Genomic DNA, 252,567 nt, shown 5'->3' on the forward strand with positions numbered 1-252,567 from the left:
AGACCAATTCGATTTTTTTTGTAACTCTGCTTTTTAATATTTACATTGAAATGATATTTAAGATGTAGACAACAGAGAACATTAGCCAAAACTGCAGGTCCTCATCAAAGTCCATTTAGATCCATTTCTACACATAACACTACAGTCTTTCATTCATGGATAATTTCTGTGTGCATTTATTTTACCTTTAGTCCCTTTATCTCCCAATCTCCTGACCCCTTGTACGTTAAACCCACTAGACTAGATATACTAAGAGTACTGTTAAACTAAGCCCAACTAAAGCCAAATACCCTGTTTACAATGAGCGTTAACATCCTCTTTATTTAACTACCGGTATATCTATGTTCAGCAAATCATAGGGAACTGGTTATTCCAGGGGGGGAGAGTGAATGTTCCATACTACATTAGCCTCTGTCTGGGCTGTGTATCACACAGAAAGGTTAATAGCAGATGTGCAATTTACTACACTGGCATTGGTAGTGTGGGATGTCACTGCAACTCAATGCCATTTCAGAAACATGAGTCAGGAATGTAACTTGAATACTACGGAACAGGGTAATAAATGTCGGCAGGCTGTTTGTCACACTGTGTCAGTAGTAATTAAATAGGGTTATTAAATAGGAATATTTTTATTAATATTTTAATTTACAGAGTAAAAAAACCTCAGTTGATATGGGGTAAGATTTCCACTTCAAAGCACCAACGTGGCAAACAATATTCATGTGCCGCAGGAAAGGACAGCCATTGAATGGATTGTAGAACATTAAAGCGTAGACAAGCTCATTATTTTTTTAAATACAATTTAGGACGCCCATAGCCACTGTGCAGGTGTTTGGGATCAACCAATGGCATGCTCACCCCCAAGCAATTCATTGTACCTCAGGTCATTCTGTATTAACACAGACCCATAGTTCTAGTTACCCTAATGGTAAGATCTAACTCATTATTTATCTGGCTGGCATCATAATGAATTTACTGAGATTATATCTGAATTTAAATTCATAAACAGATTATTAAATAGTACCCAGGTTACTGAGCATGTTTATAAAAAATATGTTTAGAACATCCCTCCTTGCAGACTCTGTCCAGCGAAGTTCACGGGTGCCATCTTCAGCCTATTCGGTAATCTTCGGAATGAGACCAGCGCTTCACAATTTTCGTGAATTTCGACGCATGCGCAGTTGTCGTGAAACAGAGAATTGCTCCAACTGTGCATGCGCCAATCCGCCGGTCTCATTCCAAAGATTCGCGAAGTGGCTGAAGATGGCGCCCGTGAACTCTGCTGGACAGAATCTGTACAGAGGGGTAAGTAAAAAGTTAGGGGCATTTGCCCCGGGTAAGACTTAGGCTGGGGGGAGGAGGGGGGTCTTTATAGGGTAGGGGGGTAGGGGATTTTTAACTTTAGGGTTTGTTTCTAATTTAAATTCAAAATATTTTTTTCCTTTTCCAGATAACTGGTTTAATGAGCATATATATATAAATATATATATATATATATATATATATATATATATATATATATATATATATATATATATACACCATATTCTCATCTTCTGTATAGCAGACAGCCCATTATATAGGCCTTCATTACTTTATAACAGTTGCACATAGTATCTTCTAATGAGAGGCATCTTACATACAGCTACTGTATAAATATGACACACCTTTTACTTATTTCTTTGAATTTGTGAATTGTATGCAATACCTAAAAAATACATATTTGCTCTATACAGAAATGGTCAATGACATATGGATGGATAGGATGGAATATTCATGTGCAAAGTCTGTGTCCTTTTTTTTTTACAAAGAATATTCACAGTGAACCAGTTCTGGGTTCTGGCTGAAATAAAAGATCATATTGGAGTCTCCTGTTCATCTACAAACTAAAATCATTTGTATAATGTTTACCTGAGTCTCTTATTTCTCATTCAATTAAAGCATGTATAAACTAAACCAGACTACGATGTGCAGATCAGGCTTTGGTATTGCAGGAATTTTCTTATGTTCTCTGTATTGGTTTGTGGAAGGTTCTGCATAGCCGTTAGGTAAGAAGCTGACGAATCTCTTTGTGCACACAACAGAGGAAATCCATGTATGAAGCTCCCCCTAAAAGGCCTTTGTCTTCTACCAACATCTGCCGGAAGCCCATCTCAGCCTTGTCCTTCTGCTTCACAAGGATAAGCTGTAAGAGAAATACATTAACATAGGGGATTATTCTTCAATATTCTCACTTTGTATAACTGCCATGTGCAACTCAATACGGCCTAGCTGCTGTTAAAGGGGACGTTCACCTTCCAAACACTTTTTTCAGTTCAGTTTTTTTCAGATTGTTCCCCAGAAATAATGACTTTTTTCATTTACTTTCCATTATTTATTTTTTCCAAAATCTAAGTTTAAAGTTGAATATTCCTGTCTCTGGTGTTTGAGTCTGGCAGCTCAGTAATTCAGGCGCAGACTCTGAACTGTTACAATTTTGCAACATTTAGTTGATACATTTCTCAGCAGTATCTCTGGAGTATTAGCAACTATTGTATCAATTCTAACAGCTGCCTGTAATGAAACCCAGAGATTCTGCTCAGCAGGGACAAAGATAAGAAATGTATCAACTAAATGTATTCAACAGTTTACAGGGTCGGCGACCCCCCATCCCAGAGCTGCTTTAGAAGGTGGAAAATTACACTTTACACTTTAATATTAGAAAAACGGTCACACATAGAAAATAGAAAGTAATTGGAAAAAGTTGTTATTTCTGGTGATCTATCTGAAAACAACTAGTTGTTTGAAGGTGAACAACCCCTTTAACAACAACTCCCAGTTCCCCCCAATAGCTATAAGATGGCTATAAACTATTGGTTAATTTATCATTTGTATCCCACACAATGATGGCTTATTGCTAGTTCCAATTGTTTGTTGCACTGACAGAGTGATCACATCATATGCAGTTTGACCACATGTCTATACTCATCAGGCTGGACAGGTACAATACAAACTACAGTAAATGCAGTGCCTTACAGTCCCATGTTGTTGCATATTCCCTCACATAAACAGACAGGCCGTAAGTCTACCTGCTTCTACATTAGAACAAAAATAAGTGATGCTGTTTTTTATAGTTTAAAACCACTGACTGGTAAATCACACACATGATGCTGTGCAGTCCCAGTTCTGTAAAAATACTGCTAGGCCCCATCCCTCAGTGATGGCTTTAGTATAAATGCATGTGTATGTTTTCCCTGTGTCTGTGTGGTCCCTTGAGGTGTCCTTCCACAAAACATGGAGGCAGATTAAAATTACCTGAAACTGCACCGTGTGTAACATTATAAGCACCACTAGGGCAGGGATTGATTCAAATGATATACTGTAAGCCAGAAAGAGGAGCCCTTGCTTAAAAGGCAGGTTCCCCTAACTTTTAATATGTTATAGAAATTCCCAATTGCTATTTCCTTGTAGCAACTAACAGTTGGTCTTCCTTTTTTTTTTTTATATATATAGTTATTGAATTATTTTCCTTGATGTTCTACATTTTTCCAGTTTTCAGATGGGGTCACTGATCCCACCAGCGTATTGCTCTCTGAGGCTACAATTTTATTATGATTGTTACTTTTTAAGGTGGCCATAGACTCAAAGATCCGCTCGTTTGGCGACATCGCCAAACGAGCGGATCTTTCCCTGATATGCCACTAAACTGCGTGGCTATATCGAGGGTTATTCGAGCGCTCGGCCGTATGGCCGAACGATCGAATTACGATGCGCCAAGCGGCTCCGACGGGTCGGTCGGGTAAAAATCCAACCTTCCCGATCGATATCGTGGCCAGATATCGATCGGGATGACCCGTCGGAAGCCCCCATACACGGGCAGATAAGCTGTCAAATCGGTCCAAACGACCGATATCGGCAGCTTTATCTGCCCGTGTATGGCCACCACTACTCCTTATCTTTCTATTCAAGCCCCCTCTATTCATATTCCAGTCTCCCATTCAAGCCACTGCCTGATTACTAAGGTAAACAAGAGATATTGTAGCTGTGGAAATACCAAACTGGTGAGCTTCTGAACAGAAATCTACATAAATGAAAAACCATAACAAATAAAAAGTAAAAAACCAATTGTAAATTGTCTCAGAATATCAGTGTCTATGTCATACTAAAAGTTAATTTGAAGGTGAACTACAAAAAAATCTCCAGTATCTCCAAGATATAATAAAACTATGAAACAAGAATCAAACATGATCAGTTCTGCATATGACTGACACTTCTAAATATCCCAGTATGTCAGCATATTCCCAGAACAGAATACATTGGCACTGCCAGATGGTAATAGTTCTGGTCCTGACAGTTACCCAATAAGGCAAAGCTTTTGTTCCCACGTCATATTAATGGTAAATATGAACACTCAAAGTAACAAAGCATAGCACATAATGGTCAGTTTCATGCATTTTATTCTGAGAGTCTGATATTTTATTCACTGTTGTGATGTATGTGTTACCTTCATAGAGTATTGGCATTTCTTCTGAATGGCTTCCATGATTGACTTCAGTTTTTTAGAATGGGGACTGTCCACTGTTGGAAGGGAAGTCTGGAAATAAAAAAGAATATATTAAAATAGAAAGAACGTGTGATGTGTGATTCCCATAAATTAAAAACACTGACTATAATTACTCTGATATACACTTCAGCAAAATAAAAGGCCTCACAGAAACTAGAAAAAATACTTACAGCTTCTGGTGTGATATGTGCAAAGGAAGGCACATTAAAAATCCCTTGGATGAACTCTGGAGGGGAATTGATGCCCAGCCACAGGAACATATTTATACCATTGGCCAGCAAAAATATCCCACCCTCAGATAAACGTTCCTCAGAGCAGCGTACTGGTGTTGGGATGGAATCGTTCTTTAAATCAATAGTGTGCTAGATAAGGAACAAAAACACACATACAGTATTTCTATTGTGACCAGACAATTCCAAGCACTTGATAATCATAGCCCTTAGAAGAAAATATTAACATATCAATGCACACCTACTGTATCTGCTAAGCTGAAGCATTCGTTTTAGCAATATGAACAATTGAGGAGGTGTAGCATTTTATAAATATAAATATGAAGATGCAATTTGATGCTGCACAAATGACACTATCCAGATGCCGCCTGTCACTGGGGCTCATTTATGAGTGCATAAATTATGGCTAACATTTTTAGAGTGGGGGGTGGTGTCTCTTCCAATGTGCACAGCATTAGCAAGGACATTAGCTTGCCATTTTATTAGCTGCTACCAACTTAAGCAGCAAGTTAATCATATTCTAATGCCGTTATTAATATCATTGGTGCACCAGAAGTGACTCTATCATGTGTATTGTAAGCAAATTGCCTTTTTTAGAGTGGGGATAGCATCATCAGGGCCACCATTAGAAATCACGGGGCCCCGTACAACAAAATGTTCAGGGCCCCCTGGGCCCCGCCCCCAAGCCCCACCCGGCCCCCAAGCCCCACCCCAGATCCCGCCCACTCCACACTACAGTTAAAAGACCACATAGACGTCAGTGTTAAAAAAGGTAACTCCCCCCACACACACACATTATAAAAAGCTATTGATGGTCAGGCCCCCTTATAAGTTACCAAAAAACTGTGGTGCCAGAGACCCCCATAAAAATTTTTTAAAAAAATTGGTGGTCAGGGCCCCCCTACAAGTTAAAAAACAAAATAATTGGTGATCAGGGCCCCCCTATAAGTTAAAAAAAAAATTGCATCCAGGGCCCCCCATAAAAGTTTATTTTAGAAAGCCATTGTTTTTTTTTAAAAAGCCATCAGGCCCCCCCTGCAAGTAAAAAAAAAATTCATGCCCCCCCCCACACAAGTTATAAAAAGCCATTGGTAATCAGGGGCCCTCCTGCAAGTAAAAAAAAAATTGCTTGCCAAGGTTTAGTGTCTAAGGGGGGGCCCGGCCATGCTTCACTTACTTGATTAGCCGGGCCACCCTGCTGTCAGCGTGCTGCACAGCAGCTCTGTGCATGGAAGCTTTTCTCCTATTAAGATTTCCTGTACCCTCGTGGTCCTTTAAGAATAAGTCCGGGTAACGCTGTACAGGGATTGAATAAGGGGATCCAATCCGAATGCAGATTTACCGGGATTTATTCTTAAAGGACCAATGAGGTTACAGCAGATCTTAATAGGACAAAATCTTCCTTGTACAGAGCTGCTGTGCAGCACGCTGAAAGCAGGGGGGCCCGGCTAATCAAGTAAGTGAAGCATGGCCGGGCCCCCCCTTAGACACAAAATCCTGCAGGCCCGGGACAACTGTCCCCCCCTGTAACCCCCGGATGGCAGCCCTGAGCCATTTCCAGCATGCCATTGCACATAGCATTAATAAATGTGTTATAGTGCAATTAGGTGGTGCTTGTGAAGGTTGGCCAGGACATTGGGACTCCACTCAAATACTAGCAAGTGCCATCAGGTATCACTCTATGTTCTATGTCAGGTTGTTGCTGCAGTCTCTACACTATGCAAAATACACTGATTTGTTCAAGCCTCTTTGGGATTATTTTTTACAAGTAAAGAAAACCAATAGAGGGAACATAGCCCTATCTTGTCCAATGCTAATTTAGGTAGCAACCAAACTTTTCAGCCACTTAAGTAAGGAAGGAATGTATGCTGATGTTGTATTGTCTAATTTAACATGGTAATACTGTGTTTTTCCTAGGTGCAGCAGATGTTTGTACATTTTTCCTAGGTATAGCAGATGTTTATTGCAAAGAGTCCCTGACCTCACTTACTATTGGTAGAAGCTGTGGGTAGAAGAACAATTGCGAGCTTGCCACGTCCATGCACATAACCAGCTGTCTTTGAAATGCTCGTTCATCAGTGGGAACCTCAGGACTGCCAATCAGAACCTCATTTTTTAACAAGCAGTTCATATATACAGGGAGCAGTTTCATGGAGTCTGGAAGGATGAGCTGAAAAAGATGACATTCCGGAGTTGATTTTTTTTTTTTGTTACTGGAACATCTGCATGAATGCATGACTTTCCAGGCATAATAAAGTTGGCATGTCAATAATGTACAAAAGGAATTCATTGTTTTTCAGTACTAGCAAGTGTCATTTAATCAAAAAACTGGCAGATGTTTCTGAACCTGTGTCAGGGGGAATGGTAAGTGTCAATGGCAAACTATAGATTTTGGGACTGAGCTACCGGTCACAGACACAGCAGCTTGCTGGATTTAGGTTTGTTTCTATGGCAAATATTAGAGAGTGCGATTGAAGAGAGAGATATAGGGCCTGATTTAAGCCTGATATACCTTCATTGCCTGCCATGAGTTCATCTCAGGCCATATACTTATAATGGGGATGGCAGACTGTGGCAGTGGGTCAAACAAGGGTCTATTGCTAATGCACTTGGATGTGACATGTTTCATGCTTTATGTTTAGACACTCTTAAGAAATGCCCTTATATCACCCTAATGAAATTGCTCACCTGACTGACAGCTGAAGGACTGGCACAAGTCTTTCTGTAGCATGCCAACATGTGTGCCGTCTGACTAATCAGCACATCACGAACTGTCTTCAGAGGATGGTGAAGAATTGCTTTGTATGCTACAGAGAAACAACATAGCATATTAAAAAGGTTTATATTAAGTTTAGCAAATCAGGTTTTATAAACAATATCACTGTAGGACAGCAATATCATTATGGCACAATGCTATTCAGATTCTGTTTATTACCTTATTTGTATTCCATCTCAGCAGCTGAGTCTAATATCCTGGCAGGTTTGCAGACAATATATGTTCCAACATGAACAATAAACAATAGCATTTAAAAATAATAAGCTGCTTTCTGTTGGTAATCATGTTCACAAGCCTGCCTAAGGAGACATCTCTGCTGCCCTCAGAGTCCCATTACAGGCCTTATCACTGTTGCTGTCCATTTTCCTGTAAATTGCATCTATGAAAATGGCCTTTGTGCAAGGGTTTGCAGTACTTTTTATACCGCAGGGTGAATTGCAAGCGGATGGGAAAGTAAGGCATTTTCTCCGTATTACACCTTTGTGGTTGGGTTTAAAACAAGAGTATCCAAGTTACAGCTTGGCTGTTGGAAAACTACAACTTCCATCCTCACTGTATTTCAACAGCAGCCATAGGAAATCTATAGATTGGACAGACCTGGATTAAATCTACAGTTTTACTTGCATTTATTTGAAAATGCAATATCCACACATATACATACACGCACACACACACACACACACTATTATTCAGCAACAAACAAGCTAAAGGGAAAAATGTGAATCATGTATTATAATATATAGGTGATGTGCAAAGTAACATTTTATTTCTGGAGGCTAAATTTCACTTTGTTTCACCTCCTAAGACCCGAGAGTGCGAACTACCTTCTGTCTACTGTTACTTCTGTGCTTAAACTGTTTTATATATATATATATATATATATATATATATAAACTTCGAATAGAGTCTGCACTCAGTCAATACAAGATACTGACTGACGTTTCGGCCCCCTTGAGGCCTTTCTAAAAGTAACTCATACACATTAGAATATGCCTTTTAACTACATACTGGGGGGCAAACAGCTTCAATAGAGATGACGTTTTCTAAAAGTAATAATCTAACCCTAAGCTATGAAAAAATAATCACATCGCTCTTTAGTACCTAAATCATGTCCAGCAAACACTTGTTATCGCTAACCAAATTGCCAGTTCTAAATGGCTTGAATAGTTAAATGGATCTCTCAGCACTCTCTCAATGTTAGTTATGTGTTGCCATTAACTCCTTCCACACAATCTATTTTATGTGTCAAAATATAGCGCAATATAATTCCCAAATATACATGTGTGAATATACACTATAGTTATCTCCTATAGATATAAATAAATCTAATATAACCCACAAGTGTGTCATTAAATTCATCATACAATCTAGATCAAACATACATATTGCACCACCCTTTTGTGACCTGATTCTCTCCTAGTGTCAATCTTGTAGTCCTAGTCAAATATATGCAACAAAGATGGAAAATATATAACCCACTATAATAAACCCTGTGTGCAACCCTCCCCTTCAAACTCGGTGTCCTTATGTAAAATAACACATCTTCTTGGACTATACATACATACTGTTTAAGCCTCTAACTCTCCCAGCAGACTCCCTTCATATGGAACGTTTGGTGCATGAACGCAATGAGAATAAACTGAGATATGTGGGCAAATATCACTCATTCTAAAAGCAAAACAAATACCACACCATGTCTGGTTTAGAGTAGCATACAAATTGATAAAAAAGCGTGCATGGCAGTATTATGTTTATGTTCTGATAAGGGCCCAGAATTATTCTTGCACACTCACACATAAAGCTTGCCAAATAAACCTTGTGAAGTAGTTGCCGTTATTCTGCATGGCGAGACTACAAACACTATATTAACACCACTACAATATTTTAAGCTTGTCATTCAAGAATAAAACAAGGCTGTTGGGATTTGGGATGAGGTGGATAAGCATCTCTACATTTCAGGGGATTATTGAGTACGGAATGCTTCTTAAGACTCTTACTGTACATTGGACAGGGTTGGGACATGCTATAGCATTTTATTTCTTTTTGTCCTTTTAAAATCATTTTAAAATATAGAATGTGTTGTGGGGTTAAGCTTGTAGGTAATGTCTTTAATGCACATTTCATAGTCTAAAGGGGTTATTATATCAAAATCCGAAATCTGAAAACTACTCCGACCAAATCTGCACGTTTTTTTTCTCCTTATTTATAAATAAATTTTTTTAAAAATTTCTGGTGCTGGATAAAATCTAATCGTATGATTTTTTTGCCTGAAAACCATTAAATCTTCAGATTATTGCACGAAACCCAGCACAGATCAGGATATCTTCTAGACTAGACCACCACACCAATGGGGCAAATTTACTAACCTCCAAAAATTCACCAGCAACACTTCGCCAGGCGTAGATTCGCCAGGACAACGCTAATTCACTAAAATCCGAAGTTGCTTCCATGGCGCCGAACGCTGGCAAAGTTGCGCTAGCGTTACTGCACCAAGCGAAGCGAAGTTGCACTGGCATTGCCTAATTTGCATACGGCGGGAAGTTGAATGGACGTATATGTTGCAGCAAATACATTACACTATGGGAAACTTTAATAAAATAAAGTTGTTATATTGCCCTACACATGAGCCCAGTGTATAGTTTATGTGCCATATGTTAGTAAATGTAGGGGGGGAAACCGGTTACCCCAAAAAAAAAATACGCTCTTTTTCAGCCTATCACCCTGAAAAAGGAAAAGACGGTAGCGTTGTTTGGGACTTAAAAATTTCTTAACTAATTTTTTAAGGAACTCCTATCTACTCTATTGCACTTCGCCTGGTCTGAGTTGGCGAAGGTAAGTATGGCACAAGAGGTAAGTTCAGTAAAATCTGCATTTTAGTGAATTTGCGTAGTTACGTCCATTCACCAGAGCGCAAATTCACCAGGCTTTAGGGAGCGAATTACCAGTAGAGTCTTTCTCCTTCGCTAGCGAAGTTACACGGGCGACCATTAGTAAATCGGTGAAGTTCCGAAATGACGCCACCCTGGCAAATTTTTACCGGCCTTTAGTAAATTTGCCCCATTGACAACACCATCTGGGTTTAATAAATTCTGAAAAATTCAAGGTTTTTTTGCCACTAAAAATTCATATTTTATAGTAAAAGAAACTTGAATGTTTCAATATACACATATGGCAGTGGCTTTATTTCTAAAACACACCAACACAAAAAAAGATTTACATGGTTAACCCACCAGAATGATGGCAGGCATTGCCAGTGAATCCTTTTGGGAGCCTCACCTGATTTAGCAAAGAAGTTTATGAGGACATCTGTTTCACAACTCTTGTAGATATCTGCCATCTGAGAGCTACAGCTGAGACTGATGTTATGGATAAGAAGACGTCTTTGGCCACTGATGGTTGTGTACAGTAATGCGCACTAAAATAAAGCAAACCGTGTCACTAGTGCATGAAACATATACAATTATTTAACAACACACAACACCTACATCACAAAAACCACTACTTTTATACTAAAAGTACTAAAAATGCAGATAGTATTAGAGTCCTACAATGCCAGACATTACATGACTTTTATAACAATCAATAATGCTCCAAAATGAGCTTCATGTACTTGAGATGCTGCAGCTCAAAACAAGGTTTTGTTTTATGCCCACACAGCACTTCTGTCACATTTAAATTTAGGTTTGATGCCACTCCTATGGTGCAGTTGAAGCATGCTGAGATCAGAAAGCAGTAATTCTCCTGCAGATAAAATTTATATAAGCACATATTTCTTTTATGTAAATGATTAAACTAAAACTATAAACTGGTTAGTTGGCTTTGTAGTGTAGTATATTTGCAGGCCCACAGGATAATTGCAGCTGTGCTTGTGGTTATCAAAAACAGAGTATTTATAACAGAGACAATAAACTAGCACCGCCTCATAATTAAAGAGACAACACAACATAAACACAGCAGCCCTTTTCTTCACGATTATCCCAATTGCCATTCTCTGCTCTCCAGCACAGGGCAAATCTAATTTACTCTTCAGCAAAAGCAACAGGAGAAAACTGCCCCTCTTGGAAATGTATAGGACAAGCTGCCTTTTGCATATTGAAAAATGAACGAATGTGTTCATATATATTTTTTAAACACCAGTGAATGGATTATGTAAAAAGCTTAAAGAGTTCTGAATGTTCAACCTGGGACATTGTAGTTCTCCAGCTATACACTATTGATGTGTCTGGCAAAAAAACAAGGATAGGCAGCAGTAATCTGTTACTTTCTTGAACTTTCCATTTAGTAAAATATGGCTTAATTATTTCAACCTTTCGGTGCAGATGCACCTTGGATTTTGAGGTCCAAGGTACCATATGGTTTGTTTTTCTAAATGTGTATACAATGTCAGTCTCCTTGAAATGTTAAATTGTTACCATACTGTCTGGGTTTATCTAAAACATCCCCATACATATTTAAAAGGAGCTTACATAATAGCTTTAGGCTGTAAATGCCTTGTAGGCCCAACCATCTGTACAACTAACGGCTGCCAGACCCAGAGGGCCTCATTTTTCCCTAATTTATATTCAGAATGTAAAAGAATTATTATATACAATTGCCTCATTGATGGGAAAAGGTAAAGTAAACATAATTCATACAATTTCTGACAACACTGCGCTGACTATCTACATAATACAGTACCTTATTGTTTATGTTATTACCTAAAGAAGAATAGGGATGACGAACTCTGTTTAGTTATAAACTTCTTTTCTGACAAAGGTGAATACGGGACTTTATTTATCTAACATATTCAAACATAATTTGCATAAAAACTGTTTCTACAAATAGTTATTCACTATAAGTGACATACAATGAGATATTTAATATTAATATACCTGAATTAATGCTCCAGTGTCCTCATTAAGTTTATCATCATGCTTAAACTCCACAGTGACTGTCTTGTCACAATCCACACCAGCCATTTCTACATCAGAAGTATTGCTCATGTAGATTCCTCCAAAGAAATCTGTAGCCCTGAAACCTAAGGAGACCCAAAAATATATAACTACGACATGTATGTATTAACTTTTTACAAAGACACCAGACTGGGTCAGATTCATCTTACCAGAATTTCAGCTGGTAAGAAAATGTAAACTATTCAGGCAGCTACAGTATAATGATTCTATTGCTTTTTTGGAAAAGATACACGCTTTTAAGTAAGGTGCAATCGTACATATGGCTTATTCTTTTGACAGTTTACCTGTGCTTGTGCGAACTCTCATGATTGCATCAAATCCTATTCTTTTTTCAATATCTTTCCTAAGATCACTTATAAATTGCTGACCATCTGTGTGCACCTAAAAATATAAGATGAAAAAAATCAGAAAATTAAGCCTTATCACCAGTAGATGGCACTGACATGCAACTAATCCTCTATGCAATAACACTGGCCATACTGAGAATGATTTTATTTACTCAGCCCCTCCAGATCATCTATTGGTGCATGTAATGGGTAAAATAATGGTCTACCCAATTGATATCTGTCCAGAATTTCATAGATGTATCGGGCAGGTAGAAAATCCCATAGCATGAGGACAACATCAGGCCACTTATGCAGTGCTATCCTTAAATCTTACATGGGACCCTATGCCTTCCATAAAGAAGCAACAAGTGTTTCCAGTAATTCCCTTACCTGAAATTGACTGTATTTGTAAAGGCTGCCTCCTGTTTGCATTGTCACAGTTCCCATGGAGGCTACATCCACATGCTGGTTTGGGAAAAGGAAAAGATCGATACAGCATCCATTGGCCACACATTCCTTGGCCAGGTTTTCATAAAGATTACTCTGGGGCATGAAAAGAGTCTATGAAGAAACAAGACAAACAGTTATGGCAGACCTTGTGATAAGGTCTAATATTTTGTTTTTAAAACCTCCATTTTAAGCAAATTTGTTAGTAAAAGAGTATTCATTTCTGACCCAAAGATTCTAAAATGTGATACTGACACTAAAAAATAAGAAAAAATATTAATGTACATTAAAAATTACCTATAGGTCATGTTGATATTTTTTCCCTGATAGGTCTGCTTTTGTAAGTAATTGTTAGTTAAGTTCCTAAGCCTGACTGTTTTGCCAACATGACCGTTCCTTCTCAACCTGTTTGTAACTACTGCTGACTACTGCTGCACAAATATGGCAGCCAGGCCCGGACTGTGGGTTCTGGCAAATGCCAGAGGGGCTGCTATAAGGTGCCATAGAAAGTCAGTATTTAGTGGGCTGTTGGGGGTTGTTTGGGCCTCTGTGTACCTGAAATGCTATGGCCTATTTCCATTCTCAGTCCAGACCTGATGACAGCCTCCTCATAGAGAAACATGGGGATCAAAAAGGTAACGTAAAAACTTTGGACAAATAATTTAATGGCAAAATCATAAATAGTATGCAAAGACAATGTTATGGTAGATGTCAAGATGTCAATTAAATGTCTGATGTCAGTATCTCTTTAAGCATGGTTTGTGCAAGGCAACTGTTAATGGAAGATTTACCACAGCCCTATTTTCTCAGCTGACATATAGTTCATGTCTTCAAACAGTTAGGGAATGTCATTTTCTATGCACCCCCTCTACATAACATAACCCTGCCCATATGAAATAAAATACACTACATTTTTTAAGTTAACCATAGCAACCAATAAGATGTTTGCTTTTAAACATCTGACCACTAAGTAATAGTAGTTGATTGGTTGTTCTGGGTAACTGCACCTGGGAAAACAAAAACATAGTTTATTTTATTACATAATACCATTCGTTTCTTGTGACTCATCATCTTATGCTTCTAAGGATATTATCAGTTAATTCAAAGATCCAATAGAATTTCCCTCTGGTACCCTTTACAGTACAGGATTTTGAATATCTCTGACTGATCACAGATGAACTAATGTAAATAAACCAATGGGTATACCAGGATGATTACCAAGCTACCAATTCAATTCTCTGATTCAGCCATCAACATATTGTAAGACTCACACATATAAAATTACTGTTTAATGTTCCAATTTACAGATATAGAACCATTGTAGATACTGTACTGGTATGTCAAGATGCTGATTTTACTGTTCTCTTACAATAATGTATATTTTAGCTACACATTTCTTTTCCAAATGTGTCAAATATCAGAGAAACATAACAGTTGTTTAAATTAACAGATGTTTTATTACACAGTTCTGCTCTTGGTCGGTACCTTTTCTTTCTCAGTATTTATTAACTTCCTGTCGTCTCTGTTCCTTAACTTCCCAGGTGCCTCTGCAGTTGGTAGCGATGACTGAAAGATAAAAAGCTTGCCCGCACATTCCGATGCCTGTTTTGATTTAAAAGAAAATGAAAGCTCAACATGTCAGGGCCACAATAACCATAGTAATATTGTTAAATTTTACATACTTTTTATTTCATAACACTGTAATATACAGAGAGTAGCTTGCTGGCACTATATAAATAATTGATGATGAGGATGATAATGAACTAAGTAAAGAGTGAGGACCCCACATACACTGTAGATATTCTACTTTACTAAGCCCCACTAGAGTCCAGCCTATTTAAATATACAAGCTAATATAGGCTGTACAAAATTAAGCAAGAACTTATGCATATCCCTGCTAAATCTTCTTCCTATGTCATATGCAGTTTAATAACAGAGCTTAATTTCTTATCAGCACTAGAACACCAGAGAGATGTATTATTCCATCTATTAAATATATTAGAAACAAACACAGCAACATAATGATATACTATAATATAATTCTAACCTTTAGTGCCTCCATGCCAGCCTGGATAACAGGAGCAAAGACCGTTTCACTTTCATTAGTATCAGCAAACATCTCGGGAATCTGACTCAATAAACTGCATGAGAATGGAATTAATTTAGGGATGGGACAACATGTAAACCAACAGCAATAACTTTTAGAGCAACCAGCTAAAGGGGTAGTTCAACTTTAAGTTAACTTTTAGTGGTTTATTTAAAAAAACTCGAATTAATCAATTTTTTTCTTATGAAACTAATCTCCGACCAAACTCCCTTCCATGAATTGAACTCATTCATCAACAATTTGACCAAATCGAATTTTCGCTGTGAAAACCTGACTTTATCGGGGTATTCAGTGCAGATCACAATGTCAAGAAACAACTTCAGGGACATTGCTATTGACTTCTACATGACCTCGACAGATTTGAGATGGTGTATTTTCTAGTTCAGATTTTTTACAGCTTTGGGGTATAATAAATCTCTAACAGTTCAAGTTTTTCACCCCACAAAAAATTCAAGTTTTCCCCTTGACCAGATAAATCTGAGGTTTAATAAATGGACCCCTATGTATGTTAAATAATGTCCTATTCTTATCAGTTTTTCAAAGGATCTTAATTTTTTATTGACCCCAGCAGACAAAAATCTATTGCTCTGTGAGGCTACAATGTTATTGTTACTTTTTATTACTTTTATTATTTATTCCTTTTATTATTATTATTATTTATTACTTTTTTTTATCCAGGCTCTCTCCTATTCTTATTCTCAGTCTCTCATTCAAACATCTCCCTGGTTGCTAGAATAAATTGTACCCTAGCAACTAGATAGTTGCTGAAAAAAAGTTAAGTGATTTAAAAACAGTTGTGTCTCAGAACATCACTCTCTAAATCATACTAAAAATAGATTTAAAGGTGAAATACCTTTAAAAGGACTAAATGTCCTTCACTTTATCTAGGGTATTTGTAGATTTGTAAGTAACATATCAAAAAAGCTACATGTAACAACCAATATTTGAATGTATTATTCAGCAATGGCTAGTCTGTCACAATTCAGTTGCTGATTTTTGGTTAAAGGACAAACATTCTACTTGTAATCTTTATAATGAGAATTGGAAAAATTATAGATTAGCCAACAAAGCAAGAGGAATGTAAAGCACAAAATTCAGTGATCTAACAACATAAAAAGTCTGAAGTTAGAGAACACTGGGATGTAGTGAATGTGACAGTTCAGAGATTACAACTCCATAGAAATAGAAATTTTGGATAATGTAATAAATGTTCAAATATTTGCTCCAAATCCAAATGTATAGCAAACAATCATATGATTCCTATCAATGAAGTGACCAGTTAATAGTGGCTGCTATGAATTAACTAGACCTAAGGAAAACTTTGTAGCATTTATTACTAGAAATGTCTAATGGATGACCTTACAGCATTCTGTGAGCTGTAATTTAACAGCAACGGGAACACTGTTATGCAAAAGAAAAAAATTTAAAGCATAATACATGTAATTTTCATGGGTGATGAAATCTACCCTCCCGAATAGTCACTGGTAAGAGCTACATCCATGTTTTATATCTGGATGCTCCCAAAAGTTTTCATTAAAATACTATTTACATGACCTAGCATGGACATACTGTATAGTCATAGGCCGGTGTTTTCTATTTCAGCAATATTTTGTTACTCTTCTGCATCACTTATTTACTTAAAGAAAATACATTTTGTTTATTTACTTAAAGAAAAAACATTTTAGCATGTAAAAAAAGGCGATTCGATTGAAATAACATTACTTGTTAATCACTGATTTTGATTCCTTAAAGTTGACTAGAAATCCATCCAACAGAGGAAGAAAAACCTCAGCTGTGTCTGTAACCACCATCATCTGAGGCTGGGCCAGGTTACTGTTGACATTGTAAAAGTGTAGAACCTTGTTATATGTGACAAATCCAACCCTGATTGCTGATGATTCTGAATTCTCCTCTCTGTTGGCAAATAGAAAAAACATTTGTTATAGGTAAGTCTGAGAAACATTGATGCATTAACACAAATGGCCTAAGTAGAGTGGTATGATATTCAAATTTCGGGTAATTCTGATAATGTATAGAAAAAAAATACAAATGAACAGATATGTCCAAATACATCTACGTACCCATGTTAGAATTCCATTTTATTCTACGTGTAATGGCTTTTATAAATATATCTAAGAATGCTAACAGCATAGAAATTGAAATTGGTATGGCCTATGTACATATAGGGAGGGATTTATTAAGTTCTGAATACCCGAAATCCAAAAAATTCGGATTTTTCTGACCTTAAAAATAATCAGAATTTCGGGATTTATTAAAGTCTGATGGTATGAAACCTCTGAATCTGAAATCCCAGCACCTCAAAGCTCTCTGGGTCCTGTATTAGTCAGATGATTTTGGAGACTTTGGGCCAAAGAGTCAGAAAACTCTGAAAAATTTGACTTTTCAGGCAAAGTTCCGAAGTTTGCCCGAACCTATTCTTTTGAATGATATAAGGTCCGTTCGGGAATTCGGAGTTGCTCCGATTTTTATCTTAGAAATACTGAGATAAATTCGGAGCTTGATAAATAACCCCCATAAAATATAGTATGTAATTAGTTTTTTGTCAGCAGTAACATAAAAAGGCTTACTTTGTCAAATACTTTTTCAAAAGGAATTTGCAAGTGCCCAAACAGATTTGGGATTGTAAGGGAAAGAGTGTGAAACAAATAGAGTCATCACAAAGCTGGAATGTGAAACGCATATGACTTTAATTCCGTGGAAGATAACATCTGGTCGATCTTGCTCACATAAACCAAGACATCCCTGAAGAAATATACATCAACTTGAGAGGTCTAAATCTTTCAAATCTCTCATTTTGCTGAGGGGAATGAGTTAAACCCTCTCCCCTGCTTCTGTTTCAGTTCAGCCCTTTTCCATAATCTATTTTAGATTTCAAGTAGGGGCTCATAATAATTTACTCTGATTAAACCTCTCAATGCACATTACGCTCACTTAGAACAACATAGATAGTTCTGTAATAAGAAATAAACTTGGTGACCAGTTCATTTTGCTGAGCTCAAGTCTATAGTTTGTTTTGGAAATATAGTATATAGTAAAGTAAATATAGTAAATCTATATATATATAGAAGACAATAAAAATACATGAATTGTAGTTCTGATTTGTTTGGTTTTAATGTGGTGATATTTCAAATAAAACTGATGCACCAAGGGGCACTACATAGACAAACTAGTATATATATATGTATGTGTATAGAGGTTGATGGAGAGGTATAGAATTCAGTGATTAAAAGGAGTACACAGTCAGACTTAACTTCAAGTAACAATTACTTACAAAAGCTGCCCTATCAGCAAAAAAACATCAACATGACCTACAGGTAACTTTCAGGGGGTTATTTAATAAAAGTCACATTTTTCGGGACGAGCTATTTAGGGCAAAAACTCAAATTTTTTGTGGAAAAAAAAAAGAATTATTTGAGGTTTATTATACCCCCAGGCTGCAAATAGTCAGAATCAAAAAATCGCCATATCAGATCTGCAGAGGTTGTATAAAAGTCAGTAGGAGAGGTCCCTATCCTGTTTGGAAGTTTCTGTGGTCTGCGCTGGATTTAGCCTGAAAATCCGTCTATTTTGGGCTTTTTCGCCAAAAATCTGAAAATTTCAGGCTTTTTGGGAAAAAGCCTGAAAACATTGAGCAATTCCGGATTTTTTTTTAAAAAAAAATGTACGATTCAGATTTTCACTCGATTTTATCAAGTTTTTACTCCAATCCGATTAAGTCTAGCTTTTTAAAAAATAAATAAGGTCAAATTGTAGATTCTAGTTTGGTCGGACATTTTTTAATAAAATAATCATAAAAATTGTGTTTTGATAAATAACCCCCTTAATGTACATTAATATTTCAGAGAATAGTTTTTAGTGTCAGTAGAATTTGAGTTGTTTAACAACAGAATCAGTCCCCCCTCAATATTCCCCATAGCAAAAATGCATTTATTATAGTTGAACAGTTTTATTTGGGATGGAAATACAAAACAGTTAGCATTCTGGTACAAATTCTGAAAGGCTGAAGCATGTATTATGGCATATCTGTTTCCTTAATATTCTGTACCTATAGCAAAGCAAGTGGGAACTATGGTTTTAAAACTTTATGGTTTAATGGTAAATGAGTTTGACACAACAGAAGTTGTGTTGCCCCATCACTTAGGTCCTGTTTACATGATTATCCCCCATGATGTTAGCATTTTAAAGGTCTTATTATATGAGTACCACAACCATCCTGCTTGTCACAGGCTTTTTTTCAGAAACAATTCTCAGAATTTGTCTCAGTGACTTTTGCTAAGAAGCATCATTGAGGGTAGAATCTGTAGATTAGCAAGAAAGTGCAAACTGATGAAAATGTAAACTGTCCATGATATTTGAATCATCTGTTGCCAAATTACTTTCATACATTACTAGAATTGTTATTTCTCTGTTTAGTTCATCTGTTCCAGGACACCTCATTATGCACTTACATTTCTAAACATTTGTTGCTATGCTGGCTAATTTGTAAGAATTGTCATATAAATACGGTATTATAGTAAATGAATGTGTTTAAATGGTTTTTTAAGTAATAAACTAAATAATACTTAATTCTTTATAGCATATATACAAATAGTATGTCAGGTATATGAATTATTAAACTAGTTTGCACTAGTTTGTAATGGGTTCTGCTGCAAGCTGGAAAGGAAAGGGAAAAGAGCATTAATTAAATCACACTTTAAATAAACTTTTGTTATGTTATAGATGCCCCTATTCTGAGTAACTTAGAGTAAATGCTATTTGGTTGTCATGGTCGCTGTCTCCAGGAAAAAAACAGATTGATTGCAAGGCTTCAGTTTTATTGTTATGCATATTTCGGCTTACATTTCCAATCTGTCCATCTGCTCATCATCTCCATTTTAACTTTCAAAATGCTGCCTGGTTGTTAGGCTAATTAAAGAAGAAGGAAAGCCTAGATCACTTGGGGTGCTAAATGTTAAGCACCCCCTAGTGATTGTGCCTGGTGCTCCTGTTACCAGAAAACTGCACCAGCTGAGGGTATTTCTTTATGAGTGCCAAGGAGAGATCCTCTTCCGCTACTTCTTTCTTCAAATCCCGGGTTGACGCATTCACAGTAGAGTGAAAAAGATGACGTTTTACTCTAATGCAGACTTATGTACAAAGAAGAAGCAGGAAGAGGATTACTCCATGCTCCTGACACAGAAGTTCCCTAGGTTGGTGTCATTTTCTGCTACCAGGATCACTGGCCATGGGTGTCAGGTAAGTGATTACAATCATAGCAGTTAAAACTCCATCTTTACACACAGAAAATATATATAATTAAAAATAACAATTGAAATCCGGCTCAGAATACCACTCTCTTCACAAAGGAAAATAGAAATAAATTAAATACATGTATATTAACAGCATGAAATATCTGTAAATTAAATTACATGAAGTCTACCTTGGAAGATTCTCCAACAGAACTTTTAGCTCTTCGCATATTAAGCGAACGACACCGTTCTTTATATTATTGTAGGAAACATCTATCATGAAGATGAATGCTGGTGGATTTGGAGTCTTGTTTTTCTAGGACAAATTAAAAAATCAGTGTTAAATAAACATAGTGATAGATTTAAAAATGTGCGCACTGGGGTAACTTCTCTCACAAAAAAGAAAGACTAAAATGTAAAAAAGGATAACTGCAAGTATTTAAAGTATTAATGTATGTATGCTGTAACAAAATTAATGCATTTGCTGTTTTATAGATTATTTCTTGTTTTGTCTTATTATATTACCAATTGCCAAATAATGCAAACTTGCTGTGACCTAATGTCATTATCTTATAGCTAAGCACAGGGCTGAAAACGTCATTGCTTGAAATCAACACAATATGAAAAACCTTAATTGACATACTCTGCAATAATCCAGTGTAGCAACATATTCATAAGATCCGAGAGATAGCTCTGGTCTTTCATAATGGTCAACTCGTCTGCCAATATGGTCCAGATGTTGAAAGTAAAATGTTGGCACTATAGAAATATAAACAGGAATTAATTATATCAACAGAACAAAAAAGTAGATCCTAAAACAAGAAAAGGGACAAAAGCCTCTGGGTAAGAAAAGTTAGGGACAAAGGCGAGTTCTACACTTTTTTCAAATGAAAGTTTAGCCATTGTCAGCGTCTCCAGAGGCAGATCCGCCAATCAAATCTGGACAGGGCTCTGAACTCGTATGCGCACGCATACATGCACAAGTCTTCGGAAAGGGATTGGAGTGTGGAAGCTTTATAGGTCTAGCAAATCTCCGACATGTTCCCAGTGCTTCCAAATCCATTGCAAAGCAGCTGGGCGGCATGCTCCCAGTTTCGTGCTCTATTGCCAGTTGAATTTCCGCTCAGGTGAATAATCGTTACTCCACAAAATCATTGAAATTTAAATTTTACAGAACGTTATCTCTTTCGACAGAGTTTCCTTTGCCAGCTTAGACCAGGCGAACTGATAAGACGAAGCTTCATCCTCCTCAATCTAATGTCAGTGACATTATATCCTGTGTACTGGAAAGTCAGAAAAGTTGTAAAAAAATAAGTTTTTTCATTTTTTAAAGCGGGATTGTCTTCAAAAGTCTATTAAAGATTTTTGTGTTAACAATTTTTTAACCAATGTTTGGAGCATGCCACATTTGTTTTAGGGTGGGCTCATGTCTAGGGCATTAGAGGAACTCTTTAGTCTATATTTTGTTTCCTTGGAAATTTGTAATAATAAGGGGCCACTTCAAGCACTTTAACCAACATCTCTAATAAAGACGTCCATATGACCTATATGTATCCGTCCTATTCAAATTAACCTAAGCGTAAGAGTACTAAAGAAGTTTCTCTAGGCAGAACTGAACCCTAATGAAAGATCGACGAGAAATGCTTGCGCTGGCGAATTAACGCTAGCGAAACATCATTACCATTCAGCTGCTGAGATGCAACTCTGCATTTTAGTGAGTTAGTGTAGTGCTAACGAATTTAAGCGTTGTGAAAAGGCACAAAGTGCGGTGGAGCTGGTGAGAATTCGTTCTTTGGTGAATTTGCCCCTAGGTCTATCTATTTGTATTGCTCCCAGTCTATGGTGCTCAATAGACGTATATGTTGCAGCAAATACATTACACTACACAAGCCCGGGAACCTTAATAAAATAAAATAAAGTTGTTATATTGCCCTACACATGAGCCCAGTGTATAATTTATGTGCCACATGTTAGGAAGTGTAGGGGGATAGCGGGTTACCTCCAAAAAAAGTACACTTTTTTTCAGCCTATCACCCTGAAAAAGGAAAAGAAGCCAGCGTTTTTTGGTACTTTACAACTATTTTTTTTAGGAAGTCCTATCTACTCTATTGCACTTTGTCTGGTCTGAGGTGGTGAAGGCAAGTCTGGCACAAGAGGTAACGTTCAGTAAAATCCGCATCTTAGTGAATTTGCGTAGTTACGTCCATTCGCCAGGTGTTAGGGAGCGAAGTACTGCTAGAGTCTATCTCCTTCGCTAGCGAAGTTACGCCAGCGACCGTTAGTAAATTTTCGCCCACGTTAGTCACTTCATCCTTTAGTAAATTTGCCCCTATGACCATGAGTGAGAGAGAGCTCTATAGCTGAACAGGATTGTTATTGTGGGCATGTTTTATTAAAAAACATCAAATTTCTTTTCATTTGGAAAAGTTTATAAAACCACCTGAAAAAACAAAAATATTTTTGTCGTCAATTCTCAGTTAACGGTATATGACATTGTTGTAAAAGCTATCTATAGTCCCAATCCTTCATAGAAAGAGTTGCTATTCTATAATGAACACAATTTGTCTTCCTTGATATTTCCAGGTAATAAAAAAATCACAAGGGGTGGGAATATGGAAATTTGAAATGAAATCCTTGTTTAAATAAGGTGCATGTGCCCATGCATTTCATGGTTACAACATCCATTAATCTTGCTGTGACAGGCGCATTTTCAGTGAAGATACCATGCCATATTTGTTCAAGAATCACTTTATGTGACTCACAAGCGAGTGTTTCTGCTATTTTGGATGAATCCCAAGTTTTTTTTGTCAGAACAAGTCTTGCTACACATTAGAATTCATTTGGATTTCCCTGTTTGTTCTTTCCCTAAAAAGTGTTTTAACTTGGATATATGGCATTAGCTCCGAGGGGCTGTTGCAAAGAATAACCTTTCTTTTCTTGGCAAGAAACAGTGGCTTTTTTTAAATTAAGAAAATGTAAATAGTTTTAGGATTATTTTAATAAGCAAATAGTTTACTGCCGAGTGATCCCCAAAACAGGGCTAATGTAACATGGCAAAAACATCACTGTAAATCCTAGTTTGTTTAATCAATGTGTTGTCACATTTGACATTGATAAAATATATTTAAAAAAAGGACGTCACGGGAGAGCAGTCATATGATTTACATATGAAGCACAGCAGGGGATATGTATGGAAGAAATCCTGTGCTAGAAGGCTACATAATGCAGTCAGTGCCTTTCTGAATTACCGTAGGGTATATACGGTATCCATTACAATAAACTTGCTTATATCAGGAACTTAACCATAGGCATATAAAGGCTGATAGTATTAATTCTGCTGTAGAACTAGTACATGATGTGCATGCTGAGAACTAAATAAGGCCAGAGTGGTGATAATGAAGATCTTTAGGAATGCAAAACTGTGCTGCTTCTACAGGTCAGTAAATTAAAAATCACTATTATTTATGTGTTATTTGGAACTCAGTTCCTGCATTCTCATGGGATCACTCAACAGTTGAGCTGGAGGTAACAAATGCATTGGGCAGTAAAGCTGAAATCTACAAAAAATCTACAAAACTGCCGGTCCATGGCAAAATGTAAAAAAAAAAAATGAAATTCATATTGTGAAAAAACATCTTTATTTCACCATTATTTTACCTTGAATGACAAAAACTATATCCCCCTAGAAAAAATAAACAAATTAATTAATAAAAGGAAATAGCTGCAGGAGAGGAGTTGAGTTCTACTGGTTGGTAACACTGAATGCTATAACACATCCAGCTCAAATAGGAAATGCTTGTGTTAATAGTACTGTCAAATGTATTACTATAATAATTTGTATTATTAAGGAACAGTTAAACAATATTTTAGAGGGTTTATTTTTACTGGTGTTTTTAGTCTTTCATCCTTTCCTCCCCTGTGAGAGACAAAGAGAGGGGGTAAAAACAAGGAATTTCAACTTCATTTCTTTAATTTAGAGTTGTAGGACCAAAACTTAACACTCTAGGGAACCGAATGGGAATGTGCCGGTATCCCACTAGGTATGGGACCTGTAATGCCCACTACTAGCCTTGGATAACTTCTCATTGACTTTAGTGGAAAATCCTGTGGGCTCCTATTTCCCTAAAATAATCTTGCTTTCAGCCAAACTGCTGTGACAGGGAAAATGTGCTGGAAAAAACAGAAGTAATGCCAGTTTACCTTAACTAGAGAGCACTACTGTTTTTATGTGTAAAGCCAGTTTCCCTTAAAGGGGTTGTTCACCTTCCAACACTTTTTTCAGTTCAGTTGGGTTCAGATAATTTACCAGAAATAAAGACTTTTTCCAGTTACTTATTATTTTCTATGTGTGACTGTTTTTCTAATACTAAAGTGTAAAGTGTAATTTTTCACCTTCTAAAGCAGCTCTGGGAGGGGGTCGCCGACCTTGTAAACTGTTCTAAATTGATATATTTAGTTGATACATTTCTTGCTGAACATACTCTCTAGGTTTCATTAAAGGTAGCAGTTAGAATTGATAGAATAGTTGCTAGCACTGCAGAAATGCTGCTAAAAAATGTATCAACTAAATGTTGCAAAACTGTAGGGGTCTACGCCTGAATTACTGAGCTGCCAGACTGAAACACCAGAGATAGGGACATTAAACTTTAAACTTAGATTTTGGAAAAACGGTAAAAAATGAAAAACGGAAAGTAATTGAAAAAAGTCTTTATTTCTGGTGAACAATTGGAAAACAATTGAACTGAAAAAAGTGTTTGGAAGGTGAACAACCCCTTTAACTAGAGAGCACGATTGTTTTTATGTGTAATGCCAGTTCCCCATAACTAGAGAGCACTACTGAGATTCTAGGAATATTTTCTGTCTACAAAATGTGTACTAAGAGAATCATTAATATAGGCTTTAAAGGCAGTTTTTGACGCATTGACTAAACCACTATTCTATGCAACGTAAATAAAAACTTGAAATAATTCCAAAGCCATCTATTAAAAATCATATATAAAGCATAATACTGCAGAAAAATAAGAAATATATTTGTATGTGTTTACTATACCCTCATTGACACAGCTACAAAATCCACAATGATATCTTCTTCCTCCTTCTATGAACTGCATAAATGGGCACATATAAGCTTTGCACCGGTTACATCGGATTGGCCCAGCCTCTCCATGGTTCACAAGATAAACAGGCGTCTAGAAGACAAATGAATATTATAATACAATTACAACAACTGCATAATCTACATATATCTATACAGAGAAAATGTACAGTTGTATGGTGGCAAGCATGGTCTCAAGATTAAAAAAATATATATTGGTTTTTAAATTGTTTACTGACACTTTACTGATTATTATTCAGTAGTAACCAGGCTATGTAATGTTCTTGTGAAAGGATACAGCCCAGACTCCTCATGCTATGGTTCAAACGGAACTCAGCAGTTGGAGGCACATTTATCAATCAGATTTCAAATTCATGTGAATTTCATTTGAAATGTCAGAATGACTGCAAACATCTCCAAATTGATCCCTGGACCTCTCCCATTGACTTAAACAGCAATTTAGCAGGTTTTGCGTGGCGAATAGACAAATTTGAATTCTTAAAGGGCCAGAGTATCATAAATCTCGAAAACTGAATTTGAATTTTTAAAAAAAAAACTCAAATAGAATTTGGATAACTCCCTAGTCAAATTTCACAGTTCTGACCTTAAAAAAATGTGAAAATTTGAATTAGAATTTTCAATTCTACCCAATTTGCTATTGGCAACATCATCGGTAACATCATCGGTAATATTTTTCCCCATATGTCCATAATGTAAAACTTTTAACAACGTGTGCTACTGTAGTCAGACTATCTAAAGTTATGTCTACATCTGGAAGGACTTATCTAATGGGGTTATTTACTAAACTTTTTTTCTGGCCGATTTTTTTTGGACAAAAACTAAAATTTTTCGAGATTTATTATACCCTGTAGCTGCAAAAAAATCACAAACCGAAAATCCGCCATCTACCTGCTGAGGTCATGTATAAATTAATGGGAGATGTCCCTTTTACAATTTGAAGACTAGGTTTCATCCAATAATCCGAAAAATTCAGGGGTTTCACTCAATTTTATCTATTTTTTTTCCGGCCCGACTTTTTAAAGTTATTTTATTGATAAATATGGTAAAATCGAGTTTGGTCGAGCTTGGTTTAATAAAAATATGAGATAAATCTGAGTTTTAGTAAATAACCCCCTAAGTTTCTAAAAGTTAACTTTGCTTTGGGAAATATGAATGCCTCAATTTTGATACAAATATATCACATTCATGGTGTAGTGACCATACTATCTTAAAGTTCTTAAGTGTCAAACAGACAAAAGTGTAAACTGAAAATTCCATATTTTGATAGACTGTGAAATTTTTCTGAATAAAGTTGGTAGATCTATATTTTTTGCCATTTTGTTCTGACTTACGATAGGTAATGTCTATGCTTTGTCTTTTTTTCCATCCTTTATCTGAACATCTCTTTGTATAATTTTCACTTACATTTGTATTTTGTTTTCTATTCACCTGGTTTCTGTCAATTCCTGCTCTCATTTTACAACCTTTACTGTTATTAAACCTATTAACAGGCATTACAGCATTGAGTGAGAGTGCTTTCTATATTCTTAAGTGCTCAAAGAGGTACTCAAATATCGTACCCATGTATTTGCTAAATTAGATTTCTAGCTCAGCATACCACAACTTGATAATACAAATATAAACAGTTAGAAATCGAATCCTGCATCAGTTACAAATCAGTATGAATACATGTCAATATATGGAAGCAATAAAATGTTTCTTTTTAGCCAGCTTTCTTTAAAACATTATCATCTCAGCAAGAATGAGAATACCCATGAGAGATTTGCCCGAGAGCATGGATTTCTCAAATCTATCCAAAGTGATTCCTGATAAAATGTTAAGTCAAAGCACAAAACAGTTGTGAACACATTAATGCATATTTTAAAATGGATATACATAATGCAGGTCAAATGCTGTCCACCATTGTAGTGAATGCCATCCGGTTTTGTTTAAATAATTAAACGATAGCATACAGAAAGAGTTTCCTGAGTTAAAGATTTCATGTGTGGCTGTAATCTGGTAGCACTTACAACCATAAGGATCTTTTTGTATTGTAAGTTATCATAGCCAGTAATGCAGAGGCTTCTAAACAAAATTGTAATATAATAAGCATTTCAGAAGCAGCAGCTTAGGGGCTGATTTATTAATGTTGGAATGGTAAATTTGAATTTTCAAAAAAATGTTTGTGTCAAAACTCACACATTCAAATTTAAAAGCTCCAATGTAAATTCGAGATTTAGTACACCTCGACCATAGAAACAGTTCTAATTTGAATATTCGCCACCTAAAACCTGCCGAGGTCCATTGAACCATTTTAATATGATAATTGCCTTCCTGATATTCAAGTTTTTTTTTTTTGGAGGAAAACTCAATTCAAATCGAATTTTTGGGTCGGGACAATTCCATCAAATTCGAGTTTTTTCATAAATAACCTCCTATTCAAATTGTGAGTACATTCAAATTTATAAGAGTAAAATAAAATTCACATAAATTCGAAATTCGACCTTTGATAAATAACCCCCTTAATGTAGTGGAAATGTTAGCAAATGTCTGAAAGCATCATTAATACCTTTATTGATACCTCAGTGCTATGACAGATATATGAAGAATAATCTGCACAGAGCAATAGCTAACCAGGTGAATGCTGTACTTTAATATTGTTTTAATTATTATTAGGAAAAAAAAGGTTTCTTGTTTTGAATGTTTTGTTGCATTGGCTGTAACATGGATGCTTAACTGGGCGGAATGTGTGGATAATTTGTCCAACTCTCTATTCCACTTCATTCTACACTCCCTCTCTCTATATAGCAAACTCCTCAGGTGCAGAGTGGGAGGAAAGTATAGCTGTCTCCTCTTACACATTCATGCATGATTGCCTCTAACTACTCTATGGCTATTGGCTCCACTTAAAGTAGAATCCTGTTTTACAGCACACCTTGGAATTTGCTGGCCATAATAAAGAAGAAAACAGACCCTAAAAAAAAGACCCTAGAGGACGGAGCGATTCTCTTCCGGCTGCTTCTTTCTTCAAATTTCCCGGGGGAGATGCATGCGCAGTAGAATGAAATAGTGGCTTTTTAGTTAAAGTTGGCTTTTCGTTCTACTGTGCATGCGCGCAAAGAAAGCGGAAGATGGAAGAGGATCGCTCCTTGGTGCTCACTGGTATAACCCTGGGCCGGTGCAGTTTTCTGCTGATAGGAGCACCGGTCCGGGGTTTCAGGTAAGTAAATACATTCACTAGGGGGTGCCTAACATTTGGCACCTCCAAGTGTGAAACGACTTTCCTTCTCCTTTAATATATCAGTTGCACAGTTTTCTAGTAAGTTCAGTTTGAAATAAAGACTCCTCTTTTAAGGAACTCTAAATTTCCTTTGTGTTTGAGTATATTGCCCTAAGATCTAAAGAAATTGTGCATCCAAACTAAGATTTTCAGAAGCCAAAGTAAGGCACTGCTGTTCTATTCAACAAAGTCTTAATTGCCTTGCTCAACAAATTGACCTACAGCACTTGTAAAATATCTGACACTAGCAGAACTTTAAGCACACTCTTACCGTTATTGCCATTTTTTTAAATTATTGCTTGCAAGTATTGAATTACAGCGCAATTTTTGGTTCTGCTCTTATCCACAATTGGCAGGAACTGAAAACAAACAACTGATAAGCCAAATCAATCTTTACATATCTAAATAGTTCAAGTTCTTTTCATGAGAAAAAGAATGACATACAGTACTAAAGGTTTGAAATCCCAGATATATATAAAATATATAAAAATGTATAAAATATATATATTGGTGTTTTTATTTGTAGCACTTGCCGGATCATAAATCTTGATACCTGTGCTTCCTGGTGCTTTTGTGTCTTTAAAATGGACAATATGCACACATATATACTTTATTTTGCCTATAGGGAGGAAGGCATTGTTTACTACATTGTTATGATTATGGAAAAAAAAGTTGCATAAACACTATTTGAACATCCTAAAATATATATAAATGCCTTTTTTCCTACCTGATTCTTTAAAGTGAAAACTCTGATACTCATGAAGTGATGGACCTACTACTGTGGAGTACCATAATCTATAATTTCATAATGGAACAAGGTGGTGGAAAGAAGTTGCATAACACTGTGAGCCTAGGGGGGTTGGGAAATGGGGTTTTATGAGTATCATGGAGTTCACATCTATGGAATCAGATATATCTGTTCATTCTTGCTTAATGATGAGAAAAAACACAGGGTACCACCACATTTTCTACAACAGAAGGAATGTGAAAACAAAATAAATAAAGTGCATTACAAATATCAATTAAACACACATCTACTTACTAAATGGCATTTACATCGAGGCAATGAATTACATAGAATTAAAGAAAACTAAATTGCCAGTGCAATGGAAGGTTCCAGTTAAATAACTTATACCCTCAGGTTTATATTAAGCTTAATTTCCTCTTCCTAATTAAAGCAAAGTTGTACCAGTAAAATAAAATAAAGAACTGCTTTATACTTTAATCAGTGCAAGCTGAGCTAAGATCTGGTAAAACAACAGAAAACATCACACAGAATACCCTAAAAGAAAAGCCCGAAGACCTTAACTTAATGTATGATGAAATTAATCTTTACACAGATTTTGAGTAAGAGTATCCACCAGCAGATTTTTATTTGGAAACAAATCTGCAGCAAAACAAGCTCTCCCATTCAATAGCATCCCTTGTGCTACATTCATTTGGCTTGTTACGTCTATAGTGCAGGACCAATGTAAATATCTAACATATGTGGAAAATCAGTTTGTGTAATAATCAAAAGCGACTTTACAGTAAAGGTACAAGTTCCTCTCTGATTATTGGAATAGTAAATGCTGCTATATATCAACGAATATGAATAAAGGGATTACAGGGATCAAATACCAAAAAATGAACTGATGCAAATTTAGGGGGTGATTTACTAATCCACAATTTTTTCTGGTTGGGGTTCTTTGTCCCTTTTACTATATGAAGATATTGCGGTCTGCTCTGGGTTTTGTCTGATAATCCGAAAAATTATGAGTTTTTGGGCAATTACCCCAAAAAATTTAGCAATTCGGCCATTAAATCCAAAAAAATTGTACAATTTGGGTTTTTTCCTGACCCGACTTTTTCAAGTTGATTGAGTTGGTTGAGTTTTGTTAAATAAAAATATTAGATAAATTAGAGTTTTAGTAAAAAAAACCCTAAATTATGGAACTTAATTGTGCATTTTTGCAATTTACATTCAATTTCTATTGGCAGCAGTTTCAGAGGAATTTATATTTTTAGACTGCTAATAGAATGCTTTTGGCTCAACTCAGCAACTCTAGGGTTAACTGGATACAGAAAATGCATAAAAAGGGCATAGACTGTTTGGGTCACTGATACTCTGACCTTTAAAGAAAGCTGCTGAGCTGAAAGACAGGTATTAGCAGTCTAAAATGTCTACACCTTGCTAGTACTACATAAACCACTAAAAATAGAAAATTAAGTTACATTTTAAAAATGCTCCGAGTCCCCTTTAAGGAAATAAACAAAGATATAAAGTAATGGGTATGAAGAGCCCTTGCAAAGACATCATTGGGTAGGATAGGAATTACATTAATCTAATGTAAAAGAGTTCATGGGAGTTTGTAAAAAGTCCCATAAACTCCCATGAACTCGAAATCCGAATTAAACGACCAATCAAAATTTTCAAACCCGGTGAATGGGATCGACCGCAAACTTAAATCGCATTCAAAACGAATTTGAATCAAATTCATTTCAAGTTTTTTCTCCTCGATTTCCAGGAAGGCTGCAAACAACCCCAAATTTATCCCAGGACGTCCCCCATAGGATAAAACAGCAATTTGGCAGGTTTAAGGTGGTGAATAGTCAAATACTTAAAGGGCCAGTACACTATAAATTTCGAAAATCTAATTTGAATTTTTTTAAAAACTCTAATCGAAATCTAAACTATTCACTAGTCGATTTCCGCTACAAAAACTCGAAAATTCAAATTTGAAATCCAAATTCGAAAATTCTAATTTTCACTTTAACCCTTGATAAATCTGCCCCTAAATGTGACTGTATTAAAAATGATTGTGGGTACTCAGCATGGGGATACCATGAGGGCATGCGCAGTGATCAATATGATTATCACTTAGCACTCATGCACAAATTAGTTACTCTTTTGGGGGCCTTTTGGTGGGCCCCTTAGCAACATTTGTTGCAATGCATCACCATTACATATGTAACGCATACTTTAATAATAGTTACTAACAAACTTATTGACATATACATTTCTTATACAGTATAACCCATAACATTAATTTCACAATTTCCATTTGTGTTTGCGATCATAAATAAGACTTTATGGGTTAAAATGTGCATAATATTTGCCACATATAAATTGTTGTAGATAATTGGATTCTAGTCTGGAGTTTAGCCTGGGTTGCTGTGTTAGAGAGAGAGTGAAAGGTGAAACAAGACTTGCTGTTTGCAATGCTTTCTTTTTCCAGTAAGTGGCGTTCTAGCTGCATTACTAAACAACATATTGTCATAAATTGGTGCATGAACAAATGGTACTCCACCAGTTAAATACGGTATGGGACATGTTATCCAAAATGCCTGGGACCTGGGGATTTCCAGATAACGGATCTTTCCATAATTAGGATCTTTATACTTAAGACTACTAGAAAATCATTTAAACATTAAAAAAAAAGTCAATAGGCTGGTTATGGCTTCAACAAGGATTAATTATATCTTAGTTTGGATCAAGTACAAGGAACTCTTTTAGGACGACAGAGAAATAGGAAATCATTTTTAAAAATGTGGATTATGGATGACGGCTTTTCCATAATTCGGAACTTTCTGGATAACGGGTTTCCGAATAACAGATCCCATACCTGTACTAGTAACAAAACAGTCAGTATTATGTGTTGATCATTTTACAGTAATCAACACAAACAAACCCAACCTAATACGTCTGAATAATTTAATGAATTTAGAATGCTGATTTGCTGTATGTATTTTGAGGAGTGACTCATCTTCACATAATGGCTTAGCAAATAAAATATGCCTTGTGTTTTTTTTAACCAAGAAAATACAGCTATACCATGCAAGCTTATCTTCCATTCATGTGAGAATAACTGAGAGGTACTCATGGTGACATGTACGATAAGTCTTCACTGTCCTACATCTTTGTTCTACAAAACAATCCTCTTGTCGCATCCATAACTCAATAGGCTGTGGTTGCAGGAAGATAACACCCGGGGTTTGCTTTATGGGAAAATGCATCAAGGCATGTCAGCACAGCCAAATAAAACAAGACTCAAGGGCTCAGATAGTTGCTAGGTCAATTGTTGCTTAATTTTTACGGTTACAGTCTTAAACATATATATATATGGAATTTACAAAAAACAAAACCCTTAGGGTGTCCTTATTTCTGTTTATAGCACTATTGTCTATTCTGCATTATAGTTAGTAGTAGTAGTAGTAGTTAGTGATGAAAGGTTCAATTTACCACCCTGATGGACAATCATAATTTTTGCACTGTGTGGTTTCATTCTGGAACTTAATAATTGCACTTGAAAGCATTTGTGGGGGCAGATTTACTAACTGGCGAAAATTCGCCAGCGTCCACTTCGCACCCAGTGCAACACTTGAAAATTTGCTCAGACTACACTAATTCACTAATATTCAGAGTTTTTTCGTGGGTGCCGAACTGTCGCGACTTTTCGCTAGCGTTAATTCTGCAATGCATTCATTTGTGCCTAGCGAAACTTCGCTAGGGATCTTAGGCTCAGGTCAATTTTCATAGGGCGGCAAATTTAAAGTTGTTTGAACGTCTTTATGTTAAATGTTGGTGCATATACTTACAAATTACACTTTTTAAAACACATCCTGGGAACCTTAATAAAGACAAAGTTATTACACATGTACCCACTGTAAAATGAATGTTCCATATGTCTACAAATGTATGGGGAAAACCAGTTACCCAAAAAAAGTTTAATTTGGGTCTTTTGCAGGCAATCAGGCTGAAAAAAGGAAAAGTCGCCAGCGTTTTGGTACTTTAATGCATTTTCTGCTCAGAGAATATAATGTAAGTGACAGAAAATTGAGGATGATCTAGCTACATTAATGCACTTCGCCTGGTCTGAGGCGGCGAAGGCAACTCTGGCAAAAGATAACATTCAGTAAAATCCACACTTCAGTTAATTTGCAGAGTAACGTCCATTCGCCAGAGCGAAATGTCACCTGGCGATAGAGTGTGTCCCTGCGGGCGGTAACGCTAGTGAATAGCCACTTCGCCCTTTGGTAAATCTGCCCCGTGGTGTTTTGAGCATCTATTTGTATATGTATAAATGATTTTGGTTATTTATACTACGAGTGTAGTTGAACAATGTAAATTGGATATAAAGAATCATACACGATAGACAACATTATATTATTTCCATAACTGAAATGTAATATTGATCTCATCAGTTATAAAAGTCTTCTTTTTAGGATTTCATCCTTTAAATGCTTTCCTCCTTTTTCCACATAACCCCTTTTATCAAACCTACAGCACCTTCTGATTCACCCTTCTGTAACAACTCTCCCCTCTTCTCTACCTTTTTGAATCCCCATTCCTTTTTCCGTTTCTGCCCTTCTATATTCTCTATCCCCCTATTTTCCTCTCCCCTCTTCTTCTATTTTCTAGGTTTCTTTAAAACTTTTCATATCTCTTCTGTTGTTAAACTTTGTCTCACCCCAGACTACTCTCATCTGCTGTTTTTTGTTCCACCTACTGTAGGTGTAAATGGGGGCTTCTGGAACAGGAAATGCAGGACAAAAATGCAGGAGTGGGGAAGGGTGGAAGGACAGGGTCCTTACTGGATCTGCACTGTCTGTCTGTGGGCCCACCTTGCTCGCTGTTCTGTTTCCCTTCAGTTACACCACTGCTGGGGGATGATAATATCCCTTTTAAAGAAACAAAAACTTTGTACGACTGAATAAAAACATCTGATTTGTTAAAACCTCTGAACTGTTATTACATTACACATAGCTTGTTGGTGAGCTCACATGGTTCCATCTGTAATCAATAATTTGTTGAGGTGGCTCTTACCTCATTTTGGGGAACCACAGCTAGCGGCTTGATGACAACTGCAAGGGGAATCTGAGACTGTTTAGCCATATCAGAGGAGGTAGGAAAGCAATATGTTGTGCATCTAATGTAGCGTGGACTTGCATTTCCTGGAAGATTCAGAGAATTGAATTATGAAATAATATGCAGGATCAGGAACATTTTTTTTCGAAATAATTAACTAAAATGAATGCCAGTCTTTATCTGACAGTTTAGATTAAATGATACTTTAGAGCCATTCTGCAATGTGAGATCAGATCTTTCTAAACAGGTAAAATTAACACAAAGGCAGTTACCTTGATCTTGAATTGTGCAGTCTGTGGTGACAAGAGGAGGGACTTGCCCTCGGACATTCGTAGTATAGACCTGTCCTGCCCTGTTTATTTTATCACTGTCAATCACCTGTATCTGTTGAATAAAAGAGTGAGCTATTTACAACAATAACTAGTCATTACAGAAAACAATTTAAAACAAATGAAGATAGAAAAAACTGGCTAAATTTGTCTGACTTCTTACTGCATGCGAATTTTAAAATTTACTTCCCAGACCAAAAAAATTTACTTCCCAGGCCAAAAAAGCTTGCTGTATTGTTATGTGGTAAATTGATGTTTTGGCTTAAAAGTTAAACCAATTTGCCACAATACTCAACACTGAATTATAATCCTACCAATAAGAATGGCTTATGTTTTGTCATGGTCCAAGTCATAGCAACCAATTAACAAGCAGTGCTCTTTGTTTGGTGAAAATACGGTGAAACCTCGATTTTAAGTACCCTGATTTTAAGTTTTCCCACATTTTACTTTTTTTATTTGTGGTCCCACCAATTTATAATGCATTTCAATGGGTGCATTTCCCCTGATTTTAAGTAATGTTTTCCCAGATTTTACATCAAATTTTGTCCTGATGTTCCCAAAAACTGCTTTTTTTTCCTCTATGAATGTTATTATTTGTGAAATAGAGGTTTTAAATACTAACCAGATGTATATTTTGACATGGTTCTGCCTGTAAATGGTCAATTCCATTTAGTCTGCTCCTTATACAGTCCTGCACCAATCACTTATTGCTTTAGGTTGTATATATGTCTGACAGAAAGGCCTTGCTCATGCCCCCCATAGTGTAACATTAACGCTGCAAATGTTTAAACTTTATTAACACAGTAACTATTGTATCCCAAAATAAAATTGACTCCTGTGCTTATCTCCTTTCAGTACTTGAAGAAAAAGTTACTTTAACACATTTCCCTGATTTTACATATCTCAGAATTTTACTTTCACTAGATAATGGGGATATAGAAAACATAAACAGGATGGCTTCCTAAATTAGTTTAGCGCACAAATATCAGCCCAATTTCCTATGGTTTTTTTACCCATATGCAACACAATGACCTTACAATTTGAAGGGCAAATAAATCCCCAATTTAATATAGAAGATAAAGTGGGTCAGGGTGGCTCCAAAATAAATGAAAATATAGGGGTTTAAACAGTTTAATAACACTCTCCCAAAAACTACGCCTATAATTATGTTTTGTTTTAAGGATTTCACCTGTTCATTTTACTACAAGTGGAACATTTTTATCCCTACCCATGCATAATATACAAAGATTCAATGATAGAAATAAGCTGTCTTGTGACTGACTCCAAAACAACTGATGTTCAGAATTGCTCAATGTGTTATACTTCAAAAATATAGATATACAGTATTTACTTAACAACTTACAGGGCTAGGAATAGAGTCTGGATCGGTTTTTCTTTGAGCTGGTCCTGATATCTGTGGCTGATTTCCAGGATATGCACCAGGGTAAGACATAGTTTGTCCAGGTAACTGACCTCCATAGTTGTTTGCTGTAATGCAAGCAGCAGCACTAATAAAAAGACAGTTACTAAAATGAACTGATACATTTCATATATATAAGAGGACTGTCTATTTCACACTGGGTAATTTGTACCTGCAATTTGTAGCTACGTAGGGATTGATGTCATTGTTAACTAGAGGGCCAGAACTTATTTCTAGCCAGCTTAATGTAAAAGCTACTAATCAAGCTGTGTGACATAGTCCAAACAAGATAATACCATTACTAATAGGTTTACCGTTTTCACTGTTAACGTAGATGTACTAGTTAAATATTAATGTGAATACAGGTGTTTGACTACAATATATAGGTTACAGATTTCTGATTATGTGTATTTTTTATACAATTTGTATTTTAAAAAATAGCTGCTACTCTTAGTATACAGTACCTACTTTTACTTAAGGGAATTAAAGGGGATGTAAAGGCAAAAAAATAAAATCCCATATTTACTTTCTTTAATGAAAAAGAAACGTATCCCAAATAAACTTCCATTAAAAATTGTCTACCGTTTTAATAAGAAACCTGACTGTATGCAGTGAAATTCTCCCTTTATTTACTTTTGCTGACTAATGTGGATAGGAAACTTCAGATGGTCCCTAATTGCTCTGCAGGGAAAGATCATACTTTCAAACGGCAGGCAGCAGGGGGAAGGGACTTCCCAGAACTTGAGCAGCTTTGTTTGTTTCCCTGTAGAACAGCCTGCGATCATGTAGAGATTCATAACTGCAGCAGTGAGAGCAAGCAAATGAAGGGGGATTTCACTGCATACAGTCAGGTTTCTTATAAAAATTGTACAGATTTTTTAATTGAAGTATATTGGGGATAGGTTTCTTTTTCGGTTAATAAAGTAAAAATGGAATTTTATTTTTGTCTTTACATCCTCTTTAATGTTTCCAACTCCAGCTGCAGGGACAAAGATCATGGAACCATATTTAAACAGATTGGGATTCTATTTGGAGGATATATTTGCTGCAGCCACTGGTTCTGGAGAGTTGGAAAAAGTTTATATTAAACAATACAAAAACTATAAAATCCACATTAGATTACATGACAACACAGGACCCAGTGCAGTCTGCATATTCTGATCAGTCTTGCTGTATTGGCTTCTGGCAGATATTATTTGACTTGTGCTGTTTTGATAATTTATGACGATCCCTAAGCTTATCCTCCCAACAGCAGCCCAGACCACACTGAGCATGTGCATGGTCTTGCAAAGATGTTTAACAAAGTTACAAGATGGTGACCCCCTGTGGATAATCTTGAAAGCATAAATCATTTGTTTAATTTGGCGTCTGGTGCAGTAAGTTCATGTTTATGTTTAGTATACAAAATACAGCATTTCTAGCATTATTCTATTTTAGACTTTAGTTTCCCTTTGAAAAAAAACTATAAAAATACCATAATTTGAAAAAAGGGATTTGTAATCCAAGACAAAACAAACATTATGTTATTTTCTTACAGTTTGGTGGTGGGTATCCAACCTGAGGCTGTGCCTGATTTTGTGACAGGAAATGATGATGGCCAGTGATTCCTTCTTGCATGGGTCCTGTCTGTAAATAGGGTTCTGAAGGTAAGCCATTTTGGTTATTTGATAGGGGTGGTAGAAGATGTGGTGCAGGAGGTACAGGAGGCATTAGTCGAGTCTGACTAGGGTAAGTTGCTGGCATGGCTGGTCCAGGTGGTATCTGAGAATTATTTGAAGATGGAGGACCTACAACATGAGTGAATATTACAATGCATTAAATGTTTTTCATGACTAAGGAGTATATTTTCTTGTCTAACCATTCTCTATTTACCATAATTGCCAATTTGCATGTTGTTGAGTTGGTTAGTGACTTGATGCACAGGTGTCTGCACAGCACTGTTTGTCTGTGGAGGAGGCTGACCATATGGTGTGTATGGAGAGGGTGTGTTGTTAGGTGCTGGAGGTCCTTGAACTCTAAAAAAAAGAAAGAAATCTACTCATTATGTTCTGTACACAGAACATAATAAACAGGGGGTTATTTACTAAAACTTGAATTAATCTGAGTTTTTTATGAAAACAAAGTTGACCAAACTCCCTTCCACGAATTGAACTAATTTATCACTAATATTTCTCGCAAAAATTGGAGCAACAATTTGTATTCTACAATCGGAGCTCTGAAAACTCAACTTTATCGTATTTCCACTGCATTTTGATAGATTATCAGACAAAACCCTGACTTTATCCAAATATCCAGTGCAGATAAAACGACAAGAAACAACTTCAGGAACATCTGTCATTGATTTCTACGTGACCTAGACAGGTTTGAGAAGGAGTATATTCGGATTCAGATCTTTAGCAGCTGTGGGATGATATACATCTCTAAGAATTCGAGTTTTTATTTTTACTCAAAAGATTTGAGTTTTCCCCTTATAAACCTCAACCAAAAAAATTTAGGTGAGATAAATGGGCCCCTAAAGGTGGCATTTATTATTTTCAAGATTGCAAAAAAAAATCAAGACAAAACGCAAAACATTTTTTCTGCAATTGTTTTTTCAGCAAATGAAAATCACATTGTTCCTTTCATTTTCAATGAGGCTGTGAAATCTCGATTGTCTTAATAAACTTGAAAAAAAAACCTCAAGAATAAATTTGCTTGAATACTGAAGACTCACTTCCCCCTGACTTACAGAATCTTAGCAGGTTTTAGGTGAATTTGAATTCCTATTCCCGAATTTCGATTATTTGCTTGAATTCAAATCTGTTCAAGATCACCTCGTATCTGCATATTGTATACTGAAAAAACAACTGTAAAGTGCAAAAAGTTTTTGTGCATGTTGTGATGTTAAACACCTGCTACTAGATACAAACTAGCAATATTTTTTTTACATTTACCTAGGACATCACACAGGACCCTTCACTAGAATTAAACCCACAACACTGCTCTTTATATTTATGTAAAATATATATTTCTATTTCCTGTTCTTACAGTACCTTGGCATTACATTTCCAGAGAAATGTGGGCCGTTCTGTGAATTATTTGGAGCAGACACTGGAGAGTTCAAAGAAGGTTGAGATCCAAATGGCATGGTAGATTTCAGCATAGCTAAATAATAAAATAAAATAATCAAATTACTTTTTATCATGCTTTGACTGTTATTGCTGAATATGCATATGTGAATGCCAGTTCAAACAGTCTACATAAGTGCAGAAAGCTGAAAACAGTGTCAGAAAGTGACAAGTAGTGACATGAAGCTCATGTTTAGAGGGATACTTAAAGGGCTGGTGTAGTTCTGGGCCCCTAAGGGTACCCTAATGACACAATGGGGCTCATTTATCAATACTGGGCAAATTTGCCCATGGGCAGTTACCTATAGCAATGTGATTAGCTTTTTAAAGCCAGCTGCAAGTAAAACAATGAATACAGCAATTTGATTGGTTGCCATGGGTTACTGCCCATGGGCAAATTTGCCCAGTGTTGATAAATGACCCCCAATGTTCTTTGTGTTTGAAGAAGGGAACTTTTTCCTAGTGGTTGGTCAAAAAAACAATTATTAAATTATCTGTTTTATGTACCCCTCCACCTGTATATAGCTAGGGCCTACACAATGGGGCTCATTTATAAACACTGGGCAAATTTGCTCCAGGCAGAAACCCATAGCAACCAATCAGATGATTGCTTTCAGTGTTTACCCTAAAGCTGACTGAAAAAAGCTAATCACTGACTCACTAAGCCATAAATATTACTGTACCATGAACAATACCAACCTGGCTGGGATGGAGTAGTAGGACTTGTGCCTCCATAGTTTGCATAGGAAGGGCTCATCATGGGTGGTCCATAACCAGGGGGATATCCACTCAATCCAGGCTGAGGTTGAGAGAAAGGAGGTGGTGCAACATAGCCTTGTTGACTCATTTTAATGATTTGCTCATTAGCAACAGAGACTGTTCAGTTGATGTATTCTGGTGGAGAGACAAGATAGCATACTTTACTATACCAAGTAGCATTTGTACTCAATCGCAAATCTGTTTTGATGCCAAAATTGGAATTTTTCAATTCATCATTTTCATTATAGAGGTTATTTGCTTTTGTATACAGCAGAACCCCAAATTTAAGGTTTACCGGATTATTCCCAGTTTATTTTCAGTTCCATGCTCCGTTAGTGTTTCACGGATTTTATGGTTTTACATTTGTTTTACTTGGCCCCTTGAGAAATGTAAAAGTGGGGTTCTACTGTTTTTAGAAAGCCATAAAGCAATAGACAGAAATCATTCTGAATTTCTATAAAATATCTACTGTAGGAAAGCCTTTTTATGCTTTTGTGTTTAACGAATAGATGGCCCCCTGGTGAACCTAATGGCTGACTCAATTTCTTCAGAATGTTGTGTCCTTTGCAGTGTCCACTTTTCTCAATGTCTTGTAACTTGCCTACGCCATGTTCCATGTAAGCAAAGTGGAGGCTAAAGATGGGGCTAAATGCACCAAGAACGTTCATTTCTCTGGACACGTGCTTGAAAGGACACACAGCTTATTGCAGAGGGGAATGACAAGGATGCATGGCTCATTGTGGGTAGGTCTTTTAACAGAAGTTCACTTGTTAGTACCCTTTCCTTGTCCTTTACGGGTAGCTAGTAGTGAAATCAGAGGCTCCAAAGAGTAAGCTAATAAGGGTTACTATCCTACAATGTCAATGCTAGTACAGTATAGGGATTCAAGAGGGTAGGTTCAGGGATAGAGAAATCCTTGGCGTGTGGGACTACATTGAGCTTCCCCTAGCGCCAAAGCAGCCAATGCTACATGTGATATTGTGTGGCTAACAACTGATTGAGAAAGTATTTGAAGCATTTACTGATTGGAACTTGTTAAATCAAAGATAACACCATTTCCAATGTGTATGCATCTATTCAATAGTTTATCTGTGGGTTTTTTTTTTAGGAACCAATGGCACCCAAATTCATTGAAGATTTTGTTTATTGGTGGAGATACAGTATGGTAACTGTTCCTCCAAAAGTTAAGTGAGGGCCCACCTGAGGAAGAAGAGTGTATGTAACATGTGCTCTACCAGGATTTGCTGGGAGTTGGTCCTAATCTAACCGGATCTGAGGTATACCAACAGGAGTAACTGTGTTTTTAAGGTACAGTTTTGTTATTGTGGACAAATGTGGACAGTGCATTCGGGCAACATTTGGGGGCAGATGTATTAAGGGTGGAATATGGAGGGTTAATTAACCCCCGATGTTCGACTGGCGAATTAAAATCCTTCAAATATCGAAGTCGAGGGATTTTGCGCAATTCGTTCGATCGAAGGAATAATCGTTCGATCGAACGATTAAATCCTTCTAATCGAACGATACAAAGGATTTTAATCGATCGATCTAAGGATTATCCTTCGATTAGAAAAAACTTGGAAAGCCTATGGGGACCTTCCCCATAGGCTAACATTGACTTCGGTAGCTTTTAGGTGGTGAACTAAGGGGTCGAAGTTTTTTCTTAAAGAGACAGTACAATAGTCGAACGATTTTTAGTTTGAATTGTTCGATACGAAGTCGTTGTCGAAGGTCGAAGTAGCCCATTCGATGGTCGAAGTAGCCAAAAAAAACATTCGAAAATCAAACTATTTTTCCTCTATTCCTTCACTCGAACTTAGTGAATGGGCCCCTTGATCACCACTGTGTATTGTACATTAGCACAGACAAAGCATCAATCAAAATGGCCTGCTGGAATTTCTTCTCATAGCCTTTTAAGAAGTACAGTGAAACCTCAATTTTACATCCCTTGATTTTAAGTTTTCCCTCATGTTACATTGTTGTTTTGTGGTCCCACCTATATATTATATATAATACATTCCCCGGAATTTACACCGTTTTTTTCTTGGTCTGTTTTATACAACTATAACTGTACTGTGATGGATAATAGAGATCAATTAAATTCCGTGGGGCTTTAGCTGCAGATTCATGACAACATACTGCCTGTCATGCTGTAAACACAAAATCATGTACTGTATCTAAACTGTACATTATAAAATGTTTATCAATAACACTCTGGAGAAAGAGGAGGTCACTGTATGTACTTTAGAGAGAGACGTGGCAATAGCATGAGCTTTGAACGGTGACAGTGAAAGAAGCAGTTGTGTTTGCTTTCCAGGTATAACCAGAGTCAGCATTATGCCTGCTGCTAAAACAACTGCTCCTGTCAAGGTGACAGGACACTAATCTTAGGTGGTGATGATTCCACACTACACTACACTAAACTGATGTGACAAATGCAACTTCCCAGCACCAAACAGTATTAGGTGAAAACATCATAATGAAAATATATAGAGGAAATCAAAGATAGCTGAACTCAGGGGAATCTCTCTCTCTCTCTCCATATATATATATATATATATATATATATATATATATATATATACATATTAGGGATGCACCGAATCCACTATTTTGGATTCGGCCGAACCCCCGATTCCTCCGTGAAAGATTCGGCCGAATACCGAACCGAATGCAAATCCTAATTTGCATATGCAAATTATGGGTGGGAAGGGGAAACATTTTTTACTCCCTTGTTTTGTGCCAAAAAGTCACGCGATTTCCCTCCCGCCCCTAATTTGCATATGCAAATTAGGATTCGGTTCGGCCGGGCAGAAGGATTTGGACGAATCTGAATCCTGCTGAAAAAGGCCGAATCCCGAACCGAATCCTGAATTCGGTGCATTCCTAATACATATACAGTATGTATATATATATATATATATATATATATATATATATATATATATATATATATGATAAAGGCTCCTATGAGGGGCCAAAACGTTGGTTCAATAAACCACCTTTTTTCACCATTATTTCTTTTTGTGAAATTCCTGTGAGTGCTTTCACTCTATACCTTCTATTTTTATTGCTTGAGCACCTGGGTACTCGTATATCTTTGAGGTGTGCAACCTTCCTACAGCGTGGTTTGCTTGGCCTTTATTAGCATTTAGATTTAATAAACCGTCCACCCTAACCCCCTCTGGCTTGTGTTGTTTACTGTGGAGCACAGAAAGGTAAAAATTAAATACTATTTTAAGACAAACATCTGTCTAAGCTGCATTTATTAGGTAAGTGTGCCTGTTCCAACTTACATACAAATTCAACTTATCAACATACCTCGTATGTAAACTGGGGAGTGCTATAGATAGATATATGATATAGATAGATAGATAGATAGATAGATAGATAGATAGATAGATATAGCAACAGAGGAGATATTGCACTCACAGGACTCAAGTGAGCATACATTTATTATAAAAAAAACTGATGTTTCCGCCGGACAAAGACCTTCTTCAAAGTTAAAGAAGGCTGGGTGTCCAGTCGAAACATCACACATGCACCTATATATATATATATATATATATATATATATATATATATATATATATATATATATATATATATATATATACATACATACAGTATATCCCGAAGCTGCTAAAAATCCAAATCTAAAAAAAATCTAAAAATACTCCATCTCAAACCTGTATAGGTCCTGTAGAAGTCAATGACAGATGTCCCTTTTCCAATTTGAATATATTGTGGTCTGCACTGGGTTTCAATGTTTTTTTTTGTCAAAAATCTATTTTTGTCAAAAATCATATTTTTGAATTAAAAAAAACACAATTTTTTGTGTAAAATATGCATTTTAGCAGATATTAAGATAAAACTGTAAAGTAATATACTTGGTTATACTTATCAGAGGTGAAATTAGCGTTCAAAAAACGTCACTAGATTTAGAGGCAGATTAATCAAAATTCAAGTACGTGGAAACACGGACGCAGGAAAAAACATTGATAAAACTTGTGTAACTATTTTTCTCAAATGCTTGCTTATTTAAGGATATTGTTTAAGGATATGTCAAAATATTCCTGAGCAAGCTTCTTCACGGAAAAAAAGTCAGTGGGATCCACATTGTTCTGTTAATTTTCAATGAGGATGAAAAATTAAATATTTTAAATACTAGGAAAAATAAAGTTGTTAGATAAAATTTCCCATCGACTTCTATACAACCTTGCCAGCTTTTACTTGCCAAGTTTTTATTTTAATAAATTCCAACTAGAGATTTCAAAAAATACTTTTTTTTTTCCATATATGTGGTTTTTGTCAAGTTTTTCTCAAAACAAAAAAAAACAGCAATTTGATTCTTGATAAATAGGCAACTTTTTGTATAGTATTTTGTAGGGGTGATGGTGAAGGTTTACCCTCTGATAAATATGCCCCTAAAATAAGTGTATAAAAAATGACAAATATACCCTTAAAATGTGTATAGGTAGCTGTTAAACTTGTATGTAAGTGAACTGTGATAAACTCTATTTTCACACTTTGATGAATCCCCTCTAATCTGCTCTTGTACATATGTTGCTTGAAAATGATGGCAGCCCAGCCCACAGTAAGAAGTTCACTAGATGGAGAGGGGGGATTTGAAAGATACAGTTGTACAGAGCTATTCTACGCATACTCTGTCTACTGAGACAGATTCACTAAAGGGCGAAGTCACTAACGCTGGTGCAAATTCGCCAGCGTGACGTCATTTCGTAACTTCGCCAATTCACTAACGGGCGCTGGCGTAAATTCCCTAGCGAAGTAGACCTATTCTAGTGCTACTTTGCACCCTTACGCCAGGCGAAGTTGCGCTATGGTGAATGGGACGTAACTACGCTAATTCACTAACTTGTGCATTTTACTGAACGTTACCCTCTTGCTCCAGACTTGCTTTCGCCACCTCAGACCAGGCGAAGTGCAATAGAGTAGATAGGGATTGCTTCAAAAATAGTTGAAATTTTTTCTAAGTCCCAGTTTAAGTCTAAGTTTCCTTTTTTAAGGGTGATAGGCTGAAAAAGATCGTACATTTTTTGGGGGGTACCCTCCTTACCCCCTACATTTCCTAACATATGGCACCTAAACTATACAGTGAGCACATGTGTAGGGCAAAATAACAACTCTATTTTATTTTATGAAGGTTTCGCAGGCTTGTGTAGTGTAATGTATTTGCTTCTACATATAAGTCCATTCAACTTTAACTTGGCACCGTATGCAAATAAGGCATCGCTAATGTAACTTCGCTTTGCTTGACGAATTAAAGATTAAAATTCGCTACCGTTCGCCTCCCTGAGCGCAACTTCGGATTTTAGTGAATTAGCGGCGCCCTGGCGAAAAAGCGCCTGGCGAAGTGCTGCGAAGGCGTCGCTAGCACATTTTCGCTGCTTAGTGAATTTGCTCCACAGTGTACAATTTCAATTGAATGGAGAAAAAGCTTTGGCAAAAACAAAGTGGTTGCCCTTGCTCTTCTGGGTCAATTATTTCATACGTAAGCCCAATGAGATCTTCAACTGACTTGCACATTTTATCACCCAGAGTAGTTTCAGCCATAAAGAAATTAGAAAATCTGCTCGGACCTTTGTTTTGGGCAGTGATCTGTAGGGATGTAGCGAACTGCCGATTTGGTGTTCGCGAACGCCGTTCGCGAACACCGGCAAAAAATGCGAACGTTCGCAAACAGTTCGCGAACTTCGAACACCCGCTAAAATCGTTCGATTCGAACGATCGAAGGATTTTAATCGTTCGATTGAACGATTTTCATTCGAATCGAACGATCGAAGCATTCGATCGAATGCTTTTCATTCGATCGAATGCTTACAATCGTTCGAACGAATGGAAATCGTTCGATTTTTAGCGGTCGAAGGAATTCGAATGGTCGAACGATTTGTATTCGAATCGAACGCGAACTCAAAATGCGAATGTCGCGCGATGTTCGCCGGCGAACAGTTCGCTACATCCCTAGTGATCTGTTTGAAAACCTTCAAATCTACTGATGTTGGAATCAACTCTTGCAGGAAGCTACCTGTTTCTACAGTGAATTCCATGAAACCCACAGAAACAATGACATCAAAAATCTAAAGTGTTTTAAAGTAATAAAAATATAATGCAGTGTTGCCCTGCACTGGTAAAACTGATGTGCTTGCTTCAGAAACACAACTATTGTTTATATAAATAAGCTGCTGTGTAGCAACGGGGGCAGCCATTCAGGAGAAAAGACTCAGGTCACACAACAGATAGCAGATAAACTCTGTAGAATATAATGGTGTTATCTGTTATCTATTTAACCTGTCACATAGCCTTTTTTCAGTTTCTGATATTGCTACACAGCAGCTTGTTTTACTTCATTTAAAAATTAATTCAAAATGAATTCAACCCAATAGGATAGTTTTGTTATTCAGAATGCTCGGGAGCTGGTGTTTTCCAGATAACGGATCTTTCCGTAATTTGGATCTTCATACCTTAATTCTACTAGAAAATCATAAACACAATAGGCTGATTTTGCTTCCAATAAAGATGAATAATATTTTAGTGATATCTTAGTTTTGATCAAGCACAATGTACTGTATTATTATTACAGAGAAAAAGGAAATCATTTTTAAAACTTTTCATTATTTGGATACGGGAGACCTTCTTTCCGTAATTCAGAACCTTCTGGATAATGGGTTTCCAGATAAAAAATCTTATACCTGTACAGACATTACTGAATGTTAATTTAAAATAATTTGTGATAATTTGAAAGCCACCATTTCAGTGACAGAGCACTAAACCCCAAAAAGCTGACCAAGTAATAAATGTTCTTTACATGGGGGACTGAGGCTGATACTTTACAACAATTGATTGTGTACCAACTCCTGATGTTTTCAGATATTATAACCCATCTCCCTGGGTAAGGTATGGGAGTTCTAGTAGTAATCCATTAGGCACTCAGTTTAGGGAATTGTTTACCTTTCAGAAAAATTTTAGTATGATGTAGAGCGTACTATTGCTATTTCAGCAATCTGGTTACTATGGTCCAAATTAACCTAGCAACCATGCACTGATTTGAACAAGATACTGTAATATGAATAGAAAGATGAGTCATAAAAAGTAGCAATAACATACATTTGTAGCCTTACAGAGCATTTGTTTTTAGAAGGGTCAGTGACCCCCATTTGAAAGCTGGAGAGAGTCAGAAGAAGAAGGCAAATAGTTAAAAAAAATTATAAAAAATAAATATTGAAGACCATTTGAAAAGTTGGCCATTCTATAGCATACTAACCGTTAACTTAAAGGTGAACCACCCCTTTAAAAAGAACATGTATGGAGAGTGTAAAATAATCTTTCCACCTAAACCTTGCCCTTCACTATTACAACTGATGGCATTCTTATTAAACCTGTTGAAGGGTACAGAAAGAAACTGAAAGGGTAGGACCAAGGTAGGATAAGAGAACCAGTGGTTAGTAGGGAAAGGATGAGTGAGAAACAATAATAAGGAAACAGCAATAAAAGGGAGATAACAAATTCCTGATATTTTGCTCTAATATAGTCATACAAGTATGGGATCTATTATTTGGAATGCTTGGGACCTTAGCTGACCCAGATATTGGGTATTTCTATCATTTAGAAATGCCTTATGTCTACAAAAAAACATTTAAATATTATAACAATATGATTGTTTGCCAATAGTCAACACACACACAGATTTGTTTTTAAAAAATGTAGAATTGAACCCATTCTCTGGGCCATTATATTAGACACCGCCAAGTGATTGGACCAATGCTCCTTTTAAAGGGGTAGTTCACCTTTAAATTAACATTTAGTATGTTTTAGAATGGCAAATTCTGAGGAACTTTTCCATTGGTCTTCATTTTTTTATAGTTTTTTTTAAATTATCTGCCTTCTTCTGACTCTTTACAGCTTTCAAATGGGGGGGGGTCACATCTAAAAAACAAATGCTCTGTAAGGCTTACATATTAGATTCCCTCAGTAAATGGGGCTTTTAAATAGGGGAAACAGCAGTACAGCCAGGTGTGTGACCTGTTATCCATAATGCTTGGGACCATGGGTTTTCCAGATAATAAGTGTTTTTTCGTAATTTATTTCTTCATACCATAAGTCTACTAGAAAATAATGTAAACATTAAATAAACCCAATAGCCTGGTTTTTCTTCCAATAAGGATTAATCATATCTTGGTTGGGATCAAGTACAAGGTACTGTTTTATTATTACAGGGAAAAAGGAAATCATTTTTGAAAATTTGGATCAATTGGCTAAAATGGAGTCTATGGGAGACAGCCTTTCCGTAATTCGGGGCTTTCTGGATAATGGGTTTCCGGATAACGGATCCCATATATTTCAGAGTTTTCTGGGTAATAGGTTTCCAGATATATTAATAGCTCGCACAATCAACATTCTACAGAGATCTCTGACGATATTATATGTTTGTTATATCATTAATGTAGATAGCCCTTGAGAGCCAATATGCTGACCTTGTTTCTCTTTCACTGTAAAGTGTCAAGTCTTCCATGGCACTCACTACCACTTACTGAGCTCATTTGGAAGTGGAATGTTACCATATATCAGAAATAATAAACCTTTGGCACCCAGGGAGGGTGATGCTAGGAACTGTTATTCTGCAACAGCTGGAGAAAGACAGTGTGTGTATCGTTTTGCAATATGCACTCAATTAATACAGTTTTTTGTACAATGTACTGGTGATACTAACTTCGCAAGAAAAAAAATCATTATTTGTAAAGACAAAAGACATGATTATAGGAAGAAGTGGCATTATAGAATGAGTGTCAGGGCCTCATCATACAGGTTGGGGAGAGCAGAGAATTTACATTCTATGTTACAACGGTTTGTGCAATTCCTCAATATTCTGCTCTGTTTAACAAGTCATAAACAAAGCACAGGCCATCTGTAGCAGAGAACTTGCCAAAGACATAAGGATATGTCCATTCGACAGATACACGTCTATTTTACACAGCACTGACGCAACAATACCAGTGGCCTTCTAACTTTCCTTTAACTACAACTCCCATGATCCCCTGCAATACGCAGAGTTGCACATTTAAGTCTATGAGAGCACAGTCATGGATACCTACTGTATGATGACTCTTCACTACAAGGACACGTCTACTAAGTCGTTCCTGTACTGTATATTCTCTCCATTCTGTCACAGAGCACTATCCCCCCTATTTCCCTGCCTGTTCTACTCAGCGTTGCCTCTGGCACGGAATAGTTATCACTAAAGTCCTGTCCTGTTATGGTCCCTGTGAGGAAGTCCCGTTCACCTGTGACACGTCGGTCCCTGGCTGTAGCACACAGAGCAGGTATGAATTATAAGTTACACGTCCCGTGCAGGTCTGTTCATTCGCACAATTAATATGTTGGACGGATCTCATACGTTACCTGTCAGCCCGCTCCTGTCCTAACTCCTTAGAGTACCGGCAGCTTACGGGGAAGGCGGAGGGAAGGATTCTCTGCTGCCACGTCAGACAGCCACACAGCTGGAAAGTAGCGCGCGCGGCCGCTTCCTCACTACCTGGCGGGAGCGCGCGCTGTTGATCTTTTGCGTCCCCGCGTTGCTGGGGGGCGCGCTCCACGTCAACAGGGGCCGTGGGATGTTCAATGATTAGTGAAACGCAAACTGAAAGCTGACAGGTGTGCTCAGAAGAGATGACTTGTGTCCAAATGAATCTGGGGTGGCTCCATGGATTTTGTTCCAAATAAATATATATATATGTTTTTTTAAGTGTACTGTTGCGGCTATACATACCTCCCAACATTTTGGAAGTAAAAAGAGGGACAATAAATTTTTTTCTGCACGTAGTGCACCAATTTTTTGACTATACCCCTTTCTGTGGCCACACCCCCTAATTACCATGTTTGTTTTACAAAATTTGGCAGGTTATGAAAGTTTGAAAATATTTCTCCTTATCTAAACTGTGTTTTTGTGTCTCAAAATGGTTACAAAGTATCTTATTTGCAGCTGTTAGCTGTTCTGGACTCTTTGCTAAAAGCCAATTAAGTGAGAAACTTTGTTTCTTTTTCTGGCTGTTCAGTGCAGAGAAAAGAGGGACTTTCCAGTACAAATGAGGAACTGCGGGTTGAGCTGTCAAAAGAGGGACTGTCCCTCCGAAAAAGGGACAGTTGGGAGGTATGCTATCATTATTACCCAGAGTTGCCACCTCAGCCCTTCAATGGTGGTAGTGGCTGGGGCTTTGCTGTAATTGAAACTGCGTCAAAACTGTCAGGCCTGGACTGACAATCTGTGGGTTCTAGCAAATGCCAGAGAGGCTGCTATAAGATGCCATAGAAAGTCACTATTTAGTGGGCTGGTGGGGGCTGTATGCGCCTCTGTGTGGGCTGAGCTGAGAAACTCGCCTCAGGCAGCACGCCGGAGAGGTTACCAGGAGCAGTAAAAAGCCTTTATAAGAGGCGAATTTAAGTTTTTTAAACTGGAAATTCAGCTTTACTAATGCGAGAGAGCGCAATTGCACTCTCCACATTAGTGTTCCTACCTCCCCTCCCGACAGGTAAGCCGGCGAGGGGGGGGCGGCATTGCAGGAGCCGCCTCAGGTGGCGTTTTACTTAGAATCGGCGCTGATTGGGCCTCTGTGTAACTGAAATGCCAGGGCCTATTTTAATTCTCAGTCCGGACCTGGAAAATGTACAAACACGAATGAACCCTGTAGCGTGGGTAATGATGTATTGCTAGTCAACTATGGGGTTGAATTAGGTTTCTATTGATGTAACTCCAATGATAGATGTAAGTGTGTTGGAAGACACCAAGGAAGTTATGACTGCTACAGCTGCAGGATACAACATTTTATTATATAATATGCAAGAGCTTTGTGAGATATATCCTTTTAATAAACATGAATATCCTGTAAATAATATCCTTAAAGGAGAATCCAAACCTAAAGTTAAAAAAAATACTGGTCATTATCTGTATCTCTGTAATATCTAGGAGAGCAATTTTTTTCCACAAAATGCACCTAGTTCCACCATATTTGTGCTTGCTGTTGTTAGGCACAACCCTTTTGGGAGCAAAGAGAGAGAGAGTAGTGTGGGAGCAGCAGGAAAGAAGAACTTTGGTGTTGGTATTCTGCTTGCACAAGTGTAGGTGAGGGAATGCTCTATCTATCTGCTCTAACTCATCTTACTGGCGTGCCTAACTTAACGTAGTGCTCATTAGGCATTTCTGCAGTCATTATACTAGTACGTCTGTGTTTAGTATAGTGACTAAAGTATCCTCTCTTGTAAATTATAAGGATATTATAAGTTACCGAGGTTGAGTGTTTTTATACAGGTCATGGAACTCCAAAGTAACTTCTAATATCCTTATATTTTGCAACAGGGGGTACTTTATTTATTATAATACACAAGTTTGAGTGAGTCTTGTGACAGAAATGACATCACTACTCACCGTATATAACTGATGACATCAGTACTCACTGTTTATAAGGATATAATTTACAAAATATTCATGACTTTTGTGTATTATATGCTGATTATCAATTTCCTGTAGTAATTATACTGGCATACCTGGGGTTAATATGCAGATTATCCATCATCTATAGTAATTATTCTGTCATATTTTGGATTAATATGCAGATTATTTATTCTCAATTGTAATTATACTGTCTCGTTTTGGGATAATATGCAGAATATCCATTTTCTGTAGCAATTATACTGGCACCTCTTGGGCTAATATGCTGATTACATCCCTCCCAACATTTAGGAAATAAAAAGGACAAAGAAATTTGCTGAAAATCATACGATCAGCAATACATGCAGAGTTATTATCGGTAGCCGCCAGAAATATTTTAACCTGTCCAATCAACCAAATGACCGATCTCCGCCGGACGAAAAATGACTGACTCTCCACACACGGTCCACAAATCGTACGAATCCTCGATTTGTATGATCAGATCTTTGCGTCTATGCCCAGCTTTAGAAAAACAGGTTCTTTTTACTTGATGACTTTGCCCCCCACCCCACTGAAAATTTTTCTGCAGATGCCCATGCTCACCGTGCATACCCTTTTCTCCCTTTTTTTTTTAAACTGTGTTTATTAAGATTTTCAAGTCAAATAAATGAATTAGGAAGTGCAAGATTGACAGAATATGGTTAAAGTACTCAGACAGTCTAAGTATTCATAATCACAATAATATCAAGATTATTAACAAAATCTTTTATAATCTAAAAAAAATCTCTCCCATCCAAGAAAATCAATGCTTATTGATGATTTCTCAAACTGAAGATAGAAACTGGTTAATTTGGTGGCTCCTGGGGGTGATCGCTATGTTTGTCCTTGTATTTGATGTTTACCCTTTTCGTTTAGCCCTAGATATATACAGGTATGGAATCCGTTATCCGTAAACCCATTATCCAGAAAGATCCGCATTACATAGTCTCCCATAGACTCCATTTTATTCAAATTTTAAAAAATTATTTTGTTTTTTCTATAATAAAATAGTACCTTGTACTTGATTCAAACTAAGATATAATGAATCATTATTGGAATCAAAACCAATCTATTGTTTTTATTAATGTTTTCATGATGTTCTAGTAGATTAAAGTTATGAAGATCCAAATTACGGAAAAATCCTTTTCCCGGAAGTCCCTAGGTCCCAAGCATTCTGTATAACAGGTTACATACCTGTATAACTAACATAATTAATTTATGAAAATGGTTCTGGCGTCCAATTCTGGAGTGCCGGCGTCCAATTCGGCGGCCCAGTTGAAGACTGTCCGCGGCCCCGCGCTTGGGGACCCCTGCTCTACATCACAACAACAGTTAATGTAAAGGTCAACAAACCCTTTAATGTACAACAAAGTTAACAATCTATGTTAAGCCTCGTTTAGCAACAGTGGGGAAAGTGCATCATGTAGTGCAATTAACCATACTATTTATTAAACTATAATGTAGCATTTTTTGTTGCAACTGCTAGTATAGGCACTAGTATTGGTATAAAATGTCCAGCCTTTTGCAAATTGTGAGTCCATATGGGCATTACATGGTTCTCTTTGGGCATTCTCTTTACATGCCTTAAGTTTGTCACTCATGGTCAGTTCATGTGCAAATTACATTGCATCCTGTGCTTCACTGGCACTCGGAGCAAGGTCATAGTGAGGAATTCACAAAAGTGTCTGGAATTAAAAAATGTCTTTTAAATGTTGTAGAAAGTGTCGTAGTAATAGCCAAAAAATTCACAGAGCATTTACCCGCCAATTTTCCGACGTGTACTACACTTTTTTTTATAAATTGCTCGTAAACTCATTTGTTTGGCCGACAATTTTTCTGACACATTAGGCTCTCCAAAATGAAAATGTCGGTCAAATTGTCTTTTGAAAACGCTCGATAAAATTTCGTCTGTCCGACAAAAGATATACGACATTTTAGAAAATTGTCGGACTTACGAGACATTCAGAGATGGTAACACCTGCCTTAGTGAATTTGCCGTTCGTACGACATTTCACAAATTTGTTGACCACCACTTCTGGGCTACTTATTTTACCGACACTTTTGTAAATTCCCCCTATAGAGTGGTTTATGTATGACATTTATATGGGCATAAATCATAAATTTGCACCCATTTTTGCTAGAACTTTGCAAAAATAAGCAAAATAGGCATTCATATCCTGCTTATTTTATTTTGTTTTGCTTTGCTTGTGTTTAATATATATATATATATATATATATATATATATATATATATATATATATATATATATATATATATATATAAAATAAATGATCTTTGAAATCCTGTAGCTTAACAGCAAGTGAACATTCCTCTTCTTTACAAGCGCAGGGATAATTTGCTGCATGTTGCTCCAGCGGATCATATCTCTTCTCTTGCTTTCATGTAGTTGGAGTGGGCCTTGCTGTGATTATCTTTGTAATGATAGCACGTGAATGATAGTGCCTCTTCTCCTCTTATGGTTTGCCAGTTTGTGGAAGATGGTGGGCCCTGTCTGCAAATCACATGACAGCTGTTCTGTAGATAAAAATGAAGAGTCATGCCGTTCTACTTCAAGGAGATATTGCTCAGAAGAGTAGAAAATGCTCAGTGGATGGATGGAGAAGGCATTATGCTAGAAAAGATAGCTTTTGCAGTATGGGTCTGTAGGACAGTTGCAATGAGGACAGCTGCAATGTTTAACTTGGTAAAAATAAAAAAAGGAACTAAAGCCATAACAGTGGCATAATATACTGTTTATTTTATCTGCATGAACCTCCATAATTGTAAATAAACATACTGCATAGCTTATGTAACACCAACAGTGTGAAAAAGGTTTCTTAAGAAATTTGGTTAGATTTAATATGGGGGCACCAGTCAGCCAAAAACAGTAAGAGGTTTATTGAACAGTCCAGTGGCATACCTTTTCCAGTCTGGGACCACCTTTCTTCGGCAAAAAAACATTTCAGGGCCCACTTCCACCTACCGTGTGTAAAATTTCAGGTTGCACCCGATTTGTACAAAATCTTAGGTCATTTTTATGTGCGTAGTAGTTGTACTTGTTGCCCCCCCCTCTATAGAGGAGCAGACTTGAGCCCCCACACCTGCAAGGTGTGCTTCCTTTTTGCTACTGGAACAGCCAAAATATATCTTGCAGCAAAATGGCCAATTGAAGATCCTCATTTATCACCAGTTGGCAAGTTTGGTCTTGGGCAGTAACCCATCGCAACCAATTAGTGATTATATTTTTTTCACCCAGCTGCAGGTAGAATAATAAAACCAAGCATTTGATTGGTTGCTGTGGGTTACTGCCAAGTGCAAATTTGACCAGGATTTGCTAAATGCTCCCATGAGTCAAGATCCAGCATCCATCCTATAATCTGGCTAATGTACAAAGCACTATATCTACTTTGTTATTATATATTGGTTTTCATTTTTTATTATTTAAGGTTTTTGAGGTATTTTTTCTTTGTATTCAGCAGCTCATTATAAACAATCTGATAGCTAGGGTCCAAATTACCCTAGCAGCCATGCATGTATTTGAATAAGAAACTTGAATATGAATAGAACAGGACCCTACTAGAAAGATGAGCAATAAAAAGTAGCAGTTATAATAAGTCTGTAGCATTACAGAGCATTTGCTTTTTAGATGGGGTCAGTGACACCCATCTAAAAACTAGAAAGAGTCAGAAGAAAAAGGCACATTATTAATAAACTATGAAAAATAAATAATGAAAACCAACGGAAAAGTTGGTCATAATTGCCCATTCTATACCATACTAAAAGTTTACTTAAAGGTGAACCACCCCCTTTAAGCACTTTTCTCAAGGGAGCTTACACTTTGCCCTTTAGCATTTCTTGCTGACTTATCTTCCCTAGCAACACAAAACCTTAAAATGCCAGGCACATAAAATAAATATCTTGTATACTTAAATATAATACCTGAGGAATTCAGGAAGATACATAAGAGGGAAGTGTACTAATTGTACTTCTAGTCTCCTTGTGTAAAATATTTCATCCTATAGCTTTTATTTATACATAAGCCTTTATTTATACATAAGCTTTATTTATACATAAGTCTTTATTTCCATGGAGTTACAATAGCCCCACAATAAAAAACCTGGCTCAAAAATAGGTAAGCTGAAATTTCAAGTGACAGTGTAAGTAGGTTCTGTAAATAATATAGCTACTTTGGAGCTTTACTCAGGTAATTCAGGGGTGATGTGGCCGAAAGCAATTACAATGGAGCAACACTATGAAGTAGCAAGCAGTAAACAGTGCAACCCCTTGAAACTAAGACAGAATAGTTAAAAGAATAGTATCTACGTAATGGACCCTTCAGTTAGATCTTGATTTGATGAAAGATACCACATTGCCAGTAAAGTAACATCTCCCAGTGTTTGAGACTAGATAGGTAGACAGCAACTGTCTCAAGAATATTTCATCCCTATTAATTAACTAAAAGACAAATATGTCTATGCCATCAATTGGATAAATATAGAGTTTGGACCCCATGATTGCTTACTCATGAATAAGCATCAGTTGTGGCTGGGAACAAACAACTTATTTTGACCTCAGCAATTTCTCCACATTCCCCATGCTCTTTGCAGGGTAGATGTTACTGGGAGCCTGGGACTTAGGTCCCAGCAAGGAAATGCCCAAAGGGTGGTCAGGCCCTTGGTTTACTCAGGGATACAGGGACCCCATGAATGAAGTGTAGTCAGAACAAGGTAGTTCTCTGTAATAGGTCTTTTTAGGAAAGTCAGGCAGATAGAACTAGTGAGCAGCCTGTGCTCCAACTATGAGGGATAGCAAGGTGGTAGCTCTCCCCTCGGGCATCCTTGCCTGTAGTATAGGGGACAAAGCTGAATAGAGATTTAGGTTTAGTGATTTCGTTGCTCCAACATGTGGGCATCCAGGTCATGGTACAGAGATCCTGAGGGTGCATCTATCCATGTGTTACACTATCCTCCACAGGAATGTCACAAGGTGCTATCTCTGAATTTGATGTGATGTTACCTAACATGTATGTGAATACCTCAAGGATTGTGATTATGATATCCCTGGCTGCGCTTTAAATGAATAAAGCCTGATGTTATATGTTATGTTCCAGAACCTTCTAGTGTTCAGTTTCTTTTATTTTGTCCCACGACATCAGTGAGTTGTAGTGGAACTACATCTCCCCTTCATCCTTTCACGTAGCAAAGGCCCATCCTGTGGAGAGAGGGTCAAATGTAACTGGGGTTACAGCTATAAAAGGGGACACATACTGTATAATTAATAAAAAAAACAGTTCTTTATTATTGATATAAAATCAACACTGCTTACAATTCCCAATGTGCAAGGAGTCTCATTTTATTTAACATTAACAAGATATTGCAGAGAGTATAAAACTAAATTCTCATTTTATTTTGATATTTTTGCAGTAAAAGAGTACAAGTTTCAGTGAGTACTTGAGTTAAAAAAAGTGCTTCTTTCCCATGGGTGGGCTGGACATATTAATGTGACGATGGAGTGGGCTGCTCCCTGGAGCTTGCTGTATGTTATTGCATTCTTCTGAATGACCACATTTTAATGTGCACTAAGTATCAGTGAGGTGCACTGTTTCCCAGCTAAGCTGCTTGCCTTTCAATCAGACTGTCTGCTAGAACTGAATTCTAAAACCAAGGAATCTGTAACTATTCAAGCAAGTAAAATGGGCACAGGGGATTATATGTGCATTACCATGAGTGGAGGAGCTCCGTGGGGGTTTAGGCTACAGGGTGGCACAGAAGATCATGAACCTCTACAAGTTTCCAAGGTATGTGCTTATTTCTTAAAGCCTAAGAAGTGAGGTAGCATTCATTGACCAACATTGCCTGTATAGTGCCTGTAGCTGTAAGGGTAATAGCATGGAACACATGTTGTTGATAACATTGTCAGTTATGGAATGATTCTCCGGAAACACTTCTGTTTAATGTGACTGGACTATCATGCAAAAATGTTATACGTCATAGCTGAGACTGAAAATGTTATTTAAAAGCAAAAAGGAACCTGAACAAACTTGATAAGAAAAAGATTGCAGAAACACTTTTCTCAGTTGTATACTGCTACAAAAGGGTTAAATAAAGGCAAAATGCTGTGCACTAAGGCTGCAATTACAAGTAGAATTGTTTTATGATAACTGTAAGACATATTCTATGTATGCTGCACACAATACCTCTTTTAATAATGTCTGAAGTGAGAGTGGATCGCTGGCCTCTCTGGGATATAGGAGTATAATGTAAACATTCAAACATCTGCATTTTAGTGACAGCGTTAGGAAGTATCCCTGAAGAGAAAGCTAAATCAGAGGTCTCTTAGCTGTAATAAGAGCACAGCACGGAGGATGATGTCAACTCTGTCCAAAAAAATAGAAATTTGGTTGGATATATATAACGTTAAAAACTTTCACCTTTACATTTAATTTTGAATTTGTTCTAAATAGATCTGTTCCAAGCTAATTTTTTAATGGCATTCATGTTTTTTTTTGTTTGGTTTTGAATTATTAGCCTTCCCGTTCTGCATCTTTCCAGCCAGAGAACAGAAATTCTATTTGAGTGTCAGAGGGTCATTAACTTGAGGAGGGAAAAACAGACTGACTATAATATTAGTTTTATTCTTAATCCTAACTGTATTGCTTATCTCTCTACTCAGGCATTCTGCTAGTTATACTGTATAGTGGCTTCCAATCTGCTGCCTGGTTGTTAGGATAATTAAGCCCTAGCAACAGGTAGCAGGCAAAATCTGAATCACGTGAACTACAGAAAAAAACCTGTAAATAACAAAAAAAAAAAAATGATAAAAAAATTAAGGCTAACTGCAAATGGTCTTACTGTCTGCTCCAAGTTAATAATTATGACATGAAGTACCCCATTAATATCAGGTTTTAGCCAAGAGGCAAGCTGAGGACCTTCCATTAGGTGGCAAATAACCAGGGGTGACAATAAACCACCCCCTGTTGCCTTAGGCAGCTGCAGACCCTGAAGTTCCCCAGTTTGAGATGAATAAAATGAGATTCAGGAAAGTGATTCTTCATATTGTAGAAATCAGTCCTGTACATTAATGTATATATATATTGTATGTTCACCTTTTAGTGTGTACTTTAAGATGTTTTATTTATGTGTTGACTTCTTATCTGACTGAAGAGAATTTAAAAAACGACTGAACTTGCAGATGTCCGGGAATTTATATTCTGTAATGTATTCACATGGAAATGGGACACAGGAAAATATTGCTGTGTTTTGTTATTGGTACATTTGGTATAGATTTCAAACCTTTATTGAGCTATATTGCACTGAGATGGAAATTCTGCCACCTAGTGGGAATGCCACATACTTTGTAGTCCTATGACCTAAACTCTAGTAAAAAAAATTCTGCTTCATAGTAGGAGAGCAATTATTCTTTGTTGTGTTTATTTTGTTGCTGTTATATATTGATGGAAATCACTGCCAAAATGCTTGCTTCTTTCATTCTGTCTTCCATTCTTTGTAACTGTGGCTTTATAACAGGTGCCGGCTTGCTTTTTTTCCTTACTTGGCACTTAACAAACCACACGGATTTCCAATCACAATTTCCTCAAAAAACTTTAGAGAATACTTTTGGTTTTTATAGCTCCAAGTCATTATGCAATACAGTGGGAAGACAGAAGATAATAAACCACAGACAACATTAAAACTAAGCAGACTAAGATGTGATTCTAGAACAGAGCAACATGGAAAATAATTCAAATTATTTGGCATGAAAGAACAGACTATATTGAATAATGAACATTAGGGGGATTCTTTAGGGCAGGTCTGTCCAACTTTTTCTTTGCTAGTGATGACCAGTTCATAGATCATTTAAATTTTATATAGGTAAGCCTATGCAGCCTTAAGGTCTACTGATAACGAAATAAATCAATGCACTGAATCCACCGAATCAGCCATAGGGGTACACACACAGCATAGGGTGCGTGTGCTGGATTTATGAGTGGCTCACATATTAAAAGAGTTGTTCACCTTTGAGTTAACTTTTAGTACGACGTTGAGAGTGATGTTCTGAGACAATTTGCAATTGGTTTTCTTTTTTTTATTATTTGTGGTTTTTGTATTATTTAGCTTTTTTATTCAGCACCTCTCCAGTTTGCAGTTTCAGCTATCTGGTCGCTAGGGTCCAAATTACCCTAGCAACCATGCACTGAATTGAATAAGAGACTGGAATATGAATAGGAGAGGGCCTGAATAGACAGTTGAGTAATAAAAAGTAGCAATAACAATACATTTGTAAACTTACAGAGCATTCGTTTTAGACCCCCATATGAAAGCTGGAAAGAAGATGGCAGGTAATTAAAAACTATAAAAAATAAACAATGAACAAACTGAAAAGTTACTTAGAATGTGCCATTCTATAACATACCACCCCTTTGTCCCCTATGCCTCCTTGCCCCCCCCCCTGCAGCCACAGGGTTTGCTCCCTCTGTAGTTATGCCCCTGGATTCAACATTTTGGAATGATTTGTTTTTGAAACAGAAGGAGAAAATAGGGCAACTTATTTTAGTTTAGTCCTAAGAGGATATAAGCCTCTTTATTTACTTCCTTGCAGCTAATTTTCCATAACTCATTATTTAACTAATAACAGTTAATACATGGAAAGGGGATACTTATTTTTAATTGTTTCCATTTGCTTTGATTTCAGGAAACCAGAAAGACTCTATAATGCTCAGAGTTCAGTTTATCTCAGGGTTCACACAACATCATTTGCTGCAGATAAAACAACAGTATGAGCAAACCCTCCATCTATGCATAACAAACTTTATAAATGGTCTGCCAGATCCGTGCACTCCTCTGCTTATGGTGATGAGCGTTCAGAACCTCCTGTTATAAACAATTAATCCTTTGTTGAAATATGAACCAAGAAATACTTTTCTGCAGGGAGTCATTCTGTAGCTTGTGTCTTGGAATGGGATCAGGGACACATGAGATTTTATAATTGTCTTTAGCACTGTATACTAAGATCAACAGATCCTCTGAAGGAATCTTGTAACTAAGATAATTGGTGGGTCGCACTGATCGCATACTGGTTAAATGTGATGAGTTCAGAATTTCTAGGTTCATTTTATATAATTGTCAAATGGGTTATCTAGTATAGGAGCCATATCATGCATTGTTATGAAGCAAAATCAGCCTGGCGCCCATTAACCAGTCACCTGCCTCAGATTGTAGAATGTAAGACGGTAGTTCTCAACAGGGGCGATCCTGTACATTTTGCCGACTTAGGCGGCCTTCAGTTTGCCACCCCCCACCCCTCTCCACGGAACTCACCTTTCAGCGACAGAGAGGGGTCGGGGGTGGTCCACATCATTCCGGAGGGGGTCTTGGGCTGTCCAGTTGCAATTGCGCTCTCTGCACTAGAAGAGCCGAATTTCCAGGTTGAGAAACGGAAATTCGGCTCTTAGTTACCAGGAGCAGCATTTTTTCTGCCCCTGACAACCAGGGGGCGCTACCGTCTGAGGCAAGTGTCTCAACTCGCCTCATTGGTGGAGCACCTCTGGTTCTCAAATAATTGACTGCCAGCACCATAGAGTCTACGAGGCAGATTTATTAAGGTACGAGTTGTGTTTTCCATGAAAGGGTATTTTTGAGTCAAAAATCTTTTTTTTGTGTTATCTGAAGATGACCTGCCGAGGTCATGTACAAGTCAATGGCAGAGGTCCCTTGAATCATTTGAAGATGTTAATAGCCTTCACAATGTGATTTTTTTGGTGGGTTTCACTCAAAAACTCGGTCCATTCGAGAGATTCAAGTTTTTTTTTTTTCACAGAAAACTCTATAAATTTCAGTTTTCTGGTTGTAAACCCTGACTTCACTGATTGTTTCACATCCAACTTCACTGTTTTACATTCAAGTTTTATCTTAAATTAGAAACCATTTGAATTGTTCAGTCAATGTCTAAAAAAAGCTCAAATAGCTCTAAAATCGACCTTTGATAAATAGCCCCTACGTTTCTGGGTTGCTCTTTGATCCATGTGGCACTGCATGTTGTCTGGCTGCACATGCAGCAGGATCAAAGGCAACTATTTGGGAAAGAGTTAACCTGCATTACTTTCCAGCTTTCTGTGCATGCTGTACTATCTAACAGCTAATTTAGTATGCTTCTGAACAGCAAGTATAGGAGATTTCATCCTGACATCTGCAGTTTGTTTATGGGCTCTGTAGAGGGCAGATGGGTATATAGGGAATTACCTCATTCTTCTTGTATTGAGCAGGAAACAGAAGTATGTGTTTAGCTGATGATATTCTAGGATTATTTACTTAGCTACATTTGAGCATTTACCTGGCTCTGCGAGTGCTGTATGTCATACAGTATTCACTCAGCTCCTTAATACCGCTTAACCAAATATTTCATGATAGATGTGCTGTCTGCCACATTAGCTATGCTGAGCTGTCTTTATAAAAACATTGTGAAACCATTGTGTAATGCTTGGTAATAGTGATGGGCGAATTTATAATAAATTCACGAAACCTCAGCGAAAATTTGCTGGCATCAAAAATGAGATGCCGGCGCTGTTTTACGAATTTTTCGCTGTTTCGTGATTTTTACGGGAAATTCACAAATGTTTCGGTGAAGCAAAACGGCACAAATTCTCCCATCACTATTTGGTAATTTTTCTGAAACATTACTGGCTCTAAAAAATTCGCAAAACGAATTGAAGTCAATGGGCATCAAAATTATTTTGACGCTTGACAATTTTCACACGAGTGACAATTTTTACACGCACAACTCTTTTGTCCAAATGCATTAAAGTCAATAGGCGTCCAAATAATTTTGACGTGCGACTATTTTGTCGCAGCAAATTTTCCAACGGTGAATTATTGCAGCAGTTTTGCGAAAACATTGCCATCTGCGAAATCTGGAAATTCGCTGCAAATCCATGCCTAGCGAATACATTTGCCCATCACTAAATATTGATAAATGAAAGGGATTCTGTCATGATTTTTATGATATAGGTTTTATTTATAATTTACACTGTGTAAACAGCAAGTAATTCTCGCTACCAATTCGTTTCCATGAATATTTTAAATATATTTGAATAATAATAGTCTGAATAATAATTTCACTATTCATAGAATAACAACCAGGATGGCAATAAATATGCAACTAATTTAATCTGTTCCTCGTATCTATATAGTCAAACCCTAATTTTATGTTTTCTGGGGGACCAGGAAATAAACATGAAATCCAAGAAAACGTAAAATGAGGCATGAGAAATGAAGGTTTCCTGTAAAAATGGCATAAACTGCAAAAAAAAAGTCTTAAAATGGGAAAAAAGTGGGAAAAGTAATATTCACAGGGGATAAACAGGGTTTTAATGAACAATGATGATGTAAAATACAGGAAAACTGACTCAAAATCTGGGAAATGCTCCCATTGAAATGCATTAGAGCATGAAGGGACTGTTAAAAAAAAGTAAAATCTGGGGAAGCATAAAATGAAGGAACATAAAATCGTGTTTTTAGCGAAAGATAGACAGAAGTAACCCTTAATTATAATTAGTATTTTGCCTTCAGCTCTATAACTCACAATATACCTTTTTCTCCCCTGTATTTCAATTATATCAGCTATACTTCCATCTGTTCTTAATCAAAAAGAAATGCTATAACTTCTCATTCATCTGTCGCTATGCAAGTAGTACATTTGCTGCACAGCTCAATTTTAATTATGTATCTCATTATCAGGATACAGGGTTGCACCGTATGTTGGCAGATGAGAGCAGAAGCAGAATGTGGAGAGAATTTTGGACAATATATTGTGGTACAGGGGGCAGAACTGGTTAAGATCTAGAGGGACTGATAAGGCTAATGCCACACAGAGGTGATTCTCAGCCGGCATTTATCAGCCCTTACACTTTTACGAGACTTCTTCCTTGCTTTCTTCAACTGCAGTGGGCTGAGTGCAGACACAGCCGGTGGATTTTTGCACTAAAATGCTTACTCACATGTTTTGCTACCAAAATTCCCAGTGTGGGCCTGCACCTGGGCAGACTCAGTAGTTTCAGGTGTATTCAAGGAAGAAGGCTGATGCTAGAGTAAGGGCTGATTCTCATCCTGGATTTTTACACAGGCCAAGAATTAGCCACTTTTAGCATTAGCCTAATGGAGGGAGTTGCACAGATGGAATTTTTTACTACAGGCATGGGATACCTTGTCTGGAAACCCGTTATCCAATAAGTTATGAATCACGGGAAGGCCATCTCTCATGGGGGCAAATTTAATAAAGGCGAAGTGGCTAACGCTAGCGAAAATTCGCCAGCGTGACGTCATTTTGCCACTTGCCTATTTACTAACGGGTGCTGGCGTCAATTTGCTAGTGAAGTGGACCTATTCTATCGCTGCTATTGAAGTTGCGCTCTGACGAAGCGACGTAATTACGCTAATTCACAAATTTTTGTGAACGTTACCTCAAGCGCCAGACTTTACTTTGCCACCTCAGACCAGGCGAAGTGCAATAGAGTAGATAGGGATGGTCCAAAAAAAGTTAACATTTTTTCTAAGTCCCAAAAAAACTCTGGTGTTTTTTACCTTTTATAGGGTGAAAGGCTAAAAAAGATTGAAATCTTTTTTTAGGGTACCTTCCTTCCCCCCTACATTTGATAACATATGGCACCTAAACTATACTGTGGGCACATGTGTAAGGCATTAGAACACATTTATTAAGGTTCCCTGGCCTTATGTAGTGTAATACGGGCATTGTACTTTAACTGCACGCCGTATGCAAATTTGCCATCGCTAGCATAACTTCGAACCGCTGATCATAACATTGCTAGCGCAACTTTGCAAACGATCGGTAACTTGTGCGCAACTTCGTGAATTTGCGCAGCCCAGGCGAATCTATGAAATGTGGCGAAGTGTGGCCAAGCCAACGCTGGCACAACTTCGAAGGTAAGTAAATTTGCCCCATAGACTCAATTCTGATCAAAAAATTGATTTTCTTTTTTCTCTATAATAATAAAAAAAAAAACAATACCTTGTACTTGATCCCAACTAAGATTTAATTAATCCTTACTGGAGGCAAAACAATCCTAGTGGATTTATATAGGGGGTTATTTACTGAAATCCAAATTTATTTCATATTTTATGTAAAAAAAACCTTGACCAAACTCCCATGTTTCATAAAAAAATCAACTTGATCAGATTGTGGAAAAACTCAATTAAATCATGTGAAAATCCGCATTGCTCAAACTTTTCAGGCTTTTTCCTGAATTGCTCGGATTTATTTGGGCTTCTTTTCCCAAATTGCTCAAATTCTTTGAGTTTTTGCCGGAAAAAGTTGGATTTTCGTGCTAAACCCAGTACAGACCACCATAACTTCAAAATGAGATAGATGCTTCTCCCATTGATACAGGACCTCGACAGGTCTGAGACGTTGGATTTTTGGATTCAGTCTTTTTGCAGCATTGGAGTATAATAAATCTCTAAAAATTCAAATTTTATCCCTCTATAAATTTGAGTTTTCTAGTGAAAAAAACTAGAATTATGGAAAGACCCTTTATCCAGAAAAACCCAGGTTCAGAGCATTCTGGATAACAGAAGAAATTTTAGGCTGAAGAAATTCTCAGAAGAGAACCCAATATTTCTCCTTAAATTTCCATTTTTATGGAATAGGCTCACCAAAAATGTAGGAAAAACAAGCATAGAAAATATAAACCAATATGGACATGAAACATCTTGTAAGCGATTAAATTGCTGAAGTGGCTGTTATTCCCTTAAGATAACATCAGTGATTCATTGTCTTTAACCAAAAAGAAAAATATACAAATCCAGTATGAATTTTTTTGGATTAATTGGAATACACATTTTGTTATTCTTTCTTTCTTCTGTCTTCACTCTTTGTCTTAACTGACATTAGTCATCTAGACTTTACATTCAGATAGCCATTAAAGCCATAATTATAGGCAGGACCAGACTAAAGCATATGTAAAGCTGCCTTTAAGCTGCCTTTAAGCCCGATTACAGCCCATGATGCAACAAGGGTGGCTTTCCCTAGATGGATCTTTATAATTACCAAGGCATTGTTCTCAATTCACATGAAGTCTTTGTTTGTGTGTACATACCTGTAGGAACCAATGATCCCTATTTTTACACACCTTTATAGAACCATACACTATTTTCAATAAATTATTGTTTTACTGCAAATCCCCTTGGTAATCCTGGTGTCAGTAACTTTTTCCAACAGTAGAACTTTCCCCTAAAGGTAACTGATAACAGATGTAATTTAGAGAATGATATTTCGTTTCTGTGAGATCCATGTTTATATTATATTCATTATTCTGGCATGTTATCACAGTATTAAATATATTACCTCAATGTCAGTACCCGTCAGGAAGATATATTTTGTTTGTGTTATAAAGGAGGTACAAGGTAGGTCCCAGATTCACTTATTACTTGTGGGTTATGTGGACCAAGCTTGTGTCTCAGATCACTGTATACATGGTTTAGCTGGGGAGGCATATTTAGCTGCCAGGATCTTCCTACAATAGCTGAATTTTGTGGGAAAGTTGTAGGCTTCATTCAATAAACATAAGACACATTTAAAGCAGAGTCAACAGTTTATATTTCTACCTCTGGATCAGTTTAATTATGGTATAGTTACATTTATTTGATGCAATATTTTTCAGCCTAAAACTTAAACCATTACATTACATAAGACCTTAACCTCTGCAGTAGTCATGCATCTGTAGGTCCTATGCTCCTTATTATTAACCTCATTTTACTTTCTACTCTCCCAGCCATCACTCAACTATACCCCAGTGGCCTTTCAGTAATTTAACATCACACAATGTACAAAGGCAGGCAGGGGTTTATCGACACCAGCTTAGTCAGTGCACAGCAGGGTTTATGAATTGTCCAATAATTAAAGAGTTATTACTAAATTAAATGAAAATATAATTATGTATGTGTGTATGTGGGGCGTTAATAATTGTAGTTTGCCTCTCCTGGTTCATCAATTAAAAGGGAAAGTCAACCCAGGAATAAAAAATTCCCTAATAAAAGAAAATATAATTCTAAGCAACTTTCCAATATACATTTATAGAGCAACTTTTAAAGTTGTTGAAAAACGATTGCTTTAGAAAGCAGCATTCGCCAAACTCCTGGTTGTAATTTTTTTAAAAAATGTTGCAAAAGTCTTAGTTCCCCAGCAACCCTGAGCCACCAGCGCAGAGAATAGTAAGGGACAAACACAGCTTTCAATAGCATTACATATACAAATAACTTAAAAAATAACTTAAAAACCATAGAAATTTTGTAATGAATGTATATTGGATAGTTTTCTCAAATTATATTTTCTTTTATTAGGCAAAAAAAACATTTCTTTTAAGTAAATGACTTTTTTAAGTGGACACAGTCAGCCTCATTTATCAATGGTGCAGGCTCTTAGGGGAGTGAAATTTCACCCCTTAAGGCCAATACAGGTGGATGTACCATTGCGAGGAACCACTTTAACATGAGATCCTGAAAAATCCATGATTTAATTTAGGATTTGTCCGAAAATCCTCATTGTTCAGGTTCTCAAAGCCTTATTACTTTAAACCACTGGAAAACTGAATGCAGCATTCAGATTCAATTTTTGGGGGTATTTTGCTCAAGTTTGAGCATGCTACTAGAGGGCCAGTTAGGTATTCAGTTTAAGATAAACTATTTCTTGTATTATATTTTGTACATATTTAATATAAACATAGAACTATTTTTAAAATAATAGTCAATACATTGAGGATCACACATCTGATCTAGTGTTATTCCTCTACTTCTTTTAAGACCCTTCCCCTGGATACATAGATATGAATGTAGCCTTTGTTTCACCAAAAGTCTAGGGTTAAAGGTGAACTAAAGTCTGAAAAAGAATACACTATACAGAATTGCTGTATTTTATATACTGAATATAATGTGTATTTACTAGCCAAGAGGTACTGATCCATGCTTTCAAGGTTGCCCACAGCAGCTCTCTATCTTTTGATTTTGTTAGGACAAGTTTTGTGTGCCAGTGGCTCTGTACATGCTCCATGTGCTCTAATCTGTGAATGATAACCATGCTTAGGGGCTTTAGGAAATCAGTAAACATTACAGAAAACCATCAAGATTAGGGTGAGAAAGGATAAAAGGAGGCAAGGAGTTCTTCACTATTCATGAAATGGTAAGTTAAATGAAAAAGCAATCAGTATTTTGACACATAGCATTGCCTTGAATCCAAAAATTAGTTTTTTAATGGAATTATCGATGGAGACATGCAAATACCTCCTTTGGGGCAATTCACTAAATGGCGAATTTTCACCTGTGAAGGCTCCGTCCAACATCGCTCCACTTTGTCAATAAATTGACTTATTGTCCCTTAGTTTGGATATATGGCTCAGAATTATTAGGCTGTATTTGTGCTAATGAACCAGCGGTTCTGGATGCACAGTTATCCACAGAGACATATTTGGTTATTTACTAAAATCTGAATTTTCATATTTTATTTAAAAAAAACCACAACAAAACTCCCATGCCTGATGTTAGCTTATTTATTAAAAAAAAAACTTTATCTACTTAACTTAATTTAATCGGATTGCCGATAAACTCAATAAAATCAAGTAAAAACCCGAATTGCTTGAATTTTTCAGGTATACCACTATGCTAATTCACTAAAATGCAAAGTTGCGTCTATGTAGCCAAGAAACTTTTGCTAAAGAGTAAAATTCAGACTTTAGAGAATTTGCGGAGTAATCGCCAGCGGCAGCCACTTAGCCCTTTATGTCCCAGTGCCCAACTATGCATCCACAACCACTGGTTTAACAACACAGATAAAGCTGAATTTTGAGTATTCGCTATCATTTTTGTCAGGTTTTAATCAAAAGTTATATAGTTAAAAAGATTATTTATATATATATACTGTATATATATATTTATTATCTTGAAACTCGTATTTTTAAGCCTTGCAAATGAAAACCTCAGCCTTGCAAATGAAAAATACTGTACCATAGAAACTAAGAATACTATATCATGTAAGAGCGTTTGTGTTAAATTATAAGCACTTAACCAACACAGAATCCATACCTCAGCCTGTTACAATAAAGTATGATTCATAAGGCTTTTTCTCACGTAGGAGGATATTCAGCACTGGATAATCCAGTAAAATCAACAAAGACATTATTTTCAGGATTTATAAATGTAGGAAAACGTCATATACCGTAACTCATTATGCAATATATAAATAACTTTACCAGCTGCATATTATTTGCAATCCAAATTTTCCATTAGACCTCAACTGAAAATGTATATCGTTTTTATTTGGTTTATAAAGTATCACTATCATTGGTGTTATATTGTACAAATAAATACACTTCTACATAGGTAACATAATCCAGGCCATGAAGTGACAAGGTGACAAATCACTTAGATAAATAGCCGAAGATTAATCCATACAGCTTGTTTCTTTCATTGACTAAGAAACTTCCGTGCTTGATAAATAGCTGAGAATAATGTATGGAACAGTGTAACAATTATTACTCACTTCAATTTCTGAGAAATTTGTGCAGCTACAAGAAAGGAGGTGCACAGTAGTACAGCTGCAAATGTCTACCACTGTAACCAAATATTAAAACAATAATGACCAGGTACTGTAGCTGAAGAGTTAGAATTGAATCCTAGCCAATTAACAATGCTTCTATAACCATTTACTTTGATACTTTGATTCTAGTGTGTTCTAGAATGGCCAATTTTAAGAAACATTTCAATTGGTCTTCATTTTTTTCTTGTTCATAGTTTTTGAATTATTTACCACCTTCAAATGGGGGTCAATGACCCCATCTAAAAACAATTACTCTGTTATTGCTACTTTTTATTACTTATCTTTCTATTCATGCTCTCTCCTATTCATATTCTAGTCTCTTATTCAAATCAATGCATGGTTGCTAGGGTAATTTGGACCCTAGCAAACTGCTGAAATTTCAAACTGGAGAGCTGCTGAATAAACAGCCAAATAACTCAAAAACCACAAATAAAAAATGAAAAACTATTGCAAATAGTCTCAGAATATTACTCTGTACATCATACTAAAAGTTAATTTAAAGGTTAACAACCCCTTTAAGTCTGCATACATACTTCAGTGATTGAGCTGTTATGTTTACAATCTAACATGCTGCCTTTTTAAAAGAACAGAAACATCAAAAAATGAAAGTGTTTTAGGTAATATAAATATATTGCAGTGTTGCCCTACACTGGTAAAACTGTTGTTTGTTTCAGAAACACTACTATTGTTTATATAGACAAGCTGTATAGAAATGGTGGAAATTGGATAAGCTGATGTCTAGCAATGGGGGCAGCCATTCAAAGGAGAAAAGGCTCAGGTTACACAGCAGATAGTAGATACGCTCTGTAGAACATAATGGTGCTATCTGTTATCCACAATTTAACCTGTGCCATATACTGTAGTCTTTTTCAATTTCCACCATTGCTACACAACAGCTTGTCTATATAAATTATAGTAGTCTGAATCAAAAACATCAGTTTTACCAGTGCAGGGCAACAGTACATGATATTTTCATTAGGTACTTTAAAACAATTTCTTTTTTTGGTGTTACTGTTCCTTTAAGGAAATACCTTGCTATGTTTATTGGCTGTAGGAAAGTGTTGCATGCAGTACAAATATATATAGATCATGTGTCTGGAAGGAAAGCAAATAATTGCAGCAATTACATACAGGTACATGCAAAACTAATAAAGGAGAAGGAAAGCTACAGAGGCATTTTATTGCCAATAGATTAGCTGCAATAGTGCAAGCTAGAATGCTATATTTATTCTGTAGAATGTTTTACCATACCTGAGTAAAAAGCTCTAGCAACTCTCTGTTTGTTTAGGATAGGAGCTGCAGTATTAACAGGGTGTGACATCACTTCCTGCCTGAGTCTCTCCCTGCTCTGGGCTCAGCTTACAGTAGAGAAGGGAGGGGGGGGGAAGAGGAGCAAACTGAGCATGCTCACGCCCAGGGCAATGAGGTTTAAGCTGAAGGCAGGAAGTCTGATACAGAAGCCCATGTGTACACAATAGAAGGAAAGAAATGCAGTGTTTCTTTTGACAGGGGACTCAGAGCAGCACTACTTTGGGGGTTTACTGGTGTATTTAGATGGACCTTTCTGATAAGGCTTACTTAGTTTTAACCTTTCCTTCTCCTTTAAATCAGTAACGGGGAAACAATGTTGAATGTTGTGGCCGGAGCTTTTTATGCAGCAGCTTCTATGTCAGAAAGTACATGCTGCTGCCCCCCTCCCCCGGAAATTCGCTCTTAAAGTACCAGGAACAGCAATTTTGCTGCCCCTGGTACCTAGTGGGGTGCTGCCGCCTAAGGCGACAGCCTCAACTCGCCTCATTGGCGAAGCACCCCTGCATAAGTTCCTTATGTTTCTGGAAAAATACTGGCAAAGCTGATGTTGCCATGAAAGTCTAAACAAAAACACCACTTATTAAGTCAAAAATTAGGGAATAAGGGACAATAAGAGAAAATTGTCAGTCTTGGACATGAACAGGCACTGGCATCAACTGTGATCTCTTGAAAGAAAAGTGTGCCCTTCCAAGTTCAGGGATACTATGTCGGTGCATGTTTTTCTTTGATGTTTAAAAGTTTTGAATTTTCTTTAATAGTTCTTTAGTTCTTTTTATGATTTAACCTTTTTGGTGCCCATTTTCACTTTGTGCCGTGTACACAAAAGGAGCACTATGTCAGATTTTGTATGAATGCTTAATTGTGTGTGGGGGGGCTCTTTTTTAGGGAGCTTATTGCTAGTCACATTAGTGTTTTAACCTCACACATTCTGTGGGGTAGTCTGTGAATTGGGAGACCTTTAAAGTTCATTTTATGAATAAATATTATAAAATGCAATGATATTGCTGCAGAGTGGTATTTAGAACCATCTAATGGATGTTTGTAACTCAATAATATTGTCATTCTTTGGTAATAGTATGTGTGTAGCACACGAATGCCTCCTCTTTCAGAAGGGTTTTCATAGCATCTCTTGCATTAAGAAGGGATTTTTGGCTCCTTTGACCCTTTTCACCCAACCAGAGTAAGTTCAAGTGAAACAAGTGCCTGCTCATGTCCAAGACTAAGTTGACTTATTGTCCCCTTAGTTTTGATATATGGCACAGAATTATTAGGCTGTATTTGTGCTAATGAACCAGCGGTTCTGGATGCACAGTTATCCACGAGACATAGCTGGTTATTTACTGAAATCTGAATTTATCTCATATTTTATAAAAAAAAAAAAAAAAAACAGACCAAACTCCCATGCCCATTTTAAGCTTATTTATTAATAAAAAAACTTGATTCAAACGGATTGCCAAAAATATCACTCGAATGAAAACCCAAATAGCTTGAATTATTCATGCTTTTTGCCAAATTTCAGGCTAATTTTTGCCCGTTAACCCGAAAAGACGGATTTTCAGGCTAAACCCAGCACGAATACTTCAAATTGAGATAGGTGCGTGTCCTATTGACTTATACAGGACCTCGACAGGTCTGAGATGGCGGATTTTAGGATTCAAGCTTTTTGCAGCATTGGAGTATAACAAATCTTGAAAAATTTAAGTTTTTTTCCTCTAAAAATGTTAATTTTCTAGTGAAAAAAACTAAAACTTTTTGCTAGTTTAACATTAGGATTTTAATAAATAACCCCCATATCCTCATTTGCATATCTCTGTCCATAATTCCTTGAGTGAGGGTTAAACCCTGTTAAATCGGTGCTTTGTATGAAGTATGAGGTATTTGAATACCTTCTGTATTTCCTTGCAATTAACTCCACGGCATGACATACTTCAATATGAGGAGGGAAACCCCCAAACCTGGAATGTGTTAATAAAATAAACATTTTGACATGTAATCTAAAAAAAGAAAAAATGATGGTATAATATGGAGAGTAGAACTATAAGGAGCAATCAAGGTTTCCTGATACATTATTGGTCTGAACAGACAGACATTAAAAAGTTTTGCTAGCATCCAGTTCCAACAACAACAACACTCATGGAATAAATATGAAAGATTGATTATTGTTGTGCATTTATGTCTTTGCCAGATTTCTTATGGTGTTGCTATTTAATGAGTTAATTCAGCTTTTATTTTCCAGTATGTTGCAGTTTTTGTGTATACCTTCCAAAATAATAAATGTTCCTATAAATACTATTTGCAATATCACCAAGCAAGAACCGCTAGAAACAAACCATGTATACAAACACACAGTCATAATACTGATGCCTCTTTATTAAATGTTAAAGGGGTGGTTCACCTTTGCGTTAACCTTTAGTATGTTATAGAATGGCCATATCTAAGCAACTTTTCAACTGATCTTCATTATTTATTTATTTTTACATTTTTTTTAATTATTTGCCTTTTTCTTCTGATTCTTTCCAGTTTTCAAATGGGGACACCATCTGAAAAACAAATGCTCTGTAGAGCTAAAAGTATCTTTATTGTTACTTTTTACTACGTCTTTCTATTCAGGTCCTCTTCTATTCATATTCCAATCTCTTATTCAAATCACTGCATGGTCTCTAGAGTAAGTTGATGTCACGAAAACGGGACTCTCAACCACACATAACTCTTGGGTTTACTCAAAGTTTACTCAAAGGTGAACAATCCCTTTAATATTCCCTCCAACAATTTACAAACTGCTAAAGATATCAGAATAGTGACATCTGAACACATATCTACAATTTTACTAAATTAATTATAACAACAATGATAACATAAATAAATACGAGAGGGCCATATCAGGAAATAATTCATAATTACATTAATTGATACCTTTAAGGGCTCTTACTCACGCGTGTTTTTACCTGCGCTCCCCTGCGTTCCGTTTTTCGGCATTCAGCCGCAGGGGAGTGCAGGAATAGACGCATTTCATTATTTCAAATGGGGCTGTACTCACACAGGCGCGTGTAGGCGCCGAACGCAGGAAAAATGCAGCATGTTGCGTCTCAACCTGCGTTCGGCGCCTACACTTCATCCTCTTCATCCTCATTTCCATTTGTCTTTTAATGCACTGTAGGCAATCTAACTAATAACCAGTTACACAGGAAACATAATAATAGTATAATTATCAACAAGCTTTTCTTTTGTATGAACCTATCACCTGTTACCAGCTTTGTAAATAAACATAAATAGCTTCATATTTTGGACTACTTTACTAACACAAGAATTACTAGCGAGGTTCATCAATGATGTTATATTGGTACCCCAAGAGTGGCCAGGAAAAAGTCAAAGAGGGGGAAATTATCCATCATCATGGTCATAAGCTAACCCTGGCAATTATTTGTGTACTCCTCTGCATTACATACTGTATCTCTCCTAGCTTTCCCATGAGATGATTATCTTATGAGTGTGATTGCTGTCCAACACTTTTTCCATGGATTTTGCCAGTAAAGGAAGAACAGGACTATCAGACATGAACTAATATATTCTTCCTCCTGGCTATATTAAAGGAATCGTTCACCTTCTAAAATCTTTTTCAATTCAAATTTTTTTTAGTTCAATCAGTAACAATCATTTTTTGATTTGACTTTGTATATTGTTTACCTTCTCTTGTTACCTAGGAGCAATTTGGTAAGGGCCTGGGAGACACAAACTCTCTAAACATTAGTTTATACATTTCTTAAAGGGGTGGTTCACCTTCATGTTAACTTTTAGGGGCAGATTAATCAAAGGTCGAGTTATGTTTTCCTGAAAAATTCGAGTTTTTCAAGGGTAGTTTTTAGTCAAAAACTTGAATTTTCAGGGAAGAAATCACATTTTTCGAGATTGATTATACCCCGAAGCTGGAAATAGCTTGAATACTCCAGAAAATACTCCAGCTAAAACTTGTCCCTTGAACCATTTCAAGGTGTTAATAGCCTTCAGGATGTTGGTGTATTTTTCGGTGGGTCTGATTAATTCGAGTTTTCATGTTTTTAACACCGAATTCACTAATTCTGTTTTTTTCCATTCCAGTTTTTTTCTTAAATTAGAAAACATTCTAGTTGTGAGCTTTGATAAATAACCCCCTGATGATATAATGTCGAATAAACTGTTCTTTGCAACTTTTCAATTGGTCTTTATTTTTTTGTAAAGTTTATTTTTTTTAATGATTTGCATTCATCTTCTGACCTATTGTTCTGTGAGCCTACAGTTTTATTATCTTTACTTTTCCTTACTTATCTTTTTATTTAGGCCCTCTTCTATACATATTCCTGTCTCTCTTTCAAACCACTGCCTGGTTGCTAGGTTAAATTGGATCCTAGCAACCAGACAGCTATCAAAATTCAAAATTGGTGGGCTTTAAAAATGATTTTGCTAAAAAAGCTAAATAATTTAAAAGCTTCAAATAATGAATAGTAAATTATTTTAAAGCTATTCCAAAGTGTATTATTGCTATAGAAATCAGCAACTGTCTGTCCATTACTATGCTGTGAAAACCAGGACTGCAGAAAGGGATTGGTAAATACTGATGTTACAGCAATGATTCTCTTCCAAAAAAGGTTAGAATTAAGGAATTGAATCTTGTCTCTGAAACATGATCTTACAAGCGGCTATGGAATTTAAGAAACTGTTGCTTTAATTGGAACCAACCTGAGCCATTGGAATGTTATGATTCCATTTCTTAATGTAATGCACAGAGGGAATTTAATATTGCTTGACAACAATTATAATTGCTTTGACTAGGCATTTTTTAATTTGATATTTTTATAATTCAATAATCGGAGTATTAAATACGATTTTAAGGTACACAGCAGATCTCTAATAAGATACTGTAGGTCAAGTGTTTTTTAATTGCTGTTGTATTTTATAACCTGTTTAGTTTTACTTAAAAGGGAACTCTGGCTTCCAAACCAAAATTTGATAAAGAGGCCCACATAACACAGAAACCCCTAATATATCCATCACAGTTACCTGTTTCTTCAAAAAGTCTGAATAAATGCCATTTTCTATGCTGAAATCCAGCTGTTTAACAATTCTTCTCTTTCTGCATCATTTGAAATCCTGGCAGGGAAGGAGGGACTAAACACTGATGTTACAAACCTCTCCACAGTTTACAGACAGCATGCAGGAACTACATAACCCACAATGCATTGCACTGTGATGTTCCATTCCTTATTGAATATGTGCAGGGAATTGTGGGGTTTGGAGGATGCAGTCTAAGGATAGTTGGCTGTTGATATAAAGTAACAGTAGTCAGCCAGCTCAGCAAAGTAGTCAGAAAGATCGTCAGAAGAGCAGGGGGCTAGGCTTAGGGAACTGTCAGAAACCATTAAAAATCATGAAAAGTCTGCATTTTTTTTAATTGATGTATATTGCAAAGTTGCTTGAAATTATGTTTCTTTTCAAAAAGCTTACGTTATGTTTTTGTAGAGTTCCCCTTTAATCTCAGAGAGCTGGATACAGTGGTGTTTAGCTTCATTTAACATGTTACAAAGATAAGGGCAAATCCAGGCTTTCCAGGTTAATGAACTTAATAATAAATACTTAAAAAGTAGTAAGCCAGTTCAGCAGGATAAATAACCACCTCTGCTAATCCTTGTACCCAGTAATGTAATTGTGATATAATGAAATGTGAAAATGCTCAGCCATTAAGGGCTGACAATTAGCAGTACTGGCAGGTGTTTCCCATTCAAGTTAAAGGGAGGTGGCTGGGGCAATTTCGGGGGCTTTTCAACCAGTTGGAAATCCCCCATGTGCCACAAGCCTTAGTTAGCAGTACAGTGCTAAGTTAATGCGACTTCAATTTTGACAATATTTAGTCTGGACTCAAAAACTATTACCAGATGAGGCAGATTAAGATGTTTATTAGCTCATTTGATGCCGCCAGACACACATTGCTTTGTATACTTAAATGTTAGCATTTCATGGTTAATTTAAAGTGATTGAGCAGTGCAAAGTCATACTGTAATCCCAAAATGTGCTATTTAATGACACATTGACATTACTGTAATAAAAAAACTGTAATTGTGCTGCTTTTCGAATATCTGCAATTTATTATTTATGGCAAAGAAATGGCAGTTTAATAATTTTCTGGGTGCAATGATTTATTGCTTTCAGGCTGTATGAAGAATTTATTATTTTACTGGCAATGGGGACTTTTTTCATCATGGAAATGCACTTACATACACCTAATTTGTTAAGTTAGATAGGGATTTTTTTTACCAACATACACTGCAAATGCAATACAGTCCCGAAGCCCATGAGATGTGCCTGTCTCCTAATTTGTTACTTGTTAAACTTCCTCACTGATTTATTTCAACGCTAGTTTCTTAAGGGCTCTTACAGACGAGCGTTTTTACCTGCGCTCCCCTGTGTTCTGTTTTTCTGCGCTCAGCCGCAGGGGAGTGCAGGAATAGACGCGTTACATTTTTTCCAATGGGGCTGTACTCACACAGGCGCGTGTAGGCGCCGAACACAGGTTGAGACGCAGCATGCTGCATTTTTCCTGCGTTCGGCACCTACACGCGTCTGTGTGAGTACAGCCCCATTTTAAAAAATGTAATGCGTCTATTCCTGCACTCCCCTGCGGCTATAAGCAGAAAAACGGAATGCAGGGGAGCGCAGGTAAAAATGCTCGTCTGTAAGAGCCCTTAAGAAACTAGCTTTGAAATAAATCAGTGAGGATGTCTGGGGGTTTGAATGCAGCATTCCAACATGAAGCCAATAGCATGACTCTTTCATACCATCAAAGGCTCTCGATTAAGATAAAACACTTTCATTAAATATATGAGAAGGGTACATTCAGGAATAATCTAAATATTTTTGTAGCTTTTAAGATCCTGTAACATTTGAAAGTTTGAAGGTAATGCTTGGAAAGTACTGTTTTACCCTACAAAGATATTTTATATGATATGACAAAGAATGTGTGCATTCGGGTAGCTCTGTCCAGCATTATCTACAATCACGAGTTGCAGCAGAAATGTCTGGGGTTTTTTGCTCATACTGGCCTGGGAGCAGTACAATCCTTTTATAATCTGGAGTCTATGGATCTTAGTCACCATTATTTCCTAGAAATCCTGACACGTTCCAGTTGATCTTCATAATAACCTGTCAGTAGTGCTTTAAGATTGTTAAATAATATTAGTAGAAATAACACCATAGAAATCTCGAAGTCGTAAAATTTTCAGCACTCTATAATTTCTTTAAAAAAGCAATTGGAAGCAATATTTAATGTGGCTATCCCAGCTGGAACTAATATAAACAGTGTCATTTCTGCTATGTGGAACTGTGCCATAGGCAGTAACAATTTTTTAACCAGAACTTCAGCAGTAGACAGTGCAGTTTTGCTTCCCCCTTCCCCTTTGCCTTCAGTTTAAACACTCAAGGAGATTGATGTAAAGGAATGAACTCAGATCTGATGTCTCAGAAGTATGCCTGAATATAAAATAAACTACAGTATATGGGTTAATAATGGGTCTATGTACAAACGTCACATCAGTTTGCACATACAATTTAAATAACACTGTAGACTCCCAGATTTGCTGGTCTTTTTTTTTTTTAATTATTTACAGGTATGGGACCTATGATCAGAATGCTGATAATGGATCTTTCTGTAATTTGGATCTTGATACCTTAAGTCAACTAGAAAATCATGTAAACATTAAGGGGGTTATTTATTAAGGATCTAAAACTTGTCAAGGTCATGTAGGAGTCAATGGCAGTGGTCCTTTGAACCATTTGAAGATGTTAATAACCTTGAGTTTTTTGAAGGATCTTGCCTGAAAACTGGATTTGATTTTTTTCTATTTGAGTTTTTTTTTTTTTTAAATTAGAAACCATAAACTCTAAAATTTGGCCTTTGCTAAATAACCCCATGAATAAACCAAATAGTCAGTTTTGCTTCCAATAACGATTAATTATATCTTAATTTGGATCAATCAAATCAAGGTACTGTGTTATTACAGAGAAAAGGGAAATATTATTTTAAAAATTGGATTATTTGGATAAAATGGATGCTATGGAGGCATTTTTGTAATTTGGAGCATTCTGGATAACGGGTGTATGGATAGCGGATCTCGCACGTGTGTGTGTGTATATATATATATATCGATATATCGATGATGGCACTCCATATTCAATCAGGCTTAGACAAACAATTCGGTTCATGTAGGTTTATTAGGTGGACCAATGTTTCGATTCCACACAGGAATCTTCGTCGGGGTGATATATATATATATATATATATATATATATATATATATTTATATATAGTGTGGATCAAGTACAAGGTACTGTTTTATTATTACAAAGAAAAAAGAAATAATTTTTTTAAATTTTGATTATTTAATTATAATGGAGTCTGTGGTAGACGGCCTTTCTGTAATTCCAAGCTTACTTGATAACAGGTTTCCGGATAACGGACCCCGTACCTGTACAACTAAGAAGCCTATTCATCATAATTAGGAATGCACCAAATCCAGGATTCGGTTCAGGTTTCGGCCAGGATTCTGCCTTTTTCAGCAGGATTCAGATTCAGCCGATTCCTTCTGCCCGGCCGAACTGAATCCAAATCTTAATTTGCATATGCAAATTAGGGGTGGGAGGGAAATCACGTGACTTTTTGTCACAAAACAAGGAAGTCCCACCGGTTCGGTATTCGGCCGAATCTTTCACGAAGGATTCAGTTGTTCGGCCGAATCCAAAATAGTGGATTCGGTGCATCCCTAAACACAATGGATAAATGTCTGGTAAATCCACAAATTTGCTGCTGACTGAATAGCTCATGGATTAATCCCTTTGTAAATGTGATGACATTCATGGTACTATAACCCGGTTACATCAGCCAGTTTTATAGCATGAACTGATGTCATTCTTTACACAAATCTTTCCTAAACAAATCTCGCGGTCTAAAGCTAAAATGGCACATAATTTAGCAATCTCTAATATAAACTGCCCTGCACAGTATATAAAAATGTTAGCTTAAGAATTAATCATGGAAAATACTACCGATTTCAGAGAATAAAAACTATAGCAGGGCCAAGAAATTAAATAACGCATGACTTCTATTTTTGCATGTCCCAAAATCATTCAAGAAATGAAACAATTATAAGATGTATGGCATTTTCTGCTCTGGTCTGCTCTGAAATACTGTACATGAATTCCATTTCTGATACAGCAAGGGCCAAATTCACTAATTCAGTGGATCCAAGTGCTGGAGTCTTAAGAGATACAACATTGTACCCATACCCATTAGGACACTTCTGTGGGATTTGCTGAATTCTGTAATGGAGCACAGACCGCAAATCTCAGAGGTGCCATTGACAGCCCTGTACTTAATAACTGGCATAGGCTGTAATTACAGTGATCTCCGGCACCTAGCATGCTTATTATTATTATTGACTGACAAGAGTTTTATCCAAAGGGGCGCCAACATGCTACCTATCCGTTATGTCTTGTATTGGTTATTGGTTCTTCTTGTATGTTCAGTTTATACACTTATTTATTGTACAGCACTGCAGAATGTGCAATAAATACATGTTAATAAATGCATCTCAGTATAAGAAGGTACAGCTCTTTTAACTCAATTCTGTACACAAAGCGCTGCATCTTCAGTCGCAAACCATAGTGGAAGGTTCAAAGTGCCAAAAATGTATACTATACTCTCACTTTTTCACTCTGCCCTGTGCTTACTATCAAGGCTTTGAGTCTCTAAGGAAAGAGAAAACATCTTTTTTAATATTTGCCCTATTAAATTGCCCCCAGGCCCCTCCTGAACCACCTGGTTGAGGTCTAATCACTCCTCTTTCCATTGTAGTCTGAAGCAATCTGTGGATCCATGTCCCATAGACAAAATGTCTATAGCTTGTTGCATTAATACATAAAGCACTTTTTTTTGAAGATATACACATTCAGATTAAATCAGTAGTAGTTAATAAAAATATTGGTTCCGTTTTGACATTTCTTTATACTTAGGGGCCTGTTTATCAACAGTCTAATTTTCATGGTTTAATTGTTTTTGAAGCCACGACTAAACTCACCAACTCTAAAATAACAAATGTCGTGAAATTATTTACAAAATCCGAATTAAAAAAGTACAAATGGAAAATGAAGCTTAACTTTACAAAACAGGTATGGGACCTGTTATCCAGAATGCTCAGGACCTGGGGTTTTCTGGATAATGGGTCTTTCCATAATTTGGATCTTCATGACTTAATTCTGCTAAAAAATCATGTAAGCATAAAATAAACCCAATAGACTGGTTTTGCTTTCAATAAGGATTAATTATATCTTAGTTGGGATCAAGTACAAGCTACTGTTTTATTATTAGAGAAAAGGAAAATATTTTTTTAAAATTTGGATTGTTTGATTGGGATACTTCATTCCGTAATTTGGAACTTTCTGGATAACGGATTGCTGGATAACGGTTCTTATACCTGTACCTTAAAAACCTCTAAAAATTCAAATTTTTTGGGCAATTCCTAGTAGAAAAAAAATACGAAAACCTCTAAACATCCGAATTGATTTAGAGAGGTCCACTCCCATTGACTTCTATAGGACCTTGATAACTTTTACCTGGCTAAGTTTTATATCAGTGGTATTTCATGGAGAAAACAATGAATTCATAGGAAAAAAAATCAAAATTCGATTGTTAGTAAATGGACTCTTTAATATATACATAATAAAAGCTACGCAATATAATATATATCTGTTTTGCATTCACCTCTGCATTGTCGCCCATTGTTTGTATGAAGAAGTGGAATCTTTTGTCTAGGGAAATGTGTTTTTTTTAGGCTTGGATTTTCTCTGTCATGTTTCAACAGAAATAAAAGTGGCCAAAGCAGCAGCATCTTTAGACTGAAAGGAACCACTGCTGGTACTGTCAGATGTGTCCTTTTCAAGTGAATAAGAGGTAGCAGAGTTTCAGTTGATTGTCCATCAGCTAAAAATACACCGGAGAGAAAACACCTTTTGTGCCTAGTGTATTCGAATATATAGTGAATGAAGTACCCCCTGTTGTAAAATAAAAGGATATAATACAGTAAGTCACTGAGGAGTTCCATGACCATATAAAGCAAGAGGTTACTTCTAATATCCTCATTTTTTCCAACAAGGGGTACTTTATTTATTATAAAACACAAGTTTTAGTGAGTAATGTGACAAAAATGACATCACTACTCACCGTTTATAACTGATGACACCACTAGTCATTATAAGGATATCATTTACAAGATATTCATTGCATTTGTGTTTTATATGTCTATACAGTAATATATTTGTGTGTGCAGAGGGGGAAATACTGTTGACTGTAGCTGTAGTACAAAGCAGTTCTTTTAAAGGTTCTTTCTGTGTGGCTTGGGGCCCAGATTATATACCCACTCCACCCTGTACTAAAACAGTACTTGACAATTAATATCAACTACACAGAGAACTAAAATGTCCAGGCATATAAACAGTGTAGGTTACTGGGTACAGATGCACCGTGGCTGCCCTAAACAGAAGTGAAAGGGAAGGTTTATCGCTTAAAATCAAGCCTGACTTCCATAAAAGGAAGTTGTTTCTCTTTATTCCCTGTCTGTGTAACACTGGCTACAAACTGCAGATTGTATTCCTATGAGTCACTGGAGCAGCCGAACACTAATAAGCGCTGATAACTCTGGAGCGAAAATGGAAAAAAAAGCTTAAAGTATAAAGGGGCAATGTTAATTAGCGAAGATCAGTTAGCTCTGCTGTGGTAATTTTTGCATAGGTTTTACCAAAATTCATAATGGTGTTTAACAAACTAATGATCATCATTGTGATTTACTGCATATTTTAGAAACAGAAGCAAACTCTGCAGGTCCACATTTAAGATGTGCAGCTTAGAATAGTGCACTGTGTGTCTAATCACACCCACAGTGCTTTCCATTTAGGTCACTGCTTTCTAAGGGGCAAATTTACTAACCTCCAAAAATTCGCCAGCGACGGCTAACAGCGCAACACTTCGCCAGGTTTTGATTCAGCAGGACAATGCTAATTTACTAAAATTCGAAATTGTGTCCAGGGCACCAAACGCTTGCGAAGTTGCACTAGCGTTACTGCACCAAGCAAAGCGAAGTTGCGCTACAGTTGCCTAATTTGCATACGGCGGGAAGTTAAAGTTGAATGGACGTATATGTTGCAGCAAATACATTACACTACACAAGCCCGAGCAACCTTAATAAAAGAAAATAGAGTTGTTATATTGCCCTACACATGGGCCCACTGTATAGTTTATGTGCCATTACCCCCAAAAAAATTTGCAGCCTATCACCCTGAAAAAAGGAAAAGACTCCAGCGTTTTTTGGGACTAAAAAGCTAAATTTTGAGGAACTCCTATCTACTGTATTGCACTTCGCCTGGTCTAAGGTTGCAAAGGCAAGTCTGGCACAAGAGGTAATGTTCAGTAAAATCCACATCTTAGTAAATTTGTGTAGTTATGTCCATTCGCCAGAGCGCAAATTCGCCAAGCGAATTCACTAGCGAAGTTACGCCAGCGACTGTTAGTAAATCGGCGAAGTACCGAAATTACGTCATGCTGGCGAATTTTCGCCAGCGTTAGTCACTTCTCCCTTTAGTAAATTTTCCCCTAAAAGTGCTTTATAACAATAGAAATTTGTGTTATAGACCAACAAGCTGAGAACATGAACCATTCCGGCGATATGTTAGCATTTTATAATTTCTTTTCTGTGTTTGAACAATTCATTGCAGCATGTAAAATAAAAATTCTGAATCCTTCCACCCCCGCAAACAATACAGGATCAGAATTTGAATGGGCATTAGAACATAGCGCTTATGATCTGTTACTGTAAACTAATAACACATAGGAAATTAATGTGTTTGAAAGTCATATACTTTCTGCTAAACTGATAACTTATAAATGTGTCAGTTTGCAAATGAATGTAACTGTAGGCTCAGACACACTCACACTGATGTGAATTTCTGGCCTATAAGCGAGAGCCACTATATTGTATTATTAAAAAGTGCTACATGTATTATGTATTAATCACCCTCAGCCCTGAAATGTGCTCCGCTGTCACATACTAACTGTTCTGCTTTTAGAGTGTATTGTGTCTATTGAAGATAAACAAGCCAATGGTTACTTTTTCATGATAGGATTTTACCTACAATGCCTTATATTCCACGGTGGTGTACCCTGTGAACAAAACACTTTTATGACTTGTTTTCTGATGTATGGAGTGTGATCTACACTGTCTCCAATGAAAAGCTAAATGAGCAAGGTAATGCCATCAGCTAAAACTAGCAGTAGGTGATCAACCATAAAAAAACTCCCCAGTGTAAGAATAGGGATTGCATGGTCTGGTTTCCTTAGTGTGTTATGAGTCTGACTCTAAGTCCATGGTTAATTAGGAGTTTCCTGATGAAAGGACAGCTGAAGGCCTAAGGCTAGGGCCACACGGGAAGATTCAGGGAGATTGGTCTCCTGGCGACTAATCGCCACGTCTTTGAGGCAACTAATCTCCCTGAATGGCTTGCTGGTATCTCGCACCCGCTAGCCCTAAAGTCGCCTGCGCCTATTCACACGCGGCAATACGTTTTTCAAAGTTGCTCGAAATTTTGACTTTGAGCAACTTTGAAAAAATGTGTCGCCGCGTGTGAATAGGCGCAGACGACTTTAGTGCTAGTGGGTGCAAGATACCAGCAAGCCATTCAGGGAGATTAGACGCGGCGATTAGTCGCCAGGTGACTAATCTCCCAGAAATCTTCCCGTGTGGCCTAGCCCTAAAGAAACCTTTCCCCAAATTCATGCACCTGTTGTTAACATTAGGGTGCAGCTACTTGGCATGACTACAAAATAGACAATAGTGATAATTGGCTTTACTAGGACACTACGGAGGTTATGTAATTAAAAGCACTAACTTTGCTCAGGGGCATTAACTTATAGCAACCAATCAGCAGGTAGAATTTACTGGTCACTTGTTGAAATCCAAACATCTTATTGGTTGCTATGGGTTACTGCTCTTGAGCAAACTTAGCTCATTATATTACATATGGGGGTACGTGTGTTTTAGCAGAAGCAAATCTCAGCAGGGTATGTTCTGGTGTTTTGTAGCTGTGACAAGTAGCTGCTACTAGTAGCTCTGTGTGTCTTCACATGCTCAGATTCGGGGAGATTAGTTGCCCGGCAACAAATCTCCTCTTCTTCTGGGCGACTAATCTCCCTGAACTGCCTTCCCGCAGACTAGAAAGTAAATTGCCGTTGGGATGGCACTTGGAGCACTTTGTTTTCTGAAGTCACGTGAAGTTGCCTCACAAGGAAACTTCAGGCAACTTCTGAAAATGAAGCGATCCGAGTGCCATCCCGCCGGCGGGTAGGCAGGGGAAGGCAGTTCGGGGAGATAAGTCACCCCAAAGAAGAGGATATTTGTCGCCAGGCAACTAATCTCCCTGAATCTGAGCGTGTGTCTCTGCCCTAAAGGGTCACAAACATTTCCATTCTACACTAAATCATCGTATTTGACGATTTATATTTGTTATTGCTTTCCCTTTTCAGTTTGGAGAGATCTTGCACACTTAAATTAATATGATGTACAGAATACAAGCACGTCCCTTAAAATACTGTGTGGATTGTGTTTTTTTTTTTTAACTAATTGTTTTGCAAATATTTACCATGCCATTTTTTTACTGAACTAGATTCTAAAAGAAAAATAAACCGCATTCTGTGTAGCTAAGTGTTCTTGAACGCTGTAAAACATTGTTATTATAACTGTAGCAGAGGAATTCCCACTTCACTTAATCTATGCGCAATTTATGTGCCAAAGATGTGAACTTATTCTTGCTGGGACATAAATTACTGTGGTGTTACATGCTAATGCCTAAAGGGATTGTTCACCCTTAAATTAACTTTAAGGGCTAGTCCACACGGGGAGATAGCGACGCGTTTGCGGTCGCGGCGACAAAGCGCCGCGACAGTCGCTGCGACAGGCGCAGGCGACAGTTTTGTATGGGCGCCTATGTAAAAACGCCTGTGCTAACCACACGAGACGCTTTGTCGCCGCGACCGCAAACGCGTCGCTATCTCCCCGTGTGGAATAGCCCTAAGGGTCTGGCCAAACGAGCAGATTCGGGGAGATTAGATTTCACCAGCGACAAATCTCCTCTTCTTCGTGGCGACAATCTCCCTGAACTGCCTTCCCCCTGCCCTCCGCCGGTTAAAATGAAAATCGCCTGGCGGAAGGCACACGTGGCGCTTTGTTTTCCAAAGTCACACGAAGTTTCCTCGGTTTTCAGCACAGTTATGTTCGATTTATGTCTACGTTCAGAAAGCAAAGATTTAAATATGAATTTGGCAAAAATGATTTTTCTCCTGTAAATGGAGGATTTGATTAGGTTGTTGAAGCTGCAAGCAGAGTATTGTTTCATCTGTTAAAGATGGCTATACAGATAAAAACTACATTAAAGTACAATTTTTTGTGCCCAATATCCATGTGCTATGGATTTCTGCCAGTTCATCTGTCGGCCATGTTCAATAATCTTGCTGAAATCAGGTGCAGCCGCTCCTCTTCACTTCCTGTTGTTCCCAGTGTTCAGGTTGTCGGACTGAATGAGTGGAACAATGAAAAGGCAGCCACGATTGGTCAGATACCGTGCCTAACTGGCCTGTATATGACCACCTTAAATAATTAAATAATTAACCATTTATTCTGAACAGAACAAGTTAATCTGATTAACTATGAGTTAGAGAAATTTCCTATATTATAAGCACTCCAAGGCATGCCACTGTGACCTCAAGTCATATGTTTATTTTCCCTTTCTCAATCGCTTGTAATTGGTTTGTTTTTGTTTGTCACATTCTCCGCAACATATTTTATAGCTTGGAAAAAGTAGGGTCTTTGTAAATAAACTGTAATAAAATATATCAGTGAGAGGAGCAATATATTTTGCTCATATGGCAGTAGGTGACATAAATAATCAACAATCATATTTTCCTTGAAAATGTAGCGTGTTGGCAATGAGTGATAGAGAAGGAGCAATAACTAATGACCTTACATATATAAATAATACATGTTTAATTACACTACAAACATATGCCTTTGAATACAGAATTGGCTATTATATATATATAAATATCAGAATCTATACCTTACTAAACATTAACTTAAAGGTGAACCAGGTATGTAAAAACAGGAGGGAAAATATTTAGAGAGTTGGCCTGTGGTGTAATATCCTTTGGTGGACCCCTGGAACCCCAATCTGACACTAACCATTTTTATGAATGGAAAGCAATGGCAAATTCTAGTGCTGTTAGACAAGGATCTCTAATAAGCACAAGTGACTTCTGCGATCTCTGATCATCTGCCATAGCTAATGTATTTCTCATTCTAAATGGATGTGAAGTAGTGGTGGCCCAAGAAATAGTGTTTTTCCCATGTAGCTGAACCTTCTCTCAGGCCCAGATTTGTGGAAAGGCCACCTAGGCCCGGGCCTAGGGTGGCAGGATTTTAGGGGGGCGGCAGGCTGGCCAATCCATCCACATTGGTTCAAAAACACAGGGGATGCGCTGGAGATACAATCATTTTTTAAATTTCCCATGTGCCAATCCCCATTGCTCTGGCCTAGATGATGAAAATTTGCATGAATAAAGGGGAGGGGACAGGAGAGACGAACAGCAGTGGGCCTAGGGGCGCCCACTATGTAAATCTGGCCCTGCCTTCTCTGTCCCCCATAGTATGTCCTAATGTCTTTAAAATCAGCCATTGTTTTTAGTTATGAAGAGTAGGCAAACTATTCTCTTCATCCTTGCAAGCAGGGCCAGCCAACTGCTTGGGATCACAGACTTATGATATCCATGCTGACAAATGAGGTGAAAAGTCCACTCATAAACACCTCTGGCATGTGAATGAGTAGTCACAGATGTTTGCTGCACAGACAGAGATCAAGGTAAGCCATACAGATGGATTCAAAGTTGTTGAACTATATTAGCTTTTCCAGGTCTCAGTAACAAATACTCTACTCTACAAATACTATACTTTCTTCCATTCAACTACACTGCTCCAGTAGTACAGAGGCACATAGGGGGAAATTTACTAACCTGCAAAATTCGCCAGCGACGGCTTTGCACCCATAGCTACACTTCCCCAGGTGAAAATTTGCTCAGACAATGCTAATTTACTACAATGCAAAGTTTCGTCCACGGCGCCGAATGCTGGCGAATTTTTTGCTAGCGTTACTTCGTTAATCAAAGCGACAATGCGTTTGCATTCAATTATGCCTAGTGAAACTTCGTTAGAGGTCTCCTTGTTTTTTGGGACTTTTTCCACTAAAAATATGATGTAAGTAACAGAAGATTGAGGAAGATCTATGCACTCCAGTGCACTTTGCCTGGTCTGTGCTTACGAAGGCAAGTCTGGTGAAAGAGGTACCGTTCAGTAAAATCCGCATATTAGTGAATTTGCTGAGTAACGTCCATTCGCAGATCGAAAATTTGCCTGGCGATAGAATGTGAATGAGTGCTAGTGTCTGTCTCTTTCACTAGTGAAGTTACACCTGCGTCCATTAGTAAATCGGCGAAGTGCCTGAAACGGTAACACTGCCGAATTGTCGCCAGCGTTAGCCACTTCGTCCTTTAGTGTTTGGGGGAAACACAGCTTTTTCAAAGAAAATGCTGTATCCTAAATGAAAATCTGGCAAAGGCAAATTGCACCCTAACACCCAATAGTGCAATATTGTATTTGACTAAGACCTTAGACTGTAAGATTGTAAGCTTTAATAGGGCAGGGACTGATGTAAATCATATACAGTATAATCTCTGTAAATTGCTGCAGAAAATCCTCTTACTATATAAATAAAGAATAATAGTAAATGGGTTAACCCTTTCTGTGCCATCAATATAGGCAACAAACAGATTTAGCTAATTAATTTGGTTTTACACCTAAGTCGATGAAATTAGTAGTTATATTGTTGCTGGCTTCCTATTAGGGCCTATTGGATATATTGTGCCCTGGTACTGTCAGCTGTTTTATGTAAATTACATAGGAGCATTACCTAGGATTCCTATATGTATATGAGAACTACCAGTCACATTAAAATGCTTGACCATGGGTGTCCCAGGATGGAGTAACTTTATAATATGCATCCAAATGAAATCTTATTATTCCCTGAAACTAGTTCCACAGATGTAATTCTTCACTATTCCCCATATGCAGTGTATTCCATATATTCCATTATCAATTATAACTTGTACAGCGACTCACGGAACATTAACGTCAATGGAAAATGTTATATTGTTAATGACAAACCTATGGAGATTACACCAAGACAACTAAATACACGATATATTTTGCAATATTCTTCTATTGCCTGCCTATGCTCTCCATTTCAGCTCTTCTCTACAGGACTTCCCTGTGGCTTGCTCTACTGGGATGTACATTTTAGTCTTTAAAACCATTTACCTTGATTTATACAAGCTATTCTCAAGTTAAACTCCAGGCATTTCCCTTTCGTAAAACTGTGTTGCAAAAGGGAAACTTTATGGTATTCAGAAATTTATGGATTAGTTACAATGACAATGGTAAACATTAAATAAATTCTGCTATCTGATATACCATTGGATTGTGTATAATGACTTTGGCATGTGGTTAGTTCTCTTGGGGAGCAATGTACTTTGTTTGCAATGTACTGACATAATAACAATGCAACCAATTTATTTTACAGAACATGATCTTTTTATTTGGCATCATGCCTACCACATGCATGGGTTTGGATTCTGAGGCTAGGTTTGTTTTATTTGAAAAATAGTCAAAAAAAAAATAAAAAAAATAAAAATATATCTATATATATATATATATATATATATATATATATATATATATATATATATATATATATATATATATATATATTAATATTTACATATATAGGGACTGTAATATGTTCAGCTCCAGAGCTGTTGTTAGATGAGTGTGGATACAGTTGACTGCTCAGGAACTCACAACTACCACTGCCAGACCCCTGAGAACCAATATGTATAAACAGTGAGAATGGCAGTGCTCCATGGATTTACATTTTATTTAGACATGGCTTCAATGCTAGGATAATGTACAAGTTTTCACTGTATATAAAAAGGCAAGATGATGGATCATTTACGCAGTATGCATAATGCAATTTCAGATTACCTGGAATGCAGGGGCTCCCCATAATTCTAGTGTTATTTTTGGCCACAATTGAAGATGCATCTGTAACAATTGTTCCTGATGCATCAAACAGACCCAAAGTGCCTGCATTATGATGCGAATCAAGTGCAAGTTACATCTAGTATTTTCATCACAAAGGCTGTGTTAGTTCTGCAGCATGCATTTAAAAAGGCATTGGCATCTGATTCACTGGGCTCACATCTTGATGCAACCCGCTGCAGTATCTCTGGAGTCTCTGTCAAGTCTATGGTGATGGTTGCTCCAGTGTCAGTAGGTACAGTTGCGTGCTAATCATTACAAGAGGGAGGATGGACTTTTGTGAACTAGTGTGATTGGATGCAAGGGGAAAAATTGATTCCTGTCCAAGATGGCAGTCGGACCAGTCCCTGGATCAACTTGTTCTTTGAGCTATCTTCCATACCTTTGTATTCCTTCACTTGCAATAGAAGCCACCCAACCCCTTCTTAAAGCTATATAATGTATCAGCAAGTAGGACTGATTCAGCAAGAGAATTCCACATCTTTACAGCTTTCACTGTGAAAAAACCCCTTCTGAATATTTAGACGTAACCTCCTTTCTTCTAATCAGAATGGGTGCCCTCTTGTCAGCTGGAAGGCCCTACTGGTAAATAAAGCATTAGAGAGATTATTTTACAATCCCCTTATACATTTATACATTATCACCCCTCAAGCGCCTCTTCTCCAGTGTGAACAACCCCAACTTGGCCAGTCTTTCCTCATAACTGAGATTTTCCATACCTTTTTTAAGATTGTGTCCCATTTGAGCACTGGAGACCAAAACTGTACGGCATATTCTAGATGGGGCTTTACCCCCTCCTCCTCATTATCTACAAGGACTCCAAGGTCCTTTTCCATTATGGACTTGCCTAGTGCAGAGCCATGAGGGACCCAACTAGGAACCTTACTCCAAGTAGAGAATGTACCATTAACCGCCACCCTCTGTACCCAATCCTGTAGCCATTTTCCTATTCATGTGCAATTGTCTTCATTAAGCCCAAGAACACTTAGTTTAGAAAGCAGTCCTTTGTGGGGCGCTGTATAAAACGCTTTGTCAAAATCCAAATAGATCACATCTACTCCACCCTGCTGTCCAGCATCTTACTTGGTCAACTAAATTTGTCTGACATAGTTACATAGTTAAATTGGGTTGAAAAAAGAAAAAGTCCATCAAGTTCAACCCCTCCAAATGAAAACCCAGCATCCATACATACACCCCTCCCTACTTTTAATAAACTTCTATATACCCATACCTATACTAACTATAGAGCTTAGTATCACAATAGCCTTTGATATTATGTCTGTCCAAAAAATCATCCAAGCCATTCTTAAAGGCATTAACTGAATCAGCCATCACAACATCACCCGGCAGTGCATTCCACAACCTCACTGTCCTGACTGTGAAGAACCCCCTACGTTGCTTCAAATGAAAGTTCTTTTCTTCTAGTCTAAAGGGGTGGCCTCTGGTACGGTAATCCTCTTTATGGGTAAAAAGGTCCCCTGCTATTTGTCTATAATGTCCTCTAATGTACTTGTAAAGTGTAATCATGTCCCCTTGCAAGCACCTTTTTTCCAGAGAAAACAACCGCAACCTTGACAGTCTACCCTCATAATTTAAGTCTTCCATCCCTCTAACCAGTTTAGTTGCACGTCTCTGCACTCTCTCCAGCTCATTCATATCCCTCTCAAGGACTGGAGTCCAAAACTTTATTTGCTTTAGTAGCCACAGAATGACACTGCCCAGAATTAGACAACTTGTTATCTACAAAGACCCCTAGATCCTTCTCATTTAAGGAAACTCCCAACACACTGCCATTTAGTGTATAACTTGCATTTATATTATTTTTGCCAAAGTGCATAACCTTGCATTTATCAACATTGAACCTCATTTTCCAGTTTGCTGCCCAGTTTTCCAATTTAGACAAATCACTCTGCAAAGTGGCAGCATCCTGCATGGAACCTATAGTTCTGCACAATTTAGTATCATCTGCAAAAATAGAAACAGTACTTTCAATGCCCACCTCCAGGTCATTAATAAACATGACATATACTTAATAAAGCCATGCTGATTACTGCTCATAATGCCATTTACCAGTACAAAGTCTTGAATGTGATTCCTTAAGCCTTTAAGAATTTGCCCTCCACTGATGTCACATTTAATGGTCTATAATTGCTAGGCTGAGATCGTAATTCCTTTTTAAATATAGAAATTCATCAGCTTTCCTCCAATTCAAAGGTACAGTAGATGAAAGAGAGAAAATCAGAAATAGAGGCCAGTCTAAAACTGAACTAAGCTCTCTTAGTACCTATGGGTGTATTCCATATGGCCCTGGCGCTTTGCTCACATTAATTTTTAGTACAGCTATGAGGTGGGTCTGGGAACTCTGACTCCTTTATTGTATACACTGACACAAGGGCACACTTGCCTTTTCAGTATCTGTTACAACCATACTAGTACCATTATTTAAGGGAATCACACTTTCAACCTGCATCTTTTTACTATTAGTATACTTGAAAAATGATCCTCATTTTCTATCTTTGCTTTCCGGTTTGCTGTTTTATGACATTTATTATAGTTTTTATATTTATTTAATGCAGCTTCTGTCTCCACTTATTCTTAAGGGAATACATTGAGAACAGTAACGATTTAATATCATTTTAAATGAAAACCATTTCTGTTTTGTATTTTTAGCAGAACACATAATGCCCCAATCTATGTTCTGTAGGGCAGCCCTTAAAGGACATGTTAGCCCCCCAGCCAAAAATCTTATCTGTAAAAAGCCCCACTGTGATCTTTAAATACCTGCCTCTGCGGTCACTGAGAAGTTAATAGAGCGGCTGCTCTGTTCCCTTGATCTGTCTGCATATCGGCAGCTGGCTTGCTCCCTCTCCCCCCTCCCTTCAGAATTCTCCTTGCCGTTTTGGCGTCGGGAGCATGCGCCCTTTCTCTGCTTCAGTACAGCTGAAGCTTGCTTCATCAAGTTTTGGTGCAGAAGGGACTATGTGCACATGCGCATTTAGAAGAGGAAGCCAGAAGCGATGACGCCGGGCAGGGAAAATGGCCGCCGGGTGAAAAGTTTAATACAGTTACACACAAAGCGACGGTGCAGGACGTAGGATCCGAATGGGGGTGCGAAAATGATGCGGTTGGGGTCAGCGTAAGGTGCTCTATGCACACAGACTGGCACCACAAAAATACTTTACATGTCCTTTAAAGTGGACCTGTCACCCAGACACAAAAATCTGTATAAAAAAAGTCCTTTACAAATTAAACATGAAAACCAGTTTCTATTTTTTATTAAAGCATTCATAGCTGTTGTAAGCTCATTTAAAAATCTCGGCTGTCAATCAAATATTATCTGCCCCTCCTCTATGCCAGTGGCATAGAGGCAGGGCAGACAATTACTTTCACTTTCCATTCAGCACTCCCTAGATATCACTGCTCTCCACACATTCCCCCGTTCTCTTTACCGTTTAATTGTGTAGCCAGGGCAAGGAAATGGACATCAGGACCCCCATTCTGGTGCACAAACAAGATTCTGAGATGATGCAAGGCTTGTCTTAATAACAGTGTCCACAAAATGGCTGCTTCCTGCTTGCTATAATTATGAATCCCAGACTGAAGGAAACAAGATTCAAATAATTTATATAGTGTAATTTAAGTTCATTTTGCTTGACTAATGTCATAAAATAGGATTTGGAATTTTTTTTTTTGGGTGACGGGTCCCCTTTAAGGAGCTAAACTTTGCTTTTCTGAAATGCAGGGGTTTTTGTTGACCCAGTGTATATATTTGTTTTTTGCACCAGACATTAAATGAGATGACATTATGGTCACTATTACCCTGGGGTTCAATCATTTGCACATTTGCTATAAGTTCTGAGTCATCAGAGATAACTAGATGAAGTATAGCATGGTTTCCAGTTGGCTCTTCAACAACCTGTGCTGTACATTTGTCATGCAACAAGTTAAGCAAGTTATAAACTTGTTCGTTGTCCTAGCAGTACTGTTGCTCCAGACAATATCTGCGTAATTAAAATTCCCCAGTATCATTACTTTCCCCAAACTAGCAGCGTTTTCTATTTGCATTAGGAGCTTAGCCTGCTCACTTACATTAGGGGGTCTGTAGCATACTCCTACAATTACTTTTCTGAACTCTTTACAATCAGTAAAGAGCTCCATCCATAAGGCTTCAGCCCCTCAATTTCTTTCATCACCTCCTCCTTTATAGTAGCTTTTAAATCCTGCCTAACAAACTGACATACTCCTCCTCCTTTTCTATTGCCTCTGTCCCTCTGAAACAAAATATAGCCACTGATATCAACTGCCCAGTCATGTAACTCATTCAGCAATGTTTCGGCAACACAAATCACATCATATTTTCCCTCCAGCTTTCCCATTTTACCAGTCATACTTCTTGCATTTGAAAACATACATTTAATACTGGTACCAGCGTGAGAATTTTGTAAATACCTCCCTGTCCTTAACAGTATCCCCAACCAAATCTACTCACCCATTTTCCATTGATATGCCCATTACCTCTGAATCTAACCTGGAATCTAACCTCATCTAGCCACAGAATCCCTTAGTGCACATCCCCCTCCCCCAACGGCTAGTCTAAAATCTCCTCCAACCCAGCTCTCTCCATTGTCTCTATTTTAGGGCAGGTGTATTCCATTTTTGAGGGCAGAAATGCGAGGAAATTTAGATGGGCAGAGCCTGACCCATTATGTATCCCATCAGGACTATTCAATCTGCAGTCTTTTGCCATCGATGGATACAGTGACTTTAGTTTAACACAAGTGAGCTGAAGGTTGCATTACAATTAATTGGGACCCCACAGCCACAAAGGGCAGTTTTGTAGGCATTTGGTATGTCATATGCACTATTATAGATAGAGCCCTTAATGGCCATTATATTCTGAATGTGGTCAATATAATCTTCTGCTGTAAGAGGGGCAAGCAACTATTCTATAATGTACGGTTATAGTTTCTGCAATAAATAGGGATGCACAGAATTCCTAATTCTGCTCAAGTTGAGACCAACTATGAACCAAATCTGAAGCCTTAAAATCACATGTAGTGATGGGCGAATTTGCGCCGTTTCGCTTCGCCGGAAAATTTGCGAATTTCGCGAGAAATTCGCGAAACGGCGAAAAATTCACAAAACGGCGCACGTTTCTGACGCCGGCGCCCGTTTTTGACGAATTTTTCCCGCAAATTTTCGCGGGCGTTTCGCGAATTTATTCGCTGGATGTGAATCGCGAAAATTCGCCGCAAATTTGCGCCTGGCGAATAAATTCGCCCATCACTAATCTACTACTACTAATCACATGACTTTAGATTTAGCTTTTTCCAGATTTAGGAAATTTGAATACGCAAACTAGGGTTCAGCTTCAGATTGAGATTCTGACAATTTTTTTATGGAATATTTGTTATTCAACACATCCCTACGGATAAATAGTTGATACATAGTCAAGGGAAGCAGGCTGAAAACTCCAACCCTTATTAAAAATACAAATATGCAAAAAATATGGTAGGGAGAATATTGTATGCCTATATGTTTAACTGAACATTTACAGAGGAAACCAGACACAAAAAATAATATTTAGCTTTTTATTCAGTACAGCCCACACATTTCTGCCAATGCTGAACTGATACTGAGGAACTTGTTTTCTTTAATATAGCTTCATTTCTGTGACTTCCTAATGTGATTAACCTACTGGTGATTGTGCTAATGGCACCATTAATAATCTATGTGTCCCTAATCTGTTCCATCTTTATCTCAAGTTTACAGTGTTCTGAACTACATTTTGTGTAATCATATATCAGAAAATTCTTTCCTGTGTCATTATACTCAGCTTGCTTTTAAAGGGGATCAATGATCAAATATAAAATGAATATAAACTTGGTGGTACTCTGGATGCTATTGTGATTTACAGTTTTTAGCAGAGATATTAGCAGTTTTAGACTGGTGGATACCAGGCTTTCTTCTCAGCAACTTTCTTTCAAGAGTTTCTATGGATTAACTACTTGGCCAATTGTTATTCTCCCTAAACTCTCTGTCTCTGTCACCCACTCATTTGGCCTTAAATATCATCTGTATGCTAATATTATCAAAATATATATCTATATCAACCTGTCCATTTACAGCAGAGTCTGAGACTCAAATCTCTTTATTGCCTCCTAGCAAACTCTAACTGGATAAACACCATGTCAATCTCAACCTAACAAAAACTGGACTGATCATATTTCCATGTAAACCTGGTCCTGCTACCCCCTTAACTATCTCTATTGATGGCATTCTCATTACCCCTGTCAACTCTGCACATTGTCTGGGGTAAATCTTTGACTCCTCTCTCTCCTTCTCTGACCATATTAGCATAACTGTCAAATCTTGTCACTTTTTCCATTTACAACGTCTTTATTATTATTCATAAACAAGTCAATAATGAAGCAGTACATAAAAATTCCAAAAAATTACATGTAAAAGCACAAAGATACTGTAGCAAATGATGCTCTTCATGGACAAACCAAAAGCAATAAAGATCTAACAAAAGATCATAAAAGTAAAACTGAACAAAATAAAAAATACCACCCTCCCTTCCATTCCCGTGCGGCGAACCTGCCTGCCTACGTTGGGAGCGGTCGGAGCTATTCTCACCACCATCCACCTATGCTGCCCTACGTAATGTAAAGCATAAACGTAATACATCCATATCGGTCCACATCAATGAATGTCATCATGGTAATACCAAAGCAATGAGATTCATCGAAGTGAAACAATTGAAACAAACCACGAGGGTGGGTGATGTAAATAAAAAATTGCTGCAAGCAGAGGCCAGGTGGATCTATGCCATGAATAGCAAACCCCCAAATGGCCGCAACAAAGGATTCACTTTCTCTCCATTCCTTTAATAATTTGGGAAATATCATCATTAAAAACAAATAAAATTATTTTCTGTGCGTAAGAATAGCTCCAGTAGAAACTTGTATAGTAAAAGCCGTTAATACTTTGAATAAGAAACTAAGTTGCGATTAGATGCACAAGACAACAAATTGATACTAAGTTTAAATGGAAACAGTATACATGATTATTAGTTAAACTGTATCAATTCCCTTTGCGACTGATTTGGATACATAAGTCTAGGCACATAAGCGATAGCCAGACATGCGCATTTCAGCAGAAGCCAAGCTGAACCGCATAAGGTAGTTTCTTCCAGAAGTGATGTAATAGGAGCGGAGCAGCTGTAAACGACGATGCCGGACTGACATATTTAAACCGAAAGGCCACGACCTATGCCCCTGAAGAAGCCGCTGATGTGGCGAAACGCGTAGGGCAGTATAGGTGGACGGTGGTGAGAATAGCTCCAACCGCTCCAAACGTACGCAGGCAGGTTCACCGCATGGGAATGGAAGGGGAACTTAGCGTCATACTTACCTCACTTGAAGGGCTCTCTACAATGAATGGTTACGCTGATGTACTGCTTATAGTACCATCACACATCCACCTGTGCAGTTTTTAGTTTTGTGGTTTTATGAACACGGTCCAGCACTGCGCTATTATACGCAGTGGGTCTGTTGGTTGTGGCATAACGTTCATGCTTTGTGTGTTCTATTTTTAAACCGCTTTAATAAAAGTTATATTTTAAATAATGGTGTGGGATCATAAGTGCAATAATTATTTAAACTAGCATTGGCGGTCTGAACTGGGTTGCTGGGAGTTGTGGTACAGGCATTCAGGCTATCTGGAGCTCTGACCCTCACTTCAGTTGTTCTTTAAAGCATAAAAACTTCTCAATTTTTCTTACACAATATTGACAAAATCCAACCCTTTATTTTAAAAGTAAAAGATAAGACATTCATGCATATTCTCATCGTATATCCAACTAGGCTGCTACTAACTGGCCTTTCTAACTCCCATCTCTCCCTACTACAGTCTGTTTTAAATAATTTCATTTAAAGGGTTCAGGCCCCTCCCATGCTAAAGTCTTTATAAACTCCTTCTCATTACCTTCATTTCTCTGCACCCTATGCACCTATGTATCTCCATACGTTCTTGCCTGACTCCTGCACTCCTCTCAGAGCAACAGCTTGGTTGTACCCCAAATTACCACTTTTGTTTCCCACCTTAAATCTCTCTGTCTTGCCATCCCAGAATTCCTCTGGGGAGAATCCTCCCGCAACCTCTTTAGAACTAGACTCAAAGACTACTGCTTGGAGCACTTACATAACAGCTGAACTGGGAATTGGCACTTATATTGCAGTGTCACCCATTGTAACCTGCAGAGCTTAATACCCTCCTATTTGTGTCTGTAAATTACCTTTTCATTTAGATTGTAAGCTCGATGGGGCAGGGACCTTTATTTTTTTTTTACTTTTTGACTTGTAGCTTTTCATCTTTAAAGCAACTGCACTTTGTATTTATTATTGTAATGGCCACTGTTTGTTTTATTGTTCTACTGTACAGTGCTGTATGCATAAGTAGCGCTATATATAATGAATAAAGTACCCCCTCTAGTAAAATATAAGCCTATTATAAGTCACCGAGGAGTTTCACAACCAGTAAAATACTGTATAAGTGGCAACCCTACCTGTGCCCTACTGCTCTGGGTCCCCATGAGGGGGAATAGCCCCACAGTTCTGGAACCACTGTTTTATGGTGAGAAAAGCATTTTTAATTTTGATCATTTTCTAAAAAAGATGAAAGGGCCCATAGGTTGATCACTTTTAAAATGAGTGTTATTTTCTACTGTGGAGCCATTGCCTTTGACAAGCAGTGATACCAATTTCTAACCAGTACTAGCTTGGAAAGGGTGGTAAAAATATTCTGGTAAAAGATTATTATGTTTGATATGATGTAGTTCTGTATGTTAATGTTCATATAGATTGGTTTGTACTTATGTTCTTATTTTGGTCTGTGGGAGGTATTTTCTGATTAGATAGTTAGAGGGGAGGAAAGGGAGTAGAGGGCACCATTGTGCTTGGCAAGTGTTAATGAGAGGGAATAAAAATCATGACTTCCTGAGTTAGTAGAGCAAGTTAACCCCTTGGGTTTCCTAAATGTCTATGAGACTTTCTGTAGGGTCATGTTACTGCTGGCTAGGCCATGACAATGCTAAGCTCTTCTATTCAGTCCCAAACAGCTCATGTTCTATCTAAGTCACATGACCCTTCCTCTTTGTACTTTACCGGTTACCAAAGGTGGATGCTTCTGGGGAGCCTGGTAAGCAGATGGTCCTAGTAAATAAATTGGGCACTAAGGAAAATAACCCCTTTATAAAGTCAAGGAGCAAGGATAATGTGAACGAGATAACACAGGTATGTGACCTGTTATGCAGAATACTCAAGACCTTGGGTTCTTTGGATAAGGGAACTTTCCATAATTTGGATCTTCATACCTTAAGTCTACTAAAAAAGAATTTAAACATTAAATAAACTCAGTGGAATTGTTTTGCCTCCAATGAGCATCAATTATATCTTAGTTGGGATCAAGTACAAGGTACTGTTTTATTATTACAGAAAAAAAGAAAATAATTAAAAAAAAATTCCCCTACTTTGGAACTTTATGGATAATGGGTTTCTGGATAATGTATCACATACCTGGAAGTTACAGCTTCTGTCACTGTATACACTAGGGGTGTAAGATAGCAGCACTTGGCTCCAGTGAGTGTTGTTGATATATTAGAGGTAGCACTTCCAGGTGATATTTTGCCTAAAGTGACCTTTATTGGTGACCTTAAACCTTTAAACTTCCCAACTGTTTAGTGGTACCGGTGCCTGTTTGCCTCTTATACTTAATCTCTATGTGATCATATTGCCTCATTGTGGATCTGTTGTGCGAAATGAGCGTCACATTTATGTTGAATAAACATCTATATCATGGTTAAGAACCACTGGCCTCCTTTATTTCTTCATCACAGCAGAAAAAGCTGTAGTTCAGCTTCACCATTCCTCCAAACACATTGCAAGGACCCAGCTGAGGGAGAGGGTCATCTGTGGTTAGAGAATGGAAAGTCATTCAACCAGTTACCCACATGACTGCATTCCTGAGAGACACAAGCTCTCTGTGTGACATAAACCACAGGCTGTCACATAGCATAGATTACACTTGTCTTTTCATGTTAGAATGGCTAATTCTAAGCAGCTTTTCAATTGGTCGTCATTATTTATTTTTTTATGGATTTTTAATTATTGGCCTTTTTCTTCTGACTCGTTCCAGCTTTCAAATGGGGGTCACTAAAAATAAATGCTCTGTAAGGCTACAAATGTATTGTTATTGCTACTTTTTATTACTCCTCTCTTATTCAAATCAATTCATGGTTGCTAGGGTAATTTGGACCCTAGCAACCATATTGGTGACTGCAAACTTGAGAGCTGCTGAATAAAAAGCTAAATAACTCAAAAACCTGAATTAATAAAAAAATGAAAACCTATTGTAAACTGTCTCGGAATATCCCTCTCTACATCATACTAACAGTTAACTTAAGGGTAAACAACCCCTTTCAGATGCAAATTTGAATCTGGTGTCTTCTTTACTGGTTTCTAAACTACAATTGAATTCCTCCCTTGTCCATCAGATGCAACAAGCTGTAAATGCACCAGACTAATGTACAACAACAACATCTTTGAGACTGCTTTTGAAATATAATTCCCGACATGCCTAGCCATCCTCATTGGAGCAGAAAAAACATTTTCATTTGCAGGGCAATGTTATAATGCTGTGCAAGTAGAAATGAGTCGCTACCGTGTCTTTAGTTGTTTTGATTGCTAGCATTTGGTTCTAGTTATATAGACATGAGAGTAGAAGGTTCCAGTTATAGACTGTAATCTGTTGTTTCTGTGCTTGCCAGTAACTCCACTGTGTCCTAATTAGGAAATCGTCCTTTTATTGTTGGTTTGAGCAATAAGGACAACAAAGGCTGAACAAAAACTGGTGGATGACAGAGTTTATACTAAATATAAACCATATTTCTAGCTTTGCATAACTGGAGTGACATATGGTGCCTATGTACAGATGCTTCGCAATAGGCTCCTTGTTTTATTTGCATTATTCTACTTTCCATGAGATCATCCTTTCCTATAATGATGTTAGAATTTTAATAGAAAGTATTAAAGCAACATTCACCCATTGCTTGCTGGTTTGTGTATCTTAGAAACCATGCTAAGTAGTTAAAAGGCAATCTATTGCTATTGTTAAACAACTGGCTCTGTTATTTTCCATGTCTTTACAATATTTCTGTAAGTATACTATTATATTGTTGATCATGAGCCTCTGGTATTGACCAGAGGTCAATTGCATGGTACTCTATTTACCTGTACATGGACTTTAGGTATATTAACCCCTTCTCTTTCTTGGTGTCATGTTTGCCTGTCATTGCCTGCCTGTTGCTCATCCTTTCTGGACGAAATTTTTCGTCAGGCATGGATTTTCGGCAAATTCGTTGCAACAAAAAAAATTGTTGCACGTATAAAAATTGTTGCGCGTCAAAGTTATTAGGATACCCATTCACTTTAATTTGGACAAAAGAGTCGCACCTATAAAGATTGTCGCTCGTGTCAAAATTGTCGCACGTCAAAAGTATTTTGATTCCCATCGGAGTTTCGTGAATTTTTCGGCAAAACGGGACAGATTCACCCATCACTACCAACTACGATCTAATAAAAACTAGTGTCTCATCAATTACTGGGAAATATGGTTATGTACTGAAATAATTTAGTACAAGCAGCTGAACTAAATACATACTTTACTTGCCTCTGAAATCCCTACTTCGAGTGGCCAAATGATTGATTGGCTTTTAAGATCCTACAGTAGATAGCTTATTTCCCAGTAGAAGGCCCCACGTTAGATCCATAGAACTGCACAGAAGAATATTAATCATCTTTACTAATTACACATTCTGGTATCTGTGAAATGCTCCTATAGGAGGATAGACTACCAGATACACAGATGTAGACACACAACACACACACAGAAATACAAAGCATGAAAAGTGATGAGAGATATCTATTTAGCCTGTCTGTTCCAATTTTACTGAAATGGTTCAGACTTGTTTCATATCCATGTCAGCCCTATCCCATTTACTGCCTTTACTGTCTTCCATAACTCAACTCAGTCTCACTGGATGTTGCCTAATTATAGTGCTGAAAGCTTTGTTGGTGATATGGACCTGACTTAAAATTGTATGCCTTCCTAATGGGTTTCACATACCTATCGGGTACTTTTGTTTTAATGGAAAAAAATAACATCAATTTTAGATTTGGGCAAAAACCAGATCCTCAAAAAAAGATTTGTCAGAATAGCAAACTGAAATCCAGCACATAAATAGGGCACCATATACCGCCTGCTTTCACCTTTGATTTTCAGGTAGTGTCTCCGTCTCCGGCCAGATCTACTGTAGGTCACAGACCCTAAATTTGCTGTTCAAAGTTGAGAAAACCCACAGGGAAAGCCGCAATTACCATCACTTCCAGGATAGTGGTAGCTCCAGGGTTCCATAGTGTCCATGCATTGGCTTGTTCACTGTGCTAGGAGCATTTATAGATGCAAGTACCTTGTAAATAGTGCACCCAATTTTTCATCCAAACTAGCACTTTTAACTTGCACTTGCATTCATAAATGATTCAACTGTCAAATACTTTAAAGAATGGAAGGGTTTTCAAATCTGCTGAAAAATAATGATTTGATTAAATCATTATACTGCAAAAAAAATAATTACATCCCTATAATAATTACATATTTTCAGTATCTAAACCCTGCTATGGAAGCAGAGATATTAAGAAATATACAGTAATTCATGCACGGCTACACAATAACATATTTCTCCATACAGCCCCAAGTGTATAACCCAGAAGCACACTTCCTGCTTATTTTATTTTTAGACCTATGCCAGTGTTATCGCCTTTGTTTACAAAGGTCTGAAAAACACCCTAAATATGGGTAAAACAGAGCGAAGTCAGTAAACTGTTTCGATATCCTTGATCGTATATCAGCTTTCATCCAGATGTATGTAGCTTTGTTTATTTCACTCTGCGAAGACTTTAAAGTCCTGACAAGCTTACAAGAACATGCCCTTTTTGCCCTAAAGGAGTTATGGAAGAGAGACGCTGCTGAGATTTATCTCCTTTTTTGGCACTATAGACATATTTCACTTGGTAGTGGGCCATAGTACACATGTTAATGAATGTTAAAATCTTTTGTTTGCATCCTTGCAAGGGATTTTTACCAACGTATTACACAGCTATAGAAATGTTGTTTTTAAAAGTGCCAGGTCCATAGATTTTAAGATTGGAAAAATGCACACAGCAAAGGACAGAAGGAATGAGGTGATAAAGATTATCCCAAAGCCTGCATGTGCTGGACATTTATGAAGAGCAGATCCCAAAAGAGTTTTTCCCAGAAAGACCTTAAAAAAGTATTTCTAACTATAAATGCAGATGTTTTCACGTTATTAATGAATATCCCATGTGCTTCAAAAGTATTGTTTCATTAGAGACACGATACACAAGCAATAACACTGAAACACAGAATGTAAACATGAAAAATTAGTAGGCAAGTATTTCTAAAACCTCAAGTAATAAGTGACATAAAACAAATCACAAAGGACCAACTTGTACAACAATCAGATGTTGCCTGTCAAACAGGTGACCAGTACATTTTACCTTTTGAGTCTGTGGATTACTAGAACTGGGACAGTCTTTGCAGCTTGTATTACACTGCCCAACAACACAATTAAATTCAGTAAAATATATGTATCAAAGGCACCCAAAACTCAAGGGATGAAAACGAAACTTATAAAAGCCATTTAATCCTTTTTGTTCTGTTATCCCTATCTGTTTGTTAAATGGAAATATAGAGATGCATGTATAATTATTTCTCTCTCTGTTTTCATATCTTCTGAAATTGGTGTCATTCAGGTCACAGTTGCAGCATAATTTGCATCCTAGCAACCGAATTTCTGAAATTGCAAACTGGAGAGCTTCTGAATAAAAAGTAGCACGGAATCCAGGATTCATTTTGGAATTCGCCAGGATTCTGTCTTTTTAGCAGGATTGGGATCCTTGTTAGGGATGGGTGAATTTGTCCTACGAAACACGAGAAATAGTCGCCAGCGTCGGAATTGTCGCCGGCTATCAAAAGCAGCAATTTTGCAAATGTATTTGCCGATGGCGAAACGCCTGGTGAATAAATTCCTCATCACTAATCCTTGTGCCTGGCTAAACCATATCCGAAACCTAATTTGCATATGTAAATTAGTGGTGGGAAGGGAAATCACGTGACTTTTCATTACAAAACAAGGAAGTAAAAAATGTTTTCCCACTCTTTCCATTTTCTGCCCCTAATTTGCATATGTAAATCCTAATTTGTGCATGTAAATTAGGGGTGAGAAGGGCAATCACATGACTTTTCGTCACAAAACAAGGAAGTAAAAAATGTTTTCCTACTTTTTCCTTTCCTGACCCTAATTTGCATATTTAAATTAGGATTCAGTTTGGCATTCGGACGAATCTTTCACAAAGGATTTGGGAATTCGCCCGAATACAAAATAGTGGATTCAGTGCATCCATAATAAAAACCTAAATAACTCAAAAAACACAAATAATAAAACGTGGAAAACCAATTCCAAATAGTCTCCGAATATCGCTCTATCACTCCTTTGTTCGGCCTTAATCCTTCTTGTCCCAAATCACAATGAATCAACCAAGATCACCTCCTATATTCTTTAACACCTGTGGGTATGTGCAGTGGCTTGTGTTTTTCCTTCTGTAGTGAAGGGTCTAATATTTTGTGCTCCATTCAAATTCTGGGGCAACTTAAAGTCATATATGTCATTGGTGGAAATTGAGATGCAAAATGCTGAATTTGGTTAAGCCAACCATGATATCATTTGGTAAAATATGATAAACTATGAATAGATGAGAAGACAGTACAGCAATATCTGATTGGTTTGCACACCGATGACATCACAAAAAGGGCGGGGAGAGCAGGCGCGCATCTATAAAAGTTGAACCCGGAAGTCGGAAGCCGGCTTTGTAAAGGCAGAAGAACTCAACCTGGACCCGCCTGCGACCCGGAAAGGGGAGTGTGAGGTCGGCTTGAACCCGTCCGACCTGCGGGTCCCCCGGGTATCGGGCTGGCTGCACATCACTAGTTTGCACTGCTGCCTAGAAACACAGGGGGTCCTAAGTTCGATTCCAGCCAGGGTACTATCTGCAAGGAGTTTATTGAGGTAATTTACTTTATCTAGGGTTATAGATTTTAAGCTTTAACAGAGCAGGGACTGATGTGTTATAGCTGCAAAGCACTGTGAAATATGTTGATGCTAAATAAATAGAGAAATAAAATAATAGGTGCAGCTTTAGTACAGAATACCAGGATTCTTCTGCAAGAATTTTGTTAACACGGTCTAACAGAGGTCAGTACCATATGTCTCCTTTCTACCAATATACCTGCGTATGAATCTGAGTTGATATATTCTTTATATATTTCTGACATTAAATGGAGGATGCTGTGCAATATTTGGCCTATTGTAAATACATGTAATGGTTGTATAATGACAACAACAATTGGGGGATTCATTCATACATGGATTATAATTTTCACCTGTAGTATAAAAATATACCAGATGACAGACGCATTGTGGCTTTTAACATCTTAGCTGTTCCTAACACCTCTTCCATGTGAACTGAAGTGGGATGCTGGGAGTTGTAGCTCTACTCTGGTTTCCTAACCCTGTCCTGAATCTTTGATGACAAAGACCTCTCGTCTTCAGTTACAAAGATCCTTAGGCAGAATCTAAATGTCAAGTAACATACTGGCTTAGGAAACACTCGATCATTCTTCTTATGAGTGGGTAATGCACCTCCTACTTAGGACTCTATATCTCCATTTTAGTTCATGCCGTTGTAGATTTATAACTTGGCTGATACACTTTGTGTAAATACTGGGAATTGCTGTTGCTAACCTGACTAACAAAGCAGTTAAGATAAATTCTGCTCTTTCTTCTCTACACTGACAGCCCGCGCAATGCTGCTTCTATTTTTAAAAAACTGATTTGCTAAAATAAGTCTTTAGTGATCAGGAAACACATCCTAAATAAATGTATCCCCCTTCCTATTTAAATGCTGTAGTTCTATTGGCACAGGCCTATCATGACATAAATGTAAAGGTCACCTTTACCTACCACTAGGGAATCGAGTTTTGCAGAAACAAATTGAAATACTTGAGTATGGTAGGCAGCTATCAAGGTTTACCCATTAGAGTTTATACATATGAAATGAAAGCAGTGCAGACACACTATACAATACATTCATGTATCTTTATTTTTCAATTGTATTTTTCTCATTCCCTAGAGGCAACAACTTCCCTAGCATGCTACTAATGCATAATGACAAATGCCACACTTAGGGTTGTTACCTGCGACTTCCACAAAAACCAAACAAGGGGGTGGGATGTTGGTATTGGGGTGGAGCAGTGATATGTGGGGGTGAGGATATGACATTTGAGGGCATGTTTGTGCCTCATGTGGGTGGAGTTTTGACATCAGAGGTTGTTATGGGCCAGATTATTGTTTGGGTTTCACAAGGCTGAAGCCGGAAAAGGCAGTTGTGACTCAATCAAACACCCCTAAGAAAAACTGATATGTTATAAAATGTAATTTAACATGTTTCAACATTGTATTTCCAGGTTTGTACACAGGCAGTGAACAACCAAAATCAACTCAAAGAAACTCAAAGCATGTCAAAAGTGACTTCCATCCCTTCACACCAGTAGTCTCAAGTCTCCAAATAAGTTGCTTACTCTTTCTCATATTGCCTAACAAATTCTTTGCATTTACAAGCAGACTGCAGAGGTTACCACTTTGCTACATTTTGCTTTGTTGTTTACATTTTTCATTGGAGAGATATACCTAAAGTAATTTTAAATACTTTTGACCGTGAGATTGCTTCCAAGTAGTCCTCTAATATAGCCCCATGACGCCTTCTAGTGCTCAGGTCCTAGTTTCAGTTTTGTTGGTTGATGCCAGCCTGATCATTATTTGTCAGAGACAGATGACCCACAGGTTACTTACATCAATAAACAGGCATTTGCAGAATATATATAGGCACTCAGCTCAGACAGTATTTAAGAAGTAGAAGCAGGTGTATTCCCAGAGGATGTAGTCAAGGCAGTACAGCATACCTCCAGGCAGAAATACCTCACACGTGGTCTGGATCTCACCCAGTAGAGTGGTCAGGGAGGAGGAGAACCTAAAGCCTGACACCCTATCCACTGTGGTCCCTTCACTGTAGGCAATTGTACAGCCTGGGAAGCTACTCCCTGCTACACCTTCTTGATGGAGCACAAAGCTGCTCTTTCTATCGTCCCTCACTGTCTGACTCTGCTAGAGAGTCTATAACATTATATTCCTGCCACTCACTAGCCTCATTCACGGGTTCCCTGCTCCCCGACTTCCGCACTAGAGGTTCAGGTCCCTCTAGGGCAAACTGGCTTTACTGGGCCTTGTTGTACCCAGCCTCCCTGGAAACATCCAGCTGGATCAGCATCCAGAAGCCAAAGAGAAAGATCCAGCCCTTGTTATGTTTTGGTAGCTGAGGATGCTATATTAGCAGGCTCATGCAGCCATTACACAACAGTAAGCAACTCTAACTCCACAAGCTGTATAGAAAGTATGCACAGTGTAGGTCTTGAGCACAGTGACATCTACAGGCCATTTGTATAAACACCATATATTCCCCCTATAGTAGGAAAGCATTTGGACAACTATAATAAACAGCAACAATTAAACAGTATGCATTTTAAAACAATATTATACATTCTTCACATCACATCATGGATCCTTGGTCCATGCAGGTAGTTTTCTGATTCTCTCAGTATGCCTTATATGTTCACTTTCTTCAGGCCTATTGCAGTTGACATCAGGAGTAGGAAAATGTCCTTCATCAAATGGAGCTTCTCCAAAGTCATATCTAACAGGAGCAAGACGACTTGCATTCCATATGCGTCCATCAGACAGTTCATATGTGTCTCACTGGTGTCTCACTTCAAGTGGTGTAGTAAATTTAGATGTCCTTGTTTCAGTATTCCTGGTTTCTTAATTCTGACTAAAGATCCAGGCTGAAAGTGTACTGGCAACACGTTTTCTGTCAGTATAAGCCTTGCATTTGGCTTGTTTTACAATGTCAGCAAAAGATGATTTTGTAGGCACAGTATTTTATGGAAGTTTGATGTCTGCAACATGTAACTTAGTGTGCATCTGTCTGCCATGTAATAATTCAGCTGGAGATGATTGGGTTGTTGCATGGCCCGTTGCTCTGTAGTTATGTAGGAACTCTGTTGTAAATACTTTCCAAGATTTCCCAGTAAGATTTGCTGTCTGTAATGCTTCTTTCAGACTTCTATTGAATCGCTCGATTTGCATACTCTATTTGCTTGTGGGTAATACACTGAAGATTTCCTATGTACAATATTCCTCTCTCTCAGAAAGGATTCAAACTCAGATGAGACAAACTGGGGTCCGTTGTCTGATATTAACTCCTTTGGATTACCTTCTCTGCTGAAGACTGTAGACAGCATTGTTGGCCATTTGTATAAACACCACATTTCTCATTCACTATACCAAAGTGTGACAGTATGTGGTCACAGCACCTCTTGGCAAAAAACTGTCATATGCAAATTACAACTAGCTACATGGGCATCTGCCCAGCACTAGTGAGATCAGGAAGTGTAGGGATTTGAAGCCATAGGGGAACATTAACCCGATGGGTCCCTACAATAACAGTTAGGTTTTCTCCATTGACCACTTTCTGTGGTTTATTGCTTTGGGTCTTAGACTGTGTTGTGGTGTTCTTTAATGCACTTTGATAAGTAACTACTTAAATTACTGGCTAATTAATAAATTGTTTCGTGAAAAATAAAATAATGTTGATGTCAATATCCATTAAGAAAAGAAAACTGAAAAATTGGACCTTTGTGTGAAAAGTATTACTTAACATTCAGCAATGCCCCTCCCGACCAGCAGGGATCCCCTGCTTTAACGGAACTCTACATAGAGTTTTCAATCATTTTTATTGATTTTTCCATAAACATAATAGAATTTGTTTTGCAGATTGAGTACTTCAAAACAGAGAGTTTACAAAATAGAGTTTACAGTGTTGGCTAATAAGTATGAAAGTTTGTGACCAGACCTAAATATATGGATTAATTTTATTACTTTTTTATATCTCATTTGCAACTGTAAGTTCTTCTAATACAACCTTGAAAGGTTAGCTAATAGTTAACTGTCAATTGTTTACTTAACATCAAACTGCAATATTTCACATCTGCATTTTCTAACACATTTGTTCATTTTTAACTGCTCACTCCATTCCCCTTTGCCATATGTTTATGGTGTTGAGAAGGGTTTGTTTTTTTGCACTTACTGTAATTGAACATTGGAATTTGATTTAAAGAAATCTTTGTCTCCACAAATATTTGGACAGGCATAGTGATAAAAGCCAGACAGATTTATCAAGGGTCGAATTTCAAGTTGATGGGAGTTATTTTAAGCTCCCACCAACTCAAAATTTGAATAAAAAAAGACCAAACGAAATTTATTTTAAAAATGTATTAAAAATCGAATATTTAAACTTCGGGTGAATAGGCTTTATCCGAATCGTTCTATTTGAATGATGAACATCTTAGATCAAATTCGAATCAAAGGATTTGCCCCAAAAAACTTTGGGTCCACCAAAATGACTCCAAATAGGTTCTAGGAGGTCCCCCATAGCTAAAACAGCAGTTCGGCAGGTTTTAGATGGCGAATGGTCGCAGTCGAAGTTTTAAAGAGACAGTACATGATAAATTTAGATATTCGAATAGTCAAATTTTTTTCAAATTTGAATCGCATTTTGGACTAGACGATAGCTGAAGTACGCTAAGAATAGCTGGAAAATCGAATTCTTAAATTCGAATTTTCACTTTGACCCTTGATAAATCTGCCCCTAAGTTTATTAAAAAATAATTGAACTATTAAATAAACCCAATAGGATTGTTTTGTTTTCAATATGTAATAATTATACCTTATTTAGGATCAAGTACAAGGTACTGTTTTTATTACATTTTTAAACAATTAAATTATCTGATTAAAATGGAGTCTTCGGGAGATGGAGCTTTCAGGATAACGGGTTTCAAGATAACAGATCCCATACATACTGTAGTTGTATAATGTCAAAATGACTGTATACTTTATTTCTGTCATCAATTAAATCTACCAGTGTCAGAAGAAACAACTGAATTGTGACTTCTAGAAACAAAGCCCACCTTCTCAAAAAAATGTTTCCAATTTAGGTGTTATAGGTAGAATTTAAAGAATTCCCTATGATATCTTAAAGCAAAGCAATGAAGATCACTTTATTGATCATTGGATAACATAATAAATATAAGATTTCTATCAACCCCCAGTTATTGCCTACCATTTTTGAAACCTACCTCTATCCAACCTGGTGCAGTTCCCCTTTGAGCAATGTATAGGTAGGGGACCTGTTGTACAGAATGTTGGGGACCTGGGGTTTTCCAGATAAGGGGTATTTCTGTCATTTGGATCACCATACCTTCATTCAAAGATTAAATAACCCCCATGGGGTAATTTTGCCTCCAATAAAGATTAATCTTATCTTAGTTGGTAACAAGTACAAGATATTGTTTTATTATTACAGAGAAAAAGGAAATCATGTTTTAAATTTTTTTGCTTACAATGAATTCTATGGGAGATGGCCTTGCTGTAATTCAGAGCTTTCTGGATAATGGGCATTTGGGTAACAGATCCCATACCTGTGCAACAAATATCAGCACTCAAAGCTCAGGAGACAAAGATAACAATGGTGCAGTACTTACAAAACTAACAATAACATATGATGCACCTTCTCTCAAGAATAGGGATGGACGAATCTGTCCGGAAAAATTTGCGAAACTCATTGAAGTCAATGGGCGTCAAAATAACTTTGACGCGAGTGGCAATTTTAATACGCGCGACTATTTTGTCCAAATGCATTAAAGTCAATGGGCATCCGAATGACGTGCAATTTTGACGCGCAACAAACTTTTTTTAGTCGCTTCAAAATTTTCAGAATTTTAGCATCAGTTTCATGAAGGGATGCACGAATCCAGGATTCGGTTCGGAATTCGGGCAGGATTCGGCCTTTCCAGCAGGATTCGGATTCGGCTTAATTCTTCCCGGCCAAACCAAATCCGAATCCTAATTTGCATATGTAAATTAGGGGTGGGGAGGGAAATTCCCATCCCTGATTTGCATATGCAAATTAGGGTTCGGATTCGGTTCGGTATTCGGCCGAATCTTTCACGAAGGATTCGGTGGTTCGGCCGAATCCAAAATAGTGGATTCGGTGCATCCCTAGTTTCATAAAAACATTTGCAGGCAGCAAAGCGTGCACAGTCGCTGTGAATCCATGCCTGGCGAATAAATTTGCTCATCACTACTCAAGAATGTCTGCCCGGATTAATTTTACAACACAGAGAGTGTTTCAATAGTGCCACAGCTTCTCCATTCTGTAGCATGTTTTCTAGTGTGGTGCAACAGATGATGTCACAGCCTGACACATTTTGTCTGATGACTTCATCAAAGACTCACCTAAAACAACAGAACTCACAGGGAACATGGTTGTGTGCCATGGCATTCCCAGAGCTCCAGGCCCCATTACTATTGGGACGCAGGCAGCTCCACCTTTTAGTATGATAAATACATCAATAATTTATTGTTTTGGCTGCAGTAGTTAAGTGTTTCTACTTCACTGCAAATTACGTAGAACCTTCATCTTTTACTAACAGCTTATATTTTAACTGTTAACCTGTCAGGAAATATCAAACGTTATCCTGATAATGAGCGTTTAATAGAGGTGGGGGGACATATCAGATGCATGACATCATATTGTCCATATACAGAGAAACAACTCCCTGCCATTTGGAAATGGACATTGTTTTTATCATGTTACCACATTATTACATTCATTATAGTGTCAGAAATCCCGCAAAATAGATTTTGAAATATAGGACTCTGAGTGGCCGTTCTTACTGAAGAGACATATTTCACCTTAATGCATACCCCTCCCTGAGATCAGGCCATTAGTGACAATGAAAGCGTTGAGTTGTGACTTAATAGGAATTGATTCCAGACAGAGGGGAAATATCATGAGGGAAAGAAAATACTTGCGAAAGAGAAAATGAGAGTATGAATCGTCTCTCTCATCATGTAGGAAATCAAAGTAACATAAGACTTGGCACGTACTGCAACAAATGAAGTGCAGATGTATGCCAGATTAACGAAAGAATGCAGCCCTTCAGGTAATTCAATTTTTGTATTGATTATACAGTACCGTTAGTTTTGGCCTATAATAAACATCAGTACAAGTGGCTAGGTTTGCAAAGGGCACTGAAAAGTATCACACTGAAGAATACTGTGGATCCGGTAATTTAGATTAGTGCTGTTCAACTTTTTGTATTTCAAGTGGATTATTATGTGGAGCCATTGAGGTGTGCCATGGCAAGCTGTATTGGTGCCCCTGCTAGCCAATACACTCTAGCACTGTATGTTCACCTCTGTGCCAGTCTCTCACTCACTAATTCCCTCCCCTTTGCTCACTTATTCGCAACTCCAACTATTAAATATGTTTGTGTTAACATTTTTTTAACCATTTGAGGGGCATGCCACATTTGTTTTAGGGTGGGCTCATGTGTAGGGCATAAGAGGATCTCTTTTGTCTTTATTTTGCTTCCTTAGACATTTGTTATAATAAGTGGCCAATTCATTTGCCCCAACATCTCTAATAAATATATATATATGTGACTTATTTGTAGCCATCCTATTCAAACTGACCTAAGTGCAAGGCAGAAAAGAACGCTAGTAGAAGTTCAGTATGAAATTTTTGCACTGCCGAATTAACGATAGCTATACTTCGTCAGCATTTGACTACAGAGATGTAACTTCACATTTTAGCGAAATAGCATAGTGGTAACGAATCTATGCCTGATGAAGTGGCGTGAAGTGTGGTGGAGCCTTCACAAGTAGTGATGGGCGAATTTATTCGCCAGGCGCGATCTCATGGCGAATTCCCGCGATTTGCTGTTGGCGAATAAATTCGTAAAACCACTGCGAAAATTCACTGGCGTCAAAAAAAATGGACGCTGGCGTTGTTTCACAAATTTCTCACCATTTCGCAAATTATGCGGGAAATTCGCAAATTTTTGGGCGAAACGCCCCAAATTCGCCCATCACTATTTGCAAGTGAAAATATTTCTCTTTACAGATAGGTGAAAACTTTGAAGCATTGCAAATAGGCCCCTTTGGGACATCTCATTAAAACACCATTTGTACCAAAGCCTCTCTGAGCCTAAGCCCAGGAATAACCACTGAGACAATTTTCTCCCTAAATGACCACGCATTTGCTGTCTTTCACACATTCATTAGTGACTTTACTACTTTCCCTTGATGGATTAAAGTGTCATTAAACAATGTGAGCTGTGTAATGTATTAAACATAAACTGTAGAATAAAAAAAAATCAAAATGGGCAGACCTGACTTTGTGTAAAGAAGAGAAAGGACATTTGTGGTGCTTACCCTGAAGACAGTTGAATTGCTTTCCTCTGATATTTGGCCTAATTGTTTCCATCAAAAACACCAAAGAGGTTTAGCCATAAAGGACAAAACACAGCTGAAAATGTCCAATTACCATAAACAATACTTGATATATTATATAGAAGAATCTCAATGTAAACCCCAGGAAGCCTCCTGCGCAGTCATTGCTCTTACTAGTATGCTGTTTCCAATCTGGAGGAGCCAGCAACCATTTAGAAGGAATAAATGTATGTCTTATTGTGTAAACATTCCAGCACAGCCATGTATGGCAATATGTCAGTGTTATTAGAGTTCAAGCAACAAATTGACTTAGGTGTCACATTGAGTGTGCATCACATGTTTATATTAGCTTTCATTTTCGAAGGATCTCAGGGATCTTTGTGTATATATCTTTTATTGCTTTGCAAATGTTTGCACCAGAAATATTTTTATATGCTTGAATCTTGTTTCATTGTAAACTTACGTAGTGGGGGTTATGCAGGGAAACATTTTATTTTAATATTTTATTGAGGGTCATATTTGTTAAGTAGATAAAACATTGGATACAAATGTGTTGCTTAATTCCTTTTTATTTCTGTAATAGAACATACTTAAATAAACCTAAAGCCAGGGCCTCATAGACCACTTCTCTGTCTGATAAAACAGACTCTGATTATTGGTATGTGTATGGTGGCCCGAAGATCCTGGCTTATATCCAGGTACAGCTATGGGGTACGCCATCTGGAAACCCATTATCCAGAAAGCTCTAAATTACGTAAAGGACATCTCCCATAGCCTCCATTTTATCCAAATAATCCAGGTTGAGACGCAACATGCTGCATTGAGACGCAGGTTGAGACGCAACATGCTGCATTTTTCCTGCGTTCGGTGCCTACATGCGCCTGTGTGAGTACAGCCCCATTGAAAAAAACTGAATGTGTCTACTCCTGCGCTCCCCTGCGGCTGAACGCATAAAAACAGAACGCAGGGGAGCGCAGCTTCAAATGCTCGTCTGTAAGAGCTAATAGTCACTTAAAGACACAATTGGATTTTTATAGCAATAGCCGTGGAGAATAATATGCAGTAATTTGGTGTAATGCGAATTATGTGTCCATCCAATGTTAATTTAAAGCAGTTGATCACCTTTAAATTAACTTTTAGTATGATGTAGAGAGTGATATTTACAGACAATTTGCAGTTGTTTTTCATTTTTTTATTATTATTTGTGGTTTTTGAGTTATTTAGATTTTTATTCAGCAGCTCTCTAGTTTAAAATTTCAGAAATCTGGTTGTTAGGCCAAATGACCCTAGCAACCATGCCCTGATTTCAATAAGAGACTGGAATATGAATAGGAGAGGGCCTGAATAGTAAGATGAGTAATTATAAGTAGCGATACCAAAAGATTTGTAGCCTTAAAGAGCATTTGTTTTTTAGATGTGGTCAGTGACCGCATTTGAAAGCTGGATAAATCAGAAGAAAAAGGCAAAATATTCAAAAACTATAAAAAAATGAAGGCTTAGAATTAGCCATTCTATACTAAAATTTAATTTTTTTTTTTTTTCAAAATAAAATTTTTTATTGGTTACACACACTCCACAGTACAGATTAAAAGACATAATGCAAGCAACAGGTCACAGCAGTACATAAGAGAACATAGTAGCATGTCTACAGTCAAACCAGTTTCCGAGCTACCACAATGACGTGACAACAGCTAGAGCAAATGGAGAATGAGCTCGGAGTGGTCGACACAATGCTATCTAAGACAATCCTAAATTCAACAATCGACTCTCCAAACGAGAAACGTCTGGGTAATATCAAATGAGTACATATGTGACAGTGTAGACAGAAGTCAGTGGGGTGGAAACCAATATGTATTTTTGTATATCAAAAGCTATTGTAGCAAAAAAAAACAAACAAGTAAAACGGAAAGGATAGAAGAAGTCAAGAAAAGAGAAAAAGATCAGAAGGGAAAGAATGGGAAAGGGGAAAAGAGAAAGAGAATTGTCCAGGATTATTCACGGAAAAATCAGTAAATGTCCCTTAGCAACAACAAGACCATTACCTGAGTCAGCGCAGCCGAAGCCCGGGGGAAAAAGCTAGTGAGAGAAATCCCATATAAATAAAAGTAAACATTCAACGGCCCGAAAAAGTCACCTTAGCCTACTCTGACTTCAGGTTTGGAAAAGCCGCAGGTACTGGTCAGAATGTACGAATTGGGTCCAATAAAACCATTTTTTCGTGAAATTCCTCGTTTCTCTTTCCGAGGTAGGTCTCAGCAGCTCAAATCTATAGACTTCCATCACCTTGTTACACCAGTCTCTTATAACTGGAGGGTCAGTCCGTTTCCAGTGTAGTGGAATTAGCGCCTTGGCGGAATCTAGTAATATTGGTGTCAAAGATTTTTTGTAAGTAGACCAGGAAAGATGTGTATTGTGTAGTAAAGCTACGAGGGGATCGTCCTCAATGTCAGTCCCGGTAATCTCTAAAATGGCATTCCTCACGGCTATCCAGAATGGCTTCAGAACGGGGCAGCTCCAAAATATATGCAATAAAGAGCCCTGATTGACCTTGCACCTCCAGCAGAGAGGCGAGGCTGTCCCATAAATCAAAGCCAACTTAGTAGGGTATTTGTACCATTTAGTATATATCTTATAATTAAGTTCCTGCAGTTTCGTACAGGTAGAGGAGGTGTGCATTAGCTGAGTAATTTTGTCCCAAGAGTCCATAGGTATCTCAAGGGCCAGGTCAGATTCCCATTTAGATTTAAAGTAAAGAGCCGGGCGCCGGGATAATTCAGACATAATCTGATAGAAAAAGGAAATCGCTTTCGGAGGGGCCTTGTCTTTCACCCAGGCAAGTTCTATTGCAGTAGGCTCGGGACGTGGAATGTGCAAAGGAAATATCGAAGTAATAAAGTGCCTAATCTGGCGGTACTTGAACCTATCCAAATCAGAAATATCTTGAGTAGGAATGAGTTCTTCTATATGTTTCAATCGATTCCCGACATAAAAAAAGCTGGCCCCCGAATGCAATTGTCGCTTCCAGCCTTTATAATAATCTAGATCTAGACCAGGGGCGAATGCAGAGTTACCAAAAACTGGGGTATGTAAAGGGGGGGTATTAATCCATTTACCAGTCTTGACCAGGCCGTCCCAGGTGTCCAGAGTGTACCTTAGCTTTAGATCGGTTTTATCTCTGAATACTCTTTGAGAGTGTGGCATCCATAGGCTAGCCCACAAGGGTGTGACCATGGAATCTTGCTCAATTCTAGTCCACAATTTGGACTGTCTATGAAAGGACCAATCCAGACATCTGGTTAAGACAGCAGCCTTATGATAGTTAACCCAATTGGGGAGACCCAGTCCTCCCTGTTTTTTGCTCGCTGAGAGCTTTTGACGGGCGATTCTAGGGTTCTTGTTCGCCCAGACAAATTTACTAGTGATGCTATTCAAATTCCGAAACAGCAATTTGGGGGGGGGGTATGGAATTGTTTGGGATAGGTACAAAAAACGCGGGAGGACATTCATCTTCAGTACGTTTATTCTACCTATCCAAGAGAAAAGTGGCTTGGACCAGTTCTGAAGGTCGCGAGAGCTAAAATTTAATTTAAAGGTAAAATGGTCCCTGCCAACAACATAGTAACAGCCTGCCAATGACGTAGCACCTACCTGTCATTTCAAGGTTACTCTGTGGGAAACAAAATTGCATTGCCTATCTAATCGGGTGGTTCACCTTTCAGTTAACTTCTAGTATGTTATACAATGGCTATTTCTAAGCAACTTTTCCATTGGTTTTTATTATTTATTGTTAATAGTTTTTCAATTATTTGCCTTCTTCTTCTAAAACTTTCCAGCTTTCAAATGGGGGTAGCTGACCCCATTTAAAGATCATTATTCTGTAAGGCTACATTTAGGGGCATATTTATCAAGGGTCGAGTTTCAAATTGAAAAAACTTCGAAACTCAAATTCAAAAAGACCAACCGAATTGAGGTTGAAGTTTTTTGGGGGTCGAAGTGGTCCATATTCAGCCTACTTCAAATTGTAAAATCGAAGGAATAGCGCCTTCGATCTACTTCGATTCAAAGTTTTTTCAACTTTGACCTTCCATCTCCCAAACTCCTCCAATTGCATCCATACATGTTCTAGGAGGTCCCCCATAGGCTAAAACAGCACTTCGGCAGCTTTTAGGTGGCGAATGGTCGAAGTCGAAGTTTTAAAGAGACAGTACATGATAAATTTCGATATTCGAATTTCGAAGTTTTTTTCAACTTCGAATCAAAGTTGGACTATTCGATGGTTGAAGGACCCAAAAATTACTTCGAAATTCGACGTTTTTAACTTCGAACCTTCACTTCGACCTTTGATAAATCTGCCCCTAAATGTTATTGCTACTTTTTGTTACTCATCTTATTATTCAGTCCCTCTCCTATTCATATTCCAGTCTCTCATTCAAATCAATGCATGGTTGCTAGGGTAATTTGGACCCTAGCAATCAGATTGCCGCAATTGCAAACCGGAGAGCCGTGGAATAAAAAGCTTAATAACTCAAAAACAAATAATAAAAAATGAAAACCAATTGCAATTTTTCTTAGACTATCACTCTCTACGTCATATTAAAGTTAATTTAAAGGTGAACAACCCCTTTAAGTGGGCAATAATTCTGGCAGGAAAACTAAAAAAACAATATTTTCATTTGTTCAGTTAATTTTTCTGTTATGTGTATATGTTTTTCGCTGCTCATCAAAAACGTTGCGAAATAAGATGGGTTCATTCATGTCAGTACAGTCTATTTATCTAATAGATAAAGATTGCGCAGGTTGAATCTTGTGGAAACAGGTCAGCTTATTCTCCTGCAGCATCCCCTATAAGCACTTCTAAAGGTATGTATGTATATCTTTATTAGTATAGTGTTAGTATGTATACGGAAGGAGTACATTAATACAGGAGAGAAATCTTGTTTTGTGTCTCTCAGGTTAGGGTTAGTAAATTAGAACTCAAAAATGTGATGCTCCTTATTAAATCACATTAAATAAAAATCATAAATTAAATCGTATTAAATAAATTGCATGTCTTCTCCCAAGATTCCTTTAGTGAGTGCGAATGAAACCTTCCAGTTGTGGTTCTGAAGGAATGTCGTGTATAGGTATATGAAGTTTGGATTTATGGTTCGTAATGTTTAGGCTGTATCTGTGTCAGTAGAGCAGATGTTTCCCTTTAAATAAAAATTGTACCTATATTTCTCTATATTCCTGCATAATTCTTACCCTCTGAAGCATGTGTAAAGCAAGGTGATCGAAGCAAGTACCAGACATCACTTGGGAACAGTGGCGTAAATAGAGTAAAACAAAAAAATCTTCAGAGGGGCCCAACACACTCCGATCCCCATCCGCCCTCCCCACTTTCCACCTCCGCCCACTCTCTGCCTGGACCCCGCCCACTCTCTGCCTGGACCCCGCCCACTCTCAGCCCAGTGTCTCTGCGGCTCTGGAAGGGGGTGGGTTTCTTGTTAACTATAGAGGAAACAGACATCTGGGCCTCCCTTTTGCCCAGGTCCATAATTGAGTAAAGTTCTCTCTTAGTAGTTGTGCCTAAGGACACAAAAACACATGTACACACACATCAGTCAGATTAGATGGTTTTCCTTTTTTGGCTATAATTGTCTTTTAATGGACTCCTGACCCAGGTATAAACTGTTACTCACCCAGAGATTAAAGTAACCAACTTGCACAAAGGAGTGTCTGAAACCACCACCTGGCGAAAACTATTTGTACTCCGCTTACTAAGACAACTCATTACATTAAGGACATTTTTGCAACCCTTACATTTTATACTGACAAATGGGTTGGAGCAGTAATTTTATTTTTACAGTATAATTTGCGTCGGGCTGTAACCAAATGACCTTTATGTTTGGCTTTGTTATCCTGCTAAATTATTTTCTATTTTGCTGACTGATCCATTTTCAGGGTTTCCTAGTAAGGAAGATCTGGATATCATCATATCAATGGGGATGTCATGTAACATTTATCAAAGATCAGTTATATGAGAAAAATGATAGAATTGTTTTGCTTAGGACTTTAAATCAGGAAAACCTTCACTTATAACTTATTGTGTAAGAATCGGTCTCTGATGTTGCTGGGCAACCATGGATTTAGAGGGGTTGTTCAGGTTTGTAGAGAGTGATATTCTGAGAAAAATTGCAATTGCATTTTTGATTATTTGTGTTTATTTACTTATTTGGCTTTTAATTCAGCAGCTCTCAATTTAATTTTGACACTCTAGTTGCTAGGGCCCAAATTGCCCTAGCAACCAAACATTGATTTGGTTGAGAGACTGAAATATGAATATGAGAGGGTCTGAATAGAAAGCTGATTAATAAAAAAGCTATAAATTTGTAGCCTTAAGGTGGCCATAGACGTAGAGATCCACTCGTTTGGTGAGCGTATCTCTCCCCTAATATGCCCACATTGGGCGATACCGGGCTGATCGATCGTGGTCCCTAGGACCCAACGATCGGATCATAATGGATCCGATATGAGCGGTCGGATTGCGGGACCGCATAGACGCACAGATGTGGGCGTGATCCGACGGGATTTTTTAACCTGCCCGATTGAGATCTGCCGACTTTCGGACAGATATCGATTGGGGAAGCCCGTCGAATGGCCCCACACAGGGGCCAATAAGTTGCCAAATCGGTCTGACGGCAGCTTATAAGGGCTATTCTATAACATACTAAAAGTTAACTTTTTAACTGTGAACCAACCCTAGATAAAATTCTGTAGAATGGAAGACGTTGTTTAACAACATTTAGGTAGAGTAGTACGGCTATGGAAAGTTTCTTGTTCTTATGTGTGGGATGTCTAATATGTAGATCTAGGAGAGTTTTTTTGTAAAGGTTATACTCCCTTATATACCTTCAACAACAAACCAGACAGTTAGGTGCACACATAGCAGGCAGGATTTTCATTAGTGAATCTTCTTTCACAATTAGGGGCAAATTTACTAAAGGGGGAAGTGACTAATGCTGGCGAAAAATCGCCAGCGTGATGCCATTTCAGGACTTCGCCGATTTACTAACGGGTGCAGGCGTAACTTCGCTAGCGAAGGAGGTAGACTCTAGCTCTACTTCGCACTCTTACGCCAGACGACATTTCGCTCCGGCAAAAGAGCGTTACTTGAATCTACGCCTGGCGATGTGTTGCGATGTGAGCAAAGCTGGCGAATTTTCGGAGGTTAGTAAATTTGCCCCTCAGTCTGCTACAAAATACTTTGAAGTCAGAGGGCACCGCATTCTTTTGCACCAAAATTTTGCTGTAGTGAAACATGGCATTTTGCATTGAATCCATGCCTGGCAAAAATGACGCTCATCACTATAGGAATGCCTGGAAATAGATAAGTAAAATGGATCGGAGCTCAGATTTTCAGCTTTTCCAGGGAAGACATTTTTTTAAATAACCTTTCATTGTCCATCCACTATAGTTGGGTTTTTTTTCCTGCATGGTAGTTTTTATCTCAGATATTCATTAAGCAATTAACCACAAAAGGTTGTTAGGTGCAACCTTTGCAAGAAGGTTGGTGCAAAATATATACATGTAAGTGAATTGTGTGCTAGTTGCATCCATTTTATTATGGGTGGACTGCCCTGGTTTAGGAGATTTTTATAAAAATTCTGGTTATAATTTAAAATTCACAGGTTATTTTGCGGTGCTACATCTCCCAGCATGATTTAACCCTTAATAATGATAATAATGATTTTAACCCTTGATAATATGTCGTAGTATAGTAGAGCACTGTACTTTATACTCCAGCAACATATGAATGGAGCAACAATCAGGTAGAAGCTTTACTGTATGTCCCTATATTCCTTATTATTATTCGCTCCATAACAATTTGACAATTTTTAAATTTGCTTCACTGGTACCTCTGTAAGTCACCTAATTAGTTAATGCCTATTATGTGCTAACAAACATATGGGATTAAAGGAAATATCAGACAAGCCGTAGCACAGAACTGCAAGAGATTTCCTTGTTTGGCTCGGTTACAATCTGCTGTGGGATTTTTGCTTAACCTCTGACATCTCTCAGGCCTACACTTTAAAGCAAAATAAATGAAAGCAAGAGATGTTTTCAGTTAAGGGTAAGTCTTCATGATAAATGAGTTTGTGCAATGATTTATACATTTGCTGACATTCATATTTTGACATCTAACGTGGTCATTTATCAAAGAAGAGCTATGTGAAAGTGCTTAATATAATGGGGCAAACCGCTGTGTGTTTTTTCAGCAAGCAAAGTGATGCAAAGTGTACAAAGTGCAATTTCAGAAAAATATTTTTACCCACAATGCAGCGTTTTTGCAAGAAAGCCATCGCAGCCACTCTCTCAGTTGCATCTACTGCAATTGTGCCTGATTCACCAAAACAAAGCAAATTGCATGTGCATTTAGAGATTCCAATTCCAGTGATCGGCATTAAAATGACTTTTGTGTTTTTTTTGTGTAAGCCTATTGCTCCTATTGATGCAACCCACCGTGGGAACCCTAGAATTACCATCACACAGAAGAGAGAAAGGACACTATGGCATTTGACGCAACAATTGCAAGGAACGAGTACCTTTAATAGTGTCAACAACAACCGCCCTTGTGGCAGTGTTCATTCATTTTTTTTTTACCTCCAGACAAAAAGAAGTATCTCTTATAGGTAGACTAGCAGATAATTTTCTGAAGTTACCCGAAGTTGGCTCACAAGGAAACTTTGGGCAACTTCAGAAAACGAAGTGCCGCGAGTGCCATCCAGCTGGCGATTTTTCATTATAGCCAGCCGGAAGGTAGGGGAAGGCAGTTTGGGGAAATTGTCGCCCCAAAGAAGAGGCGATTTGTCGTTGGGGCGACTAATCTGCCCGTGTCCTTACCCTTATAGTTTTAGCCTCATTTCTGGTTGCAGATAAGCACTGGTTCCTTCATTGACTTTTCTGCATCATAGGTCTGATTTAACCTATCTTGTTAGGCTATCTTTTGAGCACATGCTCCGTTTGCCCATTGCTGAAGAAATGCCAAATCTTCATCCACTATCTGCCTTTCCTCTGAGACTGTGTGACAATTGACCTTCCCATGGTTATAGAATAAATAAATATGAGGTTTTACTTTCCTCTCTTCCTTCCTTCCTTGGCACACAATTGTGATATGTGATTTTCTGAGGGTTTTAGTAGCCCATTGGTATGCTTTTCTGTGTTCCTCGAGCCCCTTTTACAACTTTAACCCCCCCCCCTCTCCCACCCCACGGTTGAAACAGCTGTTTATAACATAAAGATTTTGTTACTTCGTTTTGTTTGGAATGCAAAAATAAATAAATATAACCATTGTGAAGCTTTGCAAAGCTTTTCTAGCTGAGAAGAGTTTATAGAAAACAGAAGTATTTCCTGACTTCATTGCTGTTTCATATTGTGAGTCTAAAAGCAGCATTTTGCTATTTTGATAGGTCTCCAACAGTATTGCGCAATTTAATAAAAGTATTTAAAAGATTTGAGGTCTAACAGAGTAAAGCTGTTGCAAAACCTCCTTCATACAGCTGGGCCCTTAGTGTACATGTCTGGTTAAATTCTAGCCTGTCCATACGCAGAAATATAAATGGATGTTTTCATCAAGTGATTGCTGAGTCCATTTGCCAAGTGACAGGAAGCAAAGTTCAGCGGCTAAATGCCACCATGGAAAAGACAAGAATCCAAACTGAACTGTACTTTCCTCGCTTGGTCCTGTTCAGTTGAGTACCGGAATCTGTGACCGATTTACCTTCATATAAAGCAATTATACAAATTTAAGCCATCACATTCCAAAGTGATCTCACAAGCCTTGTGGAATCAGTTATCATCTCCAGGGGGGAAAAGGCAGCCTTAGAGACCTTAAATGGAAAATTTATACTCTGTGTAATTATATTTATATAGTTTTATGTTTTTGATGTTGCATAGACAGCATGGAATGAGAATGTAGCTGTACGCAGAGGTAATTCCTGCTCTTTTTTTTTTAAATTTTATACATATGAATGGAAAGTACCATATTCTTTCTATAGCTGAGCAAACATTTTCAAACTAATCCTAAGGTATGGTGTTTAATGAAGAAAAAACCTTAAACTGTGTAAAAGGTGCCCAAAACAAAATGTACAATTGTACACAAAATATAATTATTATAATTATTTATTTATGTTTTTATGTGTATCTCCTTACATAGGTGTCCCCAGAATTAGAAATATGTGTCATTCTACTGTCAGAACCTTGAGACAAAGTTTCTGTGGTGTTTGTACCCTTTAAAAAAAAAAATACTTTCAAAGGAATAAACAGTGGCAATGTTTTATACTATTTCTCACATGGGAGATGCCCTAAGGGGAATTTTGATAAATCTGTCTGTTAGTGAAATGTCTTGTTAAGCCAGCTTGCTTTAAACTGGAAGTATTATCAAACTGTGAAGGGTAAAAGCATATAAAGACCTGTAGTTTAGCAATATCAGGGATGGATCCTTAAAGCAACGCTGCTTGATTATAGAAGGATACAAGGTGGGCACTTCAGTAAAAGAAATGGCATTTTTATTCAGGAAGACACTGCAGACTCCACGTTTTTCAGGCTATGCACTGCTTGATTGTCTTCCCATTTCTTAAAGGCCATTGACCCTGATAATGATCAGCCTGAAAGCATCCTGCCTCCTCTCTGTGCACCTGCATACTGTATGTGTCAATAGTTATGCATTATAAATATTTATTCGGGTTGTTTGATGACTGTGCAGTGTTAGCAAACAAAATGCGCAGAGCAATCTCACTATGTTAAATAACACCATGATGTGCATGACTCTCACAATACCTGTCTTTTTAGAATCTTCTTGCTCCTGTAATGAGGTTTGGGGCACCTCTTTTGGAGAGCTCAGTGTACAACTTAAACATGCACATTTAATGGGGCAGGCTCAGAGGAAAGGGATCACAAATGGATCCATTTAAATTGCTCAGCCCACAATTTGTAACTATGTATTCATAAATATAAACACTCTCACATAATATATTTTTATTGACACCAACATTTTGTCCTGTCTTTTTAGTCTCCAGCATTTGCATTAGCTCTGTAGTGGCACCTAGTGCCCAAATATAAAAAGTAACTAGAATATACAGTGAGGCCCTTGTAAGAATGCAAATGATCTTTATGAACAGATAGATCCACTTCCACCAGTCTCAAGTGTTATTCAGATTTTTTTTTTAAATGTTAGCAATATATATGTTTTCGGTAATGCTACAATACAACCATGCATGGTTCAACAAAGATTTTGAATCACTTTTTATAGACTTTCTCTTAAACTGACTCTTCGGTGCCCCATAGGATTCCAAATTAAGCATTCTAAACAATAATCATACCTACTCAGGCTAACCCAAGCATCTCAGTATTATCTAAAAGATACAATGCAGTGGTTAGCAATGTTGCCTTTCAGGGTCCTAGGTTTTTGAAGCTCTGGGGTCCTAAGTAAGTGCATACATTTTCCAAAACAGGATTTCTTTGTTACAAGCTTATTATCAGAACGCTGCCAAGCAGCCACGTCATGTAAAGGAAATTCATATTTCAATATAGTCATATTTACCTCAAGTCATATTTTCCAGACGCATTTCAAGTTACAATTTGCTAGTGCAATTTCATGCACACTTTAAGGGTAATGTAATAATAGGCTCATGTAATACAAAAACTCTATATTTGCCCTGGTGCAGTAACCCATAGCAACTAATTGGATGGTGCCATTTGCTGGTAACTTGTTTAAAAGCAAATATCTTATTGGTTTATTCGTTTGAATCCAAATATCTGATTACTAAACCTGGTGCAACTTTTATTATATTACCCTGCATATGTTAGAAAAAGCAAACCGATTGAAAATACATTTGATTTTTTGCATCAACATTCTTAATCCTTCTTTATGGTAAAATATACCTCCCATAGCAGTGTTACTCCACCTAAATATTGTTTGACTGCAACGTTTATCATATGTCACCATATTATTAAATGTTAAAGGATGCCGGAATTTGATTTAATTTTCTCTTTTGAGAAAATGGCTGGACAGCCACAAAACACGTCAAGCCTATGGTTCCAACTATTCTGTGCCGATTTTAATGGATAAATAAATGTTGACATTTTTATTATAAAATTCTCTCCTCCATCCTGTGGTGCTCCGTGTCTCTACATGTATGCTGGAATTTAAACCATTAATGCTTGGAAACATTTTTCTTAAGGTTTTGAAGCCAACTGGCCAATAGATACATGAAACTGCTGCATGATCTGGCTACAGCTCTCTGTGCTTTGTTCATACAACAATCACCAGAAGCATAAAATGTTCTTTGGTTTTTCTAATATTGAATGGCTAAACCACAAAGCCAAAAGGGCTCATTTACCAAGTGCAGGACAGGGTCCAAAGTGCAAATAACAGATGAAAACCATCATGTTTTTTGACACTTTATCTCTGCCCAGCACAGAATGGCCTCCAGAATATACCTGTTTCTGTCCCATGAATACAATGCTGCAGCACCTGAAGATTAAGTGACTTGTCCAGGGTCACAAGGAGTTGCCACAGGGAATTAAACCAACATCTCTAACATGAGAGTCCACGTTAAAAGCTAACTTAACCTCTAAGACAACTCCTATATATCATGGAGACCTGCATCTGCACTAAAGTGTATGACAGCTACTATGGATATGGAGAGAGGGAATACAGTGTCATTACCTGCAAGTAACCCAACCACCTAAGTGTTTTTATAGGGCTTGCCCTTTGCACCTGTTGTATCATATTCGCATGCCGGAACATCACCGTAGATAATAAATGGTCTAGGGAACATTCACGGCACTATTCCTTTAATGGATGAAAAGAAACCCGTGGCTTGATTTGTAATGTGGTTCTTTGGCAGACAGTGTGAGAAAGTTTAACTTTGTAACTAATTACCTGTCAAAATAGTATTTGACTTGGAAAATGTTCCAGATGAAGTGGCTGATTCAGAGTAGAACGTGCATGACTGAATTGTAACAAATATGCAGGTTTCTGGAAGCGTTTAGGAACCATGTTGATTTCACAGTGTTTTTTAGAAAAGAAACGTGCCAATCAGCCCCCGCTCTACTCTTTTCTTTTATAGTATATGTTATTAAGTGGTCAGTCGAATTAAATGAAAGAGGTTTTGAGACCTTTGGCAAGCCTCCTGTTACAGAGTAATGCATTTAATTCCATTTTTTGCCATACTGAAAGGTAGGTAAGTCTTCATTAGGCAACCTCTCTCACATAATATGTGGCAGAACTACATCTCCCAGAATCCTTCTAAGGTATACTGCAGGACACAGCACAAAATAGATTGAGCTAGATCTGTTGCTTATATACTTCTTTATTCTACCAACCATAGCACTTTATGATTAAAATACAGTAGCTAAATGTTAAAGGATATCTGCATTCAGGACACAACAGTATGTACAACTGATATACAACTGAACATACATTGAATAATTCTAACTGTACATAAGTCTCATGACAAGAGACGCAGGAGTTTCCCGAGGCAACACATCCTTGTTTGGTGCTGCTTTCTGTTCTTGTGATACAGTCACATGCTGGCTAAACTGCCTGATATGTAGGCAAAAACATGGCCCCTATTACTTCTTTTATAAATTTATACATGCAAATTTAGAACAACCTTCTCTCTGCCCATTATTCTGCACTTCATAACACTTTTCTACTCCGAAAGGACAGAGAGCGTATGACCCACTTCTGCAGATTCACTATGCCTGAACCAACCAGTATCAATGGACATGGATACCAATAGAAGTGGATATTGGTCCATATTAGCCGGCCATCATACCATTAATCACCCTGTTCTGAACACAGTACATATCCTAATATGCCTAAGAAGTGCAAGAACTGTAAGGGGTGCAAAATTTCACCCCTTAGAGTTCATTCATTTTTGCACTTCTGTTCAGGTCTTGAGATGCAGAGCATAGTGTTGGTGTGCATAAGGCAGCGCTGTCTATGGGGCAGGTTATAGATACAGGGCTCTGTTGCGCCATATGCCTGCCGGCATGCCATGGCAAGACTATAGACGACGCAGACCTTGCAACTGCAGGAGGACCCAATTGAGTTTGTGGTGCTCCCTAACCCCTCTTGATTATAGGCCTGTGAAACGCAGGCAACACTATATTTATAGGGTGGCCACAATTCTGTTTTGGAGTGCAAAGACCTGCGATATTTCTCCTACATGCAGCTCAGTTTTCAATGTGCAAAAAACTGTTTTGCCATCCAGTGTCCAAGGTCCACTGCATCCCATTATACAGAGATACTGCATGGAATTATAAAGATAGAGGAATGTAAATGAAAGCATGTAATTGAATTACTTCTTAAGACCGTTTACCTATGAGTAAGCAGGGGTTGCTCAATAATGGTGGTGGTATACAGAGTAAAGAGTGCACATTCCAGATAACTGAAATCAAGGTTGTTATAAGAAGTGTTTCTTGTAGAGACGATAAAACCTTCCGTTATGCCTTCTGCCCCCCCCCCCCCCCCGCTCAAATAGACATCCAAACTTAAATAGAGAGGCAAAGGGTTTTACAAGTAAGAATACTTCCTAATGATATGTCAGTTATTTCACTTACATTGTAAAATTACCATGCACGTTGGTCACTTCTGTTAAGCAGCAATCAAACAAGAGAAGGGCATGTATAAAGCTGTTGAGTTATTTGTAGTTCGAAGAAAAATGTTTAAGGAATCCAGCATTTATTATGTGAGAAGAGAATTAGAGCACACAGAAAAGAGAGCGCTCACTGATGGATTGAAATTGACTTGTGGCCCTGGAAAGATAAATATAAGTTTTATAGAGCCATGATGCTGATGAAGAATTTGAATGCTTTAGCCCTTGATATTATGTTATAGTATGTTGGGAGTTATAGTCCAGTATCATTTTGGTAGAGCAAAACTGTAACTAAAGGTCTTTGTTCTCCTGAAGATTAGTGCTTTTGTACTGATGGACTGCTGCAACAGACTTAAAATGGTATTCGGCCTTCCTCCTACAAATAGTTGGCAGTGGCCCCTAACTACAAAATAGACCAAAAACACAAACTGTGGTTACCTGACTGTTCCATATTTCTCCACTTCAAAAGACAAACAAAAGCTTGGCCTGTGTCAGGAAATGGTTCTGCAGACGATAATGATTTTAGCTTAATGGAAATACATAGTCCCTGGTTGACATTTATAACAGAGAGTTTATAGTTTAATGTAAGCAGAACATAAATCACTTCAGAAGGACAAATATAGTGAATCACTGGATCACTTGCTCTTTCTGACTTTAGTTCAGTCCTAGGGAAATAGGCATATGGTCTGATGTCTTCTTACATGGTATATAGTGTGACCTATTCTATTATTCATTCAAGTGAGACATTTAGCTTGAACGGTTTGTATACACAGGAAACAAGAGGTCTATATATTTAGAGTCATTGTGTGATCATTCAACTCTAGATTCTATAATCTCCATAATTGTATATGCTGGTAATTAGACTTCATCCTGAGCATTTTTTGTTCCTGTAGAACGCTTAGTACATGGAGCATTTTACAGTAAATTTAAACATAGTGCTTAAGACCACTTATTACATGGGCTTTGCTTGTAGCTGTTGAGGACATTCTACATATAGAACAGTTGTCATTATAGCAGCAGTGAGAGTAACGTGTTTCTTCAGAGTTTAAAAACTATAACAGAATAATTATATTTATGGCTATATAACTTTCTATGACAGCCTTCTCTCTTATTTAATAAGCTTATCCCATATTTCAGTTCTTCATAGTAGCTCCTTTAGTTCTAGTGGGTCAGCCATTAGAAGACAAGCTAAAAAAAAAGCATGCTCACCCAACTTGTATGTGTTTTTTCTTAGGGTTATTACTCCAAACATTCAAGCTTTGATGTAATTTTTAGAAATAAATCCAGTTAGCTGATTGATTTGATTGATTGGGTCAATGGGAGGGAATTGGTATAGATCAATCAGTATTCCTCATTCCCAAACCTTCAGCATTGCTTATCCCGCATTAGCCAAAGGATTATTATGTTAGACATCCACTCACTCCAGCCAGGGCCACCATCAGGGGGCACTCTTGTAACGGGCCCAGGCCTGTAGGGGGGCCCGGCTATGCTGCACTTTTTGAAATAGCCAGGCCCCCCTTTACTGCCCCGAAGCCATCGCCTCTTCCGTCCCTTACTGATTGACGTAAGTTCTGTCCAATCAGAGCTGAATTCTCTCTCCCAAACTGCGCAACGACTGAATGGCTTACGTTTTACATGAAGGGGTTTTACCTTGGATTGGGTGGCCTTGAACCAATTAGGAAACAGTGCGCGGGATGGCGGCTGCTTGTAGTCTTGGGGTACACAGTGGGGATTGAGAGAAACCGGAGAAGGAAACCAGCTAGGCCTGGGAGATAGGGAGAACCCTGCAATCAACTGGGGAATGGAATACGCAAGTTGCCCGGTGAGGAGGCACAGGTAATTGTCATATTGTCATATGTGAGGCTGTGTAACCGGCTGTAGCTGGACCAGGTGCTTGTCTGTGGATTGAGTCTGTTTGCCAGCAGTTGCCACTAGGTGTCCCTGTTATGATGGTGAGAGTTGGATTTTTAACATTTCCCTTTCCTCTCTACTAAACTGTCAGAGCGCACCCTCCTAATCAGAAAGACAGAGAACAAGTCACTTTATAATGTAAAGAGCATAATGCTAAATGCAGCTGTCTTCACTGCCGGTAATCTTAGGGTAGGGTAAAGTGGCCATTGGCTTTGTCCCTGCTCAATCAGACCCTTGTGCTGCTCTACATTATAACAAACAAGGGAAAGTTGTGCTCACCACTATTTTTTAAAACCATTAGGCGGGGGTGCAATGAGGCTGTGACCACAAAATACATATAGTCAACTACAAGAGTCCTCTGCACTCAACCCATTATCAATATATTTAAGACATATAATGTATAATCAAGCAATTGAATTCTTAATGAATCAGATGAAAATTAAGCGTAGGACTGGCCAGATATGGGATGACTTTGACGTAGTTGGCCAGCTTAAATATATTGCAATATATGGACAAACAATCCCTGTGTTGTTTAAAGGGTAAGGCATTTTTCAGTAGCAGTATGCACAAAATGTCTCTGTCTTAAATATATTGATAATGGGTTGAGTGCAGAGGACTCTTGTAGCTGCTCTACATTATGTCACTGTATACATCAGGGATGTCTGCATTCTCCCTGCTGCTCAAGTGCAGCCCCCCAGAATCCCGCTGATGTAGCTGAGGGCTGCAGGTGGGATATTCCTGCTTTGCATGGGTGTACAATGTTATCTCCCTGGAATAAGCTTATTTAGGACAGGCCTATTGAGTACAGCATTTGAAACAGTGACTTATACCAACTAGCAGTTTGGCAGGTTAAAAAAGTTAATAGGTTGAACTTGATGGACTTGTGTCTTTTTTCAACCTAACTTACTATGTTACTATGAAAAGCCAAATAGCTGAAGTCCCGAAAGCAGCGAAAAGACCCGAAGTCCCGAAAGTGGCGAAAAGACCCAAAGTCCTGAAAGTGGCGAAAAGACCCAAAGTCCCGAAAGTGTCGAAAAGACTTGAAGTCCCGAAAGTGCCGAAAAGACCCAAAGTCCCGAAAGTGCCGAAAAAACCCGAAGTCCCAAAAGCAGCAAAAAGACCCGAAAGCGTCGAAAAGACCCGAACTCCTGAAAGTTGGGAAAAGACCAAAAGTCCCGAAAGTGGCAAAAAGACCCGAAATCCCTAAAGTGGAGAAAAGACCCGAAGTCCCGAAATCGTCGAAAAAAACCCAAGTCCTGAAAGTGGCAAAATGTTTTTGACCTTTTTATAACTTGTGTATGTTACCTTTTTTAGCGCTCATGTCTGTGTGGTGTTTTAACTGTGGTGTGGAGTGGGCGGGATCTGGGGTGGGGCGGGGGGGCCCAAAAATGTTGTTGTACGGGGCCCTGTGATTTCTAATGGCGCCCCTGACTCCAGCCTTTGTACATTACATTTTTGGCTAACTAACTATATTAGAAACATTTTTTTATTTTGCACAGCCTATCTATTTACCCAGTTTTTATTTTTACACTGAACTGTTCCTACTTTGAAGAGCTAGGCAGAAATGCAAGGGAGAAGGTTTGTGTTCCCCTTGTAGAGTCCATAAATACATTTCCTGTAAATCTAAACTTTGCTGGAGGAAAGTTCACCTTCATAAAACAATATTTTAAAATAGTCTGGACAATTAATAATTTCTAATGTGGGTGCTAGTGCTGCCACATCTGTTGGTAAATCAGATCCATATAACTATTACACACAGGCATACACACAGCTTGCTCCAGGGATAATTCTATTAAAAAAAATTCTCAGTAATTTACATGGTATCGGTATCAATGTTCTTGTGTAAATCAGGAAGGCATGTAAAAATGTGTAATATATAGTAGTACACCAGAGGGCACTCTTGCTTTACAAAAATTAAGTCAATTTAATCATGGTTCATCCTGAATGCTGCTAAACTGTTAGAAAACCAACTACCGGGCTATATAAACTTTATGACTCCTTGTAATATAAACCAAAAACGGGTAACACTTCCACTTAAAGTAATCCAGCGTTTAATCAACAGGACGTCTGACGCAGCAGCGCAGTCAACCACGTTTATACAAGGGGTTAACGTTCCTGTTTCAAAAAACTTCATATGAGTATAATGTAACTTAGGCACCGTTATTAGCAAGTTGGGAACTGTACATACTAAGAGCCAAGATTCTCTATGCTTCCTGATTTAATTGTACAGTGGATTATTGAGCCAAGCTTCTCTTCATATTCTTTCCCTAATTAACATTTAGCTTTGGCACCAGCATGACATGACTTGTGTTCCATGCATGGGCACAAATAAATTTATTATAGCCCATGCAAATAGCTTCCACATATCCTAGGATGAAGCTTTAGAAGGTTTATAATGAAAGGCAGGAATGCTAGACTGGCAGAGGTTGCGCATTACATAACGTATCCCTGCCTATTGTAAGGGACTGTCAACGGCTCACATAGCCTTTTATAGCTGAGAAGAGCACTACCCTATTAATAGAGTTCTCTCTGACCATTTAGTTGCAAGCCTGTATAGAGACCATTGCTCTGGTGAATTAGTAGTTAGAGAATGAAAAAACAGGACCTTCCCTGAATATCCAGAACCCTGCCTTTGGAAATACTTTTTTTTTCGTATCTGATGCATTATTTTACTAGTGGAACAAAACCGTACTAACGTTAAATTAGGCGAACACCTTTTATTGGCATAATATCACAGACAGTGAAAACCAAAATTCACATATGTTTCCAATCTACGGATTGGTATATACTAAGGATCATGAGGGGTGACCCAACGAAAACCTTGTAAATGGGATCATTTGTGTGCACAGTAACAAATAAAAAGGCCTTCCAAATTAAGTCTTGCTGATGATATTAAAAAACTCTATAAAGACAGAGAGTGTTCGATATGATCATTACTCTTTTTACAACCATTGACATCTATTTTCTCTTTTTTTGTAATTTTGTTTTATGGTTAATAATTACATATTCAAAAGGAATTGCAAAACATCCCATCTTCTGGATTACCTTGGGAAGATTGAGCAATAATGGTAACAAAATCAACACGATATAAAGATTATAACGTTTACGCCATATTGCCTTCACTGTTCTGATGTACTGAAAATGTCTGTAATAATGTAAATATGCTATTTTCTCTAATATGGAGACGGTATGATTTTATACAATTAATGCTCAAATAAAAAATCATTTTGGGGAAAAAAAAAAATCAGCCATAAACATTTGAAAAGGTCACCAAACAGATCCCTGTCCTTTTGGCCTTCCATGTTAAACTGTCAAATCAAGCTGATCTACAGTAGATGTTTACCAAATGGATCAACAATCATTTAACACAAAGGGTCTTTGCAGCGCTGTCGGGTGCAGACTGCATCCACAACCTTATTAGCTTCTCAGCCAATGGGATTTTCAAGTCTGTTCTATGAATGTGTCCAAACTATGATCAGAATACCTTAGTTGGCAACCAATTTCTCTTGGTGTATGTAAACCATAATAATCTCTCACGTACTGTTATTCAGCCATGTAGAAAACACTTGCACCTCTTGAAGGGTGCAAGAGAAAACAAACAGGCCCCATCCCCGTGGCACCCATAATAACATGGATGCAAATAGCACACAATTCACTAACAGGTATATATTTTGCACCAACCTTCTTGCAAAGGTTGCACCTAGTAACATGAACAACATTTTGTGGTTAATTGCTTTAGCTCCAACTATGTTGAATATCTGAGATAAAAACTACCATGCAGGGGAAAAAAACCCATAGCAGATTGCCAGACTTTTTTCCCTTTGCATTTAACCTTAAGGCTTTTATTCAAGTTATTGGATTCAAACTAAAAAACGATTAAAAGTGCTTTCATTTGAAGAAGTGGATTAGTCAGCCAGAGTTGAGTTAGAAGTGTTAGTGAGGAAAGTGGTAGCCCGGATATGTGTAATTTCGGTTAAGTGTCTGTCCCAATCCTTGCAGGTTACAAGAAAACTGTTGAGCATTTTATTATTCAAATATTAAAGACCAGTGCTCTTTCATCAAAGACGGACCCTTGCAGTTGGTATGGAGGGATAAGTGGTTCTTACAACAGACTGATGATCTATTGGCCGGCCAGACTGAATATTTATTATAGATTGCAGCAGTGCTCACACAGGTATCAGCCCCAGTGTACAAAATTTACAAGGTCTTCTCAAAGGGATTGCCTTCTACTGTGAGCCTTGAGTCCCTGTACTGGCAGATCACACTGGGATACCAACCCTACACTAGCACTAGTATATTTTTACCTTCTAAAGTGACTGAACATCACTACAGAGAATGAGGAACTTATTCATAATAAACAATACAAAATTTTTTGGATATGGCCCATGGCTTCTCAAAAAATACATGCATTTTACTTTTTCTCTTTCCTTCATATATGTGTTGTAATCGTATGCAACTGTCACATTCACTGAAAATGTACAGTTGCTTAGTTATGTGCTCATAATGGCCAAGTTCATGACTGGTGGACTTCCACTATCATTTGAAAAGCTATCAGTAACAGCTAGACAACAGACAAGGTACTCAAGGCATTTCACTTCTGGAAGCCCATGAACTTCAATGTTATAAACTACATGTACTGCCTCAGGGATCAGCAGTATGGCAACTGCCAGTCATTTAGAGCTACAATGTGCACATATCCAAATATATTATTTCTGATTCATTTCAGTGATATGTGAATGTTTTCTGTCTTCAAAACATCATACCAATCTAGCCATTCAACTTTTCCAAATGACAAAATTGCACCCTCCCTCTCTATTTCTGCTGTGTCTGTGATATATTAGAATACAGGCTTCTGTTCACTGGCTGCTGCTTGATGCTTCTTAGACAGACCAAAATAATTTATGATGTCAATAGGTATAGAGCTAATTAGAGAGCTTCAGTATGAATGCAGAAGGATTTACTGTACAGTGTCTAAAGAAAGTACAGGCAGTCCCCTGGTTACGTAGGAGATAGGGTAGGTTTGTTCTTAAAGGGATTCTGTCATGATTTTTATGATATCGTTTTTATTTCTAAATTACACTGTTTACACTGCAAATACACTCTACAATATAAAATTTAATTCCTGAACCAGCAAGTATTTTTTTAAGTTGTAATATTGGTGTGTAGGCAGCCATCTCAGGTTATTTTGTCTGGTCATGTGCTTACAGAACTTTAGTATGGAACTGCGTTCTGGCAGGCTGTTGTTTCTCCTACTCAATGTAACTGAATGTGTCGCAGTGAGACCTGGATTTTACTATTGAGTGCTGTTCTTAGCTCTACCAGGGAGCTGTTATCTTGTGTCAGGGAGCTGCTATCTGGTTACTTTCCCATTGTTCTGTTGATGGGCTGCTGGGGAGGAAAGGGAGGGGTGATATCACTCCAACTTGCAGTACAGCAGTAAAGAATGAATGAAGTTTATCAGAGCACAAGTCACATGACTGGGGCAGCTGGGAAACTGACAATATGTCTTCGGATGTAAGTAAATTTGCCCCTAAGTCTGCTAGAAAATCATGTAAACATTAAATAAACCCAACAGGCTGGTTTTGCTTCCAATAAGGATTAATTATATCTTAGTTTCGATCAAGTACAAGCTACTGTTTTATTATTACAAAGGAAAGGAAATAATTTTTTAAACATTGGAATATTTGGATAAAATGGCGTCTATGGGAGATGGCTTTTCAGTGATTCAGAATGTTCTGGATAACGGGTTTCCGGATAACAGATCCCATACCTGTACCAGGTCCGGACTGAGAATTAGAATAGGCCCTGGCATTTCAGGTACACAGAGGCCCAATCAGCTCACATATAGGCCCAAACAGCCTCCCCCAGCCCACTAAATACTGACTTTCTATGGGACCTTATAGCAGCCCCTCTGGCATTTGCCAGAACCCACAGATTGCCAGTCCGGGCCTGACCTGTACTATACAGAATAATAATATGTGAATGTTACTGGTCATCTTTGTGGGAGTTGTTTCTGTTGGATCATGTAGATGTACATTATAAATGATTCATGTTTAATAATAACCACATACGTCTTGAGGGGACAGGCCATGTATCAGACTTTCTATAAATATCTGTAACTATGTACATGCAGTGGAAAATAATGCTCTTTAACTCACAAAGTACTTGCTTTTCAATAATAAGTAGTGACACTTTCCCTTGGAAAACAACAGTATACTTATATTTTTATTTTCTTTATATTCAGACAGTGTTTCCTTTTGAAAACACAGACTTTCTTCAATTAGTTGAGCTCTTCCAGAGATTCCTAATTCTTCATTTGCTGCAATCGGATAGGCCGGTGTTGTCTACACTGCCATTTCTTGGTACGGTGGTGACATTACCTCATGCCTATTTTGAGGCTCCTCTCCTGGATGTCTCACAGAAATGAACAGAAGCAAGTTTGTGGCATCATTACGAGTAAGATTGAGGATGTTCATGAAACTTAAACCTACCACAGATTCCCGATGGAAAAAAATACATTCTTTGTATTTATTTAGCCTTCCTTTGGAGTCTAGAAAAGCAGTAATGATAAACAGGCCTCAATGCATTATTTTGTTTTACATTACAGAGCAAAGCTATGCCTATAACTAGTCAACTTAGAACTTAGTATAACCAGCTGTATTCTTGAACATATTCATTTTGCTAAAAAAAAGATATTATATAAAATACTAAAGAAAGATACTCCTCTAGATGTAATACCATTCTAACATATTTACCTCCATGCTGTTTGCACATCAAAAAATGAACATGGAATGCATCAAATCCACTATTTTCTCGAAAACAGAGTGCTACTATTAGAAATAATTGTAATTATTTCCCATTTTAAAATTATTACTAGTATATTTTAGCATTGGGAAACAATTATAAATATTTTAAGTAATTATTATTATTATATTACTGTATTAAAGGGGTGCTTCACTTTTAAAGGAGGAGGAAAGGCTAAAGTTAAGTAAACTTTATCAGAAAGGTCTATATAAATATACCAGTAAACCCTCAAAGTAATGCTGCTCTGAGTCCTCTGTTAAAAGAAACACAAGTATTTATTCTTCTGTATTGGACTTCCTGTTTTCAGCATAAACCTCCAGGGCTAGGGCTTAAGCATGCTCAGTTTGCTCCTCTCTCTCTCTCCCTCCCTTTCCCCCCTCCCTGCTGTAATCTGAGCCCAGAGTTATGAGTGAGCAGGGAGACTGAGGCAGGAAGTGATATCATGCCAAGCTAATATGGCAGCTGCTATCCTAAACAAACAGAGAGCGTTTCTAGTATCATGTAAATATTAAATAAACCCAGTAGGCTGGTTTTGCTTCCAATAAGGATTAATAATATCTTAGTACAAGGTACTGTTTTATTATTACAGAGAAAAGGAAATAACCTTTAAAAATGTTGATTATTTGGATAAAATTAAGTTTATGGGAGACGGCCTTTCTGTAATTCTGAGCTTTCTGGATAACAGGTTTCTAGATAATGGATCCCTTACCTGTAGTAATAATCAGATATCATGTAAAACGAGTTACTCTTCTGAGAAGCCTCAATCTCCATGCCAATACTTCATGCTATTAAGTCCCATATTATGAGCTAATGCTGCATGCCAATCAGTCACATTGTTGTGATCCAATATTAATAACCTTCTAAGGTCTTTGTAACATTTACACAACAGGCACGCTAGGCTACATATTTCTTAGGAAACCAATTAAACAGTTTGTATGTTTTTTTTTTTTTAAATTTAGAAGGATACTATAATTATCAAAGGAAACCCATATACACTAGGGGGTATATTTATCAAAGAGTGAGGTTAATAGTGAAGTTCCGCCAATAAAGTGAAATTCCGCCACTCTCCATTAATTTCTATGGGATTTTTATAGGCGTATTTATCAAAGGGTGAACTTTCACTTCACCCATTGATAAATACGCCTTTCAAAATCCCATAGAAATGAATTGAGAGCTGCGGAATTTCACTCTAGTGGCGGAACTTCACTCTTTGATAAATTTACCCCATGGTGAGAACACACAAGCTCTTTACCATTAGATATTTCAGTCTCTTTGCCTTTATGTTGTAAATCATAGGTAAGATTTTTATAAGGTCATAATTTACAGTAAGTTCTATAGTGCCTAATGCTCCCCCTACTATAGTTTATAGAGCTGTGGTCATATAAGTCACAAGTAGTGATGGGCAAATTTGTCCCGTTTCGCGGAAAATTAGCAAATTTGCAGCGAAATTCGCAAAACGGTGAAAATTTTGCCGCCTGCGTCAATTTTGCCGCTGGTGTTAAAGCCAATGGGCATTCGAATAATATTGACGCACGACTGTTTTGATGCAAGCAACTTTTCCAACATGCATTCAAAATCGCTTCAGTTTTGCAAATTTATTCGCCGGCAGCGAAACATGGAAATTCGCTGTGAATTTGCGCCTGTCTAATTTATTCGCCCATCACTAGTCACAAGGCTACAGGCCGCTGAACTCTGATGTTACTTCTAAAAATGGCAGAAGTATATTATTCGTTAAAGTGAACAAATTGGTTTCTAGAAAATGTACACAGTACTGTATAAATAGTTAATCCCATCTTGTTTGCATAACTATGCTGCTGTAAAACCTCATTTACACATTTACAGCACAGGCATGTACATATATTATAAATATACAATATAGTGCCTTCAAGCTGATATTCATATGCTGGGAATCCTGAGAAGGATACTCTATTTCACACATAACATTTAAATTTTCATGGAAAGCTCTCTTGGATATTATAGTGGAAATAAATGCTTCAGTTGCCATTACTCTTACTTGCCCTCTTATTGAACATACCACAGAAAAGGATGAACAGTGCACATACATGGATGCAATCACAGTACTAAGAGGTGCAAAGCACACATAATTATCGTATTCCGGTTTCCCAAATTAGCACAGCAATACAGTACCAAATGCCCCAACTATTTTCTCTTGACTCCAGTGTTTTAGGGCCATCTGTGTTTATTCATATCATGGCAGAAGGGAGGTGATAATCTGTTAGGCACTCCTGAATCCCTTGTATTTAACACTTGACATGTGCATGTCTTTTTGAACATGGATGTCTATTAATGACGCAGCCATGGAGCTTTCATAGTGACAGCGAAGTCACACTAGTAGCAATTATTTTGACTTACTGCCACAAGAGGTAATGACTTCAGTCATTTAATACTTTGTAACATGCACTGCATTCCTCTGGCCACTTTATACTCACTATATTTATTAACTGATAGTCTTTAAGTTATATTTATTAACTTTTACCCCCTTTGCGGTTCACACTTGCCCTATACTACAGCGCGGTTAAAGTTTATTTTTTATGGGCAGGAGTCAAAGTAGTTAAATATGTACATTTATATTTCTAAAAATTCTGTGTTTGTTCATGGAAAAATAAACACAGTTACATTTTTACAGGATCGCTTTTAGGGAACTAAGCCAGAATCCAGCTCTGCATCAGCTCATTAATTTTTTTGTGCTTAATTTTCTATTTCTACACCCCTTAGAGCCAGAAGAATCTGACTACTTGAAGGTCACTTTTTTATTGTATTCACATACTGTATTCTGCTTTTAAGAACTTTCTGTTTATAGGGGAAGTAAAGTCTAACATAGAATAAGGCTAGAAATGCTGTATTTTGTATACTAAACATAAACATGAACGTACTGCACCACAAGCCTAATCAAACAAATGATTTATGCTTTCAAAGTTGGCCACAGGGGGTCACCATTTTGTTACTTTGTTAAACATCTTTGCAAGACCAAGATTCTGCACATGCTCAGTGTGGTCTGGGCTGCTTAGGGATCATCATAAATTATCAAAACAGCACAAGTCGAATAATATCTGGCTTAATCCGATACAGCAAGACTGATTAATAATCAGAATATGCAGACTGCACTGGGTCCTGTGTTGTCATGTACCGTATATACCCGAGTTTTTCAGCATCCAAAATGTGCTGAAAAAGTCTACCTCGGCTTATACTCGAGTCAGTGGGCAGCAGCTGAGATTGCAGTCACTTTTAATCATTCCTATACCAACAGTTTGCTTGGGGAGAGACTGCAATATCACATAGCGCCCTCTGTTAGTTATATGAAAGAATAACAGTGCGCCCTCTGTTGGTTATATGAAAGAATAACAGTGACTGCAATATCACACAGCGCCGTCTGTTGGTTATATGAAAGAATAACAGTGCGCCCTCTGTTGGTTATATGAAAGATTAACAGTGACTGCAATATCACACAGCGCCCTCTGTTGGTTATATGAAGGATTAACAGTGATGGCAAAATCACACAGCGCCCTCTGTTGGTTATACGAAAGATTAACAGTGATGGCAATATCAAACAGCACCCTCTGCACATGGTTGTTGGACAGTGGGACAATGCACACAGTAATCCGTTTGGCAATTCTCTGTCACCAGGGCCGCCATCAGGGGGGGACTGGGGGGACAAGCGTACCGGGCCCGGGCATGAAGGAGGGCCCGGCAGCGCTGCATTTTTTGAAGATCCGGGCCCCCCTTACGAGCTCCCGAGCCGTACGTCCTCCCTCTGCGTTGCCGAATGCGGAAGTGCCGAAAAGCCAAAGCCGATGCGCCGAAAAGACCCGAAGTCACGAAAAAAGCCGAAGTCCCGAAGCGCTGAAAAGACCCGAAGTCACGAAGCGCCGAAAAGACCCGAAGTCATGAAAAAAGCCGAAGCCCAAGTCCTGAAGCGGCGCAAAGACCCGAAGTCACGAAAGGAGGCGAAGTTTTATTTTTTTTGGGGCCCCAATTTATCGGATTATACTTGGGTCGGCTTATACTCGAGTATATACGGTAATCTAATGTGGATTTTTGTATTGTTTAATACAAACGTTCTCCAACTCTGCAGAACCATTGGCTGCAGCTAATTATTCCACCAAATAGAATCCCAGTTTATCTGTTTAAATCTGGCTGCATGATCTTTGTTCCTGCAGCTGGAGTTGGAAACAGTAAATGGGATGTAAAGGCAAAAATAAAATCCAATACAGTCAGGGACTGCTCTACAGGGAAACAAACAAAGCTGCTTGAGTTCTGCAATGGCTGGGAAGTAAGGCGGGGGCTACCCCTGCTGTTCATAAGTGTGATTGTTTCCCTGCAGAGCAGTTAGGGACCGTCTGACAATTCCTATCCACAGCAGTAAATGAAGGGAGAATTTCACTGCGTACAGTCAGGTAAAAAAAAACCTGATACACATTTTTTAATTAAAGTATAATGAAGATAGGTTTATTTTTAATTAAATAAAGTTAAAATTGGATTTTCTTTTTTTTTGCCTTTACATGCACTTTAAGTTACTCATATTTTCCTACATATACAAAACAAGCTATGGGAAGCAGGTAACTAAAGGTAGCCATGAACTGGCAGATTAAAGCTGCCAATAACGGCCCTTTAGACTGATTCGGCAACTTATTTGCCCATGTGTGGGGGATTCCGACGGGTCTCAGGCCAAAAATCAGCCTTATATCGATCGGGCAGGTTTGATTTTCCCTGTGTCGGTCCTACGACCCGTCAGCGCCCATTTCCTTTGTTATAATCGGATTGTTTGGCCCTAGGGCCAAACAGTTGGATTAGCCCAATATCGCCCTGCTTTTGGAGAGCATATTGGGTTAAAATCCGCTCTTTGGCAACCTCCCAAATGAGCGGAACTTATCGTGTATGGCCACCTTAAGTTTTTTCAGTAATAACAAATGAAACTCTTTTACATGCCATACTTCATAGAATCTATAGCAGTGACACTGACGTAACAGCGTGGAAAATTCTGTTTGCAGGTTCCCTATGGGAAAACATATTTCCTTGTAATGGATGGTCAATGTGATACATAAAGGAAATTGTTACTGATTTCTTCTCTTTATTTCCACACACATTCATGCCAAATCGTTAGCGTAAAAAGCAGATAGATGATTTTACAGAGTGTGCACTGCAATAAATGTCACAGCTGTTTAAAGTATTAAAATAAAAGAAGCGGTAATACATATTTTACCATATAAAACACTGGAAAGGGGCCTCACTAAAATTTGTGAATAAGTGGAATGCTATCTTCACATGTTAAATGTCCTGCAAATTATTGATTTTATTCCTGCTAGGGAAAGTCAATATTTTGCACTTTATCAAAACACAGAGGTGTTCTGGCAGGAATTGCAGATATACAGCCGGCTCAGAATCAGGACTTCTTTATTAAGGAGTACAAAATGTAAAAATTGGTCAAATTCATCATGTTTTGGAACCCCTAGCAGTGATAGAGTTCCCCAGCAGGAGCCAGAGCGGTCACACAATGGTGTTCACTCTAGTCTCGCACTCTTACCCTTCCCGGCGGGCGGCCTCTGCCCCTCATAGGGATGGCCTCTCTCTCCTCGTCGCTGGAGAAGTCTGGGGTGCCGCTGTTTTGGGAGATCTTTCTTGATAACCGATTTTTGTATAATAGATCCTAAAACATTCAGAAAACCGAACAGAAATCAAGCCATTTGCATCCCTGATGAAGTGCCCAGCTTTATGGCATGAAACGCGTTAGAATCATACTCCCTCCGATGTAATCTTCACAAGAGTTTGAATAGAGCCGCAAATTTGATGTTATAAAAAAAAGTAATTGCTTGTACCTCAGTAGGATTGCCACCTGTCTGGTTTTGACCTGGACAGCCCAGTTTTTTGAAGGGCTGCTGGGTCAAATGTGCCTGCTCGGCACATTAGGGCATTATTCTGTGTAATTGACGCTGCAAATGGCCAATCGCTAATAGCCACATCATAACCCCGCCTCCTGGTGGCACACCCACCCCCACAACATCACAGTCCCACCCCCTCGACATCACAGTCCCACCCCCTCGACATCACAGTCCCACCCCACAATGTCACTATCTCACCCCCAGTCCAGAGTTTAACTGGAAGAAACATATGCACATAAGTTTAAATACCATGTATGTGTAATTCATCAGTAGCCTATGATTAAGTGTTGTGAGAACACGAAACGCGTAAGGCTGTGATCCACGCTCGTACCTCAATAAAAATACCTGTTTTTTACTACTACTGCCTGGAGGACTGATCTTTGAGTGCCTACCCTACAAAACAATACAGTGATGTTAACTGAAAGAAAGGTGGCAACCCTATATCTCAGGCACAAACTTTTACACAGAGATTAGTAGCAAATAAATATATTGCATGCAAAGTTGTGCAAGTTGTGCATCTGCATGTCCTATAGTTGTGTGCAACAGCTATAGGCACAACACATTAACCCTCATATGCAATAAAAAGCACAGGTTCAGTAACTTTAACAATACGTGGGTACAATGTAGTTTTTATTTTTTTTTTCACAAACGGGTTATTTTTTTGTAGGCGTACCTTGTGGTTTGTAGTGCACCTTTTACATATGGTATAAGTGTCCTGCATCAATAATGATGTTGAAAAGAATTGTTTTGTAAACTTGCCAGTATTGCATTAATATTATCACAAGATTCTGGCAGCTTTATGAACTATTATTCAGATATAAGTCTTCACTACTTGACAGAACATAGATAAATATGATATGCGTCTTCTTTTGGCTGGAAATGTTTTGACAAAATCAGTTTGGGGGAAAAAGGAGGAAATAAATGTGCCAATTCATGAACATAAAATGATGAACTGATGGAGAAATGCCAGAAATCCCCAGTTTGACCTTTGATTAAAAAGTCCCTAAGACTTGAATTTAATGGGGATGTTGAACATGAAGTTAACCTTTAGTATGATGTAGAGAGTTATATTCTGAGACAATTTGCAACTGGTTTTCATTTTTTATTATTTGTGGTTTTTGAGTTATTTAGCTTTTTATTCAGCAGCTCTGCAACCAAATTACCCTAGCAACCATGCATTGATTTCAATAAGAGACTAGAATATGAATAGAAAATAGAAATATCAATAAATGTGTAGGCTTACAGTGCATTTGTTTTTTAGATGGGGTCAGTGATGAGAAAAGTTGCTTAGGACTGGTCATACTAAAAGTTAACTTAAAGGTAAACCACCTCTTTAAAAACAGGGTGTTTTTTCAACTTGGACTAGATAACACAAAAAACACAAAAATGTATTGTCGTAATGCTATTTTGTCCTGGGAAAGGTACCTTTGGGTAACTTCAGCAGGGCATGGACAATATAAATTCTTTAATTTCCTTGAATAGATAAAAAAAGACCCTGACATGTATTGTTGCTACTTGCAAAGTAACTGAAATACAAAGCTAGAGAAGAATTCAGTAGAAAATTCAGCCACTCAACAACAGTGCCGTATTCACTGTATACCAAGCCAGCTACCTCAAACGATTTCATTTACATATATTATATTATTATTATTATTTATTAGTGGGGTAATTTTTTTCCTAACTGTAGTTTGGAGCTGGGCAACACCAATAAGTCCCCTGCCTTACTGAAATCAAGCACAGTTAAACCATGTATGTGCCAGATAAAAGCTCTTTTTCCTTTTATAATCAATAGAGCTTTAGTATAACGAAGGTCTCTTTCTCAATGCCTCTGTATGTTTGTTCAACACCAACTGTATTGTTTATATGTACATGAAATTGTATCCATGGTTTGTGCTTTCCTGCCATCATTATTGCTATTGCTATTCTTTTATAATGACATGAAGAAATTGATAGAACACTTAGACCTTTTAAAATGTGTCTTGAACGAACAGCTATACCAATATGGGCTTCTAAAGAACTATGCTGTTGACATTCCAGATGATGGAGAATAAACTTAGCATACCATTCCATATTTGTAAATGGTTGGATAGTTTGCTATTGCAGTAATAAAATATTGGCACCATCTCTTCTAGCTTGCATATTAAGCAAAAAAGTGAACAGTCTTCCAGTATGTGTCCTTAAATATAGTTTAATAGTTGTTACTATAACAGATATATATATATTGTGACATGCCACTGGCCTGCACATGCACTTTTATGGGGGAATTAGCGTTTGGTAGGCAGGTAGCGTAGGATTTTTGAGCTTAGAGACAGGGACACCAAGGCTTCAGACAAAAAACAGGTTTATTAAGCACTGGACATTCCAACGAAAAGGCAACAGAAAAATGTTCAGGTTACAGTTCAACTTCACTGTAGAACATGCAGGGTACAGTTCAGTAAATACACTGCAAAACATTCAGGGTTTTCCCCCCTCTGGCCGCTCACCATCAAGGGAAACTCTCACCCTCTTGCACCTTGAAGTATTTGGGCTTCACACTCAGCCCTGCTGGCTTCCCCTCCTGGGATTCAGACTCACCAGCCTCTGCCAGTTCTTTTCTCTTTCTTTCCCCACAAGGGATTTAGGCTCCAACCTCTGGAACTCTCTTGCTGGCAGGAAAGACCCTTCTGCCCAGCTCTGTCTCTCACAGCCCCTCACTTCCCTGGAGAGCCCTGAGTTGTGCTCACACAGCCCTTTTACATTGTCAGGTAGATCCTCTCTCAGCTGCCACTTAATTACCTGGCTGATAGGGAATATTAACCCTACCTGAGCCAAGTATTCCTTTGCAGCACATACAATGCAGATTAAATGTCTTTTGCTCTAAGACAGTGGTGTTTCCCAAACACTCTGTCACAATATATATATATATATATATATATATATATACACATATACAGGTATAGGATCCCTTATCCGGAAACCCAATATCCAGAAAGCTCCGAATTACAGAATGGCTGTCTCCCATAGACTCCATTTTATCTAAATAATCCAAATTTTTAAAAATGATTTCCTTTTTCTTAATAATAATAAAACAGTAGCTTGTATTTGATCCCAACTAAGATATAATTAATCCTTATTGGAAGCAAAACCAGCCTATTGGGTTTATTTAATGTTAAAATTAATTTCTAGTAGACTTAAGGCATGAAGACCCAAATTACGGAAAGATCCGTTATCCGGAAAACCCCAGGTCCCGAGCATTCTGGATAACAGGTCCCATACCTGTATATAAAATAAATATATGTAGAGAGAGAGTTATAGATAGATGGAAAGATACTGTAAATAGATAGATAAAAAGATAGATAGATAGATAGAAAAAGATAGATAGATGATAGATAGATAGATAGAGACAGATAGAAAGATAGATATAGAGATATAGATCAAAAGATAGATAGATAGATAGATAGATAGATAGATAGATGATAGATAGATGGATAAATAGATAGATAGATAGATAGATAGATGATAGATGATAGATCACATCCGGCCTGAGTTTCCCTGCTCACTCATAGCTCTGGGCTCAGATTACAGTAGGGAGGGGGAGAGGAGCAAACTGAGCATGCTCAAGCCCTAGCCCTGGAGGTTTAAGATGAAAACAGGAAGTCTGATACAGAAGCCCATGTGTACACAATAGAAGGAAAGAAATGCTGTATTTCTTTTGACAGAGGACTCAGATCAGTGTTACTTTGAGGGTTTACTGGTGTATTTTATGTAGACCTTTCTTATAAAGCTTACTTAATTTTAGCCTTTCCTTATCCTTTAAATTTGTTTTATATATAACTTGCTTAGCCCGCCACAAGAATATGTATATGAGCCAGAAACCTAATTTCATTACACATCAACTAAACCATTATCAAATATAAGCTATTTTCTTATGTCTGATACCATCATATCATGTTAAAATCCTTTGGGCCCAAAATTAATTGAGAGCCAGAACTGCCATGCTTTTAGATGCATTTTTGGTGTTTATCTATTAAATACATTAAAAAAATGTACAAAAAAGGTCAGTTTCTGTCTATACATTAAGATTAGCTTAGAAAGTTTATAAAAACGACACTGTTACCTAAGACTATTTCTAAAAAGATCCTGGGGTGCATAATCTATTTCAGCCAAAGTTTCTACTCACTAATCTTTCTTATTAAATTACGGGATACAATAGAATTCAACCAAAAACAGACTATACAGTACAGATATCAACCAAATCACTTGTACCCATGTGTGAATGCTAAACCTGCCTTTCCTGTTCTGAGTACTGCACTGTTAAAGTTACTTTTTATTTTTTGTTTCAGGTTAAAAGCCCAAGCAAGGCTTCCACTGCTGGTTTATGTGAGGGAGATGAAGTTGCTTCCATTAATGGAACCCCTTGTGCTGATATACCCTACTCTGAGGTTGTGGCTCTTATAGAGAAATCAGTGGATACACTCCAGCTGCTTGTCAAAAGGTAAAAAAAAACAAAGAAACTTTAGTTAACAAAATCAAAATGCTATATGCAGAAGCATATGCACTATATGCAATGTTTATATATATATAATATAATATTATATATATATAATATATAATATAATATAATATAATATATATATAATATTATTATATATATATATATATATACATGGGCTGCAGGGGAACACCTAGTGGAGATAGGGTAAAATTCCCTCCCAGTCAGGTAATTAGGGGTCAGCTGAAAGTAGAGCTGCCTGTAAAGATTAAATGGGTGTGCTCCAATATGCAAGAGGTAGTGGGATCTCTTCCACTATGTGCAGGGAGATAAGTTATTATAATGGTATAATCAGAGACAGGGTGCTTGGCTTCACACAGCATCCAAAACATAACAGTATCTCTCACATATGAGAATGTGGTCAGTGGCGTAACTAGATATTACAATTTTTTTTTATTTCTTACTACTTTATTTTTCAGACCCCAAAATGTCTAGAGGTTGAATTGTTTTACCAAAATTAATTGAACAGCCACAGGGTCTGCTTCCTTTGTAGTGACGCCACTGAATATAGACTTCCTGACTACCCCAAGGCCTCTCCCAGACTCTGGACCACCACATGGTTAACACCCTCTTACTCACAGTTCAGGTATAACTTCTCTCTATCAGCCAGGCCACACAGTCTACTTCCAAGTCAAATTCACTGCTGCACACTCTCCCAAAGACTGCCTTTCTCTAGGCCCATTGGCACTCTCTCTCTCAAGTTCAGGTATCTCGTTGGTTGTCTGTCTCTAAATCGCAGACATTCTCTCTCAGGCTCCACAGGTCCCATGGCTCTCTCTCAGGTTTTCTCTCTAACACTGGGAACAGTCAGAACCCCCAGGTATTGGAGTACACCACGTTTACCTCAACAAGGCAGCTTCACTCTCAGCTGCCATATTAACCCTGGGAATATTAACCCTTCCTTCACTAGGCATTCCCCTGCAGCCCATATCATTCACCTTAAATGATCTCTTCTCTATATGTTTTTCCTAAACACATTGTCACAATATGTTCACAGAATCCATATGGAAATTGAATTGAATCTACGGGTTTTGTTTTTCTATTCCAAGAACTAGCGCTGCAAAATGAAGTCCATGTAAGCAGTTGCAGAACATCACACACTATATAGTGGGCATGTGGGGGACTGTTTGGGCCACTGTGTACTTGGAATGCCAGGGCCTATTTTGACTCCTAGTCCAGACCTGATACATTCCATTATGTTCTATGCAAAAAAAGTTAGTAATTATGAAATGGATGAGCCCCAATTCCTCTACACTCCAACATTGGGTTGAGTTAATAAATGTTACATTGCCTTACAACATACAACTCTCAGGAGCACCCGGGAAATTTTAAGAATATATGGGAACCATGGTTTGATGCCTCAAGTATCCCTTACCAGATGACTGAATTCTAAGTATAACTTTGTGTATACAAAAGGTGATAAAGGTGATAAAACCTATTTTTAAAAAATGGCATCAATGGAGATGGCCTTCCCATATTCGAGGCTTTCTGGATAACAGGTTTCCAGATAACATATCCCATACCTGGGATAGCTTAGTGGTAGTTATGCGTGTGCTTTACAGTATATATAAGTTGTGTATCATTACTGCAGCAGTTTTGGGAGATAAAGGGGCAGATTTATTAAGGTTTGAGTTCTGTTTTCCACAAAAAAATTGAGTTTACCCAGAACTTGCTTATTGGAGTTTTTTCCATTCAAGTTTCTTCTTAAAGTGGACCCAGACACACAAATCTGTATAATAAAAGTCCTTTTCAAATTAAACATGAAATCCAAATTCTTTTTTTTATTAAAGCATTCATAGCTGTTGTAAGCTCATTTAAAAATCTCAGCTGTCAATCAAACTCTGCTTGCCCCTCCTCTATGCCTTAGGGTTGGAGGTCGGGTAGCAATTACTTTCACTTTCCATTCAGCACTTCCTAGATGTCACTGCTCTCCACATATTCCCCAATTCTCTTCACCATTTAATTTTGTAGCCAGGGCATGGGATGGACTCAGGTCCCCCATTCTGGTGCACAAACAAGATTCTGAGATGATACAAGGCTTGTCTTAATAATAGTGTCCACAAAATGGCTCCTGCCTGCTTTAATTATGAATTCCCAGACTGACGGTAACAAGATAATGTATACAGTGTAATTTATACAGTAATTGATACATTGTAAATAAAGTTCATTTTGCTTGACTAACATGATAAAATAGTATTTGGAATAATTATTTTGGGTGACAGGTCCCCTTTAAATAAGAAACCATTCGAGTTGTGAGTTCATTCGAGGTCTAAAAAAGCATAAATTTAAAATTTGACTTTTGACAAATAACCCCCAAAGTGAAAATGCAACTCTCCTCACAGTTCTCTAGTATAGTAACATAGGTACTAATACAAACAGGTTAATTAATTTCTAATGAAACTGAGACTAGTGTTTGTGAATATAATAGGGGGTTTAAGCTGGCCATAGACGTGCAGACTTTGTCTGAGGATCACTTGTTTGTTGCGATCTTCTGACCTGCAACTAACCATTCAGATTAAATAAAGCAGTGAAAAGAACAAATCACATGATGTTCTGGCCAGTAATTCAAAGACAAGAATCATACGAACGTTATGTCCTACAAATAGTAGTGATAGTCACTCATGGAAATTGTCTGATAGGCAATAAATCTCAATGGTATGAAAAACGTCGGGACTCTCCACACACAGTCTGAAAATTGTACAAACCTTTGTTTCATAAGACTTTATCTTTGCATCTATGGACATCTTTAGACTGTAAGCTCTGCTGGGAACTGATGTGAATGTTGGCATGATGTCAGCATTTAAGTGAATAGTAATACGATTTCAGACTTGTAGAGCAGCCTTTTTAATGTATTTGTAGTTCAATATATGAACGGGACGTTACCTGAGGGTAATTATGAGTTGCCTGGGTTGTTGCCATAAATAGAAACTGTGTTTTTAATGTTTTCTTCTGGCAGCCCACACTGCAGCATGTATCCAAAAACTTTTACAGCCTTTTAAGGAGGAAAGAATTCACTCTGAATGTGCTTGTTTTTTTTTCTCTCTCCAAACAGTCGTACAAAAGCTAGAGAGGTTCCTATGTACTTCTGAGCTACTATCAGAGTCAGTACAAGTGTTTAAGAGTTATACAAGTTCCGAAATAAATAAAAGATTTACATTCACTTTTGATCAGATCCACTAATTTTGCCCACTGGTCAAAACAAGATAATAAGGGCTATTTGGCCAGAAGCTGGACAATATGTCATTGTTTGACATAATTCTGTTTATGGATACCTTAAAGCAAACCCTTTTTATTAAAAATCCCCTACCCTACATATACCCCCTCCCTGTTCCCCCCCAGCCTGGGTGTTACCCTGGGTAAATGCCTCTAACGTTTTACTTACCCCTCGTTGCAGATTCAGGGCATCGGAGTTCACGGGCGCCATCTTCTTCTCTTCGGTAATCTTTGGGTCTTCTTCTAGAAATTTCCGTGGCTTTCGTCGCATGCGCAGTTGTTTGGGACCGGAAGATTGTGCCAACTGTGCATGCACCAATACACTTCGCTCTTACCGAAGATTACAAAAGAGAAGAAGATGGCGCCCATAAACTCTGATGCCCTGAATCTACACCGAGGGGTAAGTAAAGAGTTAGGGTCATTTACCCAGGGTAACACCTAGGCTGGGGGGAGCCAGGAGGGGGGGTCTATGTAGGGTAGGGGGGCAGGGTATTTTAATAAAAAAGGGGTTGGTTCTCCTTTAAGGCCTTTTAGTATGTTATAGACTTGCCAATTCTAAGCAACTTTTCATTTGGTCTTCATTATTTACTTGTTATATTTTTTGAATTATTTGCAACTCACTGAACCCATATAAAAACAAAAGCGCTGTAAGGCTACAGATGTATTGCTACTTTTTATTACTCATCTTTCTATTTGGGTCCTCTCCTATTCATATTCCAGTCTCTTATTCAAATCAGGTTGCTTGGGTAATTTAGACCCTAGGAACCAGATTGCTGAAATTGCAAACTGGAGAGCTGCTGAAAAAAAGCTAAATAACTCAAAAAGCACAAATAATAAAAAATGAAATTTGTCTCAGAATATCACTCTCTACATCACACTAAAAATTAATTATTGTTGAACAACTCCTTTAAGGCGTACAGTGCAACTGCAGCCATAGCTTTATTAAAGCAACACAGAATTTCTTACCCTAAAACATTTAACCAATGACTATACTGCAACAAAGTTGCAGGGGCTTCCCACTACTGCCCAGACCCAGCACCTAAAACCTACACTAACTGTAAACAAAGTATCTAGCTAGGACTAGCTGAGTAGGCTACTTTGCATGACGCTAGGTGGTCCTCTATGGTATGTGACTGATCGGCCTACAGGACTAATGGAGAGATAAACCAAACAAGTGGCCATACACATGCGTGCTTACGTTCCATTGTTCATTTTAATGCCTAAATTGTTTGAAAAGTCAGCAATAGACATCTTGTAGCATGCCCTACTATATTAATATTATAGTCATTACAATCTAACAAATAACATTTATAGCCTTGATGTTAGAATATGCCATTAAACAAACTTTACTATATTATCAGCTTTACTTATACTGATTTAAATGTATCATCTAATGCTGATGTATAGAAGTATTTTATGATGTTCTGCAGAGAAAGCACCTTTGATTAAGCTTTCTACTTTTCTACCGTGTATACAAAAGACAGCTTGCTGTGAACATTGCCAAACATGAGCTTGTTATGTGACCTTTTGGCAGTCTTCAGTAGGAGATGTTGATAATTCTGAACAAAAATGGGCATTTGCTGGCTGTCAGTTGATCCTCTGAATTGCTTCCTGATAAAAGACATTAACAGTCATCAGTGCATTCTGTTTCCTTTGTAATGATGCACATAGGCTCTTGTGTACCTTAATGAGATTAAGCATAATAAACTAATAATTAGATGAACACATTCTATAAGAGCTAATGGAGGCCCATCCATGACACTATACATGCACAAGAACTTTAGAAAAAGAAAAGAAAGCACGCCTTTATTTCAATTTCTGATCCCTACATAAACACAGGGCATCACTGGCATTAAGAGGGTGGCTTTAGTTTTAGAGTTGGAGTATATACAATTGTCAAGTTCAATAAGAATTATCCCCTACTGTTTCTGGTATCTGCTACCTCTATCAATTCTAAAATGTAACTTAAAAAATATTTAAGAATGAACATATGGAGCCACGTTTATTTAAAAACTCCCATAAACTCCCATGAACTCGAAATGCGACCAATCGAAATTTATCAAAAAATTCAGATTTTTAAAATCGGGTGAATAGAATCTACCGGAAAACTCGAATTCAAATTCGAATGAAAAAATACACGAATGTCAGGAAGGCTGCAAACAACTCCAAATCCCTGGATGTCTCCCATTGATGTATGCAGCAATTCGGAAGGTTTTAGGTGGCGAATAGTCGAATTTGAGTTAAAGGGTCAGAGTATGATAAATCTTGAAAATCGAATTCAAATTTTTTTGAAAAACTTCGACCTTTGAATTTGAATTTTCAATTTGACCCTTGATAAATCTGCCCAAAGGGTAATTTTGTACTTGTGAGGTTTCGGATTTGGCAATGACCCCACAAGTGCAAGTAGGAGTTAAGGGATAATATGGCTTTTTCCAAATCAGTCACAGAAGTGCTTTTCTGTGCCAAGACAACCTTTGACTTCCAGTTCACCTAATATGGCACTTTTCATTCTATAAGAGTAGACAGGGGTGTTTTCCTACCACTGTTTTCCACCATATTGCAGCAGTAGACATATAGGGGCAAATTCACTAAGCGCCGAAGCACCGAGCGCTAGCGTCAATTCGCTAGCTGTGGGCATTTTCATTACTTCGCAAATTCACTAACAAACGCTGGTGTAGATTCGCTAGTGTTACTTCGCACCCTTACGCCTGGCGAATTTTCGCTACGGACGTAACTACGCAAATTCACTAACGCGCGCAGTGTACTGAACACTACCTTTTACGCTAGACTTCCTTCGCCACCTCAGACCAGGCGAAGCGCAATAGAGTAGATAGGGATTGCTTCCAAAAAAGTTCAAATTTTTTCTAAGTCCCAAAAAACGCTGGCGTGTTTTCTATATTATGGGTGATAGGCTGAAAAAGATCAAACAATTTTTTGGGGCTCCCCTCCTTCCCCCCTACATTTCCTGACTCATGGCAACTTAACTATACAGTGGGCTCATGTGTAGGGCAAAATAAAATTTTTATTTGATGTTTTGAAGGTTTCCCAGGCATTTGTAGTGATTCTACGTATTCCTCCATTGAAATTTGAATTTGGCGCCGTATGCAAATTAACCTTCGCTAGCGTAACTTCGCTTCACTTAGCGAATCAACGCTAGCGCAACTTCGCAACCTTACACTACCCCTGTGCGCAACTTCGAAGTTTAGTGAATTTGCGGAGCGCTGGCGAAACTACGCCTGGCGAAGTGCGGCGAAGCGCGTCGAAGTTGTGCCTGGCGCAACTACGAATCTTAGTGAATTTGCCCCATAGTGTCCCATGTGCCATACCCTTAGAGATGAGCAATGGAATAAAAGTGTGGTCAACCCAAATGCCTCACACACTGAATAAGCCAGTTTAGGCTAAACAGAATAATCGGGTCAATGCATTGGCGCTTACAGAGTTATACAAACTCATTACAGAATTATACAAAAACAGAGCAATAAACTAGCATTTGTCTTGTTTCTTCCTCTGTGCCACATGTCTTCATGCAAAGGTAGGAAAAGAGATTTCCTGCAGATTATTATTATTATTTAGAGCCAGTATGGATCCCACATGAAGCTCTTAAACTGAAATAAAACAAGAGATTATCATAAATACAAATATCTTTAGGGGTTCTGATTTATGTCCATTCCTTGGATGTATTATTCTAGAGGACAATGTGTGGCTTAGAATTAAGCTTTTATTTTCTTCTCATGTCACAGGGCACCGAATAATGCTACTGTATCTGAAGTGAAGAATGGAGAAGATGCAAATATCAAAGTAGAAGAATACACACAGAGTACCACGTTGCAAATCCGGCCTGCCCCAGAAAGCCCTTCTCAAAATGATGTTTTGGAAGTACAAGAACAGTCTTTGTGTGCGAGGACAGATACAGGGGAGCAGAATGACAAATACACGATTCAATGCCACACAATTTCACCCAAAATGACTGAAACGCCAAGGGCTTTTATTCCCTTGATAGAAAAACATGGAGAAGGAAGACAAGGTGCAATGATTGAACTTCAACTCTCCCTCTCGCCAGATATGCATGTAGGATCTGCTGCGCCTATTTTGACTGTTTTGGGTGCAGAAAATGGGACCCCCTCAGAAATAAAAGGAAATGCACAGCAAAATGAAACCATTTCTGTGGGTGAAATATGCCTTCATCAGAAAGAAGAACCTGCCCATATGTCATCTACAACATTCCAGATTGCTGGCAGGCAAGAGACAAAAATCATCAAAACAGTAGAGGCAGATGATCCATCTTTTCCCAGAGTTGAGCTGATCTTAGACTGCTCTGGTATTGAGAAGGAAGAGCCCGAGTCTCTGTCTGACAGGGGGTGTGTTGAATCTAAAGAAGAAGGAGGGCAATTGGAGGCACCTCCTGCTACTGTCTCCTTTGGAATCACAGCAGAAGAATCAGAGCAAGGAGAGGAGGATCAACAGGCAGAAAGGGATCACACAAGACCTCAGAAACATAGGGCGAGGCATGCAAGTAAGTTTGCTGTTTTATGCCTCATTTATGTGCACTGATCTACACTGTCTTTCGTTTTCTGTTGAATCTTCTGGCTCCTTTAAGTCTTTTGCGTTTCATTTTGTTAACAAAACTATTTAAATTTTGCTTAGAGTTTTTTTTAACTTGTCAGATCCATCTGAGTTTTCAGGATGAAACCACACCTTTGGTCCAAGTATGTTAAAAGCACAGGGCTCCTTATGTATAAAGTAGAAATGTACAAATGAAGCCTGTTAGGGATTAAGCCATAAGGCAGACTGGCTGGAAAGCTTGATGATTCTTGCAGAAAGCAATTTGACAGACACCAGCATGTGCAACCCCAGTTACATGATCCTTTCCATTTAGTGGCACTTTTTTCGACTGTCTCGTACTATATCTTCTGCTGGCTGCCTTTAGAGGTCAGCCACAAAATCTATTCTGAGGAGCAGTTTGATGTAGAGTTACACCATATGCTGACTATGCTGAAGTCACTGAACATCAGCATTCGATGAAGTTTTCTAATAGACTTAATAATAAAAATAATAATCGTTAAAATACACGTATCTGTCTTTCAGTGCCAGATGAAAAAAATAGCTTCTTTAAAGGCTCAGAACATCCTTTTTTATTTAGCCTAGGGTGTTGCAGCTATCAGTCATTCAACTGGTATTGGACTACAGTTCCCAGCATCCCCTAGCAGCCTTCAGCTGATGACAGATCCAGGCTGTTATAATTCACTGACAGATGGATGAACATCTGCAATGTGGCTCTTTAGCTGTTGCTGAGCTAAAACTCCCAGCATCCTCTGCTGGCCTCAGATATTAACTGTAGTTCAACACTTGTTGGAGGACTGCAAGTTAGGTTGAGGAATTAAGCAATGCTATTGTCCTTGGCTTATAAGTTTAAAAAGGAAAACTCATTTCTGTATATTTCATGAACAACATGAACAAAGTTAAATTTTTAACTGGCATCAGCTAATAATTTATATAAATATCTATATATATCTATATATATATATATCTATATATATATATATCTATATATATATATATCTATATATATATATATATATATATATATATATATATATATATATATATATATATATATACACTACACAACTATATATACAGTATATATACAAATAATGTATCCTTATTCAAGGCAAAACTATCCTATTGGCTTTATTTAATCTTTAAATTAATTTTAAGTAGCATTAACTTATGGAGATCCACATAAAAATAAGATCCTTTATGTGGAAAACCCTAGGTCCCAAACATTCTGGATAAAAGGTCCCGTACCGTGTATTTCCAAACTTCGTGTAATTTGGAGAATAGAGATGAACATGGTTATATTATAGACAAGTAGTCTTTCTAAGATGCTGGTAATGGTATCTCCCATTCCCGTCGTTAGATTGACATGCCTGAATGGATGTACAATTGCCTCACCAGTGCTATTTAAATCCTCTGAGCTGCACACAGTTTGGTTGATCACTGCAGCTTGCACACTCAGCAGATTGCACTTCTGACACTGAGCTTCCTAACAACTGTGCACAGGGGCACGCATGCCAGCCGTGGAGTTTGCCATGTAAAGGATCACACGCCGGAGGGACAAGAGACTGAAAATGTAATGTTCTGCTTTGTACATGTACAGGCATATTTATCAAAGGTTTCACTATAGAAAACTAGAAAATTTGAATTTCGATTTGGAATTTTCAATTCGACCCTTGATAAACCTGCCCCATAAAATGTTCAATAATTACAGAATGGTGTATTACTATCATGCCTACAACTTAAACAACATGGGAAGCAAGGATGCAAAAACAGGCAGAAAAATGCACCCTCTTGTTTGAGCTTGCCAGGTTAACCTTTGCACTTCACCTTACAGAGTCTGGCTGTAATTGGCCCACTGGCATGCAATTTACACATGCTTAGAAAGGGCTGCATGGAGCCCCTTCTTGTACCTCATTCTTGGGGTACAAATGACCATCATAAATCTGCGAAGGGGCCTGGCTTATACGCAACACCCAACCCCCTGCTCACCCTCCTGCCCACTTGTGTCATTTGCGTCTCCCTGTCCCCGCCAGCTCTCAGTACCCGCTGCAGCAAGCTGGGGAGCAGGGGATTTCTACTACTATAGAGGAAGATGACCCCACTATCTTCCTCTATACTTAAGCCATTGGGCACAAAATTTAGCACATGTGGACCCTACTACACTGCACTCTGCCCCTTGTACTGGATATGCCAACATAGGAGCAACTTCTGAAAGGCACAGAGCTCACTGCAACAGGGATCAGTGCAAGTGCTAATTATATAGCATGGTTGTACCCTCATTCCAGCACTTGTGCCTAATCCTTGTTAAAAAAGGAAAGCCTATTGCAATTAGTACAGGTCTGTAATGCACTAACGTTGTGCATTAACGTTGTTAATAGCATTGTTGGGGAACTGTTAATAACGTGGAGTATAGTTGGATATTAGAATGGTATTTGCAAACATAGATTTTATACTATAAAGGTATAGGACCTGTTATCCAGAATGCTCGGGACCTGGGGTTTTCCGGATAAGGAGTCTTTCTGTAATTTGGATCTCCAAACCTTAAGTCTTCTAAAACATAATTTAAACATTAAATAAACCCAATAGGATTGCTTTGCTTCCAATAAGGATTAATTATATCTTAGTTGGGATCAAGTACAAGCTACTGTTTCATTACTACAGAGAAAGAGGAAATTAATTTTAAAAATGTGAATTATTTGATAATAATGGAGTCTATGAGAGAAGGCCATTCCGTAATTTGGAGGTTTCGAGATATCGGGTTTTCGGATAAGGATCCTATACCTGTATCTTAGATTTACACTCTAATATATACAGCAGCATGTAAATCATATACAGTATACAGTATATATAAATATGCCTTAAATATCTTTTGAATTATATCCTTATGATACACAAAAGCCATTAATATCTTGTAAATTATATCCTTATAAACGGTGAGTACTGATGTCATCAGTTATAAATGGTGAGTAGTGATGTCATTTTTGTCACATGACTCACTAAAACCTGTGTATTATAATAAATAAAGTATCCTCTTTTGTAAATTATAAGGATATTAGAAGTCACCTCGGAGTCAGCCTCATGTTTTTATATGGTCATGAAACTCCTCGGTGACTTCTAATATCCTTATAAATTACAAAAGGGGCACTTTATTCACTATATAAATAGTGAATAAAGGCACTTTATTCACTATATAAATAGTGCTTGGTGACATCATCTGTTTTAATCACGTGACTGGCTTAAACTTGTGTTTTATAATAAAAACATTACCCCCTGTTGTAACAAATGAGGATATTAGGAGTAAAATCGAATTTTCTTCGGTCTTTGGCCTTGTGCTTTTATATGGTCATGACTTATTATATCCTTACATTTTACAATATGGAGTACTTCATTCACTATATATTATGCTACAACAGTGGTGGATGGATAGGATATTGGCAGAAGTAAGAGAAGGCAAGGTGCCATTTCCATCTTCCCTTTAGGCTATCAACCAATAGAATCAGTGCAATTTTACCATCTCATTGGTCTATGTATAATTGCCCTTACTCTTGCATCAAAAACTATGCCCATTCATTATTTATAACTTGATAAACATAAGAAGGCATTCTACCACTTTTTCAGAAATGGAAAGTCCAGTTCACATTTATAAAAAAAAAACAGTATACATATAAGTAAGATCCTCGTCAGATGAATAACATATTTATACAATAATCTTTCTTTTTTTTTACTCTGGGAACTCTTAAGTTTTATAAATACACGTGCCACTAGGCTGGAAATAGCTCGTTCCAGAACTCTAAAAGGGAACAAATTCATTGGATGAGCAACCGCCTGCCTGTGTGGGTTACTGGTCTTTTTAAGAGTAATTGTTTGTATTATCAGCTGTTGGAAGCTGTCATTGGATTTACAGTACAGCACAGAAAAAGCTGAGAATGAGGAGAATAAAATGTAAATTTTAAAAACATGTTTTGTGGAAATGATGTCAGTGAACAGTCCTTATTGCTTCCAATAATGATAAATTATATCTTAGTTTGGATCAAGTACGAAGTACTATTTTATTATTACAGAGAAAAAGGAAATCATTTTAAAGCTTTCTGGATACGGGTTTCCAGGTAACAGCTCCCATACCTGTATTTTAAAGCCAAAAAAATTAACCAGCACAAAGGGGCTCATCATTCAGTGTATTTCCCCAAAAAAATGGCATGTACTACCATCAGTCTCCATTGGGAACTTTCTCTAGACACACACACATATCCAACGGTGCAATAAAATCAGATGGCAGCAACCAGAGCATACTTTCATAATACAGTATGGGACATGTTAGGGCTCATTTACAAAAAAACATCATTTTATTTTACAAGCGTCATTGCTTGAGCCTGATAAATAGCATGCTGCAAGTGCACATGATTCACCAGTTTGCTTTTGTAAATAACTTGCATCATGCATTTAAGGAAGCACTTCTGATAACTAATAGCAATCCAATTCACTGGACACAAGTCATTTGCATGTGTAGGCGCAACTCACTTGCACCTGCTGGCCCCTGTGCATTGCACCTGCATGATATTCATCAGTGCAGACTGAAGGGTACATTGGCAAAGGGATGTAGTTGCCAACTGCTGAAAGGGCCAAGGAAAGCAGCAAAAATGGCAGCATGGTACTGTTAAAAATACATATATGGCAGGTGCATTGTTGAGAGAAGAAGAGCACCTATCTCACGTGTGTGTGTGTATAATATAAGGATATTATAAGTCACGGCCGAGTGCTTTTATACTGGTCATGGAACTCCGAGGTTACTTCTAATATCCTTATATTTTACAATAAGGGGTACTTTATTCAATATATATATATAATTATATATATATACACACAAGACAAGTGCTCTTCTTCACTGAACAATGCACCTGCCATATATATATATTTTTAACAGTTTATTTTTTATTTTCCAACAAGGGGTACTTTATTTAATATAATACACAAGTTTTAGTGAGTCATGTGACAAAAATGACATCACTACTCACCGTTTATAACTGATGACATCACTAGTCACCGTTTATAAGGATATAATTTACAGGATATTCATGGCTTTTGTGTTATATTAGATATATATATAATACACAAAAGCTATGAATATCTTGTACGTTATATCCTTATAATACACAAAAGCCATAAATATCTTGTAAATGATATCCTTATAAACGGTGAGTACTTCGGCCTTTTTTTTTATATATGGTCATGAAACTCCTCTGTAACTTATAATATACAAGAGGGGGTACTTTATTCACTATATAAACGGTGAGTTCTGATGTCATTTTTGTCACATGACTCACTGAAACTTGTGTATTATAATAAATAAAGTACCCCCAGTTGCAAAATATAAGGCTATTAAAAGTTAACTCGTGTTTTTATATGGTCATGAAACTCCTGGGGGTACTTTATTCACTATATATACTACATTGTACAGGCAGCACTCACAGGACTTATAAAAACAAGAATTAATTTATTGTGCAGACACTAACATTCCGGCTGTCAACCCAGCCTTTCTCAAAGTTACAAATTACACATTAAACAAAGCTTAAATACACAGTGTTTAGCAGGAACCCTTCTGGAACACCCACCGTGACGTGCAACTAGTCATCAGCTTGGCCTGCTTTAAAGACGTAGACTAACCTACAGTGAAACAATCCATATGTGTGCAAAATCCATCTTTGTGCAAACTAGCAATGAATAAATTATTTATAAAAAAGGCGATAGGGAGAGAACTCTTCTGAAATTGGAGCTTCGATGGATACATAAACTAAATACTATATGTCCATGTGGAATGAATGAATTGGTCCCTTACACAACTTTCTATTTACCATGAGGCATTTAGAGTGATCATTTTGGAGTGACTATATATGAGCTAAAACCAATAGGAGATAATGCACTTTTTTTCTGGGATCAATTATTAAATTAAATGGGAGTGTTTTAACTTTTAATGAGATATTTTATATTCTATATATAGAATGCTTACACAATGAAATGTTTATTTGATTTGACATTGGCAGCACAGGTAGGTGGTGATTTTTTTATTAATACCTTAACACGGATACAGTAGAATTTTGGGGGCTATTTGGTACCAGATAGTTGGTGAAATCTATACATCTGGTGGATGATGTGCTTTTGATATTTGTCTGTAGCTTTTGGGTTCGGTGATGTCATACTTTGGAGTTTTTCTTGGTATTTTTTGTAGAAGATTTTATTACTTTATTTATGGAGGTGGGGAGTGTGGAATGCACCTTTACATAAAAGAGCCTGTCTCACACGGACATCTGACCAGCAAGCACTGAAGCGGTAACTAAGCACATATACCGTATATCTGAACTGATGAAAATTCTCGTGATGTTTCTGCGGTGGTGCGGTTGCCGATTGATTGGAGTGGGTGCACGATGCAAGTGATTCCAGGATTGTGTGAGCGATCCTGTCAGTGGCCCCCATGGTGACCGATGTAAATACATTATATTTACTCAGAGTGCTTTATGCGACTGGAGGTGTCCGAGTTGTGACAGTTGTTATGAGGAGCGATGGGGGGGGGGAGTCCATTGGACACAGATTGAGGAGCTCTGATGTTGTTACACTGATTCACTATTTGCGTAAGATTGTATCACACTTTACAAAGCATCACTATTTGGTAATTTGCAAATTTCAGTAACGATTTTGCAACTTTGTATCCGGAGTAAGTAGGTTTTAGCTATGCACATTGTTCACTTTTTTTTCTACATAAGGAAGTAATTAATAAGATTAACACAAGTATGAATTTTTATACATAATTTATTCATTGCTAGTTTGCACAAAGATGGATTTTGCACACATATGGTTCATTTCATTGTAGGTTAGTCTACGTCATCAAAGCAGGCCAAGCTGATGACTAGTTGCACGTCACGGTGGGTGTTCCAGAAGGGTTCCTGCTAAACACTGTGTATTTAAGGGTTGTTTAATGTGTAATTTGTAACGTGGAGTAAGGCTGGGGTGACAGCTGAAATGTTAGTGTCTGCCCAATAAATTAATTCTTGTGTTCACAAGTCCTGTGAGTGCTGCCTGCACAACGTAGTAGATTGTGATTGATGGATGGCGTGCACCCAGGCTTCACTGAACATGTAATCGAGAGTGCTGATCTTACAAGTATTATATATATGAATATATATAATACATATATATAATACATATATATGTATATATATATATAGTACATATATATATGTACTATATGTAAAGTGCTGTAACGGTCAGGAGCTAAATTGCCATGAGAATGGTGGAATGCTTGATTAATTTGACCAAAGCATAACTTTTTAATGCGACAACCCTCATGCATGGGAGTACCCTTACACAGCACGATTAGCTTCATCATTTTATTGGGCAATATAATGTATTTATAAGAACACTGTTTATCCATTCAGATTCAACAATATTATAATGTTAAATAATGAATAAAGTACCCCCTCTAAAATATAAGGATATTGTAAGTTATCGAAGAGTTTCATTACCATATAAAGCACAAGGCCGAAGGCATAAACACAGAGGGGACTTTAAATGTCAAAATTAAGGACTGCAAAGCAAAAGCAAATGAAAGACACCATTACCCTACTACATAATATGAAAAGTTAATTAAAAAATAATGGCCATGGTAAATGGTTTGTTTAAGGTCTCAGTGATTTTAGAGATAAACTGAGGCCAGAAAATGACCCATAACCACAATTTCTAGGATGAGCTCATTTGTAAAAAAAAATATTATAGCTTAAACTAGAAAGGGAAGTTTCAGAACAAACTTCATGTTCGTTTGAAAAACATTCAAAGTCACTGAATGAAATCTGATTGGCTGTTGTTGGATCCACCCAGCAACACCCTTGAACCTCATGTATATAGTAAAAATTGTACAAAATTGTACAAATTTTGGGGACTCTGGTTTTAATAGTGTCAGAATGACAGCAATTTAAATGTCTCCATTGAAAGTCAATGAGTGACTTTTTCTAACCTTGAACTGCAGTTACCCAGTGACTAAAGGTGGCCATAGATGTAACAATTATGATTTTTCTTGGAAACAAATGATCTTTCCAAGAAAGATCATTTGTTTCACAATGAGCTGAATCGTCAGATATACAGGTAGAAACAATAGAATTCTACCTGTATCTGAAGATTCAGCTCTAACAATGGCCGATGTTTAGGGGGCCGATTCACAAAGGGTCGAATATCGAGGGTTAATTAACCCTCGATATTCGACTGGGAATCAAAATCCTTCGACTTCGAATATCGAAGTCGAATGATTTTAGCGCAAATAGTGTGATCGAACGATCTAAGGATTATTCATTCGATCGAACGATTCGAAGGATTTAAATCCAACGATCGAAGGAATATCCTTCAACCGAAAAAACTTAGGAAAGCCTATGGGGACCTTCCCCATAGGCTAACATTGAGTTCGGTAGCTTTTAGATGGCGAACTAGGGGGTCGAAGTTTTTCCTTAAAGAGACAGTACTTCGACTATCGAATAGTCGAATAGTCGAATGATTTTTAGTTCGAATCGTTAGATTCGAAGTCGTAGTCGTAGTCGAAGGTCGTAGTAGCCCATTCGATGGTCGAAGTAGCCCAAAAAACACTTCGAAATTCGAAGTTTTTTTACTTCGAATCCTTCACTCGAATTTAGTGAATCGGCCCCTAGGTGTCTTTAAAGGCACCTGATCAAAATTCTGTCCAGCCTGATCATCGAGCCGACCGATATCCAAGTCTTCTGCTGATATCGGTCAGCTCTTTTCCCACCATACACGCAACAGGTTCAAATTTAAACAAAATTCAATAGGTGAATTGTGATTGGTGGCAATCAATCTCTACATCTACATATCTACATCTCTAACCCCAAAACTAGATACTCACCCAACTGCTTACTACGATCCAATATTGATCAGCGCCTCAACTCAAATATATTGGCGCTCTAAACATACATGTTAATTATAATGGCAACTAACATATAATTCAGAGCTTTCTGGATAACAGGTTTCCGTATAAAAGATGACATAACTTTACTTGAAAAGTACTTGACAAGCCTGACTCAAAAAAAAAGGAGAAGCAAGTGATTTGCAAAGATGTTGTGAACTAACAAGACGTGCAGTATCTAGCCTCTGTTAACTTATAATAAATAAATTACTGTTTGCAGTCAAATAATGTTTATAACTGAAAAATATTCATTCTAATTATCTTTTTCTCCCCTCATTTAGGGCTCAGGCGTAGTGAAAGCCTGTCCGAGAAACAAGTGAAAGAAGCCAAGTCTAAATGTAAAAGCATTGCCCTTCTGCTGACAGAAGCACCAAACCCAGAGTCCAAAGGGGTTTTGATGTTCAAGAAGCGTCGCCAAAGAGCGAGAAAGTATACTTTAGTTAGCTACGGCACTGGTGAACTTGAGCAGCAAGATTACGAGGTAGACGAAGGCGAGGCAGATAAAGAAAACACTTTTGAAATTACATTATATGGAGCTAGTGAATCAGATCTAGATGAAGATTTCTTCTCAGACCCTGATAGCAAAGCCCATATTGTGACTTTTGATTGGGACACTGGTCTTGTAGAGGCTCAAAATAAAATTATTGAAACAATGGAGCAGCTGCCAGAGACCAAAGGTAAAGGGGTCATGATGTTTGCTAAGAGGAGGCAGAGAATGGAGCAGATAAGCGCAGAACAAGAAGAAACTAGAAGACAAAGTATGGGAGAGAATGTCACTATGACTGAGAACATAAATAATGCCATGTCCTATCAATCAAAACAGAAAGAAAGCATTCAAAGTCAGAGCCTTGTGAGTAAGAGTTATATTGAGGTTAGCAGCAACCAAGGGAGAATTCAAAATGGATTTGCAGGAACATATGAATCTGGCCCTTCCTTTCAGCCCTCTGAGTTCCAAAATCCAACAGCATTGAACAGAACTGCAAAACCATTTGGTGGCATGCAGAACAGAGCTGCACTTCCATTCACTTCTGGTAGAAATATAACCAGCCCATTGTCAGATATGCCTGCACCACCTCCATATTCTTCTGTGACTCCACCACCTGAACCATCATACCATGTATCTTCAGCTGTGGCTGGCACAGTGCAAGCAGCTGTATGGTCACCCTCTTACCCAGCAGAACAGATAGCATCTAGGGATGAAAGAATTGCAGTTCCTGCAAGCAAAACGGGAATACTGCAAGATGCTAGAAGAAGAAACACAGCAAAACCTATGTTCACATTTAAAGAACAACCCAAAATAAGTCCTAATCCAGCGTTGCTGTCTCTTGTTCAAAATAGAGAAGGCAAGCGAGGTACTGCAGCTGGAAATGAATCAGGACCTGAAGAAGACTACCTCAGTTTGGGAGCAGAGGCATGCAATTTTATGCAAGCTCAAATAGGCAAGCAAAAAACACCTCCACCTGTTGCCCCTAAACCTTTAGTCAAATCTCCAACAACCATGACCCCTGTTACACCAGTATGGGCACCTCCAATTGTGGCTCCTACACATCCCCAAGTATATACAAGTCAAAACATTTCCCAAGATGCTGGTCCAGTTCAAGACACAATGGCACATCCTGCTTCCTATGCTAGCAAGCCTCCAAATTCTCTTAATTTATCTGGTTCCACTAGAGAGCCTTCTAAAGCATCTGCTGGTGTATACCACACATACACCCCGAAAACACCCCCTATAACTCCTTTAGGTAGTAATGCAGTTGCTGGAGGTACGGGGCCTGCATATGAAATGCCAGCTTTAAGTGGTAAGGGAGCTGCATTGTTTGCCAAAAGGCAGTCACGTATGGAAAAGTTTGTAGTGGATTCTGCAACAGTACAAGCCAATGCAGCTCGACCAAACTCTCCAACGCCATCTTTACCATCTTCATGGAAATATTCATCCAATGTACGGGCCCCTCCTCCACATTCATATAATCCAATTCAGTCACCACTTTACCCTCCAGCAGCTAACAAAGTTACATCAAAAGGTGCATCCTCAACGGCAAAAAGAAAGCCTACAAAAGCTCTCAGCCCTCTTGAGGTCATGAAGCATCAGCCATATCAGCTTAAATCTTCATTATTCACTTTTCAACCTCCATCTGATGCTGCAGAAACAGCAGCCTCCAAACAAAAGTCAGATCATCTGCCTCCTGCAAGACAAGCTCAACCAAGAAAACCAATTAATACTCCTGCAAACTTCCAGCCAGCAGCTGCGTACTCTCAGCCATGCTATAGCACACAGCCTTCATTTCAATCAAGTGTCTTCACACCAACAGAGCCCTCTCCACCTGTGGGATACCCCATGCATCCCAGACAAGAATCACCCATATCAGCATTGGTTCCTCCTCCAAGGCCGAAATTTTCTGCAAAGAAAGCTGGAGCCGCAGCTCAGGTGTGGAAACCAGAAGTTGGTGAAGAGTAGTTTATACTTTGGAACCATGCTTCCCATTTAAAAAAATACAATGTTTGCAGTGGTTATCCAACATACCAAATATGCCCTGCCCTTCAATTACTTAATACTGGATCAATTCTAACCCAGGGTCAACAAATGTAAACTTGTTGAATAAATATGCACCTGGGTTATTCCAATACAGATATATTTAGATATTCTTTCTGTATTTGATACAGTTGTATTAAGTAATAAGGATCATAGGTGTTTTGATTTTACATGCAGAAATCAGTGTCTGAAATTCACTGAATGTTGCTATATCACTGTATACTTCTGCTTTAACGCCATCTTATTATATTTCCCTTTATGTGTCCATCAGCATGAATTACTTCCCCTTTAGTTTATTGTAATAGTAGTGGATCACATGGCCTGCAATTTCTTTTTTCCCCAAAATAAGACTTGCCCATTTTATTGGAAACAATCTTAATAATCAAAGTTAACAACCGCAGTTGATTTAAATGTATTAGTTGGTACAAAAAATGTTCAGGGTTTAGAGCACCAACACATTACTAATCAACTTGGCTCCATATACCAAATCGTTCCCAACAGTAGGCCTTGCCCGAGAATGCAAAAAAAGTGCAAATTCTTCACAATATATTTATTTTTGTAGGAAAAGACTACTTTTTTTGCTGTTTAATGATCCTATAAGTCAGACCCTTAATCTTACCATATTCAGTTGTTATGAGTAAAATCAGGAAATGTATGGTTTTATTATAAATATACTGAAGATGATTTTTCTTTTAATTTTTTTTAAAATTAGTTAAGATGGACTTGCATATGCTTCCATCTATATATTTATATTTTTAGAAACATAATAAATTATAATTTGGAGCTGTTGTCCTATATAGTAAGTGAGAGGGACCGTCCATATGCACTGATTGCCTTTTTGTTTTGTTTTTTTGTTGTTGTCCTAAGAATTCAGTCTATGCACAGTTTTAGTCTTATTAATTTAAAATGCCATTATGAAAAGTGATCAGAAAAGTGTATTATCTTTAAATGATGGTTTGATGATGGTAAGGTTAGACTTTTTAGAATACCTTATTGGCTTAAAGTTAGATAGAAATGTATATGTCAAGAAAAATTATATTTTTGTCCTTTTAAGGATCTGAGAGTTGTATGCCTATAAGCAAGACATTACAGCAGCTCTTGCTTCTCTATTGGAAAAATGTAAGTTTACAGCAATCAAAGGAAAGAAATGATGGTTTGAAGTATTCACCTCAAGCATTTTTCAGAGGTTAGGTAGTAGTGGCGTAACTACCAGGGGGAACAGGGGGTGCGATTGCACCAGGGCCCGCTCCCCCTTGGGGTCCACTGGAGACCTTGGTACAGCAAAGGCGTTAAGGAAACCGCGTGTCTGGAGGGGGGCCCCAGTGCACATCCTGCACCCGGGCCTGGAAGAGGGTAGTTCCGTTACTGTCAGGTAATAATATGTGTGCTTGAATAGATTTGAATCAGTCCGTGGCTTGTTGTATGTCTGGTAAACTGTTTTTGGGTCTTATAGGAATGTCTAGTAAACGATTTCATTTAATTATATTTGTTTCATTTGTACAAATATTTGTTATTTTCTGTTTTGTTTGTTTTTTTTTGTTAAGAAACATACAGGTATAGCTTAAATTAGTCAGCACCCCTAGATGAATGTAAGACTGTTACAGTATGTCGTCTAGCTTTCATTCTTTCACATACAGGGCATTTTTAAGTTATAGATTTACTATAATCTTAAATGCCCAACCAGGCACATAAGTTAAATCTAGAATCCAGTCTTTCAAGAGTTTAGAAAGGTAAACATGCTAAGATTTGAAAACACTGCATTGCCAATGTAATTATATTTTATTCTATATATACGGGTCCTTGAAAAGTTATCAACACCTACAACTGCTTTTCTATTAATAGGCTAACACATTTTCTAAATATGAAAGCCTGTCTACACTGTGGCTACAAATAAAAACTTGGACACACTTCTCAGCCACTTAAGGCAGATGTCCAGCAATCAGCTATACATGGGTCCATAACAAATTCAGCACTTCACCCTTTGGTCTTCCCCAGCCGTCAGTGATAAACCTTCCGAATTCCAGCTCTCAGGTTTACTGATAGTCAGCATGTTCTCTCTAGTACGCATGTATTCTTCCATCTTGTATGAAAGGATGCGCAGAGCTTTGGTTATACCCCTTACTGATCCCTTCTTTATAATGATATATTGACAATTAAAAGGTAGCCAGCTGACATACTGTTTATTCCTGAAAATGCACCACTAAATCTTTTGTTAGACACATCTGTTGGTTCATGCCATTGTTAAGACAAAACAGGTACAACATATTTTACATAATCAACAGAATGGCATTTTTTTTGCATTCCAGGTCATCTACTTATTGGACAGCCAAGACATTTTTTATTCTGCACAGCATTAGAAACATATAATTTATCAGAGAGAAAAATGAGAGAAGAGAATAGTAAGAGAAGAGTCTCAGGGGCACATGTACTAAGCTCGAGTGAAGGATTCGAAGTAAAAAAACTTTTTTTTTTTTTTTTGGGTCCTTCGACCATCGAATAGGCTACTACGACCTTCGACTTCGACTCGAAGGATTCGAAGTAAAAATCGTTCAACTATTCAACCATTCGATAGTCGAAGTACTGTCTCTTTAAGAGAGACTTCGCCACTTTAAACCTACCGAGCTTCAATGTTAGCCTATGGGGACCTTCCCCATAAGGTTTCTAAGATTTTTTTGATCGAAGGAAAATCCTTCGATCGATGGATTAAAATCGTTCGATTTGAAGGATTTAATCGTTCATTCGATCGAAGTATTTGCGGTAAATCCTTCGAAGGATTTTACTTCGAGGGTCGAATATCGATATTAGTAAATGTGCCCCTTTAAGTGATGGGTAGGATTTAAATCAGTGAATAAATAGCATAATCAATACGAGTATATAAACATTTTTAATTAGAGTATCCTCTAATTGTCATAAATTATTTGAATCTAAATTTCTAATCACAGGGATTCAAAAATATAATTACATTTATATTCAAAAATATATCTTTTGCACACAATTCCTATGTAATTAAATTGGTTGTTAAGTGGCTCAAGATAGATTTAGCTGCCCATGCACTAACCAGGCTGTTAAGCCTACAATCTGAGCGACTGGATTGCACAAAATCATGAGAATGGGTTGTGTATTTGTTTGCAATCTGATTAGATTGCAAAACCAATGATCAAACAGTCATTGGCCTTTTTATACTGTTGAATACTGCTTTAACAAACAAATTAATACTTAACTAGTTGATTTTATGCACTTTCATGTAAAGAGCTGTGAATTTGGTTTTGAAACTTGATAACTGCAGGATTTAGCTTTGGATTTTGGCCATTTCCTAGCACTTTTTGCAGGCTTTGTATTAGAAACTCTTAAAATCAAGCTTTGGACAATTTAAACATGGCAATTTTTTCATAGTACACGCATTGTTTTTCTATTTGAATTTGCAAATTAGGGTTTGTATTTGGTTCATTATTCAGCTAATTCAGGAATCTTTGGTGGAGGATTTGGCATCTGGCCAAATCTGAAAATGAAGGATTCGACGCATCCCTACTTTAATTTATAAATTGTCCATTTAAAGTGTAAGAGCATAGTATGGTTTTGGGTGCAAATAGCCCTGTTTTTTTTACCAATAATGTAGGTTTTTTTAATGCTGATCCAGTGCACTCTCCACCTGTGTTGTGGAGGAGGAGGAAGGCCTATTTAATACTGAATTAAGGCCTCATTATGTGGTGCCTGTAGCTGATGGAAAATCTGCCATCTCAGACCTGTCGAGGTTATGTATAAGTCAAGATGTCCTTATGCCAGTTTGAAGATATCGTGGTTTGCGCTGGGTTGTGCCTGGTAATCTGAAATATTTGGGGTTTTCGGGCACAAGCCAGAAAGAATTGAGCAATTAGGGGGAATAGTCCCATAAAAAATCATCCGATTTGGGTTTTTGCTCAGTTTTATTGAGTTTTTTCCCCGATTTGATTCATTTTCAAGTTATTTTAATGATAAATAATGGAAAATTTATAAAGATGGCCATGAATCTGTGGTAAATTTGCTAAATAATGATTTTGAGTATAAATGGCTACTATAGAATGAACTTACCTGCCCTGTTTTGTTACTATTTTATTGAGCATAATTGCCATTTCTCATTTTATTCAGTTTCCCCAATGAAAGCTATAGCAAGTGAATTAGGAGGGACAATGATGTTATAGGGAAAATTAAGGTTTATCTATTGATGCTTAAACTATGTTTTACTACCTTTTGGCTAATTTATCCATATTACAGTTAACTGTGGCGTGGAGACAAACCTATTTATTATTATCACCTGTCGATTAAAGAGAAGGGAATTACTTTTTCCCTGTAATGCACTGTAAATAATCCAAATTATTGCCTCCAGAACAACATACCAGTAAACATGTAAGATGTGAGCAATCAATTGTTGCTTTAGGAAAGGTAAAGCCCCCATGTTCTGTTCTCCACTACAATCACTTCTGTTCACTGTCAGGTCTATGTACTGAAGTGTATTCTATGTCTTTCTGCACATTTTCCACTGTTATTTGCTGTATCTTTCACTCCATCATTAAAATCTAAAGATTCCTGTCTTCTTTTTTTCTGCCTCCTTCTATTTCTTTCAATTCTTGATCACTCTGGTTCACTATAGTATTACTAAATATAAGCACAGTGCATGCTGTAATGTTAGTTAAGGGGACTGGTAAAAGGGGTGGTTCACCTTTAAGTTAACTTTTAGTATGTTATAAAATATCTACTTCTAAACAACTATTCAATTTGTCTTCATTATTTATTTGTTTTATAGTTTTTTAATTATTTGCCTTCTGAATCCTACCAACTTTCAAATGGGGGTCACTGACCCCATCTTAAAAACAAATGCTCTGTAAGACTGCAAAATGTATTGTTATTGCTACTTTTTATTACTCATCTTTCTATTCAGGTCCTCTCCTATTCATATTCCAGTCTCTTATTCAAATAAATGCATGGTTGCTGGGGTAATTCAGACCCTAGCAACCAGATACAATTACAAAGTTGAGAGTTGCTAAATAAAAAGCAAAAAAAAATTACTGTAACTGCAGGTATGGGATTTGTTATCCGGAAATCCGCCAAAAAGCTCCAAGTTTTCCAATAATAAAACAGTACCTTGTACTTGATCCAAACTAAGATACTGTATAACGAATCCTTATTGGAAGCAAAACCAGCCTTTTGGGTTTATTTAATGTTTATATGATTTTCTAGTTGATTTAAGGTATGAAGAGCCAAACTATGGAAAGATCCATAATCCAGAAAACCCCAGGTCCCGAGCATTCTGGATTACAGATTCCATACCTGTAATAAAAAATGAAAACCAATTGCAAATTGTCTCAGAATATCAATGTCTACATCATACTAAAAGTTATTTTGAGAGTGAACTACCCCTTTAAAGGAGAACAAACCCCCCTTGCTAATAAAAAACCCTACCCTCCATAGTCCCCCCCTCCCTAGGCTGAGGGGTAATTACAGGTTTAGGAGCATTTACAGGTGTTAACACCTGTGCGGGGGAGCAGGGAGGTGGGACTATGGAGGGCAGGGGGTATGGGTTTTTATAAGCAAGGGGTTTAGTTCTCCTTTAAGGGCCAGGAACGTCTGCAAATATTTAATGGCATGGGAAATGCAGAGGCAATAAGAAATAAAAAATAAGTAACATTTATTTAAGGTTCACAAAGCCTATTTTGCCAACAGGTTAAAAAAATATACTTAGCCCTTCACATGAATACTTGCTGTCATTGTAGAGCTTGCACTATTTAGAATCTTAGCTCTTTAATAGTCATTGCTTTACATTAACTGTGATGCTAGGAGCCCAGGACCAATATTTAGATAGAACTGCTTGATCACTAATTTATTAGTACAATTTGACCTTGTGCATAGATGAACTTTCAGGCTGGTCTCTGACCATGGTGTAGTACCTATGACCAGAAGAAAGCAGTTTTATTATTGAATAAAATATTTACACTTAAAGTAAAACTATACCCCCGAACAATGTAGGTCTCTATAAAAAGATATTGCATAAAACAGCTCATATGTAAAACCCTGCTTCATGTAAATAAACCATTTTCATAATAATATACTTTTTTAGCAGTATGTGCCATTGAATAATCATAAATAGAAAATTGCCATTTTAAAAAATAAGGGCCGCCCCCTGGGATCCTACGATTCACGGTGCACACAAACAAACCATACGTTAGGTCACATGAGCCAATTAAAAGTTAGAGTTCTGTCTTTTGCTTCCAAACTTCTTCCTGTTAGAGTTGTAGTATTTCTGGTTATGTGATCTCTAAAGCAGCACAGAGACCATCACATAATGGTGGTTCAAGGCAAGAGATGTAAAAGGGCAATATTTACTTAAATATATATACCAGTTTGGTAAGATTCTTTAATATGCCGCCACTTAATATGATATATACTATCTGCTGCTTAAATATTCATTTTGGGGGTATAATTTTCCTTTAATATGTAATAGCTGGTGTCTGCATCTCATTACCAGCTGACATGTGGAAGCAGGAATATGCAATAAGTTGTATTGGCCCACAGCAAACAAGATGTGCAAAGCAATTGGCTATTCCCTTTGCCCCTGAAATGTATTAGGAAATATATTGTGCCCTTTAGAAAAACAGATGAAACAATGTAAATCAAGAATCCATTTGTTATCTTCAAAAGATCTCTTAATCTACAAACTACGAAGAGCTCAAGAGCAGGACCAGGGACCATAATCAGCATATCAGGGTAAGCTTCCACTGATTGAAAAGTGATGAGACTTTGGGGTATATTTATCAAAGAGTGAAGTTAGAGATCACCACAGTCCTCTAGAGTGAAATTCCATCTCTCTATTCATTTCTATGGGATTTTTAAAAGACTATTTATCAATGGGTGAAAGTGAAAGTTCATCCATTGATAAATACACCTTTAAAAATGCCATAGAAATGAATAGAAAGAGATGGAATTTCACTCTAGCGGGCTGGGCGTGAATTTCACTCTTTGATAAATATACCCCTTTGTGAGAGTCAGAATGTATGTTAGTACAGGTGTTTGTGTATATATATATATATATATATATATATATATATATATATATATATATATATATATATATATATATTGCTATATAATTTATAGCATCAAATTAGTCGGGGTCATCCAAATTACATAGAAGTTGGTACAGTATGTACAAACTAGGATCTCCAGTTCATACCGCCTTATGTGTATGAAGATGTGCACATAGACATCCCCTTCCTAACTTGGTCGGTTAATAAGGTCATATCAAAACCTGATTGGATTTTTTTGGTATATTAATGTGGTTTGTTACAATATCTTTGATTACATTCATTTATTTGGGATGTAATCACTTCAATTTTATCAGTTGGTATAGAGTTATACACTCCAGAACCCAGGGATAAAAACATTCAGCGATGGACCCCTGTGCACAAATAGTGCAAGGCTCCTCTTACACTTAACTACTTGTGGGAATTGGAGGCTGAACTGAAATTGCCATCAAGTGCACAGTTTTTAATTTACAAAAAAAATAATGTGCTGTCTGAGTGAGTGAGGCCGCCTATGTCCATAGGGATATTTGAAACCAGCCTTTGAAACCAGATGTCTAGGTTTTGGGGACTTATATAAGTTTAGTCGTTATGTATCACTGATTTATACTCCTTAGGCTATGGGCACAGGGGCTAAAGGCTGCACTGCTCTCAGCCTGTGTTTTTTTGTAGACTGAGAGAAGCGGATCCACTCTGTGCCTCATCTTCGTTGATTTGAATTGCTTCCACACGCAGTGGAGTAGAGCAGAGGTCTGCCTGAAAACATCTGCCTTACTGTATTTGGGCCTAGAAGAAGTCATTGAAATAATCGGAGATATGGCACAGCAAGGTATTAAGCAGGCTTTCTTGTTTAAGCATAGAAGCAAAGGGACATATATAGTTTCCACGCAGTTCTAAAATTTATAAAAATTATTAAAGGCAAATATTTCCCCCGTCATCATGTATATACTACTGATGGGGAGAAAGCCTTGTTTAATGGTTACAGTTCGACAATATACAGTACTAACATAAAGAGACCATAATGCCAGCACTATAGATTCTATTTTTAGGGTCAGGTCATGCCACACGTTTGCTTACATGGCCATGGTCAGCAGAGACCAAAAATCTTGCTTCTGGCACAGAAAGTGATAAAGGAGATTTCAACTTCATTAAAGTCTTCCAATATGACAGCTGTTGAGAAGGCATTTCAAGGATCAATTTAGTGTAAAAATACCTAGAACACTACTTGCTTCTTTGCAGCTCCCTAACCTCTTAGTTAGTTAGGGGAGCCGCATGGAACAAGTGCTGTATTTAGATCCGGTGCCACCCTATGCACTGGACTGCACTCTCAGTGATGACATCACTTCAGTTATGTGTGACATCACTCCCGCAGAAATTGGCAGCTGACCCCCTAACCCCCCAAATCTCCAACTGGTGGATTTATGCAGGTAATCTCTGCTGATGGCTATGGAGGTTTGTAATTTTTCTAGAAAAAAACATTTGCAATTATATAGGCACATGAGGGCCACCTCCTTAAAGCTGGCACCCTGGGCACACGCCCTCAGGTGCCAAAATATAAATATGGCCTTGCATGGGACATAACTACAGTTAATTTGCTTTTGATCATTAGCATCAGTTTCAAGAGCAAACTAACTGAACAGTTATGACCCATATGGTCCCCTTCAAGTCCTTATTGGTTACTGACTGGGTAACAAGTAGTGTTCTGGCTATTATGTTAGACATCCAGTCACTCCAGTCTTTATACATTACATTTTTGCCTAACTAACTATATCATAAACATTTATCTTTTGGTCTAGGTTTTCAATAGATACTCCATGTTTATGCATTTTAACACCAATAAGAGACAGGAAAGGGTCTTCTTAGATCAGTGTTTGATGGGGGCATAATGTATGGCAGGGATATAAATTTGGGTAGGCAGGTAGGCACATGTCTAGGGCTTAAAATCCAGGGCCAGGCTAGTAGGCATTGGGTCACATAGTATTTATTGCCTTGGCCTTAATACTACTTGACCCAGCTCTGAAGCACCAGGGCAAGGGCGAGAGTTAAAAATGCTTTCTATGCCTTTATTTTACCTGCAGAAATGGATTGGCAGCATTAAATACAACAAGGGAACTAATGTCATGCCTATCCTTAAATTTAGATATCTCTTGCATTTTCCAAGTAATGCAAAGGCATCTCCGGGTTATGAAACAGTAGTTTTGGGGCAGGTTGCATATTAAATATAATAGTAAACATAGAGTCATAGCAACATATTGCTTTGCATCTATTTATGTGCTTACAAGGCACTTGCTTCAAACTTGCATACACTTTCAGCTGGATATGGAGATGTGATTTGCTGGAAATTTCTTTCATTCTTTTGAAAGGATTGACAAAACAAAAATGTAACATTGGCCTCATCTCATGGAAACTTTCTAAATCTGTTTTCCTGATAGTTTCTTTATATAGTCAGCATAAACAGTATTTAGAAACACCAGAAGGTGGCGCCAGATAACACAAGAAAATGAATAATAACCAAGGTAGGTGCAAGTGTCTAACAAAAATAACCCCAGAAAACCTCTGCTCCGGTTAAGAGGAAAGGCAATGAATATATTATTTTATCTAATACGTTTCTGGATAAATTGTGCACGGCTATTAGGTGTTTTGATGCTCAGGGGGAAAATAATTAAAAGCCCAATAAAGATGTGGCTGAAGCAGCTATAACTGTTTTTAAAATGGATTCGACCATATATATGGTGATATTCTAATGTAGTAACAGTGGGCAAAGTTGCACTTTGACAGTAACCCATAACAACCAATCAGTGATTAACTAAGTTCAGCCAGCTAAAAATTCAGCGGCGGACATACAGGGGCAGATTTATCAAGGGTCGAATTTTGAAGTGGAAAAAACTATGAAATTCGGCCATCGAATTGCATACTTCGATCGAATTACATCCTACGATCGTACCTATCGTACTCCGATCGTACGATCGCACTACAATGGTACGAATCGAACGATTTGAACGATTTAATCGTATGATCGTACGTTTATACTTCGACTTCTAAAAACTTTGGATATATGTTCTAGGAGGTCCCCATAGGCTAAGTCGAATTTAGGCCTATTCGATGGTCGAAATAGTTTGAAATTCGAAGTTTTTTACTTCGAAAATTCACTTTCACCATTAGTAAATCTGCCCACAAAGTTTCAGGTAGAAGAGGGGCTGGGAAATGGGGAATTCTATACAGCAGACCCTGTGGTCTGGGCAGGGTCGGACTGGGGGGCCCGAGGCCCACCAAGGCTGCTGTCTCAGGGGCCCCCTCCGACCCCCGCCCATGCTACAAAGCCCCCTGTGCTTGCTCATAAACTTTGTAAAGTGTGACCAGGGATGGAGGAGGCATTTTGGGGCAGCAGGGACAGGGAGCGGATCTGGGCCGTCGTGGCCCACGCGTGCCAAGGCCGCTGGGTTTTTTCTGGTTTCCTGCCGGGCCAGTCCAATCCTGGGACTGGGCACCCCTGCAACTGCATTTTCTACTGTAATTTAGTTAGGGAAGACTAACAAAAACAAAAGTGTGATTTATTGCCATGGGTTACTGCTGCAAATATGTCTACTGTTAGTAACTGAGCCCGCTATGTTTGTACAGGTATAGGAAACGTGATTATAGGCAGGCCATCTCCTATAAATTTCATTTCAAGCAATTTACTAATAAAAAATAAACATTTCCTTTTTTGTAATAATAAAACAGCAGTAGCGTAACTAGAGGGGGGCGGGCCCTGGTGTGTGAAGCGCAGCCGGGCCCCGTCCCCCTCCGTACGGCCACATTTTCAGTGGCGCATGGGCTGCTGGGGGGGGCCCTGAGGGGGTGCGGTCCCTGGCCCGCTCGCACCCCCTGCTCCCCCGGTAGTTCCGCCACTGTAAAACAGTACCATGTACCTGATGGCACCTAAGCTGCATACTTCCATATTGGTGGCAAATCAATCATATTGGGTTTGTTAATGTTTAAAATATTTTTCAACAGGCTTAAGGTATAGAGATCCAAATTACAAAAAGGTCCCTGAAAAGCCCAGGTCATGAGCATTCTGGATAATAGGATCCATACCTGTACTATAGAATTTTCTGAAAAGGAGTACTTTAAAGGGGTTGTTCGCCTTTGGGTTAATTATAACATGATGTAGAGAGTGATATTCCGGGAAAAATTGCTATTGGTTTTCATTTTTTAATTATTGTGGTTTTTGAGTTATTTCGTTTTTTTTTTATTTAGCAGTTCTCCCGTTTGCAATTTTAGATTTTCTGGATGCTAGGGTACAAATTACCCTAGCAACCATGCATTGATTTGAATAAGAGACTGGAATATGAATGGGCCTGAATAGAAAGACGGCGAATAAAAAAACTTCGATACCCTTTTAGCAATAACAGTAAATTTGTATCATTATAGAATATTTATTTTTTAGATTAGGGTCAGTGGAAAGAAGTCAGAAGAAGCAAAACTATAAATAAATAAATAATGAAGACCAATTGAAAATTTGCTTAGACATGGTCTCTCTATAACACACTATGGGGCACATTTACTAAGCTTGAGTGAATAATTCGAATGAAAAAATATTCAAATTTCAAAGTAACGTTTTGGGTACTTCGACCGTCGAATTGGTCAAATTCAATCACGTTCGATCGGATCGAATGATTGGAACGATTCGAAGTAAAAATCGTTCGACCATACGACAGATAATCAAAGTACTGTCTCTTTAAAAAAAACTTCGACTTCATGATTCGGCACTTTATATCTACGGAAGTCCAATGTTAGCCTATGGGGACCTTCTCCAGCACTTTTCTAAGTTTTTTTTGGTCGAATAAAAATCCTTCGATCGATCGCTTAAAATCGTTCAAATCGCTTGATTTTATTATAATCGCTAAAAATCATTCGAATTCGATATTCGAATTTGAAAGATTTTACTTCGAGGGTCGAATTCAGGGGTTTTTTAACCCTCGAAATTCCACCCTTGATAAATCTGCCCTTAAAAGTTAACATTAAAATTAACCACCGCTTTAAAGGTAATTGCAAAGCACAGAAATAGCCCACAAGTGGCTGTGCAAGTGATTATTGCAGTCGCGATTAGGGCACTGCCCTTGTATCTTTGGCTTGAAGTCAATATCATCAAAATACAAATGATACCCTTTTAGAAGTAAATGTGTTCAGTAAGAAATCTGTGAAAATATAGATGAAAAACAATATTGTGTTTAAGCAAAAATAATATACTTTTAAATGTTTGATACTAGGGCTATTGTGAAGCACAGCAGGACTTTATTTTGGCTTCATGGAGATAGCAATGCTAAGGAAATGTGCTTTCACTTAAGTTCTGCCAAGTTCTTGCGTTCTGCCAGAGGTTCCCGTTTCTGATCTCTTTCCCACTGTTATTTAACTCTGCTATTGCCTCTGTGCTCCCTTGAGCTGTAAACGATAGGCTGCTTTATGTAGATAGATAGTAGCTGGGGGGGTGTACTGATTGTGCCATGATTAATGAGACACATCTGTATACATGGGCCCCCATTTTTTATAATTGTTATATATTTTATTTTAGCAAAGTAGAAAAAGGGCAGTACAGTGGCACAGTAATTAGCATTGCTCCCTTCTAGTGCTGGGGTGATAGTGCTAGATATGATTCTAGTCTATGCTTGAGGGTGTAAGCTATCTGGGGCATAAGTCCTTTTAAACAAGAAAATTTAATTTTAATATGAGCTGCATCTCATGGAAAGAAGAAACTTTCTATATACAATCAAGTAAACATTCTGTACCATTTCTGAAATAATCAGGAGTCAGACTGTGGCTAGGGTTGCCACCGGGCCAGTATTTTACCGGCCTGACCAATAAAAATGATGGTTGATCCCAATGGCCGGTATTTGTTTCCAGAAAAGGTGGCAACCCAACCTGTGGTTAATAAGAGTAACTTAATTAAGAGTAACTTAATTATTTTAGAATGGCACTAAATTTTCAATAGATTATATCATGAAAGTTTCCATGAGATGATGCATGAATTACTTTTTTATTTTCACAGTAGGCCTCCTTCAAGCAGAATTGCAGCTCCCGCTCCTATTTATAAATACAAATAAGAAGGTCAGGGATATGAATACCTCAAGGTTTACTTTTTTAGGATAAAGAAATAAAAACTGCTAATACTACTGTTATTACTACTGTTATTGTCAATAAGGCCTTTTCCTAACAGTTCATGTACAAAACCGTTATACAGAATGCTCAGGTCTCGAGGTTTTCTGTAATTTGGACCTTTCTACTTTGCTAAAAATCATGTAAACATTAAATAAACCCAATTGGATTGTTTTACCATCAATATGGATTACTTATATCTTAGTTTATATCAAGTAAAAGGTGCTGTTCTATTATTACAGAGAAAAAGGAAATATTTTTCATAAATTGGAGTATTCATTTAAAACAGAGTATATGGGAGATGGCCTTCACATAATGTGGAGCTTTCTGGATAATGTGTTTCCGAATAATGGATACCATACATGCATTCTCTTTTCTTTCCATTATCGTTCTATTTAATAATTAAAGTTCTTATCAAAATAAGGTGTCACATTAAAGGACCATAACATCAATTTTTAAAAAAAATTTGTTAGTATGGAACGAAAAAAAAAACCACAAAGACAAATTAAACTTTGAAATCGCTGAGGGGCTGATTCACCAAGGGTCGAATATCGAGGGTTAATTAACCGATATTCGACTAGGAATTAAAATCTTTCGACTTCGAATATCGAAGTCCAAGGATTTTAGCGCAAATAATTCGATCGAATGATCAAAGGAATAATCCTTCGATCGAACGATTAAATCCTTTGAATCGAACGATTCAAAGGATTTTAATCCAACGATCGAAGGATTATCCTTCGACCAAAAAAATTTAGGAAAGCCTAAGGGGACCTTCCCCATAGGCTAACATTGACTTCGGTAGCTTTTAGATGGCGAACTAGGGGGTCAAAGTTTTTTCTTAAAGAGACAGTACTTTGACTATCGAATAGTCGAATGATTTTTAGTTCGAATCCTTCGATTCGAAGTCGAAGTCGTAGTCGAAGGTCGAAGTAGCCCATTCGATGGTCGAAGTAGCCCAAAAAACACTTCGAAATTCGAAGTTTTTTTACTTCGAATCCTTCACTCGAAGTTAGTGAATCGGCCCCTAAGTCTTTATTAAGAAATAATTTACTGAAACTCCGCTTGCTCTCCTCTTCAGAAAAGGCGACAGGGCAGCGATCCATCATGCGGCGCTCAGGAGGCGAAATTGAGCTTTGCAAGATGGATCGCCCGCTCGCCTTTTCTGAAGAGAAGCGAAAAGATTTGTGGGCCCATATGTAAGAGCTTTACATACACTAATGCAAATGAAGGCACTAATGTAATAAAAGGTGCAAAATTTGGTCCGGTTAAAGTCACTATGACAGCCCATTGGTGGCTTGCTGTTTGAAAGCAAGCAGTTGCTATGAGCTACCAAGCCAGGAGCAAACATTCTGCCTGTTACTACATTACCCCCCACCAGTTGTAAAAAATTATATAGAAAATATTATTTTCATGTTGTCTTTAATTTCAGTACAAAACTATTTTCTGACTAGATGAGTACTAAGGAAAATAATTTCCCTGTTTGTGAAAAGGGATACTTTTGCACGTCCTATCCTACATCGTATGAAGTTACTGTATGTGTTTGTACATATAGCAGCACTGTGTATTTGAGACTTGGGCAGTGCTTAAATGCCAAGCACCTGTCTCTACTCCAGAAACAGGGCATTCTTGGAGAGCTTGACATTCCTAGCTCACGTCTTGCTGAAGAGCGGTAGAAACCAGTCACAACACAAGCCAGTGCTAGCAAGTCTCTCATTCACTTCCTAGAGAGGAGCCTCTGGTAGCTTGGCCCTTATGTTCATGTGATTTCCAGCAGAGATATAATTTTCTGTGCCCACAGCAAGATCAGGGCTAAAGCAGAGGACTGCGTAAAAGTAGTGGACGTGATTTAAATGTGTTACAATGATTGGTTCAGCAACTCAGCTGAACAATTGTGTCATAAAATGTAACAGCTGCATAACCATTAGGATATACATAACCAGTTAGCTGTCATATCTATGGTGTCATATCTATTGAGGAATATGGATCATTTCCCCAAAAGACACTACTGTACTGGCTCCATAGAAACCAGTGTAAGCCAATAACTGAGAGTATTACCATACATCCATTTATAGTAGAAACATATTTCCATTACATTGCACATATGTACTCTATACATACTCTAAATATAGACAGAATGTGCCATAAAAATTTACCATCAAAAAATTCCTAGCACTAGCCAGATGTTTCACTCCCTCCTGGCTGCTTTCTCAGTCTGTTCAGAAGTGCCAGTGCCATTCTGTCCTTTCCAATTAAGGATATAGGGTCAGACTGTGCCGTCGGTAACCAGGACCAGGAAAAAACCCAGAGGGCCCCAGCCCTCATGAGCCCCACTGACCCACGCCTACCCCCACCAGGACCAGTTTTTTGGAGGAGTAAGAGGCAGTACAAGCTGTAGGGGCTGGCTGCTTTGGGAGGGAGTGAGCAATTGAGTGGATAGAGCATTGGGAGAGCTTGGGTAGAGATGTACAGGGAAGTTTGCCATGGGGGTAGGAGGAATGGGCCCTTAAGGTTGTCTAAAGGTGGTCATAGACATAGAGATCAGTGTATTTGGCGATGTCACCAAACTAGCAGATCCCTCCCCCGACATGCCACATTGAAGTGGGCAATATTGGGCTGATCCGATGGTGGGCCTTAGGGCCGAACGATCGGATCATAATGCATCCGAAACGGGCGGTCGGATCACGAGACCACTGATGGGATTTTTAAACCTGCCCGATTGAGATCTGCCCGACTTTCAGCCAGATATCGATCGGGGAAGTCCGTCGGATGGCCCCACACACGAGCCAATAAGCTGCCAACTCGGTCTGTCGGGAGCTTTTATCGGCCTGTGTATGGGGGGCCCTTACCCTGGAAGAATACCAGGCAGTCTTGTGAGCGGGCAATTACCAGACCTGAAAGGGACAACAGAGTTGCTTCCATTAAACAAAAATTGGAACATTTATACTTATTAAATGCAAAGTGAAGCCTTCTGAAATCAGAATGCATTTACTTGTCTCATGCCATAACATATCACTGTCTAAATCAGTGGTGTAACTACAGAGGAAGCTGACCCCGCAGTCACGGGGGTTTGGGGGTACAGGGGGCCCGGCAGGGCCTGCATCCTCTGTAGTTACGCCACTAGTGCAAAATAAGAACTGTTTTTCGTTATAGTTAAAATTAAAAGTAATTAAAGACTTGAGTGAGGGGAGAGAGAAAACACGCACGGACTGACATTGTCTCTATTCGAGCAGCAGTACATAACGTGTAACGTCACAACAAAACATTTTTTCCAGGTGTAACCAGTGCCCAGTGCGTTCCGAGCCTCGGTGCGAATCCTGAGTTGCGATTGGTGGAGTCTAGTGTCAGAATAGAGAAGTGGCAGATTAGTGTGTAGGGTGAGTGCTGGGTACCGGCCACAGGTGGGAAGGGGATTGAGTTTAGTTTTTGGGGCAGCTGCTCGCACATAGGTGAATACACAGTGTAAATGCAGCCCTGAGGCACCAATAACCGACCTTAATACATTACAGGCTCCCCCTGACACATACTCACTCCCCATACACCTTGCACTAGCTTATAGTCTCCTGCCCCTCCTCCTCCTCATACTTTATAATATACCCCCCTATATACTGTACATTGGTATCTCCCATATAGTCTACTGCCCCTCCTCATACTTTATAATATACCCCCTATATACCTTGGTATCTCCCATATAGTCTCCTGCCCCTCCTCCTCCTCCTCCTCATACTTTATAATACACCCCCTATATACATTGGTATCTCCCATATAGTCTCCTGCCCCTCCTCCTCCTCATACTTTATAATATACCACCCTATATACATTGGTATCACCCATAGAGTCTCCTCCTGCCCCTCCTCATACTTTATAATATACCCCCCTATATACATTGGTAGTTCTGGGGTATTTATATGTGAAATTGCTACTGTGCCATACTTCTATAGTACTGGGGTATTTATACATGGAATTGCTACTGTGCCATCCTTCTATGAGTTCTGGGGATATTATACATGAAATTCTCCAACTATTTTGTGCAGAGGGGGCCTTGAAAAAAATTTGCAGGGGGGCCCTGGCATCCGAAGTTACGCCACTGGTCTAAATACTAAAAATAATTCTCCCGTAAGGCATCATGGGCAGAGACATGCAAATCATTCCTTTTTTATACTTATATTAAAATAAATCTCTTTGGTAAGACCTAGCACCTTGCTTAATGTCACATGGATTTTTAACTGCCTGTTTTTTCTGCACGACCAAATTTCTATAAGCTATAATATATTATTTGTTCATATCCCTATAGTACATTTTAATAGTGGTATAAATTAACCTTAATCATGACAAATAAATTGTATTTGCTGCCTGCCGTGGCAAATGTTTGTATATTGTGCCCTGTCTTGCCAACAGGACGCCACATTTTACAACTTAAGCATCCTATGGCATCTGTGAAAATGCTTTTTTTTGTTATTTACTATTTTGTGCAGTGACCAATATTTTAACAATTGAATTGTAATGTAATGTTTGTAACATATTCTTGTGCCTCGCACCTCAATGGTGGCTCTGCAAGCACGTAACAATTTTTCTGCTCTAGCCAGGCTATCAATAATTGTCAAATGGTTAGGCAGCTGATGTGAAGTTATACACTCTGTACACTATTCAGAGGCAATCAACTATTGCAGCGAGTTTCAACTGCTAAATTCCTCTGTGAAAGGCAATACAAAGAGAGTGGGGCTGTGTGATAATGGCAGTTTCAGTCGGCAGCCAACCAAGCTACTTTTTTTTCCCTTTTAATTACAGAGGAATACATGTATTTTAAAGTTAACCCAAAAGTCTGTAAACTATTAAGACAACAGCAAACAAAATCTTGCAACTTCATTCTGATTTCTGATTTGGTGCAACTAGTAGAAAAGTAATCTTCTGATACTTTTGCAACTAACTTCTACCATTTGGAAGATATTAGTGGGATTACTGTATACAATGAGCAACCTACCATCAATAAGAACATAGGGCTGCAGTTATGAAAGTGAGAATCAAGGTATTCAGGTGTTGCTGTAGTTGGGCAAATGTTGTCCCTGTTGCCTTGTAATATATTTAATGGCAGTTTCCAGTGCATGGCCCCACAGAACTGAATCCTAAAAGATTCATGGCTTCTCTGTGTCCTATGAAATCATCCTTCTGCCTAGTTTGTTGAATGGATGAAACAGGTTCCCTCTAACACAGGCCAGCTTAATAACTATAAACCCTCCTATGTTAGTGATATTATATAGTTAAATTGGGTTGAAAAAAGACAAAGTCCATCAAGTTCAACCCCTCCAAATGAAAACCCAGCATCCATACATACACCCCTCCATACTTTTAATTAAATTCTATATACCCATACCTATACTAACTATAGAGCTTAGTATCAGAATAACCTTTGATATTATGTCTGTCCAAAAAATCATCCAAGCCATTCTTAAAGGCATTAACTGAATCAGCCATCACAACATCACCCGGCAGTGCATTCCACAACAATGGCTTGTTTTTCTACGTTTCTTTGTGATCTGCACCAGATTGACATAACCGGATGCACTCAAGCAGGAGAATATGTAGGTGTACTTACTTAGAATGAATGGGCAGAACCCAGCACATACAGTAGCAGGCTAGACGGAGTGAGTATTGGTATATTTCTTTATATTTTAAGTGGAGAAACCTACTGCATGCCACATTATCCTGTAGACATATAGCCCTCGGGCATTTTTTAACCCTAACAAAGAAGATACTGTATTTTCTTAACTGTATTTGAAATGTTTATTTCATATCTAAGTTTTAGCCAGTCTTTGGGCTTCTGGGAAATTCTGTCACTTTTGGGTTCTTATAATATGAATGGGGTGCTAATATACCAAATTTTGTACATTGAGCACACCCCTTTAATTACATACAAATCAGAAGACTATACAGTATATATTTATATATTTATAATGATGTATATACTGTATTTATAAGTGTAAAGGATAAATATAACTATTTGATCAGTGCCTGTTATACAAGTAAGCAATACCATCATCTCACCTAAACATTCAGCAAGAGCAGTGCGTTGTACAAAGTGAAAATTGTTAGGCTGAAAGAGCATCTCAAGAGTTTATATGACAGTACGTGACTTCCCCGGTCTAAAAAGCTGCCAGATTCCATATGCCCCTCCTTGTTGGTAACCCTACAAGTGGTGTCTTTTAATCTGGGGAACTACAGTATTGGAGTCTCTGATTTAAAGACATCTGATCTGCTTAGCCTACACGAGGAAGAAGTGTCCATAAATGCAACAGATGAACCCTGTGAAAAACATGTGCACTTTCTGACTTATTCAGGAGAACACACATTTAACTGGCGAGTTTTAGCTTAACCTCGGACATGTTTACAACATGCTTATGAAAGAAAACTGTTAAACAAGGCAGCTCTAAAGCATGACAACTAAATAAAGCACATTAATACATTCAAAAGTATAATAAAGAAACATGCTATGTCTGCTTTCAATTCTGCTTTATCCTGTTAATGAGTGTATCCCACTTACAACAGTGCAGTGATGGGTGAAGGACAATAACCTTGTAAATGAAAGATGTGCCTGTGCAGTATAGATTGACATATCTGTTTGTCATTGCTGTCTATGTATAACACTCTATGTGCGGTATGTTAAGCACCCAATCATTGCAACTGAGGCGTCTTATGCCAATTAAAATGTTCCATCCCCAGTTTTGCAGTACGGACAAGCTTTTTGTTCTAACAAAGGAAATCCAGTATTTACACAAATGAAGAAGATTTGTATATTTTAATAACTTACGAATCTTGTTTCATGATAACATTAGGTAACTGGACTGAAGTCCTATTATGGAACATCCTTCTTTAAACTGTAGAAATACTGCATTAGTATAATATTACCCATATTTCTAATAGCATGTAATTGATCTATTGCATAAGCTTGGTTATATTTATAGAGATAGTAAATGATTCATTACCTTATTTTGTTTGACTATCACAATGCAGACAGGAGTGCCACTTTCTATTTCCTCATTACATCATAATGCGAAGATGATCTCCTATGATGTAATTTCTCCTGTCCAGTTATCTGCCTACTAATTGAAGCCAAGGCTGTTACTCACTTCTAGTTGTATCACTACACATATTATTATAATATCTACTCTATTTGCGGATGGTAAATTAAATTATGAGTTATGTCTTGTATAAGATCTGCTGCCCCTACTTCAGCATTTTCTATCTCTAGAGACAAGGGACCAAGACCCTTAATGTATGTTTACATATTTAGTTTTCCAAATTTCCTTTGGGGTGACTATCTTGGTGCTCTAAATTGATGGCATAGGCATGTCTATAAAGTTTGCTTCCTTATTAAATGTAATTTCTAGTATGTTGTCTACAACTTGTCTAACTAAATGGCAGTGTGTTCTTTTTATAAAAGATTTACAGCTAAAGTGTCAACAAGTTCACACAAATTCACAGTCAGCTGGATCACTAGAAGGATTCCAAATTCATTTCCATAGTCAGCTAATACACAAACGAATTGGGTCATTGGATAGCCCAGTTTTACATCTGGCAGATAAAGCGTTGGGGCACCATGTATGATGGGACTTAACTCGTGGGAAAAGGGTCCCACACACATACAATAAGCATAATCATATAGTTTATTCAACTATAAACCAATCGGGTTGCAGATTGTTAAAATATAGAGGAAATCTATCAAGTTCCATTATATATGAAAATAAAATGACAGTTGACCATATATACTTCTAATAGGGAATAGTCTTTTGGCTGCAACAAGTTGGTTATCACTACAAATATTCCCTTCTATTCCCAAAACTAGTGGTTGTTGCAGTGATAGTCACAGCAATAAAAGTGTCATTAGAGTATCAGGGCAAGCAAGGCCATTGGCCATATCCATATTGGTGGTTCTCAGGGAATGTTTAAATGGTAAGACTTCCCTAGAGGCAAGTCATTGGTGGAACCTGCCTGCCCTATGCTCCCTGTGTGTATATCATACACTGTCTGCCCCGATGCTCCCTGTGTTCCATACTCTGCCTGCCCTATGCTCCTTGTGTGTGCCATACTCTGCCTGCCCTATGCTACTTGTTTGTGCCATACTTTGCCTAGCTTATGCTCCCTATTTGTGCCATATTCTGCCTACCCTATGCTCCCTGTGTTCCATGCTCTGCCTGCCCTATGCTCCCTGTGTGTACCATGCTCTGCCTGCTCTATGCTGTCGGTGTGTGCCATACCCTGCCTGCCCTATGCTCCCTGTATTCCATGCTGTGCCTGCAATTATAATTCCATGCTGTGCCGGCCTTATGCTCCCTATGTGTACCATACTCTGCCTGCCCTATGCTCCCTGTGTGTGCCATACTCTGCCTGCCCTATGCTCCTTGCAGGGGCATATCTATAGAGGAAGCAGTGTGGCTGCAGGAAGGGCCCAGAATGTATAGGGGGCACTGTGAAGCCCTAATTAATGAGTCATTTTAATATGTATTGGTAAAACAGGACAACCTCTGCATATTTGGGGGGCCCTAAAATTGATTTGCTGTGGGGCCCAATAGCATCTAGTTACGCCACTGGCTCCCCTAGTGTGCCATATTCTGCATGCCCTATGCTCCCTGTGTGTGTCATACTTTGTGTGTGCCATGCTCTGCCTGCGGGAAGTGGGTGGGGGTTTGCTCTCAATTGAAAATACTTGTTATGGGGTCCCCAGGGGCGTAACTATAGAGGAAGCAGACCTTGCAGCTGCAGGGGGCCCAGGAGGTATAGGGGCCCCATGAGGCCCTAATTCATATACAATTTCAATAAATATTGGAGAAACAAGTCAACCTCTAAACATTTTGGGGGCCTGAAAAATAATTTGCTGTGGGGCCCAGTAATATCTAGTTACGCCACTGGGGGTCCCCAAAGTATTTAATCATGTGCTGGGGATTGCTCTGTTATCCACAGGGGAGGATGATGCATATGGATTTAAGTGTATGTCTTAATATGGTGTAATAAACTTTTTTCACACATGAGTGATGAGTGATGGGCTGTCTGCATGCACTTTTAAAAAAACTCCAGGTGCAGGTCCGAAACAGTCACTACTCAACCATTTAGAGATCTGATCTTCATCTGTTGTTACTTACTGTTTGTTAACAAAAAGTAATGAAAGTGATTTCAGACTGTATGCTCCACTGGGCTGGGAAACAAATAAGAACTATTAACAATAATATATTACTGCTATATAATTAAAGGATAACAGTAATAACAATAAAAGTAATTTCATGTACTGTAGATTGGGTTAAGATAAACTGTTCAACTAACCATAGTTATTAAAAACCCTATAAAAAAAAACTCCATATAAAACCCTCCAGCTGCCTTGGCTGAAGACATAGGAAAGTGTATAAAAATGTGTTGTAATATGAGAAACCATAGATTTGACCTCACTGGAATAACTGCTGATAAAATTGTTCAAATGTATTTTTATTATGGTTTAATACAAGCCAACCAACCATGCCTGATTCAGGTATGCTTCAAACATTTTCTTCTTTTATTATAAATCCTCAGCTCACTAATATCTATCGCAGTTGTGATAATTTGTTCTCATGTCATTAATAATGTGTATTTTATGTTCTTTCTAGGGAAGTTACGATGGGAGGCCAAATTTTCTAGCTGGAAGAAGTTCTTCATCTGGCTGTTTACAACCTTTTGGTTCACCCTGTTCTCCTCTGCTGTTCGAGCCTGCCCCTGGTTATGCTAGTAAAGTTTCAACACCAGATACTCCTGGCAAGAGACTGACACCATGGGAAGCTGCAGCAAAATCTCCTCTGGGTCTGGTTGATGATGCTTTCTTGCCTCAAATCATACATGAGTCGGTTTCTGCCAATGTCATGTCTGCTGCACGTAGGAAAACCCTTCCAGAGCCCACAGCGGCCTGGAAGTCAGTCTCTGGTGTGCCAGGCATTCCAGGCTCATATAAAGGCATGCCAGAGAAAAGGCCTAGTGGCATTGCTACGGTACCAAAGAATGTAATTTCTGCCCCATCTATGCAGTGTGGTTATCAGCTCAGGTACCCATATTCCAGCCAGCACTCTATCACAGATTCTAGACCAGTGTCCTTGGATACCAGGTCAGAATATGGCATGTCTACATTTCGTAGTGCAAACTATAATGCTTATCCTAGGGTCTGGAAGCGTTGAGTATCAAGGTAGATTTATATAATTCTTGTATTTTAAAACATGGTTTAGTAAGGTTTCCTAAGCAATCCAGGGAATTTGTCATGAAGACCTAAGCATGTGCCCAGTATATCTGCTGTTTCAGACTTTGTGTATTTTAGCATTTTCTTTCACATTTTCTTCACAAAATTCTGGAGTGTTGTGGTTGTGTGTGATGTGAGTGTGTCCCCACCCATGTTGCTAAAATATCCTTATATCTTCACATGGACATAAATGTCTTTGGATATACAGGAAGTTCTAGGTTTGGCTATGCATGCCTTTGCTGGGTCAGCACAAAATGCACAACTGACAACATTTCATGCAGATGCTTTGCTGAGGATGCAACATTAGCCATGCTCCTTCACATTCCTGTCTCTTTACTTCAGTGTTCCTACATTTAAAAATCCCACATGGGACATTCAAGAAAAAAAAGTAGTGTAATGTCAAACCTTATGGGTGCTATAGTAGTACAGTTATAGATCTTTATAACATGTTAAAGAGGAATTAAGGAAGTTTATTTTAAATGTATTGAAGGAATTGCATGATTGCTTTAAACTAGGGTTAAAGGAGCAGCTTATGGTTAAAGGATGTGTTGTAGTGAAAAAAAGTAGCACTCTTAGAGCAATAGCTCATGGGGCTAGTAGGTAATGTGCTTTTTTGGGTGCTTTGATGGGTTCCATATGCCTTTGCCCTGAAGGATAAATTATTTTATTGAACGAAATCATTGTTCTACAGTTTTCTGCCAATGAAGGTTCCATAGACCCAAAAACAGGTCATGGGGAACCAACACAAATCAGTTTCTACCAGTGTTACTGCATGTAGAAACCCCTTTCCAGATTTTCTGGTATGCAATGTATTCCAGGTCCACATAAAGGCATGCCAGAGAAAAAGCCTATTTAATTCTGATTTGGGTGCTTTGGTGCAATGTTTTTGTGTGCAAAGTGCCCACAACAGCCCCATATGCCATTTCCCTTTGGTATATAAACCTTTTATTTGACATAATTTTATTGAGCATCAATGTTCTTTCAATGAAGGTTCCATAGACCCAAAATAGGTCTTAGGGAAACTAGGGGTCATTTTCTGCCAATGTCTGCTGCACATAGGAAAACCATTTCAGAGTCTACAGCTGCCAGTTTCGAGTGTAACAGTCATTCTCTATTGCATGCTTCTGTATGTAAAAGCATACAGTAAAGAACATTTTTGAACTTGCCATATTTTGGTGTTCTGATTCCTCCAAATAATTTTGTAAACCTGTGAGTGAAATCGTTTTCACCACAAATCCACAACAGTGGATGGTCTATTCTAAAAGACTCAGAATCAGATTTATTGCTATGAACACTGCTGTATATGTACAGGTATAGCATCCCTTATCCGGAAACCCGATATCCAGAAAGCTCCAAATTACGGAATGGCTGTCTCCTATAGACTCCATTTTAACCAAATAATCCAAATTTTTTAAAATTATTTCCTTTTTCTCCATAATAATAAAACAGTAGCTTGTACTTGATCCAAACTAAGATATCATTAATGCTTATTGGAAGCAAAACCAGCTTATTGGGTTTATATAAATAAATTAATTTCTAGTAGACTTAAGTCATGAAGACCCAAATTATGGAAAGATCCGTTATCCGGAAAACCCCAGGTCACGAGCATTCTGGATAACAGGTCCCATACCTGTATCTGAAAATGTAGGACATTTGTGGGATACATTCTGTTTTTATATAAATCTACAAGATACAGAAAGGTTTCATATTTGTTTCTTTAATAAATACAAATATAAAATATCTTTGTAGTAAAGCAAAACTGAATTTATACCCAATAGCATTTTCAATACTTTGGGAGAACCTTTGAGCCATTTGAAATAAGGGGTGTTAAACTTAAATTCTTGCATTTGGCTAAATACTCAATCGTCTTTAAAAATAAGAATAAAAATGGAAATCATAATTTTTATATTTAAATTGGCAAATAATTGTATTTCCATTTTTGACATGGAATGGCACATGGCAACGATTTGAATTTTTTTTATGGCCAAATGCTTAACATTTGGGCAAGTTTGTATCCACAGGAAATACAGAAGGGATGTAGGATAATCTCAAAATGAATCTTAGAGGGTTATTTACTAAACTCTGAACGCCAAAAACCCGAAAAATTTGTCCTTTTTTAGTATGCAATCCGAATATTTAGTGAATAAAAAAATCATGAATTTTTCAGAATTTATTATACCCCGAGGATAGAAAAAGCCAGAATCCGAAAATCCTCCATCTAGGACCTGCCAAGGTTTCATATAAGTCAATGGGAGAAGTCAAAAAGATTTTTTGATCTGCACTGCGTTTCTTGCAAGAAACTGAATGATGAAATTCAGAGTTTTTGGGAGGAAATTCCGAAAAATTCTTATTTTTCAAGTTTTTTTTCGTATTTTTTCCAGCAAACAACTTTTTCTGGAAAGTACATTAACAAATAAGCCAAAAAAAAGTGCAAATTTGGTCTGAGTTTTTTCAGAAAATACTGAGATAAATTCGGACTGATAAATAACCCCCCTTAGAAGTGACTTTTCTGTGTTACTGTCATTTTTTTCTGAGCAGAAAAAAAAATGAAATGGAGAAGCTAACAAACAAACAAACATTTATATTTATATAAGAATATAAATAAAGCTAAATCATGGAGCTATTCATAATTTTTTGAATTACTCATGGAAAGTAACAGACAGTGAACTGTAAACACGGTAAAATGTAACTAGTAAATATTTTAACTGATTGTCACTAGATCTGTTGCAGTCTTCGAGAAAGGATCAGATGTACACAATGCTATTTTTAGCTTTTTTTTTTTTTTAAATGAAGCTGGTGAACATTATTAATTGTAAAATTACTTTAGGGGAGTTTTATATTTAATTTCCTTTGGATTAATAGTTTGCCAACCAATCATTTTTTTACATTATGCAATAAGATAAAAAGAGTGGAGCAAAACATGGCTGGAAATGCAAATCTAAAAGCAGCATTTCTTATTTTAGAGATGAGACTTTTTGTATTTTGTGTAGTGCTCTCTGTGTCTTCTTTCAAGGACAACATGGTGGTTGGTCAAGAATAGATGGAATTTAAAATCAGCCCCTTAGAGCTAAAGATACTATTAACTATTATTCCTTTTTAAGCAACATCAGATGCAGGGGAGAGGCACTCAGTCACATGGGTCCCTTTGTTCCTGTAAAAAAAATATAGACTTAAAAAAATAGAGTTAAAATTATTTTCCTGTACTCAGCTAATATTTAAGTATTTTTCTACTTTCTACTCACAATTAGGCAGTTTTAAGGTGCCTGTGGGCCCAGGGCAAAGATGTAATTGCTGTGCCCCCTCAGTGACACCAAAAAGTATATGGGATATATGGACAGATATGGGATCCGTTATCCAGAAATCTCCCAATTACAGGAAGGCCATCTTCCATAGTCTACAAATAGTTTACATTTTCAAAAAGGATTTTTTTTTCTATATGTTATATAGAACCTTGCACTTCATCCCGACTAAGATATAATTAATCCTTATTGGAGCCAAAACAATCCTATTTGGTTAATTTAATGATTTTGTAGTACACTTAAAGTATCCAGACCCCTAATCTAGAAAGCCCCAAGCATTCTGGATAACCGGTCCCATACCTGTAGTAACTTAAAGCACGTAAACATGAATATAATAAGGCAGGCAATAAAGGAAGAGAGTTGGTGCCAAAATAGAAGGTATAGATTAACCGACCTGTAAAAGAAGTGGATAAACCATAAATAAAAAATGGAAAAACAAACAATAATGAAGTTATTTACTTGTAGGCGAGAGTGTCTTAGACTTAGTTGGATATTGGAATGTGTCAGTTTGGCTAATATTACAATGGACCTGCATGTTAGAAAGAGAAATAAGAGTAGCAAGAAAGATGCCTGCCATATGCAGTCAATGGGAAACATATTTTTATATGAGTTGCGTAGTTGCATCTATGTAACAGAAGTGAATACAGGCTGATGGATCCACTGCTTAGCTCTAAATGGATTTCAGAGAATTCCAGCAATTATTTATACAAGGTTTTCATTGCCTTTGTGCTTGATGCAAAGTGCTTCAAACGTGGGTGAGAATGAACGGTGAGTTATGCTAAGTGGTACATGTTTTTGTTCTGCTGGAATATGATTTTTTAACACCTGGGTTCAGGGGTTTTTGGAAAAAAAACATTGTTTGACAAAAAGAATTCATATTCCAGTAGTCATAACAATGTATGCGTCAGCCAATACACCATTGAAAAGAAGCACAGTTAGACACTCTGGGAAATTTATACCTTGCAACACAGAGTAGGAATAATTAGGTTTCTGTAGGTGGTGGAAATGCGGCCTAATGTAAATCCCATACTGCTGCAGAATAAATTATTCCAAAAAATCTTATGGCAAACATTTAGTTATGCTTTCAAAATGAAAAACCTGCACAATAGTCTATTAGAACATTATTTCTACTAATAGGATATTGAGCCATGCTTTCATTTTACATTTAGAAGTGACCCCTGTCTCTTCCTGTAGGATTTAATTGTTAGTAGCAACCTTTGAGAAAAATTATCATTAAGTACTTTTCTTTCGATTATCCGGAAACCTGTTATCCAGAAAGCGCTGAATTACGGGAAGGCCGGCTCCCGCAGACTCCATTTTATCCAAATAATTAAAATTTAAAATAATTTGTAATAATAAAACAGTAATTTGTACCAATTGGGTTTATTTAATGTTTACATGATTTTTCACTAGAGAATTTAGAAAGGTTTATATATATAAATATATGAATATCAGGCACACCCATGTAAAAGAATGTCACCTCTTTATTTACATCATATTAGGTCCAACGTTTCGTTCCTCATTAGGACCTTTTTCAAGGACAGTCTTGTGCACAAGAGAGTAATGTCTATACTTTACATCATATTTACTACAAGACCAAACTACACTCATAGGACTTGTACAAAATAAAAAATTATTTTATTCAACGTTTCGGCCCCTCCACTCAAGCCATCCTCAAGTGCACAAGCCCTGTGAGTGCGGTATGATATACTTTATGTAAATTGATAAATGGTATGTGAAAAGCTGAAAACTGGTTGTTGGAAGGTTTTAGAGAAGAAGCCATTGATATAATCACTACAGACGGTTGTCATTCTCTTGGGCTTCATAAGCAACATTGGGACTCACTAAATATACAGGTATGGGATCCGTCATCCTGAAACCCATTATCTAGAAAGCTCCAAATTACTGAAAGCCCGCCTCCCATAGACTCAATTTTATCCAAATATTCCAAATTTTTAAACATTATTAACTTTATCCCTGTAATAATAAAACAGTGCCTTGTATTTGATCCTAACTAAAATATAATTAATCCTTATTGAAGGCAAAACACACCTCTTGGGGTTAATTAATGATTAAATCTTAACTAAATCCAAGTCCTAAGTATTCTGGATAACAGGTCCCATATCTGTACTAAAGGTACAGTAGTTGGCACTTTAGCCTTTTGCTGTCTGGATTGGCACCCAATAAGAATGATATATGAGTATTTTTGAGTGAATATTATCCTCACATAAAAATAAAGGGAGAGTTAATAAAGAAATGTGTTGAGGAATACAGTGCCAAAAACACAATTTTATATATATATATATATATATATATATATATATATATATATATATATGTGTGTGTGTGTGTTAGTCTGATGAAAATATACAGTGTGCTGGTTAATGAAAAAAGAAAAAGTAGGGGAGTGCAAGAGAGAAGGGTGTCAGTCAGTCAAACAAGAGTCGTTTGTTATCCACCCTCATACTTCATTGTAAATTTAAAGGAATAAGTAAGGGTAATAAAATACCCTTTTAATAACTAGGCTTTATTTTTCCCTTCATTTTGGCTGACATTTGTGTGTTTTAAATGAACTCGTGGCAAACACATCCACACACAGCATAACCTACTAGGGGGGCTAAGATATGGCAGAATAACGGATATTCAAAATGCTTTGAAAATTGAAAAGATAAAGTGATTTTTGTTATAAATAAACTGTACATGACTCTAACACATCTGAAAGCCTCTATAATTACGGAGAAATCTGCTGCGAGTATGAAGGGACTATAATTTTGCCCAATGTTCTTGTACTTTAGCCTGTGGTGTTTTGTATAAAGCTCAAACGCTACAATTTGCCTCTTAACATTGACCTAAAGCTCTATAGAGATGTCAGCTCTGTCAACTTGATAAAAGTTCATTTCAGAAACTGCAATACTGTTACTAAGTTCAGCTGCACTGCAAAAAAAATGATTTGTAACTATTTCTGCACTATTTCTGATGGTTGTTTTGTTAGCTTCCAAGCCGAAAATGTGCAGTTTCCGATTTGAAGAAGAGCAGAGAGAATTATGGAATATGATACTTCGTTAAAAGAGGGATTAAGTAAAAAAGAAATACAGGGGCAGCTTTCACCCTTAAAGAGGTAGCTCAAGTTTACATAAGATTTTAGTGTGATGTAGGCAGTGATATTCTTAGACAACTTGCAATTGGTCTTCATTTTTTATTTTTTGTGGTTTCTTAGAATTATTCCGCTTTTTGTTCTGCAGCTCTCGAGTTTGGAAATTTAGTTGCCAGGGTCCAATTTACCCTAGCAACCAGGCACGGGTTTGAATTAGAGACTGTAGGACAAATAGGAGAGACCGGATAGATAGAAAGATAAATAATAGAAAGAAATAATAGCATTCAAATTGTTGCCTCACAAAGCAATAGATTTTTGGCTGTTGGGTCAGTGACCCCTAACAACCAGAGAGAGAGAATTTTAAATTCAAGGTGGAAAGAGGGAGAAGAGGAAAGAAAATAATTTTAAAAACGACTAAAAACACAAAATGAAAAAGTGAGTAACAGCAATCAAAACTCAGCTTGTGTCTGGGAGGCTTAGCACATCACATAACTGCACAGCTGTAATATGCTAACTTGAACTTTTTCTTACCTGACTCTTGGGGTGCTTACTTGCTCTGTCTCTCTCTCTGTCTCTCTCTCTTTCTCTCTGTATATATATATATATATATATATATATATATATATATATATATATATATATATATATATACCCGTTGTACCTAAGGAAGGGAAGTTGTACACAGCACTGTTAATAAATAAAAGCACTTCAGATGCAGATTATTTTTCTCTGAGCAGTTCTTTTGGCGGAATGAAGTGTGTGCTGGGTAATTTTTCTATTTCACGGCCGCTTTAGATGGAGACATTGGGCAGATCATTTTGTTATCTGGTAGCAGCAAAAATACTTTGACACATTTTAATGAAAGAGTTTAAATCCGGAAATAAGTCCAACATTTCTGTCTATAGAGGAATGCAAAGCAATGTACAGGTATGGGACCTGTTGTGCAGAATGGGGTTTTCCAGATAAGGGATCTTTCCATAATTTGGAAATCCATCCTTAAGTCTACTAAAAAAATTATTTTAACATTAATTAAACCCAATAAAATGGTTTTGCCTCCAATAAGGATTAATTATATCGAAGTTTGGATCAAGTACAAGCTACTGTTTTATTATTACAGAGAAAAAGGGAATCGTTTTTCAAAGTTTTAATTATTTTGATAAAATTGAGTCTATGGAAGATGGCCTTCCTGTAATTCGGAGCTTTCTGGATAATGGGTTTCTGAATAATAGATCCCATATTTGTATCAGGACAACTCCTATTAATTTCTGTCTGCAATATTCTTGTTACAGCCCTGTTGGACCCAGTTTTCACTATTGTAAATAACCAAACATAGACGTCATTGTATAAACTCTATATCTGCAATCCAATGGGTTGAATGGGAGCAGTATAGCAAAATAATTCTGTCCTTTACTTATGTCTTTTAAATGCCACAACAAGAGAAAGCTCTGATGCCATGCTCTGTTATTCCACAATAACCTTATTTTTTTCCCTTTTAATGACAATGTACAAAAAATAGAAAAGTAAGATAATCCGTTTCATAAATGTTATTCCGGCTCACATACAAATCTCTACCCACACCACCATGCACGCACTCAGCCTGCCACCCTGCTATCTTTAGAAACGAGCGGGAGGTATATATTTAACATTGCATATGATGTTTATGTTGTAAGAACAGATGTTGAAAGTCATTTTAATTCTATCTGCAAGTTAAAAAAAGCTTGGCTGTGTTTAGTTATTTTATGTCATGTAATATAATGGGGCTACCAACACCTCTGGGATCTGTTTCATACAGATTTGCTTATTTTTGAGAAGCAAGTTCTTTTATATACCTACAAACATACCTGCAAACATACTCTATACGTAGAACAGAAGGAATCAGAGAGCAGAAGTCTAACATTGGGAATTATGCTGCATGCAAATATTTCATCAATGATAGTAAACAAAAATGTGACAGGTTCTTTGTGGGTATATGGGGACCCCGCCAGCTGACAGGGACTGTGGATAAATGGAAGTGCAGAGGGATTCAGACCATGGAAGGAGCTGCAATGCATTAAGGGAAAAAAGGAAAGCTCCGTTCCTATAAAGGGACAAGCAGACATACACCTTCGGAAGTATGAGAATAGGAGAGTCAACTGAAACACCTGCCTTTTAACAGAAATGCTGATGAGGAAGAAGAATATGGTATTTTAAATAAATTAAATGGATTCTGTTTCCCCTTAGTTTTTTTTGAGTGCTATCTTGTTTTGTGTACTATTTATATGTACAGGTATAGGCTTCCTTATGCGGAAACATGTTATCCAAAAAGCTCTGAAATACAGAAATGCCATCTCCCATTGACTCCATTTTATTCAAATAATCCAAATTCTTAAAAAACAGATTTCCTTTTTCTCTGTAGTGATAAAACAGTAACTTGTACTAGATCCAAACCAAGATATAATTAATTCTTATTGGAGACAAAACCAGTCTATTGGGTTTATTTAATGTTTACATGATTTTCTAGTAGACTTAGGGGCAGATTTATCAAGGGTCGAATATAGAAGTAGAAAATACTTTGAAATTCGACCATCGAATTGAAATACTTCGACTACGAATATTGAAGTCAAAGTATTTTTCAGCAAAATTGGCCATCCTGTGAAGTAAAATCGTTAGATCGAATGATTAGATCGTTCGATTCGATCGATTTTAGCGGACTATCGAACGATTTTACTTCGATGTGTAAATATCTAGAAAATGGTTGTAGAAGGTCCCCATAGGCTAACATAGCATTTTGCCAGGTTTAATTTGGCGAAGTATTGAAGTCAAAGTTTTTTAAAAAGACAGTACTTCGATTATCAAATGGTCGAATATTCAAATGATTTTTACTTCTAATAGAATTCGAAGTAAATTCGTAGTATCCTATTCGATGGTCGAAGTATAAAAAAAATGACTTCAAATTTCGAAATTACTTAGAAAAATCCCTCTTATTCACTTCGACCCTTAATAAATCTGCCCCTTAAAGTATGAAGATCCAAATTATGGAAAGATCCATTATAAAGAAAACCCCAGGTCCAGAGCACTCTGGATAACAGGTCCCATGTAAAATGCTCCAAGTGATCTTAGGGCTATGGCACAAACTATACTCCTTATTATATCATTTATACTTGTGATGGATACATAAAGAATAGCTATCATAAAGAATAGCTCTTTAAAGGACCAATCACAACAAAAAGATATATGATTTATTTGACCTGATATATGATTTAATTGTATCCTGTTCCTGTAAAAATGTTTCTTTGAAGTAGAAGTCCTGTTATTATTGCCGAATGTTTGCGCTAAGCTTTGGCATGGTCTGTCAGCTTTAATGTCTTCTCTTAAAGGGGCTGTTCACCTTTGAGTTAACTGTTAGTAGGATGTAGAGGGTGATATTCTGATACAATATTCAATTGGTTTTAATTTTTTATTATTTGTGGTTTTTGAGTTACTGTAGTAGTCATAGTTATGGAAGTGATTTTGTGGTTTCTCCCCAGAGTTCTTTCAGTTTGCACATCACCAGCTGGTGGAGAATGCGTCTGTGCACATCCTGTATACCATGAGCCTAAGATAATACATGTTTATAAACATGCCTTAAAAGCCCTGCCAAATAAAACTACTGGAATTATTACTGTAAATGTGTTTTCTAGGTGAAGATGATCTGAAAATACTTTTGGGACATTTTCACTCCTTGATGTCACTGGACTTTCAACTACATGTAGCTAAAATTCTAATTCTTCCCTTTGAAAATGTTTCTAACCAGCAAAAGGTATAGTTGTTTCCCCCCAGAAAATAGTATAATCCTGATAAATATTTGCCTTTGTATTGGTGTTTGGATAAGAATGACAAAACTGTGCTCACAGTACAATATTATAGGAACAGAGAATAAATAAGCACTCAGCACAGAGTAGCTCAGACAAAAGGAACAGAGTGGGTGACTATGTATAGAATGTAAATCACATACTAATTCACTTTATACCAGTTTTAATGGAAAATTGTTCTTTTCTTGCTCTTTGAAGTGTGTGTTTAGTTTGACATTTTGATTGTCCACTACAGTAGAATGCTTGGAAAACTACTGCTTGCAAGATGTAACTATGTGCTTGAATAAATATTACTTTTCTGCACAAACAGAAGATGAATTGATGTTTTTTTTTTGATATGCCGGCATTTAGATAATCACTTAATCTCCTCTGTGTACAATTTTGTTTTGGATGCACTGAATTTAGGAGATTAGCAAAAGACAAGGTCATATCTCCCAATGTGCTTTCAGAAGTGTACGGAAAGGAAAATGATCCGTCTGCTGCTTTTGTAAACACGCAGGCTTAGTGGACGGAATTCTTACACAAAGCAGTGCCATTCTTCCATTTCCAAAACTTTTCCATTCTCAGGGTTTAATAAATTCCGAAAAATTCTGGATTTTTTAAAAGTCAGATTTTTACTAAAAAATAAATTTTTTGGGATTTTTGCATTCAGAATTTAGTAAATAACCCCCTATGTGAAATATCTTTTACGAAGAAATTCTAATCTTAACCCCTCTATGAGAACTGTGGAATCTCCAAATGTGCATGCTCACAATGAAAAAACTATAAAAAAAAAAAGCAGACTTCATCTTTAATGCACCGCAGTTCTGGTGACATAAATGGATTAAACCTTTGTGATTCCTATTTAAAGTTACAAGACATGTTATCTGACTGGTAGACACACAGATCCCTGATATAGTAGATTAGTGCTGATGTTGAAGCAATTTGCGATTTTCAAGTCTTAAGTCCTGTGATGCAATAATAACTCTTTCAAAATTCAAGGGGAAAAACACATTTGTCAGTCATTATAGGAACATCCATACTCCTTTCATACTCCTTACAAATGATATAAACATAATAGAAATAGCAAATGAGCTATACCGAGGAACTCTTAGGTACATGTGTGGTCTTCTTGGGTGCAAGAATGTCCATTAAAGAAAGTACTGTGGGGTATAGGTACCGAAGGGCTGGAGACAACTGCATTAATAATGGGTCAAAGGGGTGCCTCAGATATCCCAATCCTACCTATCCTTATTGAGGAGCTATAAGAACATTTTTAAAAAACTGTCCAGGGTCACTTCCTATTTCCACAAAGCGAGAAGTTTTTTTTTTTTTTTTACAAAAAACTAATAATCTCAATGACACACAAACTAAGGGGCATTCCAGAGGATGCTCACATGCCACCTATTGCCCCACCTCTATGAATCCAGCACTGTTTTACAAATAAAAAACATGAATTCACATCAAAAGATAAGTGAATTAATTCAAAAGGGCTTAATTTGCATTGCATACAAATCAGAAAAAACATTACAGATCTATTGGACTGGCCAAATCTGTTTAAGTTTATGGTTGTTATTAAGGGGGTTATTTATGAAGATCCGAATTTATCTCATTATTTTCTGAAGTATACTCCGACCAAATATGCACAGGTTATTTCCCGTTATTTATTAATACACTTTCCAGAAAAAAAATCCAGTGCAGGAAAAAATGTGAAAAAAATTTGAAAATTGTATGAAAATTAGTGATGGGCGAATTTGCGCCGTTTCGCTTCGCCGAAAAATTCGCGAATTTCGCGCGAAATTCGCGAAACGGCGAAAAATTCGCGAAACGGCGCCGGCGTCTCGTTTTTGACGCCGGCGCCCGTTTTTGACGCCGGCGCCCGTTTTTGACGCAGGCGTCCGTTTTTCGAAAAAAAAATTTTGACGCCGGCGAATTTTTTCGGCGAATTTTCGCGGGCGTTTCGCGAACTTATTCGCCTGCCGCGAATCGCGCAAATTCGCCGCGAATTCGCGCCTGGCGAATAAATTCGCCCATCACTAATGAAAATTAGAATAATACAACATTTTTGGATTTTCCGTCCGAAAACTCATATTTTTTCCGATTTTTCCCCAAAAACCACAAAGTCTTCGGATTATTGCACAAAACCCAGCGCAGATCTTCAGGACTTCTCACATTGTCTCGGGGTCAGACTGGGGGGCCCAGGGCCCACTGGGGCTGCAGTTTCAGGGCTCCCCTCCGGTCCCAACCTCCCCACCCCCAATGCAATGCGCATTGGCGTGTGCGCACAAGTGCGAGCGAGTGTGCACAGTGTGGTTTTGCCGAGACTGTCCCGTATAAGGTAGTTTGCGGCAGGAGTAAAAGAACCAGCGCAGGGTGCAGATCTGGGCTGGTGGGACCAAAAAAGCCTGGGGCTCATCGGGTTTTTTCCCGGTGTCCCACCAGCCCAGTCCAACCCTGCATTAACTTATATGCAACCTCAGCAGGTCTGAGATGCCGGATTTGCACACCCATCCTCAGGGTATACTAAATTCCGAAACTTTGAGTTTTCGGATTTAAAAATTTCGCATTTATAGCAAAAAAACCTTTAATAAATAACCCCTAAGTGTAACAAGTTATGGGTTATCTACTGTACGTATATTATAAAATCATTATTTGTATTCCTCTTATGAATAATGACAGTTTCCAGAGAAGTTCTTCCCTGCCCTATGGCGAATGCAATATGGTTTATTTTCAGAAATATGGAGCCAAGTTTCTAAGGGCCTGAAAGTGACACAGAATCCTTTAGTGCTCAGTGCAGCTCAAAAGCAACACTACATTAATTGGATGGGCTGCTGTTCAGCACCAACATCTTTCCTTCCATGCTTCTACATTCACATGCATATTGCTGAAGTGCACAAGTGAGATCAGTATTGCTCTACCATTTAAGTCGTGCAAAGCTTACAGTTAAAAGAAGCACAGATGCTCCCTACACATTCCAGTAGTGATATGGCTACATTGACATCATATAAAGGAGTACATAATGGTTTACAATGGGAACGTTTGGGTGGTTATCTCTAAAATCACATTTTGCAGCAATAACCCCACACTACTAAAGGGATTATAACGTTTTATGGATTAAGGGAAGAATTACTTGATTAAATATAGGGCCACAAATGGGGGTTTGAACCCATAAAGCAGTTATTCCAAATCATTGGCTCGTGAGCAACATGTTGCTCACCAACCCCTTGGATGTTGATACCAGTGGCCCAGGTGCTTATTTTTGAATTCCTGGATTGGAGGCATTTTTGGTTACATAAAAACACAGTGTACTGACAAACAGAGCCTCCTATAGGCTGCCAGTCCACATAGGGGATAATAAATAGCCAATCACAACCCTTATTTGGCACCCCAGGAACTTTTTACATACTTGTGTTGCTCCCCAAAAAAAGGTAAAAAAAAGGTTGGGGACCCTCGCCATAAACCTAAAAAATAGTTTCATTGAAATTTTATTGAATTATTTTCCCCATTCCAATTTATTTAGGCAAAGAAACCTTCTAAGTGACAATTTGTGCAATAGAAGTAAAAAAACAGCCTAACAAAATTTCCTCTGTAAATAAGAGAGAGCAATGAGCAATACTAACTGACTGTTTACACTTCTGTAAATAAGTTCATATGCATTCAGATCATGGAAAAACACACAATATCTGACATCATAAATAAATGTAGTCATGGTAAGCAAGAACAAAGTGTATGCCACCTGGCTCTTCATTTTGGCTGACTAAGTAAAGAGTGTATTCTAGAGACATTAGTCAATTCTAAATATACCCGAGATTACATTTACAAATCCTACATTCATGTTTTCTCTGGATATTGACATCTCGTGGTTGCACTACATGTGAAATCCGAGAAAGATGAAGACAAGGTTATAGTTGCTCCTGGAAGTTTGTGAGCTGAGTGGAAAAAAATAAACTATTAATAAGAAAACTGACATTTGTTTTTATTTAACAACTGGTCAAATTTTGTCCTATTCGATAGTCGAAGTACACAAAGATAGCTCGAAATTCTAATTTTTTACTTAGAATTTTCAATTCAACCCTTGATAAATCTGCCCCCAAGCCTCTTAATATACAGAAAATGTTTTAAAGATTCCATGTAAGTCGCTACAAATGCAGAGACAGTCACTGTGGTATATGTTTTTTGTTTTTAATCCTTTCTCTAGAGTTGACGTGTTGGTCTCCATGGGTGCAAGGATGCCCATTAAAGAAAACACTATGGATTTCATTTACTGAAGGGCTGGAGATAATACCATTGACAATGGTCCAAAGGTAAGTGGTGTCTCAGATATCCCCATTGAGAGGCTATAAAACCATTCTGGTTGGTGCTACAATTAGCAGCATATAAACTGTCAAGGATCACTTCCAATTCCCACAAAATGAGGAACTTTTTGTTGCCCAGGACCTATATTTCTGTACAAGAAATTCTGGCTGCAACTACAGGACTCAATATACTTATGGATTCCCATACTCAACAATGAGAAGTGATATGATGTGATCATTGACAGTTTGATAGTGAGAAGAGAGCAATTCTCCCAAACATATTTCAGCAGCACTCCGATATAGTGAAAATGTAATTTATTTGTGAAGCAACGTTTCAATCTTAACCAGCCCTTTATCAAGCTTAATAAAGGGCTAGTTAAGCCTGAAACGTTGCTTCACCTGTTGCACAAATAAATTAAATTTTCACTATATCGGAGTGCTGCTGAAATATGTTTGGAAGTATGGATCAGACCTGAGCAGACAGAGTCACAGTCAGCACCCGATGCTACAAAAAGCGGTGAAGATTGTGTAGCACTACTTTGTGTGTTTGTGAAGGGAGCAATTGTCAACACTTAAAGGGATCCTGTCATCGGAAAACATGTTTTTTTCAAAACACATCAGTTAATAGTGCTACTCCAGCAGAATTCTGCGCTGAAATCCATTTCTCAAAAGAGCAAACAGATTTTTTATATTCAATTTTGAAATCTGACATGGGGCTAGAAATTTTGTCAATTTCCCAGCTGCCCCTGGTCATGTGACTTGTGCCTGCACTTTAAGAGAGAGATGCTTTCTGGCAGGCTGCTGTTTTTCCTACTCAATGTAACTAAATGTGTCTGAGTGAGACATGGGTTTTTACTATTGAGTGCTGTTCTTAGATCTACCAGGCAGCTGTTATCTTGTGTTAGGGAGCTGCTATCTGGTTACCTTCCCATTGTTCTTTTGTTTGGCTGCTGGGGGGGGGGAGGGAGGGGGCTGATATCACTCCAACTTGCAGTACAGCAGTAAAGAGTGATTGAAGTTTATCAGAGCTGGGAAATTGACAATATATCTAACGGATTCATTTTGAATTTTCATTTTGAATTTTTTTTTCCCCGTGACAGTATCCCTTTAAGTGGTCCATCTGTCACTGCTCTGTGGGCATATGAGGGGGCCCTTTACATTCATTAGCATTAGAAACAATGATAAATGGAGAAGAATGTTTTGTCCACCACTGTTTTTTTCCCAATATCAGCAGTTAACAAAAATACCATTTTGCACAGTGGCGTAACTAGACATTACTGGGTCCTACAGCAAATAGTTTTTGTATATGAATTAGGGCCTCGGGAGGGGGGCTATGCCTCCTGTGCCCCCCTGCAGTAGTAGGGTCTGCTTACTCTGTAGTTATGCCCCTAATATACTCCCCACACTATATACTCACTTCATGGTAAATGTTTTATAAATAAAATAAGTAACTTTTTTTATAATTTGAAATTGAACTGTTAGGAGATTATTTACTAAAACTCAATTTTTTTCTGGACAGGCTTTTTGGGGCAAAAACTCAAATTTTCATGGTAAAAAAAGCCTAGAATTTTTCCAAATGTATTAGAACCTATGCTGCAAAAAGCCTGAATCAGAAAAATCCAGCATCTCAGACCTGTCAAGGTCATGTATAAGTCAATGGCAGATGTCCCCATCCCAATTTGAAGATATTGTGGTCTGCACTGGGTTTAGCCTGATAATCCAAAAAATGCTGGCTTTTCAGGCAACAACCCAAAAAAAATCTAATGTCGGGAGAAAATTCTGAAAAAAATGTACGATTCAGATTTTCGCTCCATTTAATTGAGTCTTTCTAAGAACCACTTTATTTGAGTTATTTTAATGATAAATAAGGCAAAATGGTGCATGGGAGTTTGGTCCATCTTTGTTTAATAAAAAAAAATCAGAAACATTTGGATTTTAGCAAATAACCCTCTTAAAGTGGACCTGTCATCCAGACATAAAAAGTTGTATAATAAAAGTCCTTTCCAAATTAGACATAAAACCCAAATTGTTTTTCTGTTAAAACATCAATACTTGTAATAAATGCATTTAAAGATTTCAGCTGTCAATCATATATTGCCTGCCCCTCCTCTATGCCTTAGGCAATCACTTTCCATTCTGCATTTCCTACATGTTGCCTTCCCCCTCCCTGTTCACAGTCTATAATTGTGTAGCCAAAACAAAAGTTTGGGAATCAGGTCCCCCATTCTGGTGCATAAACACGATTTTGAGGTGTTACACAAAATGGCTGCTGCCTGCTTGCTGCGGTGGTGAATTACAAGGCTGACTCCAACCAATATTTAAATAATTTATATAGTGTAAGTAAAGTTTATTTTGCTTAACAAACACAATAGATACAAATTTGGAATTATTTCTTAGCGTGACAGGTCCCCTTTAATGTTGCTAAATTGATTTAGATATGGTTTTAATGTTAAAATGTCAGATAGATCACAATATTTTAATTCTGCTAATAAATGTTAGGAGTTATTTACATATATATGCAGTGCATCAGTCTAGGCCATCATGACTAAGAAAAAAAAACATATTTTGTGATGGTTTATTATTCCTTGTTTCTTAACTAACATGGAAACTGTAACATTTGAGACAAACTGGAAACTGTGGAGCGCTGGACACTGCTGTGCCTTTATACATTATGCCAGCTAAATAAATAATTTTAAATATGTCCCATACCGTAACTGACTTCCATGCATTCCTTCTAGACCAGCTTTTATTTATTTCCTATTGATTCTATCCCAGCATAGTGTTCCACTCTCCAGTAACCTACAATATTAAACTGGTAAATTATATCCTTATAAATGGTGCTTAGTGATGTCATTGGTTATAATCGGTGCTTAGTGATGTCATTTCTGTCACATGATTCACTGAAACTTGTGTATTATAATAAATAAAGTACCCCCTGTTACAAACTATGAGAATATAAAACCTGCATAAAATATAAATGTGTATTTGGTTATCAAACTCCTCTGTGACTTAGAATATCCGTATATGTTACAAAAGGGGGTACTTTAAATACTATATAAATCATAGAGTAGCTTTTATCAGTCTAGTAAAATCAGAATTTTAGAAACATATGTCTGATGTGACCAACAAACTAAAATAACATCTCATGGGATCATACAGCCTCAAATGCTTATATAGTAACATGATATTTATTTGTAAAACAGCAATAACCCATAACAACCAGATCTCTACTTTTCATTAATTTAACTCTGCTGCACCAATGAAAAACTCAATTCTGGTTGGTCGCTTTTTCAAAAATAGGAACATTATTCAGAATGTCAATACGTACTTTTGCTATGAACAAAACAAGGTTTGTTTTCCAGAAATAACTGCTAACGAGAAGACAAATTTAATTTAAGAAGTCACACCGTAGCTATATCTCCAGTTCCGTCCTCTTTATATATATGAAAAGAATAGACGCCATGGCAAAAGTCACTTCCAGTCTAACACAAGTCATTTTTGCAGGCTGAATATTTATGAACTGTAAAACACGAGGGAGTGGCAATGGCATTTTGGAAAAGGCACCAGGTCACATTACAGAGGGGGAAAAAAAGCTTGACAGATGCAATGCCCTCCAACGTGTGAAACGAAGCACGCGACACTGCTCAACATTGTTTGTAAGGAGGAGCTGGCAGACTACAATACTGAAAGTAGCCCTTGGTCTAATCTCTAATCTTTCACAGGGCAAAAAAAAAGGTTCTTGCTCTAATAGACATTGGGAATTTATCTCCACAAATGGCTTATTATTGTACATGTGCCTTTTTGTTCACTCTTCATCCTTTCCAAGCCTGAAAGATATGAGGCTGGAGTGCTAAATCTATATTTAGCCAACTGATGTCATCTGGATGCCAGGCTCAGTAGAGTGGTTGAGCCCCCAGTTTTACTCTCTACCAGTAACACAGCAGGGAAAGACTGTCTAGGATAAGAGAGGTCATTCACATTCATAGGACTGTTTCGGCCAATTCATCTCGCTTGCATTGCCTTCTGAAAACAGAGCCTCAGCTAAGGGTAAGCAAATTGATTCATCGTTCTGGTGTGTGCCAGCAGTTGTTGCATAAAGTGAATGCACCCAATAGATGGGCATGATTAAGGGTGCTGTCCAGCTGATTAGTATTGGGCGGACTCTTAGGATGTGAAATTAGACTGATGGGATTACCTTTAATGATACAGTCACTGTGAATGTGAACACCTGCTTATGTGCATGCATTAAAAATATAGAGGTGGAAAAAAATCCAGTTTGGTGCAAAGGTCCACTTTGGTAGATTATGTTGCCAAGCAACTATTTTTGTTGCTGACTTCAAATACAGCCCCCGTGTATCTATATTAAAAATAAACCAGCAAATTGGTGAATAAGACAAGGACAAAAGTTTTAACTTGAATTATTTTTAGTTGACATTCCACGCACAAACACAGCGATCATGAGCACCAGTAATAAAATGTTTAACATATGACTCAAACTGCGTGGACACAAAAAAAAAAATCTTTTTACCATAGCTGCATTTCCATCAGTGTTTTCTTTCTGTAGATACGTGAATGGGGTTTTGCAATAACTAGTGCTTCTTTATACACCATTTTTTTCATGACGAGTTTCAGAAGGAAGACTTTTTCACTCCGGGTTTTTTATTTTTGTGTGTCACAAATGTATTACAGTAGGCAAAGCTGAAATACAATTGTCAGAGTGGTTTTTTTCCTTGGTGAGCCGACTCATTGAATACTATATTATATTTTTATGATCCTATGCTGCAAAATATGTTTGGAGCATACCATGTCCACTTACATGTACCAAGGGCAATTTTTTCCCTGCTTTTTCTGGTGTGTTTTATAACATTACCTTTATAATATTAGATTAGTGTCACGCATGATGTAGGTGCACCAAAAATGAAAGGTTCAATATTAAAAATCATGCATAAAAAAAAATGTATTGTTTCTGTAGAGAGCAGAAACCAAGTGACCTTATAAAAGCAGCTCAGATGAATACCATTTTAATGAAATATTGATTAATTAAAAAAAATCGGACAAATTCGAACTAATATAGTAATACAATTATCTTTTTTTTTAAATTGAATCCAAAAATCTAATTTTGTAGCAAAGAATGATCTGATTTGCCTAGGGTTCTTTTGTATTGGGTCCAGGTACGCACACCAGCTTCTGAGGAGGTCAGAAAATAACCCCAGGGGACACACTCACACTCTGGCTTGCATATCTCTACAGTGTTGCATTTATTCAGTGTGTATAGTTCTCCCACAGCATCATTTGCTATGAGTGGGCCACCTACCAAACCTGTATGTACCATATATACTCGAGTATAAGCCGTCCCGAGTATAAGCCTAGGTACCTAATTTTACCTCCAAAAACTGGGAAAGCTTATTGACTTCGAGTATAAGCCTAGGGTGAGAAATGCAGCAGCTTCTGGTAAGTTTCAATCAAAAAATTGAGGGTTTCTGCTTCCATTGGAGGTGCCGGCTATTCTTAGACGCCGGCCACTATTCTTAGACGCCGGCGACCGTTTTTGCGCTGGACCCGAGTATAAGCCGAGGTAGAGTTTTTCAGCATATTTTTGGGGCTGAAAAACTCGGCTTATACTCGAGTATATATGGTATTTAGAAAACTCAGTGTCCCTACTGTAAGGGTAATTACTACCCTCAACTGGTTGTGGTAATCCCAGTGTTCCCTATGTGGATAATGAGGGTAGGGAATGCAGGCCAATTCTACAAGGTGATCCAGCCAAGATTTTTCAGTAGACTGCCCTCTAGTGCTCTCTGTAAATGTAGTGGACACTACAGTATTATGCACATTTGCCTCAGGGCCCCCAAACCCACAAGCCTACACTTGCCCCTTCCAGTGCGCCATGTACCTCGACTTGATCAGGGTGGCGGGAATGCCAAAAGTCCAGGATCAGAGCAGAGAGTAGAAAGCAAGCCTCGGTTGGCAGGGCCCACAAGGGCTGGGGCCCGTCAGGTTATTTTCTCAGTCTCCCGCCGGCCTAGTTCCACCTGGACTGCTTAGCCATTAATATTTACAAATTTTCATTTTTTAAAAGAGCTTTACATTTGAAGCAGTATCTTTAGGTCTGCTAGGAGATTGTATCAATTTCTGACCAAGCTTTAACCTTGTGGTCTATAGTTTCAACTTTTGTTTGGTGTTAATTACATGTGAGGGTGATACACCATGTACATTGATCTCGGAATGCAATTAAGTTGATATAGGTAACACACGGTTTATTTTTATGCATCGCATACAATAGCAAATATTTTTATGTTGCTTTTGCAGAAGCTGGAAAACAATATATTGTGGTCATTCTGGTTACACATGTCTTATTACAGTAATTAACATCAAAAGTGAAGCTTTACATTTGTCATGACTTAAATTGATATGAAAGTTACCAGGGCTAGTTTATCACTGGAAAACAAAGTGCAAAAAGCATGGTTCAAAGTGACTCCCCCTTGCACCTGCCACTGAACTCTTTCAGTGCTGCTGGCTCTGACTTTTGAAACATGCAGCAGAAGCCAGACAGCCTCAAAAATGAACAAATGGTGGGGGGCAAGTGGATATCACTGGTACCTTCCTTCCAGTATCCAATGAATAAAATACAAAAAGCTTTCATCCACTTGCCAAAAAAGTAAGGATTTATTTCATGAGATCATAATTTGACTCCAATTCACATCACATACCAAAGTTTCGTGGAGGTGTGTTACTCAATCCCTTCTTCAGGTGGCAGAAGCCAGACAGCCAACACACTAGTTCCTGCAATGCCTTGTATGCTTTTTCACAGGCCTGTAAATAAACTGAGTTCTGTTTTAAATGGGTAATTCACCTTTAATTTAACTTTTAGTTTGTTATAGAATGAGCAAATTCTAAGCAACTTTTCATCTGTCTTAATTTCTTCTTTTTTTATAGTTTTTGAATTATTTGTCTTCTTCTGGGGGGTCAGTGACCCCATCTAAAAAGTAATTATCTGTGAGGCTACCAATGTATTGTTATTGCTACTTGTTATTAATCATCTTTCCGTTCAGGCCCTCTCCTATTCATATCCCAGTCCCTCATTCAAATCAATGCATGGTTGCTAGGGTGATTTGGACCCTGGCAACTGGATTGCTGAAATTGTAAACTGAAGGAAGGTAAATAACTCAAAAATCACAAATAATTAAAAATGAAAACCAATTTCAAGTTGTCTAAGCATATCAACTCTCTGCATCCTACTTAAAGTTAACTCAAAGGTGAACAACCCCTTGAAGAGTCTCAGAACCATCAATGCAGAAAATTGGACATGATAAAAAAATACTGTATTGCTTTGAATAGCAATTGCATTTAAAATTATTTTAAAGTCATTGGAAGAAATGCTATTAATGTATTGTAGAAAGTTGCATAGAATTAATTTGTATTCAATCCATATATATGAGGGTTATTTTATGAACTCCAAGGCAATGTGCACAAAACAGGCACAGTTTTTTGTGCTTTACACATTGCTTTTGCCTCTCAAAGAATTGCCACAGGACTATGTGCTCCATTTTGGAGCTGCCCTGCAGAATATAGCACTTACTGAATATTTCAAAGATGCCAGACAGGACAGCTGATCTCCTTGGTATGAGGATGTCTGTTCAGATTGTTCTTTGGTCATTCACCCTGAAAGTCATACAAAACCCGGTGTCTTTTGATAAGGCTCATTTACAAACGCAACTGCAAACATTCAGTTTAACTCATAGTCAGGGTTGATTTGAGAAGAACTAACACACACACCCCAAAGTGACATCACCTATAATATCCAGAGAGAAGTATCACTCACCTACCTTACCCTGGGTGTCTGTGATAAAGTGATAAGGTGTCTTGCACTAATAATACTGGACCTTGTGCTTGATGGTAACTACAGTAAACTGGATGAATCCATTTAGGTGGGAGAACAATCTTATTGGGTTTATTTAATTTTTAAATTGTTTTTAGTAGACAAAGTATGTTGAAGAAAATTGTAGTAAAACATCTGGAAAACTTCAGGTCCCAAGCATTCCTGATAAGAGATTCCATACCCACTATGTACTCAATATTTCAATTATCCACACTAGAATATACCTTACAAACATATGGTAAATATAATGATTTCCTGAGGATTTCCTGCAAAAACAAAGTCTATCAACGTGTAATATTGTCTTGTGAATCATGCATGTAGGCCCAAACAACTTCCTTTCTCATAAAAGCAAACAATCCCTCTAACTGTTTTTGTCATTTTTATATTTTAGGGACAGACAGCCAAATAAAACAATGTTGTCACAAAGTGCCCTCAACAAGGAGAGGAGAGAGCAAGCATCGGCCATTTTGAAGGAAATCCAAGGAAATGCTGGAAATGGTACAGTATATATTATACTGTTGGCTGCATTGCACTAACATCATTTAGTTTTCAACTAACATCAAGCCCCACTGAGTGATTCTTTCATATGGATGTCCATAAATAATCTGCTCAAACGTCAAGCCTCCTATGGGTACTAAGCCTTTTGTAGCTGTGTATTGGAGATCTATTTTCAGATGAACAACTGCTATGAAGGAATGAAGCTGACTAACAGCTGATGAATATTCTGCTAGGATTGACTTTCAGCTTTGTAATTAGGGTTAACAGTATGGCTGGCATCCAGGAATGGGTAAAACACTGCTTCAGGTACCGCCAACAATTATAAAGTGAATTATATATATTTTTTGTGTGTATTGATAGATAGATAGATAGATAGATCGAGAGAGGGAGAGAGAGAGATTAAGAGACAGATAGATGATAGCAAGATAGATAGATGATAGATAGAAAGAGAGAGAGAGAGAGAGAGAGAGAGAGAGAGAGAGAGAGAGAGAGAGAGATTAAGAGACAGATAGATGATAACAAGATATATAGGTGATAAATAGATAGATGATAGATAGATGGATAGATAGATAGATAGATAGATAGATGATAGAAAGATGGATATATTCAGAGATAGATAAAGAGATAGATAGATTAAGAGATAGATAGAGATAGACAGATGATAGACGAATGAGATAGACAGAAGATAGATAGATAGATGATGATAGATAGATAATTAGATAGATAGATAGATAATAGTCTCATAACACTTCATAAAAAATCTCTGGCAGCTAGAAGGATAGCTATTTTACCACTTAGCGTTTTAGTAGCCATGGTCAGTCTTTAAATCTCATTTTTATTTCTTTATCTATCAAACATACATCAATGTATCTATGACCACAGCAAGGGAAACCGATGCTGGTTCACCAGTCCATAATTTTCAGTCTAGAGCTTGCAGATTCCTTTGATTTCTCCAACTAACTGCTTGTTTATAAAATGTAATCTCCAACAACAGAATTGTTTCATTTCATTGAAACACTGACACAGTGTCTGTTTTTTTTACCCTTTGCCCTATTTATAAAGCACTTTAATTATTAATTCAAAAATTGCTGAAAATTGTTCCTCAGCTCAGACTGGACAAAATAGCATTGGGAGGTTGAAGAGTTTTTTGCTTTGCCCATGTGCCATTAGGCTAAGCCTTTTGAGAATGTGTCTGTATGAGCCTTGCAGTGTTTCCCATGGAGGTGGCATGGTTCTGGGGAGCTCTGCAGGCAGTGTTTGCTTATAGACTTTCCTTTGTAGTACAGGTATGGGATATGTTATCTGAAAAGCCGTTATCCAGAAAGCTCAAAATTATGGAAAGCCTGTCTCCAATAGACTACATTTTATCCACATAATCCAATTTTTTAAAAATGATTTCCCTTTTCTTCTGTAATAATAAAACAGTACCTTTTACTTGATCCAGACTAAGATATAATTAATCCTTATTGGAAGCAAAACCAGCCTATTCATTTTATTTAATTCTTACATGATTTTGAGGTTTGAAGATCCAAATTACAGAAAGATCCGTGATCCAGAAAACCCCAGGTCCCGAGCATTCTGGATAACAGGTCCCATACCTGTACAGGAACCAGTTCCCATGCCCACTGTCCCAGCACCTGAAGCCAGCACTGATGTAGCCAACGCCAGTGGCCCTAGTCTAAGACTAAGACCTTTCAGTATACTTGGCTCCAAAACTGGTACCAAAAAACAAGAATAAAAGAAAACCCAGAAAGAATAAACAGGAATATCCATGAGGTCCAAAATAAATAAGAACTTTGCAAAATCAGATACATCTGAAAGAAAAACCTTAGGAGCCCACAAAAAAATATAACGGCACTGATTGTTTTCTATGTAAATTAATGTTTCCTTTCCCTGAATCAACTCAGCTAAAGCTTTCCTAAACACTCTGCAAACAATGATTAAAAAAAGGAATAACAACCCCAGTTCCTCCATTTATATACACCCAATATATTTACATCTAATAAAATGTTACAAATACCAGGAAAAGGGGGAAAATGTTACAATTAAATTAACTTTCCATCCATTAAGCTAAAATTAAAAGTTTAAAAACTACTTAAAAGTGAGATCAGCCTTTGATTCATGCTTGTTGTAGGAGTAAGTCTGAAGAGTGTTTCTTGTTTAATAAACATGCAGCCCACGTTGCAATCAGCGTCAGTTACACAATTTCCTTAATGGCCCAAGACCACAAGTCAAAGAGACTGTTATGTCTATTGGTGTTGGGAAACGTCTGCAAGGCTTGGGATAAATGTCTCCACTTTTCCTGTTATAGGAAGTCAGTCCTAGATTTTACTGTATGTTGCTTACCTCAGTTTTATTTCCAAGTTTTGTAAATCAGAAAAAAAGAATTTTTCCTTAATTATACAAAATCCCAGCTTTTTAGATAAAAAAAATGTACTTGATGTTCTATACATCTCATACAATACACATAATATACTTAATGGTGTGCACTGATCAGGTTTCGTAATACAGCAATGGATTATCCAGAATGCTCGGGATCTGGGGGGTTTCGGATAAAGGATCTTTCCGTAATTTGGATCTTCATACCTTAAAACTACTAGAAAATCATGTAAACATTACATAAACCCAATAGGCTGGTTTTGTTTCCAATAAGGATTAATTATATCTTAGTTGGGATCAAGTTCAAGGTACTGTTTTATTATTAAAGAGAAAGGAAATTGTTTTTAAAAATTTGTATTATTTGGATACAATGGAGTCTATAGAAGACGGCCTTTCCGTAATTTGGAGCTTTCTGGATAACGGGATCCCATACATGTTTTCGCTTTAAAACCATATAATTTATTACATTGTTAAACCTGGAACATCACTCATGTGAAACCCATTAGGTTTTGCTAGAACATGAACTGCTCAACACACTATAGTTACATCCTGACAGAACAGTTGTATTAGGATCATTTAGATGAAATGAGACATACTAGAATGAGAAGTACTAAAGGGGTTGTTCACCTTTGAGTTAACTGTTAGTATGATATAGAGAGCGATATTCTGAGATAATTTGCAATGTCATTTTTTTATTATTTGTGGTTTTTGAGTGATTTAGCTTTTTATTCAGCAGCTCTCCAGTTGTAAGCTCTCTGGTTGCTAGGATTAAAACTACCCTAGCAACCATGCATTGATTTGAATAAGAGACTGAAATATGAATAGTACAGGGCCTGAATATAAATATGAATGGACAAAAGTAGCAATAAAAATAAACGTATAGTCTTACAAAGCATTTGTTCTTTAGTCAGTGAAAGAAGAAGAAGAAGAAGGCAAATGATTCAACACAAAAAAAATGAAGACCAATTGAAAAGTTGCCTAGACTTAGCCCTCCTATAACATACTTAAAGGTGAAGCACCCATTTAATAACTGTGTATTACGTACAATGCTCAGATGTTGACTTTTTCCATTTGTAATGTATGCAAGTTCTAAACTCTGCAAAGGGTGGCAGTTCAATTAACTAGAACTCGTATAACTACAACTATAGCTACTTGCTCAAATGGGTAAGTCGCCTTTAAAGTAACTTTTAGTATGTTATAGAATGGCTTATTCTTTCAACTGGACTCCATTTTTTTTTTTTATAGTTTTGTAATTAATTGTCTTCTTCTACTTCTTTATTACTGTCAGATGAGGGTCATTGACCCTGGCAGCCAAAATACAGTACTATTGCTCTGTGAGGCTTCTGCTCAGTGAGGTTACTGTTACTTTTTAATTACTTATCTTTATATTCAGACCCTCTCCTATTCTTATTCCTATCTCTCATTCAAACCACTGCCTAGTTGCCAGGGTAAACTGGACCCTAGCAACCATGCTGAAATTTCACACTAAAGAACTGATGAACAAAAAGCCCACCAGCCCTGCCACATCAGCTTCTCCCCCCCATCAGGTTCTTGCCTATAGTTATTCAACTAAACAGCGAAGTGGCAAACGCTGGCGACAATCTGCGTGTAATTATACAGTGGGCTCATGTGTTGTTGTATAACAACTCTATTTTCTTTATTAAGGTTCCTTGGACATGTGTAATTATTTCAACAGTGGAAATGTAATGTATTTGCTGCAACATATAACATAAAGACGTTCATTCAACTTTAAATTTCCCATTGTATGCAAATTAACCTGAGCGCAAGGCCTCTAGGGAATTTGCGCTAGGCAGAAATGAATGCTTTGCTTTGAATTGCTCGCATTGCCAAAGTAACGATAGCAAAAGGTCGCCAGCAACAAAACTCTGCATTTTAGTGAATTAACGAGTGAATTTTCACCTGGTGCAGTGTAGCGATGACGATGGCGACTTTTTGCCGGTTAGTGAATCTGCCCCATTGACTCCATTTTAGTTATAATAATTTAAATTATTCCAAATGATTTCCTTTATCTCAGTAATAATAAAACAGTACTTTGTACTTGATCCCAACTAAGATATAATGAATCCTTATTGGAGGCAAAACCATCCTTTTTTTTAATGTTTAAATGATTTTTTTAGCAGGCAAATTATGGAAAGAAGCCTTATCTGGAAAACCCCAGGTGAGCATCCTGGATAACAGGTCCCATACCTGATTCTGATGTACGTGTATCTTTGTATGTTTTTATTAGTCAATAAGTAAGTGTCGGTGTTAGTGTAAAGGTGGCCATAGACGCAAAGATCCACTCGTTTGGCAACATCGCCAAACAAGCGGATCTTTCCCCGATATGCCATTAACAAACATGGCTATATCGGGTGTAATCTGATTGTTCGGGCGTATGGCCGAACGATCTGATTACGATGTGCCCTGGGTTCCGGCGGGATCGGTCGGGTCAAAATCAAACCTGACCGATCGACCGGACGAAAGATGTCGGCACACGCCACACACGATCCGAAAATCGTACGAATCCTCGATTCGTACAATAGGATCTGTGTGTCTATGGCCACCTTAAGGGTCTGTACGTCTTGCTAGAGGCAGACAAGCATCCCTGCTAGCAGCCAGTTTCACGATAATCTCTCTGCTGAAACTAACTTGTGTAGATGATGATACCACGGAGTGTTATTGAACTAAAACTACTCTCATGCAACAAGATTCTAGAAAGCCACTCAGTGAACTCTGAACACAGTAGAACAATGACTTTATTGTTTCCTAATGTGACTGCTGTAATACAAAAGCACAGCACCAGGCTGTTACCATATGCTTTCAATAAATGCTACCTGCATGTAAAATAGGCTTATTATAGAAGGGCCAATTAACATCTTTTATGTTAATTCCAAGCTGCTTTCATGGTCAGTTTCGTTGTTTAGAGAAAACAGTTTTATTTGTATCAACAGGTTAACAGTACCAAATATAATTTCTGGCTGGCACTGGCTAATTCGCAAAAAATTTCCTTTAAAAGGAATTTAAGTAAAACTGTAAATCATCTGGATAGCAATGGTTTTCTAAAGGAAGTATCGCTAAAAATAAAGCAGTCTGTGAACCGATACCAAGTAATTAACCTGGTCTTTTGTATTGTGGAACAGTAATGTTCAGCAAAGAGCAATACGGCTTCTGGGCAACAGTGGGAGATTTCTTTATACTTCGGTTTAAAGTAAATATTTGCCTCAGCATTAATGAACAGCCTATGAATAAACCATTAGTTCAGGAATAATGGGTAAAGAGTAAGGCTAAAGTTCACTTTTGACTGAATAGAGACATGATAATATAGAAAAACCTAACCGAAAATAGAGAAACAGGTTTAGAACAGCAATGTAAGCTGTGCCATTATCTCAATCTACTGTATGATAACATAGGTGTAAAAAAGCATAGTCATTCATGTAATAAACAGGATGTTTGCACACGCCGAGGCCCGGCCATAGAATCATATATTCTACATAACTATAGTATATAGTATATAACTGTGTATATCACTACAAAGGAGGGTAGTTTAATAAATTAATAAACACAATTTCCTATGAGAACCTCATAGCCTATTCCCATGATACAGCTATGTAGTGATGGCAATATGCTTTAGAACTTACAACCAGTGAACCAGTTCATGAAATGTTAGATCTTTTAACTTACTCTGTGTATGTACTCCTTTAACACTAGTTTTAAATTGGTACAAATTAAAATGCACTATTTAACAGAAACTGTGAGTGTTCTTGTATCACAATTGGGCCTCTCAAATGGCATTGCCACAAGTTATCATCTGAATAGAACGATGGGAGTGCTGGTTTCTGTGCTGTTTCCTTCACTGACTTCTGATTTTGGGCTAAAGAAAACAGAAACACATTATAGTGTGGTTGGGCACTGCTTGGGATACTGTTGCTATGCTATTTTTCATGGCAAAACTATTACATAATGTCTGACAACCACCCAACCAGATAATGACTTCATGTGGTTTGATATACCACAGGTAGTTTCCGATTATATAAGAAACTAAGGCATGAATAAATATTGATTGAGACTGATAGAGTTTTTTTTTTTAAACATTTTTATGTTTCTTCTTACACATATTTTTTTGTTATTCAGAATGCGTGTGGCTTGGAGTTTCCAGAATTTGGATCTTCTTACTTTAAGTCTACTAGAAATTCATTTAAACATTAAATAAACCCAATAGGCTGGTTTTGTCTCCAATAAGGATTAATTATATCTTAGTTTGCATCAAGTACAAGCAACTGTTTTATTATTACAGAGAAAAAGAAAATCATTTTTAAACGTTTGGATTCCATCATTTTCCCCAAAGCCAAAGCAGTGGCTCTCGGTGCAGACACATGAGCTAGCATAGGCCAGTTTAATCCTTGCCACGCATCAATAATCAGTCCTGGCTATTAGCCTTAACCCTTCTGTGCCTCAGCCAGGAGAAGCACAGAACTGTCAGCCTAGGGTCCCTGATTCTATGCCTGGCAGGTGCTGGAAAATTATGCCAAAATGTTTTGGAAATTTTAAAAATATGATAATAAACCAGAAAAACCTGAAGAATTTGTTTTAGTGCAGATTTTTTTTTAATAAGGTCCACATAGATATTTCTTAGCTATGATTATTATTATTATTATAATTCTTAATATGTATTTTTAGAGAGCCAACATATATTGCACAACCCTGTAAAATAAATGTGTTTATACAAAGAAATCACATGAATTACATACAGAATTACATACATACCAGTTCCGATACAAAAGGTGAGGAAGGCCCAGTGCAAAAGAGCTTACAATCTAAAGGGGAAGGGAATGAGACACAAGGTGTGGGAATGTGAGTGGCCTGTGGGAATATAATGGATGTGAGTTCTGTATACAGACCACTCCTTGCGCATCAAAGCATGGAAAATGCTCTGCCTATGACAGGCAAAAGCCATGAATTTCTCTGAACCACTTGCCTGCTGGTAGAGCTAGGCCAAGTAATACTGGTGCCCAGAGAATTACTACCTGGTCTGGTGCCATTTCCCCCTCCCATGTGATCCACTCCTCTTTCTGGGTTCACACAACACCCCAATGGCTCTCGCTACCCTGCCGAACACACGTACTTTCTACTACTCTCAAGAGACATGGGGGTCATTTATCAACACTGGGCAAATTTGCCCCTGGGCAATCATTGTTCTACTTGCAGCTGGCTTTAATATCCTAATCACTGATTGGTTGCTATAGGTAACTGCCCATGGGCAAATTTGCCCAGTGTTGATAAATAAGCCTCACTATCTTGTTTGATTATTCTGCCTGCTGGAGCACCGGGGTAGTCAATACAAGCATAGGATGAATTGCCATGGGGTCCAAAAGTACACCAACTTAAAGCTCATTCTTAAAAAACTTGTCCAAGGTCTGACTTAGCTCTGCAACTAGCGCTTCCTAGGAGTCAGGAGAGGGAACACTTACTTGCTTACCCGTCCTTCATGAATACATCAATGACTAAGGCAGCCATACACGTAGAGATCCGCTTGTTTGGTGATTTTGCTAAATGACCAGATCTCTTCCTGATATGTCCACATTGAGGTAGGTGATACCTAGGGTCCAAAGATCGGATTATAACGCAGCCAATATACGAATAGATGCAGCCACGATCCGACAGGATTTTTGACCCTGCACGATTGACATATCAATCGGGAATGTCAGAGGACCCTACACACGGGCCAATAAGCTGCCGACTCTATCTGTCGGCAGCTTTTATTGGCCCATGTATGGCCAGCTTTAATGGGGAAGCCAGGCTGCCGCACTCATTTTGTAGAGGCCTGTGAGAATTGCAGTGCAGGAAAGACCACTATATAAAAACATAGTGGTTTGTTTGCACTTTGCTCCCTATTCATATCCCTCATATATCACTGTGTATGGTTTTCACATTTATAATTCTTAGCATTCCACTGGTAAATAATCATTTTCCTCTGGGAACAGAGCAACATGTTTTCCCATTCATTTAAATATAATGCACCCAGAATCTACAGTGCTGGCAGGTTGTTAACCCCCTTGCCAACAACATTAATTTATTTATGTGTCAAGGGAAATGCACCTTTATTAACTTCTCAGTACCAACTGCAGATCTGCATAGCTCTCCATAGCAAGAGTTTTCTTTCTGGTGTGGCAATATTTATGCCCCCACCATATATAGGGTTGCCATCTCATCCCTTTAATACTGGCCATATATTTAGCAATTCATTTCGATGCATGCTGCATGGCTGCACATAAATCAGTTCGGTCTGCAGCATGCATTTAAACAAATTGCTACTTAGCTATGTAGGATGTGGATTTAACATATGCTCAGTATTAAAGAGAGGAGGTGGAAATCTTAAAGGGATCCTGTCATCGGAAAACATGTTTTTTTTCAAAAGGCATCAGTTAATAGTGCTACTCCAGCAGAATTCTGCACTGAAATCCATTTCTCAAAAGAGCAAACAGATTTTTTTATATTCAATTTTGAAATCTGACATGGGGCTAGACATTTTGTCAATTTCCCAGCTGCCCCTGGTCATGTGACTTGTGCCTGCACTTTAGGAGAGAAATGTTTTCTGGCAGGCTGCTGTTTTTCCTTCTCAATGTAACTGAATGTGTCTCAGTGGGACATGGGTTTTTACTATTGAGTGCTGTTCTTAGATCTACCAGGCAGCTCTTATCTTGTGTTAGGGAGCTGTTATCTGGTTACCTTCCCATTGTTCTTTTGTTTGGCTGCTGGGGGGGGAGGGAGGGGGTGATATCACTCCAACTTGCAGTACAGCAGTAAAGAGTGATTGAAGTTTATCAGAGCACAAGTCACATGACTTGGGGAAGCTGGGAAATTGACAAAATGTCTAGCCCCATGTCAGATTTCAAAATTGAATATAAAAAAATCTCTTTGCTCTTTTGAGAAATGGATTTCAGTGCAGAATTCTGCTGGAGCAGCACTATTAACTGATGCATTTTGAAAAAAAAAATGTTTTCCCATGACAGTATCTCTTTAATCATATACAAATGTAGGTTGCAGGTCTAAAAGTAAAAGTTAAAATTACAGTATTTCATAAAGGATTATTAAAGGGAATGTCAACCCCACCCAAAATGTTTTTTGCCTAATGAGAGAAAACCTAATTCTAAGTAACTTTGCAATATAAAATAATTAAAATTTTTCTATGGATTTTAAGTTTTTTGCAGTAACGTAACTAAAGAGGGGCAGGCCCTGGTGCGGGAGGTGCATACGAGATTTTCTGCCCAGAAATCAGTGGTGCGTGAGCTCCCCGGGGCCCAGAGGGGGTGCGGGACCTGGCCCAATCGCACCCCCTGCTCCCCCGGTAGTTCTGCCACTGGTTATTTGTATATGTATTGCTATTGGAAGCAGTGTTTGTCTGTCTGATGGCTCAGACTGTTGAAACAATGTAAGACAAGACAACTGATTAACAGACCTGTCTTTGCTGGTGAACTAAGACTTTTGCAACATTGTTTAAAAAGTAACAACCAGGAATTAAGCAAGTGTTGCTTTCAATAGTAATGGTTTTTACTACTAACTTTTAAAGCACTGAAAATGTTTAATGCATGTATATTGTTCAAAAAATGTTTAAGATTATGTTTTCTTTTCTTAGGCATTTTTTCATTTTGGGGTTGACTTGCCCTTTAATCTGCCTTAAAAACCACCCTAGGGTAAATTGAAATGATTATGCAATTAAAAACAGCAATTCCCAGAATATTGTATTACTCATTTACATTGCAGTAGGAGACAGGGTGGTGTTGGAATCTTGGGTAGAGGAAACAGAATATTGTTTCCAATTGCATCAGTATGGTATGGAATGCAGTTTTTAGTTCAAAACACAAAAGAAGTATAAAGGGGAAAAAAGGATATATTTTACTTTTTGTATTGCTCAGCCGCTGGCATGAAACATGTGCGTGTTCTCAAATGGACCACATTTAGATTGATGCCAAATTGTAAACAATATGAATGTTTATTGCTGCTAGATTAGGTTTATATCACACTGGCAGATTAGTAGCTTCTAATTGTATCTGACTAGAATCTAGTTGTGCTTTCTCTCTCTAGGGGCCTCATGGAAAGCCATAAACCCCCATGTAGTCAGCTACAAAAAGAACGAGCTGCAAATCTGCACCCTCTGGCTGAGCCCTTCATATAGAATGAAAGAAATGCTGTCTGGAATAAAAGTGCAGGGTCTCATTTACAAATATGTTGCAGTTTCTTCCCATATTGCAGTATTCCAGAATAATCACACCTGCTGAAAAATGTGGTGCCTGCTGATAATGGCATAAAATGTGTTGTCATTTAGAAGAGGGGGAACTAATACACACAGGGGACACTAACCACAAAATGGGCATCATGCAAGCAGCGCATGGGTATTTGCTTTCAAGGGATTCAGTTAAGGGGGTGGTTCAACTTTAAGTTGACTTTTAATATATTATAGTATGTCCAATTATAAGCAACTTTTCAATTGGTCTCCATTATTTTATTTTTAAGTAATCTAGAGCATAATTAATCAGCAAGTCCAGTTGCTCTAGATTTACTTCTATTATATATATCATGACCTGGATGAATGGAAACCTTCATAGACTTTTTCTCTTGATTCTTTCCAACTTTCAAATGGGGGTCACTGATCCCCATCTAAAAATAAATGCTCTGTAAGGCAACACATTTATTGCTGTTGCTACTTTTTATTACTCCTCTTTCTATTTAGTCCCTCTCCTATTCATATTCCAGTCTCTTATTCAAATCAATGCATGGTTGCTAGGGGAATTTGGACCCAAGCAACTAGATTACTGAAATTGCAAATTGAAGAGCTGCTGAATAAAAAGTTAAATAACACGTTTGTTTTTTAGATGGGGTCAGTGACCCCATTTGAAAGCTGAAAATTGGCAGAAGAAGGCAAAAAACTAAAAAACGATTAAAAATAAATGAAGAAGACAAATTGAAACATTGCTTAGAATTATCCATGCTATAATATACTAAAAGAAAAATGGGGTGGGGGACAGAAGCAGACCCTGACTAATATGTAATTTTAATTTATTTAAACAAAACAGGTAATTATGCCAGTGTTATTAGGGGGACTAAAAATATTTTGCTCTAGGATGGAATCACTTTTATTTATGCCACCGGAGAAATATCAGATTGACGTAAATAAATCCCATGAGAATTGACTTCTACCTATGTTGCATTGCAGAGTCAGATGGCTTGGACTTTGGGAAAAAGATCAGCGTCCCACGGGACATTATGCTTGAGGAGTTATCCCACGTCAATAACCGCGGTGCGAGACTTTTTAAGATGCGTCAGAGGAGATCGGACAAGTATACATTTGAAAATTTTCCATATGCAATGAAGCCACAGACAGCTGTGAGTATAACTTTATATGAAGATTGTGCAGATGAAGAATTGTGTTATAAATTCCAAATGAGCAAGGTGAAGTTATGCCATAACATTTAAAAGACAATTCTTTAACTACATGAGGCTTTAACCCTGAAAACACCCACTACAAGCGAGATTCGCTCTTATTATATGTAGCTATTCTAAATGAATACAGGTAAGGGAACTGTTATCCAGAATGAACCTGGGGTTTTCAGATAACGGATCTTTCCGTAATTTGGATCGTCAAACCTTAAGTCTACTAGAAAATCATTTAAATCCAAAACATTAAACCCAATAGGCTGGTTTTGCTTTCAATAAAAATGAATTATATCTTAGTTTGGATCAAGTACAAGTTACTGTTTTATCATGAGAGAGAAAAAGGAATTTTTAAAAAAATTGCATTATGTGGATAAAATGGAGTCTATGGGAGATGGTCTTTACATAATTCAGGGCTTTCTGTATAAGGGGTTTCCAGATAACGGATCCGATACTTGTAAAGAAAATTCTAATAATCCACCTGCCTGATAGCACTCCTCATGAATCTACTGCTTTAGCAACAAGGGGAAGCCAATTTTGGAACATGATTTAAGAGATTAAATAAGAAGTTTGCCTTGAAATGAATAGTTACTGTAGATGTTGGCAGATATTCCAAGGCAATTTACACCAATGTACTACCCTTGATTAGTTTTAAACTATTTATGGGTAGTATTTGACAGGAAAAATGTAAGCAATATGTTTTTTTTTTCTTTTTTGCAAACAATTTTCCATTTGAATGCCGTATAACATTTGCAAACCCAATGAAAGAATATAGCAACCCATCCACCAGTGATAAAAAGGTTGCAAAATAATCTGTGGCAAGAAATATTGCATATAATACCTCTGTTTGAAAAGCTTATTTCAAAGTGAAGTACCCATTGTCCAGAATGGCATAAGGAGTCATTATCATGATCCCTGAAGCAGAGTACTAATTCCAGAGTACTAGAGTACTAACGGGCACAACATTATGTCCATTAATGCTTATTTAAGAAGCAGTTCCGCCAGGGATCTTGCTGCACTCACAGACCTGTGTAATGTGCCAAAAAATGGTGTCTGTACCCATATTCAGCACTTTGCACCCTGCTTTGCTTGGCTAATGGTGAATAACCTTCATGGATTTGCTCCTGGTATATAGTTCCTAGACTAAGAATTTTTGACAGTAAAAAAAGTACTGATGGAATAATGCAATAAAATGTATTTACAGGAAAAATTAACAATGTATGTCCTGTGTGCAGACAATATTCTTTGCATAGCTGATGTTATAGTTTATGCCAGTACACAATATATGTAATAAAACTTTTAAGTGGAATAATCACTATTTAGTGCACCAAGGGAAATACAAAAAGTGCAATGCAATAATAATAGAATGAACAATACTACACTACAATTTTTTATTACATTTTTCAAATTATTAATTCTTTACCCTTAATTTCATTCCTACAATAATGCCATGTGGTTTAGTGAAAACGAGTTTGGAATCTGGTTGTTCTCATTGCCCCAAAGATTATATTCTCTTTAATCATGCCGGGAGCAGCCGATTTATATTACATTTCTCCTTTCCTTGTCAGGACACTGTAATCTATTAGAGCGAGTGACAACAAGAAATGACAAGGCCATACCTCTCTATAGCCTGCTGAAAAGGGATACATGCAATATCAGCTATCTGCACTTCTAGCAAAATATTCAGGCTTTAACAACATACCTTTAAATATAGCATAAATCACAATTTCTGATACAGTTTGCATTTTAAAGTTAGTACCCCTACAAATGCCATTTTCTTTTCCAAAGTGGTAATAAGTAAGCATATCTGCACAAAGTGAGAGTCTTTTCCACCTAAGCTTGGCAAATGTTTGACATTTTGGAGGCCTTGCCTAAATACACTATAAGCTTATACATTATCAACATGTATTATTTATATAGCGCCAATATATTGCGTAACACTGTAAAGTAAATTTGATTATACAACTAAATCACTTGAATTATATACATAGAACATATGGAGTTACATGATACATCACAATCAATACCGGTACAAAAAGGTGAGGAAGACCATATGCAAAAGAGCATACACTCTAAAGGGAAGGGAGTAATACACAAGGTGTGGGAGTGGGCAAGATCGAATTAAGTGGTTGAGAAATGTGGTACTGTATGTGGTGTTGCGTTTGGTAGTTAAGCAGAGTGAGGGTAGGCTTCTCGAAAGAAGTGCATTTAAAGAGATTTCTTGAAAGCAGAAAGGTTGGGAGAAAGTCGGACAGACAGTGGGAGAGAGTTCCAGAGGAGGGGTGCAGCCCTTGCAAAGTCTTGAATGCGAGCATGTGAGGAGGTAATGAGAGAAGAGTTGAGTAGCAGGTCAGTAGAGGAGCGTAGTAAGCGGTTGGGTAAGTATATAGAGATGAGTTTAGAGATGTAGGGTGGGGCAGAGTTATGAAGTGCTTTGAAAGTCAGTGTCATTAATTTGAATTTGATTCTGAAAGGTAACGGGAGCCAGTACAAGGAATGACAGAATGGCGAGGCAGAGGAGGAGCGGTTGCTGAGGTGTATGTGCCTCGCAGCAGTGTTCATTAAGGGGCAGATTTACATATGGTCGAATATCAAGGGTTAATTAACCCTCGATATTCGACTGCCGAAGGTAAATCCTTCGACTTTGAATATCAAAGTCGAAGGATTTACCGACATTCGTTCAGTCAAACGAAAAATCGTTTGATCGAACGATTAAATCCTTTGAATCGTTCGATTCTAAGGATTTTAATCCATCGATCGAACAATTTTTCTTCGACCAAAAAAAGCTTGCAAAGCCTATGGGGACCTTCCCCATAGGATAACATTGAGGTTCAGTAGATTTTAGATGGCGAAGTAGGGGGTCGAAGTTTTTTTAAAGAGACAGTACTTCGACTATCGAATGGTCGAATATTCGAACGATTTTTAGTTTGAATCGTTCGATTCGAAGTCAAAGTCGAAGGTCAAAGTAGCCAATTCGATGGTCGAAGTAGCCAAAAAAAAACATTCGAAATTCGAAGTTTTTTTTATTCTATTCCTTCACTCGAACTGAGTAAATGTGCCCCTAAGTGTCTATTGAATCACAAGCAATATGATGCCACCAATTACTGTGCCTGAAGTGATGCTATTGTGAAAAACCTGTCTTGCTTGTCTGGCACCCACTATTACACTGGAATTTTTGGAAAAACTGCTGAATTGTGGGCAAACGTGCATCAATTTTTGCACAAGACTTCTCACATAGGGAACGTAGTAGATTCTGTTCAGACATATTGGTAATAAGTACAGTTATGCACCTGCATAATAAATAGGCCAATCATATTGTAAGACATATCCAAATATATTTGCAGGATTAGTATTTGGCCGAATCCTTGTACTTGGTGAACCGATTCTGAATCCTTATTAGCATATGTGAATTAGGGGCAGGAAGGGAAATCACATGACTTTTCATCACAAAACAAGTAAAAAATATTTTCCTTTCACTCCCCTAATTTGCATTTGCAAATTCGGATTTGGTTCGGTATTCCGCAGAATCTTTCACCAAGGATTCAGAGATTCTTCTGAATCTGAAATAGTGGATTTGGTACATCCCAATTTTAGTAGCTATAAGGTATGAAAATACAAGTTACAGGAAGACCCCTTATCCGGAAAAACCCCAGGTCCCAAGCAAAACTATAGGTCCCATCCCTGTATTACTATCAATAACAATTATCTATAAAGTGACTATACAATAAAAGGATGCATAATACACATTTGACGTATAGTGACATTAAAGTTGGTATTACTATTTTCATAAGCATTCCAATATGTACTATTCTATGCACATTCCCAATTACTCATAGTTCTTCCAAATTCATCTTTATAATTGATATAATTATACAAGATTAATGGTTCAGACAGTTGGACCATATATTAATTTATACATTTGATCATAAGGCAGAACAGAAACATTATCAGCACAACAAATACCTGCTGAGTTAGTCCATGACAAGGCCTCATTCGTTCCTAGGTAACATAATTACTCCCTGTCATTTCAGTACTATACTGTGTACATGTATTATTACTGACTTCCGGCACACACGTGAGTCACTGTGAATCAGACGCTTTACAGAACAGGAGCACATGACATTATCTCATCCAAAACACTGTAAAGAGCTGTAAATGACACGTGGTGATACTTTGCTAGCAAACTACCTTTGTATTGCCTTTGTGTCGCAATGATGTGGTTTCAACATGTATTACATAATGTACTTTATACGTGCGTTTGTATATGTGAAACTGTACAACAACATCTAAAATTAACCCTAGGGGCTGGTTTGCGAGTCTGCAAGTCTTTTTTATGAAAGCCTGTGTTTTTTTGCAGATGACTCGCATTCGTGCTGACATTTAATAAAGAATTTTTAAGGTTTCATTTGAGGAGTTTTTTTTTTTGCCTAAATGTTTCCATGCTCGGAGGCTATGTGATCATCAAATGTTATAATCAAAAATTTGATAAATTGCTGAGAATATTTTTGCACTGGGAGTAATATTCTTCTAATGGATGGCTGCAAAAAAAGTATGAAAAAAACTAAATTTTTCCCCTAATGTCAAGACAGGAAAGAGGGCCAAAATGTAAAAATGGTTTTCTGTATATTTTCTCCATAATTTAATCTGTAACATGAATATTTTATCTGTTTTATGCCAACACAGAGAAATTGTAGAATGTCCAGTATCTATGCCATCAGTTTAGCAGGTATATTTAGTGAGCAGATCATATTGCCACTACTGACCTTGGGGCTGTATGTATGGACAAAAAAAGTCAGGCAGGAGGGGTAACTAACAGATGTGCCTCAGCTCATGAGGGTGCAAGGCTGACAGCCAGGAAGACTATATGAACACTTCATAAGACATAGAGGCATTTGGCTAGTTTATCCAAGCACCTGCATTGTCCCCTCCAGCCCTGCTCAAACACTCCCTGTTATTCTCCTCATATGCTGTGTCTCATTCTGGAAGAGATGTACCTTCTCTCTAGTGTTTTCCTAATCACTGCTCCACAGGCAGTTAAAAAAAAAGCATTGAAAACTATTCCATTTCATAGGTACATTTCATTCATGTTATTTATCACTTTTCTTGTGCCACACATAGGCCCAGGGATATGTACGGGCTTGTCTTTAATTTCTTCCAGTGGTACCTTGTCGGTCGTATGTTTGATAAGTTATTATAGTCAGTGGGCTGCAGTCAGGATCATTTTAAGGCCTTAGTGGGCCCTGGGCAAAGATCCAATTGGTGGGCCACTATTATCCTGAAAACTTTAATCCACACTCACGTTTTGCCACACACACCCTATATAACACACCCTTTTTACCAAAACATAATCCACACATGCCATTATAATTACTACATAAAATGAGCATATTAACCCCAGATGTGCCAATATAATCCCTAAGTAAAATGGATAAATGGTACATTAACCCTAGACATAACAATTACTACAGAAAATGTATAATCAGCATGTTAACCCCAGCTGTGCCAGCATAATGACTGTACAAATGGCCAGTTGAGCACTCAATGAACACAGCAAGGGTGAAGGAATGCAACAGCAGCAGGGGCATGGGGAGTGAGGGTATAAAAAATGTAAATGAAAAAAAATATATAAACAAAAAATTAAAGACATAGTGACACAGTTGGACCCTCAAATAAGTGGGCCCTGGCCAGGTGCCCCTTTATTTAAGCAGCCCTGTCTGCAGTGGCAGCAGAATTCTGGGTAAAAAATAGAGAACTTTGGCTGCAGTTGCTTGAATATTTGTCAGTCATTGGTGACCCTTGGCTTGTCATGACTAATCCTTGAATAAAGCTTCATTATTCTATAAACAACATCAACTAAAAGGATCACAGAAATATTGAATTTTGAAACAAAAATGGAAATGTTTAGGATAGCTTTTTAAGCATCAGAAATTGAAACAATATTGAACCCCGAAACATATCTGGCTAGGCCAGATAAATTGAAGTTTAAATTTAGCTAATAAACCAAAGACGAACTGTCATTTCTTTTGCTAATGTTTTCTTTTAATTCAGACCTCCACAGGTGTCTGTAGAAAGCTGAATGTTTTGCTTGGGAGCTAACAGGACCCTTTGTACGATAATAAAGCCTTGAGAACATTGAGAAATTCAGACAACTTGACTCATAGCACAGCTCAGAGGTCATTTTGTACTGAAATGAATCAGCTGATTTGGGTGGATTGGCAGAAATTATTATTTCATTAGAATGTGTGTTCGTGCTACAAACCCAGTGGTCTTCTTCAGTGCTTGTGTGCAAGAGAGAGAATGTCTGTATGATTCAATAAAAGCAGGTCTGGAGTGCACACAACTGATGCACGCACAATTACAGGGAAGAATAGTTTGCTGGATTTTGACTCATTATATAATTCTTTATTACACCTGCGCCATGTTACCTAGATGTTGCCCAAAGGAAGTTTATAAATACGGAACTGTACATCGATAATTGAAAGGAGTATAATTTTTTAATTATATTTCAGACCATTTACTTTATAAGTAGAAACTGTTGTTCCTTTATATGTCACATGTCAAACCTGTTTACATTTAAAGTTTGCAGGGTGGTGGTGCAGTGGGTAGCACTGCTGCCTTCCAGTGCTGAGATCCTAGGGTCAATTCCAGCTAGTAAGTAATTTTTTGTTCTCTCTCTGTCTGTATGCACTGGCATAACTAAAGGAAGCAGACCCTACAGTCTTGGGGCTGGGTGGACAGGGGGCCACTGTCTCCACCTCCTCTGTAGTTGTGGAGAAATCACCCCTTCCCAGCTGCTCTCCTACCTGAGAGCTAGCAGGTGGCACGAGCAGGCAGGAATGGGGGATGCAATCAGGCAGGTAATGAGGAGGCCGATTAGGGGTTGCTTTGTGCACTGGGCCCCTCAGAAGTTTTTTTTGCTGGGGGTGGGCTGGCACCTTGTAGTTATATCACTGTCTGTATTGATGTTCTCTGGTTTGTTAACACACTTAAAACATACAAGCAGGTTAACTGAAAAATTGTAAAAAAAAAAAAAAATGGTAAAATTGCCGACAGGGACCTTAGATTGTAAGCTCCATTGGGGTAGGGGCTGATATTAATAAGGTATAATATCTGTGAAGTGCTGAAGAAAATGTTGCAGAAATATAAATAATGGATAATAATTGCTACAACATTCTGAATGCTGGTATGGGGCCCCAGATAGATTAATTAGGGGGTGTAAAACGCTGCATACAATTCAAAACAAATTTTAATTTGTAGCCAACAATATATTTTCCTGGACTGGGAGTCACATGAGAGAGAATTAGGATTCTGATTTAAATCTAGTAATCCATTATTTTGGATTGAAGTGCAATTTTGGACTCAATTAAAGAAACTTACGTTAGGCACATATAAAAAATGCAGCAAAGTGTTATTAACCACTTCACTGCTATTGACTTTGGTCTTGCTGCACCTCATGTTGTTGGCATTTATTAAATATGTTGCGCTGCTAGTCAGGTCCTCAGTAGCTGAGATAATAACTGTTACAATTTCTAATTTACAAGTGGTTATTCAAAAAATAGGCAGAATGGAAAATTTCACTTATGAAGACAGATCACTTTCTTGTGGTGGATTTCCTTGGTTCAGAGGTGTGCAGTCCTTAAGTGATTATGTCAAGTAAAAGATATTTATAAGTATTAGTTATTTAAGAAAGACCTACAGTATATACACATCGCAGTAAAGGGAATAAGTAGCACTGATAATTTTGAACTAACGGTCTGTTTTTATTCAATGAATACATAAGCCACTTTCGCAGCTAGATACAGGATATGTGGCTATTGCTGACTGCACATGGACTTTTTCCCTTCATTTGCCCATAATGGGCATTTTTTCATATTTACTGATATGGCATATGGCCAGATGAGCTAGTATTATAGGGCAGAATGTAGGTCTTCCATATAGACTACCTGCTGCTTAGTAGTACTCTAGAAATGCCTTCAAATAGGCACCACAAAGCAATATTCAGGCTATTCTCTTTAAAAAGGAAAAGTCTATAATCTATAAAGACTATGGGGCAAATTCACTAAGCGCCGAACGCTAGCGTCAATTCGCTAGCGCCGGGCATTTTCGTTACTTCGCAAATTCACTAACGGACGCTGGCGTAATTTCGCTAGTGTAACTTCGCACCCTTACGCCTGGCGAATTTGCGCAACGAACTAAACTACGCAAATTCACTAACGCGCGCATTGTTCTGAACCCACCTTTTACGCTAGACTTCCTTCGCCACCTCAGACCAGGCGAAGCACAATAAAGTAGATAGGGATTGCTTCAAAAAAAGTGAAAATTTTTTCTAAGTCCCAAAAAACGCTGGCGTGTTTTCTATATTATGGGTGATAGGCTGAAAAAGATCGAAAAAATTTTTGGGGCTCCCCTCCTTCCCCCCTACATTTCCTAACTCATGGCAACTTAACTATACAGTGGGCACATGTGTAGGGCAAAATAAAATTTTTATTTGATGTTTTGAAGGTTTTCTAGGCATTTGTAGTGCTGATACGTATTCCTCCATTGAAATTTGAATTTGGTGCCGTATGCAAATTAACCATCGCTAGCAAAACTTTGCTTCGCTTGGCGAATTAACGCTAGCGCAACTTCGCAAACTTACGCTACCCCTGTGCGCAACTTCGGATTTTAGTGAATTTGCGGAGCGCTGGCGAAACTACGCCTGGCGAAGTGTGGCGAAGTGCGGCGAATTTGCGCCTGGCGCAACTACGATTCTTAGTGAATGTGCCCCTATATCACTCAATGGTATGATCATCTTAAACCCTTTTATGTATAAAAACATTTTTATCAACATCTGTTTTACAGGGCAAGATAAAGGATTAGCTATTTTCTTATATGCTATTAGAAAACCATTGAATAAAAATATTGTAGCTAGAATATTTCCTCCACTTTACCCAAGGGATCCATGCCTTCTGCAAACCTAGAGCTTCCTACATATAAAAAACAAATCTTGTATTCATTCGCAATGCTACATTCATTGAACAAACCCTATCTCTGTTTTACAAGGGGGATGCCTGTGAGTTATTGAGACTTATGCTGGCCAGAGACGTTCAGATTTCATTCCTTGTATGATAAACGTCCGGATATCAATCTGAAAATAAAAATTCAGACAATGTTCTGGCCATTAATTGACAGACAGCAATCATATAAAAGTTATGTCCTGGATATAGTAGTGATGGTCACCCATGTATACTTTCAGATAGGCAATACATGCAGAGATATTATCGTAATGCAACAGAACCTGTCCGATCAACTTAACAACTGATTGAACAAAAACTTTTGAGATGATTATTTGGAGCCCACACAAGGCTCAAAATCATATAAAACTTGATATATATTCACGTGTAGGGCCAGTTTTAGAGAGACTTGATATGACCCTTCTAGCGGAGTGTTACACAGAAGCTCAGCTTGTTGAGCATTTTGCTTAGCTAGTGGGTTCTCGCTATAATGGATTTTGTAAATTCATTTTATACACATAAATGCAATATTTTAGCTTTCTCCTTTTCCACTTGTTTACAGCAAAATCAAGTCAATCAAAATGGAAACACAGAAGGAAATACATTGGATGCCAACCAGCAAATCTCTCCACAGACACCTCCTAACACACCAGATCCTCGCAGTCCTCCCAACCCTGAAAACATTGCACCAGGTAAATAACTGATGAAAGACAGTTCCCAGATTACAAATTAGGGTAATCGTTAAATCAATAAAAATTACTTGTGTCCAGTTGATTTATCTCTCAATAGGGTACTTTTGTGCTCTAATGTACCAATGTTCTCCACCACACCCGTTTGGAAACAACTCATTCTGTACTACATAGTAACATAGTAAATTAGGTTGAAAAAAGCACATCCATCAAGTTCAACCTTTTAACTCTATTTTAATCTGCCTAATTGCTAGTTACTAACTCTTCATATCTTTATTAAAAATATCAGCCCTAGGAGATAAATATTGATTTACTCATAGATCAAATTAAGTTGATCATATCAAGATAAATAAGGCATTACAGTATGAATGTGCTTACTGGAAGTAGTTTCAGTGGTCCAACAATCATTAGACAGAAAATCTGGTCTCATGATGAAAACCATACGTGTGTGAGGGAAGCATCATCTGAACAGATTTTTCTAAATTCAATAAAATAAATTTAAGGGCTCAAGTAAAGCTCAAGCAAGTATGGGCTTATTATGTTCAACTTTAATGTATGGGTTCTGTGCCAATTCTCAGGTACATTCTAAATTATGTCCAAGCCACCACCACCTCTCTACAAACAAACCTCTAGATCTGTTGGTTCTTTGGGTCTAACAAGCAGGTATTCCTTTATTTTGCTATGGCTTTACTTACTCTTTAATACAAGATCTTATTAGTTACATCAAGATTAATGATTGTTAGCTGGAAACCCAAGAATTCACTTTTCTATTGTACAGTTTCAAGCAATACAAATGCACTAAATACTGGGTTTGTAGTTTGTAGAGGGCAGAATTTTGCATCTCCATCACATAGACTGATTCTCGTGCTAAGGCTGCATTTTGCAGTTTCCAAGTAAAGAAAACGGATACAATGAATAAGAACAATCTTTGACTGGCATATCCAACAGCTGCTTCCTGAGAAAATGAATCAGAAGTACTTGAATCCTACCACAGAGATCATTTGTTTCAGGCTACAGGGGAGTTTTCAGAGTCATGTTCCATTGGTAACTCTCTTTGGACGATAACCACATCTAAGCCGCCAAAGCACAATACATTTTCTGTTTTAAAAAACAGGCTCAAAATCTATAAAGCTTTCTGGACAATGGAACATCTTTACAACATGAAACCATGATTCTAAATCCAAATCTATTGTTGAACAAGCTGCTCTCAGTACAGTAACGTCTACCCCTAGAGAGAAAGGTGGTGCTCTATATGATTATCACTGAATTGTTGTAGAAAAATTTTAGCGAAGAAACTGTAGAAATGGTTTCAGATATGCTATTTCTACTCATAATAGGTGTTAGTACAGGATATTTGTAGAGATATTACCCAATAATGCAATTTTCTTTGTTTAATTTACATTATTTTTAAGGCATGTAGGGCAAAGACATTGTTGATTACCATAGCCCTCTCACTGTAAATTTTGATGCTCAATATCAGTGCCCCCATACAGCCACTTCCCATACACTTGAAATGGAAACACAAAGTCTATGCAAATACTACTGCTGGTAGTTGGGCATCCCTAGACAAAGCATTTCCATTCAACAGTATAAAAGTGGCTTTCAGCAGGTGATGGCCTTTTGATATTTGGGTTTCACCCAGAGAGGACAGTGGCACTCACAGAAACCTGGTACCAGCCTTGTGGAAGGGAAGTTCATTTCTGATCACTTTTTTAATATCAAAAAGAATATTAAAGGAGAAGGAAAGGCTAAAATTAAGTAAGCTTTATCAGATAGGTCTATATAAATACACAGTAAACCCTCAAAGTAATGCTACTCTGAGTCCTCTGTCAAAAGAAAAACAGCATTTCTTTCCTTTTATTGTGTACACATGGGTTTCTGTATCAGACTTCCTGTTTTCAGCATATACCTCCAGGGCAGGGCTTGAGCATGCTCAGTTTGCTCCTCTCCCCCTCCCTACTCCCATCCCTGCTGTAATCTGAGCTCAGAGCTGTAAGTGAGCAGGGAGAGACTCAGCCAGGAAGTGATGTCACACCAAGCTTATATGGCAGCTTCTATCCTAAACAAACAGAGACAGTGTCTAGAGCTGGTAAAGAATTCTGAGGAATAAATATAGTGTTATAGCTTGTACTATTGTGGCTAATCTGTTGGCAATAAACTGTCTTGGAGCTTTCCTTCTCCTTTAAAGTGCTTTGTGCTTCTCTTTTCTAAGCATCCAATCTGCATTTCATATAGTACAGCCAAACATACAGTTTTATACTCCTCCATGTTCTGCTAATACATACAAGGCACAAACATTGCTTTCTTTTAATGAATTCCTTTCTTTGAAGCTAATTGTTTCCTTGTAATGGCAGGATATACAGGCCCACTCAAAGAAATACCCCCAGAGAAGTTCAATGAAACTGCTGTTCCTAAGTATTATATGTCTCCATGGCTAGAAGCCATCAGCAATGAACCAGAACTCCTTGAGGCCCTGTACCCCAAATTGCCTGTACCTGGGCTAAAGGATGAGATTCCTGACTACAAGAGCTTCAACAGGTAATTCTTTATGACCAGTTTACACAATTTAAGTTAAACATGTTCCCCCACTTCAATGAAAATATTTTGTACAGAAACAAAGCAATAATGATTCAATCTGTTTCTTAACAGTCATACTGTTATTAAGGGGCCCATTTACTTAGCTCGAGTGAAGGAATAGAATAAAAAAAACGTTGAATTTCGAATTATTTTTTTGGCTACCGCGACCATCGAATGGGCTACTTCGACCTTTGACTACAACTAAAAATCGTTCAACTATTCGACCATTCGAATAGTCAAAGTACTGTCTCTTTAAAAAAAACTTCGACCCCCCTACTTCGCCACCTAAAACCTACCGAAGTGCAATGTTAGCCTATGGGGAAGGTCCCCATAGGCTTTTTCAATGTTTTTTAGGTCGAAGAAAAATCGTTCGATCAATGGATTAAAATCCTTTGAATCGAACGATTCGAAGGATTTAATCGTTTGATCAAACTGTTTGCGCTAAATCCTTCGACTTCGATATTCGAAGTCGAAGGATTTAACTTCGATGGTCGAATATCGAGGGTTAATTAACCCTCGATATTCGACCCTATGTAAATCTGCCCCTAAATGTCTGTGGGAAGGTCTTCATTAATAAGATTACAATAAGGTTCTAATTTTACATGTTTATTATATGGCTGACAGCCTGACAATGTATCATGGGAGCTGTAGTTTTGCAAGAACTTGAATGTAGGACAGCATGCCCTTTACATGAAGGCTACTGTAATGATACCAATCCTTTATATATTAATGAAATAAAAGATATATATATATATATCTGTCAAAATTAAATTTACAGGTGAAAATACCAGTCTGGAAACCTCATAAAAGGTGATGAAAATCCTTGCAATCTCACTTAAATCTCCTACACTAAATTGCTAAAGACATTTTTTCATTAGTTCAACTGTTTTACAGTGTGGACATTGATGTGTGGGCAATGAACGTACATTTTTATTTCTTTTATTTTAAGCAATTTTGCCAGACAAACTATAAGATCCATAGCGACCTATAGCCTGCTTTCTAGAGAATTAATCCTTTTTCCCATTCTGTTTTTATACATCATGCCCTTGAAACGACATTGTCTGGTGCAACGTCTGTTGTTTACAGTTGAAAAATTTCAATGATTAAGCAGCCTAAAGGATAACAAGTCATAAGTATTTAAATCTGGCACTTGGACTTGAACTGGAATCAAATGAACTGGGACAGTTAAACTTCAGCAACGCATAATCATAACATTTATTTTTGTGTAGGAAATATATGAGTTGAATTTTACTAGGATTAAACTATGATGCCCTACAGAAAGGCCCGAAATCTTGCTGGATTATTTAGGTCAGCAAACAGAGCACATCTGCACTTTATATACTCTATGCAGACTTCAAGTTTGCTCCACGTACCCACATGAACAGAGTTTACAGAAGTTCAGTTTTAAATGAATTCTTGGATTTTAGTATTGAGTCCAGTTCGTGAGATTGATTATTTTTTTTGGAAGAGAGTAGGAATAATTTTAGGCCAATGGCACACCTGTCATTTTGACCTCTTATGGAGAATCTTTGGTGGTCTAATTCCCAAGTTGTTAGTGCCTCCAGCATTGTCATTGTTTAGTCACAACAGACAGGTAATAGTATCCGTATCCATGGTTCTCCCTGAGATCACCAATGTTGTTATCTGGTGAGCACAGTGCTTTGGCTTTACAGATATTATCAATATGGACTTAAAGGAGCGGTGGGTAATTGTCAGTAGAGGAAAGGTAAGGGGGAAGTATTTTTGCACTTCTGACTTTTCTTCTATTTTCCTAAAATTTCAGAGCTGCCACTCCTTTTGGGGGATTTGAAAATGCATCAAAACGAACCACTTTCAAGCTCCCTGAGTTTGATCTATCTCCAATGATTGATCCTGCTGTCAATATGTCACCAAACCCTCTGAACACAAGACGATCCTTTAACAGAATGGCTCAGGGATGGGCATCTGAATACATCCCTATCTTTTCTTCTGACCCCATCCTCAGTGCTGAAATTCCTGAATCTGATGATCTGTAAATGGCTGAGAATTCTGCCATACAGTCTTCACAGCCTCAAATGAGACAGCTTGCTTGGCATGTTGTAGCTATCTAGAACCGAATGTACAATGTCTAATGTATCTATGTTTGCACTTGTATCTGTATGTTTAGGTCTATTATAAATAAACAAATAAAATCCTAATTTCCATAAAGCAATGTGTCACATTATAATGGCACCTACAATGCATGACATCATTTTCAAACAACCAATAAGGATAAAGAACAAGGTGACAACTGTACTGCAGTAAAAACAGAACATCATTAATGGGAGTAGCTGAAATACCCTCTGGGCAGGCAGTAATATGGTGCTTATGTGATGATGCTGATTACTCTACTACAGCTATTTCATGACATACCAGTCTTGTTAAAAAGTAAGGAAGATTTTTAAAATATTTAAAACATGATGTAATGCTATTTCCTTATATCCTTTCTCTTAATATTCTTTGTATTTTTCATGCACAGGAAGGAAATGGGAGTGATTGTGTTAAACCTTAAAAGTTAATACAGCTCTGCGCAATGCTATAAAAATACACGTTGTTAATAATAATAATAATAACTAAATGTTTACATCATAGGTCTGCTGTTGAGATGCTGTAGCTCTATAACAATGGAGATGAGTCCTTCCTTCTGCTAAGCTTTGTATCTTTATTTTTGATGTATTTGCCCAATTAGAGCCTCATACATATGTACCAAGTGCTCTGTCTGGCTCTGTGTAAGCCCTCTGTTCACAACCACCAGCTCTGAGCATGTGCTTAATGCTAAAATAACTGAGGGGGACACAGGAAAAAGCCAGGGCAAAATGTTTCTTTATTGTCATAGAGCAGCTGTTTGTGTATATATTAAAGATTAAAAACTGTGTTAAGATGTATTTATTTATCCTTAAGCAATAGAAGTAAGTATAACTGTAGGGTGTATGTAAGCTTAACATTGGATTTTAAATACAGAGACACTGCTAATAATCTTATATTATGAAACAAAGAAATTAGATTCAGCTAAAACTGGGTGCAGCAGGTTCCAATTCATTTTAAAGGAATTCAGACAGCTCTAAGAATAGAGAAACACTCAAATATTTGTTTCCCCATATCCAGATTCCACCCTGCACTCCACCCTTTCACACTACAGCATTTGACTTTTCTTTGTATTGTCTGCCAGACTGCCACCATATCTGATCTTAAAAGTATTATTTCAAACCCTAACTTCATTTATACAAACTGATTTAACAGAATTATTATTAATACAGTATGTGTTCTGTAACTGTACTGTGCAGCGTTAAAGGAAATCCTCTTAATTCCCTTATAATGCAGCTCTGCAAGGGCTTACATCCATATACTGGTCTGGTGACTCTTAGAGAAAAGTTTTATTACTTATCAAATTTCAGAAAATATCTTGAACTTAATTGTAGTCACTTAGAGACCCATTTATCAAAGTCCGAATTTACCTCAATACTATCTGGAAAAAACTCCGACCAAATCCGCTCCACCCGAAAACTCAAGATTTTTTTTGATTTTTGACAGAAAACTCCGGATTATTGTACGAAACCCAGTGCAGATCAAAAAAATCTTTGGGACTTCTCCCATTGACTTATATGCAACCTTAGCAGGTCTGAAATGACGGATTTTCGGATTCTGACTTTTTACATCCTCGGGGTATAATAACTTTGTGTTTTTTCTTAAATTTCTGATTTTTTTCTAAAAAAAAAAAAACACATTTTGTTTGAATTTTTGGCATTTGGAGTTTGGTGAATAACCCACTTAGAGTCAGGGCAGCGGAGGGGTCAGGATCACCCCTGCTTGTCCAAAGGGTTGTTGGATAATAGATCCCATACCTGTACAGGCTCTGATACTCCACAGTTATGCCAGACATTCAGTGATGGCTGCTGTCACTACAGTTGTTTCAGTGTAATTTATCACATCAACCACAAAGTGACTAGCAGCAATCCCAGTTGCCAGCAACCCAGATTATTTTGGTAGAACCACAGAAATGAGACTAGCACAAAAGAAGGTTTTAAAGTTCAGACTGATGATTAGAAACAGATGCAGTAGTCAGAGAAAATTCTACTGAAACTAAAAAGTTTTTTTTTATAAAAAATAGAAATGTTCTATAAGACTCTAAAACCTGCCAGTGTAAACTCTGTACAGGTATGGGACCTCTTATCTAGAATGTTTGGGACCTAGGGTTTTCTAGATACGGGATCTTTCTGTAATTTGGATCTCTGTACGTTAAACCTAATAAGGAATCATTTATATATGAATTAAACCCAAGAGGATTGTTCGCAATCCAATTATATATCAGTTAGGATCATGTGCAAGGTACTGTATTGTTACAGAAAAGCAGGAAATTATTTTTAATCAAAATTTTAATTATTTTATTAAAGTGGAGTCTATGGGACATGACCTCCCTGTACTTTAACGCTTTTTGCATAACAGGTTTCCTGTAGTATTTTGTGGTGCAACTTAAACCTAAAAGTTGAATTCTGATGGGATATCAAACTGTGATATCAAACTGTAACTGTCCAATTAGTTGGACACCCACTGACTTTGGGTGTCCAACTAATTGCACTTCTCCCCCAATAACAGAAGCTTATCACCTATTTTATGTAGGATTAAAGGTAAATATTAATATCAGTGGAAGCTGTCATAATGCCTTCTGAGCTAAAATTACATTTCATCCGAGTACTCTTCGACACCGGACAAGGATTATCTTTGTTTCACTTACCAATGCATACTGTAAATAGTCTCTATTGTTTTCCTAAAATAATTTGCCAACATGACAAATTAAAAAAGTAACTCCACATTGCCAAGTCACTTGTCACGGACTTTACTTATTTTAATAACAGATAATTAATATGTATGCATTTATTTATTCTGCTTCTGGAACATGTGATACAAGCCAAAAAGAGAAATACAAGTTAAGGGGATTCCATCAGACACAAACATAATGTAGTTTGGTTATACTGGAATGTTTCTATGTTAAATAATGTTATGTAACTAAAGAGTAATTATCGCTTGAGGCAACAGGAACCATGAATCATAGAAGAAAATTTATAGGCTTAGTGAGGACATGGCTGAACAATGCCTACTTTATGAACTGGTCATTTCTTTGAGGAACAAGGGAAGAATAAAAATTCCAAGTGGCACAAAACAAAGAACAGAATGTTGCATAATTATTAGAACCATTAAAGTTGTTTTTTTCCCCTTTATTTATTTACTGGGAATACCAAAACATTCATTCAGTGGATCTGGAACTGATGCTAAAGAGCTTAAAACCTATAAGAATGGAAGGTAGAAATGAGTGTCTGGAGAATGAAGCAAGAGAGCAGCAGATGAATGATGCATTAGAATAGCACTAAATGCAGAACATCTAGGGAGGAAGGCACTAAAATCGAAGGATACACAGAAGAGAAACCTCAGAATAGGACAAAAAAGGCTGTACGAAATAACGTTTTAGAAGCTAGATGAGAGATACATAAAAATATATAAAATATTATTAGTTGCCCTGGGATTCATGATCATTGTTTGCATTGTAATAGTTGCCAATATGACAGCATGAGTGGTTAGAGTATATTCCAGGAATTGCACACTGTAAATTGTAATACAATGTGAGCTGGCAGTGTGAGATGTGTTTGGGGAATACATGTTAAGTCCTGTGGTTCCAAAGATAGGGGACTGCCTCACCAGGGGAGCATAAAACAGTTGAACAGTTAGGGAAGAAAGACAATTTGATCTCCTAAATGAAAAACCCAGCTGGAAGGTCAGTTAGGGTGAGATTTAAGATGTAAACTTTGTTGCTGTCCTATACTTAGACCTATGGTTGATAACTTAAGCAATAATGTTTCTTACAAATGTAAGCTTTTTGAACTTATGGGGAAAGCTGGCGCCTACAGAGGGGTCTTAAACTGAAAAGAGACTGACAATCACTAGTAGGTTGTTCTCCAGGTCAGATGAATGTATTTAGATGGGAAAGATTTTTAATTACTGTAGTCTTGTTAAATCCACAAAAATCTGATTGATTGCTATTTAAGCATAAGAAAACTGTGCCCCTTTTTAAGGGGTTGTTCACCTTTGAGTTAACTTTCAGTATGATGTTGGGAGTGATATTGTGAGATATTGATTTTCATTTTTATTTGTGTTTTTTGAGTTATTTAGCTTTTTGTTCAGCAGCTCTCTAGTTTGCAATTTCAGCAAACTAGACTGGAATATGAATAGGATAGGGACTTAGAAAGACTAGTAATAAAAGTAGCAGTAACAATAAATTTGTAGCCTTGCAGAGCACTTGATTATTAAATGGGGTCAGCTGGAAGGAGTCCAAAGAAAAAGCCAAATATTTTCAAAAAAATGTTAAAATAACAAAGACCAATTGAAAGGTTGCTTAGAAATGGCCATTCTATAACAACTAAATACTTAGGGGCACATTTATCAAGGGTCGAATATCGAGGGTTAATAAACCCTCGAATTCGACCCTCGAATTTAAATCCTTCGAATTCAAAAATCATATTCGAAGGATTTAGCGCAAATCCTTCGTTCGATCGAAGTAAAAATCGTTCGATCGAACAATAAAATCCTTCGAATCAAACGATTTTAATCGATCGATCGAAGGATTTTTCTTCGATCAAAAAAAGGTTAGAAAAGTGCTGGGGAAGGTCCCCATAGGCTAACATTGTACCTCGGTAGGTTCAAAGTGGCGAAGTATGTAGTCAAAGTATTTTTTAAAGAGACGGTACTTCGACTATCAAATGGTCGAACGATTTTTACTTCGAAACGTTTGAATCATTCGATTCGATCAAATTTGACCCATTCGATGGTCGAAGTACCCAAAAAAATACTTCGAAATTCTAATTTTTTATCATTCAAATTCTTCACTCGAGTTAAGTTAATGTGCCCCTAAAAGATGAACCCCTGCATCCCATCAAACAGCTGAGGGTAAGCAGTCTGCATCCCTTTCTTCGGGGCTACCATTATGAAACACATTTTCTTCTGGAGTCCTGATCATATTTAATATTTGGCTGTCCTGGGTATATGTACAGTAATACTGAATACAAAACATCAGTTATCAGAACTTCCAGACAATAGCATTACTTGGGGACCTTTTAATTCTTTGCCTACCTGACTCCCCTCCGACCTCAAACTCTGACACTCCAGTGCTTGCTAGGAGTTTGCATCATCTTTTGTAATAAATTAAGTCCCTATGCCAATGTTTAAACTATGATTTAGGTAGGAGTTTCATACTAGTGAATATTATACATGTTCTCGTGTGCGGGTCAGCATTTTGTCAAGGTATGTATGAGGTCCGGAGCTGATTTTGGCAATAGGCAGAGGTAGAACTTCTCAAACATCTCAATAACCAGTGTAATACTCTCAAGATACTATACTACAATATAGTTACGGTCTGTGTGTAGGTCTAGGAGAACTGGATCTGTCAGTCAAGTTGCTCTGGGAGAAGAGAGTGATTTACATTTGTTCTGCAGCCAACAGGCGGATAATGACATCAATATGCCATTTTGGCTGCTAGATGGTACTAAAAAGTTAGGGGGGTCATTAATTATTGCCCCTGCCAAATAAGCAGGAGCACTCCTTAGTGCTAATTCACTATGGACTTGCAGTAGGGGCAGTGACCTCAGCACCATCACCGGAAACAAGGCAGCTCATTACATTCTGATGCATCTCTTTGACACATCTTCAGCAAAGTGGTCAGAGCAAAAACTCCCTAAAGGATCATTGTTTTTTTTCCCCTCATACACTAAGGGGAGTATTTATTAAAGCTTGAATTTTTCTGGTCAGTCTTTTTGGGGGAAAAAACTCAGAAGCTGCTAAAAGTCCGAATCCGAAAATACTCCATCTCAAACCCGTTGAGGTCAATGGCAGATGTCCCTTTTCCAATTTGAAGATATAGTGGTCTCGCTGGGTTTTGCACAATAAAAAATGTGTGGGTTTTTGGGCGATAACTCAAAAAACATTGAGTGAAAAAATATTGAGTCAAATCTGAAAAATGTGTACGATTCGAGTTTTTCCACGATTTTATCAAGACAGAATAAGGTAAAATCATGGATGGGAGTTTGGTTGGGTTTGTTTTATTGAAATTATGAGAAAATTTTGAGTTTTAGTAAATAACCACCTTAATCTTCAGGAAAAAAATTAACAAAAATACCAAGCTGAATTCTAATTTACTCAAAATGTCAGTTTATGTAAGCTAAACTGTGTTCTCATAGTTAGTAATGTATATGCACCTTTCCTTCTCAAACCAACAAATCCCAGTGCATTATTTCCAAACATTTCAATAATCTACAGTCACACCTTGATAAATACACTTCATTTTTTATTTACTAACAATTCATGATTCAATCTTATCTTTATATCATTTATTGAGTCTGTTTCTTAATTGTCGTAATTGCAATAGTGTTTCCCTATTGAAGTTGCCAAGAGTTTGTTTACAGCCTACAGTAGGTGAGCTCAGCTATGAGCAGTAAGCACCCAGCATTAACCAGTCACAGTACCACAAGCTGCAAATTATTGTGTCCTAACTGTAATACATTAAGTCACTTTCTCCTTTCAAAGAGATTCTTTCTAAACAAACTTAAGTTTGTTTTTTTTAACTGTAGCTGTTATATGCAGGGATGTACAAAATAGCATACCTAGAACAAGCAGAACTTTCTACAGCATATTAACTCATTTTTATGTACAATTTACATATTTTTACATGTTTAATTTGCAATTAATTTGGGTGGTTTTTAACATGTATCCACTATAACTTTCCTAAACTACATTTAGATCTTGTAACCCAATAGGAGGCAGGATTAAACTAGGTCAATTCTTGGTTGGGAATACTGTCTGTGTCTGGCTGTAGCGAGTTCAGACCTGGATCAGCAGCAGTTCCTTTGTCTTGTAAGCTGCTATAAATCCCAAGGCTTGTAAATGGAGCTAAAAACTCTCATGCATGCAAAGCACTAGGACTGTTGCCCATAGCAACTAGTCTGGTTTAGATTTTTTTAAAACACAAAATAAATATGCTTGCATGTTATAATTTGCAGCTGCTAGTACACACTGCTGTTGCTGTCAATGCAAAAACAGTTCCTCTATAGCAGAATTGCAGGGCTGGTATGCAAAAAAAAAAACAGGGACATTCTTGTGCCAATAGCTGCAAGCAGAAACTCTGTATGGGTATACTTTTCCCTGTCCAAAGTCCTTAAATAGAACTAAAATGAGCACTTATGGGAACCCCAATTTAGTGCAGTAAAATAGTTCTGAACAAGGAATGCTGCAACCTCTTATCAAAGCACATAAAATAGATACCATATCAATCATTATTAATTGTACTGTAAGCAGACAAGTCACGGGACCTTGTATGACTTTAGCAGAGAACCATGTGAAAGCAATGACTTTCTAACACTGATAAACTACTCTCTACTCTACTGGCCTATTGGAACAATAATGATTGAAATAAAAAAACAAATCAACAGCTCTGCAGGGTTGTATGCATCATCCATTCATTATTTTCAGCCAAGAAACAAGTTACTGTTTAACTCCTAATTGAAAGTATTACTTGCAATATAGAGTTGACACAGTGCTCCTATGATCTAAGAATAATAGAAAAAGCCAACCTCGTACACACTGTTTGCTCACTACAGCGGTTGACACCTAGCAACCACTTCAGGGACATGGCAGACCTTCTGGAAAAAAAGAGAAAGATTTCTAAGAGCTAACAAGGAAATGTGAGGACAGAGTTCTAGACATTTGCAGTGATGTCAACTACATGGATTTGCACATGCCACATCTATTTCAGTTCTGAGTACTCTTGTTCTACACTGGAGGTGTACGCTGCTGAGCATTATACAAAAGCATCAGCTTCACACTAGTTTAAGAAGTCTTTTTCCTGAAGGTCCCCAGTTGGACTAATGAGTAAATATCTAAAATGGAATCCAGGACGTCTAGGTGCATCTTTTAAGCCCACAGACTACAAAGTGCCAACAACAAAATATCTTCAAATATCTTCTCCAATGGCCATTCTAGGAAATGCTTGTACCAAACCCAGGTCTTGCCTACTGAAGATGCCTCTATTTAATGCATACTATAAGGTCGAGGCTAAAATCTAGTCATCCTGTTTATTTAGCCGCCCCTTAATAACCCTCTTGTGTAGCCTCTCTGCAGCATGTTTCTAGCTGTATAAACTATTCTTCTTCTTACACCTGTGCCTGAGCTTTGATTTGGTTCTACCACTCTCCATCTACCTTATGTGTCCAATCTACTTGACTTCTTCCCTTGGCTTACACCACCTTTTTCAGCTCTGACTTTTGAGTTTTTTTCTCTTCCTCTCCCAATTTTCTACAAGGCCTCAGCTTCTTATTGCATGCTTCAGTCACTTGCCTACTCTAAGACTTTCATCCTTCCATCTCAGAATTTCATAAATCTCTGCTCTAAGAGAATGCTACAAAAAAAATAAAAGAAAATACTAAATAGGGTCAGCCCCAACCGTTTAACTGAGTATGCTGGTGCTGGAGATACACATTAATGAATTTATTAATGAGACAGTTCCTTAAAAGCCTATTTCTGTTTAGTTTGAAGATCACGGAGTACTATGTGTGATCATCTAATAAAAAAAACACACACACATAGAAAAGGGCAGCGAGTAAAACATATTCATAATATTCATTAATATTTAGGGGCTGTTCTGCATTAATCAGAATGTGAATCTGTTCTAGCAATGATGAGTTAATTTAAGATATGGGATATACTCGAAATACTCAAGAGAGTAATAATATTTATGTATTTAGAAATGCTAAAAAATTGTACAGGCAGAATTCACTGAAAACAAATACACACAAAAAAACTTTCTGAAAGAGAATCACAGTTGATAAGAATTGTTTTTTTTAATTTTACTTCCTTATACAGCTGGACTGTTTAATACAGATGCTATGATTGATTTTCCAAATTTTTGAACAGGTGAAGATATGAAGCCTTACATTCGAATTGCATTCACCTCAATGTTGCTGATCCTGTCTATATCTAACAGTAACTTACAGTTTTCTGGACAATAAGTCAACGGAATTACAGTGCCCTTATTGAGTGAGGTAGAAGACAGCTACTTCTGTTTCACTACATGAAATATGTGATACAACATAAAGCTACAAATGTTAAAATGATGAACTGGAGAACTGTAAAACAAGGCAGTTGGTTTACTTAGAAAAACATATGTCTTCTGGCTCTACAACTTTATTCATAATTTATTTGAATGTCTCGCAGGCGTTGCAAAACAGGATGTTTATTTGACACCCACCAGGAATAGAATCTGTGCTTGACTGTGTGCAACTGTAAAATGGTGTCTTTATGTTTTACAATCCTAGTTACTGAGTCAGGTGGGTGTGCCATACTTCATAAACCCACATCCTATCCATTTGCTGGACCTTCAGTAAATATGGCTTTTTTGAGCATGTTCACATGCAGTCAACCTCTCCAGACATAACAGGAAAACATTTAACTGTACGTTTCTGCAGAAATGTTGCATCTAAACTGCAGATAAGGGTAAAGTGTATTAAGAATTAGTTTGTGATAATTAGCATTACATAATTGCTGATTTAGTGCCACTGAATAAAAAAATTCTACCTCACAACCCATTTTGCCTTTGCCTGAAATATAGATGAGCCTTACATTTAAAGGAACAGTATTACCAAAAAATTTAAGTATTTTAAAGTAATAAAATATCATGTACTGTTGTCCTGCACTCGTAAAACAGATCTGTTTAAATACTACTATAGTTCATATACACAAGCTGCTGTGTAGAAATGGCGGAAATTTAAAAAAGGTTAAATAGTGGATAACAGATAACACCATTAAGTTCTACAGAGCTTATCTGCTATCTGCTTTGTAACCTTTCTCATTTAAATGGCTGCCCCCATTGCTAAACAGCAGCATATTTATATAAACAATATTTGTGTTTCTGAACAAACACAGTAGTTTTACCAGTGCAGGGCAACACTGCATTATATTTGTATTACTTTAAAACACTTTTATTTTTTGATGTTACCGTTCCTTTAAGTTAGAATTTAGAACTTGTTAGTTAAGTTAAGTTCATACACAATGCTGCAGGGCCGTCCCGAAATGAACCCCTTTTCTTATAATATTATTTGATTTTTACACAAATTTTAATAAAGCTGTGTAATTTTTTGTCAATTTAGGCTAAGGACAGATCAGATATTTTAACCACTGCAGGGACCTTCAGTTGTCAAAACACCCTCCCTAGCCTGGCTTCCATATTAAACAGTGGATCCTAAATTGCGGACCTGGTCTCCAAAAGAACATTGGCTGGGGGCTCAGCCTAAAAGAAAAACAGGGTGAAATTTGGGGAAGATGACAACTTGCTCTCCTAGATGTACCTCAAAGCTCAGCCTCTATGCAGGAGTGAGTATTATGGTGAATGCTGCCATAGTTATTTTTGGATCTGGCTAAATACCTGCTACAGCAATGCTTTCATGTACCCTTGCTATGAACTAATTGAGGACCTTGATAAAATGTCTGTCCTCAAAGGGGTGCTGAAACTAAAAACGCTCTACTATAAAATAATAGAATATGTTCTGCCTATGGAAGGTGCTGGTATTGTAGGGAATGGTAAATGTAAGAGAAAGTAAATAACGATTAGTTGGACTGAGGGAAAATGGGAGAGAGAGAAGAGGTTAAGGTCAATGTGGTCAATGACCAACACTAATACAGTAGTTCTGCATGAGGAAGTACCTTCTTCTGAACCCTACTACAGTTCCATCTACTATGATTAGTATAGATCACATTTACACTCAGTAAATGGCAAGTAAAACAATCAAAATATCTGAATAATAAATAACCTAGCCTCTGCTCAAGCAGAGATATGGGTCTTTGAAGTTTCAGTTTAGAGTTACTTCACTAAACTTAATCAGTATACATCTGACATGCACACAACAAACAACTGAGGGTATGGTAAGATTACCTTACCCAGTGTAGAACGCAATGCTTAGTCATTAAAAAGGAACAGAACCAAAGATAGAAAAAAACTTGTGGTGCTCATCTTCTGTATGTACAATGTAGAAACAAATTGTGTTGCCTATCTTCAATTTTTTTTGTACAGGTGAGACTGCTTTTGATGAAGAATGAATGACAATTAGCTATGTACATATAAAATAACTATGGGGTATCCTTAATATTATTAAAAGGAATATTGCATTTCCCTTTTAAACAACAGACATCTATTATTTTTTTGCTGTTATTTCAAGACTGCATTTCAACCACTAACAGCTGCTGTTTTATTGATTAAAATCTGTTGGGACATTTGTTCAGTTATTTCTTTAAAGGATCAAAGATGGATTTCTTAAGGAAAAAAACATTTTATAAATGCTTGTGTAAATAGCCATGCTATCTATTATTGGACCTGACTACATTAACAAAAACAACTAAATACTCAGGTATAGGCGCAGGTATAAAAATACAACATATTCTGCAAAGAGTGCAATACTGTATATACATTCTGCTATTCATTTCCTGTAAAAAATGTTTTTTATTTGTCCCTTGACATCCTCTGATGTACTATAGTAAAGTTTTTAGATTTGTATTACTGAGGATATAAGGCACATAGGGGAATGTAATAAAATTGATAAAGCAAAACTTTGCGAATAAAAATTTGCCTGTCACAATGTAATATTCTTTATTGTGCATTGTGAACCTTAAACACCTGCTCTGGAGTTTCGTTAAATATTTAGTTGCAAAAAACTGTATGTGATTTCGAAATTCTATTACATACACTGTGATCGTTCACAAAAGCAATTTGGTCGCAAACTTTGAAAGGAAGTCATTGAGATCTTAATCAGTCAAAAATGGCGCAAACATGGTCGCTATATACACTTAGGGGCCGATTCACTAAATTCGAGTGAAGGATTTGAAGTAAAAAAACTTCGAATTTTGAAGTATTTTTTGGGCTACTTCGACCATCGAATGGGCTACTTCGACCTTCGAATCGAAGGAACGATTTAATCATTCGATCGAAGGAATAATCCTTCGATCGCACGATCGCAGTATTTGCGCTAAATCCTTCGACTTCGATATTCGAAGTCGAAGGATTTCAATTCCTAGTCGAATATCGAGGGTTAATTAACCCTCGTTATTCGACCCTTAGTGAATCAGCCCCTTAGAGTTAGACCGAAACGTTGGCCTGTTTTTTAATTAACTTAATAATACTATGGTTTTAAAATAAAACATGCCAAAAAGTTCCCGGTTTGCACTCATTCTGCTTGGACTTAAATCTGAAATCTACCCTGAGTGTGCGAAGGCGGATGCCATGCTTGTCAAGAGGCAAATACATGAGAGAGGGAGAAAGCAGACAGATTGCATAATCTTAAGAATACACAGCTAATTTAACTGCTGTAGTGGATTTATATCTTATGTCATGGTCTCTTGCACAAAAGTCTGTTGTAGGAATGTATGTTCAAGACCAAGAAATTAATGCAATAAAACTGAACCCTTGCTGTGCTATCTGATGCTTAGTGGTACCAGCACAGTGGCTTAGAGCTCAGAATTACAGCAAAGGATCTCTAGGTGCTAGGAACTTTACTGCAAAGTGCACAGCTTCTACAATAATTCAACAAATTAAAAAAAACTCTGCTTTTTCCCTGCTCTCATCAACCAATTTACCTGTTTTTCCGATAATATATTGCAGAAACGCCCTTATATTGCCAAAGTTTGCTTGCCTAAAATTAACTGTTTTAGTTACTCCCAGTTGTTTCAGCAACATAATCTCAAAGGAGACCATGTTGTAATCGCTGTCCCCTAACTGCCCTCCCATACAAATGCTGGTGATTAATTAAGTTATTAAATAAAAAAAAATATTTCCTAGTGGTTATCTGAACTACCTGAATCAAAATCTCTACCCACTAGTATTCCGCATTCACCCCAGTGCTATCCTTGGAAATTTCTTTAGGGGTAGCTTTAATTGTGGCTTTACAGAAAGAAAAACCTTTTTTTTCCATCCCACTGTCTCCAGTAAAAATGGTGTAGCCATCTTAATTCACTGTCCCCAGTAAAAATTGTGTAGCCATCTTAATTCACTGTCCCCAGATTTAATTCAGCAAGGAAATAAAACTTAGATGCCATATTATCTCATTGCTTGCAATTATTTGTAGCAAGCTAAAATAGAGAAAAACTGTTATCTGTGGAGAAAGTCACATTAATTATAGTTTGCCAATGACGTTGGTTTCTTATTAAGTCGAAGCCATACTGAAAAATCTCGGAACCCCAGCCTCAGGCCTGTCAATGGATGTTGTTTGGGACTTGTAGGGGGTTATTTATCAAGGTCCGAATTTATCTCAATATCGGCTGCTACAAACTCCCGCTCGGGTTTTTAACGCTTATTTATTATTACATCTTCCCGAAAA

General features: G+C 37.6%; 3 protein-coding genes across 3 annotated transcripts; 2 read left to right on the forward strand and 1 right to left on the reverse strand.

Annotated features, from left to right (window-relative positions):
* Positions 1-1,649: 1,649 nt before the first annotated feature.
* On the reverse strand, positions 1,650-50,042 carry sec24d.L (SEC24 homolog D, COPII coat complex component L homeolog). The gene is made up of 23 exons (XM_018251637.2): positions 49,889-50,042; positions 40,409-40,603; positions 39,635-39,746; positions 38,475-38,617; positions 38,138-38,389; positions 36,546-36,670; positions 35,126-35,237; positions 34,812-34,939; positions 25,681-25,819; positions 21,274-21,389; positions 20,822-20,946; positions 17,104-17,295; positions 15,322-15,415; positions 14,760-14,876; positions 13,218-13,388; positions 12,786-12,882; positions 12,421-12,566; positions 10,826-10,964; positions 7,462-7,580; positions 6,764-6,943; positions 4,714-4,905; positions 4,484-4,573; positions 1,650-2,185 (listed from the first exon to the last, which is right to left on the reverse strand). Exons 2-23 carry the CDS (start codon positions 40,554-40,556, stop codon positions 2,045-2,047), a joined length of 3,078 nt encoding a protein of 1,025 aa, XP_018107126.1. The 5' UTR covers positions 40,557-40,603; positions 49,889-50,042; the 3' UTR covers positions 1,650-2,044.
* A 7,493-nt stretch (positions 50,043-57,535) lies between these two features.
* On the forward strand, positions 57,536-191,585 carry LOC108719620 (synaptopodin-2-like). Its single transcript, XM_018268735.2, has 5 exons — positions 57,536-57,748; positions 147,316-147,467; positions 154,478-155,250; positions 164,535-166,678; positions 189,594-191,585. The coding sequence occupies exons 1-5, from the start codon at positions 57,644-57,646 to the stop codon at positions 190,149-190,151; spliced, it is 3,732 nt and encodes a 1,243-aa protein (XP_018124224.2). The 5' UTR covers positions 57,536-57,643; the 3' UTR covers positions 190,152-191,585.
* A 17,126-nt stretch (positions 191,586-208,711) lies between these two features.
* On the forward strand, positions 208,712-239,334 carry myoz2.L (myozenin 2 L homeolog). The gene is given in 6 exon segments (NM_001094621.2): positions 208,712-208,754; positions 212,978-213,084; positions 224,675-224,844; positions 234,448-234,577; positions 236,929-237,112; positions 238,935-239,334. Coding segments are annotated over 5 exon segments (801 nt in total). The 5' UTR covers positions 208,712-208,754; positions 212,978-212,999; the 3' UTR covers positions 239,167-239,334.
* Positions 239,335-252,567: the final 13,233 nt, after the last annotated feature.

This window comes from Xenopus laevis, chromosome 1L (genome assembly GCF_017654675.1).
Source record: "Xenopus laevis strain J_2021 chromosome 1L, Xenopus_laevis_v10.1, whole genome shotgun sequence".
NCBI classification, from domain to species: Eukaryota; Metazoa; Chordata; class Amphibia; order Anura; family Pipidae; genus Xenopus; species Xenopus laevis.

Coding starts and splice junctions, on each gene's coding strand:
- sec24d.L (XM_018251637.2), bottom strand. CDS start 40,556: ATGAGTCAACAAGGCTATGTTGCACCACCTCCTTTCTCTCAACCTCAG. Junction 39,747..40,408: donor TACTACTCCATCCCAGCCAG/GTTGGTATTGTT, acceptor TTTATTATTTAG/CTATGCTGAAATCTACCATG. Junction 12,567..12,785: donor GAGAGTTCGCACAAGCACAG/GTAAACTGTCAA, acceptor GGGTCTCCTTAG/GTTTCAGGGCTACAGATTTC.
- LOC108719620 (XM_018268735.2), top strand. CDS start 57,644: ATGGGCACAGGGGATTATATGTGCATTACCATGAGTGGAGGAGCTCCG. Junction 147,468..154,477: donor CTCCAGCTGCTTGTCAAAAG/GTAAAAAAAAAC, acceptor CTCATGTCACAG/GGCACCGAATAATGCTACTG. Junction 166,679..189,593: donor AAGCTGGAGCCGCAGCTCAG/GTGTGGAAACCA, acceptor TGTTCTTTCTAG/GGAAGTTACGATGGGAGGCC.